The sequence below is a fragment of the Sorex araneus genome, chromosome 9, assembly GCF_027595985.1.
Source record: "Sorex araneus isolate mSorAra2 chromosome 9, mSorAra2.pri, whole genome shotgun sequence".
NCBI classification, from domain to species: domain Eukaryota; kingdom Metazoa; phylum Chordata; class Mammalia; order Eulipotyphla; family Soricidae; genus Sorex; species Sorex araneus.
Window position 1 is genome coordinate 49,168,212 of NC_073310.1, and position 288,358 is coordinate 49,456,569.

A 288,358-nucleotide genomic window follows, 5' to 3' on the forward strand; every position below is an offset into this window, starting at 1 on the left:
TGACCAAGTTAAATAAAAAATAAAAAATAATATTAAAGAAAATATATCATTTATGGTACGAATTAAAGACTAAGTATGGCCTAGGCAATATTTCTGTTTGCTTGTTTTGGGCTACAGCGATAGCACAGCAGGTAGGGCATTTGTACGCAGCTGACCCGGGTTCGATTTCTCCGTCCCTCTAGGAGAGCCTGGCAAGCTACCGAGAGTATCCAGCCTGCACGGCAGAGCCTGGCAAGCTGCCCTGCCTGTAGCATATTCGATATGCCAAAAACAGTAACAAATCTAACAATGGAGACATTACTAGTGCCCGCTCGAGCAAAATCGATGAACAACAGGACGACAGTGCTGCTGTGCAGTGCTGTTTTGGATACCAAAATTAATGGCAATACCACAAAGGAACCAATAGCAAAATTGAACAAAGAAACCTATGAAATAGAGAAAATATTTGAAGGTGAAATATCTGATGAAATTAATATCCAGAATATTTAATACACTTATTTAACTCAATAGTTAGATAGTAAAATTCCAATTTAAAATGACCAAATAGATGTTTACAAATAAGATACTTACAAATAAAAGGTCAAAATAGCTGGTATCTAAAAAGATACCCAACATCACTACACGTTAGGAAAATACAAGTCAAAATTAGCAAGATAACATCTCATACTTGGCTCAGTAACTTTGGAAAACAGTTAAGTTTTCTCAATAAATTAGAATGTCATATGATCCAGCAATCTCACTTATTGTATCTGGGAAAATAAGCACTGCATTGTCTGCACTGCCATCCCATTGTTCATCCATTTGCTTGAGCGGATGCCTGTAACATCTCCATTGTGAGACTTGTTGTTACTGTATTTTGCATATCAAATACACCATGGGTAGTTTGCCAGGCTCCGCAGTGCAGGCAGGTAGCTTGCAGGGCTCTCTGAGAGGGACAGAGGACTCAAACCTGGGCTGGCCCCATGCAAGGCAAACACCCTGCCCACTGTGCTATTGCTCCAAAGTAAACTATCATTTTGAAAAGACATCTGCACTTTCTTATTCATTGTACTATTATTTGCAATAGCCAACGACCTAAGTGGCTGTCAGTTTCTGTATAACATGAAGAAGTCTTGTATATATATATATATATATATATATATATGCACACACATGCTTACATACGTATACACAATGAAATATTATCTACCCTCTAAAAAAATAAGGAAGTCTTGCTATCTTGAACATATGAATAGAAAAAATAGTGTAGTGCTAAGTGAAGTAAATAACTCAGCTAGACAAAGACAAATGCTGCATTTATCACATATATGTGGAATAACAAAATAAAAAAGTTTGGCCTCTAGAAACAGCAAGTAGAATAGTAAATGCTAAAAGTTGCTAATAGAGAAAATGGAGAGATGTTGGTTTAAAAGTACAAACTTGGGCCAGAGCAGGGGCTGGAGTGATAGCACAGCGGGTAGGGCATTTGCCTTGCAACCGGCCGACCCGGGTTCCATTCCTAGCATCCCATATGGTCCCCTGAGAACTGCCAGGGGTAATTCCTGATTGCAGAGCCAGGAATGACCCCTGTGCATCGCCGGGTATGACCCAAAAAGAAAAACAAAATAACTTGGGCCAGAGCAATACTATAGCAGGTCGGGCATTTGCCTTGCACACAGCTGCCCCAGGTTCAAACCCTGGCATTGCATATATTTCTGACAGAGTCAGAAATAAGCCCTGAGCACTACTGGGTGTGACCCAAAAAACAAAAATAGAAAAGAAATATTATTTTTTATATTTTAGGGCCACCCTCCTGGCTCTGCACTCAGGGATCACTCTTGGTGGTGCTTGGCTGACCACTGTACTGTTGCTCTAGAAAAATAAAATTACTAAAGGGTACAGCTTTGGTTTATAAGAAAAGAGATAAATACAGAAGACCTATCATGTGATAGAGTGACTATAGTCAATAGTATCCAAAGCAGAGAGTACAGTTGGTAAGGTACCTGACTTGCAGATGGCTGAATGGGGTTTGAGCCTCTGTAGCACATACCCAAGGCCCCACCGGGAGTGATCCCTGAGCAGAAAGCCAGGAAAAACCCTAAAAACCCTAAAAGCCCCTAAAAACCACCGGGTCTGGACCCCAAACTAGCAAATAATACTCTGTTGTATGATGAAATTTTGATAGAGGTAGAACTTAAATGTCCTCTCCAATTAAAAAAATAAAAAGGATGTGAGTTGATGGATGTTTTCATTAACTCAACTGTGGAAGCCCTTTTATAAGGTAGACATATACCAAGTCATTACTTTGTGCTTTCTTTATTACAATGTGTCACTTATACATCCACTAAGCTGAAAATAGGTAAAATAAACTTTGACACCTTATTACTTTGTCATTCAGCATAGTTTATACAACCGCAACATGCCATTTAAGAATCTTGAGAAGTGGTGTAAAATCACTCAGATCTGTGGCACAATCTGCAAAGTCTGTGATTGTTCTCCAGCAAATAGCATGTTATCAATAGATCTGTATTTTGCTTAATTGGCATTGGTTGAACATTTGAAAACAATGAGGATATTTCCTCAATTCAAAATACATTGTCTTTTACAAAGAGTCTTATAGTAAGATTATTCTAGAATTTTTTTCAGCCATTGTGACTCTTCAACTATGATATTGTCATCAAAAATGTAAAAGCCTATAAAAAATTTAAATGACTGGTTTGGCAAAGGCCCTCAGCTGGAGTAATATCACGTGTTTCCATTTCTCTTGTATATGTGGCATTGTTTGGGGAGGTTATTTTTTTTTCCTTTTTCTTTTTTCTTCTTGACTAAAACCAAGTCAATTTCTAAATATCCAGCTGCCTTTCTTAAGAAAGTTCTGATTTGCATGTGTCATTGTTCTCTCTTAATATAATGTGGCAGGTTCCAAGTGGCATTCCTAATCTTTTCTTCTGTTCCATGAAACGCAAACTGAGTTGAAAAAAAAGAGTAAATCTAAAATAGCATCCTTCTATTTCTGTAGTTTTATATGATTATAACATGCTAGAAATGTCACTATAATTATAGAAACAAATTACTTCAACAATCCTCAAAAGTGATGCTATTTATAGGAAATACGAAAAGTATATAGAGAACAAATTCACCCTGGCACAAAAAAAACTGTTCTAGGCTATGCTTGAACCTCGGGTTGGGACCACCTGGTATCAGGTGGAAAGATGTGTCCTGTGAGAACGAGAGGTTGCATGTGTCTTCATTCAAACACAGAAAGCTGAAATGGAAGGAATAAATAAGAACATTTAGATGATTACAGTTTGGCAGTTACTCTGCATTCCTAGCCTATTGGAGTCTAAGGAAAAAAGTCACAATCATGCTTAACCATCTTTCAAGACTTACAACTAATTGCTCTCTCAGAGAGACGAGCAGACCAGAAGAGGTTATGACAAGAGAACAATGTTTAGGTCAGGAAGAGAAAAGGATATGCACATCTCCTTATCTGTGACCGTTTACAGATGACTAACATTGGAAAAACACAAATAGTTATTATGCGCCATGCTTGCTTTCTTCATTTCATCTTGAGCAGAGCGAAGAGTTGGCTGGAATTGCCTGTTTGTTATTGTTTGATTCCCCCCCCCTTGTTAATGTTCAGTCTCTTGTTTTATGGTTTTTATATAGTTTTGCTTAACAAAGCTGTAAATTCAAGGATGAAATACATTTCACAGTGGCTCTTTAACCTTCACTGCTAGGATGCATTTGCTGAAACTTCCATTTAACTCAGAGTATTCAGCTGGAGGTAGGGTTTCCAGAGAAGGGAAAATCATTTAACAGAAAGGAAGCCCTCTAAATCACAATTTGCTCCAAATTACCTGTGTGTTTTTGCATATTGGTTAATGTAGCTATCACCCTGGGTCACTGAGTCGATTGGCAGTACTGTCACGGGGATTGTGGTAGGTAAGATGCTTTCCATCTCTGCCTCTAAACCAGACCCTGCAGCTCTGGGGTGCCTTAGAGGAAGTGAGTCCCAGCTGCAGTAGCTTATAATGACTACTCTATATTGGGCCTTTTTTTTTTTCTAAGCTAACAAAAACACGTTCCTAATTTTCTTAACTTCTTTGTGAATGTCTGCTTTTGTTTCACTAAATGTCCACCTACCATATTTTAGAATCAACAATTGCTTTTTTCCCATCTGTTTTTCCCTTGTGCGCATTATTACCTGAGTCTGTAAAGGTCCATTTGCCATTTGTTGGTTGTCATTAGGTTGTGGATGCCTACAGGCAATGCAGCTTAATGGAAGTCACCAAGTTGAAGTACAGTGACTCTGGTCCGACACTGAGAACATGGCTGAGGATACACCTCACTGTGAATGGCAAATGAAGAAAGGTGTCTCTACAGCAGAGGACACTGGTTTCTGGAGTGAACTGCATTTGCTTGTTCTGATCCCGGTGAACCAACCTGAGGAGGAAAAATAACAACGAAAAGACCCCAAACTCAATTACATATGTGCAGCAGGGACTGCAGCCGCAATTCCATTTGGAATGAATAAACATGTGTTAATCATTAAGAGTTTGAAACTGATCCCAGGGCATGTTGCATTATAGCTACAGACGTGCAAAATGAATCTTTGCACAGATAATAGCTATGCATGCTTCGATGGCAACAATGCCACCACGCCTAGAGAGGAGCTCAGGATGGACAGGGAGGAACATGTGATGTCATGGGTCACACTTAAGGAAGATTATTTTCTTCAGAAGCAGCAGGATGTGCTCTGGCACACAACCTACCTGCTCTGTAAGAGAGCTCCAGATGGAGCGTGAGAATGAAATACTAACACCGCAACACCACGCAAGTTGGGCAGCTATCTGACAGCATTGGAAGGAACCTGAGAAAGAGTCCCTTCATTAAGCTAATAATACACCGGTTTATGCAGTTAACTCAAGCCAAGGGCTGGGGATAAATTCACAAAAAGGAAAAAATTCAGCTGCCATGGTAACCTGGACACCGATAGATCTTCGGGATGTGACAAGATTCCAGTCTGAATTACACAAAGTCACCATAAGCCCAGAAAGCAAAGTGGATTTAATTACTTGGTTAAGTCTGCAGCACAGGAAGAATGGCAACATTTGTCCTTTATTCTCTTTCCAAACTAACAATGTGTCACGGACATGAGCATTCCTAGAAAAGAAGCATTTTTAGCAAAGCACATGATTGCAAAATGATGCTTCACATGGGAAATCCCCAAATTTAAAATCCCTCAAAATTCCAGGTCCAAATGAACTGTGGTGACTTGAAGGATTGATTCACAAAATATAGGCTTCATTCTATGTCATTTCTAAACATTGAGACTTCAGACACACCCCCAACCCTACCCTGACCATACACTTTGGCACAGATGCCAAAATTACCATTTTCTAATGTTAACAGTCTATTCAGATAACTTTAGCACAGGAAACTTATTAATCTGATTAATCAGAACATATTTGGTATTCTACTGTGTATTAAAGAGAGCAACAGGAACTTTTCCAAAACAAGAGAATGTATAGAGCTGTTGCACTGTTTTTTTGCTGTTGCAGTACTGTTTTCTCTTCCTCTAATCCTCACTTCCTTGATTTTTTGACTGTGTTTCACAGATTACTTACATTATATTCATCATTACTATTGGTTACTACTAGCTAATATTAATAAGAATTGTTATTAGATATGCCAAAACCAGTAACAACAAGTCTCACAATGGAGACGTTACTGGTGCCTGCTCAAGCTAATTGATGAACAATGGGACGGCAATGCTACAGTACAACAGTGCTATTAAATCTGCTTTCTAAATCTTTGTCCATTAGTTTGGAACCATTTTTCTTCATTTGAACCACTTCGGTCTCAAGTCTCCTCCTTCTTTCTGGGTCTCTAAAGTTCTCACTCACTAAAATTCAGAGGTCTTAAACTCCCCTACTCCATAATTTTCTGTGGTCCCCTCTTTCTCACACATACACACACAAACACACACATGTATATATGTGTGTATATATATATACATATATATGTTAATTAATTCTTCTCTACTTCTGTCTGCTTTGCCTAAGCTTTCCATCAAGGTTATCCTTTTTCTTCCAGGGCTTCCAAACTTGGAACTGCAGAAGTGGTTCTTTGTTTCCCATATATAACCAGTTGCCAAAACTTGTTGGTTCTCTTCAGATTCTGCCTCAGATCTGCCCACATATTTTGTATTTGGCAGTATCGATCTAACTGTAGCTATCAACAGTCCATAGACTCATGTTTGCTCGCCAGGACATTAGTCATTTAATCAAATATCATTAGGTAATTACAATAGCAATTGAAAATAGTTCACAACAAAGGGAGAGTCATAAAGGGATATGTCCAGAGAAATACCATGGAAATTAAGGTAGGGAAAAAAGGCCAGCTGATTAGTCTGGAACTGAGGACAAGAAAAATTCCAGGATCCAACAAGGCTGTACAGGAACACGTGAGTGTGTACCCCAAAATATGTCTCATCCTCTTGATTTCTTGGTCAGCTTGTTTATTCATCACCATCCAAATGGCCATCAAGTGCTAAGACTTACCAGTTCCACTTTATTATCTCTACCTGCCCATAGCCTAAACCTTGGATCAATGAGGTTTCTTCTGTGTGCTTTACTTGGTCTCACATGTGTAACTATTTGGAATTCGAAGGTCAGTGATGGCTGGGCTAGCAGGCTTGGTCTCTCTGTCTGAATCATTCTTTACCCATAGGTTTCTTAGGGTTCTGTTATAGCAAGAACTGAAAAGCAAGCATTTGTGGAGTACTTCATATCCGCTCACATCTCATGGATTTAGAGCCACTGTATGAGGGAATTATATATAGTGACAAATGCAAGCAACCGAGATGCATTGTGCCGACTATAAAGCATATCTAACACTCTACAGATAAGCAACACTAAGAACAACAAAACTGGGTAGGGGGGGTAGGATATAGTCATGTGTGACTCTTTATGAGTCACATCAATTATTTCCTTTTCCTTGTTTCATAATTGTATTTTATAGGTAAGTGCTACTCATCTCTGCAGCTGTGTTTGGTATGGCGGTCAGTATGAGTCTCTTTGATACTAAGCAGAGGTCTTAGCAGTAGAGGGAGGTGGGAGTACTGGCTTGGGAGAGTGACCAAGTTGAGAGGCAGGAACACCAGGTATTTCTGTGTGAAAACCGTAAGTGGGAGCAAAGGATGAATATGACCAGACAAAGTAAACTGAAGAAATGTGGACACAATTGGAAGGAACTATGTAGTTTTTGTAGACTAAGGTAAGGATATCACTAGTAAGTCTAAGACTGAAGGAAAATCTGCTGGTGTTTTTTTTTTTTTTTTCTGGTAAGGGACTGAATTTGATTTATGTCATAAAAGGTCACTGATGCTGAAAAACCTTATAAAAGCAAAAGTGAGAGTAGAAAAATAAGTTAAGAGATAAGAGATTGTGAAGTCACTTGGAATACATTATAGCCATGGGGAGTCAAATTTGGGATGTTTAGAAGTCAGAATTCAGGGCACTTCTAATGGTTGTGAGAAAGGCTACCACCAGAAAAGAGAGAAGGGTCAGTAAATTGGGTTAAAGGAGTCATCTGCATGTGAATGAGTGAGAATAAGACTTTTGATGGTAAACAAAATATAGTACATACAGATATTGATCAAAAATGCCATACACCTGAAGCCTTTGATATTATAAACTTAGATTACTTCAATATTTTTTAGAGACATAAAAGGTGTCTTCAGGACTAAGTTATTGGTGTGACCAACTGGCTGAGTTATGATTCCTTTTATGAAATAGACAACATTGATTGACTTGAGATAGAAAAATAATAGAGAGGATGTTACAGCAGACATAGGAGCTCAGGTTTCTGTCCTCAGGAAGTGAAGATTGAAAGCAAGTAAATCATGTAGCCAAATTCAGAAAAGATTTTACTTCAGGGAAGGGAAAGAAAGGGAAGAGAAGGCAGGCAAATTCCCAGATTATAAGAGGGTTCCCCTGAAAAGGGCTTCAGAGAAAAACAGCAGCCTTTCCCCTTTGATACTGTTTAAACAAACAAAAGTTGAGACTGAGCATTTTTTTTTGTTGCATTTTAAGAATGTGGGCTATTTAAACAGGGGTAAGGATACTGAGATGATTATCTTTTGATGTTTGGCCACCTAGATTGTTTTGGTCATCTAGGTTATTAGGGAGGGTCTAGGTCATCCAGGTTATCAGAAACCACCGAGGCCCACCCATATAATATTCCATACCAATAATTCCTTATTTTAGGATCATGATCCTAATATAAGCCTGCCTATTGGAGTCCAAAGATGCTGTGAAAATCTTTACTTTTCATAAAAATGTGGCTAGAGACACAGAAAAAAATTTCCTATTATTTAAAATAATAACAATAAAGCTGCTTAAGAGAGTGGATGACCATGAAACATTTTGGTTTTATCTGACACGTGAATTTAATTTACTAATGGGTGTCAAGTGCTATAGGAATTCTATCATTTTAATATGTTCTAGAGAACAAGGATCACTCAGTGAGGCACTAGCAACATAATATTTGAAATTAGTTTATGAAATGTGAGTATCAGTTTCTTACATAGATAGATATCGTGAAGGATGATGTGGAGCAATGTTGAAGGACATGAAGACCAAACATTCAGTTCTGAACCACATATACTTTGGGTGTTCCCCAATAGATAATTCCAGGAGAATTCCAAATAAAATTTTAATATCACCTTATAAGAGAGTACCAACATCTTGAATTTCTATGGTTTTGGTTTGGTTTGGTTTTGTGGCCACACCTGCTCATGCTCAGGACTTATTCCTTGCTTTATACTTAAGAATCACTCCTAGCTGTGCTCGGGGACCATATGGAATGCCAAGAATCAAACCCGGGTCAGCCACATGCAGGGCAAGTGCCCTACCTGCTGTCCAATCTCTTCAGCCCCAAGTTTCTATGGTTTTATGAGTTTCCTTTTAAAGCATTTCATGGGTTTGGGGTTTAGCACTTTGTCATAAATTCAATTTAAATCTACCAGATAATGAAGTTTTTGATACAGATTGCAAAGGCTAGTGTTCTATTATTTTATTATGACCATATGGACAATCTCAGATGCTAATATTTATGCATTACACTAAGGTATAGTATTAAAGTCCAGGTTTATGATTTTCATTTTTTCCTGACTTCATCACTAATATGCCTGTATTTCAGCTATAAACTACGTAGTGAAAAAGCTGCAGTATGACAGGACATTAAGGATTAAATTGTTGTTGTAGTTACTGTTGATGATGATGTATTCTTTCAGTTGCCTGGTTTTGCATCTCCACATGAGCAGGGTCACTTGTGTTGCTCGACACCTCTAAGGGAAGGGCAGCAAGGATTGGAAAAGACAAAACTGAAAATAACTAGTACTTTCTGCCCCTTGAGATTCAGTCTTCTACCTCCGAATGTCCTTTGTGTGGCAGAAGTCACAATTTACCATAATCTTACAGGGGAACTAATTTCCTAGAAAAGTATGAGCGATAGTGTAGCAGGTAGGGCATTTGCTTTGCATGCGGCCAACCTGGGTTCAATTCCTCCGCCCCTCTCAGAGAGCCTGGCAAGCTACTGAGAGTATCCAGCCCGCATAGCAGAGACTGCATGCTACCCATGGTGTATTCGATATGCCAAAAACAGTAACAAGTCTCATAATGGAGATATTACTGGTTCCCGCTCGAGCAAATCAATGAACAATGAGATGACAGAGCTACAGTGCTACTTATACTTAGTATATACTTATAACATGTAGATACCAAGTGTACACATATGTTTGTATGTATATAACATGTACATGTATATACATATATATTACAGATGCACACATCATTATACTATAATGTAAATTTTAGCAGAGAGATGTTGATAATTATACATTTTCCCACTCTGAATCATAGTCAGTTCTTGGCCCATGAATTGTAATTGACTTCCTGAAAGATAGTACATCAGTTAAAGTATTTGCCTTGCACACAACTTATCCAGATTTAATCCCTGGCACCCCATATGGTTTCCCAAGTCCACCAGGAATGATCCTTGAGCACACAGAAAATAGTAGCCCTTGAGTATTTTTTTTATTAGTGAATCACCGTGAGATAAAGTTACAGACTTACTAGTTTTCATGCTTACATTTCAGTCATACAATGATCAAGTACCCATCCCTCCACCAGTGCCCATTTTTCACCACCAATGGTCCCAGCATCTCTCTCACCACCCCTACCCTGTCCCCTTCACCCCACCCCACCTCTGTGGCAGGGCATTCTCTTTTGCTCTCTCTCTCTCTCTCTCTCTCTCTCTCTCTCTTTTGGGTGTTGTGATTTGCTATAGTGATATTCTTAAGGTGTGGAAAAATCTAAATAATTAAATACTGAGCTTGTCTTTCAAAAGTCAATTGTAAGTCTTTTAAAATTTGTTCCCTTTCTTCAAAGCCCAATGCAGATGTTAACTGCTATTTTGAATCTTCCCAGTTTCCTTCTTGAATTGCGAAGACACAGCTTCCCTTTCGCTTCAAAATCACCTACTTATCAATATGATTGCAAAATTGTAAATACTTTAGAGAAGAGATTATGTATTATCTATTATTGTAGCTTTACTGATGCTTATATTGGACAAATGATTATGTTATGAATAAGATATATGTACCAAAGTGAAGCAGAAGAAATTCAACATTTCATGATTACAAAAACTGGATTTCCAAACATTTCCAAGTAATGTCAGAAATTATACATTTTGGAAACAATGCGGGCATTCCTTCAAAAACCAGAAATTGAGCTGCCATATGACCCCGCAATACTGCTTCTGGAAATATATCCTAAGGGTGCAAAAAAAGCACAGTAAAAATGCATCTGCACCTGTATGTTCTTTGCAGCACTGTTCACAAAATATCCAGAATCTGGAAACAACCCGAGTGCCCAAGAACAGACAACTGGTTAAAGAAACTTTGGTACATCTATGCAATGGAGTACTCTGTAGCTGTTAAATCAGGAAATTTGCTTATAAGTGGATCATTGAGAGTATCATGCTAAGTGAAATGAGTCAGAAAGAGTGGGAGAGACAGAATGACTGCACTCATTTGTGGAATATAAAATTACATAATATAAGACTGACACCAAAGGACAGTAGACACAAGGGCCAGGAATATTGCTTCATAGTTGGAAGCCTACCTCATGAGCTCGGGGAGAAGGCTGCTGGAATAGAGAAGGGATCACTAAGTAAGTCAATGATGGTTGGAGGGAGAGATCGTTTGGGATGGAAGATGTGTGCTGAAAGTAGATAAAGGACCAAACGTGATAGCCTCTCAGTATCTATATTGCAAACCATAAAGCCCAAAAGTAGATAGAGAGTATGGGGGAAATTGTCTCCACAGAAACAGGGGGAGGGTTAAGATGATGGTGGGAAGATACTGGGGATATTGGTGGTGGAAAATGTGCACTGGTGGAGGGATGGGTAAAAAAGAAAAAATAAAGAGAAAAAAATCATCCCTCCACCCAACTAATAATCTCAAATGATAAGAAATCAAAGCATAAAACAAATGAATAAATGATAATATCTGTTCCCTTTCACAAAAGAGGACGTTCTGCTATACTCCCATCACACATACGTATCGATTGGGAAAACATGAAACACCACATTTTCCGTGTTTGATTATTTGAGAATCAAATGACTTCCAGGTGAGGAAAATGATGTTTTTCACACAGTCCATATGTCACTGATGGGATCAGATGGCAATATAGTAGCAAGCAAGGTAGTTTTACATGTTTTATCCAAAAGCTCTGTGGTGACTAGATAGCAGGATTTGGCATCCAGACACTGAATTGTCCCTATCTGCATGAACCTAAGCTAGTCACTTTATCTCAGCAGCCAGTGTTTAAGTTGTGATGACCAATGGGCTTTGAACTGGCAGAATAAAAGACTAGGACATATATTTGACACAAGCCATTAGTGTGTAGGCATGTGATGAATGCAGTTGTTATCTGCACATGAAGAAATATTAGTTAGAATCCTATAGGGAAAAAGAACATGTATGCTTGGAGTTCTTAGAAGCCAAACATAGAAATGTGTCAATCCATCACCAGGACTGCATTGTAGTAAACAGAAACCGAAGAAGTTGCCTGGGAACAGAGTGAGAAGCAGTGGCCCCTGGTGCTGGTGGATTCCACTGATGGGTCTTCACTCTTTTCTCACAACTGTTTATTGCAGATCAGACTCATGACTGACTCCTACCTCATCACCTCCAAAATGATGTTTCCCAGGTGCTTCTCATGATCAAATAAAGTTGATTTCCAGCTCTTCAGAGCTGTTTGTCTCAGTTGTCATTCACTTGTATCACTTGTAGTTCCGTTGATCTTCTATTTGCTCGAGCGGGCGCCAGTAACGTCTTCATTTGTCCATGTCGCGAGCTAGTGCAGCCCAATGATATCTGCTCGCTCCAGGAACAGGAAGAGCCTCAAATCGTTCATTCAGGGATTTGATGAAGAAATCTGACCATCTAGTTGGTGGGTGGCCACGAGGTCTTCTGACGTCCCGTGGAATCCAGTTGGTAACAACTCTAGTCCAGCGGTCATCTCTGAATCACATTACATGACCGGCCCATCTGATTTTTGATGCCTTGGCAAATGAGACAGCATCCCTGATTTTTGACCATCGACGGAGGTCAGAACTTCGGATTCCTTCTCTCACTTGAGTGAGACATGATATTCCCAGCATAGCTCTTTCGATTCCTCTTTGGGATAGCATTCTCATCCTGCTTGCGTAGGACCCAGGTCTCTGAGGCATATGTTAGTGCAGGAAGAACGGTGGAATCGAAAAGATGTGGCTGGAGTAGGAGGTTCTTCGTTCTCTTAACCACTTCTTCGACGCTCTTGAAGGCATTCCACGCTGCTCTCTTCCTCCTGCACAGTTCTGGCACCAAGTCTTTCCTCATGTTGATTTCTCGACCCAGGTACACATAGCTGCTGCATTCGGAGATGTTCATTCCATTGAGAGCAAATGGAGCTTCCAGTTCGTTTTTCATGAACATCGTCTTGTTGACATTCAGCTGCAAACCGACCTTTCCACACTCATGGTTGAAGTCGGCCACCATTTGTGCTGCTTGGCTAATGTTTAGTGTTATGAGAACAATGTCATCAGCAAAGCAGAGGTGGTGCAATTGCTAACTGTCTATCTTCACTCCCATTCCAGTCATCGCATGATGTTCTCAAGGGCGGCACTGAATAGTTTCGGTGAAATAGTATCACTCTGCCGCACACCTCTCTTTACATCAATGATCACTTCCTTGTAGAATGGTGAGATCCTGGTGGTGAATCCACAATACAGCTCATGGGGGATTTTGATATACTGAGTTTGAATGCCCTGTTTGGCCAGGGCTTCGATGACCGCTTCAGTCTCAACAGAATCAAAGGCCTTCTTTAAGTTGATGAATGTTAGACAGAGCAGCATCTTGAACTCTCGAGAAACTTCAATGAGTTTGGTCACTGTGTGGATATGGTCTATCGTGCTGAATCCCCTTCGGAACCCGGCTTGCTCGCATGGTTGTCCTTTGTCTAGTGTTCTGCCTATTCTATTCAGGATGACACAAGTGAACAATCTATATGACAGACAGCAGGCAGATTGGGTGATAGTTTCCGATGTCATGGATGTCTCCCTTCTTGTACATCAGAACGGTCCTACTGGTTTTCCACTGGGACAGAACCTTGCATCCAGACAGGTAGTGTGTGAAGAGTCGGGCCAGTGTATTGATGAGTACTGGCAGCAGATTCTTCAGGTGTTCGGGTCTGACCTTGTCTGGACCAGATGCTGTTTGCATCATTACCAGCGAAATGGTGTGTCGGATTTCAGAAGGAAGAACGTTGGGAATGACATATCCACCCTGCGGAATTTGGTATGTGGGCAGGTGGACATGGCTATCAAAGAGATCTGAGTAGAAGTCATGAATAATTTTCTCCATTGCCTTTCTGGAGGATGTGATAGATCCATCGGGATGTCGGAGGGCAGTCATCTTGGTCTTGTAATTGGCGAAGGACAGGCGAGCATTGTGAATACTTTTCCCGGCTTCTGCTGCACTGCCCAACCACTACTGTTCTTCTCTCTTTGAGGTCTTCCTTTATCACATCTCTGCACAGCTTTGTGAGCTCAGATGTTAGCTTGTGGTTGCCTGAGGCTCGCGCCAAACCACGTAGACGAATGAGCTCGAGAGTTTCCGAAGACAGGCGTCTGTTTGTGGCTTTCTCACTCTCGGCACTCTTTGCACAGACATGGAGGTGCTGAACCAGTCAATCGTATTCCTTGTCGATGTTGTCAAGGACGGCATCTTCCCACGTTGCTGCAATAGTGCCAAAGAGCTCCCAGTTGGTGGTCATTCTGGGAGTTTTCTTCTTAGACTTAAATTTAGCAGACTTTTCTCCCCGCTCTGTGAAGTAGAATTTAGCATGAAGGAGATGGTGGTCTGATCCCGTTTGGAATTTTGGGACAAAAGTGACATTGGTCAGGCAAAACCTTCGATTGAATATGATGTGGTCAATTTCATTGTCGAACTGTCCACCCCGAAGACTCCCATGTGCAGCATTTAGATTCGGCCTTCTGGAACTGTGAGTTACCATGGATGGTCTTGGTCAACATGATGAATTCAGACAGTCTCTCACCCTGATCGTTCCATTCTAGGCCTTGTGTCTCAATGTGGAGTTCTTCGGGAAACCTTCTCGGACATATCTTAGCATTAAAATCACCAACAATGATCTTGTAGAAGGTGTGGTCTTCTTTATAGAACTTCTCCAGTTCCATGTAGAACCTCTCAATTTCTTCTTCATCGTAGTTGGAACTTGGTGTGTAGACGATGAAGATAGAAACTGCAGGCAGTGAGCCACACCTATTCAAGCGTAATCATCCAATTCAGGTTGTTAGGCATTTGTATGAATCTATGCTTATGACCAAGTTCATGTTGACAAGGACACCAACACCACCAACGCCTTTGTTGTCGCATGTTCCGAGGAACAATTCTTCTCCAGTGTCGAAAATGGCGTGATGTGATTGATGTCTCCTTGTTTCGGTCAGACCAATGATGTCATACTTGATCTTCTGCGCTTGAACCATCAGGTCCTCGATGGATGCTTCTGATGCCAGTGTCCGTGCATTGAAAGTACAGACAAACATTTTAGTCTTTCTTCGTTTTGGCAGTCTAGTTCGTCCCCGAGAATTTTTCAGCCTCTCTTTGCTCATCTTTCTTAATGCTGCCGTATTGGGGGCTCTTTCAGTGACAGGTGAATGAGGCCAATTGTTGTTACTTTCGTTGGCATATTGAATACACGACAGGTAGCTTGCTAGGCTCTGCCATGCGGGCGAGATACTCTTGGTAGCTTGCCAGGCTCTCTGAGAGGGATGAAGGCTTTTAGGGCGGCCTCCAATCGCCCCTAGAGTTGTTACCATGGTTCACACCAAATTTGACCCCTATCAAATATGGTGCGGGAATAATAGGTATTAAGTGTGTTATGGTGTGTCATGCGGCCACAAAGCATTGAACCTAGAGCTAAGGTCGCAAAGTTCTGCTTACCTGGCTTTGTGAGGCTTCACTCATGTGTGAGGTTCGGCCCAAGTGTCTGGAGAGCAACCTGGAGGGTGGCAGTGTCTGGGTAGTGGATGTAGTGGGGGTTGGCCAATGAGGTATTTATCTTGGGTAGGGTGGGGCGTCTGGGTTGGACCCCTCCCTCAGATGCCGGGGATTGGAGGAGGCAGACAAAGGATCTTGTTTCTAGGTCTCGTTGAACCTAGAGCTAAGGTCGCAAAGTTCTGCTTACCTGGCTTTGTGGGGCTTCACTCATGCGTGAGGTTCGACCCAAGTGTCCGGAGAGCAACCTGGAGGGTGGCGGTGGCTGGGTAGTGGATATGTCGTCATTATGGAGTACATTACCAATTATTTTAAACATAATTTTCAAAACTCCCAATTTTTTTCTAAATAGCCTTTTAAAACAGAATTTATGGTGGCATAGTATGGAAATACCATGAATTTTGTTTGGAGCAAGAAAAGCCTGTGGTTGGTATTACTGATTTGATAATTGTGATTTGCGTAGCTTGAGGTTCTTATTTAACTTATTTAAATCCAATTTCTTCATCTTTAAGTAAAAATTAATGTGACTAAATCTAGATAGTGTTTCAAATAATGAACAGAAAAAATAGCACTAATAACCACCTAATTGCAAATAATACATATTGCCTTTATGCTAAGATTTATTATTGGCAAGTGCCAAAGAAACATTCATTTTACAAATGGTAGAACAAAAGCATTACTCCAGGGTGATATTCCTGTACTCCTCTAAATATTAGGAAAAAGACACAGAGAAACTACAAACTTAAAGACCACATTCATTCAGAACCACAGAAATTGGGCACCAGTGCCTATTTTCTCCTGGATTGAGAAAGAAGAGATTTTTGATTCTCATTAACACATCTAAGTATATTTTATGTGTATTAAGGGGCTGAGACACCAGTAACGTCTCTATTCTTCCCAGCCTTGAGATTTTAGCAGCCTCTCCTTACTTGCCTTTCCCAGTGATTGGAGGCTCTTTCAGGGTCAAGGAAATGAGACCTATCATTGTTTTTGGCATGTTGAATATGCCATGGGTAGCTTGCAAGGCTCTGCCCATGCAGGCAGGATACTCTCAGTAGCTTGCCGGGCTCTCCGAGAGGTATGTGTGTGTGTGTGTGTGTGTGTATTATATCTATATACATATATACACATGATTTGTTGCCTACTGTCTGAACTCCATAAAACATTGTGTGGTAATTATAGAAAATGGGTAGGAAGTGTCTTATAATACGTTCGGAAAGTGGTCTAGAGCCTGGCAACAGTAGGGTAGTGGGGGTTGGCTGCCAGGGCTGGGTCCCTTGAGGTGGGGAGGGTTCTCACCTGCCCCCCTTTGGGCTGCCCCGAGTGAAAACAGCCTGGCGTGGAGTCCTCAAGAATTAGGGGCTGAGGAGATTCTTAAGAAGTATTCAAAGGTATCAGGGGCTCTTCCTGGTGATTCTTGACCAACCAGACAAACCAGGCTCACAGTTTAATGTTTAGGTCCTACAGTGCCAAGGATTGTGAAGGCCATCCTGGAAATGTTCCAAAGCCTCCAGGGTTATACCAAGCAGTGGTCACGGGCTTCCAAAACTATGCTTGGTGATGCTCAGAGAACTATGTGGTAAGGAGATTAAATTGGGATCAGCCAAATGCAAGGGGTTAAGTGTACTGGACCCTTGAACATGAAATGTTAAACTCTTGAAATGGCCTCTTTACTAAACCAATTTTGAGGGTTTATTGATTGAGATCACTATCTTAGTATAGTTAACATAAAAATTAAAGTCCGGGTATTCAACATAAAATAGAATTTGAGTCAATGGCTTAAAAGTCATTATACCAAGTCTGACCACCTTGAAAGGAGAAATGACCATTATTCAAGTCACCTAGGGAAGGTTTTGCTTTGGCTTGGTTTAACAGAAGTTTGAACCTTAACTTAGTCCTACAGAATGGATTATATTGGAATAAGGAGTCAGGCATTTCTACCGTGGATTATCTTTAGTAAACTGAATGCTAAATCAAAGACGATGTTAGCCAAATAGGTTCCCATAGAGCTAAACCTTTAGGAAAGTAAGTTAGTCAAGAATGACCTTGAGTGGCAAAGCATTGTCCAGAGAATGACCTGGTGACAATGGAGGTCATTCCTCACATTACAAAAAAGGGCAAGAGTTTCAGTAGCCAACTTCATGGTAAAGCTCTCCCTTAGCACCCTTTCCCATATATTAAAGTCATCTATTGGAGTCTCTTGTCCCCGCGCCTAACTGTCTTCACCAGGCCCCTTGGAGGGGGTGGGTTGAGTCTCCCTCCCCCAGAGGCCTTAGCAGCTGAAGACCTCTGGAACCCAGCCACAGCTATGCTCAAGGCCACTCTCCACGCACTTGGACGAGCCTTATGCATGAAGGAACTGGCAGAGAAACCCAGGTGTGTGGGACCCAGGACTGAGATCTCCAAGCCTGCGTGAATAGGGAGTGGGCCTCTTTCATACAGATCCCCCATTTTCCAGTAGCTAGGCAGTCACACCCACAAACTGCCCCCGGTGTCAGGTGTCATGTAATCCCATCAATGGCCAACATCCAGAGACTATAAAACCAAGCTCCAGGAAGCGTACAGCCACATTCACAGCCCAAGACCTCTTCTAGCCTAGTTTTCCCTCTCAGAGAACCTGGCAAGCTACAAAGAGTTTCCTGCCCGCTGGAAGACACTGGCAAGCTCCCTGTGGTGTATTCATATGCCAAATACAGTAACAATGATGGATCTCATTCTCCTGACTCTGAAAGAGCCTCTAATGCAGCACCATTGGGAAAGACAAGTAAAGAGTGGCTGCTAAAATCTCAGGGCTAAGACAAATGGAGATGTTACTGGGCCCACTTGAGCAAATTAAAGATCAATGGGATGATAGTGATAGTGATTCGTAGATCTTGTTCGTTTGATTGATTTCGGGGTCACATCTGGTGGTACTCAGGACTCACCCCTAACTCAGCTCTCTGAGTTCACTCCAGGCAATATATGAAGTGCTGGGGTGGTACTGGAGTAGGCCATAGGCACGACAAACACCTTAACCTCTGAACTAGCTCTCTGGCTCCACAGGCTACAGCACACAAAGTATCTTTTCTAACACTTTTGCCTTGACACCCAATTTCTAATAACTTAAGAAATAGTTAAATAAGAAGCAAGAAATAAAAGAAAGATTTTGAGAAAAGTCATGGTGCTTTTAAAAGAGATTTGGTGGCAGTGGATAAATTTGAAGTGGAGGCGCCTGTAGGCAAATGCATGGAGAAAGATGTTAGAACTTCATTTATATGAACGTTTCTTGAGTTTCTATATGACATGTGTTCTGTATATATCTTTTAATTTAACTTTAAGGCATTTAAAATTAAAATTTAGCTTAATTTTAACCCAATGAAGTTGATAATAATAACGCATTCTTATAAATAGGAAATCGGGATACACAGAGATTTAAAGTACCCTTCCCAGTGTTAATTCATTAACACATAAGAGCTGGGACAGGAAACTAAACTTTTATAATGTCAAAGCTAATCCCATCATTATTCTTTATTTTGAAGTCAAAACAGATGGTTGAGTTAATTATTCTCCTCAGTTCAAGATATACTATCATCTTCTATCTGTGCTTCTTTCTTATTTTCTTTATTTATTTTCTTCCTTTGAAAAACTCCATTTACCCTGTTTCCATAGCCAAAAATTCAGTTGTTTAATTTGTACTTATCTTCATATGTATTTTTAATAAAGAAACATTATTTTGTGTGCATATGTTTTTATTTATGTAATTGTATTTATATAAATTAAATTATGTTTGGATTCCCCACTAATTTTACTAAGAATATATTTTTAAAATTTTTATTAGAGAATCACTGTGATGTACAGTTACAAACTTATGAACTTTTGTGTTTGCATTTCACTCATACAGTGATCATTTACCCATCTCTCCACCAGTGTCCATTCACCTCCACCAATGATCCCAGTATCCCTCTCACCACCCCCACCCCATCCCCCACCACCCCACCCTGCCTCTGGGGCAGGGCATTCCCTTTTGTTCTCTCTCCTTTTGGGTGTTGTAGTTTGCAATAGAGGTATTGAGTGGCCTTCATGTTCAGTCTATAGTCTACTTTCAGTTTGTATCTTCCAACCTGAATGGGTCCTCCCAACATCCTCTACTTGGTGTTCCCTTCTCTATCTGAACCTCAGCATGTAAGGCCAGTTTCCAAGCTATGGGGCAGACCTCCTGGTCCTTATCTCTACTATTCTTGGGTGTTAGTCTCCCACTCTGTTATTTTATATTCCACAGATGGGTGCAATCTTTCTATGACTAAGAATATTTTTAAGAATTTTAAGATTCATCCATATTTTTATGGATGTGTCTCATTCTTTACTTCTAACTGCAACTTCTGCCCTTTCAATTACTAACAATTAATTCCTTAAAGCAAGGGGCAGATTTGGGAAACAACATTCATAAATATTAATCATTTAATTAGCATATTAAAAGAAAGCCAGTCAAGAAGACATTTGTTGAGCACTTACTAGCAGATACTCTTTAGAGTAAGAGATACTGAGCAGAATAAAATTCAAGACCAACCTTCAGAGATATCCCGTTCAGTAGAGAACCCAATCATGCAAATAAGACTTTACAATTTAGTAGTTTATGTGCAGCAATCAATAGAACTTCAGAAAGAACAACAGCGCAGAGCAGCCTATGAATGTTTCTTCTCAGGACTCTCAGTAAAGTGTATAAGATGTGGGACAAAACAGTGACCCTTTCTGGGCGTCAAACGAGTGGGAAGAGTGTTCTGAAGTGGACGATTATTTCCTTCCCACAAACTGTATGTACTAAAGACTGTATTCCGGAGCTGGAGTGATAGCACAGCGGGTAGGGCGTTTGCCTTGCACGCGGCCGACCCGAGTTTGAATCCCAGCATCCCATATGGTCCCCTGAGCACCGCCAGGGGTGATTCCTGAGTGCATGAGCCAGGAGTGACCCCTGTGCATCGCCAGGTGTGACCCAAAAAAGAAAAAAAAAAGACTGTATTCCATAATGTATTAGAACAGCACTGTGTTCACATACCCCCTTTCCCCAGCTGATTGTTCAAGATGTGGGCATTGTTATCTGACATAAAGATAACATATAACAATCAAACAGCAACCAAATATGTATGGTATTGGCAATAAACCATTGTGGTTTTATTGACTAATTTCGGGTGCTTTTTCATTCACAAAAAAATAGCCAACACAGCTCTGATGGCACATTCTTTTTTCACGTTGTTACGTTCCTGTTGGAATGAACTTTCCTTGTTCATGTAGGGACTGAGTCTTGTCAGTGTTATAGTTTCATCACTTTTAGTAAATATTGAGTATTTATTCAATGGTGATAATAAATTATTTGTATTTGGGGCCATACCTGGTGCTACTCGGGGCTACTTCCTGAGTCTGTGCTCAAGGGTCACTCCTGATGGTGTGGGAGACCACAGCAGTTGTGAAGATTCAACCAGGCTCTTCTGCATGTAAGGTAGAGCCCCAGAACCTCTGTGATACTCTCCTGCGCCCTTAAGCATAATCTTAATAAGTACTTTTCAAGTAAATGAATATTATATAAACATTTCCATAATTCACCAACAAATAGACTACTTACTCCCAGGAAACCATTATTACATTTTAGGTATTTTATTTTCTCATGATAAAACCTGTTTGAAAATAGGACTGTTGGTTTTTGGTTTTTTTTTTTCTTAGAATCAGTTGGAACCTGGATTTTAAAGTTTCCTGGTTTATTCTTGACTTTTACATTACTGTCAGTGCTTCCTTCACTGGGTTTATAAATCTGAAGTGTTGAACTGAAAAGAAAAAGCTGCTTTAACACATGACTGCAAAGCACTTCTTGGGAAACTTCACCTTGCTCCATGATCAGTGACAGTGTAAGCTTTGATAGAGAAGTGCCCGTGAAATCATAAAAGGTATCTGAGAAGATGAGTCTAGCATGAGAAATAACTTACAATGCTTCCATTTATTCACGGTGCCTATGACCAAAATTACTCTTGTGTCCATCCTGTCTTCCTGCCTAATAATCATCATTTCAGAGTGGTAACTTGTGAATTGAATGTTAAATTTGTTGTATTGCTGATTTCTAAACAGAACAAACCATGAGATTCTAACCCATGCACAAAGAACATATACCTTTTAAGTAATCATTATTTTCTAATAGTATTTTCTAGAAGCTCTTTTTCTATAACTATAGCTACAAGTATTTCATCCCTCCCTCCATTTTAGAAAAATGCCTTCCCTACAGATGAACAGCCTCAGACCCAGACACGTGAGAAGAGTTGTGTTCGTGCAAGACCTGGGCCAGTTTTAGTAATGACAGGAGAACACAGATTGAGAGAGCATACTTTACACCCTGTCCTGCCCACCCCCATAGTTGGCCAATAGACCAAGACTAGGGTAGATAAAAAAGAGAAGTGGGCACCCAAGATTTAAATAGAGCTTTGAATTGTGCCCTGATATGAGTTGAACTTGAGCAGACTATGAAGAAGAGATAAGATTTATTTTCCATTGTTATTAACCCTTGGGAGCTGCCTGATGTCACAAAAGGCAAACTTGAGAATTGACAGCTTGCTTGGAATAAACTACTACTGACTTTTTGCAAGCCTGGAGCAAGTCCATTTAACCCAAAATTTTTGGGTGAGTTTAAGGTCCCTGAGTGTTAGGGGCCTAAATCTGTGCTACTGGAAGCATGCCACTTAGCCTACCCTAAAAAGTCAGCCATGAAATCACTACATTGCCAATTGTTAAGCACAAACTAATTATCATATGAAGCAAATGATTTTTATGAAATTGCCTCTTAGATGTTGCATCATGTCTTTTCTAAAAGCAAGCAATCTGCTCAGCATATACGTACTGAACATGGCAACATGTCAGAATCCATATATAAAGTAGGATGAAGAAAGAGGCACAAGTAGTAGAGGGTCTTGCATCCCTGAAGGCCTTAAAGGAGGGAGTTGATTCAGAGGATCATCTTGGAGTCAGGGCTACTAGAAGGGACAAAGCAGGAGGCAGAGAAGGAGCAAGAAGACTGTACATAGAGGGAATGAAAGTTGAGATTTCAGCTGCTGTGTCAGAAAGTTGTCAGACAAAGAGACCCACGTGTGTTTAACTCAACAATTACTCTAAGCCTGTGGCTAGGACTGTGAAGTGCGGGAAAGGAACCCATCCAAGAGGACCAAGGCTCTCCCGTCTGCAACTCCATAACCCCCAGAGTTCTTATGTCAGTAAGCACTCAGCCAGCAGGTCCCAGAGCAGTAAATTCTTTATAATCAGGGTCTGGAAAGGGCATAAGACACTTGTGTTCTATCTCCTTTGGCATGAACTTGGTGAATGATGGTGTCAAGGAAAACCACCCACCCCTTGAAGTGCCCATGAAGACTGAAAGAATAAGTTTTAGAGAGCTGCTGGAAGTTTCTGCTGCAAGACACCAGCTTACAAGGAGGACAAAGATGAGGTTTTGGAATAAAAAAATATGTCTTCATTATCACAGAATGTGGAGACAATATCTAAAGAAGATGGGAGAGGAAAGGGGGAGCTCGATAATGACTCTATGGCTTAGTATAACCTAGGAAGATGAAATTAAATAAATACAGTCCCTTTAAACATGTGTTACATCTCAAATTTTCCAGCAGAGCATGCCTTTCACGAGAACATTACCTATAGAAAGATAACCACACACACACACACACACACACACACACACACACACACACTGCTGTATTGCTGATATTCATTAATCAAAAGAGGAAAATTACCTAGATGTCCATCAAATGGATGTTTTATAATAAATGATAGCCACATAAGTGAAAACCATCAAAAATAGTAAGATTGATCTATATGGAGAGAAGGATATCTAAATTGTAAAGTCTCATTTAAGAAGCAAGTTGCAGACTGCTATATACAAGTGCATGTTGGAATAAAAAAGATATATATGCATATTCATTGAAGTAAAATTCTAAAAGAATATACAAAAAAATTAGTTGACTATTTTGAGGGCAATGTATTATGTAAATTTCCTTTAAACAGAATGTCTATTTTTACTTGGATAATCATAAAAATACATAAATCAGGGATTTATTGCTTATTTATGTGACTATTTATTTATGTTTTGGAGCTGAAAAGGTCAGGTCTATTTAAGATTAGGGGAAAGAGCAAGAGGTGAGTATGCATTGCGTGTCTGTGGAAGTGTGTGTTATGATTATGATTCTTCCAAAAACACTTTGCAACATCAGCAGTTTTCCTGTTTTAGAGAAGACATAAGAGAGGCTCAGAAAAAGCTACTGTGTTTTCTCAAGATCACAAACGTATGAAGTGTTTTAACTTTCAAATAAAATAACAGGAGGTTCTCCTTTGCCTCCATCTATGTTGTACAAACGACCCATGGGCAGATGGGAGTGGTGGTGTGGTGGGCCAGGAGAGCAGGCTGAGGGAACAGGAAGAAGAAGGAAATCAATAAAATTAAGATACCTGATTTTTTCCCAAAGAGTATATAGAATGTCAGGTGAAACAAACGCTTTAAAGTTGAGGGTGAGGAGGTGCAGAGAGATAGTACAGTGGTAGGGTCCTGATTTGCACTCAGCCAAACTGGGTCCAATCTCCAGCACCTCACATGGACGCCTAAGCCTTACTAGGAGTGATCTCTGAGCACAGAGCCAGCAGTAAGCCCTGAACACCATGGGTATGGCGAAAAAATTAAATAAAAAATTTTAAGAGGTTTCATTCCTGTTGCCCTATTTTCTTTGCTCCTTTTCTTGACCCCTGTCTCCTCTATTGATTATTTTACCTTTTTTCTTCCTGTGTTTCCCAGAGAAAGACAGATCATGAAAAGAAATCATATATAACCCAGTGAAGTCTTTTAGCTAAATTATATATTTTGCAAAGATAGTCATGGGATTTCCCCTGCCTTTAGCTGTGTTGTATTTGTTTATTTAATTCTAGCCACTTAGCCCTGAGAGACATAGACTACACAATTTTGAGTATCTGAATTTTGAGTATCTGATTCCCTGCCTTCTTAAGCAATACCAGTCATGCTTGTAGAGTTCTATTAGTTAAATTCTTGATCACAGGTTGCGTTTGAGGGATAAATTACTTGATGATTTTTTAGTTATATATTGATGCTGATGCATAGTTTTTATTTTTATTTGTTTTTTTTACTTTTTAGGCCTCTTCTGGTGGGCTTATTCCCGACTCTGAACTCCTGGCAAGGATTGGTGGACAATATGGGGTGCTCAGAATCAAACCCTAGTCAGCCATGTGCAAGACAAGTGCCCTACCTGCTGTGCTATCACTCCAAAATGCTTTTTCTTCTTTTTTCTCAATCTTCTTTCTCAAATGTGTTTAGCAAAACAATGAGGATATACATTTTGTTTATCATATTGTCTTAATTTTGGTAAGTCATAAAAAGTATTTTATGTGTAAGATAATTCATAAAGAATAAATACTACAGATATTTGTACAAGCTCACAGACACCTTTTCCATATAGTAAGTTATTTCCAAATCCACACATAAATTTTTTTAATTGTCTGAGCAAAAGTTACTGATAATATTGCTGAAGACTTATCCCTAATACTTTACATATAAAAATAAAGTACATATTGAAATAATAATAAGAAAGTGCTTTTATATTTAATGTAACAATGAGTTTGTTATAATCACTAGACTGCATATGGTGATCATTTGTTCCTAAATAAAGTTAGTGACAGTTAGTGAAAATGGCTTATTAGGTTTTCTTTCTCTTTAATAAATGAAAATAATGAGCTTCAATATGTGTAGGATGTGTCTGTTTAAAATGTAAAAGAATATGCAGATTTACTCAGAGCTTAAGAACACAGATTACTTCTAAGCTATTGCAGTGTACTTAGATGAGAAAAAAGGTACAATATATTAATTTGTAAAAAAATTAATTTAATATTATTTCAAAAATATTATTTTGTGTGACTATCTTAACTGGCTACAATCTTGAGAAATCTTCTTCAGCTTCCTCTGCCCTCAAGAAAATCAAATAAATTAGACTAGACTGAGCATTAATTGGTTGCCAAGATTCATTTTTATGAAAATCATTTTAGAGTTGTAGATGTTCATAAAAAGACTAATTGCAAAGTGGTTTAAATTATTATTATTATGATTTAATTGTTCAAAACAATTTTCCCTTAGGAGTATTTTTTCCAAGTCATTTATTTCACTTTACCAAATGACCTTTTAAGAAGTTCTATAATCAGCATACTTTGTCAAGCTGAAATAGAAAATATGCAGATACACGAACTTTGTTTTTCTCCCTTTCTCCCCCCTCTCTTTATGAAAGCCACATATCTTAATATTAAAATAATTCCAAAACAAGACGGACACCTATAAAATTACAAAAAAATTGAAGTTTAATTCTTTTTGCGTGGTGGGGGAGGCCCACTGGGATGTGCTCAGGGCTTACTCTTTGCTGCATGCTCAGGGATCACTCCTGAAGATGCTCACAGGACTAGATGTGGTGCTGGGGATTGACCCCATGGTCAGCCACACCTATGGAAAGTGCCTTACCCACTGTGCTATCCTCCTGTCCTTATATTTTAATTTTATCTAGTTTGTCTTTAAATGAAAAGAATTAATATATTTCAGTAATACTATGAAACACATGAAAGCATTTAAATATATTACAAAACCTAAAATAATACATAATCATAAATCATAAAAACATATTTTATGTTGTTTGCACAACTGTTAACTTAAATAACGAGTAAGACATTATTATCTCAAAAATGACATTTATGCTGAAAGCCTCTCATCTAAAGACTCTTTGAATGCCCAAAAGATGTTTCCTCCTGAGTAGCTTCATTCTCTGCACTGATTGGTACCCACTATTTCAGTCATAAAAATAGAGAGAAAGAAATTTTTCAAGTGGATATATTGCATTTTCCTAGTATAAAAGTTATATTATTTGATTTGATTTCTCAAGACAAAGACATGGAATGGAGTTTGAGAGTTTAGCTTGTGGGGATCCCTTTTGTTCCATACATTGATTATGCCCCTCCAAAATTACAAAGAACCTAAGAAAGTCAGAAACATGGGAGACAGAAGGAACTCATCTACAGATCATCAAACTCAACATTCTCTAGTGTCTAAAACTTACATATATTTAATATATAATTCAAATATGGTTATGAGAGTTTCATCTATACAAAACCAAAAAGGAACCAGGATTGATCAGAATTTTCTTTAAAATCGAAACTTATCTTGAGCTCTGGCAGTATCAGAAGAAGATAGTGACTGTGTCACAAAACAACAGAAAGAATCCTTTACCTAAGAAATAAATGTAGCAGGCATAGTATATCTTACCTTTTAACATATGCATTATAACAAGAATAGGAAGAAAACAACAGAAGATGCAAATGATGAAGGAATTGTTATGGGTTGAATTCTGCCCCTTTCTTAAAGTCTGTGCTGAAGCCATAACTTCCAAAGAGACTACAGTTGGAAATAGGCCTCTGGGGAGGTAAGAAAGGCTAAATGAGGTGAGAGGGATAGCATCAATAGATAATTGAATGAAGACTAGAAGTGACAAAACCAAACCGCAGAACACAGGTAACTTGTATTAAAGAAACCAATCGTTCCAAAATCTTTTATCACTGTATCACTGTGTCACTGTCTTCCCATTGTTCATCTATTTGCTGGAGGGGGCACCAGTAACATTTCCATTCATCCCTGTCGCATTCAGGGTCAGGGGAATGAGGCCCATTATTGTTACTGTTTTTGACATACCGAATACGCCACAGGTAGCTTTCCAGGCTCTGCCATGCGAGATTCTTTTTACTTGGAGATACTGAGAATCTTTTATACTTGGAGATATTATTAAGCAGTATGACTTTTGGAATTCATTTTTTTTAATGTTTCACAGATCTGTCCTTCCCTCTTGATCACAGAAGAAAGATTGACCCTCTCCTAAACCTATCTTTTGTGCTTAGAATTACAATACATCCCACAACCTTCATTAGCTTCCTGGCCCTGCCTTTCTTAAACTCTCTCCACGTCATCAAGCCCTTGTACTCTGTGCCCTAGATCTGAATTTTCCAACCATTTGGGAGTCATGAACACTTTTCACAATAAACTCAAAAATATATTTCCTTAGTAATTATACATGATATGGGTCATGATAACAGAGTTAAGGCATACACCTTGTACGCGACCAACCCTTGTTCAATGTCCAGTACTACAAGCTCTGCCCACAAGCATCACCAGTGTATCCCTGGAGTACCCTGAACACTAAGCACTGCTGGTGTAGGGTTGGTGGTCTCTGATACTGCAGGGAAGAGCAGCACTGTCACCTTGGTTCCTAGAATGAACCATCAATCCAATTGACTATTATCCCCTTGAATGGCCCCTGGGCTCTCTGAGTACAACTTGGGAGTCCCTTTCCCTCTTTGAAGAGGAGAAGAAGAAGAAAGAGGAGGAAGAGGAGGAAGAGGAAGCAGAAGAAGAGGAGGAAGAAGAAGAAGAAGAAAGAGAGAAAGAAAGAAAGAAAGAAAGAAAGAAAGAAAGAAAGAAAGAAAGAAAGAAAGAAAGAAAGAAAGAAAGAAAGAAAGAAAGAAAGAAAGAAAGAAAGAAAGAAAGAAAGAAAGAAGAGGAGGAAGAAAAGACAGAAGGAAAGGAAAAGGAAGAAGAGGAGAAGGAAGAAGAAAAGAAAATGAGAAAGAGAAGGAGAGAGAGGAAAAGAAAGAGGAGGAAGAAGAGGAAGATGAAGAGAAAGAGGAAGAGGAGGTGAGAGAGGAGAAAGAGTAAGAGAAGGAGGAGGAAGAAGAGAAAGAAGAGGAAGTAGAAGAAAAAGAGGAGGAGGCTGAGGAGATTTTAATGGTGAACAGTTGAAATGATTATGTTTTGTAAAATTTTAGATGATTTAGCATTGATTCATTCAAATGCCTAACAACCCAAATCAGATGCTTATGTTTGAATAGATGTGGCTCATTGCTGGCAGTTTCTATCTTCGTCATCTACACACCAACATCCAACTATGACCAAGAAAAAACTGAGAAGTTCTACATGAGCTGGAGAAGTTCTATAAGAAGACCACACCTTCTACAAAGTCATTGTTCGTGATTTTAATACCAAGATAGGACCGAGAAGGTCACCCAAAGAACTCCACATCGGGACCCATGGCCTAAAATAGAACAAACAGGGTGAGAGACTGTCTGAGTTCATCATGTTGACCAAGACCATCCATGGTATCTCGCAGTTCCAGAAGGCCAAATCTGAATGTTGGACATGGTAGTCTCCGGGTGGACAGTTCCACAACGAAATTGACCACATCATATTCAATTGACAGTTTTGCCTGACCAATATTGCTGTTGTCCCAAAATTCAAAACGGGCTCAAACCACCGTCTCCATCCTGTGAAATTCTACTTCAGGGAGCAGAGAGAAAGAGCTTCAGAGTTTAAGAAGAGAACTCCCAGAACGACCACCAACTGGGAGCTTTTTGGCACTATTGCAGCAATATTGGAAGATGCCATCATTGACAACATTGACGAGGAATACAATCAACTGGTTCAGTACCTCCATGATTGTGCGAGGAACACTGAGAGAAAGCCACAGAAAGACACCTGTTTTCAGAAACTCTCAAGTTCATTTGCCAACATGGTTTGGCATGAGCCTCAGGCAATCACAAGCTAACATCCGAGCTCGCAAAGCTGTGCAGAGAAACGATAAAAGAAGACCTCAAAGAGAAAAGCAACAATGCTGGCCAATTCAGCTGAAGCCAGGAAAAGTATTCACAGTGCTCGCCTGTCTTTTGCCAACTACAAAACCAAGATGACTGCCTTCTGACGTCCTGATGGATCTATCACATCTTCCAGAAGGGCAATGGAGAGGATTATTCACGACTTCTACTCAGATCTCTTCGACAGCCACATCCACCTGCCCACATAACAAATTCTGCAGGATGGATATGTCGTTCCCAATATCCTTCCTTCCAAAATCTGACATGCCATTTCTTTGGTAAAGTTGCATAGAGCACCCAGTCCAGACAAGGTCAGACCCGAACACCTGGAGAATCTGCCACCAGTACTTGTCAATACACTGGCTTGGCTCTTCACATGCTACCTGTGTAAATGCAAGGTTCCGTCCCAGTGGAAAACCAGCAGGACCATCTTAATGTACAATAGGGGAGATATACATGACATCGGCAACTATCGCCCAATCTGCCTGTTGTCCATCGTCTACAACTTATTCACTCAAGTCATCCTGAATAGGATTAGCAGAACACTAGATGAAGGACAACCATGAGAGCAAGCCGGGTACCAAAAAAGGATTCAGCACGGTGACCACACGGTGACCAAGCTCATCGAGGTTTCACAAGAGTTTAAGATGCTACTTTGTCTGACGCTCATAGATTTAAAGGCCTTCAATTCTGTTGAGACTGAAGTGGTCATCAAAGCCCTAGCTAAACAGGGCATTCAAACTCAGTACATCAGGATCCTCCGTGAGCTGTATTACAGATTCACCACCAGGATCTCACCATTCTACGAGGAAGTGATCACGGACATAAAGAGAGGGGTTCAGCAGGGTGACACCATTTCACTGAAACTCTTCAGTGCCACCCTCAAGAACGTCATGTAATGACTGGAATGGGAAGCAATGAGAGTGAAGATAGAAGGTCGGCAACTACACCATCTCCGCTTCACTGATGACATCATTCTAATAACACCAAACATTAGCCAAGCGGCACGAATGCTGGCCAATTTCAACCATGAGTGTTGAAAGTTCAAACTGCAGCTAAATCTCACGAAGATAATGCTCATGAGAAATGGACTAGTTCCTGACGTTCCATTTGCCCTCAGCAGAACAAACATCTCTGAATGCAGCACTTATGTGTACCTAGGTCGAGAACTCAACATGATGAACAACCTGGCACCTGATCTATGCAGGAAGATGAGAGCAGTGTGGGACGCCTTCAAGAGCATTGAAGAAGTGATTAAGAGGACAACAAACCTCCAGCTCCGGGCACATCTTTTCAACTGCACCGTTCTTCCTGCACTAACATATGCCTCAGAGACCTGGGCCCTACAGGATAAGAATGCTATTTGGGTCTCCCAAAGAGGAATTGAAAGAGCTATACTTGGAGTTCACGTTTCACTCAAGTGAGAGAAGGAATTCGAAGTTCCAACCTTTGTCAATGATTGAGAGTCAGGGACGTTGTCTCATCTGCCAAGGCATCAAAAATCAGATGGGCCAGACAGACACGTAATGCAATTTGGAAATGACCACTGGATTAGAGCTGTTACAGACTGGATTCCTCAGGTTGTCAAAGAACACCCGACCTCCTACCTATGAGATGATCAAATTTCTTTGTCAAGACCCTGAACAAACAGTTTGAGGTTCTTCATGTTCCTGGAGTGAGCAGACACCATTGGCTACACTAGTACTCTACAGGGATAAATGGAGACTTTACTGGAACCTGCTGGAGCAACAGGATGACAAGTGACAAAATTTTTGGTCAATGCATTATTAAAATAGTGTTATAAAATGCATTCAATAGACTTTAAAAGAGTAATTTCATATATAAAAATTAGTCCATTTATAATGTGACACATACTGTTTAACTGATTTAACTGTGTAATTTTTTCAAAAGCACGGTTTAGTAACAAATTTCAAAATGATACTGTATGCAATTTGGGGAATAATGTATAAAAATGTAGATTGAAATTTAATTATTCATCATCAGAATTTGACTACCTTAATAGCTGATGTTTAGAATTTCTACATCTTGCAGTTTAAAAATCAACAGGCTAATTTTTATAATTGTTAAGTTCTAATGATGATATGAAATCAATCTTCAGGCTGTTATTTACAAATACTTTTCAAATCACATCTTTGTCACTTAAAACATTCATCCAGAATATAATAGATACTATGCTAGCTACTAGATACTCTCCTTTTCTGATTATTTTATATGAAATTGATATAGCCTGATGAGTTTTATAAGAATTTTGGACCCAGTGAAGATTATCTTAAGGAAGGCAAACTTGCACAAGTAGTATCATGTACTCATCAATAGCACATCTTAAATATCCATACTCCATACTGAATACCTTCAGCCATTGTCCCCCTTTCTCCCTTTTCAGTTTCAAAATACAGATAAAAAAGAAAAAAAAATTGAAAACTGTGTGAAGGCTGAGAAGAGTGATTTTTGGCAAAGTCACAAATGTTTATCCTAATCTGCACTAAGAACCATGAATGCCTGTTGGGTATTGCAATGATGTTGTAATATGCTACCTTTGGACCATCTTTGAAAATCTCTGGGTGTTCACAAATGACCACTTGGCAAACAGCACTCTAGGTCAAACATTACAAAACTTATTTGGCCTATCACCCATATTTTAGGGGGAAAAAATCGTGGTGCTCCCCTGAAAATCAAGAGTGAGGAAACAGAAAGCAGTCTGCCCCCATTGACCTAAGGCCTCTGCTCTCCATCCCCACCATCAACCTAGCACTCTCACAATGGGTGGTATCACCCACTTTGGGAAACCATGCTCCAGAGCATCTTAAACTGTTTCCTCCCACAATCCCTTTCAGCCAAGAAGCTGTGACACAAACCCAGCATATAGGTGAATCAAGTAGGGATACAAATCAAACATTTACTAAAAATATATCATAAAGAATTTTATTTTAAAATGCCTCTGCATTCTAAAACCCATGGTTCTCGAAGTTTAAATATTTCAAATTTCAGTGAGCATCAGAATATAAAGGAAGAATTGCTAAAACCCAGATTACTGAACCCTTACTGCAGACCTTTTCAGGTTCAGGAAACCTATGGGCATTTCAACAGTTTGCGTCTCTTACATGTTCTCTCAGGTGGCGATGATGCTTTGGTTCAAAGGAAACACTGTCCCACCATTCCAAATTGCTTATGTTCTTCATTTGTTTTGGCCTCCTTGTCATTTTCTTGAAGTGCCTCCTCTATTTCCTGTCACACCCCCATCACATTCCTTGAGTTTTGCTGTTGAAACCCTCCAAGTCATTCGAGGACAAATTTACTTTCTCTTTCCCTGGCCAGCCTCAGACTCCCTCCCTTTCCCAACCCCCACCCAAGAGCCAGCCATGTCCTTCCTTTATGAGTCAACTAGGGGAATATTTGAACAGAGTGTGCATTTGCACAAACTATGGACTAGGAAAATGTTTAAGATTCCAGAATGTATAGATTGCAGATCTTTCCTCTGAGGCACTCCCATTCGTGTAGCTCACTCTCATTGCTTGGTTGAGCCAAAGTCCTTGGTTGGTAAGATTGTTTTATTAATCTCCATATCCTCTAAAGAACCAGTATACATATAGACATTTGTAAGGTAACTTCTAACTTTAATTGACTCATGAAAGATACTATTACATATTCAACAAAGGCTTAGTGATAAAGTCATGGTGCATGAGACCTAATCCCAGATCTCATAATATGAATGACAACCATTGTTTACTGGGTGCTTATTACCTGCCAGCACTACACTAAGTGCTTTATATTTATTAATGTACTTAAATATCCAAATAAGTCTATATGGTAGGGACTGTATTTACCTGAATTTTACATTTAAAGGGTCTATATAATGTGCTAAAAGTGATATTATAGTTATGGTTAAAACGGAACCAGTATTTTAGGGCACAAGCAATTTTTGTCCCAGAGATCATTCTGTTAATTATGACACTATTATTGATAAAAACACATTCTGGCAAAAGAAGTAGACAGTTAAGATGAATAAAGCAATACAATCTTAATATACAATAAATGATGAGAGCAGAACAAATACTATAATGCTTTATAATGGAAGAGGGCAAATTCAGCCCTAAGAATGGTTAGTCTTTCTTGAGAAAATGATTTATAAGCTAAGAGTTGAGGGATAGCAGGAGTTAAGAAACTAAGAGTGGAGGGGTGTAAAGTAATGTTACAAATCAAGGAGCACACAAGCAGTTTAGAAAGAAAGAAGTGAAAAATGTCTGTCTCTGAAAGAATGTTTACGTATAACAAGGTGCAGCTGAAGAGAAATTGGGGTCAGATCATTCAAAAAATCGGGATCTTGTTAAGGATTCTGAAACTTATTCTAAGAGTGATGGGGAACTCACTGGAGTTGTCCACATTACGTATTGGATATGGACAAAGAGAACAAGTACAAATGTGGGAGGGGGCTAACAAGCTTCTGCTATAGTCCAGGCAACAGAAGAAAGCAATTCATGTCAGGGAGTTGGCAGTAGACACAGAGAAGAATTAATGGACTTTGGCAAGATTAAAGAGATAAAATTAAACTTGTTGATTAACTGAATGTGAGTGATTAAGGAGAAATGCCAACTAGGAATATGATTTCTGTCAAGTAGAGGGACGTGACAGAGAGTGACTTAAAGGTGACTTTTAAATTGAAGCTGAGTAATTAAGAAGAGTCAGAAAATTCAGGGAGCTTTATGGGGGTGTTACAGGCTGAGGTAAGAGAAAGTTCTAAAACACTGGTGTGAGAAATAGTGTCATAATAAGCAGAATGAACACTGGAACAAAATTGCCAGTGCCCTAAAATACTGGTCCCTTTTTACCTTAACTATAATGTCACCTTTAGTGTGTGGGGAGTAGAGGTTGAGCAGGTTGGCAGTCAGAATGTGGGAGCAGGACAGGATGGAGAAAGAGAGGAAAAGAGATGGAGAATAGACCCGCCCAGATCATCACAGCTCTTGTACCACAGAATAAAATTTAGATATATTCTAAGTGAAATGAGAACCACAGAAGAGTTTCAGACAGGACAGCATGTGAATATCTATGTTTAAAATTAATTTTAATGGTTATGTCAAGAATGGATTATAGAGAAACAAGAGCATATATATTGAAGACAAAAGAAAGCCATGTATCATAATAATTTGTGAGAGATATGGATGGTGGCTTGAGGGAAGGAGATTGAATCAGTATCTATTTTAGAAGGAAATAAGGAGAAAGGAGAAATTTGCTGATGGATTGTTTTTGACATCTGTAGCACTGCACTGTAGCACTGTCATCCCGTTGTTCATCAATTTGCTTGAGCGGGCACCAGTAACATCTCCATTGTGAGACTTGTTGTTACTGTTTTTGGCATATTGAATACTCCATGGGTAGGCTCTGCCATGCAGGCAAGATAATTCTCAGTAGCTTCGAGGCCTCTCTGAGAGGGACAGAGGAATCGAACTTGGGTCAGCCAGGTGCAAGGCAAATGCCCTACCCACTGTGCTATCACTCCATCTAGGAGGATTAAAGAGAGCCAGACAAACAATACAGTGGGTAGGATACTTGGATTTTATGAGGCTGGCCCATGTTTGGTTCCTGGCTATGACCACATATGGTCTTCCTGAGCACTGCCATGATTCTGGAGGTGGAGTGATAGTACAGTGGGTATGGTGCTTTTCTTGCATGTGGCCTGCACAGGTCTAATCCCTGGCACCCTTAAGGCTATCTGCATTTAGAGTCATCCCTAAATGCAGAGCTAAGAATAAACCCTGAGAACTACTGGGTGTGCCCCAAAAAAGCAAACAACAACAAAAAGTTATCTCTAAACAGGAACCAGAAGTTAGCCCTGAACAGAATCATGTGTTACCCAAAACAAACAATCAAACAAAAAGCAGGGGGTAAGGGATTATATATTAATCCTGACAAGTGATGAATGGTCGTGTTTGCTGTTCAGTAGTGTGGGGGGATACAGGGAGAGAACAGTTCAGGTCGGTAACACCAAAATTCTGCATTTGATATTGTTTAATGAACCCATCATACATTGCAATAGAGGTTTAAACTGGCCATTAGGCAAATTAATTCATAACTCAAGTTTAGGACTACTAAGAACATAATTTGAATTGTTTTTAAGACCATGGGATTTGATAGGATCAATTTATAAAATAAGAAAAAGAAAGAGGCACAGTACTAAGATCTGGGGTGCCTCAATTTGATAGGCTGTAAGGGGTGTGGGAAGAAATAGCCAGGAAAGTGAGGTGGGAGGGAACAATGAAGGGATTATGTTATCTGATAACACTGAGGAAAAAACATGGTTCTAGGAGGAAAAGGTCAGATGTTCAAGAGTTAAAAGATTAGGATGAGGCTAGGTCACTGCCCACTTACAGCTCACACATCCCTTGGCCAGAGCAGTGTCACTGGGAAGATGGTAGGGAGGTGAGACTGTTAACCTGTCCTAAATGGAGGAAAACCAGAAAATGAACAAGATTTCTAGAGAAGAAATAAGCACTGTGTTGTATTTGTGTGCAACTGGGAAAGATTCATTGAATAAATTGATAAGGCAAAGAAAGGAGGGAGAGAAGAGGAGAAAGGAAAGAAAAGAAAGAAAGAAAGAAAGAAAGAAAGAAAGAAAGAAAGAAAGAAAGAAAGAAAGAAAGAAAGAAAGAAAGAAAGAAAGAAAGAAAGAAAGAAAGAAAGAAAGGCAGAGGAGAGGTGGAGGAGAAGGAAGAGACGGAAAACATGGAAGAAAAAGAATCTAAGAAGAAGAAAGAGAAGAAGCTAGAGGAATAAAGAAAGAAAGTGGGGAAGAAAAGCAGAGAATAGGGGTGAGAGAAGGAATTTAGAAGGAAAGGAGGAACAGGACACAAAGATGGAGAATAGCAAGAAGAAAAGTATATAAAAAGCCAGACAAGGGGACAGAATTAGAGGCTTTAGATAGGAACAGGGATGGATCATTTACTCAAATAGAAGACAAGTAAAAGTATAAGTATAGTTGGGTTAGTATAGACAGGTACAGAGAAGGTAAATAGGTTCACTTGGTGACAGCTAGGTTGGTATATTCCTTGTAGGGAAGATGAATTCATTTTCATTTTTTCTACTTATATTTTTCCAACAAAGTGTAAATTGAGATAATCAACTAAGCACATGTGGTAATTGGAGAGAGATATTTTAATAGGCAATAAGATGTAGTATAGTTGCATAAGTGAGCATGAAAGAAAAACTACCAGGAAAATACAGCATGACTATAAGGCAGAGAACAGCAGAGATTGTGGTTACATATTTAAGTAAAACCAATCAGTATAGTATGTGGTCTGTCTCCAACACTATTAAGGTACCTTGGGCAAAGACTTGCAGTGGATGAACACCTAGTTTGAACAAGGGTGGAATATGGTAGACAAGTACAGTAAAGGGAAATAAAGATAAGATTTTTTTTTAAGTAATTGTATTGATAAGATGTGGAAATTATAGTGGGTTTGAAGGAAAGGGGAGATATAAATAGAGTTAAGTTTATGATAACACATAAGTGTAACATTTAAGAACTGATAGAGCATGTGAATTAGAGGTACAGGTTGTGGTTACTCTATGGAGTCCTTCAAAATCAAGAGTTTCTCTGGCAGCTTAAGTCATAAACAGTTGTTCCTTGTTCGTTTGGGCAGATATATTTACTATTCAGAATTTTCCCGATTTTAAAAGGCAAATATACTACATATATCATATTCTACTGTGGTGGGATTGTCTCATCTGATAAAACATATTAGTTATTTCTTAAAAAAAAACAATTCTTGTACTCTTTGAACTTTTTATAATCTAAGCAAAGAGTCAGATCAGGTGGTTTTACCAAGTGAAGTAAGTTCATATCTGGTTACATTTTGCCTTTAAGTAAATAGCCAGTCAATCAATAAATCAATCTATCAAAACTATTTCATTTAATGATTTGCAAAAAGAGATGATGACGACAAAAATCAAACTCATTTCACTTTTTGCATTTCTATTCTTTTTTCATTTTTCCCAAGAAACTTTATTCATTCCTTAGAACTGCAATGGTTGCTAACTATAGGCAAAAATTTAACTTCTCAAAGCATCGCACATGCTCATGATTGCTCATGTAAAAAAATAAAGTTTTTCTTGTGAGCCATAAAAAATGAAATCCCATAAAAACAGGTGAACAAGTGTCCTCACTTCTATGAAGATGGGAGAACTGGAGAGAAATTTTCCTGGAGCATGATGTCTATGAATTGGCAAACTATGAAGTCAGTCCTCATCGTTTGGCTTTCATTTGTAGGAAGGATCCACTCAACAGTTGTGTTTTAGTCATCTTCAAAGATACTGTCTCCCACCAGCTATCTTAAGTTAGTGAATTGTGATAAAAAAAAAAACAGAGCTGAATATGATGGAACATATACACTATGCTCCATTGTGTGCATAATTACTATACTATACATTATGGACCAGAAATTGACTAAAAACTGGAGAATTCAACTAACTTGTGGCTAATCCTGGACCAAATCCAGAAGGTCAATGAATGGAACAATCCTGATGCTTTGCCAAGACTAGGACTATAGATATTAGAGCTTGACAGTGGGTCAGTGAAAGAATGAAATGAGGGAAAGTTTAGATTAAGCACTGGATAAGAGAGGCAAGTTTGTTCAGAACCATCTCCTAGATTGTTAGAAAATGAAAATAAAACTTTCAACTTTTAATAATTTTGTCAACTGTTAGCTCTAATATTTAGTAGTCTTTCATCGTGTTGATTAAAGTCCAACTTTCTTTGGTTTTTTAATTTATTCAGGCAAATATGCATTCTTTTAGAAAAATTTTTCTAGCCCAACATTTCAGAACTGTCACAAAGTTTGTGATGGTAACCCACTGAGAATCTATTCTTTTTAAAAAAGCTTAGGAATACAACATATTTAAGAATGATAAAACTAAGTATGCTAATTAACATGACTAATATATTCCTAACCAACTTCATTCCAGGTGGAACAAAGTATGAGCAAAAGTAGAAAGATGTGTGTGTCCAGGGAGTTCATTTTAGCATACAGTGTGTTTTATTAGATTAGTGAAAGTGAAGAACAGAAATGAATGTCACCATCCAGTTTTGAAGTTCTTAATTTCTAGGTTAAAATGAAATGGAATTTAGTTTGCAAAAAAACAATGCAATTGTTTTTGCCATTGAAAGCTATTTGAATAAGAAAAAAAGGCAGGATCATTTTATAAAGCTGTTCCATAGGACTCAAACCCCACTTTACATTCTTCTAAGTCATTTAATATGTCTATGGCTTTAGGGTAACATCAAGTTAATTTGAGTCCTTGTCCTAGTTTTTACTGATTTTCAGGACCTGGAATCTATAAATTAGAGTCTGCCAGTGACTCAAACTCTCTGAACTTCATTTTACTTATATGTAAGTAGGGATAATAATACTAATTTTATAAAGTCCCTGTGAGGATCAAATGGGAGAATATAAAAACCATATTGTGTAGAGCAGGGCACATAGTAAATGCCCATCATAAATCAGTTCTCCCAGGCCCTCCATGTCTTCTAATAATTAGAATGATAACATCAGAAAGAACATATTTCTCATTGAAATCTCTTCATTGTTTCTTTTATTCAATTTCACAAACATTTTTATGTCAAGTTGCCAGGCCCTAGAACATAAGGATGTATAAAATAAGGTCCCTTTTCTCAAAAATTCCTTAATCTAGTATAGGAAGAAAAACTACATCAGACACCAAAACAAGTAATAAAGAGAATTAACAGAATAGTGAAAATACTAGAAGGTAGAAGTGGATCCGATAGATCAGATATTTTGGTTGTATTCAGAAGAATAAGGAAGTAGGTCTAGTCAGAGGGGCAAAAAAATGGAAGTTCCTAAAGCAATAGTGAAAAAAATGTGAATAAGTCTAATAAGGTAACCAAAAATAGAGTGGACCAGGCTAATAAGAAATATATTTTCCCAATTCTGAGCACAAGTTCATTGTTATATACAAAGAGAAACCACAAAATATATTCAAGCATATTTAATTTTTAGACGCTGGCAAAATTGAAGGGATTATAATGTCCAAACAAGGACAACTCTAGATACACAAAGACCTTCCCAACATTGGCATCTCCGTGGAAACTATACCCAAGGTGAAGAACCTTAGAAAAGTTGAGGTGATAAATATAATGAGGACTAAGATTAAATTATTTGAAGCCACTTGGGTTTGAAATGGTTGCGGCCTACTCAGATTAATGATGAGGATGAAGTTCAGTAGAGTGATTTAGTAATCACAAGTCACTCACAGGTCACAGATGAAAGCTGAAGGCCCAGTTTGTTCAGTTTCACCAGGAAGATCTGGAGTTTGAAAGGAAGAAGGTGAGGAGCCTCACATCAAAAGTAAAAATGAAGGAATTTTTAAAAATAAAGGAATTTATCAAAAATGGGTCACTGTCACTGTCATCTCGTTGCTTGAGCGGGCAGCAGTAACGTCTCCATTGTGAGACTTGTTGTTACTGTTTTTGGCATATTGAATACTCCACGGGTAGCTTGCCAGGCTCTGCCATGCAGATGAGATACTCTCAGTAGTTTTCTGGGCTCTCCAAGCGGGGCAGAGGATTGAACCTGGGTCAGCCGTGTGCAAGGCAAATGCCCTACCGCTGTGCAATCGCTCCAGCCCATCAATACTGGGTAGAGCTACAAAAATGAACTAGAAAAGAAAAGAAAAGAAAAAATGAAGAAAGGAAGTCTACAGGTCAGTGGAGAAAACCAGAAGAGACCAACAGTGTTTTAAGCAGAAAGTCAAGAACAAACAAGGGCCAGGGATAGTTCAGAAGGTCTGTGGTGGCAAATATGAGATCATGAGTTCAGCTGGCCACATCAGCCCTGATGTGCCATCCAGTAGTGTAGTACTGCGTTTGGGGATACATGGCTCCACAGAAAAAATGTGGATGTCCAGCCCACTACACCAAGGAGCACTATAGTCAAGCATATTTGAGCACTGCAACTGAAGTGTTGGATTTCCAATACTCTACCTTTCTAGACCTCGTATAATTTTGATTCAAAAATGATCAGGTCAAAAATGACCAGCACACTATAAACGACTGTGTGGCTTTAGGAAACATCTCTAGGCCTTGGTTGTTTTGTTTGTGGAATGAGGTTATTTTTAATGCTCTCTACTTCACAACCATGTGATCCCACCTAAATGTGGCAGTATGTGTATAGCTAAAGAAACAAGTGTCTCAAACAGAGCAAAAACATAGAACCAATGGATTGAGTGTGCATATGTGCTCAGACACACACACACACACACACACACACATACATACATACACACACACTAATTCAGTTCCAAGGGAAACTAAGTAACTTCCAAAGAAATAAATGTGCTAACACTAGAACTCAGGCAATGAACCTGAGTTTGGGAAGAGCTTCACAGAAATTGGAATAATGGCAACATATGTGCCAACAGTAAACATTTCACAAAATTGGAAGCTAAATCTAGAACAAATGTAAGCTTTTGAAAACATTAATAATAAAATACACATAAGGCTCCATTATCTAACTCTCTAACCTCTAGAGACTTCTCTTATCTCCTCTCTTCTTGCAAACTGTCCCATCTTAAGATGTAATAATTCTCAAGTCCTTTTTGAAAAGATAAAGTAGTCATTATAGTTTCTGAATAATACATTTAAGGTTTCTTTTTTAATCCACTCCCTGAGTTATCTCTTTCCCTTGGAACCAATTTACTGTTCTGGTGTTTGCTTTTCTGCTGGAGGTAGGAAGGGCTTGGTGATTCATGGTTGGCTTTTTTACACCTGAAAATGAGAGCATTGTTAACGTCAAGGAGGATAGATCAAGTTGTAGAGCATGTCAAGGATGTGAGTTTGGTTCCCAATACTACATAAACGTGAAGTACTACTGTGTGTTCGTGGTGGACTCCTGGAGCACTGCCAAGTTCTAACAATACTGCCTCTCTGAAGGGCATCAACCCCAAACCACATTGCCTGCCCAACTAACAGTTCGAGTGGCACTGGGTCCTCTGAAATACAGTGTGTGTAATGCGCATAAAAGTTAAAGAATAAGCAGGTAAGAAATTTTCCTTTTTAATATAAAATAACAACACCTGAGGCTGACACTCAAGGACAGTAGATACAAAGGCCAGGGGGATTGCCCCATAGCTTGAAAACTGCTTCATGAGTGAAGGGGAGAAGGCAAATGGAATAGAGAAGGGATCACTAAGAAAATGATGGCTAGAAGAACCAGATGGGATGGGAGATGCATGCTGAAAGTAGATAATGGACCAAACATGATGACCTCTCAGTGTCTGTGTTGCAAGTCATAATGCCCAAAAGTAGAGAAAGAGTATGAGGAATATTGTCTGCCATAGAGGCAGGGGGAGGGTGGGAAAGGGGGGGGGTGTACCCGGGATATTGGTGGTGCAGAATGTGCATTGGTGGAGGGATCATTGTGAGATTGTAACCCAAACATGAAAGCTTGTAACTATCTCACAGTGATTCAATAAAATTTTTTTTATTTCATAACTGCTTTATTTTCTTTTTAAATATTATTGGTTTACCACACTGCATACATCTTCAAAGAATAGATCCACATCTCTTCAAATGTGCCACATCTTTCTCAATTTCACTTTTTTCTTTACAAAATTAAAACAATAACATTTGATTATATAATTGCTGCCACTTGGGGCTGAGCACACATCTCTTATTTAGTATTCCAGGGGCAAAAAAAAGGAAAATATAAATTTCATTGATTATCCTATGGTAACACAGTTGTGAAGTGGGGAACAGGATGAAAAAAGACATCTGTGGGCCACAGTGAGTCTTCATGTGTAGCTTTCTTGGTTCCAAGTAATGAGAAGGATTCTCCTCTTCTCAACCTCTTCTCTCCTTCATTTCTGCTCCAATAGCACCACAGGTTGAATTGAGACAGTTAGGAGTCTAATATCTACAACTCATCTACTTCAAATTTCCAGCTGATAAGCAGATGTTTATCTACCTATTAATTCCGTATATGTCAACTAGAGAGATTGACTTAGGGATATTCTTTTTTTTTTTAAACTTTTTATTAAATCACCATGTGGAAAGTTACAAAGTTCGCAGGTTTATATGTCAGTTATACAATATTCAAACACCCATCCCTTCACCAGTGCCCATATTCCACCACCAGAAACCCCAGTATACCCCCCGCCCCCACCCCCTACCCCCTTCTGTATAACTAATGAATTTCACTTCATTTTTTCTTTACCTTGATTACATTCCATAATTCAACACAAAACTGATTCAATAAAATTTAAAAAAAATTTATAAAAAAAGAAATTTTCTTTGAGGCAAAAGATTACGTTCTATTGATCTTTTCTCTAAAACTCTTACAGTGAGCTGAAATATTAGAAATAAAGTCTTTAAAACACATTAATTGACCCACTCTTTAGTTTATATTATATTTGGAATATGGTGAGATTAACAACCAACAAGGAGAACTGAGACTATTAACAAACCCCATCCTGTAATTAACCATTGACTAGTTATTTCATTAATCCAGCACGGAGATTTCACCCTGGAAAGAGGAAGCAGAGGAAAAAGGGGGACATTGGACATTAAAGATAAAGTCAACTTTTTAAATGATACAGTGATACAGTGATTGTACAAACACCATTTCCTATGAGTGCCTACCTTATATAAGGCCATATACTTAGCATTAGTCAAACAACTCTCCCAATCCACTGAGGTAAAATCAAGTTTAAAAATATGTAAAATTGAACAATGTAAAATTCAAAAATAAAATAATTAAATAATTTCCCCAAGACCACACAGTAATTATAAAATCAGAATTTGGATCTAGGATATTCTTTTGAATAATCACTTAACTGATATAATCATTAGGCATTATAGGCCTTACAATTTGGAATAAAGCAAAACTTATTAAAATTTAAATTTACCACTGATGAGCAGGATCAAATGGCAAAGATGTCAAGAGAGCATATTTGCAATGGCCAAAAATTTAGATGTTCAGGACTGAAGCAATAGCACAGCGGGTAGGGCATTTTCCTTGCACGCTGCAGACCCAGGTTTGATTCCCAGCGTTCCATATAGTCCCCTGAGCACCATCAGGCATAATTCCTGAGTGCAGAGCCAGGAGTAACCCCTGTACATTGCCAGATGTGACCCCAAAAAGGAAAAAAAAATTTAGATGTTCAAGGTCTACTTTAAAGTCAGATGTCTTTGATAGTAGTTTTAAGTGTATGTACGTATCTATCTTAAGAAACTGTATGATGCTTGGAGGTATGGATAATGTCTTATACTTTCCCCTGGTTTTCTCACCATATTCTTCTAACTTACAGAGAATAAGTGCAAATATTTCCTAGTTAATTTGGAAATACTTTCCACTGACTAGACATTTAGAACAGGGTCAATTATCTCTTCTCTGTGATGTTTAGCATGAAGGCAACAGAACAGATTTGTGATTTCTAAAGCCTCCTTCCAGAGCTATGATTTGGTAGGGGACAAAAATAGACCAACATCCTTATGTCCCTCTGTGGCACAGTTGGAGAGAGCTATGCCAGGGTTTCTTACTTTAAAGGATTTTCTTTTTTTTTTAAAAAAAAAAAGATGAAATGGAGTTCTGAGCAATTCTCAAAATGGCACATTGATCATGTCACCCAGGTCTAAACTCCACCCTGGATATATAAGAAATATTAAACTGGTGTTGGGGAAAAGAGTTAGCCTCACTGATGGCCTCAGGAATATGACAGCCACAACAGCTAGCTGTCTAAATATTTCTAGACTACAGCATTCCGAGACAAGACAATATGAGCAATCATAAAGATTTTACAAAACAATTGTCAGCAATAGGAACACATCTGAAAAATTATGGCAGAATTGGTGGCAATATTTCTTCAATATCTTTCTAGGTTGTTGAAATCATTTTTAAATGATCATTTTGCCACGCAACAATGGCAATTTAATATGAGAAAGAGCACAGTATAGTACTTTTGAAACAAGAACTACTAGGATCACTTTGTGGTTGACTTTGTACTCCAATACATTATTCTTTTTTGTTGTTTTGCAGGCCACAGCCAATGGTTCTCAGTGCTTACTCCTGGCTCTGTGCTCAGAGATCGTTCCTAGCATGCTTAGAATCAAGTTCAAGTCAGCTGTGAGCAAGGTTTGCAAGTGAGGCAAGCACTCTATTCACTGTATTATCTCACTGGGCCCCGCTAATTTTATAAGGTTAGATGTACATTAAAAAATGTATTTTTGAGGCACAGCCGCTTGGCTGCTGAACGACCAGGATCCAGAGCCAACTATACGACTTGGGGTCCCAGCGAGTGCTTGCAGCCATGTGTCCAGACTGTGAACTAAGCTTTTGCCCCAGCCGGCTAAGGGGAGAAATATCCTTCCTTGGTTTTTCTTCCCTCCAGGAGGAATCAGTGCGGTGTCCGCCATATTATGGAACTTTTAAAGAGGTATGAACTTGGTGGTATGGGAAAAAAAAAGAAAACAGTGAGACACACAAAAAAATAAATAAATAAAATAAAATGTATTTTTGATTTACGAAAGTAAGACTATAGGATAATAGTAACTTTTCAAAGGAAAAATAAAAAAGTCTTGAAATCTACTCTTGAAAGTTTGTAAATAAAAATGATAGCCTCTAATTATCTGTATTACAAACCATAGTGCCCATAAATAGAGAGACAGTAAGAGGGACACTGTCTGCCATAGAGGCCTGTGCAGGGGTGGGATGGTGGGGGTGTGGGGGGAATACAGGGGACATTGGTGGTGGAAAATGTGCACTGGTGGAGGGATGGGTGTTTGATCATTGTATGACTGAAACTCAAACATGAAAGCTTTGTAAGTGTAGCTCACAGTGATTGAATTAAAAAAAAAAAAAGAAAGTTTATAAGTAGTATATTATACTTCAACATTTTCATCCAAAGGCAAGAGTATGGAGAAATGCTTTAAAGAAAAGAACAGATTAGGTCCGTCCTTTATAAAATAAGAGTATTTCAGATTTCTGCAAACTTCAAACGATTTTAAAATAGTGTGATGCAGTAAATTTTAAATTTATAATCATAAAAATTGAATAAGACAGTCCCCAAATTCCAGGTAAATGCCTTATAATTAAGAAACAATTTCTCCTTACATATTGTTGCCCACAACATTTTCCCTGGCTCACTGGTTACCTCTGCTCGCTGTCACCCCCCTGATATCTCTTCAAACTGACATCCTCAGTTGTCAGTCCTCCTCTTTCCAGGAATCCATTTAGACCTTAACAAATCTACCACAGTAGAGTCCCATGATATAGGAATTTCCTCCTTGCCCTCTCAGGAGATAAACTCAGCTGTTAAACCTAATCCTGTTTGCATCTATGTTCTTAGTATCTCTGTCACTGTCACTGTCATCCTGTTGCTCATTGATTTGTTCAAGCAGGCACCAGTAACATTCTCTGATTGTGAGACTTATTGTTACTGTTTTTGGCATATCGAATACGCCATGAGTAGCTTGCCAGGCTCTCTGAGAGGGGCGGAGGAATTGAACATGGGTCAGCCACATGAAAGGCAAACGCCCTACCGCTGTGCTATCACTCCAGCCCTTAGTATCCCTATCCTTCTTAAAAATAACTTGGGCTAAGGGTTTTGTTTTATTTAGGGAATATGAGGAAGGAGAGGAGAGAGGGAGAGGGAGACAGAGACAGAGAGACAGAGACACAGAGAGAATGAAGAGCATTCAAGAAAGAACATGGACTATTCTAAAGGGGGTAGAGCCTAGGGTAAAAGAAAGCAATTAACTATCGCTAAGGCTGAAGAGATAGTATAGTGCATAAGGCACTTGCTTTGAATGCAGTTAACCTAGGTTTGAATTCCAGCATCCCATTTGTTCCTGGAACACCTCTAGGAGCAATTCCTGAGTGCAGAGCCAGGAGCAACCCCTGTGCACTGCCAGGTATAGTGAAAAAAATAATAAAGAAAAAGAAAAGAGGGGCTGGGTATAAAAAAAGAAAAGAAATTATACATTCCACTTGACATGTACCTACACTTAATGTCTTAATGTGTCTCACAATCGAGAGCTACCAATAGTGAAATAACAAAATAATTATATATAACTGAAAATGTCTTCATGAATTGGCCTGCGGTCTCTTTATTATGACATTGCTTTATGAAGAATAGAGAACCATGTGGAATTCTAACTAATCCCAAAACAGCTAGAATGCGACCCTTTCATTAGCTAGGGATCACATGTACAGTAATGATCCAAGGAGCAACAAGAGCAGAACAGAATTGAAAACAATACACCAGGAAAAGATGACAAACAAAGATACTGGAAGAATATGTTCTATAGTTGTAGCTACATAAAAGAAAGTAGATAGAATCTCCCAAAAAAAGTAAATTGTTTTTTAGGTCAAAGTACTAGCTAATAATGCTGTCATAGGACCCCATAGAAAATGCGTACATTACAGTCTAACAGACCCCAGTATCCTTTCATGGTTTAAGAAATCAATTTACTGAAAATCCAGTGCCTTCTGTGTTTAGGGTGTCCTTTCTGCTTGAGGCTAAAAGCATGTCAACAGGAGATATTAACAATAACCAAAAAGAAAAGCAATCAAGCAAACAACCAAACAAAACACCCCAGGCTCTTTTCACTTTCTTTGAAAGAAAAGGCAGTGAAAGAAATGGGGAGGAGGGCATGGGGTGGTGGTGGGGGGAGATCTGGCTGGGACAATCTAGTCAGAATCAAACGGGACATAGTCAAGGTCACAGTCACCTAGAGTGCAGGAATCCAACACCAAGAAGACTTGAAGGTCATATAGCTTTGACCTGATACTGTCAAAGTGTTTGTGTTTAATTACGGAAGCCACGGGGCTCTTCCTATACCCCTTAAAATGTGGGGATTCATCTATAATGGAAATTTCCTGATTTTGAAGTTAAGGAAGACAATATGCTGAACACCAACCAGGTCCAACATGGTTCTCACAAATCACAACCAAGCTTCTCTTTGAGGGCAGCAGGATATCACTCTGGGGGATTTTTCCATCAGCCGAAATACACCTACCTGGATCTTTGTAGATGTGACCTTCAATTAAGGCAACAATTTCCTCATTACCCATTTTCCACAGGCTTATTTTACAGAGCATCTCCCAGGGAGCATGAAATGGGAAAAACTCAGAAGGAAAAAGTAAAGGGATTTTTAAATCTGGATAGTCATTACAGCCTCAGGGGGAAAGAGCGGACTGTTGGGGAGCCTTAGTAAAACTTTGTTTTATTTATATTGTTTGTCAAAGACAGCTTTTACTAAGATTGTGTTTGTCAGAATTGCAGCAAGTGTACATTCCGTTAGATGTATAAAGAAGCTCCCCTCAGCCCCCTCATGCCTTAGGCCAACATGCCACTTAGGAATATTTTGATGTTAGCAACAAAATCTACATGCCATATTTCATAATATTAGGCGTGTTCACTGTAGCAGCTACAACTTAATTAGGGTAAACCTACTCAAAACTTTAGTGAAGAACACAACCCCCTGGCTGAAGGCCTGGGCTCTGTAAGAACAGTTTCCAATATCCTGAGTTGGGAATCTTGAGTCAAACTCAAGACTGTTGAAAACAAGTTCTAAAACGTGATATCCCCCAGGAAAAGGAGCTAAAGAGCATGAAAGTAGACCCATAGCCAAAATGCATTATTATTATCTCTTCTCTTTTTGGACACTGGCAGGCACATTACTACACTATCACCTTAGAACAGGGAAGTGAGTAAGGAGCAGAAATCCAGTGTAGGACACAACCTGTTCCCACCTGCAAAGGAAAGTCGACATGGTGGGACAATAGTTCATGCTCAGAAAAGCACTGAAAGCAATAGCCGTTATGCTTTCCTTAGACTTTTAAATAAGCTAAGTTACAAAAGTCTTTTTTTTAATTTTTAAATTTTTTGAATAATTAATCACCGTGAGGTACAGTTACATACTTACAAACTTTTGTGTTTGCATTTCAGTCATACAATGATCGAGTATCCATCCTTCCACCAGTGCCCATTCTCCAACACCAATAATCCCAATACCCCTCCCAACACCCCCACCCCATCCCCCTCCACCCCACCTCTGTGGAAGGGCATTCCCTTTTGTTCTCTCTCTTGTTTGGGGTGTTCTGGTTTGCAATAGAGGCATTGAGTGGCTATTGTGTTCGATCTATAGTCTACATTTTTCACTCATCTCCAGACCCAAGAGGTCCTCCAAACACTCTCTATTTGATGTTCCCTTCTCTGTCTGAGCTTTCTTTCCCCCCAGCATGTGAGGCCTGCTTCCAAAACATGGGGCAAGCCTCCTGGTCCTTATTTCTACTATTCTTGGGTGTTAGTCTCCTATTCTGTTACTTTATATTCCACAGATGAGTGCAATCTTTCTATGCCTATCCCTCTCTTTCTGACTCATTTCATTTAACATGATACTTTCCATGTTGAACCACTTATATGCAAATTTTATGACTTCATCTTTTCTAACAGCTGCATAGTATTCCATTGTGTAGATGTATCAAAGTTTCTTTAACCAGTCATCTGTTCATGTACACTTGGGTTTTTTCTAGATTTTGGCTATTGTAAACAGTGCAACACTGAACATACAAGTGCAGATGTCATTTCTACTGTACTTTTTTTGCCTCTCCAGGATATATTCCCAGAAGTGGTATTGCTGGATAAAATGGGAGTTCAGTTTCTAATTTTTTTGAGAATCGTCCATATTGTTTTCCAAAAGGGCTGAACCAGTTGGCATTCCCATCAGCAGTGAAGGAGAGTCTCTTTCTCCCCACAGCCACACCAACACCGGTTGCTTTGTTTTTTTTTTTTTTTTGGATATGAGCCACCAATCTCTGTGGTGTGAAATGATATCTCATTGTTGTTTTGATCTGCATCTCCCTCATGATTAGTGACAAAGAGCATTTTTTCATGTGCCTTTTGGCCATTTGATATCTTCTTTGAGAAAGTTTCTGTCATTTCATTGCCCCATTTTCTGATAGGTTTGGATGTTTTCTTCTTGTAGAGTTCAACCAGTGCCTTGTATATCCTTGATATCAACCCCTTATCAGATGGGTATTGGGAGAATATCCTTTCCCATTATGTAGACTGTATTTTAGTCCTTATTTCTTTCTTTTTTTCCTTTTTGGGTCACACCTGGCGATGCACAGGGGTTACTCCTGGTTCTACATTCAGGAATTACTCCTGGCGATGCTCAGGGGACCATATGGGATGCTGGGATTCGAACCCCGGTTGGCCGTGTGCAAGGCAAATGCCCTACCCGCTGTGCTATCACTCCAGCCCCAAGTCCTTATTTCTTTCAAGGTGCAGAAGCTTCTTTCTTTAAGATAGTCCCATTTGTTTATCTCTGTTTCCACTTGCTTAGCCAGTGGTGTGTCATCTTTGAATATATCTTAAGCTGTAATGTCTTAGAGGGTTTTGCCAACTTTGTCTTCAGTGTATCTTACAGATTCTGGTCTGATGTTGAGGACTTTAATCCACTTTGATCTGACTTTTGTACATAGTTTTAGGTAGAGATCCATTATTTGGCATGTAACTGTCCAGTTTTCCAAGCACCATTTATTAAAGGGGCTTTCCTTGCTCCACTTCACATTTCTTGCTCCCTTATCAAATATTAGATGATCATAGACTTGAGGGCGTGTGTCAGGATATTCCACTCTTTTTCATTAGTCTGCAGCTCTGCCTTTGTTCCAGTACCATGCTGTTTTAATTATTACCTCTTTATAGTAGGGTTTGAGGTTAGGGAAAGTAATGCCTCCCATCTTCTTTTTCCCAAGGATTGCTTTGCCTTTTCGTGGGGGCTTATTGTTCCATATGAATTTCAGGAGTGTTTGCTACATTTCTTTGAAGAATGTCATGGAAATCCTTATGGGTATCATATTGAATCTGTACAGTGCTTTGGGAAGTATTGTCATTTTGACAAGGTTAATTCTCCCAATCCATGAGCAGGGGATATCTTTCAATTTCCTCGTGTCCTCTTTTATTTAGTGAAGTAGCGTTTTGTAGTTTTCTTTGTAGAGGTCCTTTACCTCCTTAGTTAAACTGATTCCAAGGCACTTGATTTTCTGAGGCATGATTGTGAACAGGATTGCTTTTTTCATGTAACTTTCTTCTCTCTCATTATTTGTGTATAGGAAAACCATGGACTTTTGGGTATTGATTTTATAGCCTGCAACTTTACTATGTAAGTCTGTTATTTCTAGGACTCTTGGTAGAGGCTTTAGGGTTCTCTAAACATAGTATTATATCATCTATGAGTAATGAGAGCTTGATTTCTTCCTTTCTTATCTGGATTCCCTTAATATCTTTTTCTTGCCTAACCACTGTTGCAAGTACTGCCAGTACTATATTGAACAGAAGTGGTGAGAGTGGGCATCCTTGTCTTATCCCTGATCTTAGAGGGAAGGTTCTTAGTTTTTTTCCACTGAGGATAATGCTTGCCATAGGTTTGTGGTAGATGGCTTTGACTATATTGAGGAAAGTATCTTCAATACCCATTTTGGTGGGAGTTTTCATCATAAATGGGTGCTGGATCTGTCAAATGCTTTCTCTGCATCTATTGATATGATTGTATGAATTTTATCTTTTCTTTTATTGATATGATGGATTGTGTTGATTGATTTCTGAATGTTAAACCATCCTCACATCCCCAGGATGAATCCCACTTGGTTGTGGTGTATGATCTTTTTGATGAGTTGTTGGATTCTATTTGCTAATGTGTTGTTGAGAATCTTTGAATTTGTGTTCATCAGGGATATTGGCCTGTAATTTTCTATTTTTGTGGTCTTTGTTTGCTTTTGGTAATAGGGAGATATGAGCCTCATAGAAGCTATTTGGTAGAGTTTCTGTTTCTTCAGTTTCCTGGAAAAGCTTGATAAGAACTGGCAATAGGTACTCTTTAAATGTTTGGAAAAATTCACTAGTAGCCCATCTGGACCTGGGCTTTTGTTTTTGGGAAGACTTTTGATTACAGTATCAATTTCCTTGATATTAAGAGGTCTATTTGGATATTCCAGATCTTCTTGGTTCAGCCTTGGGAGATTATAGGAATCCAGGAATTTATCCATTTCTTCTAAGTTCTCTTGTTTTGTGGCATACAGACTTTCAAAGTAGTCTCTGATGATCTTTTGAATTTCTTTGATTTTTGTTGTGGTTACCCTTTTTATTTGTGATTTGGTTTATTAGGGTCCTCTTTCTTTCTTTGTGAGTCTTGCCAGTGGTTTATCAACCTTGTTTACTTTCTCAAGGAACCAGCTCTTGGTTTCATTGATCTTTTGGGTTATTTTTTTAGTTTCCATGTCATTAATTTCTGCTCTAAGTTTTATTATCTCTTTCCTTCTGCCTGGTTTGGGCACCTTTTGTTGGTCCTTTTCTAAGATCTTGAGCTGTGAAGTCAAGTTATTTATGTGGGCCCTTTCTTCCTTCCTGAAGAATGCTTGCATAGCTATAAATTTTCCCCTTAACACAGCGTTAGCTGCATCCCACAGGTTCTGGTAGCTTGTGTCTTCATTCTCTTTTGTTTCCAGGTATCTTTTTATTTATTCTTTGATTTCCCTCCTGACCCTCTCATTGTTAAACTTTGAGTTGTTTAATTTCCAGGTGTTTGATTTGGCTTTCTGCGTCTGTGCGTGATTAGTTTTCTATCTTCAGTGCATCATGGTCTGAAACAATAGTTGATACAATGTCTATCTTTCTGATTCTGTTGAGGTATGTTTTGTGGCCCAGCAAATGGTCTATTCTGAAAACCATTCCATGTGCACTGGAAAAGAATATGCATTCATTTTGGGAGAGGGAGGGAATGCAAAGTCCTGTATATATCTATTAGCCCTCTCTCTTCAATTTCTTCCCTCAAAGCCAGTATTTTCTTGCTGAGTTTTAATCTTGTTGATATATCCAGAGGTGATAAGGCCATGGTGAAGTCTCCAACAACTATTGTGTTGCTAGCAATGTCCTCCTTAAAGTCTGTTAGCAGTTGTTGTAAGTATTTAGAAGGTCCCTCATTGGGTGCATATACTTTTAGGAGTATGATTTCTTCCTGCTGTACATATCCCTTGATTATTAAAAATGTCCTTTACTATCTCTTCTAACCTTTTTCAACCTGAAATCTATGTTGTCAAATACTAGTAAGGCCACCCCAGCTTTTTGGAGGGAGTTATTTACTTGCAAGATTGTTTTTCATCCTTTGACTTTGAGTATGTGTTTGCTTTGGCTGTTCAGATGTGTTTCTTGTAGGCAACAGAATGTTGGGTTCAGTTTCTGAATCCCTTTTGCCACTCTGTGTCTCTTAATTGGTGCATTTAGACCATTGACATTGAGAGATATTATTGTCATGGGGTTTTGTGCCATCTTTCTGTAAGGGTTTGTTCTGCTTGTAGGAGTTTTTCTTGTCTTACAGTAGCCACTTTAGTCCTTCCTTGGGGCTTAGTTTTGAGTCTATAAAGTTCTGAAGCTGTTGTTTATCCATAAAAGAGAGAGTATTGTTCCTTCAAGTTTGAGTGAGAGTTTAGCTGGATAAAGTATTCTTGGTGAAGCATTCATTTCATTGAGATTTTTTTTACTCTATCCCACCACTGTCTTAGGGCTTGGAAGGTTTCCTCTGATAGGTCTGCTGTATATCTAAGGGGTGCTCCTTTTTTATGTGATTTCTTTCTTTGACCCTGCTTCTTGCAGTATTGTGTCTCTATCTGTGACATTCATCATTCTAACTATGATTTGTCTTGGAGTTTTCTTATTAGGGTTTCTTTTAGCTGTCACCCTTTGGGCTCCTTGAATCTGGATGCCTACATTCTCCAGCTCTGGAAACTTTAGTAATGATTTATTTAACTGTGGCTTTTTCTTTGGGGTTGCCTCCCTGATTTTCTGGTACTCTGATGGTTCTTTTTTTTTTTAATTGAATAACCACGTGGAAAGTTACAAAGCTTTCAGGTTTAAGTCTCAGTTATACAATGCTCAAACACCCATCCCTTCACCAGTGCACATATTCCACCACCAAGAATCACGGTATACATCCTCCTACCCATCCCCACTCCCTCAGCCCCCCACCCCGCTTGTGTAGCTAATAAATTTCACTTTACTTTCACTTTACTTTGTTTACGTTCAATATTTCAACAAAAAACTCACTATTATTGTTTGGAGTTTCTCCCCCCAAAGTCGAACCTGCTGAAAAGGAAGCATTTGGTCATTTGTTTTCCATTGCTGAGAATGAAGAGTTATGAGGTCGAGCGGCCGCAATAGTGGCCGCGCGGTTTTGGATTTCTGTATTTTAGTAATTAAGTCCAGAGAAATTTCTGCCAGAAATTGTATCATTGCAAGCTCGTACCTCTCTACTACTTTATATTCCACATCTGGTACTCTGATGATTCTAATGTTGCTCCTCTTGAAATCATCTCCTAGGTCTCTGATTTGCCCTAGAGCTATTTTGAGGTCTTTTCCCAATGTTTGTTGTTGCTGTAAGCTTCCTGAAGCTCATCTTCAAACTTGCTGATTCTGTCTTCAGCTATAGCCATTCTACTGTTGCGGGCACCCACTAAGTTTTATATTTCATCTACCAAATCCTTTATTCATGACACTTCTGTGCATAGCTTTCCAATTTCTGCTCTCATTTCTTCCTATATTTTCTTCACTGTCCATTTCACTGTTTCTTTCATGTCTTTTTTTATTTACTAGATGTCTGATCCACCTTTTTTTGAGTTCACTGAATATCTTCAGCATTTCATCTCTAAATTCTTTGTTGGAAAGCTCATATATATGGATAACACCTATTGAGTCTTCTGGATTCTTTTCATCATCCTCTGCTCGTGATGGGGATTTGCACTGCTTCTTCATGTTGTGGTGTTGTATGGAGTTGTGACCTTCCAATTCACTATCACTATTCCCTCTTGTAGTGAGAATGAATTCTGGATGAGCTCACTTGATGGTGGTTGCCTTCCCTTCCGCCCCTTCTAGAATATGTTCTTCTTCTCAGGTGTTCCTCTATGCCTTATGTGGAGTCTCCAGTGAAGCGTTCGAAGGGTGTGATCATTTATATTGGGTTTGTATAGCTTCTTGTGTTCACAAGTGTTTTGGTGAAATTGGAATAGACTAGTGGGCTATTGGTCTATAGTGTTTGAGATAGGTAGGATGTTACTCTTGGAATTAGGTGATGAACATTGAGATGTGACTCCAGATTACTGAGAATAATTGGCATATATTCAATTATTGGCATATATTCAAGGGGGAAATAACACAGCTGAGGCCACACACACTATGGTTGAGGCCATGCCTTTTCTGTGGAGACCACACCTTGAGCCATGCTGTAAGTGAAGGGTCATACACCTGGGGTCTGGGACAAGGCAGCAGCGTTGGTGAATGGTTCGGGCCTGCGGGCAGTATGGCGGTCCTGGTGGCTGGAAAGGGTGGGATCTAGGTCGAAGGGTGCAGGGATGGTGGGTTGGGGTAGCTCACACACTTGGGGATGGGGGCAAGTCAGCGGCATTGGCAAGCTGCATGCACCTTCGGACACAAAAGTCTTTAATGAAATAAACCCTTAAACTCTGTACTGAATGAGAATACTGACTCATCCCACACTTAAAAGTTTGGAGGACAGATATCTGTTGTCTGAGCAGGTGTTTTGCTGTTTTGATTTCTCTTGGGACTCGGTCATCTCTTGCAGTCCCCTCATTGTGTGTTTTATAGATTCACTTGTGACAGGTGGCTGTATGTCCAGATGGACACAGGACACAGTCTCCAAATAAACTTCAGGGTGTCCTAGTCCACATATGAGAGAAAGCAGGGAGGAAGGGAGGAAGGGAGGAAGGGAGGAAGAGAGGAAGGGAGGAAGGAAGGGATGAAGGGAGGAAGGAATGAAAGAAGGAAGGAAAGAAGGAAGGAAAGAAGGAAGGAAGGAAGGAAGGAAGGAAGGAAGGAAGGAAGGAAGGAAGGAAGGAAGGAAGGAAGGAAGGAAGGGAGGGAGGGAGGGAGGGAGGAAAGGAGGAAGGAAGGAAGGAAGGAAGGAAGGAAGGAAGGAAGGAAGGAAGGAAGGAAGGAAGGAAGGGAGGGAGGGAGGGAGGGAGGAAAGGAGGAAGGAAGGAAGGAAGGAAGGAAGGAAGGAAGGAAGGAAGGAAGGAAGGAAGGAAGGAAGGAAGGAAGGAAGGAAGGAAGGAAGGAAGGAAGGAAGGAGGAAAGAAAGAGAATCGAAGAGATTGTACAGTGGGTAAGGGGCTTATCTTGCACATGCTAAGTTGACATGGGTTAGATCCCTGTCACCACATATGGTTCTAAGAGTCACTGGGGGAGTCATCACTGAATGCAGAGCCAGGGTGAGCCCTAAGCACAGCTAGGTGTGACCCCAAAGCAATAAGGAATAAAAAGAGAAAGAAAGAGAGATAGGGAGAGAGAAAAAAGGAAGAGAGGGAGGAGAAGGAGAGATGGGAAGGGAAAGGAATACAAGGAAAGTCAGAAAGAATTGTATTAAGAGGTAACATGCTATTATATCACACAATAATATGCAGTAATTTGGAATAAAAAAGGACTCAGAAAGTTTCAAATATCAGATATGCAGAGAAGCCCTGGTCTGTGTGAGCTGTTTCATGAACTGTCCTGGCACTGCATCCATATATCCAAGGTCGCACATCGTCCCGAAAAATCACACGCCCAGCCCGTGTTTTAAAAACTGCTTATATAAACACTAGCATTGTCCCATTTAGCAACTGATATGGTTTTAAAAGATGAGTCATTCAATGCCTGTCTTTTGCAGATGGAAGGACCTGCAGTTGAGCAGGATGAAGCCACCTGTTTAAAATTGCACAAAGCTGTGATTAAGCTGAGATAGCCTTCCAGCCCAGTGCCCTGAAATCAAGTTCATGCTTTCTAGCAAATGCTTTTATAGGTAAACTCTCTCAATGTTGCTCCCATTTCCCATTAAAACACAACTTAAAAAACTTTTTTGAAGGATAACATGTTGCAGATAAATAAATAAATAAATAAATAAATAAATAAATAAATAAATAAATAAATTGGCACCCAAATGTGTGTGGTTCTATTCCACGAATATCTCAATACAGTCTAGTAGGTTTTTTTTTTTGTTCTATGAGTTTTATTGCACGTCAAGAAAGCATGCCACATATTTGCAGAGGAACATTCTGTTTCAAGCCTTCTCTACAAAGTGGTTGTTTATTGCAATCTTCCTATCCACAAACCAGGCTACCCTCAAAGACTTTTCATTCATTGAAGAAGGCATATTTCATGTGATTTTAAGCTATGTCTTCAGTGAAGCATTAGAGTAAGTATATGCCAATTGGGAGATTGTTAAACTCAAAGGCAGCTTAACATTTTGAACCTCAGTAGAATATTCAGAGTCCACAGAGGTCCTTATAGAGTGCCCTGGATGTCTCTGAAAAGCTTTCTCACCTGTATAATGTAGCCCCTGACATTCATATAGGTGAATGTCTGAAAGTGATAGATTTCTTTGAAGATCTTTGTAAGTAGCAGAGAGAAGAGAAATTTTTTTTTTTTTTTTTTTTTTTTTAAATTTAAATTTTATTGAATCACCATGTGGAGGGTTACAAAGTTCTCATGATTATGTCAGTTATACAGTACTCAAACACCCTTCCTTTCACCCGTGCCCATATTCCATCACCAACCACCCCATTATACCTCCCGCCCCCTCCCACCCCCCCAGTCCCCGCCCTTGTAAGTGATAAGTTTCACTTCGTTTACGCTTTATCTTGGTTACAGTCCATGTTTCAACACATAATTCACTATTGTTGCTAGGGCTTCCCCCCAAAAAAGAGAAGACAGTCCCACTGTCAAGGAAGCATTTGATGGCTCTCCATTGCTGAGAATGTAGAGAAATTAAGTCCCGCTGTTTGTTACATAACTATTCTATTTTTTTCCCCCTCGTCCCGCGCCACCGAGATCACGCCTGTTTAGTAATCACCACGCTGCCTGACAAAGGGAAACAAACCAAAAGAGATGGTTATTTCTCGTCATCAGCCGGCGTGGGGCTCTAGCTTAGTTGATAGTCTGGTACAATGTCTGCAAGCAGTTTCTGGAACCAAAAGTAATACGCTGGTATCGGCCCCGGCTCAAGGTTCCACCAGCGTCCCGCTGTTCCATGTACATAATAATTTATTCCCTTGCATCCCATTCCCACGCCACCAGGTCCATGTCAGCTTAATGGACATCATACTATGGTTAACGCCACGCCGCGTTTTTTCCCGCGAAAGAAGGATATTTCTTCTCAGCCGGCGTGGGGATATGGCTTAGTTCAGTCTATAGAGATGGCTACCACTTTGGTGGCCTTCAATATTTCAGCAAAAGACTTACTATTCTTGTTAGGATTTCCCACCAAAGTCCGACCCGTTAAAGTCCAGGGAAAATTCTGCCTAAAATTCTATCGCTACAATCTTTTACCCTTTAACAAAAAACTTAGTACTATTGTTTGGAGTTTCCCCCCACGTTAAGCCCTGCCAAAAAGGAACATTTACACGTTGCTGACAATGAAACAATCAAAAGATATTAGGTCGCGCGGCTGCGATAGCAGCCGCGCGGTTTTGGATTTCTATATGAAGTCCAAGGAAGATTCTTTTGGTAATTGCATCACTCGCTGGCAACGCCTGGGCCAGAAGCTCCCAGCACACAGTTTGGAGGCATTTTGGGGGCGCCGCTCGTGTCCAAAGTGGTTCAGTTGCCTCCGGGATCGATCTCGCGCGGGGCCGCAAAGGAGCGTCCCCACATGGCTCTCTGCTTAAATGTCGGCCGGCACAGGGCGGATCCGGGAGTCCCGCCCATCGGCTATCCCGGACTTCCTGTAGAGTCTAAAAACCGGCTATAGCCTCGCTGCGTTCAAACAGAAAGAGTTGAGAGAGAAAAGAGCATACCCTGCCGGCAGCGCCTGGGCCAGAAGCTCCCAGCACACAGTTTGGAGGCATTTTGGGGGCGCCGCTCGTGTCCAAAGTGGTTCAGTTGCCTCCGGGGTCGATCTCGCGCGGGGCCGCAAAGGAGCGTCCCCACATGGCTCTCTGCTTAAATGTCGGCCGGCACAGGGCGGATCCGGGAGTCCCGCCCATCGGCTATCCCGGACTTCCTGTAGAGTCTAAAAACCGGCTATAGCCTCGCTGCGTTCAAACAGAAAGAGTTGAGAGAGAAAAGAGCATACCCTGCCGGCAGCGCCTGGGCCAGAAGCTCCCAGCACACAGTTTGGAGGCATTTTGGGGGCGCCGCTCGTGTCCAAAGTGGTTCAGTTGCCTCCGGGGTCGATCTCGCGCGGGGCCGCAAAGGAGCGTCCCCACATGGCTCTCTGCTTAAATGTCGGCCGGCACAGGGCGGATCCGGGAGTCCCGCCCATCGGCTATCCCGGACTTCCTGTAGAGTCTAAAAACCGGCTATAGCCTCGCTGCGTTCAAACAGAAAGAGTTGAGAGAGAAAAGAGCATACCCTGCCGGCAGCGCCTGGGCCAGAAGCTCCCAGCACACAGTTTGGAGGCATTTTGGGGGCGCCGCTCGTGTCCAAAGTGGTTCAGTTGCCTCCGGGATCGATCTCGCGCGGGGCCGCAAAGGAGCGTCCCCACATGGCTCTCTGCTTAAATGTCGGCCGGCACAGGGCGGATCCGGGAGTCCCGCCCATCGGCTATCCCGGACTTCCTGTAGAGTCTAAAAACCGGCTATAGCCTCGCTGCGTTCAAACAGAAAGAGTTGAGAGAGAAAAGAGCATACCCTGCCGGCAGCGCCTGGGCCAGAAGCTCCCAGCACACAGTTTGGAGGCATTTTGGGGGCGCCGCTCGTGTCCAAAGTGGTTCAGTTGCCTCCGGGGTCGATCTCGCGCGGGGCCGCAAAGGGCGAGAAGAGAAATTTTTAAAAATGCAGAACATTCACTGGAAAGGAAATGGAATTAAAAACTGAACTCCCTCACCCGCTTTGTGATTCTGCTGACAGCTGACTCTCAGTGAAGTTCAAAACACAAACTATGATTCATGTTTTCATCTAACTACCACAACTCAGTACTGAGATAAAAGGATGCTGGAGCAGGGATATGGCTCAAGTGCAGGCACATGTCTTGCAAGTGTGAAGGTCTGAAATCTGTCTCCAGCACCAGGTGTCCCTGTTGTAACCATGTTTTTGGGCCTCAGCGTGAATGGACAGAGAGTCAGAGAGAGCAATGCAAGTGCAAAGGAGTTTTATTTCAGTTAACTGGGGTCAGCTATCTCACCCACAAATTGGTCTCTTGATAGCGACCCTGTGTTGGGGTCTCAGCAGCCAGTCTGAGACCCTGGCCAAATCCCCTGCCCTTAGAGACAGAAACAGGCTCTCTTCAAACAGGGCCCCAAGGCCCTGTGCCAGCACTCCACCCAGAAGGGCTCCCTGGTCGAGGAGATAGTGGGATGAAACTTGAAAGTCACCGCTTGTCTGAGCTAAGCATACCCGGCCTTGGAAAGAGGGAACATAAATCATCAATTAACATCTGTAAAGGGCCCAGCAAAATGTTTACTTCAGAGCTGATAACCAGCTGTCCATTCCACCCACTCCTCCCTAAAATTTCTTCTTTAAATATTGGTATTTGAGCTTAATAAAACGAGAGTTGTGTTGACCTCCAACTCTCCCCTCTCTGCGTGGTTCTTTCTCGATGGCGGCGGTAGGGTGGCTGCGGTGCGCAGTGGGGCAGGGCAGAGGCTTCTCCCTCTCCCACTCCCTCTCCTATAGGGAGTAAGTCCGGTGGCTGGGGGATCTTACCCCAGTTTGTCAGGGTTGACTGGCCAGGATCCTGACATCTGGCGCCACGAACAGGGACCGTGTGGACGTGGACAGCAAGGACATCGCTGGAATAAGGTATGATCCCCTGACCACCCCGAATCCATGCAGTAAAATAGGCGACTGCATTGGAGATGCCAGGCTGGTAATTCTGGAAGGGAAATGCAACTGGAGCTAAAGCTCTGCCCCCTGATAGTAAGGCAGGCTATCAGAAGAGTCCTCCTCGGGACAGGACTGTTTCAGTCAATTCTCACTTTGTTTTCGCTTCTCCCCCTGCCTATGGGGTGCCTAGCATCTGTTCTGTATTGTCTCATTCTTGCTGTGTATTTTCAAAAGGCCAGCAGCAACCACCTTTCTCCCCGCGGGCACGGGTCGAGCACTTAAATGCCACAGGGCGCTCGCCGCTAGAAAAGACACCCGTGATAGGATAAGGGGGTCACAGCCTCGGGTTCCAGATAAACTCGAGTCCCCCGCAGAAGAAAAACTGTGCAACGGGCAGGAACTCGTAAATAAGCATTCCATCCGTCACCATTTATTGCGGGCGCTGCTGAGTCTCTCTCCTCCGTATTCTTTCCTTTGCCTTGGTGGTCTCCTAGAGGGGCCATCATCTATCCTGACCTTTTTGACACTACTAGATTCCCTAACATCATGGACAACTCCATTCAGAAGGTGCATCACCTGCCTCTGAAAGCCCTATGTTATCTGCTAAAGAGTCGGGGGCTAGAATTCTCTGAAGATAGGGCAGCTAAGATCTGGGGCACTATCCTTGAGGTGGCTCCGTGGGTTCCCACTGGGGACCTCTTCTCCTGGGACACCTGGATCAGGTAGAAAAGCTTGTTAGGGGACAGACAGAAAAAACAGGCAAAAGTCCCCCACCGGGTTTGCATGCAACAGTAGCAGATCTAAAAGCATGCTTCCAGGAGTGGCCTGGAGAGTGGGCCTCTCCAGATTCTAAACAAGCAGCTGTCTCAGGGCTGCCCCTTACTGATCAGGACATAGAAGATGAGTAGCTGAAGAAATTCTTGGGGGAGATAGACCTGAGCCTGTTCGCCCCACTGCCCCTCCAGAAGAAGCTTCTACTCCCTCTTTCGACCCAAGACTGGAGGACTGTTGGAAACCCCTCTGGGCCTTCCCGGTTCAACCCGGGGGGAGCCTGGCCTGCAGTTTAATATGGGGCGCTTTCTTTAAGGAAGAATGCCACACGCAGGCAGACCGAAATGCTGCTGCCCAACCCCCCATCCCCATAACATACAGGCAGCAGATCAGTGGAGCGCAGGCCCCCAGCAGGCAGCCATCCCGGACCCTTATCAAGATCAGGTTTGAGCCTTGGCGTTATCAGCCTGGAGGCGGCTTGAGGAAGCCCCTCTGAGGCTCCCCGGGGTGGAATGCAACAAACTACAGAGCATAGGGCCGCTTGTACGGGCATGAAAACCAGCCCCATAGATAATTGGACATGTGCTACCCAAGATTCAGGGTCCCCTACGCAGACCCAGGTTCTAACTACAACCTTGCAGAATCAGAATAAACTACAGAAAGGGCAACCCCCAAGCTTGTCAATAAAAGGGGGAAAGGAGACCAGTGTGCATGTTAGCATCCCCATTGTCAGCGGGGCACCACCAAAGATACCCATACTGCTGGCGGCGAGGAGTTCAAAGGACAGCTAGACTCAGCCGCAGATAGAACTATGATTAGAATTGAGGAGCCCCTTCCAGAATGGAAAGAAGTGTGTCACTAAGGCAGCCTATCCCCATGTCTGATAAGAAGATACTAGTTCCCTGCCTCAAACTAGTCTTGGCCAAGAAAGAAAAATGCTAGCATCTGACCACCTTAGGTTTCAACAACTTTGAAAAGGTTTTGCCGGCTTATATCAACAAAAGCGCTTTTTTGATCCATTTCTAACAAGCAGGAAACTGGCTGATCAGGCTGGGAAACGGGGGAGCAATGTTCCCAATCGGCCGACAGGGCTCACTTTGCCCTGGGGACTGCCCCCTCCTTTCTCAGTCTATCAGTTTTCTCCCTGCCCTTTCTGAAGGATCAGATCGATCAATCAACTGCTGATGTGTGCACATGTACATGTAGTGATTTTAGTCAGTTTATTGTTCATCTGTCTGTCTGTCTGTCTGTCTGTGGAACACTCGAGTGTTAGAGTTAGTTTAAAGTCAGCAATTCTTAGACCTGGGCAAATAAAATCAAGGGAGGTCAGAGTGATATGAAGCCCAGCAATTTAAAAGATCTAAGTATCTTTGAAACTTGTTAGATCAGGATTAAACAAAGATTTCTAATCAGAATGTGGCGCCTACAAAGAAATTAAAATTTTCAATCTAAATTTCTTATTGGAAGAACATTAATAATTGAAATTATTTTGAATTCCAGTATCTGTACTATCTAAGAAAAGCTACAGAATTAGAGCCAGAAACTAAAATGAAATAAGAGTTCAGAGAATACAAGGCTTTATCCTACAAGGTTCAGCCAATTTAATAATAATAATAATAATAATAATAATAATAAGCCATTTTATAAACAATAGAGGTACAGAAGACATTAAAATTAAGTTTTTTCATGTTTTCATAAACAGTGGCTGTTCAAGTATTTTCTTACGCTAATACCAAAGTTTGGTAAGAACCAAAGGCCTTTTTCTGTGTCTGAAAGCATGTTTGTATTATTGTAAAGTATCTGGTATAGAAAATTCATGATTTGAAATAACTAAGGCAGAAGAACTATTGTCTAAATGTGTATATTTGTTTGCATCTGAATTGGATTGTTAGAACAACTGACCCAGAGGCATCTCAGGCAGTCAACTAGCCCCTGGACCATCCCTGTGTTTGTCACCTGAAAAGCCTCAGGGAAGTGGAGAATGCTTCAGGACCTTAGGAGGTAAATGAGCGAATGAGAATCCAGGGGATCCCATTGAGGGAAATGCCTTGGATCCCTGCCATCGATTGTAGCCTCTTCCTAACTGTTCTTGATATAAAAGACTGCTTTTTTTCCATCCCCCTTCACCCAAATGATTGTGAGAAATTCGCTTTCTCAATCCCCAGCACCAATTTTTCAGGCCCAGATGAGAGATATGAATGGACAGTACTGCCCCAAGGTATGGCAAATAGCCCCTCTTTTTGCCAACAGTATGTAGCATCCTTATTGACACCCATACAAGAAATGACTAATGTAATTCTTTATATTTATATGAATGATGTTATAATAGGGAGCCCCAACGAGGCTGTTGTCAGTCAAGCATATCAGAAACTCCAGGAGCTCTTGAAAGAAGGTTTAGACATTTTGAAATTTTGATAAATTTCAAAAGTTGGCACCTTTTTCCATCCTTGGCACTACCCTCTGGCTCGACCATGCCACCCCTCTAAAACCCCAGCTCAGTGTACAGGAAGCCTATTCTCTTCCTGAGTTGCAAAGACTCTTAGGAGAGATTAACTGGCTCCGGGTGTGTATCCCTATCTCCTCAGGACAGCTTGCCCCCTTGTCCTCAGCACTGAGAGGACGAGAGCTGGCAGATGTTATTGAACTAGGGCCTGCGGAAAGAGCTGCACTAAAACCAGCTTTTAAAACAAAAAGGGGGAGCCAGCCCCCACCAGCAGTTAGGACTTGCACTCTTTAGATTAAATATATTAAATTTTTCAAAAGTATGCCTTTTCACCGGCACTGGCAACTAAAAATTTTAGAGCTACTTAGCAAAAGGCTATTAAGGGGCTAATTTCAGATGTCAGCCCTATAGTCTGAAGCCACAGCATTGTACATTCCCAGCTCAGCCAGCCCTGCCTCAGTTGAAGACTGTATTTCAGACCCTCCCTAACCTCAACAGTAAATTCTAATCACACTTTCACCCAGCAGATAAGACTTGCTAATTTAGTTTGTTAACTCTTCTTCCAGGTATCTGGTTCTTGCAACTTTATAAATGAGAATGGGCTTGGGAAACAATTGATTCTTATATTTGCATTAAAATCTGACAGACACACAAAAAAGAAATAGTGGGAAACCTCCTTGTAGGAGGAAAAGTCTATGCTTATATTTTGACAGATAAACACCTACTAATGTACTCTGGGTCCTGCTATGGCTTCATCTGGAGTAAACTTCATCCTCCTGGTATAGACCTCAAACCACCTGAGACTCCACAACCCTCCAAACTTCAACCTCAAACAGATCTCAGCTGGAAATCACAAGCAAATCTGAGGAAGAGTCAGCGACAAAGGACCCCCATAGGGAAGAACAGGCTGAATTGGCCTGAGGACTTAGTCTGGGATTTACGGTACCAACCTAATCCTGAACCTCAGAGAATTTTGTACACAAGTGTAAAATCCTTACTGTTTCATGGTAATCTATGAGTGTTTTAATCCTTAAAAAGTGTTTTCCTAGAAATCAGAATTCTGAAAATGTCTCCAGGATTAATACATGTTGTAAGAACTTTAGTTGTGAGCATCTTTAAATCCATAAGAACTGATATAATGTTTGTGACTGCAGAGTAGTTTTGCCATGTTAAATAAGATGATTGCCAATTTGTGTCCAAACTTGTGATATCATTTTGTACCAGTTTCACTGAGTTTAAACTTGTGGGATGACTACAGATGTATGTCTTAAGTCAGAAAGATAATGTATGGAGATATCATCAGTGAAAAGTAGAAAAGCAAAGTGTAGTTGGCTTTGAAATGGAAAAGTTATAGGACATAATGGATGTAAAGGAAGTTTGAGGTTGTGTTTTGAGGAAAAGAAACTGTAATCAATTCATATTGTTGTAAAAACTCTTTAAAGTATATCTGCAGAATTGTTCTAGTATCCAGACTCCTGTTACAGTGCTCTTGGATCATTGCCCTGAATCCTTTACTATAAAGGAGACTCTTTACCCCTACAGGTAACCCATCAGCCCATTCAGAAGAGGGAGGTGATATCTACTCTAACCATAGCCACGCTGTTTGGAATTGGACTGGCAGGAGCCAGGACCGGTATCGCTTCATTCGAGACCCAGCAGAGTGGATTCTCATCCCTCAGAGCGGCCATCGATGAAGACTTGGAGAGGATCGAGACCTCCATCAGTCATCTTGAGAAATCCCTGACGTCCCTGTCAGAAGTGGTGTTGCAGAACAGGAGAGGACTGGACTTATTAATGTTGCAGCAGGGGGGGGTTGTGTGCCGCATTAGGGGAAGAGTGTTGTTTTTATGCTGACCACACTGGAGTTGTACGTGATTCTATGGTTAAGCTGAGAGATGGGATAGCTAAGCGAAAAAGGGAGCGTGAGGCACAAGAAGGAAGGTTTGAGAGATGGTTTAGAATGTCACCTTGGCTTACCACACTTGTGTCTGCCCTGGTTGGGCCGGTCATTTTGCTGTTGTTACTTCTAACTATTGGACCATGTATTATAAACCGCCTTGTTCAGATGATAAGAACCCGATTCGGGGCTGTGGTAATGCTTACCCACGCAATAGATAAACTTGCAGACCCTCGGCCAGGAGATGCAGCCTGGGTGCATGTGGCCATGGAAGGAGTGTGTGAGTGTGTCACCTAGCCACCACTCGGGGAACAACGCTGGGTCGGAGAGCCAGAGACGGGTAAAACCTCAGAGGAGGCAACCTAAGACAGGCCCGACCCCTAAGGCCCCAGCGTGAGGCTGTCAGGTGGCCCCCGGCAGCTGGCTCTTATAAAATAAAAAGGGGGAGATGTTGGGGTCTCAGCAGCCAGTCTGAGACCCTGGCCAAATCCCCTGCCCTTAGAGACAGAAACAGGCTCTCTTCAAACAGGGCCCCAAGGCCCTGTGCCAGCACTCCACCCAGAAGGGCTCCCTGGTCGAGGAGATAGTGGGATGAAACTTGAAAGTCACCGCTTGTCTGAGCTAAGCATACCCGGCCTTGGAAAGAGGGAACATAAATCATCAATTAACATCTGTAAAGGGCCCAGCAAAATGTTTACTTCAGAGCTGATAACCAGCTGTCCATTCCACCCACTCCTCCCTAAAATTTCTTCTTTAAATATTGGTATTTGAGCTTAATAAAACGAGAGTTGTGTTGACCTCCAACTCTCCCCTCTCTGCGTGGTTCTTTCTCGATGGCGGCGGTAGGGTGGCTGCGGTGCGCAGTGGGGCAGGGCAGAGGCTTCTCCCTCTCCCACTCCCTCTCCTATAGGGAGTAAGTCCGGTGGCTGGGGGATCTTACCCCAGTTTGTCAGGGTTGACTGGCCAGGATCCTGACAACCCTGACTCACAAATACAAGCAGTTTATATAGGTTTTGGCGACAAAATCATTACAATGTCCATTACATAACAGTTTTTCCAAGAACTGACAGGATTTTTTCCTAATATGGCTATGGCTGGGTGTTGGATAGGGGGCTTTGTTGATTGGGTCTGGCCACCTGCTAGGCTTGGGGTTTTTCCATCTAGGCCATGCCAGCTCAGGGATTTCTCTCTAGGTCATGCCTAGCACCCCCTTGCCTGTGGGGTTTAGGTGTTAGTTTCCTTAGTATTGGTCCCTATTCTCCGGGAAATTGGAAACTTAGGCCTAGCTAGCTTCTTAGCCCTACAGGAGCCTGTCACAGTGGCACCTGTGTCCTCACATCCCCCACCCCAACTTCTTCAGGTGTACCCCCAGGACCCCAAGAATCACTGGGTATATTTCCCCAAAGTATTACTATAAAAAAAGCAAAAAAGCCAAGGTGATAACTCAAAGGGCTTGAGAGTATACTTTGTGTATAGGAGGCCTGGGTATGATTCCCTAGGACCACATGGTCCTGGGAAACAGCCTGGAGCAATTCTTAAACACCAGCCTGAAAGTAACCCTCATGTACTGTTGGGTATTCTCGCCCCACACACACATCAAAATAAATAAATAAATAAATAAAATATTAAACAACCATAGCTATTAACATTGGTGACAATAAAAATGAAGTTTTGAATGAAGAACTGAAAGTCTGATGTAGTATCCCATGAAGACAACTAACAACAGTGGATAGTCAGATGCTAGATAATGGCACACTTATGGTTTCTGAAGGCTTAGCTCTTCTTAAGCTTCCTTCACAGAATTCATGAACACTCTTTTTCTTTTAGAGATTGCCACTCTGGATTTTATCTATCATATAACTAAATGCACATAGCCAGTGTGGGCAAGGGACCCCCTTTATTAAGAAGAGTCAGCCAGATCCTGATGATACAATAGGGTAAAAGGGTGGAGCACCAGGTGAACAAGTAAATTGGTTGCTTAAAATCTTGCCTGCCAAGAAATGTCCAGTCAAAATTCGTAACAGGATGGCTGGGGGTGGGAGATAGCAGTAGATATAAAGAAATACCCTAGCTCGACTATGGTCTCTATGCCCTCTTACTTATACCCAGAGAGAGATGGCAGGATAGCATAGAACTTACCCACACTCACATGGTCCCAGAAGGAGACAATAAAAACTATGGGGACAGGGAAATACCATGATACAGTCATAAAGAGGTCCAGCAACAGGTTACAGAGCAGTAGACCAAGCAAAGGAACACAGGTGACAGGCTTCCAGCTGCAGATTTCAGACTAGAAACATGTGCACTGGATAAAGCATGGCAAAGGGACAAGATAGGCTCATTGTACATGGGAGAAAGGCATATGGTGAGGGACAGGACTTAGGACTTAGGGCGCTGGGCGGGGCATCAAGGACAGGTGAAAGAAAAGACCTGGACAGGAGAGAAGAAGGACCCAGACCATCTACTTTACCTGTCCAACAAACAATAATAAACAAAAGAGCAATAAACAAAAATAAACAACAAATATAACAACAATGATATAAAACAAAATAAACAAAACAGCAGTGTATAAAAAGCGTGGCCTGGACATTAGGGAAGGATCCAAGCCCGTCTACTTTACCTGTATAATAAACCCGTACAATGTACTTTACCTGTAATGTCTTATGCATATCTTTCATACAATCATCAAGAACCCACAAGCACAGGGGAAAAAATTACTCTGGCACTGGCACCTTGATAATTTACTAGTCCAGCACCAATGAAAGGCAAAGAGTCCAAGTTGAACCAATCATAATTTTATTATGGTAGTTACATACTTTGGGGGTAGAAAGCATCCTACTCCTTAATTCTTTTTCTATCATCATGACCATGAAAGAAAGACTACTTAAGTAAGAGACCCACAATCATTGGACAACATCTGGAGACTATTCACTGAGCTATGAAAACACAGAAGTCAGCCTGCTCATGGGCACCAGGTAAAACTTTGGTTCCAACTATGCCTAAAGCAACACTGACTCTCTGATTACTGGTTATGACCATGAAACCACCTTTTAATTAAACTAATACAGATTCCGCATCTTAATATAACTGAAAATTCTGAGACAGACCACTGTTATAAAATCCAAATCAGCTCTTTAAAAAACAAGGTCCAAAGAGTTTTAAGAATCAACAAGAAAGCTAATACAGGGGCTAAGGTCTTCTCTTGTTTGTGCACAAGATTAATTTTCAGCACAGCACATGGTCCCCCAACTACTTCCAAGAGCATTTCCTGCGTGTTTACTTATAAGCACAGCCAGGTGTGGCCCCCAAACCCACAACTTGCCTTCCCCTAAAAGAATCAACACGATCAGACTTTGCTATGGCAGATAACATTAAATTTAAGTATATTGAGAACATTTGAGTATATGTTCAATTTGACTATGTTTGGTTACGTGCACTCAACATAACTCTAATCTCTGTGATATCACAGAGACAGATAAAAATTCAGAGAATGAACTACAGTGGAGAAATATGTGCTTGTATACCTAGAGACTAGAGTAAAAACAAGTTCTGTATGAATTTCAGAAGTCAACTAGCTTCAATGATACAGGCCAATGGCTATTAAAGTAACACTGTGGAACTTGAAACAGCGGGACGCTTGGGGAGTCTTGGGCCAGGGCCAGTGCCGGCTCAAGCTCCACCGAGATTCGACCAGGGTGGCCATGCCTTTGCACAGCCGCTTTGCTGCTGAACGACCAGGATCCAGAGCCAGCTATATTACTTGGGGTCCCAGCGAGTGCTTGCAGCCATGTCTCCAGATTGTGAACTAAGCTTTTGCTCCATGCTGCTCCAGGAAGGGAAATGATGCAATTTCCAACTTAAATCTCCCTGGACTTACTTAATTACTAAAATACAGAAATCCTAAATCGCGCAGCCGCTACTGTGGCTGTGCAACTTTATATCTCTTCATTCTCATTAGTGGAAAACTAATTATCAAATGTTTCCTTGTCAATAGGGCCATATTCTTGGGGGATAAACTCCAACAACAATAGTGAGTTTTGTGTTGAAACTCCAACAACAATAGTGAGTTTTGTGTTGAAATATGGTATGTAATGAAGGTAAAGAGAAAAGGAAGTGAAATCTATCAGTTATGCAGGGAGGTGGGGGCTGGGGGCTGGGGGGTGGGAGGTATACTGGGGTTTTTTTTGTGGTGGAATATGGGCACTGGTGAAAGGATGGGTGTTTGAGCATTGTATAACTGAGACATGAGCCTGAGAACTTTGTAACTTTCCACATGGTGATTCAATAAAATAAATTAAATAAATAAATAAATAAAGTATCACTGTACCACTGTCATCCCATTGCTCATCGATTTGCTCGAGTGGACACCAGTAACGTCTCCACTGTGAGACTTGTTGTTACTATTTTTGGCATATTGAATACGCAATGGGTAGATTGCCAGGCTCTGCGGTGCAGACGAGATACTCTCGGTAACTTGCTGGGCTCTCTGAGAGGAGTGGAGGAATAGAACTCAGGTTGGCTTCATGCAAGGCAAATACACTTTTCAAAATACTGTCACTGACACTGTCATCCCATTGCTCATCGATTTGCTCGAGCGGGCACCATTAATGTCTCATTGTGAGACTTATTTTACTTTAATTCAAAATAAGTGTATTAGCAATAAATATTGAATTCACAAAACAATCACATAAGTTAGTATAAACATTTTTCTTATAGTTTTACTTACATCTTCTTGAAGATACTGACCTAAACTCAAAGCTTCAAATTCTCTTTTATTTTTTTCTTTTTGTTGTTGTTTTTTGGTCACATCTGTCGATGCACATAGTTACTCCTGGCTCATGCACTCAGGAATTACTCCTGGTCATGCTCAGGGGACCATATGGGATGCTGGGAATCGAACCCCGGCTGGCAGAGTGCAAGGCAAATGCCCTACCCACTGTGTTATCACTCCAGCTCCTCAAATTCTCTTATTTCATTACCAAATTGTTATATAACCTTGCCAAATTTAAGCTCTCTGTGTCTTGGTTCTTTTGTGTGTGACTTGAGAGAGAAGATGTGAATACCTGTAGAAACTAGCAACACCCATATCCACTTTGAACTTGGTGAATGAAAATACTGTTAGAATGTTCTGATACTTGTGTTCACTCTTTTGACCTTAGAATTTAAAAATGCAAACCTATATATTTTATCACCTGCCACTATTTTTGTAACCTTAATGTTTTGTACATTTCTTTCCATTTCCGTTTCCACTACTAAAAGTTTTTACACTTAAAAAAACAATCAAGAAGAGAAAGTGCAGAAGCATCTCTTACCAAATATTTTCCCTTCCTGTCTCCACTGCTATTTATCATCCCTGCTGGGGTGTTTATAACAATTGATCAAGAGAAAACTGTGCCTACAAAAGGGAGTCTGTTGTACTAAAAGGCAGGCAACTTTTTAAAATATGAAAGTTCTGAAAAGGCCAGTTTTGTCTTGCATGACTGACTCATGTCATACAAGCTTTGGTATGCCATTAGGGCAAGTCCATTGAGGGAGTGAATTTTGTAGCTGAAAAATCAACTGACAGGTGTTAATTCATCATCTTCTACATAGGAGGCACGGTACTTTGACAATCTAATGGTTTGATATAATTGAGAAGCAAGACTTGCTTGAAAATAATGCCAAAATACAGTCAGATCAAAATGTTTAAACAATTAAAGCAAAATATCGTATAATAATTTAAAACACAAACACACAATATATGTAAATAGTATCACTGTATCACTGTCATCCCATTGCTCATCCATTTGATTGAGCAGGCACCAGTAACGTCTCCATTGTGAGACTTATTGTTACTGTTTTGGCATATCAAATATGCCACAGGTAGCTTGCCAGGCTCTGCCATGCAAGTGAGATACTCTCAGTAGCTTGCTGGGCTCTCCAAGAGGGATAGAGGAATTGAACCCAGGTTGGCCGAATGCAAGGTGAATGCCCTACCCGCTGCGCTATCAACTCTAGTCCATGTAAATAATATGTGAAATATTATTGATTCTTGACTTTACAAGCTAAAGAAATATCTTAGTTGTGCTTCATGTGGATTCTTCAAATAAGTGTGTCTTTAGATGTCTTGTTTGGTTGTAAATAAAAAATATTAAGATCTTTGAACTTTCCTTAGAGGGTAAAGGACAGAGAAGAAAGTGGCTTGGCTGGGTAAGACATTATTGCAAAGATTTCTTTGACATTTATCTTTTCCATGCAAAGAACAGCACATTCAATAAATTGTTAGAAATAATAGGTTGAGAAATATTTCCTTTTTGGGGTACACAAGTGGTGAGTGTTGTGTTGCAATGATGTATGCATAAAATAAATATGAATAATACTGCAAATCATAGTATCTCAATAAAGATTAAGAATAATTTAAACTTTTTTCAGGCTTTTTGCTTTGGGGCCATACCTGGCAATACTCAGTACTTACTAGTGGCTCCCTATTCAGGGATCACTCCTGGAAGTGCTCAGGGGATCATATAGGACATGCAAGGCAAGCCACCTAACCACTACACTATTGCTTCAGCTCTTTTTTAAAAAAAGCATTTATTGAGGATTATCCTTGAGTGTCTCAATCAAAAACACTCAGTTAATTTAATTTAAGTTTAGTAAAAATTAAGCATGCTTTTGTATTTCATGAAAGTTCTGCCAATAATCTGGGGTGGGGGGGAATGTGTCTTCATAGCTTAAATTTTCAGCTACAAATTTATTTAAAACAACAGCTTCTCAGGTCAGCCTGCTCTTCTCTTCAATTTTACTCCTCTCAGTACCTCTTTGAATTGACTTTCAATACCGTTCAATGCCTTTCCTTCGTATCATATGAGACAAGAGAGAATAGAATTAGAGAGAAACTGCTCTCTACCAGAGGGACAAACTCATTTGTAATTACACTCCTCAGCTTTTCGTTCCATAGTTTTAACAGAAGAGTTGTCCCTGTTGCAATCTGAGATAAATTTCTCTCTCTAGAGTTTAGATTACATACTCTCTGTCTTCTCAATCAATTTACACCCTGATGATCTTTTCTGTGCCTATGCGCAATAGGCTATGTCTCCCCAATACCAGATTCCGTATCTGCAGAGAAGAAATGTTCAGAGTATCCCTAGTTTAAAAGTAAACAAAAGAAAAAAGAGCCAACTTCCCTCCACACCTCTTCCTTCCAGAGTTACTGCATCGCTCCTCTTCAGTAGAAACTTTCAGGGAGTATTTACTCATTGTCCGTTTCCTTACTTCCATTCTTTCTCCAAACACTCCAGTTTTAGCCCTCTGCCTGCACTACTCCATTGAAATGGCTGTTGGCAAGTCAACTCTCCTCACATCGCTACAGCCAGTTGCTTTTCAGTGTTAGAAGTACAACTATGTGAGGTATTCAGTTCCTTTGTCTAGCACTTCCTGATATAAATCCTCCTTCTACTTGACTTTTATAACAAAACACCCTCCTGGTTTTCCTCCTAGCTTTCCAGCTGCTCATTTTCAAAGTCTTTTGTTGGTCCATCTTGACAACCCAATCTTTCAATGTTGGTCAATGTTCCGTTTTAGCCTCCTTCTCAGTTCCCTTAGCATTTCATCCCTTTCTTCCACTTTGATTATAATATCATTACCCTAACAACAACAACAACAACAACAACAACAACAACAACAACAAACCCAACCCCAAGCTCAAGATGAGGATAATCCCCTAGGGGGGAAAAACAGGCCTAAGTCATTATATATAAATGGGCAACAACAATGCCCCCAAAAAAGAATAGAATAAAACCATTTGGGAAACAGAGACAAAAAATAGAATAAGAAACTGTCACAACTTGACTCTGTACTTTAAGGGTGAATACTGATTGGCCTGTGAAATATTCCAGTCTCTGCTCTTAATGTACCCATTGAATTTTGATGCTTATTAACTGTTCTTATTGTCTTTGTCAACAGAAAGGATAACTTACATTTTGGGGAACTGGTGTGGGGGAAGAATGTTGTATTAAATAAATGGTCAGCCTGTGAGCTCACTGAGGGCTGCCCTAAATGTAACCCTAAGGTTTACACACTATGTATCCGATTGTTTCCTTAGGTGTTTGTCTCATGCTCTACTTACCAACTCCCTTTGGACAGAGGTAAAGGTGCCAATTCAATTGCTTCAGACATATAATTTATATAAACACAACTGATAGGGCATTCACCTTGCACTCGGCCGACCTGGGTTAGATTTCTCCACCCCTCTCGGAGAGCCTGGCAAGCTACCCGTGGCGTATTCGATATGCCAAAAACAGTAACAACAAGTCTCACAGTGGAGACGTTACTGGTGCCCTCTCGAGCAAATCGATGAGCAACAGGATGACTGTGACAGTGACAATGATATCATTGATACGTATCAGTGACCCACGATTGGATATCTGCAACCCCCAATTCTCCTCTTTATTCCAATTTATTTGATTTTGTCAAAGACTAAAACCTGAACTAAGGGCTCAAACTCTCTCCACACTAGTCTTCCAGTGTTCATTGCCTATACAAAGGTCATTAAAACCTTCCACCTACCTATGGCCACTGGAAACATTAGCTTTGGGGGCAGTGGGCCATACCCTGCAGTAATCAAGGCTTACTTTTGGCTTTGCACTCAGAGAACACTCCTTGTGGGGCTGGAGGGACCAATTATAGGGTGTCAGGAATCAAACCCAGACTGATGTGTGCAAGGCAAGCACCCGACCCTCCAGTACCCTGGAATCATTAAAGTTTAAAATATTACCACTTACTTAAGTTACTGCTCAAATTATATTTTATAGGTCATTTTACTTACAAATAATTAAAATTTTTTGAATATGATCTCATGATGTTTTTATTTGCTTGAGGAGTATTTAATGATATTATTTTAATCTTCCTAATTATAAAGGAAATTAAAGAATAATTAAAGATTATTTCTTCAGAAAAATAGTGTGCAGTTTTCAAATTTCAGCTGCAATCTCTAATATCAACAAATGCTTTGAATCGACTAACCTGATTCAAAATTTAGTATGTTTTCCTGCATTTTGTAATTACGTGTACTGTATTATAAAAACTTTGTGTTATAACTTTGTTTTAAAATTGTACATGATAAGCCTTTCTCAATTATACAAAAAACTTTCAAGGTAACTTATAAAAGGCTAAAGTGAAGTATAAGAAAATAAAAGCTTTTGCATAAATTTTTCTTTTCTCTGACAATCAAATTAAGGAGTGAGCTAATAACGATCTTCAGAAGACAGTTCTTGAATGGTAGTCATTTGACAGAAATACTTTTAAAAAACATTTTAATTGAAATATAGTTGACATCCAGCATTGTGTAAATTTTAAGGTGTACAACATGTTGGCTTGATTCATTTTATGTATCATGATATGATTAGCACTGTAAACCATAATTAGCATCCCTTTCATGTCACATAATGTTCATTTCTTCTTAGGGGTTGGAGTAATTAAGATCTAGTCTCTAAGAAGTTTGGTAGTAGTCATACAACATTGTGGTCTATATTAGTTATGCATCCCAATCATTAGATCTGCAGGGCTTATTTACTGCTCCTTGCAAGATGTCCCTCAAGGTCTGCATATCTGCTATTAGAAGAGACAAAGGAAAGTACCTGCCATAAAGCCATAGAGGCAGGCTCGGGGTGGGGTAGGGGTGGGAAGGAAACTGGAGTCATTGGTGTATTGGTGGCAGGAAATGTACACTGGTGGAGGGATGGGTGTTAGATCATTATATGACTGAAACGAGATCAGGAACTGGTTTGTATCTGTGTATCTCACGGTGATGCAATAATTAATTAATTAATTAATTAAAAAATAAATGGGGTTAAGACATCAGAAAAAATGAAATGTCTTATTTCGCAAAATTATTTTAAATAATTGTAAATTAATTTTAATTCCATTTCTAATCTTTCCCAGGTCTTCACATTTTTCAACTTCGCGTTTCCAATTTTTAGCTCCTGCTAAAAATACATTATTTTATTTCTTTTCTGGAAAATATGGGTTTGATCTAAAAAAAAAAAGACCCAGATTAAACCTGATTCAGTTTGGAAATACACACCTAAATTTCCATATTGCATCAACCTGAAATACTTTGAGGAAGTTAGTGGCTCAAAAGGCCTTTTGGGAGCAATGAATCTCGGCTTCTTTCTGACAAATTGATGGGCGCTTGATGAAAGCAACCAAACATTTACCACCCAGCCTATTCTTAATGATGGGCACCATGCCAGCCTGGCTCAGTAGGTGGAAAACCCAGAGCTTTATTCCTGCAGCAGCCCCTGCTGCCCAGGGAGTGCCCACCCACGGCCTGGCATTCTGGGAGTGTGGTCTACGGGCTTCCCTTGGGTGGGATGGGGGGCTCTTTCTAGTGTGGGGATTTGTGATGTCAGGATGAGTGATGTGTGCGTGAGACCAAAATAAAATCAACCTAGGAACGCTGCCAAGTGCTTCCTCTGCCTACCACTTGTTCTTATAGAAAGGTGGGTCTGTCTCCCTAGCTGGGGAATCGCAGAAACCCTAAAGTGACCCTTTTCTTCGCTTAGTGGAATCCAACAACAGAGGAAAGGGGTTGTTAGCAGGAACAATTTGCTCTGGACTAACTCTCTAGCCGGCAATTATCAATCAGTGAGGTGGGGACTTCATTACCCAGTACTGTGTGGGAACGTCGGAGCCCAGAAAAGCCTCACATCAGCTAAGACCAGAAAAACCAGAGGCACAACTTAACTATCTTTTCCCTCTCAGAGTCTACAGCGGATGTCTTACAAGTTGGAGAAAGGATGGCTCAAGTGCTCGTCTGGTGAGCAAGATCAGCCGGGCGCAGCCCCTGGCGGCTCCGGGTGATGATGCGGGGGTGGGGGTAAAAGTCCCTCTGAGTCGCCGTCCCTCTGAGTGCCGGGTCTGGTGGCTTTGTGAGCCTGGTGGATCCCGGCTGGGAAATGCACACTCAGCAGGGCAAGGGGAAGAGAGATTTGGCGGCGGTTTGCTAAAAACAACACAGCTCAAGTCTCCCGCGTGTGCCCCGGCGCTCACCCCGCCGAGGCACAGTGGGGTCAGAGCCGGCTCCCCAGAGCGAGCGTCCCCGCTAGGAAGCAGGCGGGCGGCGTGGACTGGCTGCAGGCCGCCGGCCCTGCCCCTGCGCACGCCCGCGTCCCCTCTGCTGTCAACCTGCCAGGTTCTCTGAGCTGCGCCTCTCCCTCAGAGCCCTGTGCTGAGGTTGCTCGGGGTCACCCCAAATCTGATGAGGCGGCTCGGTCGGCGCAGCCGGGGGGCTGGGGCTGAGAGGAAGGCGGGGAGGCGGCGATCGGCGCCGCGTGGTGGCCCGGCGCCCCGACTTTGCAGCGCACGCTCCCCGGGGGCTGCGCTGGGCGCGGCTGGCGCCCCTATCTGGCCGTTCCCAGGGGGCCGGGGCGCGGGGACTTCACCCGCCGCCCCGCCGCTGTCCCTTTCTCCCGACCTGGCGTTTGACTCCCCGGCGTGGTAATGCCGTTTTCCTACCCTGTCCTTCCCAGGGGACCGAGAGCCGAAAGGGAAGGAGCTGGCGAGGGGGGACAGGCGCTCGGGGGCAGGGCTGAGTTGACACGCTCGGGTCTCCAGCCTGCAGGAACTGGGAGGAGAGGGGTGGGGGGTTCCCCGCTCCCCGCTGGCCAGCTTGCTCGGGAGAGAGTGCAGGCGCCCCCGGGGTAGCTCGGCGCGGCGCGGGACCCGCCTGCACCCCCAGGGGCTCGCTTCACCGGGCCAGTCCGACGAGCTCCTAGCGCTGAGCCCTGGCCCGGGGTCGTGCGCCCCCGACCGCCTGGCTTCTGTCCTGCCCCTAGTTCTTCTGCCAAAATCTTTGACCAGAGTCTCCTTGCCAACATTCCCAAATCTCTTTGGCCAGCGTTTTACGCCAGGTAGGAACCAGGCTCCACTTACGGGATGTGTACACAAACGCCAACTCCCAGGAGGCGCGGTGACCTTGTCACCCCCCCCCCTCCCGCACACACCCCAAGAACTCCTGCGGAGGGCGTCAGTGGGCTTTTACCCCGGTCAATGGCCCGCTCGGTGGCCAAACTGTTCCCTGAAATGTCCTTGCTATTCATATCCGTCAAGGCCTTCTGCGGCCGTTCTCGGAAAGTCCTTGGGGATAGACCCGGGGAACAGTCAGCCCCGGGAGAGGACGCGCCGCGTGGGAAGCGGGGGAGGGCAGCAGCCGGAGAACACGCGTGATTCTTGCCCGTGGCCGGGAGAGGGCACCGTGAGAGCCTGGCGAGAGCACCCCTTTCTCCGTCTGCCTCTGTTCCGCTCCCCGGGAGACGCGGAGCCCAGGAGCCCCTGGACCTTTCATTTGCAACCCCCCCAGCACCTGGGCTGGGACACTGGGGCTGGGCGGGGTCGGGTGATGGCTGTCCCCTAGCCGGCGGGCACATCGCTCCCACTGTCCCCGAGGAGCGAGCACCAAATCTCGGTTAACAATGGAACCCGCGGCGCGCTCCTGGCACCCGGGCGCGCTTGGCGCCCGGTAGCGCGTCCGGCTCCGGGGCTGGGTGGTCGCTGCAGGCTGCAGCCAGGGCTCGCCCTCCCGGGTGGTCTGGCTCGGCTGGAAGTGCAGCCACCCTGCAGACTTCCTCCCGGCTCCGTGGTGCGTCCCCAGACCCCACCCCAATCCCAGTCGGGGGCCAAATGAGCCGGGGTGCCGAGCCGCTCCCCAGCACAGGGGTCGGGCGGACGCGGTGGGGAAGGGAAGGGTGCTGATTTCGCCGCTCCCGCCCCGGGCTGGAGTTGCGGGAAGCGATCGCCAACCTCGCGGGCGCTCGGCACTCCGGGGCGGCTGGATCCCGGGGATCCTCCGTGAGCTGCCTCGCTCCCTCCCACCCCGAGGATTTGGGGCGCGCACGCCCCAAGGTGGACCAGTCCGCCCCTGTGACCGGCACCCACTGCCAGGCCCGGTTTGCAAAGACACGGACCCCCACGCGCCCCGGGCTCAGAACCCCCGACCCCTTCCTTCCCGAGGAGATCCGGCAGGGCCTCCCGGAAAGACAGACAGACGGACGGGGAAAAGCACACGGAGCGAAACTTGTTCCTCCCAGTCTCCTGTCAGGCAATTACAGGCGAGCCAGTGCGGGAGAGGGGAGGGAGGAAGCGAGGGAAGGGTTGCAGAAGGGGAGGGGGAGGGCGAGGAGGTGGGGGTGCAGTTAGTGAAACTCCTCTGTCTCCCGCTCATCTTTTCATTGCTTGCTCCTCTCCTTTGCGCAGACACCCCGGGCCTCCCCTGGGCGCCAGCTTCTCGGCTCCAACCGGTCCAGAAACAAGCCGGATCTTTATTTATTATTTTTTTTTTTCCCCTTTCTGGAAATTGGCTTTGGTGCGTTTCCCTACCTCCCTCCTTCCCCGCCCAGTCCACCCCCGCCCCCACCTTTTTTTTTTTTTTTTTGAGACATGGCCGGGGCAGTGGCTCCTGGAAGAGGAACAAGTGTGGGAAAAGAGAGAGGAAACCGGAGCTAAATGACAGGATGCAGGCGACTTGAGACACAAAAAGAGAAGCGTTGCTCTCGGATCCAGGCATTGCCTCGCTGCTTTCCTTTCTCCCAGACGGCTGGAGGATTTTTTTTTTTTTTCCAGCTCGCGGCGGAGTTGAAGCGTTGGGGCTGGTGGTGTAGACTCCCTCCCCGGGCTCGGTCCGCACGTCCGCGTCCTGCCGCGTCCGCCCGGGGGAAGCCCGCGAAGGGAGAATGGAGAGGGGGCTGCCGCTGCTCTGCGCCGCGCTCGCCCTCGCGCTCGCCCTGGCCGCCGCTTTTCGCAACGGTAAGTGACAGGCGGAGGCGCGTGTGACAGCGGCGGGGCAGCGGCGCGCGTCCGCCCGGGGGATCCGGCTTCCCGCCCCGGGCAGCTAGCGGGACTCCAGGCAGAGCTGCCGGGGATGAACCCCCCGGAACAGACACCTTCTGGGGCGAGAAAGTTTTTATACTGGCGAGAAATCCCAGAAATGAGATCGGTGGGGTCAGGGGCTGGAAGATTTCAAGTCCTCCGGCTCCCGCCTGAAGTTGGTTGGCTTGCGGGGGATTGCCTTACCTCTGTTACAAGGCAGAAGCTGCCAACCTTCCCAGATCCGCACACCAATTATCTTAATAATGTTTCCTCCCCAAGGCAATTAGATGAGACTCCCTTTCAAAAAATTTGATGGCTGTTGAAAGTTAATGAACACTCACTCGAAGCCAGAGAAACTTCCTGGTTCTCCTGCAGCTCCCTTGAACTGTTTCCTCTGGTGGGTGCCTGCGAGAGATAGTGGTTTGTGGGTGGATGGAGCTCCCCCCTCCGCCTTTGTAAATCGTCCATAATCCTTCTGGAGTATGAATGAAAGTTACATAGTGTCAATACAGGAATCCGATATATACAGCGTAAGTCACTGGGATATCTGAAAATCCCTAACCTGCTTGCAGCTCCCACTTAGCTTTTTAAACCACTCATAGTTAAGTAAATGAAACACTGCAGAGTTATAAACAGTATCCTGTAACTTAAATAATGTGTTTTAAAACGTGATCTGGTTATAGGCATGTTTGGCTTACACTCCAAAGTAGGTGAAGGCGTGGGGATGGAATTATCTTTACAGTAAGTCTTGGGCAATTATTGTTAACTTATTATCAAATATTTACTTTTGTCTGGCTTAGATTTCAATCACAGTAATTAGATGAAAAGAACATCCACTACTCACTGTGGTATATTGTTTTAATAAAAGGCCACAAATGGAGGACTTCATACCAAGAGGAATTTAAATCACATCTTTATGATGGGAGTTAATCTCTCAAATATGCCTTTTGTAGGTTTTGTGATTGGAGCAATAGATTTCCCCCTAACGGCTACCAACGAGCTGCTTCAAAGCAAAGCACAGGCACGCACGTGAATGTAGAGTTCAGTTTATTAATGAACTTGGGTTGGTGGCATCTTGTTATAATCTGGCAGGGCTTGAAATAAACGTCTCCTCCAATTAAAAGAAAAAGCCCAAATGGATAGACTTCAGAAATGGCAATAACCCACCCACTCCTTTACAACTCCTGATGTTACATCTGTAGTGGAGAGATTCACCACAGACGGGATGTATTTGAAATCCATGCAAAGAACTTTCAGACTTCAGGTGCTGAACTTTAACACACACACACACACACACACACACACACACACACACTTATCGTAGAAATCTGGGGAATTCTGAGAACCTGAACTTCGAGCCTGGCTGCTTAAGGCCATGTTGCTATGTTTGCAGTGACCAGAGCTGCTAAAAGCCTCTTTAACGCAACAGATCTTTGAAAGCCATGTCCACCTCCTCTGAGTACCAGTGTCTGCTAAATTAATTCATTAACCTTATTTAGGACTAATGGTCCAGAGTCATTAGAAATTGCTCTTTCTTAATCAACTGTTAGAGAGATTTAACAGAGCCAGGGAGTCTAGCAGTCCACATTATCTTATTACACTGTCACTTTCTCAGAAGTCACAGATTAAAGAGCTCTGGTGTGGTACTGAGTCCACCTAAATGTCTTCTGAAGTGACTCTGTCGAGTGACTAGAAGCAGTGCTGTTTTATTTCACTCCTCTAACAGATGCCAGACATTGCCATGATGTTTGTACAGAGTTGGAGGAGACTTAATGAGATGGGGTCACTTTCCAAGTTTTCTGTGCATTTAAAATCATACCAGAGCCGCGGTAGAACAGAGTCCAATATGATCATTAGCTGAGATTCTCAACTCCAGTTGCAACATTGCTTCTTGGCAAACCTAACCCTTTTGAAAAAGCCAAGGCCAAGGAGACCAGTTTAAGACTAGCCCCAGTGTGCAAAACATAGAAACATCTAGCAATTGAGAATAACAATATAATTTATATTGTCTTCATTTTAATTTATGGGAAATGATTTCTATAATGCATGTAGCTTTATGCATTTTTGATGTGCACTTCATCTTTCATTTCCATTTGACCTGGTTTTCCTGTAATAAAATTCTGTAGATTTATAAATTCATGCTGAGAGCAAAGAATGCCATTCTCTTTCCACAGGGAATCTATTAGATGCAATATTAAAATCTATATATACCATTACAGAAAATTTGTGATTGATAGGCTTATATATTTCCCTGCTTTCATACCTGTGCCTCTTACAGAGTTTATGCACCGAATTTTTATTGCTCAAAATTAAGCATCAATAAATGTGGCAACATTTCAGGCTGAGACTCTCCAGTATGAAATTCATCATAAAATATGACAATGAAAATCTACACAGCACAATAATGCAGCCCAGAGACTGCTTTATTTGGCATTCTCTGCAACATTTGGGGTTCAAAACTATTTAAGTCACCTTAGGCCGAATGGGAGAATGTGGCATTCCGTATGTAATGCCCAAACTTTTGGGTTTTTTTTTCCCCCAACATGTATGTAATTAGAGTTAATGTTGTGTGGCTATTTATTTTTCTTTCTGCCCTATTGCTTTGATCTGGTCTCCAACTCTGAACAACTTTTTCTTGAAGCAGTAGAGCAGAATTCTTTCTGCTTCACCAAACACACTTTGTTCTCTGTTGATCTGGTTCTCAAGAGCAGAGATAACTCAAAAATCACTTAGATTTATGAGCAGATAAGACAACCACAGAAAAGGGGTTGGCTTTAAGCCAATCAAAGCCCTAGAAGACAAGGCCCCACTGATCAATGACAGGGACCAGACTTATCATCACAAAGCAACACAAGGGGGCCCAGTGGCATCTTGTAGTCACCTTCCACTTAGAACTTGCTACTTAATGCGATTACACTTCTTGGGGGATAATTAAGTCTAGCAGAAGCTCCCTAGGGACTATGTTAACATCAGTTGAGGGGATTTAATGTTTTTAGTGCTGGAAGACCCTTTTTCCTGGGATAGAAATTTGTGGGATTGGAGGATGGTGTCTGTCCACTTTCTTCCTCTGCCAAACTTCCTCCTCTGAGAGCATTCCTGGGTGAGCTATTACTATTAGCACCACCTACAGGATCTGTGGGAACCTCTTGAAAAAGTTATGTAATGCTTAATGTAGTGGAGGATTTATCAATAAAGCTAGAATACCTGGGTTATCAGGGAAAGGACTAAGATGGTTATTTTTGTTGCAGATAAATGTGGCGGTACTATAAAAATTGAAAACCCAGGGTATCTTACGTCTCCTGGTTATCCTCATTCTTATCACCCAAGTGAAAAATGTGAATGGCTGATTCAGGCTCCCGACCAGTACCAGAGAATTATGATCAACTTCAATCCTCATTTCGATTTGGAGGACAGAGACTGCAAGTAAGTGAGAACGTCTTTGAACAGGGCGCCACAGCACCATCTAGTGGTAGCAGATGTCTAAGGGCGACCGTCTGTGTACAATATGAGATATAAATGGATCCAGGAGGGATTCCAATCTAGGCCAGATCATATGTCAATGGTATGGAAATTAAATTATGCTAAGTGATTTCTGAGTTTCCCAAGCTAGAAAGATTATATTTAAATGTGTAATCGCTCATATTCCTTTTGCTGTTAACACTTTTGGTTTGGGAGCTCTCCTGTTAAGAAATGTGTGTTTCTATATATACATATATTTTATTTTTTCTGGAAAGGGGAAGAACTAGGAATTTAAACTCTTGCTTGCATTTTTATTAGGTACAGAGGGTAGTTAACATATATTGCATCAGCAGACACTGAGATTGGATTTTTAAAACAAAGCTGTGGCACATTTTGTGATTTAAGAATTGTATTTATCTTACTGAATTTGACATGACAAAACTAAACTGTCATTGAATAAAAATAAGGCAAAGAGGGTAAATCAGATGAGGGGGGTTGTAGTAGATTAATGATTGCGCATTTTATGGAAAATGCTAGAAAATAATTGTCAGTGCACAATGAATAAAATGGAACTCAAGTCTTAATCTGAGTTCCATCCATCTGCTTCAGTCTCGCGTTCTCCTTGTATTGTTAGGTTACTGAGCATTGATTTATGCCAGAGTTCATTATTATGAAAACATCCTCACTGTAGAGACAGTCTAAATTATATCTCTTGACTTTCCATGATAAAGAGCTGATGTGTAGGTTTCGCTTCTCCTGGAAAAGAAAGAATGCGGTGACATTGCAGCCAACTTGGGCAGGGTTGGCTTCTTTCTCTACACAAGCTGACCTCTGGTGTGTCTTGTCCGAATCATCCCCTTTTGTGGCACTACACATTGTGAACTTTCTAAAACCCAAATATCCATTCACACGGTTTCAGTGAGGGAATTTTATCTACATAAATCTCAGTTCTCAAGCTTCCATCACTTTAGGCTGGTATGTTTTCCCAAGCTTTAAACTGGGTCAGTTTGATATAACTTAGGACTATGGACAGCGCATATAGGATATCCCTTCCCTTAGATTTAAACACTATTATGCAGACACATTCAATGTTACATATTTCCTATTTGCAAACACCTTTAAGGGAAGATAGGGAAGAACAGACCATAGGCAAAATGTTTTCACCTTTAGGAAATCCTCAACAGCCTATTGGGTCAGTGGGCTTTGCTTCACACGGTTGACGGAAATGACGTCATCTGGTTTATTCAGCATAATGGTACCTAGAAAATTAGCACAAATTTGTGATCGATTTCCAAATAATCTATATATTCATCCAGGTAATACAATTATATAAATTTCAATTTAATCTTTGCTTTGTGATTCAGGGGTACTTTGGGTTATTACATAGATTTCTTAATTATCTATGAAAGTTGTCATGAATTGAGCGTTCCAGTGACTTCTAGGAAATGGAGAATTCATTGGAATTATCCTTCTCCTTTGCCCTTTTTTTGCCAATAAGGTGAAACTTTTACAATGTGAATCACCTTGATAAGCTGGAGAATTATTCTCTAATGTATTTTGACTTTTTCCCTTTTGCTTAATGATATTAATGGTTTGCAATAGCAAATATATTTAAGACACTGGTTAAACATAAGTAATAATATTATTTCCCAAAATAAAGTGCTATCTATCTCAGTAAACTTCTTTTTAATAATTTCTGATCTAAAAGTCATGACCAGGCATATGTGTAATACACATACATGGATATGTATAGTAAGCACACAATACCATGCATATAAGTAGTATAATATTCAGAGTAGCTGGTGCTTTTTTTCAGTAATGAGCTTAGTAACTGTTTAAGCAGAGACTCTAGGAATGGGGGGAGGGGTTAGATCTTCTCCTAATGTTTACAACTTTCTGTAGTCTATATACTCTTACCACAGACCGTTTCAGAATCTGTGTTTAGACTTGCAGAAATGTGACAATTGTTTCTTGTGAGCCTGAGCAAGATGTCTTATAAAACTGGAGTAGAGATTGTAGGAAGGAGAAGCCAATTACAAGAATCAATCTATGTGGGATGCAAAGAGACACAGCAGAGGAGCGACAAATGGACAAAAGGAACAGAAATGGAGAATTGATTCATGGGATGGAGTTTATGGGACTGGGGGTGGGGTTGGGTGTTGTGGAGAATATGGGGGAGCTGGAATGGGAAGAGGAAAATGCCTGGGAAGGGGCTTTGGTGGAGAAAAGAAGGAACCCCAATAATGGGTGGGTCTTTGGAATGATATATGTGTGAAACTGTCATTAACAATATTGTAAACCACAGTATCCTGATTTTTAAAAGTTTTTTAAAAGGGTTAATGTATATTAAATGCTTACAACAGTGCAGGGCACACAGTCAAACTTAAGTACTTATTTGTTTGTATCATGATGTGAGGTGGAAGACAGCTGGCATTGGGGAGCCTTTTGTTTTCAGTTTTCTGTTTGAAGATCGTAAGAAAAATAATCATAATTTATGGCAAGAGAATTTTATACCAGCAAGGTACTCAAGAAATTGACACAGTCAAGAAGATTGTTCTTGTAAATAAGATGGGGGTTTTGCTTCATTTTCTCAGTGCTGCAGAATAAGATAGTTTGAGGATTTGTTTTTTGTGAAAGTGCCATCCCCTGGCTAGCCTTGAGAGGCTGATATATTTAGCTGGATGAGGTCAATGGGGATTATGGCCCAGGAAGATATCTTTGTGCCATGTTGTAAAGTGTTGCTCTCTGATTGTTTTATCAATAAAAATTCCAAAATGATAGATGAAGACCCACTTAAGACATTGCTATCACTGTGTTTCCAGACTGGTCCACATGACTCATATTCATTGTTGAAAGTCATAATTGAGAGTCTACAACTGTGTTAATATAGCCTGAATCTTTACCACCCTTTGTAAAAGCTGTGAGAAAAAGCTATAGCTTTAAAATATACAGAGTAAAAATCCCTTAAAAACCAGAAAAAATCAAAAATTCTTATAAGAACAAATTCAGAGACTTCAAAAGTTTACATTGAATGTGCAAAAAGTTTTTGGTTTTCCTTTGAGTTTTTTCCTTGGTATTAGGCTATCTATAAAATTCTGTTTGTGTTGATGTAAGTCAGGTACAGTTAAGCACATGTAAGGAGATGATAAAACGCCTCTCAAATAAGTCATAAATATATGGTTGTTGTTGTTTCCTGTTTGTGACTGAAGAGCTATTAATTTGTTTAAAAAAAATACAACAGGGCTAAAGAAAATGGTGCTGAGTGATCTCAGGGAAACCTTTACATTCAAAGGCCACTAAAACAGTTATTTTCCATACCTATTAAGAAAGGCCACTTATATTGGGGCTAGAGTGATAGCACAGTGGGTAGGGCATTTGCCTTGCACTCGGCTGACTAAGGTTCGAATCCTAGCATCCCATATGGTCATCTGAGCACTGCCGGGGTGGTTCCTGAGTGCACAACCAGGAGTAATCCCTGTGCATTGCCGGGTGTCACCCAAAGAGCAAAAAAAAAAAAAAAAAAAAAAAGCCGCTATAAATGAGCATTACCTTAGATCCTGAGGTTGAGGTTTCCCCAAGTTTAGTATAGGCCACCAGTTTAAGCTCAGCAAATTCCCAGAATGAGTACATATCAGTGTGTGGGGAGGATGATAAGGAAAAAGATGTTGGGCAACATAAAGATGGCAAGAGATAAACTGTTATTTGGAAGAAAATACATTGTTGTTTTTAACAACCTCAGGAATGTTAGAACATTTCTAAGTATGAAATTAAGAAGATATAAAGTAAATCTATTGGTCATGATGGGATGGTAACAGAGTGATTCACATAAAATATATCCAACATTTTCTCTTGAAAATGCCAGTATTTGTACAAGTCCTCACTCACTAAAGTGAATTGGTTTTTAGAAATTATGACATTGAGTAAAACAACTTAGCATGAAAACAGGTCCTTGGATATCCTTTTTTATTTAACATATGTGGGGATTTTTTTGTGTCTCTGCTCATTAATGTTACAGCAGATGGACCTTGAATGAAATGATGTAATTCAGGGACATGCTATATAGTTAAATTTGACCATATGAAACACAAGAAATTGATTCCTTAGCACATTTGTTATTGACAACATCTTTGAGGCCTAAGTAAATAGAATTTTTGTAGGGTGTAGGGAAGGATGAGTCATTAAATAAATCAGTGCTATTAAGGAAATATTTTTGTTTAAACTTTATTGTTTTGCTTATAGTTAAATATAAACATCATTACATAGTTGTAACAACATAGTAAAATGTAAATAATCACAACTCTTTATGTGACTAGAACCATAGCTGACCCTATTCATAAGTGAGCTAGGAAATTGAGCCTAAAAAGAGTTCTTACAATGGTTATCAAAGGGAATATTTCCTTAGGGAAAATAAACCTGTGAATTATGCTTGAGAGTTTTAAAACGCAACCATCTGTGTTTATACCTACACGGAATTGGGCTTTATTACAAATAAGCAACAGAAACACATTATAGCTCTCTTATTCTTTTATCGAACAAAATGTGGTATGGATCAATCCCTTAATAGAGTAGTCAAGTGTCTGTCTGCAGGGCTGAGATTGTGTTAAAATTTCTAGTTAGATATACTGTCAGGTTTTATTGTTATGTTGATATAAGCTAAGGGCTAGAGCCTGTTCTGAGAAGGAGGTGTTGAGGAGTGGAAGAAATGATAATTTTTCTTAAAAACCTCCATGTTTGTGAAGTGTCAAAGCACAGCTGAGAAGCAGAAAAGAAGGAAGTGGCTTGCTGAGTGTTTCTCAGAGTTCCTTGTACCTTGTAAATGGCTTTTAGTAGTTGCCTTGAGCGAGTCAGTTCTCAACTCCCCTAAAGTTTTCTTCAGTCCTAAGGCAGACATATTGAATCTCGTAAAACTTTATATCTGCATAATAAACAAGAATGTCATTGATACAGTAGTTACAATTTATGGAACTTTTCCGGTTTCCCAGCAATGCAAACTATCAGCATGATAATTTATAATGGTTTGTGACAAATACTGCTGAGCAAAGAGGTGTGTGGTTACATTCAGATCAGATGTCGTCACCTGGGGAGCAATAAAAATTTCACAGACTTTGGGTTAAAAACATTAAGAAAACGAATGTGGAGCTCCAGAAAGAGAGTGCCAAAAGAAGGTAGTATGGGGAAGGGAAAACCCAGGAGTGGTCTTCTAGAGACAAGTTACTGACTTCAATGCCTGATTTGTCACCTCTGTTTTGAGGAATTTTAACAAGGCCCCAGACTAATGTAACATAGATGCTGTAATTTGGATTGTACCCTCTTCTTTGTGCCACCAAAAATAAGTGTCTTTTTTCCTAATTCTGTGCAATCAAAGGAAGATTTTAATCTTGTAATTTCATATGAAGTTTAATTATAGTAAAGTGATAATCAAATGGAAATGACGTTTGAATTTGGGACTTATATTGAATAAATCACATTGCTTCCCTAAAACTACTCTGAATATTACTTCAGTTATTACAAACTTTGGAACACTGCTCATTTCATTTATTTTCACAGAATATAAGTTCACTGAATGAAAATTAATCTTCCCTTAGTTTCTCAAATCTGATTATTCCTGCAAATGTAATTATACAGTGGTCACTGAGTTGTTTATTGGCAATTTGGGAAATATTAGTTCCGTTTTTGGTTTCCCCAAGTAATGGTTTCTATTTTGATTCTTTCCTTATTTACTTTGTCTAGAATGAAGCTTTGCATTAATTTCACGTTTTTGATGGTTTCATTATAATATCATTTATCTTGATTATAAGTGATTTTTTGGCTGTTTTGCATCCAAAGGCAAGTGTTTCACTTTAGCCCCAGTTTTGTGTTTTAGACCAAAGGAAATAAAATTGCTTATGGAACCCAGTGGGTAATTTTAATCTCAGAGACTTTTTCATTTTCCATGTGAAAAATAGAAGTATGCACTTTTTACTTGAGGTTTAATCTCCATAGAGAAAGATACATGAGACCACTCTAAGGTTTGATAAAGTTTTATAAGATGAGTACATTCTTCCAAGCATACCCAATATAAGTCTTTTGAGTTTCTCGGAAGAAGCTGCCTTGGATCTACTTTAGTAACAAAACTTTGTCCACCTGCTGTCCTGACTTTTGTCCTGTCATTTGGTTTTTATAAGTTTACAAATCAACTCTAGCTTTTCTATTTTATATATCTCATTCTCTGCGCATGGTGAATTCTTTGGAGATTAAAAAATGTGTACTGACCCCTTTCTAACTTAAAAAAAACGCACACAACACCAGCACAATCCTTTTAGAAGCAGATAATTTTTTTCTTAGAGGCTATTGTAGAAAAATCTTGTATTTATGGTATAGACTACTGCTACATTAGAATGAATACATATTTTTATATCTAGAGCTGGCTTTATATGCAAAGGAAATTCAGAAAAATCTTCATATGTTTTATTTTCCTATTCTCTTCATTGCTGGTTTGGATGGCATCTGATTTCTCAGTTTTCGGAGATGACTTCCCTCCCACCAAGTCAATTCAATTAAAAGACTATTGAGTAGATAAGAATGAGCCCTTCTCAGAGAAGAACCGCTGGTCACTGCTGTTTCTACCACCTGCAGCATCCTTGGTTACTAAGGCAGATAATGATCTACTTTCTTCCTTTTGTTTTTTTTTTCCATTAGCACTGATTTAATTTGAACAGAACCCCATGTGTTTAATAAAATTAATTTCCTTTATTATTTCTTACTATAAGCAGCCCCATTTGATTGTAATGAATTTTGAGCCTTACACGGTACTCCTGTGTTAGGCATTTCTGGAACTTAAAAGAAGCAGCCTGGGTAAGAAGCGGAAAGACAAGGTTAGTTGCAATTGTATCAAACTGAATCAACATGTGAGCAGCACTTCCAACCAGAGTTTACTTTGGGGAGAAGTCACTGAAAAAACGGATCCAAGTGAGACATATGCCTGCAGCCAGCACGCTTATTCTCAGCTCCTTTCTTTCCAGCATATGACTTGATAACTTGCGTGTGTGCTGACATACTTCAGAAAATGCAGACACACACATACATATGTGCGTGTGTGCGTGTGTGCGTTGTGTGCTTGTAAAGGAGGCTGCAAGATAAACTCAACTAATTGCCACCGTAATATTCATCAAGGCTGATCATTAAGCCCAAAGGACCAGAGACAAGATTAGTGTTCGGATCAGGTTCCAAATGCCTCTTAATTGGGTGTTTGTCATCAATCCTGACTGGAGGAGTGAGTGACTTGGCAGAATACACCATCACAAAAGGTTTTTATTTTCCCTGCCATTCTCTGCTTGATTGAACTGTGTCTAATATCTCCATCAGTTGGGATGGGCTGGGGTCACATTAACTCTGGAGTTGACTGTGAAGCAAACTCAATGCACTGCGCTGGCTTGAGGTTTAAGTCAGTCTCACAAAGCGCTTAGAAAATGTAGTACCTTTCTCTGAGCTGTACTACATTCTGCAGAACAGAGAGAAATAATCTTTGAGTTGTGTTCACTCGATTGCTTTCTAATACTGTTTTTCTCCTCAGCAAGCTCCATATTACCTATGCCCCATATCTTATCCTATCAACATATGACTTGTTTAATTTATTTTATTTATTTATTTTTTGCTTTTTTGGGGGTCACATCCAGCGATGCTCAGGGGTTACTCCTGGATTTGCACTCAGGAATTACTCCTGGCGGTGCTTGGGGGACCATATGGGATGCCGAGGATCGAACCCAGGTCGGCCGCGCGCAAGGCGAATGCCCTACCCTCTGTGCTATCACTCTGGCCCTGACTTGTTTAATTTAAATATGGGTGTTGTTTAGAATGAAATGATCATGACTGTTCCTTACTTCTGGGACTTGGCTCTCTTCCTGCAAGTGTGCCCAGGGCCTTTGCACACACCATCTCACCTGCTTCCTCACATCCATACTTTACAGAGAGCCTCACTGTGGTTTACAAACTTCAGCTATCTGAATCCCCATGTCCAGCTACCCTACTCAGTTAGCTTTTCACCTTTCTGACTGAAGCACTTTGGAATTGATTCATCTTTTAAAGGAGAGCACTCCCAGCAAATGTGGCTGAATACAAATTTTGTATTCATTAAACCAATTTATTCTAAAAAATACCTTGCATAGTTATTTAAGTCAATTAATTCTAAGGAAGAACTTAATTTTTAAAAACTTAGTTCCCATTACAGTTAGTACTGGTAAAAGCTGTGCACAGTAATTTCCAACCAATTGATGATTTTCTACTCAACCAAGACTTCCCTTATCTCAGGAATGAAAACCTAGGGGGACATATCTAAATTGTGGTTCCCCTTTGGTTGAAGGAGTTTGAAAGCACCAATAAAGAAAATATTTCTTTGGAGCCTGATAGCAAGGCGGCACGAGGGTTCAATTTAGAGTTGGTTCAAGGGACACATGAGCTACCAGCTGTCTCTAGTGATTTCTCACCAGCCCCAGAGTCAGAAAACTGATTTCTCTTCCAAACACTGCTTATTTACTTAATCTTGGGCAAACAACAGACAAGTCTCCTTCTCCCACAGCTTCCTGATTTGCAAAAGTTTGTAACTTGTATTTGCCATGGTCACTTGGTAAGGGTTAAAGAGTCTGTTTGTTCAGACACTGGGTTCTTATGAGAAACAGAAGACTTCTTTTTTTTTTTTTTGAGAAAAAACAGATGCTCTCAACTACTTTGTTTTATCTGGTCAGATTCTTGGACCAGCAGTTGGCCAGGTTGGAGGTGATAGCTTGTTGCATCTGGAATAGAACTGGCATGTCACCAAGCACGCAGCCAGTGCTGTGCTGTAAGAAGAGGCCAACCATCTGCTTCTACAGGTTCTGTGTTCCTTTACATTATTTATTTATAGTTGTTGTTACTATTCTGATTTGAGAGCCACACCCAGTGAAACTCAGGGCTTTCTCCTGGTTCTGTGGTCACTCCTGGTTGTGTTTGGGAACCTAAAGTGGTGCCAGGGATCCAACTGAGGTCTGCTGTATGGAAGGCAAATGTGTTACCAGCTGTACTGTATCTCTACTCCCCCCCAACCAGATTGCTTTAAGAGAGACAGCAAAAGAGACTGCCACAGTCAAAATGGTCTTTGCTTGCCAGCCAAGAAATAACATCAGCAGCTACTGCATTGTGTAAGACATGATCAGCGAAATGGCATGGAAGAATTGATGAGGTCAAAATCTCAGTACTAGATAGAAGATTAAAATTAAAATTGTAAAATTTAAAAGAAAAATAAAGTAGAAGGAGGAGGAGGAAGAGGAGGAGAAAACAAAAATGAAGGAAGAGATGTAGGTTGAAAAGAAGGAGAAGGAGATGGAGAAAGAGAAGGAGGCACTTTTGACTCAGTAAATATTGGACACAAAGCCATGATGACTTGGTAGCACCAAGGTTGACTTCATCTTATGTGGGATTACATTGCGTTTAGTATATAGTAAACCTTGCCTAAATGAAACCACAAATGTACCTTTTATGTCACTCACACTTTTTTGGTCCATTCTTGAATTATTTGGGAGAGTGAGCATTTATTAACAAATTTTGCAACAAAAGAGGTGACTAAGATGTGTTAAGGTTTTAATTCCTGAGTAAATCCAATGTTTTTTAAAAAAGGCTGGAAGCTCCCAGAAATGACACATTTAATATGACAGACCAACTCGGCTTGCACTTTTGTTCCAAAATTCATTAGGTGAGCTTTGCCTTCTCTCTCTCTTGGTGTGTGCCTCTCCCTTGGCTAAGGGAGTCTGTGAAGAAAGAAGACAACACTCTTTCTGATACCTTTACTTTCCACAGCCTACCAGGAGATGTTGTACATAATAAACTCCAGTTTAATTGACAGTCAATCATTGTCTTAATGTTGGAATCTGAAAGAATGGAGGAGACCCTGCGAGACCAAGGGGCATGGTCAAACAGCACCCCCAATTACCACTCCTCCCCCAAAATACAAACTTTTGAAGGGTGTTTTCAAAAACCGTGCTTCACTGAGGAGAGTCTGGTGTGTGATAGGAGATCTAAAGAGGCCAGCAAAGACCCAGTGAAGGGCCAATGAAAGGGTGGCTTTGACAAATACTTAGGCAACCTTTCAGGAAGGAATACTGGTGGCCAGTCTCAAGACACGGAAGTTGTTGGTTTTCTTTTGCTTCTTTTTTCTTCTATTTTTTTTTGCATTCCCTCTCTCACTGGGTCTTGAATTGTGGGAGTCTCCCATTCTTAACAGGGCAAGCGAGGCTGCAGCTTCCCTGGAGAGCCAGAGTCTTTGGAGCAGCTGCCCCTGTTTCACTGGGTGTGTTAATGCATTTCGGCCCTGATAGTTGAGTCAAAACATTCCAAACACTGATCTCATGGATTCTTCACTTCTACAAGTGGTAGCCTATAATTTTATTTTATTTTTTTAAGGAAGGGTTGATACTGGGCTGAGGGAAGGGTGGGGGTTTTGTTTGTTTTGCTTTTGTTTTCTTTTAGCACTGGGAGGAATTTTTTTGCTCTCTCTCTCTTTTTTTTTTTTTAGAAGAGTTTCATTTTCCATTCCTTTTAGTGCAGGGCCCATTTATCTGCAATTAGGAACATTTCTGAGGAAATATTAGGATAGTTGTGCTCAGCCGCCAAAATGCATCCTCATTTCCCTGTGCAGCTGTTCCAGCATCTTACCTGATGTGTCTGTTGGTTCATTAACTCCAGCCTGGGATTGCTGATTGTCAAGGGACACTGTAAGCAGCTACCTGTGAAAAAAGTGTTGTGGTGAGAATTAGGGATGTGGGTTCTAATGGCACCTCTGCCATTCATTCACATTTATGAGGCAGGACACGGGGCATATGGCCTGGGTCGCAATCTAGAAATGGCTCGATTATGACCCTGTTAATGCCAAGACTCCGACAATGCTAATGAGTGTTGTGAGAAAGACACTCACCTTAGGATCCCGGGGGAAGAACATGCTCTAGACACAGCTTTCATTCATTTTGCCCCCTTATCTTTCTGAAGAAAAAGGAACAAGAAAACTTTTCCATCTCTACCTCTCTCCATAGCACTGTAACAAAATACTGATGAGATCATGTAGGTGGAAGAGCCTTAGGACTACAAGAGAAATAGATTAAATAAAGCCTAGGTATTTCTATAACAGGAAGTGCATCCGCAGGTTTTGTTCCCTAAAATAAGTTCAGGCTGTAAACAGAAATGTCTGCATCCTTAGGAGAAGGCACTTGTAAATATTTCAGAAGCACTACACACAGCCACGACAGAGATAGTATCTAGTGGTCAGCATGAGTTCAACAATGACGATTTCTAAATGTTGATATAAAAAGCTGCCTGGTTAAGTGTGTTATAATCGCCATCTAAAAATCTAGATGGACGGTTTCTGGGAAGTTTCATTGGAAGATGTTCTCTCTTTGTGTCATAAACATGATCATAGCATTAATGACTTGGGGTGAGGGGAGGCAAGGTTCATTCTCCCAAGGACTTAAAAATGCATTCACTACTCCCAGACTTGCCTAAAGTAGCAAGGCATTGTAGCACAGTCGTCCTGTTGTTCATCAATTTGCTCGAGCGGGTACCAGTAATGTCTCCATTGTGAGACTTGTTGTTACTGTTTTTGACATATCGAATATGCCATGGGGAGCTTGCCAGGCTTTGCCATGTGGGCAAGATATTCTCGGTAGCTTGCTGGGCTCTCTGAGAGGGATGGAGGAATTGAACCCGGGTTAGCCGCGTGCAAGGCAAATGCCCTACCTGCTGTGCTATAGATGAAGTAGCAAGGCAAGAACCAATATTGTGGTGGAAATATCAGTGTTTCTCTATCTTCTTGACCATCACCAAATAGTGCTGCTGTATTCATGTCCACGAGAGAGGACGTTTCCTGGATTTTCTAGTGTAAATTCATAGAGGAAAAAACAGCTGGGAAAATAAATATTTTGAAACAGGTGGTCCCTCCCTTTCTTTCCCCTTGCCCTTTTCTTCTAGCACTCCAAGGCACTTTAACTTTGTCATCTCTTTCCCCCATTTCTGGTTGAGACAGACTTCCTGGGGCGGGGGGAGGGAGGGAGATTCTCCTTGGTTATGATGAAGAGCATGTTCACAGGAAGCACCTTAGAATACAGCAGGTTCCTTGAATAACATTGTTTGCTCAGTGGCATTGTATTGGAACATTGATGAGAAAAAAAACAATCCTGGCCAACTTTGTACTAAGTGATTCAAGGACCTGATGGTTACACCATTGCACTTAAAGCTGCAGTTTCCAAAAACCTTTCAAGTGAGGACTTACTGGGGGCAGAGCAGAGAAGAGATTACTATTTTGGCTTCTTCTCCCCTTCTTGAATGGTCTTATATGACAAAATGAAATCTGCATCCCTCAGAAACCCTCCCAGCTCCCTTTTCTTGGAAATAGCTACAGGTTTCTGTGACTGGCAGCTCCAATTTGCTTTCTTTCTTGTAAGTCAAATAGATTCTGTACTTTGAATTCTTGAGACTCAGGAGCAAAAGGATCCCTTCTTAGATCTTTCAATTCTTCAAATGAATGTTCCATCTCTCTTTACCATTATTGCCAGGAGTATTGAAGGTGGTACCTGTAGGGTAGAGCTCCATTTCTCGCTTAATTCATTTCAGCCTAATTTCTGTCTCTTCCAATTGACTGAAAATATTTGCTCAAGCATGTATTCTTCTCAGCCTCTAAATACCTAGCTATTTCTTGGTCCAAATATTTTCAACCTTTGTGCAACAGTGTACACAATTAGTTATTCTCTATCTATTGGGATTTTCTTCTTTTTATGTCTCTCCTGATACTGTGTCATGCTGGTTTCTTCTCTGCTTTGATGGACTACTTAATCTCATTTCTTCAAGACTTTTTCATTGCCCTAAATGTCTTCTCTTTGAATTGACTTTTATTTGGTATTAGCTACTCCTATCAGATAATTCCCAAACGTCTGTCCAACCCTAGATTTGACCTAATTGTTGGACTCAAACATTTAAATTCTTTCAGGATGATGTTGGTCTTCTAAATGATGGACGGATTATTGCCACAAAGGGCAACAACAACAAAAAATACAACTTCACACTTTCCCTTAGTCATGACTTATCTTCTGCCTTTTCTTTCTCTTCTAAGGTCTTTTCTGTTTGTCTATACCTGAAACTTTGGGAAGCATTCTGATTCTTTTTGGTTCCCCGAATCTACTTACTTGAATGTTTCTAAATTGCATGTCTATTGTGTTCCTCATGTCTTTCTTTTCTGTGACATATTTAAAACTGTGGCTCAAATTTAATCTCTATAAGAAGAAAATCCCAATAGATAGAGAATAACTAATTGTGTACACTGTTGCACAAAGGTTGAAAATATTTGAACCTATCTCTGGTGCAATTGTATTTGATTGATAAAGGGTTTTTCCTCATTTCTGCTTAAAAGTTTTCCATTTCTTCCTTGCTTCTCCGTGTTTTCAGTCTTCAACAAAGTAGTTCCACCAGACTATCTTCCGTAATTCTCCCACAGTATCTAGTAAAAAATGACCTGGTGGAGTTCTTCAAACTGATCTCTGCTTTTCACTCCTTCCTCTACTGATAATCAAAGCATAAGCAAATGTTCCCATCACCTGTCCTATGTCAAAGAGTAGCACATCTTCATCATTGCATCCAAAAGCATACGTCCTTCATTAACCCACCCAATAACTATGTACTGCATGAGATCTCACTTTTTAATTTGCCCTTTTCAGAGACATACAAATCCTGCTGTCTGCCTCATTCATGTGCTCCTTCACTCTTCATAAAGTGATAATAACTACTATTTGGTAATCTTCCCCTAATTAGTTCCAAGAACAGAGACTGATAACTATTTTCTGCTACTTGCAAACGCAAGTATAAGGCATTGTTCATAGTTGCTACTCAGAGGATATTTGCTGAATGGGAATGAACAGTTGACATTTAATGAGTCTTCTCTAGCCTATGAATCTACCACAAAAGATCCAAGTCAGAGTTTTAGAAAGAGTTCTTAGACTGAAAAAAGAAAAAAAATGCACTTCTCAGGAATGACAAGCTCTATGTTTTCCTGGAGGTTAGAGTCAAACTTGGAAGGAACTTACATTTCTTCTCTAATAAAAATCCTTTATTTTTACTTACTGACTGGGTTTTGGGACTACCCCTAGCAGTACTTCGGAGCTATACCTAGCTTTGTGTTCAGGGATCACTTCTGGTAGCGTTGAGGGGACTGTAGGATGGAACTGGGGTTGGTTGCATGAAAAGCAAGTAAGAACCTTTCGTTCTCTACTATCTCTCCAGTCCTAAACATACTCTCTGTTTAAAGGTCTCGATTTCTACATAGGAATTACTTTAGCCAAGTCTTTAAAATATGCAGAGGTTATGCTTGGCTGAAAGCGCTGCTTTTTGTTTCACAGTCATCTCTATAATCGTTTTTGGAGTTCGAGGCATAAAAGGTATTAACATGGAAGGCAAATGTCCTGGTTGCTGAGTGTTATTTGACATCCCCACAACTCTTGGGACTCTGTGTCACAACTTCGTAAACTTTGTCTATTGTGTATTCATACTGGGCTCACGTCCAAACCACCTTTACATAAATTCAACACCAATAATTTAGAGCCTTCTTCCGTTCCAGCTGGCAACCCCCATAAGTGCACAATGTTAACTTCACAGCAGGCTTGCTGGGGATGATGTATAAAGGGAACTTCTCCATTAGAGAAATTAACAGGGGATGTAACCCAGGCAGAATGGGGTCACTGTTTCTGTGTCAACAGAGAAATGTCATGCCCTGCCATGTCCTGAGTTTTAGGATAAAGACGCTTACCTGAACAGGTACTAAGCTAACTCTGTGATGGCTAGGCTGGGACATTTTTCTGAAATGGACAATGAAGGGTTTCAACAGTTTCCCTGCCTTAGACCTCTGTCACCAGTGAAATTTCCAAAGAACTTCCTTAAAGTTTGTGTCACGAGAGACTACTGTCAGTCTGTGAGGAAGAGAGAAAGCAACTGTAAGATGAGGGGTCCAGATGATGGCTCTGTGGATTAAAGCACTTGCCAGGCAAGCATGAGGTGCAGAGCTAAAATCCCGGTGTCTTGCTCACATACCTGACAGCTCTCCAGTTTGGGATCTCTGACAAGAGAGGGTTGAGAAGATGGCTCAGTGGCTCAAAACACGCCCGCGACAATCATGATGTCATGAGCCTTATTTCCAGGGTCACCATATGTGCAATGAGATTCAGACTACCCCATTGCATTCTGGGATTCCTAGCAAGGGATACCAAATAAATAAAAGAAAAGGTTAATTCTTGCCTTTTGCAACAACAGGGATACAAGTGGAGGGAGTGGTGGGTAAGGGTAGTAATTCAGAAGGGAAAAATATAAATATTGTATGATTTTGCTCACATGTGAGGCATAAGGAAACAAAGCAAAGAATACATAACCAAACAAGAGAAAATCTTTGGATTCTGACCACAGAAGGGAGGTCAGCATGAGGAGAGGAAGAGAGGGTTGTAAAAGGGATGAGGTCTGATGAGCTATGGTGGAGAGAGACTGGAACTTTGATGGTAGACATGGTGTGGTCACATATTTGAGGAAGCACGCAACTGTGTTTCTACTGCATATACTGTCTTAAGCACCATTATTGCCACAATAAAACAATTTAATTAAAAACAAGAGGAACAGACAAAGCAATAGTAAGTTCAGATTTATGCTTACAATAGCAAGTAAGCCTAACCAACATGCTTTTTTTCTAGCCAACATTTTACAGCTAAAAAGTGACACTATTCTCATACTGAATTTTCTGGGATATTTCCAAGTGTTTCTGTTATCTATCTAGTCTGGAAATTCATAGCACAACCTCATTTTCACACCTCTGGCTTGCCTGCAGTCATGGAATGGAATGACTTAAGTGTTGAACTCTTGGATTTTATAGGGAGAAGATAAGAGAAGCTGAAGCATAAGTACCACCTGATTGTGCTGGGCAGTGTTTCTGCTTTGTACTAGACTTGTGTTGGCCAAGTTTATGGTCTCCCCAGGAGATGGGCTTTGTCAGGGCTGGAGAGATAGTACAGTGGATAAGGCACTTGCCTTGCACACAGCTGACCTAGGTTCAATCCCCAACACCATATACGGTCCCCTGAGCATGACCAGGAGTGATCCCTGAGCACAGAGCCAGGAGAAAGTCTTAAACCTCTTTGGGTATGACCTAAACCACCATATCTCACTTCCTCAAAAAAGAGGAAAAAAATATGAGCCTTGTAGGTCTTGTGAACCTCGTGAACCTGCTGACCTTAGGGACTCATGTGACCCTGAGGTCCCGAAGTGACACATCCTCCAAGTCATTGTGGGCTCAAGTGTTTAAACTTTGTGGACTCCTCTTTCTTCCTTATGATCTGGGAGCAATGGACTGGGGTTTATTAAACAGGTTGGCCTCCAAACAGCAGAATTCTCTTCGCAGTGGGAAATCTTGTGGCCATAAAAGCAAATTCTAAAGTTGTCATTTTAAATGACTCAACCTAGCCCTGAGCTCTGAGCCTTTTCTTTGACCTTTCACAAGAAATCATCTGCTTTTTTATTCTTTCCTAGCTCTAAGCAACTCTAGATAAGCCCAGACCCTCCCTACCAATTTATAACACAGTCCCTTCTTATTATGTTTTCACTCCAAGACATGCATTTTGTGTCAGTTTACCTTTAAATTACAACAGCTATATTAGACTATTTTGGCAGCATTTATTCCAAGGAATTGTCTGTTTTCCCCCCCCCCCATATCTTAATCTTAACCTTTAATGAGTCTTTTTTTTAATCTTACTGGTTATTTGGAAGAATTGGGAATATGATCGTTGGTAATGTTTATTGTTTTCCTACTGTTGGATATGATAATATTCATGGGTGGTGGAAATTCTATGTAGGAATGAGTTGTTTATTCTTTAAGCTGGAATAACTATAAGCCATGTTCAAGGTATAATTTAACTGCAATTGATAACCTGGGTATTAATCTAAATTTGGATTTGATTGTTAACACTGAAGTAGCTTTTACCTTTTCTTTTTGTTCAATGTAGCTTGTTAAAATTAGATTGTAAAGAATAGAAATTATATTCGGGAAAATACAAAGGAATGACAACAGCAATTTTGTTAATGAATCCCACCTCACTCTTTATGTTTCCAGGCAGTGGAAGCTGTGTAATAAACTATGTATCTATTTGTAAAATACTCTCGAATTAAGGCGCTTATTCAGATGCTATTGTAAAAATAATTTTCTGAAATTGTGGTCTATCAACAGGAGATAAGATGGTACTTTGTTGTCGCCTGCTGAGGCCCATTATGAATATTCTATTTCAGAAGCAAATCACACTGTAAATACCATGTTCAGATTCATTTAGTCCCACAATAGTATTTTTGCAAAGGTGCAATTTTATAATTTGACTTAGCATTGATAGCACATCATCCTTTCAAAGCTCTTCCTAACCACTGTTTAATTCACACATCCTTGGGAAATTGTTTATTTGTACCAAATTCATTTTACAATGAAATCACCAAAATGCATGAACACAAAACCACATGCCAAAGGCTAAACAGGGACAGAGAAGTGATTAAAACTTGCTGTCCTTCCAAGAGAGTCCTTTACTTAGCACATCTAACTAGGGGCACCTAGGAGCACTTTAAACAAAGATATGTTTCCAATAAAAATGAAACCAGGCTATCAATGACTCTTTGATAGTCAGGAAACTTGATTTTAAAAAAATACATTCATGGGGCTGGAGCGATAGCACAATGGGTAGGGCATTTGCCTTGCACGCGGCCGGCCCGGGTTCGATCCCCGTCATCCCATATGGTCCCCCAAGCACCGCCAGGAGTAATTCCTGAGTGCAAAGCCAGGAGTAACCCCTGAGCATCGCTGGGTGTGACCCAAAAAGCAAAAAAAAAAACAAATAAAATAAAAAAATACATTCAGGTCATTCAAGTGCAAATGTAAACAGGACCTTATATGAGTGACTGTATTAACTGTGTGTTTTTACTTTGTTTGGTCTTAGTGAGTCATACTTTCATTCAGGTAAAAACATATTTTTGAACATATTTTTATTCAAGCAACAGTGGACTAGCTTCTGAAGTTATTTAATCCTCAGCATTAATTGGTAAATGTTTCATATTTCTAAACACCATGATTCTTAAAAAAAAATCTTAAACTACCATTGCTATTAATTTTGTCATTACATCTTTCTTCTTTTTTTTTTCTTTTTGGGTCACATGTTATGTACAGCATTATTATGCCAGAAATGATCCCAGAGCACAGAGCTAGGAGTCAAGTGCCAAGCATTGCCACCCCTTCCCCTGCACCCCATGCATTTTTTTGAACACCCAAATTCACCCAAGAATGAGATTTCGACTATTGCCTACTGGCTCATTCATTTATCATTCATTGGTCATCTAGTATGTGCTAACTACTCACTAGTAATAGAGCAGTGAACAAAGCCATTGTCATCCCTCGCCCTTGTGGAACTATATTCTAGCAAGAAGAGGCTAAACAAGAGATCTGTCTAGCCAGAAAGTGTCCTTTGTACTCTGCCCTTCCAGCTTGCTCATCCTCATTATCTTCACCTGCAGTTCCACAGTGAGCCCACGTGGGACCTGGCTCTTGCTCTAAACAAGATGCCTGTAAAAAAAAAATGTCTGGCTGAGGCAATTGTTGGCTGAATGTCAAGTTTCAGGCTGCTGGTTTCTTTACTTGCAACCCTCAGTGATTCCACCCTCAGCTGGGCAACTCTTGTCTCCCAAGTTCTTTCTACCCCCAATCCTACATACTTGCTCTCTGCGCCTGGCACTCTGGGCTACGTTGTCATTTGAAGTCTTGCTTTCTTTACAAAAACTATAGGTCTCAGACCCTTCATCTTCTCCAGAAGCCCCCTGTGATGCCTCCAGTAAACATGGAGAGAGTATACATGTGGCTTCCAAAGCTTCCCAGGATGGCTTGGGGTTGCTGTAAAGTATGTGTTTGCCAGAAGCTGGCTCAGCAGGGCAGCTGGGAGAATGGCCTCTGGATGATTCATGTATAGAGGAATCTCTCAGTAGGGGACTTAATGTCATTGACTACAACTTTTGAGAGGTGGTTTTAGTCCTAGCAGCCATTTTACTGGCTTTTCAAGTGTCACAAAGTAAACAAAAAAGATGGAAAAAAATTGGAAATATTTTCCACCTCATATCCCTAGCCAGGGTAGAAAATACTAATTTTTGAATACGACTATTTATAGCTAAATAATTACTAGAATGCAGAATGCATTCTATTACAATTCTTTCTGATCTTTTCCCACTAAAGGACCCTATCTACTTCCTAGAAATACCTAGAGGCAGTTGGAGCTTTAAGAAACATCTTCAAGGAGACATAGAAAGAGCATAGCCAGGGATGGGATTTGAAGAAAGCCAGAGAGTAAGATATCAACGATTATTTGAATGTTTTCATTCATGTCTTTTTTTTTCTTCAATTTTGCACCACACCTGGTGGTCCTCAGGGATTGCTCCTGGATTCTATACTCAGGGATCACTCCTGGTGGGACCCAGGACCATATGTGGAAACAAGGTTCGAACTCTAGTTAGCTGCATGCAAAACAAGTGCCCACTCTAATATCTCTCCATCTTATGGAGGGCTCCATCTTTGGATCTAAAAATATGTGGCATCAATGATAGAAATATTAAGAAACAAAATAAGAATAAGATTGCCACATTTCATACAAACCATTCTACTGTTGAAATAATAAGATTAATACAGACCACAAAGTGTTAATTATTTAGTTTTAGTTGTTTTTGTTTATACTTCTTTTTCTTTCATTGAATCACCGTGAGATATACAGTTACAAAGTTGTTCATGATTGAGTTTCAGTCATACGATGTACCAAAACCCATGCCTTCATCAGTGTACATTTCCCTACACCAATGTCCCCAGTTTGCCTCCCACCTGTCCACCATTTAATTTTTAAGGAAGGAATGAAATTGAAATTAACTTTTCAAACCTTTCCATAGTCATATCAAGGATGATACATATATTTAACAGTAGTGAGCATCTGTAGTACTTTGGGAAGCATGTTGAAAAGGAGCAGCCTTGCTTGTCAGGGAGTTGAGAAAAAAAATGATAACATAAGTGCTACAGACATTCTATGTTGGACCAAAATGCAGAAGCGGCTCCTGGGAAAATAGGCTTACCACAGAGTGACGGAAAAAACCTTTATTTGGAATTAGCATCTTTGTCAATAAAAATGGCTGGTCTATTTTGCTTAAGTAGAGAACTATCAGAAATTAATTTAAAAATCTAGTTATTATTTAAGTCCAATGAAAACTTTTAAACTTCTCTTTTGGTCTTAAATAAAATACAAATGCATATTCTATAGTTCACTTTCTTAAAACTCAAGGTTTGCAGTTTCTTTTCCATTTTTATTTATTTATGTTTTTATTTGGGAGCCTCACCTGGCAATACTCAGGGTTTACTCCTGGCTCTGTGCTCAGGGATCACTTCTGGTGGGCTCAGAGGATTATATGGGGTTCTGGGTATCAGATGCCTGGTTGGTCACGTGCAAGGCGAGCACCCTGCCTGCCAAACTATCTCCAGCCCTGCTGATTATATTTTAAAGTTATAATTATTTTGAAATAGTTTTAAGACAATTTTTTTCTGTGATATGGCCATTCCATATTCTCTTTTGTGCAATAATCCCGTATGAATCATGTGCACCCCAAGTACATGTGTACACATTGTAATGGAAACATGCTGCTTGCTTATTATTTCCTTAAATGCTTGCTTGAAAAACATAAGGAAATAAGTCACCCATAACTTTCACTCAGAGAAAGCTCTATGCTTCACATATTTTATTGTTAGCCTGTTTTACTTGCATTTAGTAATAAAGATATCTTTTTCAAAATGAGATGTTTCTTTGTAGCTAGCTTTTATGCTACCACTTCTCTTAAATCACATTTTAAGCTATTAAGCCCTCAAATGATTTTTGAAACATGTCTTTAAATCTATCACATTATCATTTCAAAATAGTCATTTTTTTATCCAAACTGCTAGGAATATCTAGACTGTTTGCAATTACTCAAAGTTAGAAGTAATTTGTGAATAATTCTGAGATGAATATCTGCATGCATAAGACTTTATGTACATGAGAGAATTTCTTTAGAAGAGATGTGGTTCCCGAACTGAGCAGGAAGGACAGTATTGATTCAAAACAAATGATTATTTTGCTTTAGGTGGTAAGTTATGAGACTTGTGACATTCCTTTTAAAACCACATCTACATTTTAAAGGAAATTGATATTTTTATGACCTAAACTGATATTTAAAACTAGGAGCTGGCACACTTCCGGAAAAGTACCAGAGAGTTCATTCTTTAGCCTTTGCTGGCAAAACAACCTCTGTCTCAACTTCTCGTTTCTTCGCTACAGTGAAATAAAGCTCCCAGAAACAAAAGGCAAACAAACGGGCATGCCTGTTTCAACAAAACATTTATTAAAACAGGCAGTTGGTAGATTTGGTCTGTGGGTCATCCTTTGCCACTCCCTGTCTCAACTGGAAATTCGGTTGTTCTGCGAAAAGATCCAGATCTGGGGCTCTCAAGAACTGGGAGTCAGGCTCTGGTGAAGGTTTGAGCTGGTAGGTGTGTGAATCCCAGCTCTAGGCTCAAGAAGCAAGTAAATCTGCTTCTGTTGCAAAGCATTTCAGAAACTAAGCAAGAAAGCGTTGACTCAGCCTGTTATTTCAACATATGTAGACTATAGAGACATCTATAAAGTTAGGCTTCTATTCCTTCTCAGACAGCAACCCTGCTTTGACTCCGTGTGTGTGTGTGTGTGTGTGTGTGTGTGTGTGATTTCTTGAGAAATTCACTCCATCTTCCTCAAAAGTAGTCTCATCTATGTATACAAACTAATTTTACTCAGTATTGATTCCATCGGGGCCTCTGTCACTCTTTAATTCCAACATTACTGCACATTCCTAGGAAAACAAAGCTTGAAGCTGGAAGGGAAAAAAAATCTGAGAAATCACTTTGTTCTCATGAAAACTACCCAACAGGGAATATTTTTCCCAGATGTTAAGCACACAATTGTTTTTCCTTAGGTGACCCTTTGTAGAACAGCTAAAAGACATTATTGACCACCTTCAACAAAGGTATAAAACACAAAAGAAATAAACCAAGCATAATTTCTTAAATAATACTATGGTGTCATAGATAAATCGCAATTATCTGTCACAGAGACTTGTAAACTGACTATAAGGTAAAAATGTATTTGATCACATTATGTTATCACCTTGTTCCCTTCTGATTTCTGAAGGACTTTCAATTCAGAATCTTCATGGCTAGTAGAGAATAAGGTAAATTACTTTTTTTTGTCCCTAACATAGCTGCATCTCATGCACACACACAAGCACACATACATACTTACGCATACTCTTCTGACCCCAAGAATGCACAAGGGTTGGCAAACACCACATCTGAATCCAGCAGTGGTTTTTATGCTCATTGTTCCTGTCTGTTTTATTTATACTACAGAGACAATATGAGCTGGATATAGGCAGCTCTCTTCATACAATCCCAAGTAATCAACGGAGCACTGGACAAGATGTATGTGATCATGGAAAATGAGTAGAAATAATAACTCTTAGGCATGCAAATACCAGGCATATATAACTAGAGTTGAATTTTGATTAGAAATACATGGGGGGAGGATACTTCTTTTCAGCTAAAGAAACCCACCCCCAATCAGTGTTCCCATATAAGCTTTCAGATATGAAACATAAGGGGTAGGGACACACCAACTGTGCTTGGGGCCTACTCCTGCCTCTGTGCTGGGAAGTCTCTCCTGCTGATGATCAGGGGACTAGGGTGACAGGGATTGAACCCAGCCTTCTGCATAGAAAGCATACTCTGCGTCTTTTGGGCTCCCTGGGCCCCATCATACATGCTCTTGAAGATGTGTAGAATGTTATAAACACACATTTACCACTAGGCAGACAGCTAAGACCATAACCCTAAATTTATATTCAACCCCTCTATTTGATGGACAATGAAACTAGGGTTTTAACAGCTAGTGACTTTCACAGTGGGTGGGTGATCAGTGCACATTTTGTCCTCTTGAATCTCAGGACAATGATTTCCTCAGCCCTTACCCTTCCTTTTCAGCTGGTATCTTTTCCTCCTGTTCTTCTCAGTAATGGTATTCATGATTTGGTGCTTTGGGATGTGTGCACCCCTACTGTAACTCTTCCTTCATGTGGTCTTTAACTTATTCTGCATCACCTTCAAAGGGAAAATGGGGACTAATTAGTAATTACAATCCTATTATATCTTGGCTAACTTTCTAATTTTCATGTAATAGACTTGCATAAAATTTGTTGTCATGTTTTAACCTAAGCTATTTTAACCTAAGGGGTATACACATATAAAATTTGGTTTTAGTTCATTATAGTTGTTTATTCTTATCAAATTATTTATTTGCCAAAATATGTGACAGCAAATTTTCAAGAGTAACTAGTAAGATCATCCTAAATTACTCATCTAGGGTTATCTATATGTTGTGGTTGGGGTCACTCTCACAAAGTGTTCTTTTCTAGCCTGATAGATGACATCATGTACATATTTCTGTATCAAATCACCATACAATTACAAATAATTAACATCATTGCTTAAGTTACTGGAAGTCAATCTGGTGTCTAGATTTGTACAGAGGCTTTTGCTTTGGGATTATGCATTGTGTAGATTCAAAGCATTTAGCTTTCTGCTCTATTTCTTCTCTGGTGCGGGTCTATCTGAGAAAGCAATGAGTTTTCCCCCAGAAGTTTCTAAGCAATGGCTAGATGCCATCTGTGAACAGAGCCAATCATTTCTGCAAAGATTCAGACCTAGACAGAATTGGGTTCACAAATAAAGGGTGATGAGCAGATTGAGTACCAGCCACATGGTCATTGGGTTAGATGGAGTTATTTTCATTTCATTCCCTGGAGCATGTAATGAAAGACATAGCTTATCTCAAAGCCAAGTTTAAATTGGATAATGGTATTGGGACATTGCTACGGGACAATCATCGTGCACTACAGTTCCAGTGCCCTTGGGTGCTAAACAGCAAAGAAACTAGTACAGCGATCATTAGTTTTTTAAAAAGGCGTTCTGGCCAGGAGTGGTCCTAGGGAGGAGGACAGAGATGGCTGACTGAGAAATCTAGAGAAGAAAAAAATTGCTACATTTCCCTGAGAATGTGGTTGTTTGCTTCCCATTCTCTTGTTTTGTGTTTTTTTTAAATATCTGGCAGTGACGACATAATACTTCTGGGAGTTGATTTCACTGAAACAAAGAAAAGTAAATCAGTGAAAGAAGACGGAATGAAGGCCAAAAATCAAAAGTATTTCCATGAAAACATGTCTTGGGTCAACTCCTAAACTAATTATTGTAAATGTGTTTCAATTATTCTCAATTGTTTGCCCTTTGTTCATGTATTAAACAAATTACATTTAGTTATTTCCCCAGGACAGCTTCATACCATGAAGGAAGTATTTGTTTCCTATCTGAGTTAGTTGGATTCCTCATTAATATCTTGATGAAAACATAGTTTGTCAGAAAGTAAATAAAAGATAAAATGTTCATTTCTTCTTTCTCATCATCGGGCCATTACTTGATCTCCCTCAATAATAATAATTTCAAAAACCCTGAGTGAATGTCATAAGCCAGTGCATTGGAAAGTGGACACAGAGAAACTAATGCCTTCCTTGTCTGCTGTCCTTGAAGAGGCTATAATCAAAGGGAGTAGACAGGTCTTATAAATGGGATTTCATGGTTTACAAGGTTAGATACTATTTTGGTGTGTAAATAAGATATCTTTCTAGTTAGTCAGTTTTGTTGTGTAGGCAGTGCTCTATCTTTTTCCTGCTATTTCTATCCAATTTAACCTTGACTTTCTTATCATTAACCTCCAACCTCTGATATAGAGATCATGAATTTGACTGGCCATTCTTCATGATGAGTTTTTGCCTCTCTCATTTCTTGATAATAGTGAAAGTTGGTCTGTCATTGAAACAAAATTAAGCAGGGTGTAGTCTGAGTCCATGAAATTGTTGGCTGTTAGTATGGACATGGAAGGGAGAGATCCAGAATTATATTTAATGCCCTGGGATTTCAAACTATTTCAGATGTAGTTTATCCAAATAATGAGATAGCAAATGAAACAAGGCAGTTCATAAGTACCAGCTGAGTGGTACACAGAAGTGTATAATAAGAATTCAAAACACCCCTCTTATTTGTAGGTTAAAAAAGGAAAAATGTATTCCATTGATTAACTTACATAGGAAGAAAGACCCCTTAAAAATACTTGTTTTTCTACGTACCCTTTGATTTGTTTGCTCTATTTAGAAAGAAGATTGTAGATTTATTTTTTCTTTTTGGGTCACACCCGCCGAAGCACAGGGGTTACTCCTGGATCATACACTCAGGAATTACTCCTGGCGGTGCAGGGGACCATATGGGATGCTGGGAACTGAACCCGGTCGGCCGCGTGCAAGGCAAACACCCTACCCCGCTGTGCTATCGCTCCAGCCCCAAAGATTGTAGATTCTTTTCATTGCTGCATGCCTCACTTTCTCTTACATAGTAAGGTTCACTAGGGGTGTGATAAATTAGAAAGGAAATCATGATTACTGAAGGTCAGAATTTACTTGAGTTTCCTAGATGAAAATAAAATTATAGGAGGAAGATGTGCTGTCTCAAAGAGGTACTCAGGGTTGCAAATATGAGCTGTGATTCTGAAGTAGTAACTTTAATTCTAGCTACAGACATGTGAACATACAATGATGGCCCAGCTAAGCTCCCCTTTTTCAAAAACATTTTGAAAATGGACTCACCCTTAATAGCCCCAGAGGGCGTGGGGGAGGGGGGAGGGGGGAATCCTTTTTGTTCAAAGTCCTCATTATTCGAACCCAATGTGGGGGTCCCTAAGATTGTCAAAGAATCTCACAGCTCTCCCACGCCACTTCCCTTCTCCCCTTTATGCCTGAATTGAGGTCTGGCCATCTTGCCCTCCTGCATGCTAACCAGGAGGGGGCTCCCAGCCTGAGCCATTTGCTCAGAGGAAATCTCCATGTTCCTGCAGGCCCCACCTCCTCATTAACAGACAGAGCAGCTGCAACTTATTCTTCCTGACATTTCTGTGTGGCCCTTGGATGCCTGGCAAGATGCCCAGCACCTCTGCCACAGATGCCCAGTAACGTGCCCTCCGTGTCAGCGTCTGATCTGGAAAGTGCTAACGACTGGAAAGTGGGCAGGGGTGGGGGTGGGGAGCAGGGGGAAGGAATCCTTATCCCAGAACCATCTTTTGATCATGGAGGGGCCCCTCTGCCTCAGAGGAAATCTTTCCTGTTTACAGACTTCTGATGCTTTGAAATGCCCTGGTAGGCTGTGGGCCAGGCTCCTTAGCTTTCACGCAAAGAGGCCAAACAGGATGAGACCAGGATGGAAACTGCCTATCATAGGAACCCAGAAGGGCAGGAAGTAGCAACATAAGAGGGAATTCTTGATTAAAAGTATAATTGGAAAGGTTTGTGTTGGGTGGGTAGGGGATAATGGCATTAAAATCTGTCTCGGTTTTGTATGTGATTGCAATAATAAAACCGTTAACTCACCTTTTCTTCAGTTATGTTCTTCTTGTCACGTTACTTTTTCCTTTGGAGAAATCATAAATAGTTTTTTTTTCTTTCTTACACAGAAACTTTGGCTAAGTCTGTTGGGAGGAAACACAATCAACTTCAATGAAAAGTTACTTATTGTCTACATGAATTAAAACCAGGGAGAGACCTTATTATCTTTTGTAGAATTAATTACTTTGGAAATAATAATTTGGTGACTGAAAATGAGAGGTGTGTAAAGGGTCAAGCATATTCAATACACTTTTTAAAATCTTTCTTGGGAGTGACAGTGGTCTTTGTGAATCTTGAAAATAATTCAAATATTAGATATCAGTATGAAATAAATCACTTTTCTTGCTGCAAAACCTTTCCTATATATGTGATAGTTGCTACTGAAATCCACCTGTGGAACAGGGATCTCAATGAAACACCAAAATATTTTTTATTTATTTGTCTATTTGGGTTATACTTGTCAGTATTCAGGACTTACTCTGAGTCAGCAGTACAGGGTTCAGGGATCATTTCTGGTGGGGCTCCTGGGACATGGGGTAACGAAGATCAAACCCTGGCTAGGCAGTGCAAGGCAAATGCCTTACCTTTGTACTATCTGTCCACACAGTATTTTTAACTCATCCCCTGGCATCACCCCTCCACCCACAACCTCCATGCACTGTAGAGTTTGGGGCCTCTCATTCCCTCCATCTTTGTCTTCAAAGCTTGAGCCATAATCATCTGTTTCCAGACAGAAGCATGCATTACCCATGTAGACCTATGCTAACCATAGGAGAAAGCAAGATTACCCAGTAGCTTCATGCTGCAGAAAATTTGCAAGCACAGAACTGCCTCCTGGACTTGCACCCAACAGGTGATGTTGATGAACTGTTTACAGGCTGCTTCCATATAGCACACTAAAGAGAATTGCAATTTTTATATGCTGTTATTCAGTTTATTTATTGCATAAAAACTGCATTCCAAAGTTAGCCTTATTTTGCCTATCTCTGAACTTCAGGCCAAAGTGAAAATCTCAGAACAGGGCCAGTGAGATGTAGAAAGTGCTTCCTTACCCGTTCAAAGTGGATCCAAAGTGAAGGAATCTCATTTGGTCATTAGAACTATTTTTGATCTACAAGCTTGAAGGGAAGTTCAGGTAGACAGGACCTCAGAGTGTCCACAGGACAGTGAAGAAAAGAGAGGAGGTGATGTGGGAAACTGAATGGCTGTGAAGATTCCAGGTGTCTTGAAAATAAAGCAACATGAGCGGGAGCAGTACTACAGTGGGGAGGATGTTTGCCTTGCATGTAGCCCATTCAGGTTCGGTCCCTGGCATCCTATGTGGTCCCCCAAGCATCACCAGAAATGATTACTGCAGAGCCAGGAGTAACCCCTGAGCATTGCCAGGCATGACCCAAAAAACAATTAAAAAGAGCAAAACACAAGCAAGGTTTTTCATCTTGCTTTGGTAGGAAACAGGGGGTAGCACAAATTTTAGTGCCTGAGTTGCTTCATCACACTTCAAAATCCTAGAGGTGGCCTCCTTCCCTTCCTCTTTGGGAAAATAAGAAGAATTTGATAACTCGGAGTTCAGAAAGAGAAACAGGGAGCCTGGGTGATTGGCCACTCACAAGGCCACAACTATCTGTTTTTTGATTCATAAACAAGCACACATCTCCCAGTCCATTTCCTACAGCAATTTAAACCAAACCAAGGAAGCACTGAGTCCTTCCTTAGCCATTCTCCACTGAGAGCTTTAAATAGTGCTTGTAGCATGGAGCACAGGGGTTCTGAGTAGCAGGACAGTTAAGGACCCCCAGAGGCCCAGAACCCAGACCCATGGTTGGCGTGCTGGACTCCACCTGCAGGGTTGAAGGACCCCAGCTTGGGAGAGCTAGCGGAGGGGGTACCGATGAGTAAAGGCACCTGGCTTCTGTGGTGGGCAGTGCTACTCTTCCACTGGAAAAGTAGGGCCTGGGATCACAGTGATAGTACAGTGGGGGAGGGCTTTTACCTCGCATATGGCTGAACCTGGTTCGATCCCCACCATCCCATATGGTCTCTCAGTGCACAGCCAGGAGTAATTCCTCAGTGCAGAGCCAGGAGTAACCCCTGAGCATTATCGGCTGTGACCCAAATAGCCAAAACCAAAACAAAACAAAAATGAAAAGTCGGGCCTGATTTCCAGAGCCCCTGCCCTAGTGGTCTCAAGCCCTGGAACCGTAAGCCTCGTGACTTGGCACTATGCAGCAGGCCTAAAAGCATCAGTTTATTGTGGGCCTATTGGGGTGTAAGATGAGATAGGCAGGGAAAGTGTCTAGTACAGTTCCTGACACAAGGAAGTGCTCATGGATAGCACATAGGTCATAGCCACAATGTCAGGAGGGTACAGTGGACTGTGTTGATGAGGAGAACAGGGAATTTACATTCTGCCGACATTACACTTATAATAATACCAGCTACAACTTCTGTGGTGTCTACAGTGCGCCTGATGCTAGGTTTGAGTAGAGATTTTAATCCTTAACAGCACACTCGTTTTACCAGAGAAGACTGGTAAAAGACTGAGGGTAAAATGGTTAAAAAGGTCTACCTGGACTGCAAAATTTGAAGTGATACCAGGAGGGTGTGAAGCCTGGTCCCCACTGCCCCCATCCCACAAATACCACCTCTGTGTGATATCCGGACATGTCCAGAATTCTGTGGCCTCCTGTTCCCCAACTTGTAGAAACAGAGATGAGGTACCCCGTCTGCTTAACTGCCACCCTGGTGCTTATTTTCTGAGAAGAAAATAAACTGCATTTGAGAATTGGGGATTCAGGCACTGCACACAGCTTAGGCATTAAGTGGCTCCTTCCTTCCACCACAAGGTTGAGATGCATTTCTGAGGCCCTGCCACAGGCTGCTTGGAGAGTGAGAATGGGCAGTGCAGGCCACCCACTCCTGGAGCCACCTAACACTAGTGCTGGATCTTTAGGCCTCAGCAGAGCCTCCTCTCCTGTCCCACCCCCCCTGCCACCTCCCAAGCTGATGGCCCCATCACTGAGTGCCTAATCACCGAAGTCATACGTTGAATGTGACTTTCCCTGTCCCCTCCAGGGACCCGTGCTGAGCTTGAAAGGCAAGTTTCCTTTCACCAACTAAAAAAAATTGTTTCCAGGGGACCCCAAGATCTTGAGAACCCCACATGTCTGCATAAAAACGTGGGGTTTTTTTGAGTGTCTGCCAAAATGAGCAAGATTAACAAGATAACTGAATGTTAACTGTGAACTGAAGTTAAGAAATGTGTTATCAGCAGGAAAATGTGGTACTTTCTTTCCTAGGAATTTTTCCTAGGAACTTGCTGTTTTCTTAGTAATGTAATCCCTGGGATTTTTCTTTTCCTTTAGAGCAGTGTTCAAGAGTCTGACTTTCTAGGACCAGGGGCTATGTCCCATCTGATGGCAGGATCTAGTTAATTATCTAGAGATGAAAGGCAGAGGAAGTTTGTCTTAGAACTATTTCAAAATAATAAAAACTTTTTAAAAGAATCTGCAGGGCTGGAGGGGGAATACAGCAGGTAGGGCACTTGTCTTGTACACCACTGGGCAGGAATCAATCCCCAGTCCTGATATGGACCCCTGAGCCCACTGGAAGTGATCCATGAACCAAAAGAAAACTCAAAATACCACTGAGTGTGGTCCACAAAACCAACAAAAATAAACAAAAAGATATTTTTCTGGATTTCAGGAAAAAATTCATTCTTTAAAAAGTCAGTGCATGGCTATGTCATTATTCTATAAACTTCAAGTGGGTAAACACTTCTATTTTATATTCCTAAAAACTCTTACCTCCTCTCTCTATACATACCGTAAAGCTTAGTGCTTTCACGTTATTCATCCATATGATTGTTTTTTCTTTATCCTTAAAGTTATCCATTCCACACTTACTGAATGTCTGCCTAAAAGGACACGTATTCTGGCTCCCAGAAGAAATAGAAAGATGTATAAGATATGTGGCCTATTCTGAAGGATTTCAGTCTCCTGTGTCAGACAGGCATGTAAACAGATAAATTACGAGACCAGAATACCACAAATGACAGCACTGCTCTGGGAGCGAGCTGCCTACTAGGCTTGGCGTCTAAGAACGTGTCTCAAAGAATGAAAGAGGTTTGGTCAGAGGCCAAGAAGTTTCTTTCTTGCAAATAATACCATGTACATAAGTGCAAAGTTACAAAAGGAATTCATGATGTTTGGGGAATGAGCAGCTTACTGAGGAGATATATCTGTTATAGCCTCACCACAACTTGTTTAACTGGACAGATATGAAGGCAAAAAAAGAAGTTCCAAGTCCTCACTTTAGAAAATAAAATAGTGCCTGAGGTAGAAAAGGACTGGAGTGATAGCACAGCGGGTAGGGTGTTTGCCTTGCATGCGGCCAACCCAGGTTCGATTCTTCCATCTCTCTCGGAGAGTCCCACAAGCCACCGAGTGTATCCCGCCCACATGGTAGAGCCTGGCAAGTTACCCGTGGCATATTTGATATGCCAAAAGCAGTAACAATAAGTCTCACATGGAGACGTTACTGGTGCCCGCTCGAGCAAATTGATGAGCAACGGGAAGACAGTGACCGTGCAGTGCTAAGGCAGAAACATCCTGGAGCAAGGCCATGGGTATAACAGAGTTCCTTGGCAGATGGGTAAAAGGAATAAAATGCCATCCACGATGACCGTGGTAGTGGTTGTCCATCCCCCACACACCCCTGCAGAAGCCACAAAAATTCATGGCAGATGGCTGGTAGGAGCATTACTAGAGAAAACTGCTAGCAAGTAGGTTACAAATTAATGAGTAGCACCTTGATAAAGTGTGCTACTTCTGGGGACCCAGATGACGAATCCCAGTGACCTAAAGCACTTTCTAGAGCAAGCCAAAGTCTGAATTCAAATGTGCATGGTGAGGCTGTGAGTTAACACGAGAGTGGGATGTGCAGTGCTCAGGGGTGATCCTGACCTCCCGTGACCAGGGAGCCTCTGATGAGAGAGGCTGAAGACAAGCGTGCTGCTTCTTATGTTTGGCTACCAACAGTGCCTATCAGTAAAATTGCTATAAATTTTATGGCATCTCTACAGACCGCACTATGTAGTATTTGGTTTGGTTTGTATTATAGACTGTGTGGACTTCCAATTTGTGATTTATAAACAATTTGTAAAGTGTTTGAAGTCACATAGAAAAGAAGCTTTTTCTGTTTAGACTGGATTATTAGAACTAGAATGCTAACCCCTATCTGTGCTTGGGTGGCCAGCACCTTCCAGAGAATTCCCTGACTTGTCTGAACCAAACTTGGTGTGCAACTCTGAAGTACTGAATTTCAAAGTGTCTGAGAGAGTAAGAATGGGACATTTGTGTCACCTCTGGAAGTTATTGTTAGAAATGAAACTCACGGAGCCTGAGTAAGAGTACAGCGGTTAGGCGATTGTCTTGTATGCCGCAGACCTAGGTTCGATCCATGTCAGCCCTGAGCTCATCTGGGTGTGAGCCAAAGGCAAATCAAATGAAAGGAAGGAAAAGAGAGAGAAAGAGAAAGAGAGGGAGAGAGAGAGAAGAGAGAAGAGAGAGAGGAACTTTCCTAGCTCTCCTGTCTGCATCAGGCTTATCCTGAGGGTGCAGAAACCTTTTTTACTTCTTCCTTTAAGGAAAGAAAGCTGGTTCTGAGATTTCTAGGTGACAAGATTGACTTGGCTATAAGGAGCAGGTCAAAATAAAGAGAATTTACTTAGCATGATACATAGAATGGCTGCACTCATTTGTGGGATATAAAAAAAATTAAAAGAATAAAACAAAATATAATAAGAGACTGGCACCCAAGGACAGTAGAAACAAGAGTCAGGACTAATAATGGTCTATAGTTGGAAGCCTGCCTCAAGGGCTGAGGGAGAAGAGGGCAGTTGGAACAGAGAAGGGACCATTATGACAATAATGGTTGGAGAGGATCACTCTGGATGGGAGATGTGTGCTGAGAGTGGGAAATGATCAAACATGACAGCCTCTCAGTATTTGTATTGCAAACCATAATGTCAAAAAGGAAAGAGTGAGAGAGACAGAGACAGAGACAGAGAGAGTGCTCAGGCTGGGGGGAGGGGGGCAGGAGGGATATGAGGAATATTGTTGATGGGAAAGGTATACTGTTGGAGGAATGGGTGTTGGAACATTGTATGACTGAAACTCAGTCATGAAAGCTTTGTAACTGTATCTCATTGTTACAACCTAGTTACCCATTATCATAGTCTTTGCTGAATTGTTTAATTTTGTTGTCCAATTTGTTTTAGCCAGTAATGGACCAGTTAATTGAATGTATATCACAAAATACAATGTTAAAATCTCACTGTGATACAGTGATTCAATAAAATAAAAAAATATAAAAGAAAATAAAGAAAATGCCTCATAACTCCCCATAAGGAAATTAAATGGAAAAGAATATTCTAGCACAATCAGACTTACTACTTGATTGGTTCATAAGTAGACAGCCTGTCTTCAAACAAAGTTTTCTCTCTGGCTGTAGTATCCTATTATTGACAAAAGCCTGGGTATATGACTAAGAAAAGCTTTTTTTTTAATTTAAAGAATTTACTGACCATTACTTAAGGAAAAACATACATGAATCTTTAGTGTTGAAAATGATTTTTATTATAATCTTATGTAAGCACATGTAGAAGTATAAAATGCACATGTATTTTGTACATATATGTACACAAATATTTATCCATACTTAATTTAGTCTTAGAATTCTCATGAAATAAATAAAGTAATGCATGTTTACACATTAATCCCAAAGTAGCTGCAAAATCAAAACATTCAGATAACAATATCAATTTGATATGATGAATGATGACATTTGATAGAAACAAAATCTGTTATTGGGCTACATGAAATAGAGTGTGCTTTCAATTATATGCTGACTTGTAATAGCTTAATTTCATGAGTTTTAGCATGATAAACAACCTACTTACCCATTAGCATAGTCTTTGCTGAATTGTTTAATTTTGTTGTCCAATTTGTTTTAGCCAGTAATGGACCAGTTAATTGAATGTATATCACAAAATACAATGTTAAAAACAATTGTTTGTGCTATTTATTGGTTGGGGGGGGTCACATTAATCCATAGAGGGGTTACTCCTGGCTCTGTGCTCAGGGGTCACACTTGACAGTGCTCTGGGGGTCCATACTGAGGCAGGGATCAAATCCAGATCTCTTGCATTCAAAGTATTTGCATCAATCCTTGAAACTGTCTCTCCAGCCCTCACTTTACTTATATGTCTATAGTTACTGTGAGTGAACTATGCTGATTTGTTTCTCGGTGGATAGAATTTGGTGTCAGTGACAAAAATGGTAATTCTTTTGAGTTCTAGTCTATGTTCTTTCTCATTGCCAATCTATTGTGTGTATTTGAATGGCTGGGAAACCTTTGCTCATGCAGAGAACTATGCTTTCATGTAACCTGTCTTTGTCACTCATTTAACTGCATACAGAAGAAATATACCTGTGATAACAAGATGACTTGTTAAATAGTGATTCTTACATGGTAGCTATCTAGGTGATAAAGGATGTATTTGTATTATTGTTTTAAAAATATAATCACTATATGAGAACTGCAGAGGGAGTGAAGAGACAGTATAGTGGGTAAGGCACTTGTTTTTTACCCAGCTGACCTGAGTTTGATATCTGGTACCACATTTGGTTCTCCAAGCTCTGCCAGGAGTTATTCCTAAGCACAGAGCCAAGAGTGAGCCCTGAGAACAGTGAGGTGTGCAACCCTCCCCCTCCACCACCAAATATGGAAACCTGCAAATTTCAGTCTTTTATATCTGATCCTTGAAGAATGAGTAGGTTGAGATTCACTTCCACCTCTTATGCATTAAAAAATGAATCAGGGGAAGTCAGAGGCTTTGGGGCTGTAATCAAAGGCTCTAAATAAATCCAAGTACAACATGTCTGTTTTTGAGTCCATCCTAGTGTGTTGTTAATGAAAGAACCTTAGAGATCTTCCAGGACAGATGATAAAACCAAGGCCTGGCCCATTAAAGTGACTTGCTCCGAACCACCCAAACATTAGGCAATGAAGTCTGACTGAGAAATTGGTCTTTACAATTTCTTGGCCAAATCTGATCCCTTCAAAACTGCTTGGTTCAATGGGGTGATCAACACCAACAGCTCAGCAAATTGGCAGTTGAGACACTGAGGATATGGAACTTGTTTAATGCTATTGTAACTGCTCATATGCAAGATAGGGATTGATTTTCTCTTTCGGATTTCCTTATAGAGGGCAAACTTTTCAAGATTTCATAGGAATGGCATATTACTTATTTTCTTTCTCATTAACTTTCAAATACTTTACTAGTCCCTCTATTTCTCAGTACTTAACTAGAAATGGGTTTTGCTAAAAAGCATTATTCTATTAAAAAAAAAAAAGACTTAGGCCCAGAATGAGAAGTAATACTGATTATTAGGATGCCAAATATATTAAACTTTCATTATATTCTCATTCTAAAATTTAATCCACCAAGTCCAACATTCATGAAAGGATTTAAGATATATTGTAGTCTCACCACAACATAAAAGTACATGCATACAGAACAATCAGTAGGTTATCAACATCTTCTATTGAAAGAAATACAACATTTTAACTCGTTGCAAACCCCACTCTGATTTTCTCTATAGAAGTCCCATTTAGTTGTATTTGTTCATGCATGGCACTGATCAATGGGAACATGAAATAAGGTCTAAATACTTAACTGACATTAGTGACTTCTTTAGTTGTTTGAAGAAAGAACAGTATCTTTACTACTACTGTGGGAGGGAAAAGAATATATGTTGGGTGTGGATAAGTAAATTTCATTTGTTCAATGGGCATGGTCACAGTAGCATCTATGGTAAAAATGACATATCTCTAGCATGTCCATCAACCGTAAGGGGTATTTGTGTGTGTGAATGTTGAGGTTCATGTGATTTTAGAAGAAAATACATGTCTTGTCTTCAAAGACAATGAACAGGTTTTTTTCCTCTTTGCTGAATACTGAGTGAGTGTATATCAACAGAAGTGCTGGATTGGAAGAAGGAATCCAAACACCGGTACTAACTGCTACATACTATTGGTCTGTAACCTGTAGCAGTCTACCTGACTTTATTAGAGGCTCTATTTCTAGGGGTCAGTGAAGATATTCTCCATATTTCCATCTATAACTATGGGTCATGATAATTTTCACAATTTTGGCATGACAAAATGAGTGACAAGTGATTAAATACAACATCACCATTATAAACACGTAATAGTCCAAACAAGCTTGTAAAGTCTCAAGGAAGTATGCTGCTTCTGTTTTCCTCTGCACTGATGCCAAGATTATCTACAAAAGATGCTAGAATTAAAGTTCAGAGTGCCAGAATCATTCCAGGGTATTCATAGGAAGGAAAAGTCTATAAAAAGTCCCTATCGGGCTTACTGTGTTAACGTTAACATTGTATAAGCCTTTCTTAGCTCATCTGAAAAGAAATAGAAACTCTTAACTAGTCTAGGAAAACTAAATGACTTTAAGTTGTGCACATATGTATTTAAATTAATTGATTTGAAAAGGAGAAGAAATTTTCTAGAACTGAAACAAGCTGAGTTGCAACTTTCTTCTAAACTTTTCTTCTAAGTAGAGTTGTTAAAGAGCATGGGAATTTATTAGTAGGGAAGGCATGAGATTTCTTTGATGGGTTTAAAAAGTAAAAAAGATAACGAGTCTTCTATCTGTGTGAAAGATAAATTGGACTACATAGCATAAATGAATGCAGAGATCCCCTTCAATCTTTTTGCTGTTAAGATTTCCCCCCCCCCAAAAAAAATGCTCTCTGTATTTCTCTGCAGAAAAGTTTCTCTGCAGACCATGTTTTCTCTGGTCTTTAAGGGTTACTATCAAAGTCAGCATCATAACATGCATAGAAAACTTACTTTTCTCCCTACCTCCCTACCTTTATTTGTGTAACTAAACATCAAACAAGTTTATCGGTCAGAATGCTGAAATTGTGTATTTTTAGTGAAAAATTTTTAAATAGTTCTGCATAGTATTCGAAAATAGGCTAAACAAAAAACCAACAATTAACAGTTTTGATAACATAGAATTCTGGAGTTTCATTTACAGAAAAAAGTAGGAAAGAAATGAGTTTCTAGAGATGTGCATTTTTAGTTATGCAATGTGAAAAGCATGTTTGGAATGTCTGTGGAAAGTACTGAGTGAGGAGTGAGAAGACTGTATCTTTCGTGCTGAAATTAACTTGGGCAACTTTATTTTGACAGCCACATCTCTCTCGGTCTCAATTTTTGTATTTAACAATAAAAATATTAAATGAGACCACTAGCAGGCTTATTTCAGCTTGAAACAAATATGTGTTAGATATAATCCTAATGTATAACTCTTCAAAAGTTTGTCACCATCTAATTGATTCTCTGCCTCTAGGAAACATGCTGGAATCCATATTTTAAGTGTTTAGTATAAATGAGTTTGTAAGCTCTTTGAGCTTATTCTAGAATTCATCAATGTTATCTCTTCAGAAATTTGTGTACTTGTCTCTGCTTTATGTGGTTCCACTAATTTCTTCGTGCCCTGTAGTAACACAGAACCACAACACAGTTCTGGTTAGTTACGCTCTGTGGCTGATATTTACAGTTGTCTGGAAAAGTCCTGTTTCCAAATCACAGTGGCTTTTTTTTCTTGCCCTGAAGCAAGAAATTATGGGAGAAATATGTGTATATTTCTGTTCTTCAGAGTCAGAGGTGCCTCAAGCGTAAAATTTTTAGCCCTCTAGATTAATCCAAATGAAATGAATCACAAAGTAAATGCAAACTTTTGCCTATCAGGGCTACCTATCAGGGGGATTGTATAAGTTAAATTAATTTTTGAAACCAGTTTGCGGTAGTTAAGCTTTGGATCTTAATTTGTGTCAACAAAAAAGCAAATTGGCCTTCCAAGGTGTTATAATCTTACTACCTAGATAAGAGCTGAAATTCTGAATGTAGCAGTTTTATGGATTGGTTTGTATCTAAAATGTGGGGCAGCTTTTAGGAGCTCTGAATAATGGTAGCTTTCTGTGGACCCCTACAGTGTGGCTCTTTATAAGAATACCAAATCATTTATCCCTTTCTGCAAGTGCTATTGGCAGAAGAGGTATGGTATTTAATCCATAAGTCACTAAGCAGTGCACCCTACAATGGCAAAGAACCCACAGTGCCAGAAGAAAGAGATCAAGAAAGCATTAAAAATGTCAGACCACAAGGTCCATGTTTAAATTATTAGGTGAGACGGTGTCTTGCATTTAACAATGCCTCAGCACACCTCAAAATCCAACTTCCTCTCTCCCCTTTCTGTTTTGATGGGGTACTGCAATCTGTTCTGAAATTGCATTTCAGTTTGCTTCAATAGCATTTTGCAGTAAATAGGACTGACTCTGGTATCTCATTCGTAAATCTTGATGTAATAATCAGAGGTAATTGAAGCATGCACAGGCCACAGAGATATATGACATGTTTTTAAATAAGTATTGACTAATGTGAAACTAATTTAACAAAATCTAGAAATTGTACTCCTCCAGGTGCAGTGCACAGAATATAGGGTCTGTTGCAATTGCACTGAGTTTAGCTTTAAAATGGCATGTTGAAGCCCCCTACCTTTCCTGAAGGAGCTTAGGTGTAAGCTAGTGACAGGCAGGGTTGTGACCCGATGACGAGGTCTAATCATCTGACAACTGGAGTTAATCATTTGTCAGTCTTGTGTTTAGAATTAACTGCAATCAGTCATCTCCTTGCCCTGCCTTGGTGGCTCCTATGGATAAGAAAACCTCTTGATAATATAGGGATGCAAAAATCAACCCCAATGGCAACATTTAGTGTAAACTGGCACAAATTTGGAGCCTTTGTAAATTAATCTCCCTCAGACAGATAAGATTGTGTATTCGCATTCATGCATATGCAAATCTATGTATATACAGGCCTAAGCCATCTAGGTACTGATCACATCCTCATAAAGTGCCTGCTGGACTTTTTACTTCATGTTAATGCAAGTTTGGTACTAACTAGACAAAGTGAAAAAACAAAACCTGTAATTTACATCTCTAAAACATATAACAAAGATTATTAGAGCAGGCGTGCTAGTCTCCTTAGGCTCTGGATTTAAAGCAGGTTAAAAAGCATTTGGGATAAGAATTTGAAATTCAAATGATGAAATAAACAGTTTAAAATGTTGGCATCCACAGACACTGACCTTAAGTACAAATGGCAGTGAATTTTTATGTTCCTGCACTAAAGAAAAGAGAATGAATTGTGTATAATGCACTCAGAAGATTAACGATAAAGACAAGTCTAAGCACCCTTTTGATGCTTGTCCCCTAATTGAAGGAAGTAGAGGAGAGTGGTAATGCAGGGAAGGAGCATAAAGGGGAAGAAAATAATTAACAAGCTTTGTTAAGCAAAACTTACCATTTGTATGTAACGCACATTAATGCTGGTGGCACTGAAATTTTATGAGGAACAAATTTCCTTAAAAAAATGAATGCTATCTCTTTAATGTGCAATTTGAAAAGCATCGATGCCACCCTGATCTCTAGTAACTACCAGGGATCACAGAAAAGTTGAGATCCAAACATTTGAAGTTTATAAATAAAAAGCTTGAAGACATGAACCTCATTAGACCTATCATTCCACCTGTGGAAACTGGAACTGATAGGATTGACATAAGCGTCAAGGGATTTATAGACGTAATACTTATTATCACTAATAGGAGTTAGGTAACCAAATCCCAGGACTCTAGATGAGACTATGCCCCTAAGTATTTGGTGCACTCTTCTGAAGAGATGTTGTTGTCACGATGGCTATTTTAATAAGCTTTAATGTAATTGGAACAAAGGCAGAACGCCCAGTGCCTCGAGAGTTTTCCCAAAAGTGATTTGTATGATATGCAGAAAAAAATTTCCAAGAGTGAAAGATGTTTTCTTTCAGAACCATTTACTCCAGTAATTTAAAAGTTTCCATTTAAGTGTTAGAACATATGAATATAAAATAATCCCTCTGCCTGAATTCTGTAATGTTGCTCTGATATTTTTGTTTATTTATTCATTCTTCTCAATAAATATGAGCTTATTTCCAGGAAAACAGGTTTGGTTCTGATTTCAAAAGTATCCAATGTAAAATGAAAAACATTCTGTGTACCTAAAATGAAGACAGATAAAATGAAAAACACTCTGTCTACCTAAAATGAAGACCAAAAAACCATTTTTTTTTAAGGGAATTTGTTCCTCATAAAGTTTCAGTGGAAGCAGAATTAACATGCATTACATCTAGACATTCTTATCAGAAAATATGTAGGGAACCCCTCAAAAATATGTTCAGTGCAATCTGAGGTAAGCATAGAGATCTGGTCTGTTCTGGCTAATAACGGGTGCCATAAGGTCAAGCAGAGAAAACATATATAGGTGATTGAGTATAAGAAGAGCTTTCCAGAAGAAATGGACCTTGAGCTGAACCTTGAAAGAAAAAGTTTGGATCAATAAGTAAGTAAGGAAAGAGAAATTCTGGGATGAGAAATGCCAGAACAATTCTGTTCAGTTACCTTAGCTGTTCAGTCAGCTGAGGGACACGGGGCAGCTGTCCCTGGCCTTGGCTAATGCCTCCCTAGGGAGGGAATACAGCAAAGATTGGAGCAAGGGCCAACAGATCTAGTGAGAGTTTGGCCCTTTCCATTTGGGAGTTGTACCTTACCATTTATCTGCCAAAGTACCCCCCTCCTGCCTTTTTTTTATTTTTTGAAGGCCATGGTCTACTTTCATTTTAACAGGATTTCAACATTGTTTTCAAAAAGTCTGCATTTGAGCAAGAAGGAAATGCATCATGTTTTTGGCAGCCCCAGAAAAGCCTAGGCTTACTCGCTAACTAGGAGAAAGCTTTGGAGCTGTGAGTTTGCAGAGCTTGCTCAGGACGCCACTGCAAGCATTCAGTAGAAACGCACTCCTGGAATGATCCTCAGTTGGCACCATTTCCATTTCTGTGACCTTCTTTTACTATAGTGCTATCTCACTTCGCGGTCACTTGGAGTTAGGGGCCATACCAAAGAAGGGGTGATACCAAGGTGAGGGGTGGGAGTAGACTCTGTTTATAAGACCCTGAGTGGGTGAACGTAAGAGTTAATCCCACCGATTCACGGTCAGTTCAGTAAAGAATCATCTGTGAATCCAACAGTTTATGGAAGTACTAGCTGTTCTGCTAGTGTAGACACAGCTGCAGTTAAGACGTCCACCCATGTCATGGAACACAATTCTCTCTTTCCAGCCCTATAATGGCGAACATAAAAGCCCTCTCAACATTTCAGAAAAGTAGTGTTACATAAATATAAGGCATTACAGTCTTCTGTCGACGCCCCAAATTTTATACTTATCACGCATGCTAACAATACTTTCCTCTTTAATTGCAATGCATAATGGGAGTAAAAGTCAAAGCTTTTGCTAATAGTCGTTTACCATTTGTATAAAAAGTTTCCATGGAAGAGATCAATATTATTACTGTGCAAACATTTACACAGCCTCTGTTTAACATGTCTGTCACACATTAAAGGGAAAATCCTTTTTAAGACATTGGGTTTTAAAGAAGAAAAATTAGAAAAACATCAAGTCGAAGTTATTATTTTTAATGACTGCTGAATCCAACATTACTTTAGCTTCATTAGTATTTGAACTGTTAACCTGTGTTTCTGAGTATATGTTCATTGGTGAATAATTAGGGAGGAATTTGGTAGTAATTGATATAAAGGCCATTTCACTTCTCAACTTACAAAAGGCTATTTTAAGGTTAAAGAATTATGAAGGCTGTATGTGTGTTTAATTAATGAAAATAGGTATTTTGCCTCTGTCTGGGAAGAATTATTATAATCTGAATCATTAAGAAAAGTTTCCTGAATCAATGACATTTTTATAGTATGGCAACAATCTTACTACATTACACACATGAAGAAAAAGCTAAAGAGCATATTGGTTGGCATGAAATTACTTAGTAGTGTGAGTGAAAGAAAATGCAGCATAGAAATTTAACAGTCATAAAAATAAAAATGTTCTCTGTCCAGAATTTGGAAATCTTAACTGTTATGCCTAGCTTGTCAAAGCAAAGGTAGTAGAATGAGTTTATTTCTTTACTTGGCATAACCCCTTGAAGTTGGGGAATACTAATAGTAAAGTGTCACCCATACATCTCTGTGTCTTTCTGGTACCATCCATGAGAGATGTTTTCTGCTTTCTGCTGTGTCCAGTCTCCTGAACTCTTGGTCCTCACAGCCAACTTTATACTTCCATGACAAGACTCTTCTTCTCAATTGCCTCAGATCAGTAAGAAGAGCAGAGAGAGCCTGAGAGATAGTACAAGAATTAAGGCATTGGCCTTCATGCCTCGGACCCTGGTTTGATTCCCAGCAGCACATATGAGCCCCCAAGTACTGCCAGGAGTGATCACTGAGCATAGAGCCAAGAGTATGGCCTGTGTACCACCAAGTGTACCCAAAATTCAAAATTCAAATACACACACACACACACACACACACACACACCAAATAAGAACAGCAGATACTGCAGAATGTGGGATGAAAGAAGGAAGACCAAAGGATTTGGAACAGAACTGAGGATATTCGGCAACGTTCACCCTGTCCTTCCAGGTCACAGATATTATCCCAGGTTTCCAAAGTACAGAAACAGGGTCATTAAATTTCAGGAGCACTTTTCACAGTGCTCACTCCCTGTCTGCTAAAATAATCACATATCCACAATCTCCAATATTGTTTACTATTTTATCTGGTTTTGCTTGTTTTTTAATGAGTAAGTCTGATAAATGAGTCTTTAAATGCTTCTCTCTTTTTTTTCAGTACCAAAATTAGACTTAGACGGGTATCCTTAGATAATTGAAGGATACTCTTGTAGAAAAGAAGTTCAATGTGGGTCTCTGGGTCAGTGAGTGGAAGCTCCAGTGAATACTGAAGAAATATTTCTTTACATGGATAGATTAGAAGTGAAGTCAGGAAGAAGAGGGATAATCACCAGCACACCAGCCCTGGACTGAGCATCCTATAGGGATCAATGCCTTTGTCTGGCAGAAAGGTGTACCTTTCTGCAGAAAGCTGTGTCAAACAAAGTTGTCTTGCAGAAATCTTGCAAAGACCCTAGGGAGGACTCTCAAATGAGGAGCAGAACTTGATAGCGATAAGATCATTGTCATTAGCTCCCCACAAAATAAGAAGTAACAGCTGAGACACAGGACAGTGGTTAGAACACACGCTCAGCACAGGCTTGATCCAGAATCCCAAGCATCACAGGGGCATAGATCCAGAAGTCTCTGGGCACCAGTGTGGTGACCCAGGTAATCCCTGAACCTCAGGGCCTAAGCAGCACCACGTCCTCAAACCCACACATTTAACACTCAGTACTGTTGGCCATGAACTACCAGTCAGGCTCCCAGGTCTCCTGAGCACTACTTGGGAGGCCTAAAATAAGCAAACAAAAATTTCTTGTTGTTGCTGTTTTGGGGCCACATCTGAGGGCTCTCAGAGGTTACTCTTGGCCCTGCACTCAGGGACTACATCTGGTGATGCTTGAGGGACTGTATGAAATGCCAGGAAGCAAAGCCTGGTCAGCTGCCCATTGTACTATCTCTTTGCACTGACAAACAAAATTTTTTTAAATGTTTTCAAAATTTTGAAGTAATAAATACTGAGTTTCAAACTTTCATCATAGCACAGTAGAAGATTCTGGTTCTTCTAACTGGATTTGTAATATTATTTCAGTCCCTTATGTTTTCTGGATTCCAAGTCTCTATAAAGTGTATAAACTGCAGTCTTGTCCTATTAACCCTTAATTTATTTTCCCACTTTCAAATTAGGCTAGCTCTTATCAAAGTGTGCACCTTAATGCTGAGTGGTCCAACAAGGACAATCTCTGATTTCTGCTCTGAGAGACATAGTGGAATTGGCTGTCAAGGATAATTGTTCACCATGATGGCGGATACCTTTTACCAAGTACAAAGTCTTTAGTATCTGCCTCATTTGTGCCTAACCAGAGATAGTGGCCCAAACAATTTTCCAAAGCAGTGATTCAAATTCACTTCATGACAGTGAAGGCAATATAGAAAGGATTGAGCAGAATATATTGCCAAATCCTTCTCTGTCTTTTCAAATTCATGTCATCATTAACCTTAATTTTTTAAATCATTTCTAGCCGGTAGCTAGTGAAGAGTAAGTTGCTTTTCAAAATAGGTTATAAAAATGTTCCCATACAAATACAAACTCAACATGCATTATGTAATAGAATGCTCTTATGGTCAATGCAATTGGTGTCTATTGTGTTAAACCAAGTTAAATTAAGATTTCATATCTGTGAGGTTTCTGAAAAACTTTATAAACTGAAAAATTATGAATTTTTACAAAACAATCATTATATGCAACATTCCCAAATGATCTGGAAAAAGCCATTTTTCCCCCTGTAAACATTTCATAAGACTAGTTCTTGGGAACTCATTTTAGGGCATTTGGGACAAGTTCCCACTCTTAATAAAATGAAAAAAGGACCCCAAACTATAAAATTGGAAAGTGATGAAAACTATAATAATACGATCTAGGTAATGTGCCCCTACTGGAGGGAAAGAAATTAGAATTAATGAAATATCTAAAATATGAGGTATTTTAAAAAGTAATACGACAATTTCAGGAACCTGCAATGTTTAAAATAAGTTTCCCCTGAAAGGATTCTCAAAGGACCTGTTTTATAGTACATTTATAAGGGCACATTTATTTGTCCCCAAATAATTCAAGAACTAAATTGCTGAAAATTGCCTTGTTTCTATCTCTCCCTATGAGTTTACATTATAATCCTCTAAATAAACTTTTATTCATAAAGTGTAGTAAACTTTAGCCCTTTATATTAAGAATGTTCAAAGAAATTAGCCTATTTAAATGTAGTGAAATGTTAAATCATTTTCTGTGTTCTGGTTTTTAGTGGGGGGAAAAATTGCCTTCCCTTATGGAATAATTAGTCACCATAAGGGAGGTAATGCACAACCCTTCTCTCTGCTTTGCCTACCTGCCTTGTTTTTACAGCTGAGGCTTTAGTATTATCAGGGGGCACTTTTTTATCCTTTTCTCTAGCTTATGTTGTGCTTTGGAGAAGAATGCATTTGGAAATACTCCCTTTATACCACATTTTTATTTTAGCTAACTTGTTCATATTCCCTCTTCCTTTCTGTTAAACTTGCCATAAAGAGATCTTGATGCTGGGGAGTACTTTAGATGGTAGGATGGGGGTTATATGATCGCCTGGTTGAGTTAAATCCATGTTCTGTGGACAGAATCATTTCAGCAAACTGCCCCCTTATGTGGCCATATGGTTAAACTTTGTGAGATGCTACTCCTTCTCTTAGACTGCCCGCTTATGTTTATGGTCACTGTTTTTCTTTCTTCAAAACACACAATTACTCCTTAATGTCCATATAAATCTCGAGGCTACCTAATCATTAAAATTCTTTTTTCCCTTCAAGAGCTTATTCCTGACAAAGAGACAATTAAGGTCTTTGCAGCAAACCAATTAATTGCTTAGTCTGTAAGGCAAGTCAGTGAAAATAAAGTATTCTGTAAATTTGGCCAATAATTGATGACCCTCACAATAGTCTCATCTTCAACTGGTTTTCATGTTGTAAAATTGAAAAGAAAGCTAGTTGATATTTGAAGTATTTTATTCCTTGACATATTTTTCATGATATAAATTACTGTGCTACAAATTGACGATGAGTTATAGAATATACATGTGCTAGGTTAATAAAGACCCCAAACAACTACTCCCTATGCACCTGTATTCTAACATAATAAAAATTTAAATAATGAAGAGAAAAAAGAACAAATTCTGTAAGAATCGACATATGAGACACTGAAGATGACTTTCAGCAAACAGTATTCCACTTTCAATAAACATTAAGGATTAAGAAAGTAAATCTATAACATGCTCTATTTTTCCCATGTGCATTTTATTCTTGTGTCATAAATACCTAAGCCCAGGTCTAAAAGACTCATGTTTCTTGCTTGTGGTTAGCTTAGTGGTTTTACATGCAATAAAATTTAAGGATCTACTGACCAGCACAGGACAATTTCAGATTGAATCAGCTCCCACTGTCCATCCTAAAATTCAGTGCAAACTTTCTTTCACTCCTAGTGCAACTGAAAGGAAGAAATCTCTAGTTTGTGTCACATGATCCACTTTTCATCACATTTTTTGCTTCCCAATTGCCCACAAAATAATGGGTGGTCATTGTACCCTAAGAGACTTCGGAATGAATCACCTCACCTGCCTGTGCTGAAAAGGTTTCATTGTAATTGCTGCAACAACAAAAAAATCTTTTGAAAAATGAGTATTTGCCAACTTTAGTTCCTGCAGCTCTGATTTACAGACTATCTAAATTCCCCACTGAATAATTATTAATCAATCAGTAGGATTTTTTAACTCTTTGAATGAGAGCATAAGGTCATATCCTCTAAAATGAAATTATTGATTATTACTTTCTATCTTTTTGCAAAGCACTCAAAAAAAAAAAACTCAAGGACCACAATTTTGTGATGCCATAAGTCTGCCTTCCTAGAGTGGAAGTTGGACACTGGTATCCACCTTATCAGTGAATGGGGCATGGGTGAATGCAGCGCTATATACAAATAATGCTAACCCAACTGAGTTGGGTATATCAATGGGAAGATTTATTGGATCTAGTAATAAAGTAACATAGTGGGGCATATATAAATTGATTTTTTAAAAGTTCTATTGCTGCTGATGACTTGAATATACTGACTTGGGATAGTAATAGTGTGCCCAAATCTATTGCTCTTCCAAATAGTATTTTCTGAAAATAAAATTGTGATCAGATTCCTAAAGTTAGTTATTTTGAGTGCTAGATTTCCCAAAGAGGTAATAATAGCTAAGTTGCTTGTACTACCTAATCTCTTTTGAAATGAACATACATTTTTATAAACAAAGCAGTGTTCCATTTGGTTTTCATTCTATTTGTTTCATTTCTTCTCTAGTTTCTAACTTGTCTTGGAGAAGATTCGCCAAACCCTACAAAGGTCATTACAGATATTGTTCCACATCATCTTATTTATCCCTCTAGTAAATTATCATTCCATCCAAAATATCTGAGCCTTCCACAGTCAGTTATCTTCCGAGGACCCTTAACTTGTCAGTGCCTATGTGAGTCCATTTTAACTAATTTGACTTCTTGAGGGCCTGGCAGTTGCAAGCCTCTTGCCTCACTGTCCCCTAGATGCATTCTTTATGGGTGGTCAAAGACACAAACTCTTGGTAGATCAGAAATTCAGAAATAGCTTCTGAGATCCAGTACTGAGAGTCCTTACTGCAGCCTCTCTCTCCACTGGGCCATGTTAAAGGGATTCAGCTAACTTAAAGAATGTATTATATTCCCTTTAGTGGACTTAGAGGAGAGGAGCAGAGAGAAGAGACTATCTCCCTCATAAAAAGTGAAAAATTAAAGAAACATCCTTGAAATAAAAGACATAAGGATTTAAAGTAAATAAGAAGGAAATAAATGTGTCCAAAAAAGTCCCCATCCCCATCATATTTTGATGACTTGACTTGCTGTATAAACCCATCTTGAGACAATCCATAAAGTAATGTTTTTTTTCAAACCCTGAGAACAGTGGAAAGTTGGCAAGAAGTAAAAATTTTCTATGAAATAGGAAGGCGAACAAGTTGTAAATGATGTTAATATCTTCCAGATGGCACAGATTTGCTGGGGAACTGAATTTATTGTAATTAAAGTCATGTGAATTTTTCTATAAATACTGAACCTTGCAAGACTGATACCAGAAGATTCCATCACTCTGGAGTTCAGTTGTTTTAAGGAGGTGTTCCTTTTCTTCCATTTAAGATACATCTTGCATTTCATAACTGGAGTTGAATCATAGAACTATTTTCCCATGTGAAGGACTTTTTAAATCTCCCATGCCATAAATTTTGATTATGGAGTAAGGGTCCTCAAAAATAAGACATCCAAAATGTGAAATTTATTTTCCATTGAAATTATGTATTTTGACTATTTTATGCCACACATGTCTCAAATTCTTTGCTATATTTTGGGAATGAAACTATTATTTTCTGTCTTTAGCCATATGTGTTGTACAGTCTTGGAATTTCTGTTTTTCCTTCTCTTCTGGGAGTGTGACTCACTCCACAATCCTTTACTTTTCTTTGTAAGCAATGCTTGTGGACTCTCAAACCAATGAGTGTGAAATGAGAACATTGCAACATCTTCCACTATTGTTGAAGTCGCCCATCTTGCTCTTAGTATTGTTCTGGGTTCTACTGTTTATTCTTAGTTCCAACAGGGAATGAAAGTGGATGATCCCTCCTGCTATATCTTCTGAGTCTCTTCGGGTCTACCAGAGTTTGGCATATGAGATAGGCAATACTCTAAGAGGGTCCTCAAGACCCTAATGCCCTACCACTCTTGAGTTATTCAGACAGCCTTAATCCAGATGCTTCTGCAAAGAAATCGTGCACATATAAGGAAGTGACTAAATCAGTTGACCTCCAGAAAGGAAAATTATGACTAGATAAAATGGACCAATTACATGAATCTTAAGAGACTCCCTTTGGGGATGGAGGGAGGTATCAGGCCACACCCAGAAATTCTCAGAGGGGCTGCTCCCAATTCTGTGCTCAAGGATCATGCCTGCCTGCTGGTACCTGAGAAAACTAGAGGTCCTGGGAACTGAACTGGGTCAGCCATGTGCAAGGCAAACACCTTAACCCCTGTGCTATTTGTTGACCCAAAAGATACTCATTTTAAATGAGAGTTTTTTTTTTTTTTAATAAGGATTACAGAAACAAAACTGCCAAGGAGTAATAAAATGGAGGAGGAAGTAATAGGGGCAAGGAAGTAGGCAGGGCCTTAGGTTCATCCACGTTGTAGAGGTGAGGTACCTCTATATGTTGAAAAAACTAGAGCCAACTCTATCAAAAGCATGGGACCCCACCCACCTACCATAATTAATTTTTTTTTGTTTTTTCATATCTGTTAGTACTCAGCTCTTACTCCTGTCTCTGTACTCAGAAATTACTCCTGCAATGGCTCTGGGGACCCTATGGGATACTGGGGATTAAACCCAGGTCAACCACGTGCAAGGCAAGCATTTTACTCGCTATACTATTACTCTGGCCTCAATAATTAATCTTTTAAGTGTATCTTTCCAGTGTTCAGGTTGGGGGGGAGAGGGATGTGGGATCGTTGATGGAGGAAAGGGGTCACAGGTTGGTGGAATTGGAGGCAGGAGCGTAGTATGTCAGAAATTCTAGTGCAAACTTTAGAAATCATGGCATCAAAATAAAAAATTAAATTTAATAATAAATAAATAAAATTAGCTTTTCCTGATGTGTTTTTGGAGGACTGAGAAAAAGTCACTGGGAAGAATATTATCTATGGGTAACTTTGGGGCTGCAGAGGAAAGAAAAGGCTCTGAAAGCTGTCCCAAGCTGACAACCAGCAAGGACATGAAGACTAACAGTCCTACCACTGCATGAAGCTGAATTCTGCCCCAACTTTGGGAATTTGATCAGGGCACTGAACTCAAGATAAGAATGTAGCCCCGCCGACCCTTTGCTTTCTGTCTTGTGACACCCTGAGCTGAAAACCCAGCATGCCATGCCAATAAATATGTCTTGTTTTAAGTCCCTAATTCTGTGATAATTTGTTACACGGTGATAGGCAATGAATTATCTATTACCTGCCAGTGGTATTTATTATCTCTGTTCTCCTCCTTCCAAGTCAGCTTGGCCAGCCATGACCGATTATCCCTCCCACCATCATTATTACTTTGCATGACTGTAGGGAAAGCTAATTTGCATCTCTTCCTTAATTCTATAGCAGAACATCTTTTCTTTAAAATTTTCTTTCTGTACTTTGGCAAAACTTCGTCTCTTAGGACTGTAGTCATATACTTATAAAGTTCTTATTTAACCTATTAATCAGTATTTTATAAATGCAGTGAAATGACTGGTTTTTGGTATATGATCCAGAGGCATTACAAAATTTTAAAGAGAAAAACTCACATTTGAAATTAGCTTTTTGAATTTTATGGCATTTTTGATTATTTGTGAATTGGTCACCTGGGTGAGAATGAGACTTGTAGAAACCTTTATAAACTAAATCAAAAGTCACATTCTGGGAAGATAGGACATAGGGTCTGTGGTAATGGAATTTTCCTGGGTTAGAATTACTCAACAGTCTATGATATGTTGTGGGTCTTTAAAGAGGATAAAGACTAACAAAAGGCAAAAGTATTAGCAACACTTTTTTCCTGCTTGATCTAAGATGTGTGAGAGATTTGATATCCCATTGATAATTTATGGACTCTGTTGCAGAGATAATATTTTATTTTGCCTTTTTGTGGTATTTTTGCAGTGGGAGTTTAGGGGTATACTCAAGAATGCTTAGGGGTTACTCCTGGCCCTGTGCTCAGGAAAGACCTACAGCAGTGCTTGGGGAACCCTATGAACTGGGGTCAGTTGCTTGCAAAGCAAGTGCCTTTACCCCTGTACTGTCTCTCCAGCCCCCAAAATGATTTTTATGTAAATCTACTGGCTACCAGGTCTGACTGGTCTCTAGGACCATAGTCCTCCTATCTCTGTAGCAGGGATCCAATCAGCCAGGTGACCACCCTGCACTCAGCAGTGTGTGTTCCTTTTGCGGCACAAACCTGGACCCTCCGTCTGATTGTCTGTAGACCTGAGCCTGGCTGATAATCTCAGGGGGAAAGATACCCACAATAATTGGGGAAAAGGAAAGGCTGCTAAATAAGATGTTACTGTACAATGCACATGAATGAAATCACCAGTATATTGCAGGTAGTAGCGACCAAACTTACAAGATGCCACATCATACCCTGACAAGCTCAAAAACATACTAGTTGGTGCAAATAAATGTCTTCATAATCTGGACTAGAAATGGTACTTGAGAAGTGGATCAAGAGGATTACTAGAAATAGGGAAAACTGATTTTTAGAAAGCATCACAAATATGAAAATAACCTGCAGTCCAAAATCTGCTCTTCTCTAGATCCTGGTGATAATAGATGGCATGAAGAAAGAAAAATACAACTCATACATGTATAAATGTGACAAATATATCTTCAGAAGGGGCAGGAGATAGGGAAGTTTGGAATTTACTCCACCCAGGTTTGATTTCCAGTGTTGTATGGTCCTTAAGCATCTCAGGGTGTGATAACGGAGGTCCTCAAGGACCAAAGAGGTGGGTTAGGTATTCCTAGCACTGCAGAGACAAAGCAACATCACATCCTCGGGCCAACTGAACCACTGGCTCAATTGGCCAAGAATCACTGGTGGGGTCCCAAGGTCTCCTGAGCATGGGGTCACATTGATAGTACTCAGTGCTCATTCCTGTCTCTGCTCTCAGGGATTACTCCTGGTGAGGATTAGGGTACCATATGGGTTGCCAGGACTCAACTCAGGTCAGCCACATGCAAGACAAGTGCCTTACCTGCTGTACTATCTCACTGGCTCCATACTTGACATTTTAAAGAAGAAAAAATTACTTTTAAATTTAACAAAAATACTTGAAAAGCAATTTTACAGTATAATGAAGCAATATTCTTCCGTCGTGCAAATTCTGACATTCCATATAGATTTAGAATAGCTTTTAGAGAGATGAAACACTTGGTCACAGGGGAGGAGCTAAAAGGATAAGAGCCCATCATAGCCCATCGTCTCCTCTGTAAAGGTCTAGAGAATCTCTTCTGTACTTTCAAGCTGTTCTAACTCCATTCTTTGAAAGAGCACCAGGTTGACTCTAGCCCTAATGATGTTCAGGAAAAAGAAATTATTGCAACCATACACCGTCACTATAAAAACCATCTCTATCATCTCTTTTGTTCTAGCTGCTTTTGGGTTCTATTCATGTGGATTCTAAACAGTTGCAGAAACAGACTGATAAGAAGCCCATTCACAGCCACTGTCAATTCCATTCAATTTTCAATCCATGTAGTTCCCTGAAGGCAAAAAACAATCTCTTACCTTGCTCCCTGCCCGTATACACATGAACATACACCCTATATACAACAAGATGTTTAAGTAGCTTCAAAAACACTGGGAAGAAATATCAATGAAGAATTGGTTGATGTAGTCTTTGTCTAGCAAAAATCGTCAATTGAGACAATGAACAGTAGGTTGTTAATGAATAATTCTAAAATAATAAGGCTATACTTATCCTCTACCCGCCTCCCCTTAAATACTATGAAAAGTAGACACAAGAACAGATGTTGGGGAAAAGTTTGCCCACAAGTATGCAATGTTGAAAGGATACACATTGTTTCCTCCATGTGTCACCCAATGTTTCTCCAGATCTGGGCTCTTTCTTTCTGAGAGTGCCACCTGGTAAGTGCCTTCCTGGCTTCTCTATAAAAGGCTATCTTGAAAGATAGATCTGATAATAATTTGTAACACGGAAATTACTATACAAATGGAAAGTATTATTGCTGGCATTTCAGAAAGTATAAGATCAAATTCAATTCAAGTTAACTTTCTGTAACTTAAAAAAACACAAACCAAGAGTTTCATTGATCCAATTATTAAAAACAAAAAGATAAAGTCTTTGATTTATTTCCAAATAAAACATCATAAAAGACAGTGTTTCCTGACCAATAAATATAAAATTTTCAGCAAGGCAATGAGTTATTGATTTGCTTCTTTGCATCTAGGTAGCTGATAATTCTCAAAAAAAAAAAAATACCACACACCTTTTATCTAATTGTAAACAAATAGTTTTCTAGTGTAAGATTTTGAAAAATTACTAAAAAATGCAACCTGCTCAGAGATGAGCACTTATTAATAGCTAAGTATATTCCTGTCTGGTTGTTTTTCTATCATCATTATCATCATCATCATCTCATTGATCGTTGATTTTTCTCAAATGGTCTCAGTACCTTCTCCATTCATCCTAGCCCTGAGATTTTAGAAGCCTCTTTTTACTCATCCTTCCCAAAGGTGCCACATTGAAGGCTCTTTCAGGGTCAGGAAATGAGACCCTGATGGGTCTCTGGTTTTGTCACTGGTTTTGGCATATGAATACGCCACAGGGAGCTTGCCAAGCTCTCCCATGTGGGCAGGAAACTCTCAGTAGTTTGCCAGATTCTCTCAAGGGGAGAATTTGGCTATAAGATGTCGCAGGACTGCAAAGCAGCCTCGCCCTTCCTGGAGCTTGGTTTTATAGTCTCTGGATGTTGTCCATTGATGGGATTACATGGCTCCAGAAGCAGTTTCTGGTTGTGACTGCCTAGCTAGTAGAAAATGGGGGATCTGGGCGGAAGAGGCCTAGTCCCAATCCAAGCAGACTTGGAGATCTCAGCCCGGGGTCCCACACACCTGGGTTCCTCTGCCGGTTCCTTCATGCGTGAGGCTTTTCCAAACATGTGAAGAGGGGCCTTGAGCATGGCTATGGCTGGGTTCCGGAGGTCTTCGGCTGCCAGCGCTCTATTCGGGGCGGAGAGGGAAACTCAACCCGCCCCCTCCAAGGGGCCTGGGTGAAGACAGTCAGGTGCGGAGGCAGAGTCTCTTGCAGAGTGTTTTTCTATATATTAATAAAAAGTGAAAATATATTGTATAGTTTTATTTTATTTATTTATTTTTTTTGCTTTTTGGGTCACACCCGGCGATGCACAGGGGTCACTCCTGGCTCATGCACTCAGGAATCACCCCTGGCGGTGCTCAGGGGACCATATGGGATGCTGGGATTCGAACCTGGGTCGGCCACGTGCAAGGCAAACGCCCTACCCGCTGTGCTATCACTCCAGCCCCCTATTGTATAGTTTTAAGTTTGAGTAGTTTTACTTATAAGAATTTTCCTATTATAAAAATACCGTTTGTTGAACGTGACGTTTTATTTTGCTTTTTTAATTTTTTTATTAAAAGATTTTTTTAAACAGCCGAATATTATTCCAAATAAGAATATAATGCAAATTTCTTGTTTCCTTCCTAACTGCTTTATTTCCATTCTGGCCCATAATTATGAATAAAGCTGTAGGCAACACTCTGTGTGTGTGTGTGTGTGTGTGTGTGTGTGTGTGTGTGTGTGTGTGTGTTTTCTGGATTTTGTTTGTTCTTGGTTTAGGGGCCATAGCCAAATGTGCTCAAGGCGTAACTTGACTGTTCTCAGGGTTACTCCTGACATACTTGATGCTAGGGATCAAACCTGATTAGTTGCATGCAAGGTAATCACTCTAAATAGGTTTTTTTTAGTGCTTTCACTAACTAAAAGTATAGAAACCTTCTTAAATTTTGTACAGATCTTGATTATAACACTAAAAGTTAGCTAAGACCTATTAGGAAGTGAAACATGCAAAATCATTCAGAAATACAGATGGATATTTTATATTGGCTCTTCCTGGTTTGATATTATTTTCACCCCAAACCCCCTTTCTAATACTCAGAGAAAATCTGTTCTCTTCTGGGGAATATATATAAGGCAATTTTTGGACAGCAGCACTATAATTGTTCACAGGTTGTTCAGTTGGGATGGCTGTTAATGCCTTTGTGCAAAATAAACCAACAATCCAAAGAAACACATTTTTTGCAGGTGAAAATTATGTTAGCCAACACCATTCCTCACTCTGGTTTATGATGTCAGGCATCATATTTCTCCATTATTAATATATGTATGCACATGGGGCTAGATCCTCTTGGAAGGAGATTAAAAAGACACCACCACCTAGAATCCCCACTCCTAATAATGCAAGAATGACCAGAAGCTGGGAGTGTGTGTGCTGGGAGTGGGGGTGGGGGGTGGAGTCCTGGTACAGTAGCTCAGTGTACAGACAACACCCTGCAGAGGATTAACTTTCCATTAACTGGCTCCACCATAGAGAGTCAAGGGTCATTTGCAGTCACAAGAGAAAACCTGATTTAAGTAAAGTATGCGATTTGTCTATTCAGCACTTGCATACCTATAAAGCCTCTGAAACCACTTTATAGTGACTCAATGCATTTCTCATTTTCCCATCACTTCTCCCTCTACTTGGCCTTTTTCCTAAAACCATAATTCAAATTTTCCAAAAGAAAAAATATAATCTCCGGGTAATCCTTTCAAGAATTCTTAGAAGACAGTCTTTATTCTTTTATCATCCTTCCAGGCAACCTAACTGGAATTCTATTAGGACTCAAAATGTTTTTCCCATTGACATAGACCTAGGTGGAATGAGGGAATAGGTTATCAAAAAGGCTCAAAAGAAGAAAGAAAAGAAAAGGAAAGCTTAAGAAATAGAGAGTCTAAGCCCAGGAAACTGGTGAGAAGAGCCGACTAGAGTATTATGTCTAAACTAAAATCTCAGGAAAACCTCTTCATCATAAAAGAGGCCATTAAGTAGTCAGATGTTTGCCTGGCTATCTGGTAAATGGAGGCTGCGTTACTATTATTAGTATACAAGAATGAGGAGGAGACAATTCAACATTTTTGGTTTTTTTTTTTTTTTTTTTTGAGAAATGAGACTGGAAGATGCTTAAAAGAGAAGGGTTTGGTGGTCTTCTGAAAATAGGTTTTCCCCACTACCCAAAAGCTTTCCTGGGAAATATTGTATGTGCAGAAATGGTATAAAGCAAAGCTATAATTACCCTTCAGGAATATGGAAAAAATGTTAGAACTCCCATACCCACCCAAAATGTAATCTCTCAAATAGTAGCTAATAACACATTAAACCTAAAAGCACATTAACACCTAATGCTGTGATAAATACACAGTGCTGAATGCTACTTTCATTTTTCGACTTGCGTCAAGCAAAAATTCCCCACAGATTTCTTCTGGTCAGCCCAAACAGGTACTAACATAGAGCTTTCCTGTCAGCAAAGAAGTGGGGCAGTGACTTTGAGAAAGCAGAGGCATTTGAAACCACACCTGCTGATCCATGGAGAAGGGGAGATCTGAGGAAGGACTTTCCTTACTGTGAACCCATGTGAACCAGAGAGGGAAAAATTCAGACAGGGCCTCCTGGTCATCTGGCACATTTCTGTTCAGAGCAAGACTCCAAATGACAAGAGGAATCCACTGTGAATGACCCCTCTTGGAGCTTTGAAGGACCCGCTTCCTAACACAACAAGCACAGCCCTGTGCTAGTAGCAGGAGCCTGTTGATTCAGAACAAGAGTTCAACCAGTGTAGGCCCCTGCTGCCATGAGTGGGGATTTGGCATTCCAGGAAATGCTGTGTCGGCCACACTGGCAGCAGCAACAGAGCAATGTGCGGCCGGCTGGGAGATCGAAATTTGCAAACTCAGTATCCTGGGCCTTAGGCCAATGCAGGCTGGGTGCGTTGCTGTGGTGACACATTTAGTCCCTTGGGAGGGATGCTGGCACACCAGCTGCATTCTTGGCACCACATTTGCCAGCAAAAAACTTATGGAGTGGAACTGGTATCAACTCCAGAGGGAGATGCAAGCTGCTTTCTTAACTTCTTTGGCAATGCTCCCCTCTGCAACTTGTGCACATACACCCTTCTGAATATTTACATGAACTGCTATTTGTGAGACTCTTTAGGGCCCTGTTGGAAGGTACTTTGAAGGGAAGTACTAAAATGATAGCAGCTTTCCAGTTTATAAATGTAACCATTGTATCCCTGATTAATTCAATTTCCTAAAATTGGCACTTAACGATGCCGTGGCTTATCTCTTGCTGGGAATAGATTCTAATCCTTCTCTCTCTTTTAAAAATAGCCTTTTCTGTTGCCAAGAGGAGAGTCTCATATTTACTATTAGAAGATATTGAATTAAAATGCTAGCTTCTTTCCCTGCTGCATTCGCTAGCACTATATTAACCAATCTCTCTCTTTCACTTTCATACCTGGGAGAAAGGCCTCCTCCCAGAAATGCCCTTAGCTCTCCCGAAAGCCTGACCCACCTCTCCTATCTGTGCCCAGGAGACAAAATGCACTGGATTCGGCCACTTAGTATTCTGACCATGTCAAGATTCAAGTAAAAAGCCTATATTACAAAGCTGGGTTGTAATATAGGTCATCAGACCAGACACAGTCAACTGTTCAAATCACAGTGAAATTATAAGCAAGTGAGGGGTGAAACATCTAGACCACTAGTCAGAGAAACAGTACAGATCAAAGTAATTTCTTCAGCGTGCCAACTTTGGAGACTTTAATAAATGGAAAGATGTTAGTCTTCCCTGCATGCCCCCCCACCTCGTCCCCTTGACTTTATAGTCCAGTGAGGACGTTGAGCATGCTTTCTCCATCATCTTCCTCCTCATCCACTGGCTCCTTTTCCTCCTCCTCTCTTCTCTTCTTCCTCTTTTCACATTCGAGGCACCTCCCAAAAGAATTGAGAGACTAACAATTCCTCTATGTAATTCTGTAGTTTTGCAAAGGGCTAGGCGTGCTGGTAGGTCTGTGATTACTACTGGAAACATCAGATGCTGCAGAGGAAATGCAGTTAATACAATAATTCACATATGTTAATGCTTAGTTCCATCAATGTCAGCTTTATTTTATTCTTGATATACACAAAGCTGGCACACAATTTTAACTGATGAGGTAATGTCATTTTTAATTTAGAAGGCCTTAAGCTGTCCACTTTAACTAGTGATATCATCTTTGCATTTGTCTCTTGAGACTTTCTGTAAACATAAGTAATGTGTCCTGGACAGTTTGAAAAGAGATTGTTAAAGATGACATTGGTCATCAGGAAGATTTCCCCCACTTTGATCTCTTTTAAATTGCCAGATACAGTTTATGTTACTGCCATATTTTAGCCATTCCTGAAATTAATATGTCCCAGGACTTTTGAACCAAGTTAAACACAGAAATGAAATAAAAGTTTGAAATGAATGGATTATAATGTTTTCATGTCAGTTCTAGAAGAAAAATGGAAGACAAATCAAATTATCTGGCTCCTAGGTGACTTGATAAGTAAAAAGAGAGAAAAAAAAACAAGATACCCAGAAATAGATTAAATACAAAGATCTTTCTATTTTCCTGGGGGAGGCTAGTTTATTAGAGATGGTTTTCCATCTTTTAGAGATAAAAAAGCATATTTATTATCTCAATGTAATCTTTAGGGTAATATTTTATTGTTACTTCTTTTATCATTTATCTTCTTAGTGAGCTCTTATTAAGCCTAGGGTTGTTTTTAATCAAATCACCTTGTGACTTCAATTGTGTCATATTTCCTTTTTAAACAGTGATAATCTTTTAAAGATTCTGGCTGGTGGGTATAAACAAAGTTATTTTCCATTTTTAAATAAACCTTTTTCTTTGGAGGAATTATTTGAGTAGGGTTTTGGGGGAAGATCTCTGTTTTAGCCACTCTGGATAGTGAGAGAATTTGTCTTAGCATTGTGGAGTTTGGTGAAATTGAATCAAACAGTAAAGAATCTGTTTATTATTCTGTGGCCATATGTTTAGAGGGTCGCTCACAGAAATCAAAGTATTGTTCATGGAGAGCTTCAGCCACGGAGACATTTTGAATTCATAAAAGAACTTCACAGTTTGAAAAGAATGCACAGCATTATGTATTGACACCCACCACATAGACAAAGGAACACAATTTAATAATAGAGAATTGTGCTCATGAGATTTTTCTTTTTCTTGTTAATTGGTTACTTTAACTGACATTGTCTACAAGTATAATGGGCACCATTATTCTTAATAGTTCTGTGTTGCCAGATGATGTATACAGACATGATGTAGTCCATTTTAATTATTTCATCTTGCCAGATTTTTTCTCCTTCATGCAGTACAGTGGTGAATGCAGATAACACTTTTCCCCCGCTGACAAGACTATGCTGGAAATTGCTGCTTTCTCAATGATTGAAATGAAAAATGTCTTAAAGTTTAAATTATTGAGAACATCATATTTTTTTGCTAAGATGTTCCCTTCCATATTTACTTGGTAGGTATGACTACGTGGAAGTTTTTGATGGAGAAAATGAAAATGGACGTTTATGGGGAAAGTTCTGTGGAAAGATTGCTCCATCACCTGTAGTGTCATCGGGGCCATTTCTTTTTATCAAATTTGTCTCTGACTATGAGACACATGGTGCAGGATTTTCCATACGCTATGAAATTTTCAAAAGAGGTGAGTAAACTGCCACTGAACAAGTATACTGAATGTGTTTTGATGTTAATTTGATTTCTTATAAGACAAAATGAAAGTCGGGGGTGATACCTTTATCCTTTGGTCCAATGTCATATATTCCTGTTTTGAGATGTGAGAAATGTTTTAAATAGAAGAGAATTATTGAGAATATGGAAGAAATGTGCTCAAACTTTAAGTGTTTCAGGATTAAAATTGTATCATCCTAGGGTGGCGGGGTGGGGGAAGGATGGAATATGGGAACACTGGGGGAGAGAAGTTGATGCTGGTGATGATATTAGTGTTGTAATATTATATGTTTAAAACTAACTGTCAATAACTGTGAGAATCATGGTTCTTTTGTTAAAAACATTAAAAATCAAATTGCATCATCCTTAGTGAACCACTGTTTAGGCAGTATATAGGTTCTGTAAAATGCTTTTAAGGGCACTTTCTTAAGATTGTTTGGATCTATTTGATGGTTTATTTCCATAGTTTAAAGAATTCATCTTAGGGATCTATGAAACAAATAACCAGGGCAAACAATAGTAGCATTTCACAATAAATGTAAGCATACATTTGTAAATCACACTTTTTTTTTTTTTTGCATTTTTGGTCACACCTGGCAGTGCTCAGGGCTTACTTCTGGCTCTGCACTCAGGAATCACTCCTGGAGGTGCTTGGGGGACCATATGGGATGTTGGGAATTGAATCCGGGTTGGCCACCTGCAAGGCAAACGCCCTACCCACTGTGCTATCACTCCAGCCCCAAATCACACTGCTATCACTGGGCCATTTACTTATTTTTTTATTAGTGTCTTTCATTAAAAATGTGTGCATGGACTAGAGAGACAGCTTAAAGGCTGGAGAAAACACTCAGCATGTGGAAGGCCTGGATTTGATCCTGGGCACCATGTCATCTCCTAGGCACCCCGGGAATAGTCTCCAAATACTGTTAGAAGTAGCCTCTGAGCACTGTTGGGTATGCTCCCCACTTAAAAAAAGCAATAATCCTTCTTTCCTTAAAATAATGACCATCTTTATGCCTTTATTTCACTGTGAAATTTAAAACTGATAGTTCCCCATAAAAACAAAGACGTCTACCTAGCCTGAGTTTCTAAAGTTATTCAGGGAAAAGATGCTTTTTCTTAATGGAGGGATGGCTGCAAAAAAAATTCTTGGAAGAAACAGTAATGCTTTAAAAGGCATTCCTCTTAGAAAATAAATATCACTTGCTAATCCTCTGTTATAATACTATATGTCACAATGGGATAACATCTGACAATCCATCGTCTCCCAGTCTTGCGGAATTAAACACACATATCAGTCAATTGATAAATAATGTATCTTTATCTGCATGTCTTCTTCTTTAGCAACACCCTGTAGATTTCTTTTATGTGTTGAATTCAGCCTTCTCTTTTAAGTTGACATTAATGTGTGGGGTGCTGATCCAGAAATAATCTCAACATGTGAATGCATTATCCTGGAACACAGGAAAAATGCTTTTTTATTAGTAGAAAATTAATCTAGCACACCAATCACAAAAGCTTAAGGTCTTTTGGGTCAGTGACAACTGAGAATAATGAAAGGGGAGTCATTAGGAGCTTCAGGGAACATTGGTGCAACTTTGTTAAATTTCATAGAAATCTGTCATTGTACCATTATAAATATGAATAGATGGAGAGAACTTTCTTCAGAAGTTTTTCTAAGCATATACTTAGAAAACCTTTAGTGTGACTAATAGTATATATATGACATCAATATAAACAGATGATTACATAACCACATTTTCTCATTTTGAAAGCTGTTAACTTTATTACATAAATCCTATTGTACCCATATGTTTATACATACACGGGCACACACACAACATAGCTAAACCTGCTTGCTTACTCATAAGTGCCACTTGTTTTAAAAGGTGCCATAAAACTGGCTGAAGATATCCCTTTATTTTTTGTGCTTCTCAAAAATCTGAAGATGGTTATAAGAGAAAAGAGACAGATGGGTCACTAAGTCACTAAGAATTAAATTTCAATCATATGTAGACAATAAGACAAATAAGCAAACTAAACAAAGTCAAAACAAACCCTTAGACTCACAGAACTGCTTGGTAGTCACAAGTGGGAACAGAATTTGGGGATTAAAAAGAAAAAAGGGGGTGGGGGTGGTATGAGTGCATGCAAGGAGAATGAAGAATTCTTTTCCAATTTTCTCGAACCAACATTTGTTGACAAAAAATATATAAATTACTGTCTAAAGTATTTAATAATCACCAAGAGTCTCTTTTCAGGCACTGAAATCTTAGACCATCAGCCCTAAACTTCTTTTTGTTCACCTAGAAAGTCAGTCTCCCCACATAATATTTCTCTTTCTCTGTTTGTCCCTTGACCTGGAGCAGTTGGATCCAAATATTTGAAGTAGTAGCCCACTTTTGGGTGGTTTTGCTGTGGTTAAAGAATGGCATTAATTGAAAAAAGGATTGGTATTTTCATAGTTTGAGTCTGTTTATTTAGGAATAATTCTGAGAGTCTCATAACACTTGTTATTTAATTTCAAGAGTGGATCTTAGCTTTTGTTATTTATTATTTATCCTGTTATACATAACAAATAAAGATGATGTTTTTGGAGAGCTACAAGATACTTTCCATCTTACAAACAGAGTGCCCAGAGGCTGTGAGAGCTACCTTTTACAATTAGCCCCTTTATACCTTCCATGTGAGGCTGCTTCTCTTTCTCACTCCAGCTAACTTCACCTATAGTCACCAGAATTCTGCCTCAAGAAGCCCATGCTGAGTCAGTGGCAAGCTTCTGCAAGAGTAAATAAGGAAAATATTAGAAAAAATTAATATAGAGTGGAAGAAGTCAGAAATTAGAGAATCTTTGAATTAAAAGGATTCCCCCCATCATAAAGTTGGCCTCCAATTTATTATACACAGAATCTGAGGACACAAAAGATTTATAGGTTGCCTTAAGCTATAGAGGAGGTTAGTGGCAAAAGCAGGGCAGAAATTCTCATCTCCCAATGATCCATCCAGTTCTCCACTACTTCATGGAATTGCCCAGTGTTTGGTCAAAAATACCTAAGAACTGGTCTAGCTTCTATGAATGTGAGAGTCTGTGGTGAGAACCTTGAATTTTAGCTAACTTGGAAAGTATGCCTTTAATTCCTATCATTTTTTCTCATTAAATTTTAATATCACCTGAATAATCTTACCTTTTTTAAGCAAAAGGTATTAGTGCCTGCATTTAACTCTACTATTCGCTTTAATATGCAAGAATGTAGGGAAGGATTTTTCTACCTCAGAGAAATGGTTGACTGTCTTGAGGGTCACTTGTTTCTACATTTTAGAAATACAAGTCTAAAAGGTTTACATTATACTATACATATATGTATATATATGAAAATCGTATCAAATATATGTATATGTATACATGAAAAGACATATATCTATGTAAATGTGTATATACTTTCTTCAGTGAATTAATGATGTAAAGTGTCATAGTTTCTGTCCTCTCACAAGTCACCAAGTAACTTTAGAAACAGATTATACATAATACAATACATCATACAGTCTCCTCACTTGGAAATGACATAGCAAAATATCACATGTGAAACAACATTAGAGGAGCCAGAGTGTGCAGTGGGATGAGTGCAGTGGGATGTGCACATGCTCGCCTGGGGGAGGCCCAGTTTCATTCTTGGTACTGCAGAGTCCCTCGCTTCCACCAGCACCAGCGGTAGTGACCTAGAACAGTGAGCTTGGGTTATCCTCCGAGCACTTCCAAGGGTGGAGTATAAGAGAAAGTTAAAACAAAAGAATAAAACTTTTTGAGCAGAATGTAGTAGTTCAGCATTTGAAGCCACTGTGGTGATGAACGAACCACATATGATAAGGCTTAGGAGGGAATTTCGACAAATTAGAATCCTATGGAGAAAACTTATTGGATCCATGTAATAAATACTCTTTTCTACCTGGATATCTGATACGAATGTGTGGAAAGAGTAATTGTTTTTTGTGGTTTTTTTTTCCAGAAGTCTACCATAAACACCAAGGTACAGTTTACAAAAATAGAGGTCTTCTAGTTAAATATTATGTGTATCTTAGCTATTCTTTGGTGCTTCGATATAGTATTTTATAAAGAACAATCTCAATCAACTTCCTTTTATGGAGGTGAACCCAAACCTACCCACCCATGAGACAATGACCCCAGAAAAGAATTGTACAATTAAATATCCTCAAATTGGAACTCAAAGTTCAAAAATGGTCAAGTCACCTCTGATTCACAGTTTTAAAGTCTCTCTGAATATCATGGCAATAGTGTGGTGGTCAGGGACAGTGTCCTTGTGTTAAGGTCCATGGAATGAGAGGTGTTTTGCACTTGTGTGGTGAAGACCCCCTTTTGCACTGCTGGATATAATTCACTAAAATTTTGGTCATTCATGGAGTCACAAGGTCAGTGTACAATAAAAATATGCAGGTGCTCGGCTCATCTAAATTAGACACCACCATAATTTGATGAGTCTTGATAATGCTTATAATACTGATTAAAGTCACACATTCCCAGGCTGAGAAATGGTACAGGGGTTAATGCACTTACCTTGCACGCAGATGTTCTTCTTTCAATCTCCAGTACTTCGAGGTTTCCAAGGATAGCCAGGAATGACCATGCGGAGCGTGGGACCACAATTAGCCCCTGAATACCACCAGGCATAGCTCATCTGTCACAAAAAGTTATACATTATAAATATATGTCACTGCCACTGTCATCCCATTGCTCATCGATTTGCTCTGATGGGCACCGATAACATCTCCATTGTGAGATTTGTTGTTACTGTTTTTGGCATATCAAATACGCCATGGGCAGCTTGCCAGGCTCTGTTGTTTGGGAGAGATGCTCTCAGTAGCTTGTCGGGCTCTCTGAGAGGGAGTGAGGAATCGAACCGGGGTCGGCAGCGTGCAAGGCAAACACCCTACCCGCTGTGCTATCAATCCAGCTTTGGCAGCATATATTGGAATGATACAGAGAAGATTAGCATGGCCCTTGCACAAGGATGACATGCAAATTCATGAAGCATTCCATAAAATATGTACAAAACACAAATATATGCCTAATTTTAGAGTAGCATACTATACTGTAACTGGTATACAGAGAAGGTTAGGATGTCAAAATTGATATCAGGTAGATGCCTAGGCATATGGCCTGTAATCATAGTTTATCATGCCCTTACTAACAGCCTCACTTTACCGGCACACCTGTGTCAACACCACTCAGAATGAGTCACTCACCCTGGGTACATGTACGAATTACCTTTCACATTTAGTTTGTCAAAGAGGCATAGGTCACATCTGGCAGAGTTACTGAGTCACTGGTATAGGAATCTGAAACCCAAACTCCCTCCACTGAATTCTCTCTCTCGCCTTTGTAAATGTTCTATTTCACCAATAAAGGGCTGTCAGCCTCAAGATTTAAAGATTTAAGCTTGAAGGGACTATAATTATTTCTCTGGGGCTCTGTCGAGATTTCTGTAGCTTACTCATTCATTGTTCCCACATGATTTTATGTTTGTCATTTTTTTTCCCTCTGCAACAGCAGAAGTTTTAAAATTGTTCTACACAAATGGAACATAATAAATCTAAAGTTGGCTTTTTGTCCTTATCACTGCTTTATGAAGGCTGAGTAATGAATGATTAGGACAGTGATTATAATGGTAGGCTTTTATGAGGAAATGTGCCATCTTTGCCCGAGTTATTCTTTTTGAAGTTATGTAAGTGGGCTTTTCATTGTGCTCCTTTTTCTCTTTCACCCATAGGTCCAGAGTGCTCCCAGAACCACACGACACCAACTGGAGTAATAAAGTCCCCTGGATTTCCTGAAAAATACCCTAACAGTCTTGAGTGCACTTATATCATCTTTGCACCAAAGATGTCAGAGATAATTCTGGAATTTGAAAGTTTTGATCTGGAGCCTGACTCAAATCCTCCTGGGGGAGCATTCTGTCGCTATGACCGACTAGAAATCTGGGATGGATTCCCTGATGGTAAGGACAGGAATCATCTCCACAAAAGGGAAGGAACTGGGTGGAGGCAGGGAACTGGGATCCTTTTACAAGTCTCCCGATACCTGAATCACTTTTTGAACTAACTCCAAAGGAGAGGAAATAGAGCAAAATAAGAGCACACTTTTGGCAGATTTGTGCTCAAAAATGACCCTAGTAATTATCTAATACAATTCCTTTATTTTTTGATAAAAAACCGAGGCCATAAGAGATTACGAAACGTGTCAGAGCTATTTTTTATAATAGAATTGGGACACAAATGGAGTCTCCATTTTGTTCATTTCATACACCTGCCACCTAGTTTTTAATTCATAGACTGTCAGAGGATGAAAGCTTCTGAGATGAATTAAACTAGGCCATTCATTTAACAAAGGCAGAGATTATGAACCAGAGAGGTTAAGTAGCTGATAAAAACTTAAGTATGAAATATGCAGTCATTGTACTAGCAAAAATTTAGAAACTTGGGAAAGAAATAAGAATTTTAAACATTTTAATTTTGATTCTGTATCTAATATTTATGGAATTTTTATCTTTGGCAAGTTGAATCACTTCAGCACATCCTTTAAAATATATTATTTCACCCATAAAACTTCATGTGCATTTAAAAAATATTTATTAGACACCTGCTGTATACCAGGTACTCTTCTAGTCACTTGGTAAACAAAATAATCCAATAGACTTGATATTTTTCCAGGGAGATCGAGACAATAAATGCCCATTGTCCACAAATTATGACATGAAATGTCAGGAAAATAAAGAGTTCTATAAACAAAATGAAAGAAGGCAAAGAGAGTCAAGAGAGAGTGAACTGGGTAAGACATTTGTCTTCCATGTGGTTAACTTGGACTCAATCCCTGGCACCCTTAAGCCCTGACAGGAGTGATTCCTGAGCATAGAACTAGGAGTCAGTTCTGAACACCTTTGGATGTGGCCCCAAAACAAACAAAAGAAAATGAAAGAAAGAAAGGAGTTAAGACATGAGAAGTGCTGGGGCAAGGGAAGAAGGGTGTGTGAATAAAATTTTACTTAGGGTGTTCAGGTTTGGTCTTATTAAGAACGTGATATTTAAACAAAGATTTGAAGGTGGTGGGACAGTTAGCCACAAAGACAGCTAAATGAGTTTTTCATTTCAATTTTTGCAAATTAGAAGGTGAATAGCAAAAACACATACCCAAACTCTGAACAGAGGGAAATAATATCAAATAATTTGTTGCAGCTGCATTGCTTGTCTTGTGTTAGTCAGTCTGACATTAAGATTTCTCTAGAGAACACAGTCCACACAGTTCAGACAGGGAAGCTTCGGAGTTTTTAGGAATCATGTGATTGGAGATACATAGCAGTGTAGCACTGTCATCCCGTTGTTCATCAATTTGTTCGAGCAGGGACCAGTAACATCTCCATTGTGAGACTTGTTGTTACTGTTTTTGTCATATCAAATACACATCAGGTAGCTTGTCAGGCTCTGCCATGCGGGTGAGATACTCTCGGTAGCTTGCTGCGCTCTCCGAGAGGGATGAAGGCATCAAACACAGGTCGGCCGCGTGCAAGGCAAACGCCCTACATAATCATCTATAAAACAGCCAGATACTATTGTCAAGATGGAGGAAAAATATCTAAATGACGAGACCAGAGAAACAGTAAAGGGGTTTGGGACTGTTGCTTCACATGCTGTCAACACTAGGTCAATCCCTGGAACATCATGGTTCTCCAAGCACTATAAGGATGTGGCCTTGAGGCACTGTTTAAAAGGCTGTCCCTAAAAATATTTATGTAAACATTAAATTCATCAAAAAATTAAAATATTCCTAAATAGGAACAAAGAGCAAGTATAGTGAGATTGCTTTACCTTTGAAATGACATTAAAATTATCAGTGTCATTCGAGTTAGATATGGTCTTCAACATTAATGAGTTTTGAGGGGAAGTTGGGTTCAAAGAAAACTTGACCTTGGGGTAAATTGGTGAGTTAACACGTGTTAAGTTTGTTCTGTACTAGATAAGTTGGGTTAGAAAGATCTTACGGGAACTCCTTCATTAGATAATAAGATTTGCCCAAACAGAGTAGTGTCTGATTTCCAAATATCCAATCTAATAATTAGAAAAACAATATTATAATAGTATTGTAATAATAGTTGGAACATTTAATAATGGGTTTATTTGATCACAAACCAAATTTGCAGACTTCCTTTCTAGAACTTACATATAAATTGGTGTCTGAAAAGGAGGTCCAATCAACCAACTTATTTAGAATACTTTTAGAAAGAAGCACGTTGTTATTAGTGTCAAGGTTTTTTCAAGGTGGTAATTTTCTGGCTCTAGAAAATCACTGAGTTAAAGTAAGGAACAATTAACAATAAGAGTTATCAGCCTTGGGGCTGGAGCAATAGCACAGTGGGTAGGGTGTTTGCCTTGCAGGAGGCTGTCAGATCTGGGTTCCATTCCCAGCATTGCATATGGTCCCCTGAGTACCACCAGGAGTAATTCCTGAGAGCATGAGGCAGGAATAACCCCTGTGCATCGCTGAGTGTGACCCAAAATGCAAAAAAAAAAAAAAGTTATCAGCCTTGCAATTCATCCATTTTCAACTATATTGTATTCAACTTACTTCCTGTAAAAACGGGCTTTAGAATGTGAAATACATGTTTGTTGTGGATTTGTTAAGGTACTGCTGCCTGTATCCTGGTGTAATCTACACCTGCACAACATCTCACTCTCTTATTTTAGGCACAAAGAGAGCCTGAGAGTGCCTGGGGTCTTGTCAGTGGCACTAGAAACATTTTGTCATAGTAGTTCAACACATTCAGTTCCTCTGCCAGCAAAATTGCTTTTAGTCTTTGATATGCTTTCCAAAAACAACAACCAGAAGGCGCTGAAGGCTTTTAACCAGCAAGTGATTTTATGTTGCATTTTATCATAAACATTGAATTAGATGACTTAGTAATTGAAAGCTACCCATTGATTCAGATCGACTTTGAAGAAAAGCAGTTTACTTCAAAACTTGAACTCCAAGTCACGCCCATCATGAATCACAAGTCTCCATCTATCACTCTTTGAAGCTTTATGGATTCACAAGTAGCAACTCTGAAGTTTACATATGGTTTAAGAACCATGAGCTAAGCCCTTACTGGTAGATACTCCGAATGGTTGGACTAAATTATGAAGACAAACATGCAGGCTTAGCTCACACTACATCAGTATATGGGGGCAAATGAATTCAGTTCCCTGTCTAGACTGGTGGAAGAAAGTGGAACTTCAATTGTTACCTCCAATGATTTTAGGAGTAAGAATCTTAAAAGACAGATGAGTTGTTTGGTGTTGTGTTTGATTTTTTTTGTCCTAAAGTTTTAATATTAGAATTTATATGAACATTTTAAATTATTTTAAAAATATGAAATGTAAACAGCTAAGATATAAATGATATAAATATATGCATTTCTTTTCTGGGGGAAAATTATTAAGTCCAAATAAATATTCTCCACCAAAGGGTTTATTTTTATAAGGAAAGTATGTATAGCCAAGCTTGTACCCTTTTGAAACAATTCTCCTTCTCTTTATTTAGTCAAAGTACCTCATTTTTAATAGTAACTACAGTAGATCATTGCCTTTTTTTCTGCATTAAAATGTTGGCAAAATGCCAAATTTCCTGATTCTGAAGTTGGGTTGTAATGATTGGAGAGATTAATAGGAAAATGCAAAGAATGTAGTATTAGCATTCCCAGTGGTAAGTGTATGTTTCAATGAGCATAAATCCATATTACCTTCACACTTGAGAAGATACTCATCACTGCCGAGCTCCGAGAGATACCTAGTGCCTGACTTGCCAAAATTCTTGGGTAATTCAGTTTTTGAATATTTTGTCTGTTTGTGACAGTTTTCATTCATCTTCTTAGCCTCTGGGTCTTCAATAACGGAAGTTGGGAATCCAATAGCTGTGTTCATGTAAATACACAAATGAGCACATACAGAAGACAGGCGAGAGTACTTCATCCTCTCTTGCTCAGATCAATATTGCATTAGCTTGCAAGACTAAGGTCTCGCTGTTGTTCAGGAAAATTCAATACTTCTTTGTATTACAGTCGAAAAAGCCTTTCACTCCATGTCTTCAGGGCTCCTAAAGAGAGTTGCTCGGCACTGTCCGGGGGCAATGTTCTAAAGGACAGAAGGCAGATTTACCCAGCGTGTCTTAAACATTATAAACCAGTGAGTCATGGAGACTCTCTAAATTATGAGTCTGCATCAGACAAGTTCTCTTCTGTTTGCTCGTTCAAAGAGACGGCCCCTCCCCCTCCTGTTTTCCCCCAACAGGAATCAGTTATGAGGAGGGGGAGGAATCATGACTTAAGGGGGTGACTACAGTTCCCTTGTGTTTTTGTATTCTTGGTAATGTCTGTTACTGTGCTGATCATAGAAGAAACCCAGGATTGGGGGTTGCAAAAGTCTCCCTGCAAAATAAAAAATTGCTAGACATCACAAATAGGGGGATTTAAGGGAGAGAAAAAGGGAAGGAGAGTGAGTGGACTCTAGGATCACAAATGGACCCTAATGATAAGGATTGAAGAGTAGAAATAGGGATTCTTCTTGAGGAAAGGAGTAACGTGAGTATATGACAACAGCAAGAAGACCTTTTCATGCATGTGTATTGCAGTTTTGCACTTCCGTGGGGAAGGGAAATTTTCCAACTGGTGGTAGGGACACATTCAGAATGAAGAAAATCTGGTGAAGAATGTGTACTTGTTGGAGAATCTAAGGTCAGGATTAATGCTAAAGAGAAGCAAACAAAAAAATTACCAAGTTTCTTCTGAGATGCTTTTCTTCTGCCAACTTGAGAAGCCAAATGTAACTTAAATTTCTTCCTATAATGCAAAGCAAATGCTCATGACCACATGTTGCTTAGATAGAATCTGTATCAACCCCTCTCAATGGTCAGTCTCTTTATATGCTTCAAAATAATTACCTACATCTAACAAATATTTGATTGCTTGAGAGTTAAGATTCAATTCAGAGAAAACCCTTTGAATTCAGTCAGCTCAATTACTTGGAACACATGGAAACATGATCAGATATTCAGAGTAGCCATTTTGCACTCATTTAAATATGTAAAATAGTTGGCTTAGTGTTGCTGTTGTTCTGAGATGGCCCCAAAGCTGAAAGCCTGTTAGCAAAAAAAGATTGGCCCCAAAACTGAAAGCCTGTTAGCAAAAGATCTGGGCACTCTCACAAGCAGGGAACTGGTATTAGCTGCCCTCTAGGAACTCAGTTGGAGTGTGTGTGTGTGTGTGTGTGTGTGTGTGTGTGTGTGTGTGTGTGGTGGAAGCGGGGAGGTCAGAAAGATCAGGGTGCTCTGGAAGGTCTCACTTTTGCTATCACACTTGACGTTCATTGTGCGAGCCCTCATCAGCTGCCTTCTGCAGCCACGTTGCTCCTACGCCTGGGAACTCCACGGCCTTGCCGATGGTCCAACCCTCCAGGGAAGGGTTTCTCCAGTGTGCTGCTTTGAACAAAGCAATAACTCTTGGTCGAAATGCACAGAACCATGGATTTCTTGGAGGGGGAAATGGGCCACACCAGATTGTCCTTCTAAGCCCAAACCATCTGGTGCAGTTTTACCATATGTGCAATGAAAAATCCTGGAGGAAAAGACATTTTTTTTGTCTTGCTGTTAATCTGGACAGGGAAATAGAAAGATTCCCCAAGCCCAGGCAGTTTCTGCAGCTCACAATAACTAATTTCCAAGGTTTCTCTAAAAGTACTTCAACAATGGAGTGACCAATGTAAGACAAATTGCAACATGACTTTATAACTTTTGTCTTTGTTTTTGATATTGATTTCCATGCCTTGAGCACTTTTAACCTGGTGAATCATCCACTAACTGTTTGGGGCCATCTCTTGCCCACTGGACACTGTCGTGCAGTCATTTTTCTGAGAGTAAAAAGAACAAAGACTGAAGCCAGAAAGATGCATTTCCTTTCATTTTGATTACGACTTGCAAAATTATGTGTAAATTATTGTCATCTATTGTTTCAAATCTATTAACTTTTATAACTGTTAATTAGTGTTATTATCAATTACATAATTACTATAATTATTCATTAATCTCTAGAGAAAGTGATTAGGATATGATCCATTGTTTGTCCACGCTTGTGACGCCTATCCCAGTAATACATGGATTAAAAGATAAAATGAGGGGCCAGAAAAATAATGTAGAAGTTAGGATACACACCTTGCATGAGAATGACCTCAGTACAATTCTGAGCACCACATGACCCCCACACCTTGTGGGACAGAGACCTAAAGATCTTTGAGCACGAAAAGATGTGGCCCTGGAGGCCCACGGTTACCACTTGGCAGTTTTCCCTTCACTCCTCTGGCCAAAAGAAAGATAAATGAGGACAGCTCAGAAACTTAGAGTGGCTCAGAATGCCTGCTTTGCAAGCATAAGGCTGTGGTTTCGATCCCCAGTGCTGCCACTTATACCTAGTAAGGCCCGAGCAATTCTGTTCACTGTGATCCACAGCCCTGCAAACAATTTCTGGTCACTCCATGGCCCAGAATGCATGAAAACTTTTAATTCTGACTAAAAGATGTGCAAGAGTACAGGAGTTAGGGTGCTTGCCTTGCAAGCAGCTAGCCTGAGATCACTCCCCAGCACTTCATATGGTCCCACGATCACAACCAGGAATGATTCTTAAGTCCAGAGCCAGAGTAAGTCCAGAGCCCGAGCACCACCAGGAAGGGCAAAAACCACCCCAAATACATAAAAGTTGGGCAAGCATAATCACCCAGATATGTGGCCTTAGGCAAGTGCCCTTGTGAGCCCTGCAGTAATCCCAGTGAGCATGGCAGTGAGAATGTGCATTCACTCCCACTGAATGACAGCTATAATTGGCAAGTGTGCAAGCACCACAATTAAAGAATACCACCCATGGTGAGCACCAAAGCCAAGTGTGTGGAGCACTGCCGCCTGATGTGCTACCCCCAGCAAGGACCACAGTACAATCTGTAAACTCACACCTTTTGTGTAAGAGATCACCTGCTATTTCAATAACAACAAAGAAGGGATGCAAAGCGGAAGTGGGGAAATAAAATTGAAAGACAAGACAAAAGTTAAGAACTTTTGTAAAATACATGTAAGATGAGGAGAGAAATCAATCAGGGTTACCCTGTGCTCATCAGACTCTTGGTGCTTTTGGTACTAGTTCCCTGGGGCCAGTTTCCAGGACCTGGACCTCTCCCGGATCTCCTTCCAGAATGACAGAAGTGAAGACAGGCAACTCCAAGAGACCTGGGAGCAGAGCCGAGCTGGAATCTTTCGGCGTTGCACAGTGTGTGCAGTTTGGTCCCAGAAATGAATGCCAGGTGCCATTTGACAGCCCAGATCTCATCCTTTGCAATTGAAGCAAGCATTTCAATACTGTTCCTGAAAAAAAAATCCGCTCACTGGGGAATGTGGTTCGGTCTGTTATTGCCCTTCTGAGCTCACTTTAAAATCCTCTCAGCAAACCAGATCCAATATGTTCAGTGCAAACCAGTTAACCAGAGTAGACTTGCTCAGGGCAGGAAGCACTCTGGGCTCTGCTGGGATGCCGGCTTGTGAATGATGCTTCTTGCATCTGCTGTTGAAGCAAAGATATGCTCAGTCTCTACCTTTCTCCCCCTTCCAGTTGGCCCTCACATTGGACGTTACTGTGGCCAGAAAACACCGGGTCGAATCCGTTCTTCGTCAGGGATTCTATCCATGGTTTTTTACACCGACAGTGCGATTGCTAAAGAAGGCTTCTCAGCAAACTACAGTGTCCTGCAGAGCACTGTCTCGGAAGGTCAGTGTTGACTCATTTCTCAGAGCCTTGTGGGAAATATTCTGTCATTGCTCCTCACACACCTGGGGCCACATGAAACGCCAAGGAAGCGTTTGTGAGTCGGAGTGCCCCGTGTTTGTTTGTTGCTTTCTTTCCCTTTGAAATGGTTTCTTATGAATAGCAATAGGAAGGATTGTTTGGTGTGCTTTCTTATTAAAACCATTCATGGAAGCGGTGTTTGGAAGCCTCTAAGATGATGGGAGGAAATTGGGAAATAGCAAAAAAATGTGGTTGGAGACAATGAAATATGGCCAGACCAACTACCTGGTCTCCTAGAATACATGCTGAGCTGAAATCATCAAAGGACACGTTTTGACAGCGGATGTTCGAGGCAAACTTGCACCGCACACTGATGGCACAGTGACACAGATGGACAGTCCAGTCCATAAAGGTTTGGTTATGCAAGACCCTGACAAGCCTTTTAGTTTTTCTTTCTTTCCTTTTGTAAACATAAAGGATATTCAGTACCTGGGAGATGGCTTAAGTGGTACAGCACATACCTGCCTTATATATGTGAGCCCTGGTGTCTGGCACCTGGACCCCCACCCCATCCAGTACCACCAGATAACCCCTGGAAGCCCCAAGGTCTGCCAGGCCTGAGTATCAAGTTCTCAGGCCAATAGCACTAAATCAAGCACTGCTGGGAATGGCACCACTTTTTTTTCTTAAAGCAAAATATGAAACGCCTTTCATTTTGGTAACAGCATTCCATAACAGAAAAGTGAGTGATCTGTGTTTGTATTCTGATAAAATATTCAACCCACTCCATCTTTTCTCAATGTGTATATGGTCTCACTTTTTTTGAAGGGCCCAAGAGAAAAAACTGAAAAAACAATGAGGAAATTGTGTATTTTTTTTAGCTCTTAGCTGTCATGTTGTAAAGTTATAAAGGAGAGAATGGGGCTGTTTGAAAGCCCCTTAAAATTCTAAAGTGTTTTCATACTTAATTTATATGACCAGTTTATTTATTTTGTGCCTTTTAGTATTATTATGTTGCAAACAAGTCTAGAAGTATGAAATGAATGAAAGAAAACCATTTATGCTATAAAACCTTATCTTATACAAAGGGAAGTTCAGAAAATTGGAGATTTTGGTTAATGGGGGATTTCTGGACAATTGAGAATCTTATACTTGATCTCAAAAGCCCTTTGGAACTTTGGAGTCATATTTTCCTAAAACTAGTTCTTTAAAAATGAATGTAATATCTTCTCAGTATCCCGCCCGCATGGCAGAGCCTGGCAAGCTCCCCGTGGTGTATTCAATATGCGAAAAACAGTAACAAGTCTCACAATGGAGACATTACTGGTGCCCGCTTGAGCAAATTGATGAGCAATGGGATGACAGTGATACAGTGAATATCTTCTCAATTTTCACTGTTTCACTGAGTTTGTGGGGCCTCATGGAATATGTTCTTATGATGCACAGTCAGCACTATGTGTATCATGTTGTTAGGTGAACAACTATGGTGTTCTTTGACACCTCTAAGAGAGTTTCATATGATCAGTTTGCTGTTTTAATACAATGGGACAAGGTCGTTAAGGATCATGACTACACTAGAAGCAGGAGCCATGAGGACAAAGGAATGAGAGAGAGAGGCAGCCTCTAAGCCTATTGCAAGGAACCCAAAAGACAGAGTTTAGTCAGACCCACTGTCCACTGTCTATGAGTTGCAAATGAATGTGGCCTTGTTTTCTCTTTTATAGGCAACTAGAGAAAATAATTCAATAGTATTATTTTTGCTAAAGTATACGTTATCAATATGTATTCATATCATCTTTATCTTGAAAATGAATCAAAATTTCTGTGATATCCTAAAAGATTTCTAATAGTATTTCCATTGACACAAATCCAGTAAGGAACATAATGAATCAATGAATCACTATGAGTCTTCATAGCCTTGTTTATAAAAGTTATTATCTAAAGTGCATATCTCAGTGCTACATTCCAATAAGTCCCCTGCTGTCATCTTTTGGAAGAACTTCATGTGAATTCCAAAATGAACTTTTCAGTCTGCCAGATCAAAAAAGGAAATAGGCAGAATAGGTCCTGTGTGTCTTAATAACTCTGGCTTCATTTCCCTTCCCTTCAGATTTCAAATGTATGGAAGCTCTGGGCATGGAATCAGGAGAGATTCATTCTGATCAAATCACAGCTTCTTCCCAGTACAGCACCAACTGGTCTGCAGAGCGCTCCCGCCTCAACTACCCTGAAAATGGCTGGACACCTGGAGAAGATTCCTATAGAGAATGGATTCAGGTATGTGACATCTCCCGTGGTGCCTTTAGTCTGGAAGGAGGTTTTAGTCATCTGGAGAAGGTGAAATAGTTCAAAGGCTGGATTCATGCTTTGCCTGGAGTGTTGAGTTTCATCCTGAGCATGGTCCCCTGGACAACAAAGTCTTGGAGCATCCCCTGAGCACCACCAGAGGTGGTCCCCAAATCGTGAAAGAAATGGCAGTGCCATGTCAAATACCTTCTAGTGAGAAGGACAGTGGTGTGATCACTGCAAAACCACCATGTGTGAATATGACCTGAGAAAATCAGGTCCATATCATGTCCCTGGAAACCTATTTGGCATCTTAGATATTTACATATGACTCTTCACAGAATTTGAGCACAGATGTCTCACATTGCTAACAACTAAGAGATCTGATTTCGCCTAACAACTACACATTTTCTATTGATAGACTTCCTACTTCAACAGATTTTCATTTCCTTGATGAAATATATTAACCCTACTTATAGACGTGTGTGAAATCATTATTTCTATGTCAAGGACTTTTTGCTTGTTGGTTTTTACAGGGGAGGAGAAGAGAAGAAATGGGTGGAGGCTTCTTTTTTTCTGTAAAGTCTATATATAGAACCTTCCCAAGAAGTGCTTTGATGGAGGGCACTAGTCTGTGGATTTTTTATGCACAAATAAGTATGAAATGTGTGTATTTGTATCATTAATGATATTTCTTTTGTTTTCAGTACTTTGTTCAGATACTCCCTTTCACGCTCTAACCCTGCTATTTCCCACAGACGCCCGAACTCCAACCCAGCAGGCCTCCATCCCCCATCTCCTGACACTTCCTGGAACCCTTTGCAGGGCTTAAACTTGTCCAACATTCATGTCTGCACACTCTCACCATGACCTGGTGCTCTCTTCCTCAAGTTTTCACCTTCTGTCCAATGAAACGTCCATATCTGGCTCCTTGGGCTGAACTATGGATGAATTCTACAGTTTATTTTCTGAAAGATCTGGGTTTTCTTCAGGAGAATAGGCAGATCCTGTCTTACATTCATTTCTAGCTATATAAAAATGACTGATTCCCAGAGAGAGTTTCTAAGCAAGAAAAAAAATGATTAATCCCTTGCTTTCCACATCTATTGCTGTTTCAGTCTTTTGAGCACAAATACCAGATTTTGTTTTACTTTGGAAAGGTCAATATTAGTTTAACATACACTTAAAGTGAAATGGCCTATTACAGGATGCTGAACTCATGCTAACCTCCAAATGATAACACAGGGAAATGTGGAGAGGGTGAGAAAAGATGAGACGTTTACCTTGGGACTGCGAGGTGCAGCTCTAGATCAAGGTAGAAGTGAAATGAATTTGCCTATGCCTGAATACTTATTTTCGCACATCCTCAAACCAACAAGCAGTTCAGTATGATTGCAAACATGCCTCTCCAAGGAGGTCCACATTTTGCAGTGCTAAGCGTGTTTGCCTGGTAATATAGCCCTGTTCTTGGCCATGTGGAGAGCTCTTGATAATTTAGGGACCCGTAATCTTGCATGAGTCCTGAAATTGCAAGCATAGCATTTCCTCTGTGCAAAGCAGTGTCCTGTCAGTGGGAACATAGAAACAAAGTAGGCTCTCAGAAGGCACCAGAAGACAAGACAGGATTGACATCATTCTCAGGAGTAAGACACACTCAAGATTGGCCCATAAAAAAATAATCTCAAATGAATCAACTCCATCAAAACGTGGTTAGAAGAAAGAGAGTACCCTTGTCCCCACTACCACCACTCCAGTCCTTGCAATGTATGTCTTTCTACCTTTGTCTTGGGTTGGCTGTGGATTCTGCTCCACCTCTTATCACACCAACACACACACACCAAGACACACACACACACACACACAACTCCAACCCCAGGAATTGGTCACTATCTGAAAGGTTTCCAGCATAAAGGGAAGCAGAGGGAATGAGAGTGAGTGACAGACTCTGCCAGCCCCTATGTTCTTTCCAAGAGAACTTCCCCCATATTACATGGCCCAAGTACATTCCACAGCAACATTCAGCTTCTAAGGGGCTGCAGAGAGGGGCCATTTACCTGGTACTGGAGAGAGAAAGCATGGATGTACTGGGTGTAAAAGGAATGACAAACTTGCTATTCCTGGAATAGTTATCACATATTAAATGCTTACTAAGTGGCCCAACTGTGCGGAGTACTTTTAGTGCTCACAGTAGTTCTATAAAGGAGAGCCAACTCTCGTCATTTGTTAAATAAGGACACTGACATTTGGAGAGATTGGGAAATGTGCGGGTCACAGAGAGTGATCCCACTTAAAAGCCGAGTCTGTAGCACTCGGCCTCCTGTTTCTTCATCTTTCAGTACACCCCATCTATGGCCCTCACCATCTTATAAACTCAGCTGTCTTTCTTGTTTTCCCTGCTGCAAGAAGGCTCCCAGGGAGATGAGTTAGACACTTAATCTTTCTAAGTCTAGAGCACGGGGTCCTTTCTCCTTCAGTCTACTAGAAGAGAAGGTCAGGGAAGCTTAGCCTAAGCTTACCTTAAAGTCACACTATCTGTTTCTCCTTCAGAACAACATGGACTCATTTGTATGCTTGTTGGATCTCTGTATACGGTGGGAGCTGTTATCATCCACCCATTACCTAATTGTGAATAATTTCTTGTGTTCTCAGTTTTTTTTTGAAACTCCTTGGAAGTGGTTGCCTTTTTGTTTTCATTGGATAGGTGTTTTATAAATTAGCCAACAAGTACAGCATAATTGAGATGAGGGGCAAGAGGCACGTACCTCCAATCACAGGAACGCTAGCACACATACATTTCTATTTATATGCACATCAGTATGCGGAAGGCATTTGTTTTCTTTTTCAGCTTTTTCACATTTGAGATGAAATATACCCCCGCAAAACATGTTGCTGTAGCAACAAGGACAAACACTTGCATGTGTTAAATTAATAAGGCAATATTGAAAGCCGACTTTCCTTTAAGATGGAAAAGATCTTTGGTTCCCATTGTTTTTGCGAGGAAATTACTGAGTGACATAAAAAACAATACATCATTAACCGTCGATATGAATGTCTACATTGGTACTTCCTGTGAGGACCGTTGTCTGCCAGAAAGCTTAAAAAACAAGCCAAGAAGCTATTTAGTGACAAGGAACATGAAGGGAAGTCCCAAAGAGGAGGTCTGTACTTGGTCATATCCTGCTCAAAAGGCTACTTAATGTTCCGAGCCACCAAAACCCCCTAATTGTCAATGGTAGAGTTTATCAAACTGAAATTTGCCCTTCTTTGCCATAGTAGTCCAGTCTGTCCTGTGTTTTGGATCTGCTTATTTTATCATTAATCTTTTTCTTTTTTTTTCTGGTTAAATGATCAGAGATTTGAAGTAAAGCGTCAATATATCTGTGATGCTATCAAAATTCTTAATTTGCAAGCATATCCTTAGCATCCCAACCATTGATCTCACTGAAAACGAATTTCTTTTCTTATAAAATGGAAGTAATAGTGCCTTCTCCATTCAGGCTCTTGGAGTCTGAGATAAGGATACTATGAATCTCAGAGAAATACGTCTCATTTTTTTTTTCTTTTCCCTTCTGCAAACCAAGTGCTAAGCATATGTGTCTGTTCAGGAGACATGTTCTCATAGATCCTAAATGTAACCATTCACACACAAAGCAGAATTTAATTTGTTAATTATTTCAATGTTTTATTAATGATAGTGTTCCCCACACTGTAAACAGATTTATCCTTCTAGCTTTAATTAAAGCTCTTGGGAGCGCTTTCCTCAAAACAACTGTGACTTTTCCCTGATTAAAATGCCAGGAGACTAGGAGGGGGTGGAAAAAGAAAGACATAATGCCTGGATGGGATATGAACTTTGTTCATCCAAAGAAATAAAAATGGCACCAGGGGACTAATCGATTACCACACTCTGCAGAGATTTTAGAAATAGAACCACTTGACAAGCCAACTCAAGCTGAAATGCTACTCTTCTCCAAATTTGGGAGCATTGTCTTGTGAAGGAAAAAAAATGGTACTAGATTATTTATGCCTTTACTTTTCCAGAGAAGCAGTTGGCTTCCTTGCAGTTGGCTTCAAAATGACATCCTGTTTGGTTTGGTAAATCAGCCCTATTAAGGATTAATCACACAAAAGGACATCTCCAAGAGGACACTTTGTAGTTGTAAGAATACACCAGCAAGTCTCTGCGGCAAAAATACCTTCTCTACTACTGTTTCTTGTGCAAATATATAAGGACAAGGAAAATTCCAGAAGAGAAAGGCTAGTGCTAGCCTAAGGGAAGCTTGTTTGTTTCTGTTTCCCTTCTCCCTTATATGAATTTTTCACAGATATATTAAGGTCTTTCATATTCTCTAACTCAACAAACTATGGACTTATTGCATATTTTCTGACTTAAGAAACCGATCCCTGAAAGTGTTAGTGTAGGAAAGAAGTAGATGGGTCTGAGCTGAATCAAAACATTCCATACTCTGTCTCTGTCTCTGTGTCTGTGTCTAATCACTGACTTACAGTGTCAGAAAAAATTAGTGCCCTTTGTAAAGCTCCTTATGCAAAAATGGACAAAAAGACCTCCAAGAGACCTTTCCATTACCTTGAGATTTTTTAATTAATTGTGAGAAATGTTCTAGTCACAAAACCGTGAATTTTTAATTTTATTCTTTGATTTTGGGGCTACACCCAGCAGTTCTCAGGGCTTACTCCTAACTCTGGTTCTGTTCTTAGGATCATGCCTGACAGGAATCTGGAGCACTGTAAAGGGTGTCGGGGATTGAGCCTGGGACAGTCGTGTGCAAGCCAAAAGCCCTCCCAGTAGCACTCCCACTCCAGATCCACGTTTAGCAAAACACATCTGTATTTCTATAGTATTTTTCCTTTCTAGAAACCCTGTTATATGATTTCCATTTTACTCTTAGGATATTGGTTAAGTAGATTAGAGGTTTTGGTCTGATTTTTTTGGTAAGAAACCTGGAACCTGAGTGTTTCTATGATTTATCAAATCCTGATATGGGGAAAAATTTTGCTTGAGGGGAAAAATTCAGTTACATAATTAAAGTGAACTTCCTTGCTCAGACTTGGGAAGAGAGCCAGTAGATGCTGAGGGACCTAGCGGGCAGACAGAGGATGCTGAATCATCACTGGTGATCAAATATGACACAGGCCTAAGATGCAGTCATAGTGGCTTATACTTGTAAATTTTTTTCACTTCACGCTACCTGAAATGAGTAATCTGGGCAGATACTCTCATATAACTGTACAGACCAAGATAGAAAACCTGATGACATCTTAACACTCTCACCGGTTTTTCAATAGCAAACACAGCAGGTCCTTCAGGTTTATTACCCATAATTCCCCTACAATCCAACCAGGACTGTTGTTGCTACCAGCGTCTTCCAAAGTGGTTCTCTCGTGATTCATAAAGTGAGTTATCAGTTACAACTGAGAATGGAGACAAAGATAATTTAAAAGTGTGAACTTGACCTACAGAGCTAAGAAGGGACTTGTTGGATATCCTTTAAGTGTCAAATGAAATGAAGCAACTCATAAATTATTTGAACTGTTCCATTTGGCATAGTATTGTTATACTGAAAAAGATTGTTTTTGGTTCAGAGAAAAGTTTTGTTTATTCAATTAGATAAATTTGCTTTAGAAACTTGGTTTTTTTAATGTATGCAGGTAGAGTCTTCCAAAATAGAGAGTAGAAACTAATGCCTTATTGCTTAATGCTTCCAAGTGGCATTTATTTATTTATTTATGTATGTATGTATTTATTTATTTATTTATTTATTTATTTTGCTTTTTGGGTCACACCTGGCAATGCACAGGGGTTACTCCTGGCTCTGCACTCAGGAATTACCCCTGGCCATGCTCAGGGGACCATATGGGATGCTGGGATTTGAACCCGGGTCGGCCGCGTGCAAGGCAAACGCCCTACCCGCTGTGCTATCTCTCCAGCCCCCAAAGTGCCATTTATTTTAATAAGTTTCATGTAGGATTTCCTTTCATCTTTAAGCTTTGTGGACAAATTGTCAACTTTTTGTGTTGATGGGTTAATTGTGAAACTGGCATCTTCTATGAAAATGTTTTTTGATTTTTTTTAAAGAAAAATTTTCTTTTTCAAGTAGGTTAAAATCTGAAATGCACTATTTGGAACTGGTTCCATTTGCTAAACTGGCTAATCCAGAGCATACACTGAGCTAGGTTATAGTAATTGTAAACATTCCCTGTTTATAAACCAGACACTTGGGGGGTGCTTTATCTCATTCAGATCATTAGCAAATTGCTGGAATTGCTATAAAATGATACTGTCTAAATGTGTAACTAGAGAACTGATAAAAATAGCTCACTGGGTTACCCAAATGTGGAACGATGCATATAAAATATAATGTTGGCAAAGTTAGGGAAAATACAGCTGTTCAATTGAATGATTATACCCCAGGTGTGCTCTGTGTATGTTTTTATTGAAACTAATATTAATATATTATGTTAACTTAAAACATTAATCTGTTAGAAAAACATTTGCATCCTTCACAGGTAAAACTGATTATCCTCCCTTTATTCTTCCCTACCTTTCCTTATAGGCTTTTTCCTAGTACCTAGATTATGCCCAAGAAATCCATGTTTCAGAAGTCACTGTCTCCTAAAAAAATGTTCCTAGTGCTTACTTCTGAAACAGTGTTTTTTTTCTCATTATTGGAAGTCACTTACAGGAAATATATACAGGAAATGCATATAGGAACAGATTAAACTTGAAGTTATGAATTGTTTCTTAAGGAGGATATGATTTAGGAAAAATAGAATGTATGTGTAACATAGTTATTTAAACATTTTAACCAATTGTTTTGTCACACTGAAAATGCCAAAATATTTTTCCCATTTTAGTCAAGTTAATCACTTAATTTAGTTTTAAAATTCAGTAAAATCTCTCAGTAATTAATATTTGACCACAACATATCCTAAGGAAAATGTTTGACATTTGAAGAAATCTCTTGATTTTATTATGAAGTATAACTGGAAATACAGTATTGAAAGAACCACAATGTTTAAATACATTTACACTTAAAATTAAATAAATTTACATAACATGCATATTTTATTTTGCTTATAGTTTTGTTTTCTTATTGCTAGATGTTATTGTCTATTTGGAACCAATATTCACAATTCAATACTAGAGGAAAACTTTTGGTAAGATATCTCAAATTTAAGGATAAGACTAAAAATTGATGCACACATAATTTTTATATACATTAAATAGCATAGTTTCTGAGGTTAGTTGATTTCAAAAACCACAGAGTTAATGATAGGAAATGGACTGGTGTCTTAGCATGGATCTTAGCATGGAATCATCCATGCCCCCACTTGTTTGCTATTTCATCTTGGCCAGCATTTCTTGGTCTAGACTAAACAGACATCTTATCTTGAATAATTCTTTGTCATAGTAACTGTCCTGTGCATTGTCGGATGTATAGCACTATGCACACACCCACATCCCTAACTTAGTCTTATCAAAAATATGTGTTCCAGACAAATACCACATTAGGATCAAAATAAGCCCTGATTGAAAACCACTGGTGTAGATAACTTTTTTTATAAAGGAATTTTTTAAACTATTCACGCTGGTCAGTACTTTGAAAGAAGTCATTGGTTGCTCTGCTAGTTTTTGTCACGTTTCAATGGCTTATTATAGATACCGTTATAACAGAACGATAGTTCTTTTGTTTTCTAAAAATATGAATGCATCTGTTTACCTTATGCAGGAAAATAGCATCATAGACCTCCTTGCTTATTTATTTTAAACGTCACTATTTTTAGCTTTAAAAAGTGAACTGTTTTTTAGCTAAATAAATACAGATGTTATTTTAGAATACTGCACAATTGAGTCTCAAAATGAACTGATAAGGGCAGGATTAAGAAAGGGAAACACAAGGACAAAAATTCAAATCGTCATTGAAGATTTAGGAAAAATAAGACTATATAAGCTCCAACACACCTGGAAATTAGTGTCACTGACCCTCACCTACTTTTTTTCAGTGTTTTATGGTATGTTGATTAGAGGTGGAGGTTTTTGTAATATAATCAAGAATAAGAAACTGTGGTTGAAAATCTGTCCATTGTTTATGAACTTACCTTTTCATGGGAAAAATATTCCTAAATTTCCATTTCTTAATCAAAACAACAACATATTAAGAACTATCAATTACCAACCAGTTTCAAATCTATGGACCAATAAGAGGCAAGTTTGATAGTTTCACATCTGTTTTGGGTGAAAAGCTGTTCCTGTCTGTGGTATTTAAAATTTAAAGAACTTCTGTTATTATACAATTGGGAATCCTCAGGGAATAAAATGTTAATGAAATCCATAACATGTACAGATTTTATGATAGCAGTTTTAAGAAATTCCTTTGGTGGGGTTTGTTGATTTCTGTCCCAGTGGTAATAATTGTACCTTTTATAGAGTGCATTAATGTTCACATTTATGCAGCATGTAATGTAACACATGAACTCCTAAGCTTTAAGTAACTTTCATACAGTAATTTGAAAACACCAGAGCAAAAACTGTGTGTTTCTCGGAATGGGTAGAACTTGAAGTTTGAGAATTTCTAGCACATTAACAAGCAACCTTCTTGAAAGTTTAAAAAAATTGAAAATTTCATAACCTGGACATAGATAAGGGTATTCTATACCCTTAAGTAGTTCTTATTTAATGCATAACTTGAAAGCTCCACATCCAAACAGAAATTTTCAACCACATCAAAATTGGATGCTGACCTGAAACAACTATGCATGGTTGTGTGCGTGCATGCACGCACTCATGGTCTCGCATGAACACATACACACACATACCACGCACACATACTTATTTCCTTTTTCCACTCCATCCCCCAGCCATCAAATCTCATTCAAGACCACATTCAAATAAAGAGAGGAAAGTAGATTAAATAAAAAATGCTCTCTAAATTCCAATAGCAATAAAAGGCATTATGCTTTTATATTTCCAGCCATTGAATAGAGTGACTATTTGAGACTAATTGCACATGTTATGACTCAGAATAATCACATGTACTTGTGAAAATGATTTGTGCATTGTTTTAGATCTTTGCCTCAAAGGGTTAAAAGTGCATTTATGACATTCTCTGGATTGCCAGAAGAATGAAATCTTCATTTTACTAGCATTTTTATTTTTCATAGTTCTAATGCCTTAAACTTCTAACTACATTTTCTGTATTTAGAAGAAAAAAATAAATAAACTCTGTTATTCTTTTAGCAAGTCTGAGAAGGCTCTAGATAGAATTCTTCAGGGGATGGGTGATTGGACCAGACAGCTTCTGAAGTCCTTTCAAGCATTTCAGATTTTGTGATTCTATTAAAAATAAATTTACTATATCAGCTGGTGCCCTGGGCTTGCCTAAATGAAAATATAAATATATGAAGCATATCTGGAATTCATTTTAAATACTACCAACAATCATGTGAGGCAGCACATAGAAAAAAATTTAATTAAAAATATTTTCTTTCCTCAGATCAAGTAAGTGTTTAGGTTGGCTTCACCACGAAGCTTATCTTAGAATTTCACAGAGAAACCTCACTAGTGGGGCTTGTTTTCCTTGATTCTTTTATGCTAGCTCACAGGGAAGTGCAGCCCACTAGGGGAGATAAGATGAAGCCTAGACAGTTCATCTTTCATGTCTCTCCAATCTTTGAAGGAAATATCTGTAAGGCATAGGCTAACCTTCCATTATAGACTGTTCACACCTTAAAGTCTTGCCAATACTCAGCCTTTTTTCCATCTCCAAAAGAATAAATACCACATTCAATTCTGAGCATGTTCTGGGCCATAATACTAACCCAGAAAAGTGCAGAGAAAAAAAAAGCAGCCCCAGGGATCCAGCTGCATGAAGAAAGTCATCTCATCTGTCTTCCCCTTCAAAGACCCAGATGTATATACCTGGGCCTTCAGAGGATGTGGTTGAACCTTGACCTAGAAGAGAGAGAAGCACAGAGACATAAGAAGATGCCCAGGCTAATGGACCTAGATACTTGACAGAGCCCTGAATTTGATGACTTCCAAGTTCAATAGAATATTTCTCATAGGAAATTCTGATGATTATTAAAAGAATTGTGAAATACTGAAGGAAATAGTTTTTAATACTTCCTTAGTATTAAAAGTTAGAGCAAATATGGAAAAAAGAAAAATAACTTCAGGTTCTAAATCTTAAAATATAAAACTATAACCTGTGGAATATTCTTGGCCTCATGATTTAGATATAAATTTTTAAAATCCGAACTAAACATTGCTACTGTCAATCAGTTGGGTTGGAGCAATAGCACAGCGGTAGGGCGTTTGCCTTTCATGCAGCCGACCCGGGTTCAATTCCTTCGCCCCTCTCGGAGAGCCCAGCAAGCTACCAAAAGTATCTTGCCCACACTGCAGAGCCTGGCAAGCTACCTGTGGCATATTTGATATGCCAAAAATAGTAACAACAAGTCTCAAAATGGAGACATTATTGGTGCCCGCTTGAGCAAATCAATGAGCAATGGGATGACAGTGACAGTGACTGTCAGTCAATGATATTCTATAGTTCAGTTTTCATACTATTTCTGTAGCCTTAAATTCCTTAATTAAGCACCATGGTCATTAAGGAGGGTGTTCTTATTTACTTAAATTGCAATAATTCTTTTATTTAGTATCACTGTGCAAATAAGGACCAATCAATACATGGGTTCATTTTATTATGAGATTCCATTTAAATCATCCCCTAGTAAATAAATGATGTTCATTTATTGAAACAAATTTAGAAAACATGCTACATGACCTCCATGTGGACATTCCTATGTGTTCTGCAGAATAGGACAAAAAAGGAAATGAGGAGTAAATTAATTTGGGGTTCAGCACGTATATATTGAAACACAGCTCTGCTTATCACCTTAGACTAAGGGAATTGAAATAGTTCAGTTCCTTAGTCAAAGACCTTTGCTGTTTTCCAGAACAAGTATTTTTGAACATCTGTTTATCTACTTATTTTCTTTAAAAGATGTAGCTTTAAAAAAATCTTGTGTCTTAGATCCTTTGCAGGAAGGGAGATGCGTGCTGAAAGTAGACTAGAGACTGAACAGGATGAACACTCAATACCCCTCTTGCAAACCACAACACCCAAAAGGAAAGAGAGATATCAAATTAGAATGCCCCGCCACAGAGGCAGGGTGGGGTGAGGGGGTGGGATTGAGGGAGTGGGAGGAGGGATACTGGGTTCATTGGTGGTGGAGAATGGACACTGGTGGAGGGATGGGCTCTCAGACATTGCATGAGGGAAAAACAAGCACGAAAATGTGTGAATCTGTAACTGTACCCTCACTGTGACTCACTAATTAAAAAATAAATTAATTTTAAAAAATCTTGTGTCTCATATAAAATTCATCTCAATTAAAATCTCTTTATCAGGAGCAATTTAGTAGATTAAAAATCAGTTCATTCCATTTCTTTTCAAATACTGGCAGTTTTATTAAAACTATGCAAAGTGATATGTTTCATCCTTAACTTGGCATCAAAAAGCATAGTGACAACATGAAAAGATTTTTACTGCTCTATAATCTTCAAGATTGTAGGAAAGGAAAGCTTTTTTTCGGCATTTCCAAATATGTGCCATAATTTTTTTTTTCCTGTGAAAGAAATCCTCTCCCCACAATAGCCTGGGGAGAAGAAAGTAGTTCACCAATAAAACATTAGATCTCCATTGCCTCCAAGTATATCATTGGAATAGATATGTCCAACCATGTGTTAAGAATGGATGGTTTGGGTTGGAGAGGATAATGCAGTGGGTAAAGTGTTTGCCTGGTATGCCACCAACCTGGCTTTAATCACTGGAATTCCGTATGGATTCCAGGGGTAATTTCTGAGTGCAGAGCCAGAAATAACCCCTGAGCATCACCGGGTGTGGCTCAAAATTAAAGCAAATCAATAAAAAGAATAGTTGGGGGCTGGAGTGATAGCACAGCAGGTAGAGCATTTGCCTTGCACATGGTCAACCTAGGTTCGATTCCCAGCATCCCATATGGTCTCTTGAGCACCGCCAGGGGTAATTCCTAAGTGCAGAGCCAGGAGTGACCCCTATTCACCCCTGTGCCAGGTGTGACCCAAAAAGAAAAAAAAAAAGAATAGTTGGTTTCAGTTGATAACGGCAAATCACATCTTCCATTATATTAAGGATTTGGGGCTAGATATGGAACACCATGATATGTTTAGTGTATCATCTATCCTTGTTTTCCTGTTCGAAAGTAGTTCCTGCAGATGCATACTTCCTTTTGTGTGACCCGGGTTAAATGCATGAAATTAAAGCTAGTTGTCTTTTTGGAACATGAAAAATCTTTGTAGTTCTACCCATTGAAACATTTGAATAGCAGAGAGTGATGTCTTCAGAGCATAGAAAATTGTTATGTCTTCTCCCTTTCTTTTTAGTATGGAAATCAAAGATCATTGTACCCATATCTTTTCCTCATTTTCATTTCTGACCTTCTATTCATGTTATCTCCAACTTGACTGCTTTTTTTTCTCTTGTCACAGACTAACCTTTGCTCTCTCCCAAACTGTAGAGCATCAGTTGCAAATTGTAGGAACAAATGGTTGTCTTGAGAATAATTATTTTAAAGTGCCCCATTTAAAATCTTCACCAACCCCTTTCTTAATCATCCCCCCAAAAAACATCAGTATACATTTTCTGGCTAAACGATAAGCTTTCAACTGCGAAAGCACACTTGACCAAATATTAATCTCAAAGTTCATTTCATCTATTCTTAGGTTTGATTGGCATCCCTTCAGAGACTGTTTACACACAATTTCCGACAACCAGCTGTACCTAGGCAGCCTGTTTTTTCTAATCTTTTTTGTCTCTGGGGCAGCATTCCTTAGAATCTGAGGTGGGTGACCAGCTTTAATCTTGGTAATCCCATCAGCTCCTTTCAGGATTTTGAATGCCAAGTAGATGAGATTTCTTGGACACCTGCTTGTCCCGATACTGCATCAGCTCAGGAGACTCATTAACATGAGAGGCCCACCTAGTTCACTGAAAAATCCTTGGGAGGTCTGTGTAAAAGGAGGCTGTCAAAGTTTATAGGCCAAGAGACTGATTTAGATCGTCACTCCCATCTGTAAGTCTTCAGTTTCCCAAAATTCATCCTTGTGTTTGTTTTTGAAAGCAAGCTTTTAGGAGGAGAGAGAAAAATTAGATGCGTGACTTACTGTAGAACTAATAATAAACAAGTCATTTTTGTGTGTGCTGGAACGGAGTGATGCTGTTTGAGTACAAATGTGTATTTATCTTAAATTGTTTAGGTATCTCACCAAAGATTTGGTTAAAACTGTATGGGTAGCTTAGAATGACGCAATGTTAAAGCAGAAATGTATGTTACCACCTGTACCTGTTGTTCAGTGTCTTCTTGGTCTTTTAGATTTGAAAAATATCTTTAAGCTTCTGGTAAATATGTCATGTGTATATGAGATCTCTCTTCCTTGGAAAAGTATTGTATGGTCATGATTCAATGTGAAGCCAGAGTTATTGACCCTTCTGTGAAGCTGTTTCTCAGAGACCATAAGGCAACGAAATCCAAAGATTACCAAAGATCTGAAATCTGCATTCATTTCTATGCCACACAGAACTCTCATCTCAACATCTAATAAGGATCACATTATTTATGTTATATCAAGAAAACCAACAGTAATGCAATGGAATTGCATTGATGTTGTTTCTATTTCAAACATACAGGAAAGTGTATGGGACAAGTCTAAAATACCAGATATATAAACATCCAATACATAAATATCCTGTAGACATGATGTTTACAAATTACTTAGCTAAAAAAAATATTAAATGTTGAGAGGAGGTTTGAGTGAGGTTTTTGAGACCATAATAGAGGCATTAATTTTTTCTTTTATCTCTTGAATAACCTCTTGGGGTGATTTTGGGGAGGAAAAACACTTACCCAGTTAATGAAAGATCATTCAAAAAATAAATTAAAAGAGTACTTAAAATAGTATAGATCTAACCAATGAAATTCATCTTTCAGCAGATTCTAGCTTTAAGTAATAAACTTTTCAGAGCAATAGATTTTTTTTTTATTTTTGGGTCCCACCTGGAGATGCACTGGGGTTATTCCTGGCTCTGCACTCAGGAATTACTCCTGGTGGTACTCAGGGGACCATATGGGATGCTGGGAATCGAACGTGGGTCGGCTGCGTGCAAGGCAAACATTCTACTTGCTGTGCTATCGCTCCAGCCCCAGCACTAGAAATTTTATAATCAATTACAGTATTTTCAGTTATAAACGCCAAGATAAGATAATCACATTTTATTGCTTAAGAGTTCAAGTTAGTTACCCAAACACTTTCACATTGACTTCAATAATGGGCAGTTGGCTTTTTGTTTGGAAGAAAAGAATTTCAGATCTTGCTGGCAATGCTGGATAGATGTAGCACCGAATTTAAATTCACAAATATATCGACCATATGCTAAAGATTAGACACTACATATAGGATTCAAATTAATTGTAAACACTACTGCACTCGGACCAGCAGGCCAATCAAGTGAAGCAGTGGAAGAGGAGAAGGAACAAAGAAATCTGTAATTGGCTGTGCTCAATTGTAAATACCACATTAATTGTAAACACCACATTAATTGTAAACACCACAATGGCAGAGCCTGGCAAGCTACCGGTGGCATACTCGATATGCCAAAAACAGTAACAATGATGGTCCTCATTCCCCTAATCCTGAAAGAGCCGCCAATACGCCATCGGGCTACATTAGCATGCAACAGGAACTCATGGAGATATTACTGGTGCCCGCTCGAGGAAATTGATGAACAACGGGATGACAGTGATAGAGTGATATAGGATTAGGTGAATTGAAAGTTAAAGATGTTTATGAAGTTAAAAGTACTGCAGGCAAAATCTCTCTCTCTCTCTCTCTCTCACACACACACACACACACACACACACACACACGCACAACCAAAAGCCACAAACACAAATACACAAAGAACCAAAATACCCAAATGACTCTGGGGAAAATGCATCATTCATTAAGGCCACATTCTTTTTGTGTGGTGATAAAGGGGTTGAGGTTGTTGGGTCACACCTGGCAGTGTTGGGTTCCTGACACTGTGCTTAGGGATGTGGTGATGCTCAGTTTAACATGTGTGCCTGGGATGTAACCTGGGCCTCCTGCATGCAAAACTTCCTCTCCAACCCTTTGAGTGTTCTCTCCAGCCCCTAGGGCAATATTCTTAGTTAATGTTTATACAAATAACATTATTATGATCTCCTTAATAACCATGAGTAGTAGCTAAATGGGCTAAGCACTGATGTTTCCATTAGAATGAGGAGGAATTCTTTGTTTGGGGTGGCTAGTTTATTTGCTTAACATTCATTGTCCAGGTCATTTTTTAAATGTCAAATCTATGGAGGTGCTTCTGGGGGCTGTGATTTGTTTTGTAGCCACATACAGCATCCAGATTTGTTCCCCTCATCCTAGAATTCACTGAGCTTTTAATTCAATCTGCTCTCTCTGTGTTGAGATTTATGGTTTACTTCACTTTTAATTCACTGACTAGAGGTCAGAGATCTGGTAACCTTCCCTCTCTTTCGCACAAGTTTCTAGCTCTGATTTGGGTTGCACTGTAGCACTGTTGTCCCGTTGTTCATCGATTTGCTTGAGTGGACACCAGTAATGTCTCCATTGTGAGACTTGTTGTAACTGTTTTTGGCATATCCAATATGCCATGAGTAACTTGCCAGGCTCTGCCATTCGGGCAGGATACTCTCGGTAGCTTGCTGGGCTCTCTGAGAGGGATAGAGAAATCGAACCCGAGTTGGCCGCATGCAAAGCAAATGCCCTATCCACTGATTTGGGTTAGAAATGAGTAATTGCCAGTCACCAATTTTCCTCCACAATGTGATGGATATTAGAAACAGTGAAACTCACCATTATAAGTTTGTGTTACGAACCCATTGCCCTCATCTTACATGTTTGAGAAGCCAACAGTGTGTTATCAACAACGGTGTGAATCCCTGAAGAAAACATCACACCATTTGTCTGCCATTTAATTGAAGTATTTTATTTTCAATGTGGATATAAATAGATGATAGTTCGACACAAGGAAAAAAGTCTCTGACTCATGCAGATCGAGGTTCTGTCTCATTCCCAGGAATGCTTGGATTCCCAGAGGCAGTGAAAGCAAGTGTTTCAGCAGGATTACCTCAGTACTACAGTACATGGTCATGAAGTTTAATTACTAAGAAGATTTCACTGTCTCTGTCACTAGCCAAACACTTGCAAGCCAGACACACTTCAAGACAGAAAGCATGTAGGCCCAGCTGGAGGATGGTGCGTGTTGGGTGGTAGAGGTGGAAAGGGCTCTTAGCCTTAATCTCCAAAATATTTTTGCCGAGAGGTATCAGGAAAATATTCACCATATCCAATATTTTGAACTGTAGGCAGATGGGTGGGATTTAGGAGGGGGTGGTGAATTCTTTAGGATTTAGATCATCAACACTGGCCCCTTTCCTAGCCAAAACCTTATTCTATGAAATTCAGTTGGAATGACTCAAATGCCTCTTTCCCAATAAAACCTTCCTCTTCCGTTCCATGGGAAGCCTTTCCCTCTACTGAATTCCAAATCATCAGTTGACATGGTAGCTCTTCTTACTTTGATTCTTGAATTATCTTTGAGTCTAGTTGTTTTCAGAGTCTCATATACAGCAAATATATGTGGAATTTGATGCATTAAGTGTTATTTATCTGGGTACTTGACATCCTCTGTCTACTTAATTTCATAAATTTAAGTATCTCTGGTAAGCTGAGTAGCACTGTAGCATTGTTGTCCCATTGTTTATCGATTTACTTGAGTGGGCACCAGTAACGTCTCCATTGTGAGACTTGTTGTTACTGTTTTTGGCGTATCAAATAAGTTGAGTACCAAAAGTAAATTTTAAGACATATTGATGTGAAAATCCAGTCTGACTCTGTTTTTATAGTTTGTTCCTAGGATGATAATAATAATAATAATAATAATAACTGTATTATCAATATTATATAACTACTGGGATTGTATGTGGAGATAATAAAATTCTGCTGTGACAGAGTAGTTATTCAGGCCATTTTTGTCATTCTTCTGTTATTATACCCTCTTTATTTTGGCAAATGCAAATATAAAGATCCAGAGATTTGTATACAAAATCAGCCTGATCTCACATGACATCTACAGTCATATCCCTGCAATAAGTCTGATCGATACCACGTTAGCTTGTTCATGCCAACTTTCCCCATCCAGTTTTTACCCCTTCATTCTCTACTAAGAGAGCACTTCTAGTTTTCACAGATACTACACATAAACAATTAATAAATGGAGCTAATAATTATACAAGGAGCACCCCACGCTAGCCCACATCCTCTTAGTGTTTCCCTAAGTGGGTATTGAAATTTCTTTGTAGGGGGAGGGGGAAGGGCAATTTAATGATGAGGTCAGCAGACTAGTAGTAGTTTTGTGTAGAGTTGGAGAAAACTTGCTGTTTGTTCGCTTGAAGATTTCCAGGAATGAGCTGAGTAAATTCTTTTTACTGAAAGGGGTGTGTGTGTGTGTGTGTGGGTGGGTGGGTGGGGGGCGGTAGGTCGATTATATTTGGGAAACTCTCCCATAGATATTGGCTAAATGGTCAATATTAAGTCCTTCCAGCAAGAGTACTTACCTTGATGCTCCCCTGAACCAATTGACTAAGCACTCTGTATCACATTTCTACATATATGAGACCAGTCACCAAAATAAGTAGCATACTTATTTTTTTCTTTAAAAACTATTATATATAGTAGAGAGAGAGAAAGACAGAGAGAGACAGAGACAGAGAGAGACAGAGGGAGATAGAGAGAAAGGGAAAGAGAGACAGAGAGAGAGAGCGATCGAGTGAGCAAAAAAAGCATGAGCCTTGCATGCAAGAGGCCTAGTTTGATCCCTGGTATTTTCCATTCCCCCAGCATTGCCAGAAGGAACCCCATTTTTAAAAAATTTATGCTATTTATTGGGGAAATCGGGCAGAGGATCGCTGCTGAACTCCAGAACTCACAGCTGTTTCTCCCGGAAGGGAGCGTAAAATGAGGCCCCCATAACCGTGCCACTGGACTCTGCACCAGGAGTACCCCCGAGGGGGGCAGGTGAATGTATTCCTGGACCGCGCAGCTCTGACACATCATCATAAAGACATCTCTCAGAGAGCCTGGCAAGGGACCCAGAGTATCCTGCCCACATGGAAGAGCCTGGCAACTCCCCGTCGCGTAGTCAATATGCCAAATACAGTAACAATAACAGTCTCATTCCCCTGACCCTGAAAAGAGCCTCCAATCATTGGGAAAGATGAGTAAGGAGAGGCTGCTAAAATCTCAGGGCTGGGACGAATGGAGAAGTTACTGGCGCCCACTCGAGTAAATCGATGAACAGTAGAATGACATATACAGTGACAGTGATCATTATAAGTATTATTAACTATTATTATTTCTAAAGAAAAATAAGTTTTAAAAATAATTTTTAAAGAAAGATGTCGTATCAGAGATATTTAATTTTTTTAAATTATTAAAGTGCCTCAGAGAGACCACCGGAACCTAGCTACAGCCATGCTCAAGGCCCCTCTCCACACGTTCAAACAGGCCTCACGCATGAAGGTACCGGCAGAGGAACCCAGGTGTGTGTAATTCCATCAACGGTCAGCACCCAGAGACTTAAAAGCAAGCTCCCAGAAGCGTGTGGCCGCAAAGCAAAGATATCTTGTAGCCTACTTCTCCCTCTGGGAGAAACTGGCAAGCTTCTGAGAGTTTCCTGCCTGCATGGGACAGCCTTGCAAGCTTCCCATGGTGTATTCATATGCTAAATCCAGTAACAAGCTGGATCCCATTCCCCTGACCCTGACAGAGCCCCCAGTGGGACATCATTGGGAGGGCTGAGTCCAGAGAGACTTCTAAGATCTCAGGGAAAGGACGATTGGAGAGGTTACTGAGCCGACTCGAGAAATCGATGATTAACGAGGATTTTGTGATTTAAGTGCCGGAGTAATAGTACTGTAAACAGGGTACTTTTCTTCTATGTAGCAAACCCTAGTTTAATGTCCAGCACCACATATGTTCCCATGAGTCCTACCAGAAGAGATTCCTAAGCATAGAATCAAAAGTAAGCCCTGAGTACCAGCAGTTGTGACCCAAAAATACAAAAAAAAAAAAAAAAAAAAAAAGTAGTAGGACACTGTGATTTACAAAGTCATTTTTTGTAGTTGAGTTTTAGGCAGTGCTCCAACACAACATCATCCACCACTAGTGACAACTTCCTTTCACCAGTATCCCCAGAGTCCCTCCAAAGCTCCCAGCCAGGCACATTTTTATGTTTGGTTACTATATATATATATGTATTTCTTTATGGGTCACACCTGGCAATGCTCAGGGGTTACTCTACTCCTGGCTCTGCACTCAGGAATTACCCCTGGCAGTGCTCAGGAGAACATATGGGATGCTGGGATTCAAATCCAGTCGGCCATGTGCAAGGCAAATGCCCTACCCCTTGTGCTATTGCTCCAGCCCCTGGTTACTATATTTTTATCTTAAGAAGTTTCAGCGGTCAGCCAGAAAGATAATCCATGTGGTAGAGCATATGCCTACCATACACAAAATGCTTGAGTCAAGTATCAGGAACTGCACAACCCTGCAAGCAACACAGGTTATGACCCTGATGAGGTCCAGAGCATCTTGGCCACTCAGGCAGAGCTCTGCTGGGAGTGACTCCAACTCAGGAGCACTGCTGGGTGTGGCCCCTATTTCAAAAGATAGAGGGCTGGGCCTGGAAGGTTGGGCACTTGCCTTGCGTGTGACAAGTGGGTTTTGATCCTCAGCATCTCAGATCGTTTCCTGAGCCTCACAAGAAGTCATTCTTGAGTGTAGAGCCATGAGTAATCACTAAGCATTGCTGAGTGTGGCCCAAACACACACACACACACACACACACACACACACACACACACACACACACCTTAAAAAAATAAAAGAATGAAAATAAATTCAAATAAGCAGCTTGCTTATTTTTTAAGAAGTTTTCAAGGTTCTCTTCGGAAGGAGCTAGGTTTGAAGTTTTGCTGTTGCTGCTATTCTTGCAGTGCCAGGGATCAAAGCAGTCCTCTGTGCATTTTGCCACTCAAGCACTTCCCCAGCCCCTACATTAAATCTTTAACCAAGATTTCAAGGATTACATTTAGTCTGTTCTGAGAACTTGTCCTGTTTCTAGATCAAAGGATTAGGTTTTTGAATTAGATTTCATGTAACTTACAAATATGCATTCAAACATGTTAATTAAAAATATTAAGTCTCTGAATCTTTTACTGCCCAGCAAGAGCTTTTGAATATCTTAGTTGTAGAAAGGGAACCATTTTAAATGTCATCTTCTTGATGGAGCTATTAAAGCTTTGTTTCTGAAGTACCCATCTGCCAGCTAGCGTGGTATTGAAGCAAAAGACTTCATATTGAAGCAGAAAAAAGTTCACGTCATAAGACAATATTTTTTTAATGTAGGAATGTAGTTAATCTTTCTCTAACACTATGTGAAGATTGCAAATAACCTTAGATGTATCCTAGAGTCTATGCGAACTTCGAAATGATTTTCTGTTTGGTTGCTATATTTTTCTCTTAGGAAATTTCAGCAGTTATCCAGGAGGATAACTCAAATGATTTTATTTTCTTCTCCTTTGTTATCAGAATAGATTATCCTGCCATCCAGGTTTTATAGGATTATCAAGTTAGAAAGGAACTAAAATGAAATATTGGTCTAATTTTTTTCTGAGCACAATTGGTATCTGTTCTAGAAATGACGAAAGGGGTGGGGAAGCTTAAGGTTTTGCATGTGGTATGTGAAGACGCCCTACCCATATTTGTCTCAAATATGTTTTATAAATGAAGCAAAGTGTTCTGGGGAGAATGTCACAGCTCCCAACGCTGCTCTCAAAAGGTCTTCCAAAGCTGGCTGTATCACACTGGTTTTCCGGTCCCAAACTCCATTCCCTTCCACATTCCATCTTTATGGTTTCCATATTGGCATGATTTGAGTAACTGAACTCTGGAAATGTCTCTGGTATTAACCTGCTACAAGTTCCTTTTCATTTCTTCTTTGCCAGTGTTGGTTGCCAATTTTAACAACTACAGCAGATTTTACTATTCAAACAGAACCAGATGGAACTCCAGTTCAAAGAACATATCAGAATTAAATATTTCTTTTTTTAATTAGTTGCTTCTGATTCATGCACACACACAAAAATTGACAAGAGAGCAAGAGAGTGTGCTGTGAATCCGACAGAGCAGAGCAGACACCAGCATCATCTCTTTTTATTGCTCCCAAATAAACCAAGTTGGCCCTTATTTGGAATGGGCAGGGAGGTGTGGGTGGGTGTATCTTCCTTTTTGTTGCCTCTTTCCTTGTTCTTTTGCTGAGTGTACAGTGGCAGAGGGGAAAGCCCAGCCTGTGCTCTGCACTGGTGCCATTACAGTCTTATCTAATGTTATTCTAAGTGGCTGGCTTACATATTCTGATAGGAAAATTTATCTGTTCATTCACTCAGGGTTGTTTTACTATCAGCACAGGTTTTGTTGTAACCGGTAGTTGTTTCCACCAAGGAAAATGTTTTCCTTCAACTAGGCACCAAAAAAAAAAAGGGGGGGGGACGAGGGAGGACAGACAGACAGACAGAAAATATTCAGGCAATTTTAAGTAGGAAAAATTGGTGAAATTCTCTTCTCATTCTATTTCATGTACCTCAATTATTTTATTCTTTACCAGAAATTTTAAATGTTTCCTCATTATCTTGCTGGAAATGGTCCCTTCCCCCTCCCACTCCCCCCCCCCCCACACCACCATGCCCATTTTGTGTTTCAATGGCAATAGCTAGTGTATCTGAGACATTTGTAAAGTTTAGCTTTCTAATAACCAGTATAATTGCTTATTGAGAATCAAAAACCATAGTCAAGGTAATAACACATGGTTTCATATTCTCTATGATTAGGCAAAGTGTTTCATTTCCAAAAAAGAACAGCTATTTTATTTAATTATTGTTTGATAAGAAATTCTAGGTTCAGAGAGATAGTACACGGGTTAGATGCTTACCTTGAATTCAGTGGACCCTGGTTCAACCCTTTGTTCTATATAGTCCTTTGAACACTTTTGGAAGACACCCAAAAACACACTTGTGAGAGAGACCCTTAAACACTGAGCTGGTAGTCACACATATGAGCTGAATGTGAAGCTTCCCCCCTCGACCCCGAAGAAATCTAAATGTTCTTCAGTTAATTGTAGTCCTTACAACATGAACTGGAGAACACCAGGTGTGGTGGCTTGTATTTAAGTCACTGATATCATCATCATCATCATCATCATCATCATCATCATCATCATCCCGTTGATCCTTGAATTTCTCAAGTGGTCTCAGTAACGTCTCCGTTCATCCTAGCCCTGAAATTTTAGAAACCTTTCTTCACTGATGTAGTCTGACTAATTCCTAATTCAGACACTAACATATTGTGTGACTCTGAACTCTGAACAAATGCATTGACTTTGTTCCTCAGTCATTTCATTCACAAAACCTTCCTTCTGGGTTGGGGAATATTTCAAAGGTCTAGAGCATATGCTTTGCATGTGGGAGCCTAGGGTTTGATGCCCTGTACTACAAGGTTCCACACTGCCAAGAGCAATCCCTGAGCACTGATCCTAGCAGTAATCTCTAAACACTAATAGCACAGCCTAAAACCCAAACCAAACAAATCTACTTTTCACTGTGGTGGTTGTGAGAATTGAAAGAAATAATATATGTAAATGCAGGCTTATTGAAATGCCCAGCATGTAGGAACTGCCCACAAATTTTCTAATAATAATAGCCATTTTAGTCATCAGTAGTTTTTCTTTCTATTATTCAATGGTAGTGAAAAACTAACATAAAGAATCACATGACTGACTATGAAGTGGTTGTATTCTGATTGGTGACTATTAAAAGTTCAAGATCCTAAATTAAGAAACACATAAGTGATTGCTGTGAATCAATTCCATGGACCCTAGAACAACATTGATGTTCAAATGCTTAGACTCCATTAGAAAACACATGTGTTATCTAAGGAAATGAGACAATTGCCTAAAAATATTTTTTTAGCTTAGAGTGTCTAGTGATGAATTAAACAGCAATTGGAGTCATCAGAGATGCTCTTTAAAAAAGCCAATGCACACCCACCCCTCAGCCCCCCCCCCAAAAAAAAAGTTTCCTGTTTTTAATCAGACTTCAGTTCTTTGTCTTTTATTTTTTCAGGCTCTTCTCCTGACCTGCCTTGGGAATGTTAAAAGCTGTTAACTGCTCCCTTGCCAATGTCAGCTGGATGGGCAGTATTTGATTGAGCAAGACAGATTTTCATTTTAGAAATGAGGCTTTCCACATTATGACATTACTGATAGCTGGTTACGTATTATAGGAAGCAGCGATATTCATTTCATGGCTCAGAGGCTGCATGCTAGGGTTTAACCAGCAGTTCGTAAAAGTTTGCTACATGATTTACTATGCAAGGCTCAAACAAGCGCTTTGTCCTCAAGTGATTCCCCCCTGAAATGTATATCTCTGCTGGCTCCCTTTTATCTGGGGAATGTGCTTCCTGTCATCATTAAGATAATGCCATGGCCATAAAGAACAGGTGGATTATACCTGTGGTGTCTTACAAATAAGAGCAAGTGAGCAGCGTGGCCCAGATGCTTGCCATGTGGTCCCCTTCCCCACCATCAGAGATGCTAGCATACCCCACTCCCTGCCCCTCAGAAGTGGGTAAGAGCAGCTGTTTTCTTTGACTAGTGTACATCTCCTTACACCCAGTGAGAGGGTCGCTTTCAGTGCTTTGGTCTCTGCTGTCTTGCAGCATCTTCTGTTCCTGTGTGGAGCAGAGTGAGACTAAGATGCAGACAGACATTCTACCAGCAGTGTTCCACTTTTGTATGTATACTGGAAACAGAATATCAAGTTAGGTCACTCCTGTTGTTGGTGTACATAAGCTAACACAGAGAGTGGCACTAGAGCTCAAAAGGAATCTGATAAACTTCTGTAAAATAGTCTGCATACCATCAGATAAGAACCAGATGTTTATGTTTGTCACACACACAGTGAAACATTTAACAATTTTAGTGAATGCATTTGATGTGCAGCTCTGTGCATCCCCCTCCTATCATTGCAATCCCCCCCAACACCCTTAATGTTAAACAGAAGTACATCAAACTCAGATGTGAAATCACATTCATCTACCAATTAAAAATAAAGCAGCTGTGAAATAATGATACTCTTTCAAAGTAAGAAAACAGTGATTGGAGCAGAGCTGATTGGGTTTAGGGAAAGCAGGTTACTTAATTATGGTTATTGTGTGTCTGAATTTTCATGGAAAGAAAGAAAGTATTGTCTAGAACAGCAAACCCCCAGAACACAGAGGGGGTGGCATTATATAAAACTGCTCTGGAGTTGTAGCTTTGTCTTTCCAGCTGCATGTCTTGGGTCGCGGATTTTGTTCAATGGGATGTGAGGTTGTTGAGACATTCTAATTCCAAAAGCTGAACCATCAGGAGATGGCCAGTAGCTGATTTTGAATGGTTCTCATGATAACTGAGTCTTTCTGACTTCAGAGGTCTCCAGAGACCAGTATTCTTTAAAGATTAATATATTTCCTAATAAATAATGTCTGTAGTGGTGAGGGAAACATGGTAAGTTGTATGATGTTCAAGATTCACTTATGCCTGCCTTCTTGCCTCTATCCTTCCTATTCCTTCTGCCTAGAACATTCTTTCCCTTGTGTACACTTGCAAGTGCCTGTTGTGTATCCTTCAATAAAAGTCGTAGGCATCAAAGTCAGCTGTGAAATGCCTCCAACCCCCTTACTCCAATGCTCTGGATAAAAAGTTTACTCTTACTGATTTTTCTATCCTCTCACCACTTAATGCAGTACCTGTAGAGACGCAGTCCTAAGGGTCCACTGACTGAGTGTTAATCAGACTGAGAAAAATTGTTCACCTGTAGCAGATTAATGAAATAGATATAGTTCTACCATAAAGCCACTGGTGAAGATGTAAAAAAATGGTATTAAAATAATATCTGTAGTGGAGATATAGTATAGTGGGTAGGGCATTTGCCTCACACAGGAACAACCTGGGTCCAATTCCTAGCATCGTATAACCATATATAGTCCACTGCTCAATGCCACACGTGAATGGCCCTTAGCCCAGGAGTAAATCCTGAGCAATTGTAGGTGTGGCCCCAAAATGAAAAATGAAATCTAAAAGAAAAAAATAAGATTAGTAGAGCTATGCATAAAAACATATTCCCAAACCTCACTTCTTGACCTCACTTTTATAACAATGAACTCAGATCCTCTCTCTCTCCTATATGTGTGTGTGTTCATGTGCATGTATACATATATATATATATATATATATATATATATATATATACACATATATACAGCATGGAAGAAGAAACCCTTGGAAGAGAAAGTATTATAGATGGCTACTTCCCTAGTGGTGGTTTTAAGAAAATTTTCTTTTGGTCTTTTATGAATTTTCAAGAGATCCATTACTTTTCTATATAGAAAGTTTTAAAAGAAATCATAGACATTTAGAGAGAGGTAGAATAGAAATACAGCATGATGAATTTGAAAGTGGAGACAGAAAAACTTACTGTTGTTGAAAAGGGAAAATTTATTTTAAATCAAGAATACGTGTGAAGGTTCAAAGACAGAAAAAACTTACCTTGTGTAAAGAATAACACCTATTTTTTATTTCCTTTTTATTAGTTTGGCAGGGGGAGTCACAACCTGGTGGTTCTAAGCAGCTACTCCTTGCTCTGTGCTTAGAGGTTACTCTGGAAGTACTTGGGAAATCATAGTACAATGCCAAGGGTCACACTGGGGTCAGCCACATGCAAGGAAAGCACTTTCCTCCCTGTACCCCTGTACTACCTCCTTAGCTCCTAACACATATTTTAATGTGGCAAAAGGATAATATTGCAGCATCAGGGTAGACTAAAGGGGTCGATTGAGACTAGTATCTTTACTAGAAAGGACAGCTTCCCCTATGAGAAAGTTAAGAACACCCAAACCATGTGTTGGGTCTCTTACATAGATGCTGACAGTGAAAGCAGTCCTAAGTCTAAAGCTGAAGTTCTCTCTCTCTCTCTCTTCCCAAACTCTCTCTGGAATATGAGGGAAATGTTAGGGCATCCCCAAAGTTACTTAAGGAGAAAGAAGTCGAGAGAGCTCCTAGAGTTATCAAAAGTGTTCCCACAGTGCTCAAGAGGCTGTGTTGCCTAAGTCTCATCCCATTTTAATTGCCATGGTTCAGTTGCCAGCCCTAATCATTTTGTGAGGTTGTCATTCATCCTTACTAAAACCCAGTGGCAGTAATGTTAAGAAGAAAAAATGAAACAAAATTTCAAATATCCCTGTGTGGTTTAAAAGAGAATCTGCAAAGTTTTAAAGCTCAGCAGGAAACTATGCAATTACAAGGGGATCTTGCTAATGCATTTCTTTGCATTTGAGAAAATAAAATATCTCTTTTTTTTTACTAGTGAGTGATTCACACATAGGCTCAGGGGACCTTGTACATTTACTGCATTGGGTACCCAGTAACTCCAGTCAGTTGTTTCTTCTTTTAAAGTCAGCTGTTTCTAGGGCTGAGGATTCTTTCACCTAGCCAACAGCTAACTTCTCTCCTACCTGGTAATGAAAACTTAACCCAAAAACAAAATTTAAGAGTAGGAAAAGAGCTGCCAGGGAATAAAGCTCTAAAGTTACTTCAAAATAGCCTAAAGCTGAATATGGACTCTTAGGAATTTAATCATTTCCAAACTGAAGAGCCATTTGTAAGTTTGACAGAAAGAGTTTATTTAAATAGCTCTGCTTCATGCTTCTTTGGACGTCAAGATTTTGAGAACCCTTCAGCATGAAAGTGAATATGGCATTGGGCATGACTCAATGGACAGTCAGTAAAGCAGTCAGTGTTTTGAGAGCTTTTGAAACCAGTTGAAATTGTTCAGTGTAACCAAGTCCAGAGTACCCAATAACTTTTAGATTGCAGCATTAGGGAATCAGAAACTTTCTGTGGCAACTTAAGATCAACTGATCGTCTGAAACAAAGGTAGAGAGCTAATAAGCAGAACTACTAAATTTAAATTTCAAGTGAGCAATGATTCAATTGCGAGTTTATTTCAAATATTTCATGGGGCATACTTATGTGAAAAATACTTGTTCTTTAACTGAAATTCAAAGTTAATGGAATAGTCTATATTTATTTATATGCTGAATCTGGTCAATGTGAATTGTCTCCACTTTTTGAAATTTGCACACAAATTCAGACAAAGTGACATGACTCATTTTTTTCAATAAATGAACATTTTAATAAGTAGTATAGACACTAAATAATGAATTGGGAGATTAGAGGAATAGTATAGCTGGTAGACCACTTGTGTTGCATGGAACTGATCCCTTGGACCCCCATATGATCCCCTGAGCCTGTCAGAGTGATCCCTGAGTGCAGAGCCAGGAGTAAGCCCTGAGAAATACTGGGTATAGCCCCAAACAAACAAAATGTGGGTTATGCAATTACTCACTAAATGAAAATATTCACTATTCATATACTATATTATTAACTTCTATCATAGTCTTCCTCCTTTTTCACTGAAATATAGTTAGAGCATAGACTTTATATCTTTATAATTAAGAAATAAAGACTTTCATGGTGAATTCTAACTCCTTCCTTTCTAGATGAAATCTCCTATTGTTGAATTGTGTAACTTCAAATTGACTTCCATGTGCCAGGACTATTGCTGTTTTTCCTGAATGTAACTCTTGGTTCAATCTTGAAGTGAATTGGCAACATGTGGATTTAACTACTCCAAGGGTCTTCTGGAAAAAGCAATTCATGAAAGACAATAGTCATTTTTCATGAGGCAGGCTGTGCATAAAATGAAAATTCTTGAGGTTTTCATGGCCTGTAGGCATTGGAGGGTTAATTGCAATATTGTTTTCTGAAAATTGGGTTGTCAAGTAGTAACTGGAAGAGGATTTAGAAGAGTGTGTATGTGGTTCTTTGTTTTGGGTTTGTGACTTTCTTTGTTACTTTCAGGGAAAGTGACATTCTCTTGCCTGTTAATAATAAATAGTCAAAGTATCTTGCTGCTATTAATCAGTCCAGTGCTCAGTTCTTAAAGATGTCAACTATATATTTGTGTTTCATGTTTTGAAAGTTTCGGTGCTATACAGAAATACCACTGAGCATTTCTGTGGGGAGTCATTAGAGGGGAATGACTTCAGAGAAAAAACAATTTTTATTTTAATATATAGTCAAATAATGACTTTTAAGGTTGTTCATTTTAGTAATGAAAATATATATACGTGGCACAGCAGGTGGGGCAATTGTCTTACATGCAGCCAACCCGGGTTCGATTCCTCCATTCCTTGTTGGAGAGCCAGGTAAGCTACCAAGTACCACCCACACAGCAGAGCCTGGCAAGCTACCCATTGCATATTCTATATGCAAAAGAAGAAACAGTAACAACAAGTCCCACAATGAAGACGTTACTGGTGTCTGCTCAAGCAAATCGATGAACAACAGGATGACAGTGCAGTACTACAGTGAAAATCAAACTGTATTATTTTCCTGAAAATATGAACTCATCATGAGAGGGGACTGGAGAAACAGTGTAGAGGTTGCCTTGCATGCGGCTGACCCCAGTTCAATTCCTAGCTGCACAGGGCCAGCAATAGACCCCTAAGCACTTCCAGGTGTGAACTAATAACCTTCCATCTCTCAAATAGTTCGATCTGAAAGGTCAGAGACTTACCAGGATAGTTACTCCAATTCCTCCATTTTACAAATTACTGACTGAAAAATGAAGGACTTTTCCAAGACTAAACAGTTAACCTAAAATCAGAGTTCGTATCTAATCCCTGAGATCTTAGTCCTTCCTATTCATACCACAAAACCGTAGAAACAGCTCAAGCCACTGACAATTTCTGGGGTTATTCAAGCTAAAGACTTTGATCACCCTTTCTTTGTGCTACTATGATGCCCTTTAATCCAAGCTTCAAGCATGGGATAAGCTAGTTTGGGATAATCAAGACTTTTGTGTTGAGGAACTTTTCCACTGGAAATTCACTAGTAGAAACTTGAACACCAGAACAACTGTCTCACAACAGGTATCAGTCCTGGCCAGATGGTGCCTTAGAGTCCACCATCCCTTCAGGAAGGATCAAAGAGAATCAGTCCACAGGAAGAAATGGAAGAGGAAGAAATTTACAGACAGAAACATTTTAAAGACAAAATACAAAAACAGAGGTATTAAGAATACGAATCCATGATCCATTTCCCAAACCATAATCCCCACAGTGCTCCTAAAGTTAGTATTGTTTCCATCATTGTTTCCAGTGTACAACAGCTTTCATTTTCAAATGAAAGGAGGTAGGATGCTGAGATGATGGAGGAAAAGATCATATTAGACTTGAGTTCTAGTTCAGAACTCTTCAGATATCCAATATATGAGATTAGCTGGTTTGTCTTAAATTTTTGCTTTTAAAATAGCATACATTAGTTTCCCTCTAGGAGAGCCCAGCAAGCTACCAAGGGTATCCCGCCCACATGGCCGAGCCTGGCAAGCTACCCATGGTGTATTCGATATTCCAAAAACAGTAACAACAAGTTTCACAATGGAGATGTTACTGGTGCCCACTCGAACAAATTGATGAACAATGGGACGAAAGTGCTACATTAGTATACTGTTGGAAATTATTCTAATTATTTTAAATCTCTTAAAACTACAGTCACACTACCTGCTATTGAACTCAATTTTTTCTTTTTCAAAATCAAGTCATCTTAGCTGCTGAATAATGAAGGTCTGGCTGCAAACCCAGCAATCATTGTCTTACCATGTCTATGCTTTTCTCCGGCGGGAATGGAATAGGAATTGCAGGTTGTTGACACCGAATTGAATTAGGATTTATTGATCCTTGGTGGTTGAAAACAGCCCATAGGAAAAGAAACTCCACATTGTGGCACAGCAGGGCTGGATGGTCTGACCATGTTTGTCTTGCCTTGTAGGTAGACTTGGGCCTTCTGCGCTTTGTCACTGCTGTTGGGATCCAAGGAGCCATCTCAAAGGAAACCAAAAAGAAATACTATGTCAAGACTTACAGAATAGACATCAGCACCAACGGGGAAGACTGGATCACCATCAAAGAAGGAAATAAACCTGTTGTAAGTTTAGTGGTTACTCCCTACCCCCAGCCAGTCCAGTCCTTGAAATGCACAGTCAGTTTTTACTCATTTGTTCAGGAGCTTTCTGTCTGACCTGGTTTATTTTTGAATTGATTTCAAACCAAAAGTACAATTAGAGGTTTATATCTGACTAAGGGTGGGTGGGGGGGTCTCACGTTCCCAGAACCAGAAGTCAAAGGGAAATTATATGGATGTTTCCAAGAAAAGTCAATACCAGCCAAATCAAGTGTCAAATTCAAGAATTGCTCTAAATCTCCCAGTGTGTGTGTTGGGGGGGGGGGGGGGGGTGGCGGGGAGGTGTAGTTTATACATTGGTTAAACACTTTCCTCTCAGAACCTGAGGAGTTGTTTGGGATGTGTTTTTTCCATGTTTCTTCATTCTCTTTCCTAGATTCCTTTTTCTCTCTGTAATGGGCTGGTTTTAGAAAACGCTTTTCATCTGTCCTCTGTGACTCACAAACTAATTTACAAGTGTGTTTGACTGCTTCTGTGAGACTGAATAGAACTAAAGGTAGAGCGCATGAATGTGTCTCCCCACTGCTTTCAACCAAGGAGGCCACACCGGCTGTCCTGCCCCTGGCGCGCTGCCCTGAATCATGGGAAACTGAGATGTTTTTCTCAGCCTGCCTGTTTATTTGAAGTTATGCTTGTTCTGATTTTACTAATCAAAAGATTTCTGAGGACTATTTCCTCCAAATTAAAAGCTTGCCTGCCCTGAAGGCCATGAAAATAACAAACAAACTTGAGCTTGATAAGCGTAGGAGCTAAGATCCAGGTAACTGGCACCCTGGCTTGGGGGCAAAGCCAATTAACATGTCCTTGTCTCTCTTTGGAGCACTCATGGCCTTGATTTTTCTCCTTGTAGGTCTGGAATTGAGAAAAGCCTCCTGGGTGTGAACTAAAAGAACGATTAATTCCCTTTGATTAGCTGCAAAGCCCCTACTCTTTTTCAGGGCAGGCAAGATGGATAGGTAGACAGCTGCTCTGTGGGAGGAAAGTTCTATGGAGAGGCAAGTTCAAGGCTACTGTCTGGCCCCGGAGGACATGAAACCAATCCTACATCTAGGGATGAAAAGCCCAGTCATCATTTGTGAAGGTTAAGCGTGTACACTGGGGCCACACGTTTCATGATTTATTCTTGTTTTGCAGTGGCTTTTGGAAAACAGCTTTAGTTACTTACACACACACACACACACACACACACACACATACACACACATACACACACACACACACACGTCTTACAAACCAACAAAGAACTCAAACAGTGAAGAGAAATCACTTCAGGTCTCAGGACATTTCTTTTAAAACTGAACGCTTCATCTGAAGATGTCTCTTGAATCACTAACCTTTAGGAGTTTGACCAACCCAACAGAGGTGCCAGGGAGTGCACAAAAGTTCTGAGCAGGCTCTGTCAGTGTACAACAGCTCGGTCTAACTCTCCCCTTCATGTTTGTTGCATGGACTGTATGTTCTTACCTGGTTGTCAGCAGTCATTTCACTCCCTCCACTTGAGTTAAACATGCACCTCCGCATCCTATTTTGGAGCTTCAATTTCTCAGCAGATGCTGTTCTCTCCCTAAAATGGACTTGCTGAGCCCTTAAGCACCATGGCTGGAGACTCAACTCCCATTACTCTTAGTCACACAAAAATGCTCCCACACAAAGTGTTTCCCAGAGAGAGTTGCGGAAGTAGGACAGAAATCTAAAGGCCATCACCGAACAGGATAAATTACCATATTAAATTGTCTCTGGAGAGAGATCAGGGCTAACAGTGAACTTCCAAAAGCATCTGACCACCTTCATTGGTATGAAATGAAAACATCAGCTCCGTTTTTGCAAACCCTTTCTCCCAGGGAAAGAGCAAGCCGTGGGAAATTGAGCACCTCCTCCATAAACCTCTCTGGCAAGATGAGGAGGAATATCCATGTCTGGCCAAGAATGCTCAGTAATGCTCTAGTTACATATTCAGAGGAGATTGTCTCCAAGCTCTGCAAAAGGCACACTGCTAGGTACATTGAGACACATCCGTTTCACAAAGGTTGTCCTCGAACTAGGGTTGAAGCAAATTCCAGGGACATGGAGATTTTTCCTTCCGCCTGTTGTAGGGCTAGTGCCAGAGTTTTCCATGATGTCAATCTCAATTCCTCAGGGATCTTTCTAGAGAACATGAAGCTCAGGCAGAGTGGCCTTGACAGATATTTGTGGGAAAATTATTTGAATCTGACACTCCTTAGATTTGCTGCTTCGTACCTCATCTTTCTTTGTGTAAAATGACTCAGTGTTTGAAACTAGAAGCAGAAAGTCCTGGAAAAGCTCATTTTAGGTTATATATCATTCCATACTTAGTTTGGATTTTGAGGACTAAAACTTAATTGTCCCAATAACCAAAAAATGATTAAAGTTATTCATTAATGTCAAACATAAAGCTCTTTCATCGAGAAATTGAGTTAAAAGGAGAGAAACTATTTAACCTAGCACTTTAACTGGGAACATTACCTAGAATTTTCAAAAGGCCATACCCCAAGCTGAACTCAAAAAGCATCTCATGGACTAGGAAGATAGCTCAAATAGTAGAGTGTGTGTCCAGGATATGCAAATCCAGGCACCATATGGTCACCCAAGATCTGCCAAAAGTAGACTCTTTTAAAACTAATTGGTTAAAAACTCATATTTCTTAAGGGGGCTCCTGGGAAAGTAAAATCGTGAGAATTCCCAGGAGATGTCTATAGTATTCTGTAGGTTCTTACAAAAAAGTTAATAATTTCCCACTTTTAAAGATAATGGCATCTAACCTTTGACAAATGCTATTTCTGCAATTGTGTGTTGGGGACTCCAGTCTTTCGGAAAATGGAATAATTAGGACTACATTTGATATTAGGTATACTCCTTCCTAATTGTCATCATTGAAAAACTAACAGAATGTTTCAATGCTTCCTCAGCCTTGATAGACGATGCTGAATTTGCAAATTTCAGAAGAATTTGTGAAAACAGTTTTGAAAGTGTTTTAAATACAAGGCTGTTCTTACATGGAACTTTCTTTTTCCATATAGATCTTTCAGGGAAACACCAACCCCACCGATGTTGTGTTTGGAGTTTTCCCCAAACCACTGATAACTCGATATGTTCGAATCAAACCTGTAACTTGGGAAACTGGCATTTCTCTAAGATTTGAAGTCTATGGCTGCAAGATAACAGGTAAGAGCCAGCCAGAAGATTGCCTAATTTCAATTTCGGTTAAACTGTTAAATATGGGGAGTATAATAAGTGGTGGCTTTCATTTGGTGGTGAAGAGCCATATGCTTCAGATTTTGACAAATCTGAGCTTATATTCAACGTGTACTACTCACAATTTTATTTCTTCAGCCAGTATGTTATCTTTCAAAGCCTTGGTTATCTAATGCAAAACCAGTCATAGATGTGTGCTCCATGCTAGGCTGTTGTGATAATGGATTAGCTCATGGATTAAGAGCACTTAGCATAACCTGCCACTCTGGTAGGTATTGATTAAGTGCTGCTTTTCCACTATACTGTAAAGGCCAGCACTGTGTCTTTTTCCCATCTCCTGGGTGCACGGCAGGAGATCAGTAGATATGTAATCAATAATTGTTGTATGAAATGTTCTCTGCCTACTCAATCAAGAGATGCCTCATCCATAATCGGTAAGGAGGAATTTGATTTGTGACAATTTTTTTTTTACTCACCAATTACCTTGACAACTTTCTGTTGGGCTTTGTCTCAATAAATTGTGCTATTTGCCAATAGCACTAGATAGCACACGTGGAAAATCCCATGCCTAGCATTTCCAAGGTTCTGAATTTGAGACCAGCACTACATGAACCCCTAAGATTATCACTGTAGATCTAAGGACCCCTGAGCACCATGGGTAATAGTGAGCTTTGCTCATTGTGGGCCATCTAAATGCTCTTCTAAAGGCCTCTCTGGAATGCTGCCAGGAGTTCTAGTAATCTTTCTCTTCCGCCACTCTGTTCTCAAGCAAATTGCAGTCCTTTTTGGTTTAAGTAAATATCTTGAAATTTTTTCATGTTTTTAACAAGAAGAAAACACAATGTAAAGTTACAAGTTCAAGAACAGAACTGATATCTGATCCACAAAAATGGTAATTAAAAGTGAAGATCCTTTTAGAATTCTGTGAGCTGCCTTGCAGTATTATATTAGCTATGTCAGTAAACATATTTAGGGCATTTGATTTCTCACTCCATGATTGCCAACACTACTGTTTTTATTTGTATATCCTTTTTAGTATAATTATTTTTAGAGAATGAAAATGCTGAATTTTGAAGGAAAATAAAATCATCTGGGCAATTTTCCATGAAATTACAAGTAATTTAGAGAAAAGCTAATTTCGGAGAGGAAAAATTATTTGGGTTTGCAGTAAAATCCATTTTGGAAAGTAAAAGCTCACATCTGATTTTTTACAAAAATCTTGTTTACTTCCAGAGACAGACTTGTTTATTGTTTTAAGATCTAAAATTTATAAAGTTCAAGGCCTTGGAGGCAGGAATTGGGTGGAGAGGGGTATAGAGGAAGAAGATATTAAAATGTTAGATAAAAACTTTGGCTTTATTTTTGATCAGTAGTTAAATGAAAAAGTTCTAGGTCATGTTCAGAACATTACAAATTAGAAAGGCTACCATAAATATGTGGAAAATAAGGACACTTGGGGTCAGAGTGAAAATTTATTCTTGTTTCTCATGCCAAATATATGTTACTATTCCAAATAAATGAGATAAACTTTCTAAAGACTACAAATGTGTTTGCATGAACTATGAATTTCCAGGCTCTTTGAGTTAATAAAAATAATTACCTGAGCTACTCTTTTTTCTTTTCACAAGGATTTTCATAAGAGTTATATCTAGGCATATGAGTCATTACAAGTTAAGAAGTTAAGTAGTTTATTGTATTAAAAATTGTTTTAGAACCAGGAAGATGGTACAGCAGGCAGGGCACTTGCCTTGCATGCTTCCAGCCTAGATTTAAATCCCAGCACTCCATATGGTCTGCAGAGCACTGCCAGGAGTGATCCCTAAATGCAGAGCCAAGCGTAATCCCTGAGCACTGTCAGGTGTGGCCCCAGACAAACAAATAAACAAAAACTAGTTTAAAATCCAAATTACTTAAACATAGATATCTAAAATACTATTCTGTTATTTCTCTACACTTCCAATTTTCAGTTATATTACAGAGCTATGTTTTAAAACTTCAGAGACTGCTTTTAATTTATAATACTAATTTTAACAATGACTCCTAATCTAATCTAGATATGTTCTCTCTAATGAGATGGTTGCAATCTCCCAATGGTTGGCTCAGGCAGGTTTCTTTGAGAGAATTTTATGTCACAGTAATGGTTACATGAACCTGATGTCATGCCACCATACACCCGCTGAATGCGTGACCGTGGGCAAGACTTCCAGTTCCTTTGCTCTCCATTTGCTAGTCAGATTAAATTTAATTCCACAGTAGTGAAGCTTAAATAAAATGTTTGTAACATACCTGGTTTAAAGTACTCCCCAAATGGTGCCCAGTAAGTTAAATAGTACTGGGTACTCAATAAATTAAACCTAAATTAAGTCCCGGCCTGCAAGGCCTCTGCTGATGCAGTGATATTGGTGTTTTCCTCTTAGTTCCAAGAAGACAACCCTCTTTTCTTTAGAGACCATGTACATTTCTCAGAGTGGAAATCATTCATTTCTCAGAGTGGAAATCATTCATTTCTCAGAGTGGAAATCGATGCAGTGTTCTGGAGACTCATAGTTCCATATAAGCAGAGGGTTGATCTTATTTTCCATTGTTTCCTATCTGCCTGGAATCCAATAAATTCCTAGTGCATTGATTTTTAAAATATGTGTTTAATTGGATAAATTGTCATTTTATCCAAATCTGATGGCATATTACTGGATTTCAGATGTTTATCCTTTCCTCTTGAGCGATGTTTCTCAACCTTTTCCTACCATGGCTCCCTTCCAACCCTGTTTCCTTCCTGGGCACCCCCCAACATCATTCTGGGTGGCCCATAGTCTCATGCCATGACCTCCCCACTTACATCATTTTTGTCTGTAACCCTATAGTAATATCCTGGGAGCCCACAGGCCACTGGTAGGGGATAGCAAGTTCTGACTCAATCTGGATTAAAATGAGCAAAAATAACAACTGATTTAAAAGTGAGCATGTGCGTACACATTAAGTTATGCTTGGGAATACATTCAAACATTTTCCAAAGTCTTCAAAAACTCCCAAGTTTTAACCAATTTTTTTTATTCAGAAACTATTTTTTTAGGAATATAAAATGCAGAGTTCACAGAGTGCATTGCCTTTTAGAGATGTAATGAAAACAAGATTTCAGAAACTACCCTGCTTTACACCTCCATTGCTCTGTGCTTGCTAGAAGTCGTCTACGTACATTGGTGGTTTCCTGTGGTAATGAAAGCTCACAGTGCTCTCAGGCACCACACTACCCAAAAGAACTTCATGAGCCATCAAAGGATTGGATAATGCTCATTCAGTTTCTACCACTGTCTAGCACTGTCGTCCTGTTGTTCATCGATTTTGCTCGAGCGGGCACCAGTAACATCTCGATTGTGAGATTTGTTGTTACTGTTTCTGGCATACGGAATACACCACGGGTAGCTTGCCGGGCTCTGCCATGCGGGCAGGATCCTCTTGGTAGCTTGCTGGGCTCTCCTAGAAGGACAGAGGAATCAAACCCGGGTCGGCCATGTGCAAGGCAAATGCCCTACCCTCTGTGCTTCAGGTTCATCCAAAAAAATTAGGTTAGTACCTTCAGATTCCTTGAAAATAAGTTTAGTGAGTACTTGAATCATAGAGCATATCAGTTTTCCTGTTAAAAGGGGAGTACAAAGATTTTACCATAAAATAGTATCAGTGAATATAATCTTCATCATTTGTTACAGAACTCAACATTCCTTCCTGTCTAGGAAAGCATCTATGCTTTATAAACAGATTTTGCCAGGCTAAATGCATAATGTCCCATTGGTTTGGGAGCAGGTAGCTAATCAATGAACTTTATGAAAGTACAAAGTTCAGGATATACTTATGCTTTTCAAACGTTTCTATTGTTTCTTTGAAATCCCAATGTAGTTTGGCATTTTGTTCCTTGTTGTGTTGTGTTTGGTTGTTACATCTGGAAACACCATTTTCAAAGGATTTGCTGTGTATCCGGGTTAAAGCACGCTGGAAAACAATGGTAGCACCTCACATCCTTTTCAGACCTCGAATCATTAACATCATGTCTCTTCATCGCTGAAACTGAGTCAGGTAGTTTCCAGGCAAAAGCAAATCAAGATGCCTCTTCATCTTTTTCTCTTTCCTCTGTAGTGGGGGGCTCAGCGCTGGTGCTCAAGGATTACTTCTGTCTCTCTGCTCAGGGATCACTCCTGGCACTTTTAGGCAGGGAGGGCATTTAGGGTGCTGGGGTTCGAACACAGGCCAGGCGCATGCAAGGCAAGCACTTTGCCAGCTGTACTACTTCTCTGGCCCCTCTTCCTCTTCTTTTGGATGAAGCAGACATACAGAAGAAGTGACAATCTCTGTACCATAGACATGCTGACTGAATAATGGCTGGTCATGACTAGGTTTGTGGCTATCAAGCCAAGTCTCTACTAAAAAAAAAAGATATCAATCTGGTGGCAGTTCTGTTCTCTTTGTGAGCTTCAAGTTAATTGTGCTTTTCTCCAAATGGTAACATCTGGTCCTCATTACCAACTCAACTTTATAAAAGCTGGTTTTTAATCAGGCAGGTGTGACCACAGTGACCAAAAAAAAAGGTGTCTTCACTATAATTTCATAGTCCCTGAATCAAATCGTTTGGGTAAATCTTTTTCTAATCCCCGTTGAGTTTATTCTTGATCTTTAGATCCAAATCTGGAGCAAATATTGTAGCTGAATTACAGAAAAAGGTGCTTGGGAGACGTGACAGCTGCCTTTTATCATGTTAATAAGATTTTTCAGTCAACAAATATTTGTTGAGCACATACTCTTCATAAAACAGGCACATGGGGTCACAGAATGTTTTCAAATATTATTTGGTTCAGGCCCTCAAAGAACTTAATGCCCTCAGAGAACTTAACATCCAAGGCACTCAAGAGCAGCCATCCAAGGAATTGAGTAGAATCATCAATGAGTAATGCAGAGAAAATGTTCTGAGAAGTCCCAGAGAAGAAAAAACAAGATTGATTGAAGGAATCACAAAGAAAAATGAATAAATGACTATAAGATTTAAATCTTGGTCTGGATTTTATGCAATTCAGATAGTACAAAGAGAAACCCCTTTTCCCACTGCCCAAACTACCTCACAGGGAGAGAGTTTCTCATTTCAGCTGCCACTAGCAAAGAGTCTACATAATGACATTGCTAGTAAGGGCACATAAGGAAGATGTAGTCTATGAGGCTGAAAGTACACTCATAATTCCCAAGCAAGTATGTCTTGAATATTTCATAAATATATAGTAAATAAATAGCATGATATGAATATACAACTCATGTGAAAATGTATGAGTAATTCTTAAGTTTAAAGCATGCGTATAGTCTTATTCCATATATACATCTTTAGAAGTTATATTTTTAGGCAAATTTTATTCCTGTTATTCGAAATTGAGTTATGATTTCTAAGAACATAGTTTATCACTACTGTGCGTGTCCTTGACTGAGATGTACAGTTGGAAAGAAAATAATTGAAGTGTTGAACATTTTGTTATCAAGCCACCAATCAGCTAATTGATGATTGATACTTTGCTGCTCAGAAGCTTCTCAGGCTGCTATAGAAGATATAAATAGACCTATTATTCTATCCACTGCTTCTAAGGAATTTATCATGTAGTTGGAGATACAAGATTACTAATATCCAAACAACAGTTTAATGCTGGAATCTGATATTTCTAGAGAAAGTTTGAGGAGTTTTAGTGAGGAGATTTAACTTAGTAGTAAAGTATGGGCAGAACTTAAATCTGTCAGTAGGAGGCACGAGAAGCCATTAGGACATTTTGAGCAGAGACTGATGAAAATGTTATCTATGGAATATAGGAGGAAAAAAAATGAACTGGAATAGGCCAACAATAATCAGAAATAAAATTAGATAAATAGGGTACGCCCAAAATGAAGGAATTTAAAAGTCAATGAGAAAATTTCTGTTTCTCTAAAAATAGAGAACCATGGAAAAATTTCCAAATACTCTCTTTTATGGTTGTAGCAAATATACATCATATAAAATTCAACATTTTGACCTCACTTTCTGTTGTTTCATTTTGGGGTCACACCCAGCAGTGCTCAGGAGCTACTCTTGGCCTTTTGCTTGGGGTTGGTTCTTTGCAGCATCCAGAAATCCATGCAGTACTGAGTACTACTCCCAGATCTCCAATATGGAAAACATGCATTTGAACTGTTAATCTCTCTCTCTCTCTTTCTCTTTCCTCGGTCTCTTTCTTTCTCTCTCTCTCTCTCTCTCTCTGGCCCCATTTTAACCACTTTAACTGTACAATTCAATGTGATTAAATTTAATCACATTATTATACAATCAACACTATCTATCTCCAGAGTTTTCTTTGTTTCAAACTGAAACTCTGTTCCCATTAAACACTAATTCCCCATTCCTGGCTTCCTCTAGCCTCTGGCACATCACCATTCTATTTTTTGTCTCTACGAATTTGACTCTTCTAGATACCTCATACCACTGGAGTCAAATGATATTTGTCTTTTTGTAGTCTGGCTTATTTTACTTAGCCTGGAATTTTAAGCATGAGAATGATATTGCACAAACACCAATTTATGAAAAGTGATATAGCAGGGATGTGTGATATAATTTCAAAGCTGGGGTCTGGGAACCCAACCAGGGACCCATTTAGCACCCCGGCCATAAGTGGTCAGATGAGGATGAAACCAAAAGCAGTGGAGACAGAAAGGCAGATCCAAGATCCTTTTTGTTTATTTAAACAAAAGCAGATCAGCATTTGTTAGCAAAAAATGGATGGAAAGATCTGAAAGAGACAAAGACAAGTTGGGAAGACAAGGACTAGCTTATTAGGGATGCAGTTAATTTAAATTCAAAATCCAGTCAAGGGGCTCGGTGCCAAGGGAAATGAACTATTTCCATTGGGCATAGTATATTTGAGATGACTGTGGGCTATTTGTGTGAAAAATCCCTCATGCAGTTAGAAATGAGGTGGAGAGGACTCTTTGGAAGGAAAATATTGTCCTTCAATATTCTATCCCACTGCCACCCCCTCCTACTCTTGCAGCTAAGTCAAATGCCATTCTTCTCTTCACCTTTTTGTGACCTTCAATTTGAAACTTTCTTGTCTTTGCGATTATTGATTTTCATATATATCCAACGGTCCTAAACTGAGCTTGTATTGGGCAGATTTTATGTGTCATCTAGAAACAACCTCTGGATATCAAATGGACTACAACATCAATAGTTTGACATTCAACTTGAAAGAAAATTCAGTAGGGGGAAATGTCATTTCCTAATGAAGATGTTGATTATTGGAATGTAGTGTGTAGAGGGGTCATTCAATAAGGATGGAGAAAAGAGAAGAGAAGAAAAGCATAAAGAAGGAAGACTGTTTTAATGCCCAATGATTCCAAGATTTTAGAATATATATGAATGGCTGCTGACATTGTTTTCATTAAATATGTTGTATTGTCTTTCTAAGCCTGGAGATTTCTAGAAAACAACTTCTCATTAGCTAAATTCTTTTTCTTTCCACCCTCTAGATTATCCTTGCTCTGGAATGCTGGGTATGGTGTCTGGACTTATATCTGATTCCCAGATTACAGCCTCAAACCAAGGGGACAGGAATTGGATGCCTGAAAATATTCGCCTGGTAACCAGTCGCTCAGGTTGGGCTCTGCCCCCAGCACCTCATCCTTATGTCAATGAGTGGCTCCAAGTGGACCTGGGAGAGGAGAAGATTGTGAGGGGCATCATCATTCAAGGGGGGAAGCACAAGGAAAATAAGGTGTTCATGAGGAAATTCAAGATTGGGCACAGCAACAATGGCTCAGACTGGAAAATGATCATGGACGACAGCAAGCGCAAGCCTAAGGTAAAGCCCGTGGCCCAGCAGTCCCGGGAAGAATCTTTCCTCAGGTCCTGATTGAAATCAAGGCCCCCAGCATATATCCCTGAGGAAGCAGGACATCTTGTTTCTTTTCAGTAGAGAGATCTGTGGAGGTGCCTGATGATGCCAGTGAGGTCCTCATATTTAGGGAAGATAGCTATGAGGTGAAACGTGATGTTGGAGGTAAATTCAGAGAACTGCATTGCTCATCACCTTTGTGTCTTAGGGAAGGGAAGGGGTACTGACAGCAGCGGTATGGAAGGAGTAGGGACTGACAGTAGCAAAATCTCTCTGCTTAGTTTTTTCAGTAGATGGGACCCCCCCTGTTCCTCATGGTTCACTTCCCCTCCTTTAAGTCTAGTTTATTTTTTATGTTTAGTAATGGTGAAATGCACTGAACATCAAAAGTAACCATTGTAACTTGTGTTGGATGAGTTTAGGGTTAAGTTGTTGTGCAGTCAATCTCTGGAAATTTCTCATCTAGTTAACCTGAAATTCAACACCCATTAAACAATATCTTCCCTCCTTCCCTTCCCTGATTTCTTTTGGTCTTCAAGAATTTGACTTCTCCACCATCCAGCTTAAAAAAAAAAGAGTTATCCTCCTCTGCATAACATTTAAAATTTTAGAATTCCTGGAGCACGTAATGTTTTATATGTTGGTAATCGCTTATACGAGGGCTTAATGCCTCCAGGGTGAGATACAACAATCTTCAAACACTTTCCTCTAAGGAAATGTTTTTGGATTATTTCAATGGATTATTCATAACAAATAATACAAAATAAATTATTTAGGTCCTGCTTTGGGGACAGGGTTTGAAGGTCAGGGTGGAAACCTTAGAAATGCAGTGGTGGGTAGTTATAATGATGGTGGGATTGATGTTGGAACATTAAATCTAATGAATTATTGTGAACTTTATAAAAAAATAAATTAAAAAAATAATTTGACATCTCTGAGAGCCTCAGATAAATGGAATCTGACAGTATTCCTCCTTTTGTGACTGCCTCATGATACTTAGCCCAGAGTCCTCAGGCCAATCCACATTGTTATTGCACATGTCATCATTTCATTCTCTTAACAGCTGCATGATAATCCATTGTGTGCATGTTCCACTTTTTATTTATCCTTTTACCTTTCCAGTGATACCAGGGCTGACCCCTTTTGGCCTTTGTGAACATACTTAGGTATATTTTTAAGGCTTTGGAACCCAATGACATGAGAAGAGAATCTCCATGTAAAATTATTTCAACATTCTCCAGAATGTGTGGTATAATTTTGGTTAGTCAAACGTATTCTTGGCTGATTTTGTTGAGGCTGATGATTCAAATTATTGATATTTATTGAGCACAAAAAATTCATGAGAGGGGCTGGAGTGATAGCACAGTAGGCAGGGCATTTGCCTTGCATGTGTCTGACCCAGGGTTCCATTCCCAGGATCCCATATGGTCCCCTAAGCACCACCAGGAGTAATTCCTGCGTACAGAGCTAGAAGTAACCCCTGTGCATCGCCAGGTGTGACCCAAACTAACAAACAAACAAACAAAATTCACGAGAAAAAAGGTATCCAGGAGTATGCTAGGTAGCATGGAATCTGATTTGAGATAAAATGATCAGCTACAGTTAGTCGGTACTGTATGCAGTATGGGAATTATATTCATCTGATGATCCTTCTCACACTAACACAACTGACCTCTTGATCCCACCCAGCCTTTTCATCCCTGCTTTGCCCAGGACCTACTCCTTCTGTGTAAATAAGATTCTGGCCCATGGAAGTGCCTCACTCCCATTCTAAGGCATTTGGGAACAGAGCTAAATGCAGTAACTCAGACCCAAGCATTGTAGTCAGGAGACAAGGCCTCAGGTCAACCAGCCCAAGGAGAGGCTGAGCACACAACCCTGTGTCCCCCCCAAGGGCGACAGGTCAGTACCAGGGTGTTGAGCCACCAGTAGGGATAACACTGTTGGAGATATAAGAATGTCTCTCCCCTCTTGCCCTTAGTTCACTTGTGGTTTCTAAAACATCGTCGGGGGTAATGTTATTTTTATCTGTGTGGCTAGTTCTCGTGTCCACTTCATTTCCCCCTGTTATGTCTGCCCCCTCTTGTTTGGGTAAAAGAAAAAGCAAAATAAACATCAGAAACAGGAGTTCCCCTAAGTGTTGCTTTCTTCTTGAGGAGTAGTGAGCATTTTGACTTAACGTGAAGCGTGAATATGCTGCGAATCAACAACTTCCCAGAGCTGCTGTCACATGGCAGGGCGTGCTGTTGTGACATGTTCTTCATCACTCAGGTTCTAAGAGAGAAAGAAAACAAATCACCATATGCTTTCGATAAGATGCCTCATATGCTTCCCGATCTTTATTATCTAACCTGCGCATCTGCAATCAAGTCAAAGCTATTGCTCTGTTATGTGTTATTGTGCCTAAAATTTCACAGGAAGCCACACAGTTTTTAGTTTAAACAAAAAAACAGCATTTGAGATGGGTTGTGTTACATCTTATTCAAAATACAACTCTTCTCATTATTATCTCCTTCCTGTGATACTTCAAACATTTAAAAACCTCTAAATTGTTTATGAAAACCCTAATCTATAATTCCTAACTGGTCCTTCCCGTGACATAAAATCTTTAATATGAAAAGGAAGTTGGGAAAGCCATCAGTTTAGAAGGCACATTTCTAAATTATATAAAGATATTTTAAAATACTGCATTTAAACTTACAAATGAAGGTTACCTGCTTAGGTCTACCCTTTTTATGTAACAATAAAATTAATACACCATTTTGTAAAGTCAAACAATTTTAGTGTATTTAAAAATCCTCTGTGCCTTTTTTCATGCCTTTTTATCACTTCAAACACACAATTAATAATGCTGTATAAGATATATAAGTATTATAACTACTAGACTTTTAAGGAATATATATAAATTTTAAGTCTTATTCAAATATATGATTAGTAAAAGGACACAAAGGTACCTTATAAGCAAATTTATGTTCTCAAAGTTAGTCAATTCCTAAAGGTGTATTATTTTTGTTATTCTTAACACTGTCAGCTTTTATAATGTTAACTTGCATTGGGCTTATTTGCAATGTGCTTATTCTTTCCTAAAGTTAAAATTAGGAGTCTAGGGTTTCATTGATATTGGTGTTATTCTCCTATGATTGTTAGAGCTATCTTAACAGAGATAGAACTTGCATGTGTACTAATGGTATTTTTATTATAATTAGTTTCTAAGTGACAGCACTTAATTGGGCCTAGCAATAATATATGTCAGATTCTCAATTACTGGCAGCAACTCTAGTTTTATCAAAAGTTCAGAACCCTGATCATAAATTTTCTCTTGAAAAGAATAGAAGGAAACTTTAATTGAGAGAAACAGGTCTGCATTGGTCATATACTTTTAGATTCCTGGAGGCTATTCTGAATTGAAAAAAGTCAATTAATTTACTTCCAGAACTCCAGAACTAAAAAAAAAAATCCCTGGTTATGTCACAGCCTACCCAGTCTGTCTATCTCATTTTACATGTGTCCTCTATTTGGCTTTATTCCTCCCTCTACCCGGGGGCTTCCATGGCTGTTTGTGTGGCCCAGATGCTGTGCATATTTCCCACTCTTCGCTGACATAGTGACAGCCTGGCTATCCATTCAGTGGAATCTACCAGGTTTGGTAGCCAAAATTGTAAGGATTCAAAGTAATGTAAAAAAATGGGAACAACAATGGTATTGGCGAATTACCAGAAACAATTTGCCAATACCAGTTGTTTCTCAACAATACCAGTTGTTCCTCATCAATATATAATTGCTTGAACTGAGGCTGCAAAAGTGGGGAGAATAGGAGAGAAGGCATCTTGGATCACTGTGATGGTGAGGTGGTAAAGTATGGCAGGCATTGAGGCAAGTAATATGGATACTATTGTAAACCATATTACCTAAGTAAAAATAATTTTAATTAACTCTTTAAAAAGAAATATTAATAAAAAGGAATATAGTAATTTGAGCATAGACCTCAATTTCCTAGAGATCAGTGTTTTCATCAATTAAGATGACATCAGATTAGATTATTTCTAAAGGCAGAGCATCATGGCAGTATGACAAAGGGCACCAGCCAAGACAGCCTATGTTGAAGCCAAGCTCTGCCACTTATTCTTTGTATGAGTGTGTGCAAATTATATGTCATCTCTATGCCTTGTCAATAAAAACAAGGGATTGATAGAGCCTACCTCATGGAATTGTAAAGAGTGAGTTGAAGTATTTAGTCACTGAGGATGCTTTACATCAGTAAGCATTGTATTTTCAATATATAAGGGTAGTCCCAGTGATAAAACAGTTTGGATTTTCTCGTCTGCTACCCCTTCTTCCATTCTGCACAAACTTTAGAAGGGTATTGGGAGAGTCTGAAGTCTTTCTTGGAGAACAAGAAAGATCTAGTCATCACTCTGTTTTCTTCTTCTTTTTTTTTTTTTTAATTTTATTTGATGGTGCTGGGAAAACTGGATAGCTATCACTCTGTTTTCTTACACATCCACAAGGAGTGTGGTTTTTCCCATCAAAAAGTAAGTAAATAAAACACTTGAGCTATAGCACCAGCCATGGGTGGCCTAGCTCTTTAAAAAAAATGTCACAGTGACTTCCAGTTAGGAATGCCTTTAAAAAAAAAACCAAAAAAACCCAGCTGACTCCCTGCAATTCAACCAGGCCTCCAAAAGTTACTTAACAGTCAGGCCTCTTGTTACTTTCCTGAAATGGGAAAGGCCTTTCATCTACAAATGCCTCCAACTGGTAGTATTGCATAAGTAAATAGCAATTTCAATGGGCTGGGATCATCTGAGTTCTTAAACAAACAGTATTTGCAGTACATTAAATTGACTATCTTCCACTTCAGAAATTTAATTCCACTCTCTTCTAAAGGACCCAGTTTTAGCTTAAGTGGGACCCACTCATTTGAGAGAATGTCACAGGAGTGGTTATTGAAAATGTGGTGTCTTATTATATGGTTTGAAAGATGGCAAGTTCTCTTCCTGAGTTATCTTCCTTTACCTCAAAGAAGTGGTAAAAGTGTCACTTCCCCCAGGCATATCAGCATAGCATTTAAAAACGTGTTTCATTAAATCCTCAGCTTCTAGTATAGCCTCAGTGTGCACCCTGAATTTCTGAGAAATCACATCTGTCGCTTCTCAGAGAAGCTTTAATTATTGTTGTTTTTCCCCCTTTCTCACTTGAAAGGATTGTCAACCACTTAGAAAATAGTAGAATGAAGCACAGTAGAAAAATCAAATTGCCTATCATTCAGAGTCTCCTTTTGATATATCAAAATTAGATGGTGTTTACCAGTGCAAGATATTGTCCTAATGTGTTTGAAATAGGTTAACTCTTTTAGACCATGAGGTAGGATCTATTTCTTACTAGGTTCTCAGTAAGAAATCCTTTAGAGATTCTTACTAAATAGGGGTGAAACAACCATCAAAAGGGATACTTCCATTATTTTTATCTTAATAACTGACAAATTTTTTTATACTTCACAGTCTTTTGAAGGCAACAACAACTTTGATACACCTGAGCTACGGACTTTTCCACCTCTTTCCACCCGATTCATCAGGATCTATCCCGAGAGAGCCACTCACAGTGGACTTGGACTCAGAATGGAACTGCTGGGCTGTGAAGTGGAAGGTAATTGCAATTTCCAGAGCCTTTTCTAGTTTCCTACTTTGTTTCTTATTTCCTTTTCCATGCATTTATGCCCCTGTTGCAAATTCCCACCTCCTCTCCCCAGTCCGCACCCTCCAGCCACACCTCCAGTAATTCTGTGTCTCTCTGTCCCTGCCAGTCTGAGAGGCTAAATATTTCGTTCAGGAAGCTATGCCTTCAGACCATCCTGGTGGTCTATCCAGCGTCCTCAGATTCTGTGAGAATGTCTCCTTTTACTTCTTTAACAATTTCTTGAAATGCAGTTCATGTAACATAAAATTCATCATTCTAAAATAAACAACTAGTAATTCAATGCCATTTAGTCCATCCATAACAATTGCATAACCACCATCTTAATCTACCTCCAAAGCATTCCCATCACTCCAAAGTAAAACCCCTGCCCAACTACATGATTTTCTCTAAAATTTCTCTCTTCCCCAACCCCTACAACCAGTACATTCTTTGCTTTTTCAAATGTTCTTTATATGGCTATGTTTGATCCAAGTTTCTCATATACTAACAGCAAGCAGCATTTGACAGACTGAAGTATCATGGTATTATCTTGGATAAATTTCTTAGGCTATTGCAAAGAGACAAAACTTAAATGATATGATGCATATGAATGTACAGTGAGAACTATTTAAAGATGTTACGATCTAAATTTAGCTCATCATACAAAGCTCATATCAAGTACAAATTTAATTTACATACTGTACTCACAAATATACTTTTTGCACTCACAAAGGTACTCCTTTCTGTAATTTTAGCACATATGAATGAGATGATTTTTTTTAGTGATGTGATGGTTGTTCAATGCACCATTTAATGCTTCTATGCATTCAAAGTCCCATCTGCCTTAGATTTGGGCATAAATGAGTAACCTTATGCCAACTTTTTCATCCTCATAAAGGTCTTTCTCCAGGTTAGCTTGAAGAATGGCTATTGTTGGTACCCAGATGTTAATCAATTGAGCATATGCTCATAGTTGTTTTGAAGAAAGCTTTTTAATATCACCTTCTTCTATGGTTTCAAAATTATTTGTTTTAGTTGCCCAAATATAATTACATTCCCAGGCACATTAAATGTCATAAAATTTTTCTTATGCACTACATCATCTGAAGCTAAAAATCACTTCTAGTGAATAATTCATAGAAACTTTTCCATGTGTAAAAGAAGGCCATCATCTCCCATTCTTTATTGTTTGGTAGTTTTCATGTCTGTATTCATGTCCCAGACCTCTACATTTTTCAATCACTATCAACACAGATTAAGAATGACCATGTTACAGTGCTTTAAGCAAATAATACAAAGGAAAAGAAAGGATGGGCAGATTGAACCAACAACAGACACATTTGTTAAAGTTACTGAAAGATACAGAATTTAGGAAGGAGAGTCTGGTGTGCTAGCATGCAGATCTTCAGCCTAGGTTCTGAAAGCAACACTGATTTGGGAGGTGGAATGAACGGATGATACTAAAGACTGAGCCTGGTAGCAGTTTGCCAGTGTCAACCGTGTAGTGAGGAAGAAATTGTTGGTGAAGGAATTGCCGCAGATGTTTCTAAGGACTCACAAAACTGAGGAAGTTTGCCATGAGCCATAGGAAAAATCATCTGTAAAACAATGCAACACTTTGTAACAAAATTGGTGACCGTTAATTTGATCCACGGTGTTGAGAAATATCTGTTTTGTGCCCTGTTCTATGGAAGACTCGTAAAAGGGTGGGAAAAAGTTGAGGTATAGCCCAACTTTACATGGGGCTCCATCCTATTCCAGGGGTCCAGGGAGCTCACTTTGGACTAATTCTTAAAGAAACAATGAAAACCACAGAAGATGAAACATTTCCAAGTGTAAAATTGAAGCATAAAAATCACTCATTTCTGACTTTGTTTCAACTTAAGTCTAACTCAGGCTGCTTTTGGTGTTGAACCGCACCCTTCCACATGCCATGAGGAATGCCAGAAGAAAACAGTCAGATTAATAGATAGTTTAAAAATACTTAAAAGCAGTGCATTAGTGAAAGCAAGACAGCTTAGTAAAGACCAGCACCCGGATTGCCCTAGAGTGTCCTGAGATGTTGTAAGAACAAGAGCCAGGATACGTATGTGTGTCTTTTTACTGTCTGGACTGCATGCCTCAGTGCTCAGTGTGGCACTGTGCAAGGTGATTTCCTTGTTTTTATTGCAGTTTGTGTTGAGGCAGTAAAGGAAGTCAAAGCTACCTATCTTTCTGCATTTGTCAAAACTGCTCTCCAGAACTTAAGCACAACAAAGAACTGTGTCATTGTTTGATTGAGAAGGGGGGGATGGTTAGTTGTGGGCACCTTCCTATTAGCTAGAACCACTGAGAGAATAGTCCCACCCCATGCTGAGTCCCTGCCAGCATCTCTTCTGTCTCTCAAACATTAAGAAAACTATACGTTATCTTAAGTCTTATAAAGTGAAATGCAATGCCGAAAACTGTAAAATATTAAACAGATTGCAAAAATGAGTAACAGGCTGAAAAAAGGAGCTAAATTAAATATAAAGAACTTCAAATAGTCTTTGATTAGTGCTGGCTACTTTTCAACTACCAACTCAAAGATATGAAGATACCTGCCAACATTAGAATGTGGTCCTCAGGGAGTTATGGTCAAATGACCCCCAGATATCTAAGATCGCTCCTCTTAGTCACCTGCTCCTCAGAGAGAAAAACCCTCTCAGAAATGGAGATGCTGCCATAAATGGAAATGGAATCATGCTTTTGAAAAAGAAAGAAAAAGAATAACACTTTACTGAAAGTGAGTTTTGCAACTCCCTTTTTTGGGGAAATTATAATATAAACCTGAAAACCAGTAAATAATAAGAATAAAATAGAATTTATGACAAACGAGCTCCCTGGGTCTCTGAAAATGAAAGAGAATTTAAGCAAAATCTCTGTCATCAAAGTTCTGAACTCCAGGGTCATGAATAAATAACCAGTGAGAATTCAGAAACTTTTCCAAAAATGGATGTATATGTAGATAACAATATATAAATTGCTAAGGCAGCCAACTCTCCTCAGGGTTCAAATACCAAAATACAGAAGTCCCCAATGCACTCTGCAAGATCCAAGTATATTTAGCTCCTGAAAGAGAGGCAAACCGTGCTCCTGGCCTGACCACCGATTAAGGTTTTCTGCAAATACGTTCACAGACTCAACAGCCAGAGGCTGAAGAATACATTTCAGAGGTGTGAGATTGTAATACTTGGATTTTGTTTCAGCACCTACTGCAGGACCAACCACTCCAAATGGGAACCTGGTGGATGAATGCGATGACGACCAGGCCAACTGTCACAGTGGAACAGGTGATGACTTCCAGCTCACAGGTGCAGAAACCATCTTCATCCCATTGCTGTGTCATTTCAGTTCACATTGTAATTGACATTGACACGCTCATCAATGTCTGTTTGTGTGTACATAACTCCTCATGACAAAGAACACTGGGTGGAAGCAGAGCTGCGGAGCATAGAGGTAGCATGATCATAACAAGTGCACTATACTTTACTCACGTCATCTGTGTAAACAACTGTCATTAATAGCTACAACAAGCCAGAGCAATAATTTTTGCCATTTCAGAGCCAAAGGCTTAGTTGAATAAAATTTTTCCAAAGCTAACTGTATTTCCCTGGTCTTTAAGTGGCCCACCCCTCCAACACATGTGCTTAACCACACACTTTAGAATGTTTATTTTCATTTTCTAATGAGGATTAAAAAAAATTGAGAGGATCTTTTATCCAACTAATTGATGAAATTAGACTTATTATGCAGCTTTTAAGCTGGGAATTTGTAAATCATTCTACATTAAAATTTGCAAAAGCAGAATTAGTTGTTATTTCACATTACCACTGACTTGCAAACATGTCAGGAAGGGTGTATGCCAAATGCCTCCCTAATTAATTTAGAGTATCACTCTCTAATATTCTAAAACCCTTGCAGTTCAATTGTGACCTTCTCTTCCACTTGGACTGGTGCAGGAAATATTAGGCAAGGGGGGAACTGGGATGGGACCATTTTGAAACTGGCACAGGGTTTTCACCTAGTTGTTAAGCTGCTGTGGGGTCTTTACAGCTACCTAAGTCAAAGTAAATTTTCATAAGGCATCTGATTCATCAAACCTGAGCTCTTGGATGAAAGCATGTATATTTCACCCTGAAGGGCCTCAGAGAACCCACCTAATTCATTTTCATGAAGGAACTAACGTGTTTCCATGTAACTTTGTAGGGTGCCATGTTATTGGCTAATGTTATTGATTCATGCAAATTCTTCATTGCTATTGATTTCTCTGAAACAGGGAGGGATCTCTGTACCCTGAAATGGAATGAGGGGTAAAATAAAGCCCAGAAATTGAGTATCATAAACTCAGTTTACATTAAATCCAACCTCTCAAGACTGTTTCCCTTGAAATTTTCGGGATAATCACTTACATTTTCTATGGCCAATAAGTGTCACACTACTGTGGGCTTTTGAAAACAAACCTATCTACATAGCCACAAACCACAAAAATTACTCTAATTAGCACACAGACATTTTCTTCATAAGATGTCAAGTTCAGGTTGAAAAAGCAACAGCTTGGGGCTGGAGCAATAGCACAGCCGGTAAGGCGTTGGCCTCCTCACGCAGCCAACCCAGGTTCGATTCCCAGCATCCTCTATGGTCCCCTGAGCACCACCAAGAGTAATTCCTGAGTGCAGAGCCAGGAGTAACCCCTGTGTATCGCCAAATGTGATGAAAGAAAGAAAGAAAGAAAGAAAGAAAGAAAGAAAGAAAGAAAGAAAGAAAGAAAGAGAGAGAGAGAGAGAGAGAGAGAGAGAGAGAGAGAAAGAAAGAAAGAAAGAAAGAAAGAAAGAAAGAAAGAAAGAAAGAAAGAAAGAAAGAAAGAAAGAAAGAAAGAAAGAAAGAAAGAAAGAAAGAAAGAAAGAAAAAACAGTGCTTTCTAGAAACCAGATCTGTGCGACCTTCCCTGGTTTGCCTATAAACACTTGTACAAACCTCAGGCTTTTTTGCAGACCCCTGTTACACATCTATAGTGAAATTCCTCATAATGTGGAATGACTAGAGTCATCACATTATACCCTTTTCAATTACCCTCTTGTGCTGCGGGTTCTTTTCCTCATAAACCCCAAAGTGGCCAGTTAATATTGATTAGAAACAACAAAGCCTCAGACTTACTCTTCATATCAGAACAACCAACCTTCTCATTTTTTCCATCACTTCATGACTGAATCAATTGAAACTAAAGTCTTTGAATGAAATAGGGTAAGAATGTTAGCCTGGAGCAAATTGTATATAGCAACAAGTTACAAACCACAGAAAATGGGTCATTTGTAGTGGAAACACTGAAAATCCTTTCAAAGTATAAGGTTTATATACAACTTTTAAAATAATTTCCGGGAAAGGCAGCAAAATAATTCATTCTAATTTTTTTGAACGTATTATGATGGCAAAGAAAGTTGTTTGCTCAGGCCAGGCCAGTCTACTTGTCTCAATAATTCAATAGATATGTGCATCTGTTAGAAACTTCTGGACTGTTGATCATGCCTGTTCTGTGTCCCCATCAAGAAGAGGTGACTTAGAAACCATTTCATGCTTCATATTCATTTGCTTCATTGACACCTAATCTGTCCTTTTTGAAAACCAAAACAAAACTTCCTTCCCTGATGAAGCTAGATGATATCCTTTTCTGGAAAAAAAAAAAAGTTTGCTCAGTATGTGAGTATTTGCCAGGGGCAACCCAGCTATGTGTTTATTGTGGACAGCATGCCTCCTCCTCACCCACACATACTTCTGCCCTCTTTGTTCATTCTGTCTCATGCTTTGTTGTCAGAGTGGCAAACTCCAAATGTTCAATGTAATGAAACTAAACTAAAAGCATTCTCACTTTAACCTTGATAGGTGGGAACTTGGAAATTGGGATCAATGTTCTCTTTAGCGGCGTTTAGTTCTTTAAAACAGAAGCTGTCACTTTAATTTCTCCTCCTTTAGTGTCTAGTGAGTGAGATAGGTATTGTAGCAAAACACTCATTACTTACAAACAACATTGAATTCCAGGTGAACTGTACCAAAAGCATGGAAATGAGGAGAGATTTTGCTCTCCCCTACTTCCTTGCCAAGGTGAAAATTTACCCCTGAAGTTATTCATTTGCAAAATGCCTTTGAAGTCATTACATAATACAGTTGGCTTCAAAGGGATGAGGAGGCCAAATTTCACATTGGATCTGTGTGTACCCAGCAGCAGAATTTGGCTCCCAACCTGTAACAAAACTGATAATGCATATCGGTTTTAAAAGGTGAATTTTCACCTTGAGTCTCTTTCCTATAAGACCACCGGGAACAGAATGCTAATGTATTCTGGCCTCTCTCCAATTCTGCCATTATAGATTCACCTTCTTAACCCATAATATATATAATTCCTTCTTCGCAGTGCCTGCCTCATTGAGGCCACACACACGTGTGGCCACTCACCCGGCATATTTACCAGGGAGAGCAGGGGCTAACAGGACTCACTGCTGCAGTCGATTAGCTCAGCAATCTTTGGACCATTCCAAGAGCAAGATTTTACGGCTCTCTGATTCACTTTCTGGATGATTTCTGACCCCCAGGAACTGCAGGATAGGACTAGAGTCTGGGCCAGAAAAGAGATGATCACGGACCTTTATTGACTAATACTGCAGGGACATGTGCAATAGCACCCCATAACCACCTCCAGTGCTCATGATGATTAGCCTGGGCCCACCCCACGTCCTTATCCTCAGCCTTCCCCAGATTTTATCTGTTGGGAAACAGGAGAAACATTATCTCTGACCTTGGTCTGTACATCACACACATATAAGTAGAAATCGCTTTCTCAAGCACCTAAGCAATAAAGAGCAAAGCAGTATTTCCCACACTTAGTGGATGTTAAGAGTCATCCCAAAGTCTTTGAATGTACAGATTTCAAGGTCTTTTCCCAAGAGATTCTGGTTCTCAATGAGGTCTGAGGAGGATTAATGGACTGGAAACTGTATTTTCGAAACAGCTATACTAAAGTTCAGATGAGCCTAATCTAAAAGAGTGAGAGCACTCCTTAAAACAGAAGTGGAATGAGAGGAAAGTGGAAACGCTCAGATCCAAAAGAAAGGGGGTGTCAAACTAAATCTGCACCTGGTGGGCCTGCCCCTGACCAAAAATTCCATGGTTGACCCAGACTACTTGATTGCAAGCTCACAATGTTCAGGGTATTATTTGTTCCATCTTCCCCTTCTGTGGGACTGTGAAGAAATATCTCTCCTCATTCCCTTTTCCTGCAGCTTTACCAAACCACATACTGGGCAGAATATTTGTTCTTGGGAAAAATAAACAATGACAGCAGCAAAAGAAAGGAAGACTCACTGCCATCCACTTTAAACTTTCCATTTAAAAAAAAATAGATTGTGGGGACTGGCTTTGCAGCTTGCCTAAAGGCACACATCTGAAACCTTGGGAAACTATTTGAAGCTAAGAGGTCGAGGTCAAGTTTAAGACCCAAGTCACCAGCGACACTGGAGGCCTTTGCTTTTCACTGTTGTGTGTCTCACTTAGTCTGGTAGTCAGAATGCCCTTGAAGGAAGCCTCCAACTCTCTGTGCCTCCTGGATGTTTATCCGAATAAGGGTGGGGTAAATAAGTGTGGACGAAAAAGCAGTGGTGTATGTGGATTTGATAATGTGGTGAGGACATCTTAAATGAAGCCATTGCTAGAGCAGGAACTAAGAGAAGAATTTCCTACAGGAAATATTTAGATGCATGTAAGTATAGTTCCTCTGCAGCAGGTTGTCAAACACGGCTTCCTCTTTCTCATTTTCCTCTGTTTCTCCTTTTTGTCTTTCAGGGGGTACCACGGTGCTGACCACGGAGAAGCCAACCATCCTAGACAGCACCATACAATCAGGTATCCACTGAGAGCAAAAAATGGAGATTTCATCTAGGCTTCTCCTCCCCCTCTAAAAATAGTGCTCTGCTGAGCTTCCCCACTTCCCTTTCCCTCAAAAGGCCCAGAAGAGAGATGCCACGCAGCATCTGGTCTCCAAGCACGAGCCATAAATATTGCTTCCCTTTCATCCACATGTATATGCAGCAGGGAGTGAGCCTCCCTGCTCCATCAGTAATTGCCAAATGGTGACAATCCCAGCTCTCAACCGAAGAGGCTGAGTAACATACTTTGTTTAAACACAGCCCATCTAGGACACGAACTGTGTTTGCAAACTAGGGGAGGAGGAAATCGCACAGGCAGCCGCCTGACTATTTATTTTCATCACGATTCTGCAAAACCGAGACAGGCAAAGTTTGTCAGTGTTGCCTGCCACCGGGCTGGCAGTTTTACAACAGCGTTTCAGTGGGCGTGCCACGGAACTGGGGGGCTCAGGAAACCAGGGCTGTAATTGCATGCGGGGAGAGCCACGCTCGCAGGACGGCGCCCGCATCCGAGTGTTAATAGAAGAGCTCAGTGACTTTTACAGCTCTGGGTTTACTGTTGATCAGAGGCCGGCTACAGCGGAGCCGTGGCCCTCTTTTGTCTGGGGTTAGTATTTTGTAAAAGTTTTCCCCCCAGACACACACGAAGGGAAGCAGTCAATCTAAGCAATCAGAGGTTTTAAATACTTGAAAGTTAATCATTAGGGAAAGGTGAACGGGTCAGTTTCCAGCCTTGTCCTTTTCCTTTATTGACGCTCACTCAGCCTTGGCCTCCACAGTCCTTTATTAACGGGGCGTGTGGTGTATATCAATGTTTCCTCAACAGTGTGTCACTACCCAGCGAGGCAGAAGTAGAAAAGGCCGCGCTAATTAGTATGCTTCCTTAAAGGACGCTGTGCTGTTGACCTGATTAAGTTGCAAAAACAAACTTCTCTCTGGTTGAACTTAACCCCACGTCTCCCTGTGGTATGTTCAGGTTGACAAAATTCCGGCTCCCTCCCAGTTCTAACACACCCAATTGCCAAGAGATGACACAGGAGTAATCAACCCAGTTCCTGAAGAGCGAGCATCCTAGCTCAATATGTTTTCTAGTTAGAAAATGTCACCTTCTGGGAAAGTGCAGTCACATCAGAGGACAGAAGCTACCTTAGGAGTACTCTAGCTCTCTTCCTTTGTTTTACCTCAGTATGATTTTCTGTAGAGAAGGAATCATAGCCACACTCTCTCTAAGACTCTGAGAGAAGAGGGTGAAATAATGAAGTCCTGATATGATACAAACAGTGTGACGGGTGGTTTTGCTTCTTTTCTCGAGTCAACTAAAATTCCTAATGAGGTGTCACCTAACTTGCTTTATCCTATCTCTCTTCTTGAGTATAAAAAGAGCTGTGATTCATTCTTCATCATCGTCATCATCATGTGAACAGCTGTTGATAGAATTCAAAGCTTGTATCAGATTCAAAGTTAAGGTTATTCTTCCTGAATGTTAATGGTCGTTTTTATCAAAGCAGAATGGCCAAGGAAACCCACTTGATTGCTTCATTAAATTCCAAGTTTCTGGTACGATAGATTCACAAAGGAGTCTCAGGGTCATCTCACAGGTGGCCAGAGGGCTAATATAGAAATCATGACCCACTGCCAGCACCTTACTTGTAAAATGCACTTCAAACAAGAGCACTTCCCCTGAGTAACTCCAGGTGTGGCCCCAAACCAAATGAGCAAAAAGACCCCAAAAACTAAAATGAAACAAACTGTAGGGCCTGCTACTTTTACGGATAGTCTGGTTTGGGATTCTACTGCCTGTTCAAAGTCCTATACAAATCACTTGGTTTCTGTTTTTCCATTGTTTTTGTCATGAGTTAGGCTCTGAATCCTTGTGGGTGTCGGTCCACCTTTGAAGAGTTTTGTTCATAACCACTGTCTAGCTAAGTCAGTCCTCAGAATGCTTCCCAAGGATCCCAGCATATCAGCAACTAACTCAGAAACTACTCACACTGATGGATCCACAAAAGTTTGCATACCTCAAATTTTTCATAAGCTGTAGAAAGTTAAATTCTTAAAATTTCATTAAAATCCATCTTTCTTGAAACCATTATAGACTGAAGCGAATCTTAAACTCTCATTTTGATAATTCTTATCAATATAATGAATGCAATGAGCATATAATGTTTATATACTGCGTGAGTATTAATCAGGTACATAAAAGCCTATTAATGTTTTACCAGGAACTGATGAGAACCTTGAATTCTTAACCCATTTCCCCTAGGTGAAGTTCATACCTTTTGAGGAACTTTAACTCCTCCTTATAGCAGCTAGAGTGTGTTCTTAATCTATGATTAAATGAACCCCAGAATCCCCACTTTTTTGGACTGAAGCACCAGTCTATGTGTAAGCGGGTTAACATATGCAATAGAAGTTTTGAATACCAGATTTCAAAATTAAATCCTTGTGCATATATGGTGCTAATGACTAATGATTCAACTTGGGCAAGATTGGTTCAGTGAGCGCAGCTGGTGCTTGCTCACAGAGGCTATAAATTTGTTTTAAGTTCAGAATACTGTTTCCTGCTATTTTTTAAGAGTCAAGAAGGGATTTAGCCAGATTATTCCCAATGAATTTAATGAGAATTGTGCCTCTACAGGGCCTGGATAATATTTTGGAGATTTAAAGGTCAATCGTCCTGTATATTTATTTCATGTGTCTGTTTACTTTGTTTCCTTTTTTCTCTGCTCACCTCTTTTCTGCTTCTGAACTACCCTGTTTCTCTCCCCTTTCTCTCTCTGAAAATGCTTGTGTGTTTTTTGTGTGTTAAATAGCTGTTACAGCCAGGCTTGACGTTTCAACAATGAGCCTACCCACACTACAGATTGCTTCTTTGCAAAGTGTGTTGATGAAAGAAATATTCTTCAAAATTATAATTTGAAATGTTTATGATTGGGATAAGAAAGCAAAAGAGAAGTAAACTCTTTTACAATCAAAAGAAAAGTAGTACGATCTAAAATAATAAAGAGACAAAAAGAGCAGTTTGTCTAGTTCTAAGAATCAGAAAGAATATTGGAAAACAAAGGTGTATTTCTTAGAGGCAGCAGAAGAAACACCTAAATCACCTTTTTGGTAAAACTGCCTCAAGTCCTGGTCATTACAAAAATATTCAAATGTGTGCATTTTATGGCATCACCATAATATTAACAGCAAAATTAATGGGCAGTATGGTTTTCTGTTTTCTGTACTATATAATAAATTTAAGGCATTAACAAGGCGAATATAACCAGAAATGTGTGTATGTGTTGTAATGGCTTACTGACCACCCATGGATTAAAATTTTTCCAACATTCACATTTTCTAACATGAGAATATGCAACAATACATTCCAGGATCCTGGGCATTGACATCCAAGCTTGCTCGACCATTTAGTCACTGTTCAGTTGAGTGTACTTCATCTGCATAATTCAATCTTGCTGCACAGAAGTGTGGTAAATTTTGGAGAGGGTTTCGCATGCTTTAAGAAGTCCTATTTCATGCTCATGATAGACTAGACATGAAATATCTCTCTCCCATGACACTGTAGCTGTGAAATATAGCCCTTTTGCACTAACTGAAAGTAGTAGTCCCATTATATGCATCACATGGCTTTTGAGTTTACTTTCCCAAACTGGCCCTATCCACCCTTTGGGAGGCCACATTGTCATCACAATAACGAATTCACCCAGCTCAGTTTTGATAGTTCAGAGGGGGCTTCCCTCCCCAAATTTATGGAAGCGCTTGAAAAGAGTTCCTTGGAAACTGAAATGTAAATTACCTTTATCGATTCAATAAATCTTCCCATTAAAATTCCTCCTGCCATTGTTAAGGTGGGGAAGAGGGAGAAGAGCCCAAGCTCAGAGAAAAAAGCAAGCTATTTTGTGTTAAGCACTTGGGTGAAGTGAAAGAGAAGGTCAAAATAAGATGTGATCTAAGCCTGACCCTAGTCCCGTGTATAATACCACGCTTCCCTTATTGTTCATAGGGATTGTTTAGAGGCCCATTCTGAGGTTCACTTGGCAGACTGGGCACTTCTCTCTGTTTCAATGCTGCCATCTTGTGGATGGCCAAAAACCAGTGAATAGAGTGACCCGCCCTCTGCCCCTTCTATTATAGGGAAGAGTGGGGATGATCAAGTACGAGAATTTTATCTTCAGGATTATGTTTCATGTTGGTTTTAAGATTTTTATCATTATTTCATTTTTCCATATTTAAAATTTTCAACACTGTTCAAGAAAAGAGTAAAATAAATAAGTTTTATAGAGCTTTAAGAAGCACGGTAGTCAAATGGTAACTTATAGAATGTAGGACAAATCATTCCTGCACATCCATTCTTCTTTTCTTTCAGATTTCAAAGGAAGCATGTGAATGCTTTTTCAAACAATAATAAGAGGTAGCTATTTAAATGTGCTTTGGCTTTACATAACCTTGCATTGAAGTTTTAAGTGGGAAAATCACTTTATATGCAAATTGTCTCATTCACTTAAAAAAAGCAGAAACTTACCCTTAAAATTAATTGACCTGATATAAAACACAGCAGAAAAAATAATCTCCAGGAATGCATCAGAGACTGACACCAGTGACCGGAAGAACAAACTGGTGAATGCAGACAGCCTCAGGAGGAGGCACTCAGCCAAGCCACTTTGGCGGTTCATAGATCAATCTCTAATTAAGATTATTTTCATTGATTGATATCAATTCATATGAATCATCCTCAAGAACAGAGTATCAATAGTAACACAAATGGGCCAGAGCGATAGTACAGCGGGTAGGGCACACAGCCAACCAAGGTTCAATCCCCAGCATCCCACTTGGTCCCCCAAGTGGGATGCTGGAGTAATTCCTGAGTGCAGAGCCAGGAGTAACTCCTGAACATCGCTGGGTATGATCCAAAAAGAAAAAAGAAAACAAAAAAATAGTAACATGAAGTATTAAATATTGTAGAAAGAAGGAGAATGTTCCAGAGGAAATTTGCATTCTTTGGAAAGCACCCTTCCTGGAAATTTTATATAGAACCTATTAGTCATGCTGTCCATAATCTTTTTAAAGCTAGATTTTAAAAGAAAATTTTCTAAATGTGATTTTGCAAATATTTGTACATTTCCATTTATTTGAGTTTCATGGCCAACTGAATTTTGTGGCTTTCCCAGGATTTTTGAACAGATGTTCAGTTATGGTTAAGTTGTGTTTTCTCCTCAGCAAATTAAGGGCATTTCTAACTGTAAATGATTAAATTTGTCTTTCTCTGTTTCTCTCTGTTTTTTTTTCCTTCCACCCACAAAAGAATTCCCAACATATAGTTTAAACTGTGAATTTGGCTGGGGTTCTCACAAGACCTTCTGTCACTGGGAACATGACAATCACGTGCAACTGAAATGGAGTGTGTTGACTAGCAAGACGGGACCAATTCAGGATCACACAGGTAATGAAGAGTTCACTGTGGTCTTGTTTCTTTGAATTGGAGAAGGTGTTACTAGGGAGGGTCTCTGGGGTCTGAATTTATGAGATTTAGAAAATACTATATTTTCATTTGTACTGTTGTTTCCTGTAATTACCAAGATCTCTTTTCCTAGGGAAGATCAAGACTGAGTAGTAGAGAAGGTTGATTAAACATTTCAAATGATTACCCAACCTAATAATAGCAAAATGGACAAAACGTGTGCATTAATACCTGTTCTGTACACTTTCTGAACATTTTTCATGGCCAATGTCAGAAGTATTCAAAAGTTGAAAAGAAACAAAAGAAACAGTAGAACACACCCCATGGACAGCATGAGCTATACTTTCAACTATTTTAAAATTGAGATTACTTTGAAATATGTACACACATGTTATTTCATTTATTTTTCAGCTAATGAGATAATGAGATAAAATCAAAAATCCCCCTTCTCCCCCACCCAGGGGAAAATGAAAAGGCAAGTAGCACTGTAGCACTGTCATCCTTTTGTTCATTGATTTGTTTGAGCGGGCACCAGTAATGTCTCCATTGTGAGACTGTTTTGGGCATATCAAATACGCCATGGGTAGCTTGCCAAGGCTCTGCCATGTGGGCAGGATACTCTCAGTAGCTTGTCGAGCTCTCCGAGAGGGACGGAGGAATCGAACTCGGGTTGACCTCGTGCAAGGCAAATGCTCCACCCGCTGTGCTTATTCCTTTATTCCCTTAGGGAAGATTAAAAACTCTAAGCAGGTCAAAAGAAACCCTTACCACACTTCAACTGATAGCCCATCTTGCTTCCTATCTTAACTTCCTTCTACCATGAATGATACAGGAGGGTTGACAGAGGGGACTGCTGACCGCTCCCACTAACTCTGTCCAACACCACACTAATGTCACCTAATCATTGCTTTATTCAACATGAAGCATGTTATAGAGAGGCAGCAGTGCCCTTACAAAGCGCGCGCACACACACACACACACACAGAGACCCCAAACACCCAACTTCAGCCCTACTCAAGAGTTCGAGGAATGCTTACTCAAGTAGAGGCTTCCCGAAAGATGCACCTGAGGGGCGTTTGCTGTTACTGAGAAATCTCATTAGCGAAGTTCTTCCCATGCTGGTGCTTTGAATGAGTGGGTCAGTAGGCCAATGGCTGGGCAGAGGGTACTTCGTGCCTTTCCCATTTTGTCGTTCACTTTTTTCCCCAGTGAATATAGCCATTAAGTAGGTTGAATAGGGCTTCTTCCACCACAGCTACCTCCTTGCCTAATGAGAATGACAAGGAAATTGGATAAAATTGGACTCCTTCAATTCTGAGACACTTTCAATTGAATCTTAAGACAAGCATTTTAAGAAAACTTAAAATACTTTGACTGTAAATGGCACTGTACATATAAATGGCATCAAATTAACCAAATGCAATTAGTTGAAATGAAGGCAGTAATGGTGGAAAAATTGATGCAAAGTGAAGCAAAATGGCTCAGTAGGATCTGACATTCAAAGGAGGTTAAAAGCTATGTTAGCCAGAGACAAAAGCTAAAAGGCTTGCAGAAGTAAAGTGCTAATTGAGAAAATGAAGACAGAGTTCCTGACCCAAAACTGTGATAAAAACCCTGAAAGGAAAAATATCAGCACTTTATGTGTTGGAGTATCAGAAAAAGAGGGTTTGTCTTGATTAACAGTTCAGAAGTGTGACTCCTTCTGAAGGGTTTGTCTCTTTTGTTCTCACAGACAAACTCCCCCGATTTACTTGGCAGTAGTGCCTGGGCAGCCCCGACTAGAAAGAGCCTCTCTCGGCGTTAGAAGCACAATCATTTGCTGAGAGATCTGGGTGAGGCCGGCATCTGAAAGGCAGGAACTTGTTAACATGGGGGAGGAAAAAAACCTAGATGAAAAGAACAGACAGCCCATGCACACAGACTGGCACTGGGAAGGCACTTTGCAAATCAGACACTGGTTTGTCTGTAATTACCACTAAGTAAACTAGCCTGTGGACGCATTGCCAGTGTGTTTAAAGGTATCCCCCTTTTGTTCTGCCTGTGACCTCTAACAATGAAGCGGTGTAGCTTCTTGCAGAGGATTCCTAAAACTGGCTCATAGAACAAATGGAGCATCCTCTCTCTGGCATGGGAGATAGGCATTGGGTTTTAAAGATACAGATAAGGGGGTCGCATGACATTCTGGAGGCCCTCATAGTCTGGTTGTGTGTGGGAAATGTGACAGCGCTGTTGGCTGATGCAAAGATGTCAAAGCCATCAATTGTAGGAGAGATGGGGGAAGCCGGCCTGCCATGGAGATGTTCAGTCAGGAGTGGAGTGGCACAAGTACAGACACGGAAGTCAAATGCCATGCCTGTCCAGATTTCAAGGGCTGTGGTTCAGGGGGATTCTGTTTGCATTAGGTTTGGGGGGGTTTGTTGTTGTTGTCATCATTTATTTGGTGTGGGAGCCACACCTGGAAGTGTTGAGGGCTGACTCCTGACTTTGCACTAACGGGACAGTTCTGGCCATGCTCTGGTGGCCATATGTGATGTAAGGGATTGATCCCAGGTTGGCTGCTTGCAAAGTAAGCTCCTTACCCACTGTACTGTATCTCTCAGGCTCTGGAGAGATTCTCCATGTGAAACCGTTAGCTCAGTAGTAGGGGTATGGGCCTCCAGTATTGTGCAAAAAGGTGGACTAGCTTCATAAAGATAGTGAGGAGTCACTAAGGAGTTTGCTTTCATTTGGGGACATCCTAAGGAGTGCTGGGGGTCATCAGAATGATGCCCTTGTGGTACCTGGCACATGCTCCCCCACCATTTGAATACTCTCCCTGGCCCAAGAACTTTAAATGGAAAAATAGCAGAAGGAAAAATTTCAAGGATCGAAATGTCAGCAGGTCAGAGAAACAGAGATTTCCTCAGCAGTCTTCCTCCTTTTCCCATGTCCAGCTTTCTCCTAGATCCTACCACCTGTCTCAGAGGCAGGGAAATAAAATACCACCATGGGCTCAGTAGATGCATTTCCTCTCTGAAACATCTCCCACTTGTCTTTTTTTTTCCAGGATATGAAGGTGGGGCAGAGGCAGGAAAAGTATTTTTTTTAACTGTCCATCTGACAGACAGATGTCCCACTTGGCTCAGCGAGTCCCTCAGAATGAGGACCACCATGTGGTCTATTGCTGCAGGTGTGTCTGGTTCTGAGGAGGCCCCGAGATCACTTATAAGACTTCTTACCACCCTTTTTTTTAAGTGCCACCCATGGACTTTATAAAAAGTGTTTAGGAGCCCCCTCCTATAAACCTTCAAGTGAAGACAGAAAGCTTCTTGGTGGGGCCAGAGCAATAGTACAGAGGATAGAGTGTTTGCCTTGCACGTGGTCGACCTGGGTTCAATACCCAGCAACCCATATGATCCCCCAAGCACAGCCAAGAGTAATTCCTGAGCCAGGAGTAACCCCTACATATTGCTTGGTGTGACCCAAAAAAGCGAAAAAAATAAAAAAAAGAAAGCTTCTCGGGGCCACAACCCCCTCCACCTGGACGCTTTTGACATAAGCGAGCAGGTGCAAGGACATGTCCACGTATGCACAGTGACACAAGTCACTCACCAGCCTCTTGGGCAGCTAACTAAACATCCTTCTGCCCACTGAGGGCTGAGCCTTAGATTCACACTTACATCAGGTGAGACATTAGGGTAGGTGATTTCTATTTGCAGAGCAAACAGTGAAACGTGAGTTGTGTATTTAGACCAGGTGGTGGCAGGAAGAAATGTTCCCACTGGGGGTAATTAAAAGCAAAGCCAAGAGTAAGTTCTCACAGCTCGACAAGTGTCTACGTTGCCAAAATGGCACGTTCTCAGAAGCCGCAAAAATGCAACCTTGCCTCTCCTTGAACCAGAAGACCACATCAAACGGCGACAGGTCTTAAGATTTTCAAGCTGTTAGGTGTATCTAAGGAATTTATAAGCCATTAAGGAAAACTAAGGGGAAAATGCTTTGAATTGGACAACAGGGTAGGAGAGGACTAAATTGGTTAGGGAAAAAAAATCACTCTTTGGCAATTCTCAAGTAATTATAGTCAGTATCATGACTAAAGTCACGATAATTACTAAATCAACCAGAAGTCCTGCTGCTCAGTTGATAGCTAAGTATACATGTCAGTTAGTCCATTGAGGGGCCAGAAGTATAGTACAGTGGGTAGATGCTTGTATTGCATGCAGCTAACCCAAGTTCCATTCCCAGAACCCCATATTATTCCCCAAATCCTGCCAGGATTGATCCCTGACTGCAGAGCCCTCAGGTGAGGCCCCCAAACAAATTAGTCCATGGAATGAGTGTTCACATGGAATAAGCTTAAAGTTGCATGAAAATAGCTGCACAGCTCTCTCTGCCTCTGTAATCTGCTTGCCTTGGTGAAAAGGTGTTTTATGCCAACGTCTCACATCCCTGGACCAGTGGACTCCATATGAGTCATATTCCAGTGAGTACTGCTTTAGGGACCTGGAAATAGCTCAACAGGCTGTGTTCACGCATGCTCTCAATGTAGAGGCTCCTGAGTTTAATCCCCAGTATGGTAGAGCACTGAGCTGAGAGTCACTCCCCACAGAACAAATAGAACAAAATAAAATTCCCCAAATAGAACAATAATAACCAAGTGGCAAATCTACTTCGTGTCCATTCACGGAAGCTCAGGGCAGAGCCTGAGGTCTTGCAATAACCGCTCTTGCTCCCCTTCATCCTGCTTATTTGGTGATAAGCCTGGGAGAGAAGATTTGGGTACCGAAAATGTAAAAGAGACAAAGTGAGAAGTAACTTTGGTCACTTTCCCTAATGCAGTTTTTTGTCACAGCAGGAGATGGCAACTTCATCTATTCTCAAGCTGATGAAAATCAAAAAGGCAAAGTGGCTCGGCTGGTGAGCCCTGTGGTTTATTCCCAGAACTCTGCCCACTGCATGACCTTCTGGTATCACATGTCTGGTTCGCACGTGGGCACACTGCGAGTTAAACTGAGATACCAGACACCAGAGGAATATGACCAGTTGGTCTGGATGGCTATTGGACACCAAGGAGATCACTGGAAAGAGGGGCGTGTCCTCCTCCACAAGTCTCTGAAACTTTACCAGGTAAGGCCCCTTCCCCGGGTCAGGAGGGCATCTGCTTCAGGAGCAACCCTACCAGATAAGATTTTCGAGACTGCATGCAGGAGGGTGATAGGGAAACTTTTCTCAAAAGCTTGCCCATCTCTCCCGAACCTGAGCGCTTTCTGCAGTAATGATCACCTCGGCTGCGTAAGCTCACTGTCACTATCGCTCTATTCCCGAATAGCACTGATTCAAAGAAGAAAAATGGGGAAGCGCTTCTCTGACAATGTAGCATTCCTTTTATTCATGGCTTTTTCCACATTGTATTATAAAAAAAAGAGTAGAAGGAGACATTTTATTCCACCTCCAGGCAGTTCATATAGATTGATGGGCAAAGTGTAAAGTCACAAAGTGCTTATGTGGAATCTCATGCATTTGATTTCTGTGTCATAGCTTGAGCTGAACAAGCGTTTGTGAAAACTGCTATTGGGGACTGAACATTTAAATACACTGAAAATCATCTCATTTTGTTAGGTTATTTTTGAGGGTGAAATCGGAAAAGGAAACCTTGGTGGAATCGCGGTGGATGACATTAGTATTAATAACCACATTTCACAAGAGGACTGTGCAAGTAAGTAGGAGTGGAGGTAGAAACCAATGAAGTACTTGTCTGAGACTTGATTCTTTCCATGCGATAGTCTTTTCTTGCTCATTTAAGCCTAGAATTTTAATGTGGCCTGTAAGTATATCTTATGAAATGTATGTTCTGAAATAGCAGGCATAAAATTGGCTGTTTACTCTTAGCCAGTCCATTACTTAACCTAGTTTGTTTAGGATATCTGGTTGGTAGCTGTAAAATTATACAACAGTATAAAATATAAAGAAGAAACCCATACCTGCTTGTCTATAAACACCAGGCCAAAATATTTCTATCAAAGTAGAAAACACACATCTGGATAATTACCAATATCTGGAAATGTAAACAAAACCGCGGGCTTTTGAAAATTGTGATTACTGTGAGTTAAGATTGCATTGTTAATGAATCATAGGAGCTGTAATTCTTTGCTTTATGAGGAATTAAGTAAATACTTCTGGCTCTAAACATAATTGAAATGACTCAAAAGAACTAATGAAAATTAGGGACTTTGCCTAGCATTTCAGAGTTGAGGATCTTATCAGCTTGCTATATGTATAGAAAAGTATGACATAGAAAATAAATTCATATTGCCTACTTCTTGATATATATTTTTAAATAGCATCAGTAATGACAATGTAGTAGCACATCATTAGTCTTAAGCTCCATTTGCTACACTTAAACTTTTGTTTTATATCATTATATAATAGAATGTTAATTATAACAGAACAGGATAAATCTTTTGAGTAAATTTAAGACAGAGGAAGCCTGTTGACTATAGTGAGTTTTATGCTCTTTTAACAATTTACAAAGCTTTTTAATTATACAATAAATTGCATATATGTGATTCCTAGCATGGCAATAATTTATTAGGATCAATTTAAAAAGTGGAGGATAAAATAACAGAGAATAAGTCCTTCATATTTTATAAGAAAATTTATTTAATGTCTACAGCTCTTAGCAAATTATCACAAAGTGTGATAAGGCCTAATATTTCAATTACAACTACTTTATTAATTACTCACCTCTAAGTCTACACTGCTGTTCAGAAATACATGTCATGTAGTGAGTAGTGCCTGTAATACTATTTCTTCATTATTCTAAATTGAGAATGATAATTGTGGGGCCAGAAATATGTTACAGCAGTTAAGGTACTCTGTATGATCTCTTGAGCCCAGCAGGAGTGATTCCTGAGCACAGAGCTAACTAACAGTAAGCCCTGCACACTGCCAGGTGTGACTCAAAAACAAAAAAAATGAGAAACAGAAAGATAGGGGCTGGAGTGGTAGTGCAGAGGGTAGGGCATTTGCCTTGCACACAGCCGACCCAGGTTCAATCTCCAGCATCCCATATGGTTCCCCTGAGCACTGCCAGGAGTAATTTCTGATTGCAAAACCAAGAGTAACCCTAAGTATAGCCGGGTGTGACTCCCCCCCACCCCACCAAAAGAAAAAAAAAAAAACAGAAACAGAAAGTGATGATGGTGATGCTTTTAGAATATATGAAAAAACTCTATGCACCAAAACAGAAAAACAAATTCATTTCTGTTCAACAAATTATAACTGACCATCTAAGACACAAAACACCTTGCATGTGCTTCAGTAAATATGTAGGTAGTCTGGAGGACTTCATAGGTATTTTTCTTTTTCTTTGCCTGGTCTTAACTGAAGTTATTCCTACTCATTGTATTCAGAAAGGTATGATCAAATACAGGAAAATACTTTATGTTGCTATACCGATAAAAAGATGCCCAATACATTCGTATAATTACTTATCAAATATGTATTTTTGAACACTTAGGCATAGGTACTGTGATATTATCAACTATATTCATTAATTCATGAACTAATACAGCCAGCACTTATCAAGGCCTCTGAATGCTATTTTAAATGCTGGCGTATAGCCATGAATAGTCCTCAAATAGCTCAAATAGCCTCCGCTCAACCCAGAACCACAAGGAATCTGGGACCCACTTCATCACTTCAGCAAGAGTTTCTTTTTTTTTTTTTTTTTGGTGTTGGGGTGCCTGTCCCAAGCAGTGCTTAGACCCTACGGGGGAATCTCAGCCAGTGAACCAGAAATTCAATGCCAGGAGCCTCCAGGGCTGTACCAGACGTGCTCAGGAGACTAAGGGTACTAAGAATCAAACATGAGCCTGCCAGGCAGACACCTAAATCTCTGTACTATCTCTCTTGCCCCTAGAGACTCCTCCTTCTTCTTTTCTTAAAAACTAAGACACAGGTCACCATCTCTTGCCTCAAAGAACCAACACACTGTTTACAAAACCAAACTTATGCTCGTCAAACTAAGAAAGCAGCTATGTACTGAAGCGCAGGATGGTAGCAAGATGTACAACCCCGATTCTGTTTCCTGTTTTCAACAGATTTTCCCCTCACTTCAGATACCAAAATAATTTGTCTCCACCCTTTCACTCTCTTAAACCAACACCCTCCCCTAATAGTAACGCAACCTTATGTTACTGTAACGCTGATTTCAACATTCACTGTTTTTTGGTGGGATCAGAGTATACTAAAACTCTGTACCAGCAAAGTGTACAGAGTGTAAATCTCTCTCTCTCTCTCTCTCTCTCTCTCTCTCTCTCTCTCTCTCTCTCTCTTTCTCTCTCTCTCTCTCTCTCTCTCCCTTTCTCTTTCTCTCTCTCTGTATGTGTGTGTGTGTGTGTGTGTGTGTATGTACTTATGTAGTAGTTTGGGTGCATTGTATCATTGTATTTCAACAGTTTAAATATCTCTTTTAATTTTGTTTGACTTGTCAGAACCGGGCGACCTGGATAAAAAGATTCAGGAAAACAAAATTGATGAAACAGGTAAATTTATCTTGAAACATAATTTACTGTTCCTTCCATGTATGCGTAAAAATACCTTCTAGAAATCTGGTAAAGTGATATATCAAAACTGTTAAAACAAATGAACCCCTGTGTCCTGTGTGTTCTAAGGCCCCTGGGCTGCATACTAGTTCAGATTGTTGTCCTTCAAGGTACTCTCTTCCATGGACTCAGGGGGAAGCACTGCCAGGCCCAGCTGTGTATGCGGTGACCCTTTCCTGCGTGAGCAGAGAAAAGGGCTCATAAAGTGAATGGCAAATAAAGCAAAACACTACACAACCATGTAAACAGAAAATCAGTGTAGACCTCCCCAAACAGCCACAATGATTTTTTTACAATAACTTAAAACCAGCCCAAATTCTTGCTCTGTTGATATCCAGCTATGATCTTTAAAGGACAGCAGCCAAATTTCTGTGATTCTAGAGTGTGATTCATCTTCTTCCAGGTGAATTCTCCTCAGTAAACCCTCGTTTTGTCATCACCAAGAGTCAATAATTAGCATGGTAATGAGAAGGATTTATTGAAGAGATTGTATGCTTCAAGCACGTCCTGTACCTTAACTGATTTTATCTGCAGGGCCTCTCTGTGGCTTATTGTGTCCATTTCACAGATAAGGAGACTGAACTCAAAGCAGACAAGCCTTAAATTGCTTAACTGATCAGGTGGCAGCCTCAGACTTTAGGATGATTAATTTGAACATACATGTTTCTAGTGAGCGCTGCTTTGTGATCAGATGTAAACCACTTTATCAGTTATCTTTTTCCCTCCCAGACTGTTAGCTGTGAGTTGTTAGACACTTGCCCCAGCGTCCCTCACATCTAGATGATGCTGGCAGTTCTGTCTTCTGCCCATCATCAGTGTCAGTCACCATGAGAAATGTGGTCCTCCGAGTGGTCGACTTGAAACTTGATAGAGAGAGATAAATATGGCACTCTACTATGCTGTTAAGAATATTGACATGGGACTCCTTCAGCTTAGTTAGTGCTTCACACTGAGCTGTAAAGTTTATTGGCAATTGTTTCAAAACCATGTTTCATCAAGGAAGAGAATATTAATATGCCCCCCCAGCTTGTTTGCCCGTTTAGGGACTCACATCTCATATTTTCAGTTTCCTTTGATTGGAATCCTTGTTGATCGAAACACCATTAAATAAACACTAAGCATGTCGCACATTAACATTTTAGTCTCATTTCTAGTACCAGGTAATTAAGCTCAAAGCTCCCGTGTTAATAATTTCTCATGTTCCACTCTAAAGAAGACATTTCCCCAGTGGCTGAACTGCAGAACAGTGTGACTGTCTCTGGTGAATCCAGCCAGGCTACAAAGATGCTGATTATTAAATGTATTCCATTCGGCATCAGACATGGTTTCTAGATTCGAGTCATAACCCACTTCAAATAACAGCAGCATCCCTGTGTGCAAGAGAACTCTCCTTCTCGAGTGAAATGAGTGTAGGCTGGGAGCAGAGGGCAGAATGTATTTGACTTAAAGATGTTTTGAGTGGAAGAACAAATATGTGCGTAGGCTGTTGGCACAAACCAGCACCATATGAAAGGGCAGCTGGGAGGGTTTCCTCATGGCTGGTCCGGGGATCAGGGAAATGCAGAGGGAATAGTTTCATTCCCCAGCTAGACAAGTATGTAACTGAGCATTTCTTGCAAAAGTTTAATGACCACATGTCTAACCAAGAAATATAAACATAGATTACAGTCTAGCACAGACGATGGTCTGCGTGAAATCAGAATTAGATTAGAACTTAACCTTCACTGTTGACCCAGAATCAGTGGTTCCTGGTGCTCAGCTTTCTGACCCAATCACAGCACCAACTCTCTCCTACTTATCCCATGCTTTGATCCCAACAATGAGTCAAACACAAACCTTGGGGTTGCCCAGCCATGGTGAAGTCAAGCCCCACTTCAGAAATTCACAATTTTGGAAGAAAGCAGATAAAAGTGGAGTGTGAGACCTATTCCTTTTGCCTTCCCATTTTCTGTTTCTGTCATCCTCTGGTATGTTGACTGCATTCATGGAGCCAGTTTTGTTTTTCTCCCCAGGGAGCACCCCTGGATACGAGGGCAGAGGGGAAGGTGATGAGAATATCTCCAGGAAGCCGGGCAATGTGCTGAAGACTCTGGATCCCATCCTCATTACCATTATCGCCATGAGTGCCCTGGGGGTCCTCTTGGGTGCCGTCTGTGGGGTTGTGCTGTACTGTGCTTGTTGGCACAATGGGATGTCCGAAAGAAACTTATCTGCCCTGGAGAACTATAACTTTGAACTTGTGGACGGTGTGAAGTTGAAAAAGGACAAACTGAACACACAGAATACTTATTCAGAGGCATGAAGGTAGACAGGGGTGAACAGACAAGTCAGAGAACTGAAGTGGAAGGACTGAAGTTGAGCGAGCTGGGGAACTCTTGACCTTCTTTCACTGTACAGGCTGGGAAGTGCGTTGATGACGCTGAGCCAGGCTTTTCTCAGGAGCTTCGATGAGTATGGCCGACAGACATGAACAAGTTAGCTGTGTTAACAATCGGAATCATGTACAGTCAGCTTTCGTTCTGTTGGTTTCAGTTGAATAATCCGATGCTGGTGTTGAGACCAAGTGTGATCGACTTGATAATTCGTTTTGACTCCCCCAACCTCTCCTTCTCTCTCTCCTCTCTTTTTTATGGATTCTTTTTGGAAACTGTGCAAAATCCAAGATGCTGGCACCAAGTGTATTTAGTGGGGCCCTTTTGATGGACATGCTACCTGTAGCCCAGTGCCCAGAACCTAGTAGAGTGAGCTCATTTCGGTGACTCTGGGAGCTGTATTTGTGTGTAACTGCCGAGTGGTGCGTAGGCAAAGAAGGATTAGGGTGTTTTATTTTAAAGTACTATAGACTCAGTACCAGTATAGTGTGTCAGCTCTGTTTACGAAGCAATACCGTCAAATTTTATTGATGTTTTCCAGTGTTGTATTAATCCTCGTGCTTGTGAACTCCATACAGAAAACTGTGCCATCACTACACACTGCTGGCGACTGGGTGTGCTGCCGACAACCGCGACAAAAGATCCTTGGCACTGGCTAGTCTATGTCCTCTCAAGTGCCTTTTTGTTTGTACTGGTTCTCATTGTGTTACATTAACGACCCGCTCTGTTTCTTGCTGGTGAAAGCCCGCCTCTTTAATCAAAGCCTGGTGGCCCACTGACTAAGAAGAAAGTATATTTTAGTGTGAGATGTCAGCCCCCAGGAAGGCAAGGGCTCTGAAGACTTGGCAATGTGGCTTAATCGTTCTGCTTTTTCTGTAGTTGAATTTCATGTCTCTTGACCCTTTTGTATAAAGCTGCAATATTCTCTCTTATTGTTCTTTCATATGGAATGTATTTTCAAATGTAAACTCTCTTCTCTTTTCTCTCTTAGAATTTAAGCATTTGCCATTGTCCAGAAAAGAAACTTGCAGCTTTAACCTGCTGGCAATGGCAAACAATTTTACTAGACTTTACGTTCAAAAATAAATAAGGGAAATTTCTAACTTTGCCCTCCAAAGTCTAACTTTGGCTTTCTTGTTAACTGGTTAAAGTGACAGTATCTTTTTTCCTGAGCCATTTGTCTTTCTGTTGTGATCAAAACAGTCTTTGATAAAAATGTTCATTTAACAGATGTAGTTAGATGTTGAGGGAAGGAATACTAGTATTCAAATAAGGCCCAAAAAGGAAGGACTAAATAAAATTCCCTAAATATCAAAATCATGAGAATTTTTACATCCAAACATGTAAAACATGACCCATGAGAACCTTCTTGTTTTGGTTTCCAGTCAGACAAGGGAAGTGGCAGAAAGAACAGTTAATTTAAGAAAGAAACTATAAATCCTGGTGCCTGGGGGTGAAGTGTTTTAAGATAAGAAAAGAGGGAAAATATAGTAAAGTCAAAACAAATGTTTTTTTTAAAAAAATTCTTTCAGCAGAAACCCTGAAAAAACATAGATGTGGATGAATGATTCTAGAAACTTCCAGTGGTTCACAAAAGGAAAATAAAGGCTGCCTTAGGCCTGGCAAGACTCAAACCTAGAGCACAGAAAATTAAAAGTCTCATCAGGCAGCCGATGAGTTATCCCAAAGAAGCTTTGGTTATTTTCTGTGTGTTTGTGTCATGCCATTTTGTAAATAGAACTTTTAGATTTTTCTCCCTTCCTGCGTCTCCGTAGGTCTCACTCAGATTCATTTGTGGGAGTCACATTTGCATCATGAACGGACAGTCCATTCATCTTGGTTTAATTGGATTGAGAATGCCTTTTGTTTCCAGGAAAGTATCGATCACTATGAAAGAAGAATAGATTTTTGTCCCCAGAGACATTCATTCAGTTAGTTGTAATCATACCAGGACAAAAGCACTAAGTAAGTCTTGATTTTTTTTTTAAGGCAACAGACTTGAGTTGTCCTCAGCCAAGGAAAAAATGATACTGAAACTTTAAATTTTAAAGTATCTTGCACTGATAAATATATTTAAAAATTATATGTTTATAAAGTTATTAATTTGTAAAGGCAGTGTTACAAGAATGTTCAGTTTATATTGTTTTAGATTGTTTCGTAATTTTTAAAGTTGTAAAATAACATATTTTTTCTTTATTGAAATCTATAAAACTTTCTGTAGTAAAATGTTTTCATTTTACTGGTATATTATTGCTTCATGTTTTGTACCATCATAAAACTTTGTGCAAATTTTTTTTACAGAAATTTTTATTTTCTATGACAATATGACACTTGTAAATTGTTGTTTCAAAATGAACAGCGAAGCCTTAACTTTAAATGACATTTGTATTCTCAGACACTGAGTAGCATAAAAAGAAAAAAAACACATAGAACTGAATTGTAACTTAAGTTCCAAACTATGACTACTACATTCCAAAGAAACAGTTGAATTAAACATTTTCATAAAATATCCCAAACCTGATGGCTTTGTTCTTGTGAAAGACATTGGTATCAAGTACGTCACAGTTCCCAGGCAGGGGAATAGAGGCAAGAACCCCAAAGGAGAAAAAAGCACAGCACACTTGAACTCATAGCTAAGTGCAAACAGGCATGCTGCCCCGAACCCAGAGGGTGATGCTGTGATGCTGGAGTCCAGCAGTGCTGAATGGGGCAGCTCCCTCCTTTCAAAAAACGAAAAGGCTTCCCCCTCTCCCCCCAAAAACTTACTAAAGCTCTGTGGCTTACAAAGTTACAAAAACCACTGTATGGTTTTTGACACACAGTGTTCCATCACCGATCCTGCCACCAGCATCAACTTCCCCCTAACCGTGCAGCCAGGTTCCCTCTCCCACGCCCTCACCCAATCCCAGCCTGTTATCTTGATAAGCACTTTTTAAATTTGGTTATAAAAGTTAGGATCTCGTGAAAAAAGAAATTGGTAATATTCCAGAATCAAATAACTTTCAAGATGTTGAAGCTTTCTTTTAAAACTAAACTCCTAACAAGAAGAGGAGATTAAGAAGACATTTTCTGAAACTAGAATATCAACTCCAGTACTGTAATACAGAATTGACCTAAAAATGAAAAATGTAACCCCCAGTTCTTGTGTGAAGTGTTCTGTAGTCCATTTGCTAAAGAGTTTTATTTTTACAAGAAATAATAAATCTAAAAGTATGTGTGTATATACCTATGCTAATTTAAGTGCAGGGCAAAATTGAATATGACATTACACCCAACTGGTAATTCTTAGGAAAAATATATATGTTTATTTTTATTAATAATATATATTAATTGTATTAATATATATTTATACACTATATATGAATATATTCTTAGGAAAATATATATTCCATTGGAACCAAAATAAAATAGTAGTAGTAACAAAAAATAATAGTAATAATAATAGCATCAACACAGCAGCAATCAAGACAAAAGTAGTTGGAAGCCAAAGCATGCAGAGCTTTAGAAAACTTGTTACAACAAAATTGACCTACCTTAATCTCCATTATCCATAGGCCAACAATTCTATATTTACTTTCCTCTGACTATAGGAAAACAGTTGTAAAAGGACAAGCACGCCAGGAGGAATAGATTGCTCTGTATGCTCTTTGCAGTGAATCAATATTCATGCTTTTCTCTATACCCTATGCCTTTGGCATCTTTCAAAAGTTAAGCAAGAATAGGACATTTTTCCTAGTGAATGGATTTTTACATCTCTCTCTGCATACCAAAAAAGAAAAAAAGTCAGAGATATAGACAGAGTCAGATAATCACTTTACTGAAGTTGAATTTTACCTATGTTTCCAGAAAACATGATTCCTGGCAAGTCCATCAGATTAATCCAGAAATACTTTCTGGAAAGAAAAAATTTAAAGCCTAGAGTCATATGGACTGATATAATATCGTTGTTTGACAAAACCTTAACTATGAACCTTTCTTATTTTCACCTTTCTTAACCCTAATTAGCTAACAAAGCTCTTCTAATTGGCTTTGAAATGCATCATAAGGACAGAGACATTTAACTTAAATTTTGGAACAATGAAAACTATTGTTCCATCTCCTATTTTCCTTGCTTACTTGCTAATAGCCACCTAGTCTTTCTTTTTTTCTTTTTGGATCACACCCAGCAATGCACAGGGGTTACTCCTGGCTCTGCACTCAGGAATTACTCCTGGCGGTGCTCAGGGGACCATATGGGATGCTGGGAATCGAACCTGGGTTGGGTGCGTGCAAGGCAAACTCCCTCCCCGCTGTGCTATCACTCCAGCCCCCAAGCCACCTAGTCTTAATTGTACTAGATCTCTTTGCAACTCAGATAGAATTCATGCCATTCCAATTTTACTTCCTAGCGGCAATTACAGTTATTGTACTGCATGTCAAAATCAGTTTTATAAAAATTAACTTCATTTCCTAAACTATGCCTATAAGTTCTCATGAATAGATTTTTTTAAAAAAAATAGACAGTATGATTTATAAAGCTGTATACAATAGTGTTTCAGTCATACGATGTTCCCACCTCCAATCACACCACCCCCTGACTCCACCCCTTCATCGATAATCCCAGTTTTCCTTCCACCCTTAATAAGCTTTTTAACTCGAGGGTTAAAAAACTTGAATTAATAAGGCTTCTAGCTGAGTAGAACTGATAATCATGAAGCATGTTAGTCCGTAATGATAATCGACTTTTTTTCCTTTGTTTTCCTTTAATGTTCCAAAGAAACATTGCAAGAGAATATAAATAAGAACATCGTATGATCACATTCATGAAACTTCTTAACCATAAACTTCCTATAAACCTATTCTATTTTAGAAGAATGCCAATCCCATTTTGAAGGATTCTTCTCTGTGATGACATTGTATCTCTTTATACTGAAAATATTGGCAATTTTCAAAGTACTCTGTTAGGTTAAGTGTAATAATTCTTACTTTATAAAGGAAGAATTCAAAATTTAGGGAGATTGAGTGATTAGTCCAAGATTCATCAAGTTGCATTTTTCTCCTATTGCTCATTTCACTTCATAATCCCACACTACCTTACTAAGGGCCCATATGGTTCCTACTCAGACAACGTGATCAAAGAAACAGTAACTGCTATGTGACCCATGTGGCTGTAGAAATGCAGAATTTCAGCCACCCTCCAGCCCTGTTGACATCTTTAAAAAGATGACCAGCTTTCCCACACAATCAGGTTTAAGAAATAACATTGTTGGGGCTGAAGTGATAGCATAGCGGGTAGGGCGTTTGCCTTGCACGAGGCAGACACAGGTTCGATTCCCAGCATCCTATATGGTCCCCTGAGCACCACCAGAGGTAATTTCTGAGTGCAGAGCCAGGAGTGACCCCTGTGTATCACTGGGTGTCACCCAAAAAGCAAAAAAAAAGAAAAAAAGAAATAACATAGTCTACAATTACACAGAGTTAGACATGTTAGACATTAAGTTAGCCTTGCTTTTCACCAAGAGCTGAGGGGAAAAGACCAGTGGGAGGTAGGGGTGAAAATATCTCTGCAGCTTTTACAAAGCACTTTTTCCAGAAGACTCTGATCCCTGTAAAGCCTAAAAATCAAAAAGCAAACTAGCAAATTAGAAAGTCCTATTCGGAAGCAGCTGTACCCATCCTGCCTGACTACTGAGGGGGCCTGAGCATAGGCTTCTCTGAGAAGGAAGAGACAGTGCTGAATTTTTTTTTTGCCGGACAGAAATTTTGAAGTACTGAAGAAGCCCAGAAAATACAGTTGTTACTCACTATAGCATGGACAGAGGACAAAGAAGACTAATTTGTTAGGGTCAAATTCTCCAATTTGAAAGTTTCCTTATTTATCACCTACAATTTACTACTTTTCAAAAATGTCAAAAATCCTGCTTGATGAATCTAGGTTGAGCTCTAATCTTTATTTGATGACTTCTAATCTTGTGTTTGGGGTGGGTCTATGATACAGTAAGTGAGAAATTGTCAATTGGGCTTTGTTGTCAAATAGTGAGTCTCAAGAGAAAGATTTTCTCTATACAGAAACATGTTTCCTTGACACATATGAATGGAATGGAACCTATTATGATGTAAAAGTTTAATAAACACATAGTACTCTTAGCCAGTAAGCAACATTATCACTCCCTTGTTAATGGAGTTGGAATGTTGCTTGCTCTGGCAGAATGTCAAACTGAAAATAAAGAAGCTACCCTTTAAGGGGGCAACCAAATCACCTTGGGCTGCTTGAACTAGGCAACTTGCATGAATGGAGGGCAGGTCCTGTTTCTCAGTGTTTCTCTTTTATTATTTGAACATCTTCCCAACCGTCATCTCATCTTTGTATTATTATCACAAAGATGAGGTGGAATTGTACTTTAGAATGTGTGCACTATGATCTCACTTCACTAGTAGGCCTAGTATTTGTCAATTTTGGCTAGGTGTCATAAGAAAGAAAGGCCCAAGTATTGTAGCTTAATGCATAAAGGTACATGTTTTACTTACACAGACTATTTGTGTCCAACGTGAGCTTTTTACATAAGTAAATTCCACCCCCTTCAAGGCTCCATCATTATCTTGCAGAGATGAAGCTGAGAGTGGTAATGATCTCTATGCAATCCTTCATGAAAATGGTTCCATTGCTTATTAAGGCTATTATTTCTCTAATTCTGTCCAATTCTGAGAATTTTCATTGCTGATGAATAGGCTTCTTGATTTTGAATATTTGATGTATTTAAAGATGACTCAATCATTATCCTCAGATCATTTGCAATTCTGCTGTTAATTCAAGCTTTCCATATAAAAGCAACTTATTGGGGGAATTTTAAATATAATTTTTCTTAGGGTAACCTTCAATTTTACATTGTTCTTAGCTGTTAGAAGAAATACTCTCTCTGTCCTCCAAATAACATCCATGCGTTTTAATTTAGTTTCACCTATTTATTATAAGGTTGAGGTGACTGAAGATGTACAGCTAGTAAAACCAGGTTAGGACCAATTTTCTGATTATTTATTGTGTGCAAGACTTTAATTAATTTTTAAAATAACCTAAAACTGAAAGTACAAAGCTGAGCTTGTTATAGACTGGGATATGCAGCTAAAGTTGCAAAACTAGTTTGTAACTGCATTCCCAAGATTCAAACTCAGACCCAACGAACACAAAGTTTGCAATCCTAAATGCCATTCTCTACAATCCTTCCCTATGAAAGAATGTTCTTTCATGATTCCAAATGTCAATTGTGAAAGGAATTGTACTTTAGAATGTGTGCGCTAAGATCTCACTTCTCTAATAGGCCTACTCTTTGTCAATTTTGGCTAGGTGTCATAAGAAAGACAGGCACAAGTATTGTAGCTTAATGCATAAAGGACATGTTTTACTTACACACTCTATTGGGTGTCTAGTGACTCTGCAAAACAGTCTTTTCTTAGCAGGACTCTGAGGGCCCAAGTGTTGCCTCCTATTTAATACCTATCAGAACATATGACTCTAGTTTCTGTAAGAGAAAACTAGAGTGTCCATTTTCTCTAACTGCTATAGTTGTAGATCGACACATGACTCTTTAAGGACTCTGACAAAGGTCCAGTAGCGTGTGTATATTCAATATGCAATGTTGACACTGCCACAATTTGAAAGAACAAAGCTATTCTCCTGTAGGAAGTAAATGGGATCATCCACTGTGCTCCAAACATGGGAAAAGTAGAGCCTCTCAGGTTGGAAACTAAATACAGTGGAGGCAGAGCCATCGATGACACAAGATGAGATGCCAAAGGTGAGACTTCTGGCTATTGGTTTGGAAGATATCCTTCACCTGGAGGCTGCTCACAGGGTAAGAAATGTGGCATTAGCACTTCAGCTCTTTGGATTCAGAGAACAGGCATCCAGGAGGCCTTATGTAAAGGGTGACAGGCCTGTGAGTTTAGGGAGCAAATTTTTACACTTCTCATATATTTTGTGCATTTCTATTTGGACCTCCCTTAGTATTTACTCATTCTGAGTTTTGTTTTAGTCCAATTTTGTAACTTTTAAAACCCAAAGCATCTCAGCTCTACAAATGGGATTCAAAGAAAAGGTTTGTGTCCACATGACTAAATCATTAAGAATGTCAAACAATTCTTAGAATCCTGACCTTCTCCATAGTAGTTCTTATCTCTGCTACCTATTTTCTTCATTTCCATAGAATTATCACAATTCAGTACACTGTATACTTTTTTTTTACTAATTTTATTTACATCTGCTTTGGTACTAGGCAAGTTGACAGGGACAGTGATTTATATTTATTAGGTTCACTGTAGTGTTCATAGCACTGACTAGTTCCTGGCACAAGTAGATACCAAGTGAATAGTCTTGAATAAAGAAATTATGATAAGCAGCCAGAATGAGAGAATCTCAGTAGGAATAGGCAAGGAGGAGACAAAATGAGTGACTGGTTTATGCTATCAGGAGTTTTCTTCTTCTGAAATAATAATTTGGAGAAGTAGGGTATTCAGATTTTTTTTTTGCTTTTTTGGGTCACACCCTGCGATGCTCAGGGGTTACTCCTGGCTTTGCACTCAGGAATCACTCCTGGCAGTGCTTGGGGGACCATATGGGATGCTGGGAATCGAACTCGGGTCTGCCGAGTGCAAGGCAAACACCCTACCCACTGTGCTATCACTCCAGCCCCTATTCAGATTCTTTCTTAAAAAATATTCCTTTCACACCCTGCTTGGTATGGATTTCTCTGTAATAGGATGACATCTCTTATCTTTTGTGTGGAGAAAAGGCATCCTTGTACCTAAACCTCTCTTTTGCTTATCTCTATCCAACGGCAACATCTCAGTATACAGGATTTATTAAGTGATAAATCATCTATGGGCTCATAACAACCCATCTCACAGCAGCTGCTGGAAGATGAACTTTCTAGATATTTGGTTTCAGTGGCATTTAAGTTTGGCTCTGTAGAACGCAAACATGAGATAAATTTTGAAAACACAACAGAGCTAGGGCCACCCAGAGGGTCATTTAGGAGGCAGGCAGTTTCTTAAGTGACATTTCTATGAATAACTGACAGATATTCACTTAGCTTAAATTCTGCTTTTGATTCAAAATGATAGAGTGAGCATAAACTTTTTCCCCTTATCCCAAAACTTTATTTTATATGTAGAAAGTAACATGTTAAAATAATAAAACTGCAATCCAGATAAAAAGATGAGCCAAATAGCCAATTTAAAAATTGAGGTAATACAGAAAGATAGAAATGAGTAACATACAGAAACATTTGGTTCTTCCCCCCCCTCTGAGAATTCCAGAACATGGAACTATTAGATTATTTTGGCCCATGAAGCAACAATAGGCATTTAGTTCTAGACCTCATGCTTGATCTAGGCACTTTTAAAAACCAATGAGGCATAATCTGAGCCCCAGGTTATGGGTGTTTTTTTTTAGTTAAGTTAGTAAATGACAAGATCAATGTAATCATTGAGTGAAGAGGGAAATAGGAAGTTCCAGGAAGGCATTTATTAAAAAGAACATAAAGTAAATCACTAGTTAAAGAAAATTCTGTATCATAAATTACTCTCTATTGACTACTAGAAAGATGAGAATAAATAGCAAGCAAAATGAAATAGCAACCAAAATTATCAAGACCAACTATAACCAACTTCAATAAACTAAAACCTAAAACCAAACACAGAAAACTCTGGAGCAACCAGAAAGAGCAGAGAGCGACAACAAAGCCTGGCCTCCCTGGATCTACCACAGAAGGACAAGTCATCTGGGTGTGTCAGAGATTTGATAAATTCCAGTAAATGATCCAAATCTCAGTTAGGCAAACTGGAATGGTATTTCTTCCTTTGCCTGGTTTTGAGTTAGAAGAAGTTGAAAATTCTGGAAATTATCCTGAAGATATTTATATCCACAAGTAAAGAGGAAACAGGAAGGATGGAGACAGGCAAACACTAAGGTATGCTCTAAAATTGGCGAAGTTATCTGAATCCCTTTCGTGGACTGGGTTTCAATCCTACTATTAGGTAAGGGGAGTTCTGGTGAAACAATGACAAGCAGTTGCTCAATTTCTTCCTTTAATAATAGAATTCCTACTACACACACGCACGCAGACTCACGCATGCAAGCACACATGTCTTCTACCCTAACCTCTTGTTCTTCTCTGTGGTCACTGGACTGTTGTAGCCAATCACATAAGAGAACTATCACTTGAATCTTTGTTTTCTTTTTTTTGAATTTTTAAAATTTTATTAAATCACCATGAGGTAGTTACAAGCTTTCATGTTTGGGTTACAATATCACAGTGATCACACACCCATCCCTCCACCAGTGCACATTCCCCACCACCAATATCCTGGGTATAACCCCCCTTTCCCACCCTCCCCCTGCCTCTAAGGCAGACAATATTCCTCATACACTCTCTACTTTGGGGCATTATAGCTTACAACACAGACACTGAGAAGTCATCATGTTTGGTCCATTATCTACTTTCGGCATGCATCTCCCACCCCAACTGGTTCTTCTAGCCATCATTTTCTTAGTAGAAGAAAATGTAGGCAGAACTCTCCATGACATTGAAGCTAAAAGCATCTTTAAGGACAAAACAGCACTGACCATACAAGTGGAAGCAAACATAAACAAATGGGACTACATCAAACTAAGAAGCTTCTGCACTTCAAAAGAAACAGTGACCAAAATACAGAAAGAGGCCACAAAATGGGAAAGAATATTTACCCAATACCCATCTGATAAGGGATTAATATTCAGGACATACAAGATACTTGTAGAATTGTATAAGAAAAAAACCTCCAACCCCATCAAAAAATGGGGAGAAGGAATGAACAGAAGTTTCCTCAAAAAAGAAATACAAGTGGCCAAAAGGCACATGAAAAAATGTTCCACATCAGTAGTCATCAGGGAGATGCAAATCAAAATAACAATGAGATATCATCTCACACCACAGAAACTGGCACATATTCAAAACAACAAAAGCAACCAGTGCTGGCAAGGATGTGGGGAAAAGGGATGCTCCTTCACTGTTGGTGGGAATGCCGACTGGTCCAGCCTTTCTGGAAAATGATATGGACAGTCCTTCAAAAACTAGAAATTAAGCTTCCATATGACCCTGCAATAACACTTCTGAAATATATCCCGAGGATGCAAAAGAGCACAGTAGAAATGACATCTGTACCTATATATTTATTGCAGCACTGTTCACAATAGCCAAAATCTGGAAACAACACGAGTGCCCTAAAACAGATGACTGGCTAAAGAAACTTTGGTACATCTACACAATGGAATACTATGCAGCTGTTAGGAGAGATGAAGTCATAAAATTTGCTTATAAATGGATAAACATGGAGAGTATCATGCTAAGTGAAATGAGTCAGAAAGAGAGAGACAAACATAGAGGGACTTCGCTCATTTGTGGAGTGTAGGGTAGCATCACATGAGGCTGACCCCCAAGGACAATAGATACAATGACCAGGGGGATTGCCCCATAGCTGGAAGACTGCTTCATGAGCGGAGGGGAGAAGGCAGACTAAGAATCTTTGTTTTCAATGAGAGTGAGGGAGCCTGAGGGCGCGGGAGGGGGGGAGGAGGGGGGCGAGGAGGGTCGGGTCCAGTGGAAATGGCCTTCCTTTCCTTCTGTTTCTTTCTTCTGGATGCGGATGTGCCCATAATAAGAAGCTAAGTGCCATTGTAATGCATTGAGAGTTTGACAGACAACCAGATAGAAGAATTCTAAATCCCTGACAGTACAAAGTCACCACCACATCTGTGCTCACATTCAAAGAGTTACATAAAAATAAGTTAAAAAAAAAGTCGACTGCTACTTTGCCCTCTGAACTAAATAATGGTATCATATCTAATTCCTGATTAAGCATCTTATTTAGAATGTTTTTTTTTAAAAACTATCATAGTAAAGAGAATGGGCCCAGAAATTCGGACAAAGCTGCAGAGCAAGGAAGATGATCTCACCTCCTTCCTTTCTAATTTCCTCAGAATATTTGACACTGAGCTATAGCCCAGTTAGACTGTTGAACTTCAAGCATACTAATGAATGTTTCAGACTTCCAAGCAATAAAAGCAAATTACTAAGAATGAAGGGGAAAAAAATCAATCCAACCTCAGTCTTCCCCAGAGTAATGCAAGACTCCATTCCAAACAATGGAACAAAATCTACAAAGTTCCAAAGGGAAAAAACCCTACACTAAGGTTGTCAAGACGGTGGGTGTGGTGCGTTGATATTGACTCCTACATACAAACATTTCTACCTTTGTAAACAAATGATGCTGCAACAAAAATTAATTTATAATTAAGAAAGGGACTGGAGCAATAGCACAAGGATAAGGCGTTTGCCTTGCACGCAGCTGGCCTGGGTTCAATTCCTCAATCCCTCTCGGAGAACCCAGCAAGCTACGGAGAGTATCCGGCCCGCAGGGCAGAGTCTGGCAAGCTTCCTTGGCAAATTCGATATGCCAAAAACAGTAACAACAAGTCTCACAATGGAGACGTTACTGGTGCTTGCTCAAGCAAATCGGTGAACAACGGGATGACAGTGCTACAATAAAGAAAGAAAAAGCACCAATTCAGAATGTTACTAAAATATAATAAATAAAGCAGGGTGGCATTCTTAAAAACAAAAAGGAGTGTAGTACCCATAGAATAAGGAGTGTGGTACCCACACAAAGAATTAAAGGGCACTCAGATTCAAACAAATAAGAGATGAATTGAGAAGAAAGACAAAAGAGGCAAAAGGTAGCAATAATATTTAATTCAAGTTGCGCTTCACGGCTGAAGGCATAGTATAGCAGGTGGGGTGCTCATCTTGCAGGAAATCAGCCATGTGATATTTAAATATTCTTAATATAGGGGCTGGAGAGATAGCACAGCGGATAGGGCGTTTGCCTTGCACGTGGCCGGCCCGGGTTCAAATCCCAGCATCCCATATGATCCCCTGAGCATGGCCAGGGGTAACCCCTGTGCATCACCAGGTGTGACCCAAAAAGCAAAAAAAAAAAAATTCTTAATATAAAAAACAAAATTTATACTCTAACAAATATAAATATATCAGGATGTGGTTCCCTGAACCTGCCAGGGGTGATCCCTGAGCACCTCTGGGTGCGGTCCAAAAACCAAGAAAGAAATAAAATAAAGCACAATATAAAATGGTATAATATTTAAAAAATTTAAAAAGAAAGAAAAGAACTTAAATCCTGGTGGGCTTCTGCATTCATACTCTTTCCCACTGACTTCTTACTGAATTGTCCTTTTTTTGGTCTCTTGATGAGCCTTAGGATTTGAGCTGGTATCCCCAGAAGTAAGACTAGAGCTTGGTTTAGGAACTCCCAAACATTTCTTAGTCTTTCCTTGGCTTCCAAAATTTCTTGTCAAGGGTTTCTTCCACTACCTGTCTTTCTACTTCAATCCCAGTTAAATAAATGAAATCACTCTATCAATCTACATTATGTTTATACAAATCTAAGAGAATGGATGTTGATGTTATTTTTATCCTGTACTTTTATTTGATTCTAACAATTTACAATAGCAAAAAGGAAGTTGTTATCTGACTGAACTGATTAAACAAGTAACTGATATATCATAGCAACTTGTTGAATAACATGGGTTTATTTACTCATTTTCCTTCTATGCTTATTTCAAGCAGAAAGTTAGCTTTCTTACTTCTCTTTTTATCATTTTTGCTATACAACAATCAGCTAAAGTCATGTTTTTAAAAAAATTGAAAAATTAATCTTAAGTATCTAATAATGCGTGAAGAAAGAATAAATGTTGGGGTGAGGAGAGTAATGATGAAATTGAAACTACTTGGACTGGGAAAAAAAAGCTTGACTTTTGTGTACCCCACAAACCATTCACCCAAGAAAGTAGGTGAGAACCAATCAACCTAAAATTTCTCAGGCTCTAAGGATGGATGGGAACATGAGAAAACAAATTCAAGTTAATATTTATTACATTCCAAAAAAACCCACATAAGCTGTATTTTTAGAAAAACTAAAATTATTAATCAAAGTTAAAATTCCACATGTCACTTTTACTCTTGAGGCATTTCTATCACTAAAAAGATAATGTATTAACTAGTCGCAGTGTTGGTAGAAATTGTTAAGCTCCTTGCCTTGGTGCTACTTATTATCGCTAAGATAAAGTGTGATTCTTAGACGAGGTGACATTGGGGCAGGAAGACCTTCTGGGAGGAATTCAGTTGGATAAGCCAGGAAAAGAAAACAATTGGAGGGGTGGAGAGATAGTACAATGATCACTGTCACTGTTACTGTCATCCCGTTGCTCATTGATTTGCTCTAGCAGGCACCAGTAATGTCTCCATTGTGCGACTTGTTACTGCTTTTTTTGGCATATCAAATACACCACAGGTAGCTTGCCAAGCTCTGCTGTGTGCGCAAGATACTCTCGGTAGCTTGCCTGGCTCTCCGAGAGGGCGGAGGAATCAACCTGAGTCGACCTCATGCAAGGCAAACACCCTACTCACTGTGCTATCGCTACATCTCAGTACAATGATAGGGCTCACAATTCCTGGGACCAATGGTCCCCTGCGTATAGACCAGGAGTGGCCATGGGGAACATGTATGTAACTCCCAGAAACACAGGGGCCTGAGCATCTTTGCCTTTGTGGGCCCTCATGTTGACTCACTGACCAGTTGGTGGAGAATTTCTAGGAGTGGTCATAGGGCACTCTGAACACCACTTGGGAGCCCCTCCCTAAAGACAAACAAACCAAAAGTAGGGATAGGAAAGACAACCTGCATATCTGGAAGAATCATCCCAAAGAGACAAGGAGTCCACAATGAGGCAGAAGGCAAAAAAACTAAATCTAGAACCAATGCATCTATAGACTCATTTCTGAAACAGGTTTGAGTAGAAAAATGAGCTTTTCAAACCAGAAACTTAACAAACCACACTGGAATCATTTGGTAGAACAAAGAATTGGAATAGTCTGGCACAAAATACGTGTTCAGTGAGTTGAGAAATAAATGAGGAAACATAGAAACAAATTAATGACTAATTGGAAAATTCCTTAATCCATAGACTACAAGGTACCATAGAGTAGAGTGTGAAAGGTTTCATTTTGCTGGTGCAATATTGTTATTCGTATGATATACACATATTTGGTCATTCATATGACCAACATATATTTCTCACACACATTTGGTCTTCATCCATAGTCTGGGTTGGGGGTTAGAGGGTGGCTCTAACCACGTGGATGCTGCCCCCGCCGCCATTTTCCCCTCAGAAAAACATGGCAGAGAGAGAAAATCCCTCCCCGGGTGGCATGAGGTTGTAGCTCAGTTCACATTCTAGATGCATTGCTGCAAGAAGCCACTCTGGGTGCCAAAATGGGTTAGAAGACCTCTCGATCAAAGTCAGAGGACCCTCTTCTCCTAAAGACTTTGATTGAGAGGTCTTCTAACCCATTTTGGCACCCAGAGTGGCTTCTTGCAGAAATGTATCTAGACTGTGAACTGAGCTAAAATATCAGAAACCCAAAACCGCACAGCCGAACTCAGAGTCTTCACTCTCAGCAATGAAAAGAAATTATTAAATGATGCCTTTTCAACAGGCCTGTTTGTTGGGGGAAATTTTCAAACAATAATAGTGAGTTCTCTATTGAAATATTGAATGTATTCAAAGTATAGAGAGAATAAAGTAAAGATCATTAACTACTTAGGTGGGGGAATGGGGGGTATATTGGGGTTCTTGGTGGTGGAACATGTGCACTGGTGAAGGGATGGGGGTTTAATCAGTATATGACTGAGACTTAAACCTGAAAGCTTTGTAATTTTTTTCACAGTGATTCAAAAAAATAAAAACTTAAAAAATAATAAAAATTAAAAAAAAGAACAAGAGCAACCAGTGCTGGCACAGATGTGGAGAGAAAGGGACTCTTATTCATTGTTGTTAGGAATGCCAAATGGTCCAGCCTCTTTGGAAAACAATACGGGAATTCCTCAAAAAGCTAGATATAGCACTTCCATATGACCCAACAATACCACTTCTGAGAATATACTCTGAGAGTCCAAAAACATATTGCAAAAAATGTCACCTGCACTTTTATGTTCATTACAATGTTGTTTGTGATAGCCAGAATCTGGAAACAACCCAAGTGCCTGAGAACAAATGAGTTGATAAAGAAGCTATGGTACATCTACACAATAGAATACTATGCACCCACCAGAAAAAAATGAAGCCATGGAATTCATGAATAAATGGATGGACATGGAGAGTATCATGCTGAGTGAAATGAGTCAGAGGGAGAGGGACAGACACAAAATGATTGGAACCATGTTTGTGATATTAAAAAAATATGAGACTAATACCTAAGTACCATATAAACAAGAAGCAGGAGGAATAGTTCGTGGTTGGAAATTTACCAAAAGTGGTAGTGGGATGAGGGCATCTAGGATAGAGAAGGGACAACTATGACAAAGATAGTTGGAAATGATCACGCTGGAAATAACTGAGTGCTGAGAGTAGACTGAAACCTAATCACTAACAACTTTGTATTATGTATCTCATGGTGATTTAGTTAAATGCATAAATAAATGTAATCTTTCTGACTCAGAAGACAGGTTTTTAAAGAGGCACTGAGTGATTTTAATTTCTGGAAAGTGTGTGGTAGGCTAAGTAAGTTTAAGGACTTCTATAAGTCTAGGCATGTCGCAAAAGGGCAGTGGTTGAGTTGATCTCACCTCCATTGTCAAATCCCTGGTAATATATTGGGTTTTCACCATCATCTTGAAAGTGAAGTAACCCCACAAAGTCCCTCTAGTTCTTAAGTTCTGATTGTCAGTCCCTTCATTTGCATTCCTTTTAACTTATGGGAATTTGATAGTCAAACACTTTGTAGTTAAGTACCTTAGAAAAGAAACGTTTTAAAGGGAAATAGTATTAGGTTCAATTATCCCAGCACACTCAGAATTCCCTTTGAATTTAGTGGAAGCTCCCTGTGCAGTAGCCCAAGCACAGAGCTGTGCCAGCACATAATGTGCTTGCTTACCTTGGGAGTCATTCCTCAGTGCTGTGGGTGCAGGGAGATGGAGGGAATGTTTATAAAACACAGATCCACGGAGAGACATTGGCAAGTGCAAAGTATTCTTATTATGAAATCACAGGTAAAATGCACCTTCTAATTTAGAACAGATGATTTGTCAAGTTGTGTTGCAGTCATTTTAGGCTGTTACTCTGAACTCCAGAGAGCGTTTTCTTGCAAAGCACAACTTAAGTTGTACCATTAAGCACCACTAACCCATTCTAGACAGTAAACTGCAGACAACCATCGTGAAAAAAAACTATACAAACAATGATCTATTATTTAAATAAATCAAAGTGCTAGAGCACTGTAGCACTGTCATACCATTGTCCATCGATTTGCTCAAGCAGGCACCAGTAACATTGTGAGACTTGTTGTTACTGTTTTTAGCATATCGAATATGCCATGGGTAGCTTGCCAGGATCTGCAGTGGGAGTGGGATAGTCTCAAAAATGGAAGCAGTAATAGAATTTATTTAAAACCAAATGTTAACCCATGCAAATTAAGAACAAAGCTTAGCACATTTTACTGCCACATTAAATTCTATTAAAAATATAAATGACGAGGTTGATGATTATCATTATATTTACATATTCATTATAGTTATAACTGGATTATAATAGTTATTCCAAATTTATAATTATAAGTAAATTCAAGTGATTCCATTTCACTATTTCATGAATAGTGATTGTTAGAGTGAAACATTGCAAAATGTTAATGTTTACATACTGACACTTTAGTCAATTCCATTTTCACACCTATTTAGCAATATGTGTCTTAAGAGAACATCATCATACATATTTGTTCCTAAGTTCATAAAGTAAGAGGTAGAAATTTCTTCAACTTTGTCTTAATTCTTCATAACTCACGCTAACTTGCAAACCAACACAGAATGTCTCTAAATAAGTATATATCTCCTCTAAGAAAAAGAATAAAATCCAAAAATACATCAAGATGAAAGATGAACAGATGGAGAAGTACTTCACAGGCTCTTGCTTTGCAAGTGGACTATCCCAGTTCAATCCCCAACACCACATGTTCTCCTGAGCACTGATAGGTACAGCCTTAGAGACACCTTAGCACTACCATAGTGGTGCAGGTAAATTCTGGCACCACGTGATCCAAACATCACCATATCCTAAGGACCCAAGAATTTAACTGCTGGTCCAATTGACCAAGTAACACCAAGATTGGCTCTTGGACCCCTGAGCACTACTTTGCAATTCGCTCTCCCCACCCTCCAAAAAAGAAAGAAAAAATGGAAAACAGAAGTTAGAAACTCATCAAGATAATTTAATGTAGACTCCACTTGTACTTTGAGTTTATTTTAACTGATAATACACAAGATAGCAAATAGTGTGGTGGACTGGCATTAAGAGACCTGAGTACTATTTAATTATCTTTTCTATCCTTCCTTTCCTCCCTTTGTCCTTCTTTCCTTCCAACTCTCCTTTCTTCTTTCTTTCCTTCCTTTCTCCCTTTCTCTGTATGTATTTATTATTGCCTTCCTGCACTAGGTGGTGAATAGGGGTGTTAGAACAGGAAAGGCATATAAGGATCTAGTTTATGTCCTCAGATGATTTGTGAATTAGTAGGGAAGTATGATAAAGATAGGATGAGGAAGAAGATATTATATGGATTCTTGAATTTAGAAACCCCATATGGCAGAACTAACGTAATTGCTTCTCACTGTAGCTTTATTCAAGTTATTTAATTTTGCTGAACCTCAGCTTCCTTATTAAAATTAAGTTTATTCATAAAAATGAAGATAATACTATCTGACTCAATACTATCTGTTAAGATCTGGCAATATGTTCAAAACAGCCAGGAAAATGTGCAATATTTTGTTTTCTTGAAGAAAATCTAGAATGGAGGTCAGAATAACTCTGTACAAATTTTAACTATGAAAAACTGCACTGGGGTAGTGCTACAAATTCCCAGGTCCAAAATCTCCCTTAGATAGAGAAGAGATCACTAAGTCAATGATGATTGGAGATATCACTCAGAATAGGAGATGTGTGCTTAAAGCAGATAAAGGACCAACCATGATGGCATCTCAGTATCTATATTGCAAACTATAATGCCCAAAGTAGAGAGAGAGTAAGAAGGAAATAAATTGTCTTCCATAAAGGCAATGGATGGAGTAGGGTGGGGGTGGCGAGAGGCATAGTGGTGGTGGAAATGTAACACTGGTGGAGAGATGGGTGTTTGATCATTGTATGACTGAAACTCAATCACAAAAGCTTTTTAGCTGTATCTCACAGTGATTCATTAAATAAATAAACAGATAAAATTAAAATGAAGCAATATAGAAAAAATCTCTCTCAATAGAGATATAAATACCTCCTCCTCTCCCTAAAATTATTTTTTATCCATTCTAATAAAAGACATAATATTTTAGCAGAATTACTTACAGTGATTAGAAAGATTAATTTGGCAGCAATAGGTCAATGGGTATTATATAAAATCAGGAAGGAAAAATAAACCTAGATATGTATTAGGATAAAGCTCTTCTCTCCATATTACCTCTAAATAGGCAACACAGAACCTTCTGTTGTCCTTTAATTCCCCTAAGTAACCATACACATGGGCTCTAATTTATAGTGGTGTATTTATAGCTGGGGTACTTCTCATGCATGCGTGTGTGTGTGTGTGTGTGTGTGTGTGTGTGTGAGTGTGTGTGTGTATTAGGATGGTATAATGAAGAACTGATAGTATAGACACATCATCTCAAACTATTTGGAAGAGAATTATATGCATGTCTCTTCAAACTTCCTAAGAGAATATTCCAATCTTGGGAAGTTAGTGGAAAACTCTGAGCAAACTAGTCTTTTAAGAAATGTCTGGTCCCACATGCCACCCTGTCCTGCTCCCTACTGCTAAGAACCTTACCTCTCCTCCCTCCTTTTGCTTCTTTGCTCCTTCTCTGTTCCAACCCTAATGATATTCAACTATCAGCGGTAATTTGGGTTGGTTGGTTCCTCTACTAGCCCTTTTCCTCTCTCTCACACAACACAACACACACACACACACACAACACAACACACACACACACACACACACACACGCAGGCATCTGACAGAATTTCAAACCAGGCTTTAAAATAAGCAGAATGACATTAGGGTCATATGGTATGACTCCTTTTTATATTTTTTGTTTGGGTTTTGTTTGGTTTTGGGGTCATACCTGGCAGTGCTCAGGATTTACTCCTGCCTCTGTACTCAGGGATCACTCTGCTAGGGGCATGTGATATGACTTCTTAACCAGCTGTGGTTCTCCTCACCAAAGACCCTTAGTTTCTCTTTTGCTATTATTAGGCACCAATATAAAAACTACTTTCATAACGCTATGGTGTTAAAATAAAGTATAGAATTTTTTAAGTGATAGCTTCTCCTATATTTGGGTACCACAATAGTCAGTCATCTTCATCATGTCTTACCCAAAGCCTATGGTTATGCCTGAGTCCAGGCCTGTTCTCAGCTATTGACTTGACCGCCTTTATTATCTCTCTGTTGCTCTTCTTTCTCTGCTGTTTTTACTGAATTCCTGCAGTCCCTGTGTCAGATGGGCTCCTTCTTAAAGCTCACTTTCCACTACTCCAAAGTCAGGAACAGAAAGACATTTCACAGCCCAAAGAAAGAATGAAGTTGACTGCACGATCCCCTCACTTGCAATCAGACTTCCCCCATTTCAACCTGAATATAGACAACTCGATTAAAGACTCAAAATCATCTCTTCAGTCCCCCCGAGAATGTGCCCTCCCCTAGAGTTTATTAAAAAGGGATTTGACTTATACCAGCATCTATCACAATCAGAAATCAGTGTACTAAGCTTGGAATGAGAAAAAATTTGAAAAATCCTATTATTATCTATGGCAATCACCATTCAATTATTTTATGGAAATTCTGTGTGGTTTTCATTTACTTTTTGAAATGATTTCCTAGAAAGCTCATATGGGTGCTATAATCTCTTTAGCCAAAATAAAAACATAAAGGTACTAACCAGCTGAACAGGTTCATCCAGATTCACAGTGGCCAACATAGGAATAAAACACAACTCCTTCTGGAGAATCCTGACCCCCCCAAACATCTAATTAGCTTTTATGTGTTGGGGAAGGTGAAGGTATTTTGGGCAGTGCTCAGGGGTTACTCCTAGCTCTGTGCTCAGGGGTCATTCCTGAGTTGGCTGCATGCACAGAAAGCACCTTAACACCTGTACTTACTATCTCCCCAGCCCTGACCTCCAGTAGTTTCAATCCCCTTTTACACCAGATCCTGTCTTAAAGACTGATTTTTCCAATTTCTGCAGAGCTCCTGGAGGAGTTATTAGTGAGAAAAATAATGGAATGGGAAACAAAATTTCAGAGTGAAAATGAAGAGATCTAGTAATATTAAATCATGGAGAGGTGATCATGTAAGTTCCTGGAATCTCAGGGGGTCATGTTTCATTAGCTCCGGGAGAAAGAGTACCACAATATAATGCAGCTGCAGTGGGATTGCAATTTGTCATTTCCTGTTGAGAAACAATGATTTTTATTTATTAGGTGCCAAGGCATCTGCATGCTGTTCTCACATGTAAAGATAAAGTACATTTGTGGGATCACTGTGACAGAGAAGGCGCAGAGTGTCAAGCTGTCTGGCACCCACCAAGGTGGGAACTCCAGATGATGGTGCAGAGAATTTTCTGCATTTCCTGGTACAAGGATTCTCAGAAAAACAGCTGGTGGCCGTCTCACCCCAAATATGAAGGAAAAGTGGGAAAATTGTTGGGGAAGAGGAACAGGACATAAGATTCCGTCACCAATGTGTCCAATGGAATCTTGCTTCTTTAAAATACTTCACCAAAAGGATTCACTGGCTTCTACAACTACATTCCTCTTCAAAAATCAGAGCTGCTCCCATGTGAAAATGAACATTTTAATTTGGAATTCCCCCACACTCTCACTTATGTATAGCAAAACATTCTGTGCAGTGCTTTAATAATACCCATTCTACAGAATGTTTACCTAGTAGTTTACTAAGAAATACTTTTGGTTACGTGAATAAAAGGCAGGAAGATCAGGGCCTGGGATAGTTAAAAAACATTCCTCCCAGATGTGAAATGGCCTTTAGTTTCTTTGTCCTGGCAGAGCACTGAATAGAAAACATAATTCATAAGAGAATTATGGACAATGTAGACACAGGTATATAGAAAACTTAGCCCCGCCCCCCAAAAAACACAAACAAACAACAAAACCCAAAAACTCTTGACTAGAATTTATATCTTGTTCTCTTTCATCCTTTCGACAAATTTTTATGCTAATGAGCCTGGAATTATCACTCATCAGCAACACCTTGCTTAATCACCCTTGATTGCAGCTGTTGTGCGTTCTTAACCTCAGGTTAAACAATGCAGACAACCCTTTCCTCTTTCCTGACTGTGACAATGTATCATAATTGAGCCATTTCTGCCTCTCTGGTCACCCTCATATTCTCCAAAGTACACCCTCTGTACATTAATCTGCTAGTTAAATATTGATAGCAAGCTTTTCCCTTAATATTTACTCTGTTGCTCCATTATTGCTACATACAGTGTGATTATTTGTTTCTGTCTTTCCACCTGTTTAATCAGGACTGAGTCAACTTTTCCTGTGTTTAACCTCTGGTCCAATCATCATTGAAGAATGCTTTGGAGAGTGAGCTGACATCAGGACTTGAAATTATTCTTTGTATTTGGTGTATATGCCATCAGAGCCAGTAGGGGTCAGAAGGGCATTTCTCTCTGGGATTCAAATGGTTGGTAGTGAAAAAGTAAGGTTCTGAGGGCATTGTCTTGGACTTATTTGTATGGTCATATTTCTCTTCTTTGCCATCTTTGAAAGACTATCTTTCTCTTAAATGTGACCTAGGAGAGAAATGGTCCCTATTTGGGTGTTTTTGTGTTTGTTGTGGGATACTGGCCCTGGACCTCTTACAGTGGATAAACATGTAAGTGCAGCTTCTCAACAAGAACTATGGAATAATAGGGTGTCCCTATGAGACATGGTCGGACTTGGATGCAATGCCTGATCATGAAAGCAGTCTTTTGGGAGACTTCTGGGCAAATAACTGAACATTCTCCAGGGGAATATTAAGTGATAAATGAGCAGAAAGTGTCCTTGAAAATGTGCCATGCTCTGATAATAAAGATGTATGCAGCACAGTAATCCCCATTCCCCCACCTTAAAATAACCCCCTTTATTTAAATACACTTTAGATCTGTAATAAATGCCCCCTTAAAGGCAAGTAACTACGTCTGCTTTAAGTACAGAATAGTGTGGATAGAAGTCTTCAACTCTGTGTCCCAAACTACGTGAACGCACTGGGGAAAGGGGTAATGATTAAGTTTTAAAATGCAATTGCACTAACATCGAAAGGAAAGGATTAAGGAGAAGTGCTCTGGTCTCTTTCCAAGCCATAGCCTAATTTGTTTATTGGCAACTTTGGAAGTCTCTTTGCCATTTCACACTACTCCTTACCACCTTGAAGAATTGGGGCAATCAAGAAGTAATCTTTCCAAAGTGGCTATCTTATTTCTGGGGAGCTCATCAGCATGCTGAGGGCTTACTCCTGGCTCTGTGCTCAGGATTACTCCTCTAAAAGACTGAAGGGAAAAGGATCTCAGGGTGCCTGGGATCAAACATGGGTGGGCTGCATGCAAGACAAATACCCTACCTAACATACTACTGCTCTAACCCCTATCTGATTTTTTTTAACAGAAAAAGTACTTGCTGTGTAAACTTTAGGTAACATCAGAATCATATGTAAGTGTACAGCTAAAAACTTTCCCCAATGGCTATGATTAAGCAAATGGTCCTTTGCATTGGAGAATAAGTGGGAGGACATAGAGCTAAGTTTTCCCCCATCTTCTGAATTCTAGAGTATTAATTTACTAGCCATTCCTTCCCATCTTCTAAATCTTGGGCAATTTATGGCTTCTGTGGTGGCCATAACACCTACCATCACAGAAAGTAGAATCTGAGAAGTTAAAGTCAGGATAATCTACTTCTTTGTATCTGATGCATTCTTTCATGGTATTTGATACTTGGTCATTCTCTCAAAGATCATATTCTGTTCACTTGTCATGCTTTTTTGCAATAATTGCAATGCCCTTCCCTTGCTACTTCCTCCTCAATGAATTACCTTTGAACTTTAGATTTGGACTGCAACCCAAGTTTCCCCTCCAGAGATGTCTTCTTCTTGCCCACAAATGAGAGTGCCGCTGCTTAGAATCCCTTTGCCCCCAACACACACTGCTTTGTAGCTGTACCACATTAATTTTATAACATTCATAACAGTTTCTTTGCTTCCTGTTTTGGTCAGTCTGCAGACATAAAAGAAAGTTTTAATCCAGGAGGATTTCAAAACCATACATGAGGTACAAAGGTATTCCGAGAGTTGATTAGTCAAAAAAAGGTGGCAATGAGAGGAAAAGAAGACAGAAGTTGAGCTAGGTCAGGTTTTAGTGACACTGAGCAGCTCCTAGCTCGCCCAGGGAAGGAAAAACAGAGGTCATACAGCCCGTAATTGGAGTCCAGAGCCAAGGCTATCTTGTTAGGTCTGGTCCTTGGACTCTTGAGTTGTCACCAGAGAGATGGGACAAATATCCTGACAAAACCCTCATCTTCTGCTCTCCTGCTCATATTTCCACAGCCTTAAACTTGACATAAAGCCAGTTGTTAAGGGGGCCCTTGGAATACAGCTTTCTGAGAAAGATCCAGGATCACATCAGAAAGCAAAGATCCTCTAAGAGACATAAACTCCAACGCTTTTCTCCTTCAGTAGATGGTAAACATTATTTTAACTTTGAAAAGGAGGAGAATATATGACCCCAAAGTATGCCACATTGGTAAGTGGATTGTTTTAAGCTGAAGGCAATGATTTATTTACACTCACAAAAGATTCATTTACACTCTCCTTGCTGCCTACAAGTCTAGAGAGAAAGCCTGCAGCTGGCAGAGAGATAGTGCCAGAGATAAGGTTTTTATATCAGAGAAATGGCAGGCAAACATCTGTGTCCCAATCATTTATTCTTTCCATCTTCCTATGAATTGTCTTCATCCCCTTTGAAATCCCAATTCCCTGCCATCTTTGCTTAGCTCAGGGATGATGTAAAAATCTCAGTTGCTTGACTAAATTTGGGTCTTATATCTTTCCATCTCCTATAAGTACAAAATTTTTCTCAATTATTAATCTGACTTTTATCAATTTTATTTTATACCAAAGAACATAAAAAGAAAAAGAGGAGATTTTCCTGCAACATCCTGAGCACAAGAAAGTTACTGCCTAAGTGTGTCAGTAAATACTGATCCAGTTTCTTTGTATTCTTGTCAAAGGGCTTACACATTTTCAGAAAAATAATATCAATCTTTTTAGCCTATCTTAAATCATTTCTTTCTCTTCCTCCATCAAATTGAATTTTTTTTAAATTATGCTATTTCCATCTTTGTTGGCTTTTCATAGTTTCCACATACTGGATTTCAAAAAGATGATAAGAAGTGCCGTTAATCTTGAAATCTTTGAAATTTGCATTAAGTTCAGTCGTTGGTTCCCTAGGGCCCTGCTCTGTGGACCAGGCAGGCTACTGCAGGAGCTTCTTTGCTATCAGATACTTTTTAAGTCTTTTCATTATGTATTCACCAGGATGGCACATAATGAAGTCTTGTAGTTGCAGATAGGGAATTCATTTCTCAACCAAGTGGCTGAACTTGTAGCTGCCAGATCCTAGGTGATTATCTATAATTACTTCATGGGTATTCCACTAGATAATTTTCTTTGTAGAATTTTTTTTTCAAAAAGCAGGTCTTGCTGGAGGTTTCGTAGAATAAACCCCTGCCAAAGTAAGATGAACTGATGAAGATATTTAAGTAGGGATGTTTATATTCTCCAGGACAAAATTATTTGGTCTCACTCTGGCCAGGAAGTTACCTTCTGTGAAACATCATATAGTTACTACCACACGGCTGGATACTTATTTATTGGTCTCCAAAACTCTGGTTTCATTGCTCTAAGTCCATTTTCAAATGCAACTTCTCTATCAGTGAGTTTCTATTTTGCTCATGACATTTCTCAGAATTTGCTTATACATCAGCTAGATGCTAATCTCCTCATGTGGGCAGGGGGCAAGGAATATCATAGGCTATGACACTGGAGAAACAGATTCTGAGAAAAGTTTCATGAGGGGAAAAAAAGCCATAACATGAGAAGATGGGTAAGGAGATGACAGTGTCAAGCAAGTAGGATCCCACTTAACAAATTTCCTAAAAGGTGAAAGTACAATTTCTTCCCAATACCACATTCATTCAAGTCCTATTGTGAGTTTGAAATCAACAATGATAAAAATATCTGCTTCCCATACATTGACAATATAAATCAGGGCTGTCCCCTGACACTCACATACACACACCCATACATACTTTTCCTTTATTTGCAGAGATCGTATTGTGAAATATTTGCCAGTGCACTAGCGGGGCGGGGGCAGTGGGGGAAGGATTCTATTTTGTCAACCTTTATCCATTGAAAAAGACCACCAGAAACACTCTCCCAAATGGACACGTGTGGGATTATTGCTACACCATGGGTAGTCAAGGCTCAACCCAGCACTTTGTGGGACATCGCATTGAGAGGCAGTTGGGAGGTTTATTGTGGGGCGTGGGCTTTTGTCCAATGATCTGGAAGAGAAATTGATGAAGAAGGATCTCAGAGCTGTACTCTGTCTCAAGGCAGAGGCAGAAGGAGGACTGGCTGGGTGATGGGGCTCCTTCTGGGGTGGGATTGAGAAGTGACTGGGGAACAAGTCAGAGGGGGGAAGAAAGCAGTCATCACTCTAAACCAAAGAAGCTGCCTCATCTTTCAGCTGTGCTGCTGCCCTGGGAGACATCCTGCTTGACTTTGGCCATGTCCCGTCAAAAAGAGTATTTTTAGGTTCAATGAGGAACATCACAGTCTGCTAAACCAGCAGTGCTGAGAAGTGGATGTAGAATCCCGTTTCCTTGGAAACTGCCAAGTTAAGAAAACTGGAATGTAGTCTCTGAACCCCTTATCACCTTGCTTTACAAACCAGAGCTGTTTCCCTGGGTCTGAGTGACCCAAACTGCCCTGGGCCAGACACCAACCCACTGGAGTGAATCAAGCAACAAAGCTTCCCAGGGTCCTTAGGAAACGCAGTTGCATGCCATTTCTGCTGTAGCAAAAGCAATTTTTCCAGGTCCATGCCTTCTATCACCCTCTGCTCTGCGCCTCACCACTGCATGCTTTTGTCTCTCTGGACAAATGTAACACAGTTGCATTTTTACCCCAAAAAAAAAAGTGTGGACACAGTGAATGCTTTTTAAGACTTCTGTGTTTCAATACCTTTTAACTTGCCAGCTTTTAACTTGCCAGTGACTGGCATTAAGTACCTAATAAATGTCTCAGGAGTGAAATATGGTGGGCTGAGGGTTTGGGGGAGTGACATGGCACCGTTGGCACATCCCAGGCCACACTGGGCACTCCTCTACTCTGCATGTAGACAGGTTGTTTGTCACTGCTGCCAAGTTCCTTTTTTCTGTAGCTAGTGGCACTCCGACATCACACCCTAGGAAGGAAAGTGTGGTATCTGCAGCTGTGCCCTCTAGGTGTGGTCCCTGCTGCAAATAAACACACAGCCTGACCTTGCTCTGCCCTCCAGCTCTACAAGGTCATCAGCCACCAGAATTACTTCGTGCTATTTTTCTTACTGTGGAACACCTGCAAGGCTTCTCAGAAAAATGCAAACTCCCTTCTCCACCCCAGATGCTAAAGTCAGAATCTCCAACACTGGCAACCAAGGGACGGTGTGTTTGCTCGAACAACCCGCATGGCCTGCCACTAAGGCTAGAGAACAGCCGATCCCAATGGTGGCATCTCCTATGTCTATTCATATAATAAATCAATCGGAATGAAATGGATGGATTTACTTATCCACACTCAGCCAGTGTGGACTCTGAGCCAGAAATGGAGGTAACCACAGTGGGAAAGATTTATTTGTTCAATCAGGAAAGATTTTTTTTTCTTTTGTAGACTAAACAGAAAAAAATAAACAAAAAACATGGCATTGAGCATTCCGACCAGCAATCAGAACTGCTAATATTTACATACGCAGCTATTTCTCGTTGTTACTTCTCTGAGAATGGGGTTTCCCGAGAGTGGGAAGAGACATGTAAATCATCCCCCTTCCGGGTTTTATTGTCCCTCCATCCTACCAGTGCGCCAGCTCCCCATACGTGGGAGGTCTAGCTCCTCCCTTCCCACTGCCAGCTGCCCCAGATCTCCAGCCCTAGTGCTCCAGTGGTTAGCTGAAATAAGAATAGCAGCTTCGGGGCTGGAGCAATAGCACAGCGGGTAGGGCCTTTGCCTTGCACGCGGCCGGCCCGGGTTTGATTCCCAGCATCCCATATGGTCCCCAGAGCACTGCCAGCAGTGCTCCCTCATACAATGTTCAAGAACCCGTCCCTCCACCAGTGTCCACTCTCCACCACCAATGAACCTAGTATCCCTCCCACTCCCCCATCCCATCCCTCCCACCCCACCCCGCCTCTGTGGCAGGACATTCCAATTTTCTCTCTCTCTCTCTCTCTCTCTCTCTCTCTCTCAAGTGTTGTGGTTTGCAACAGGGGTATTGAGTGACCATCGTGTTCAGGTCTTTTTTACTGGGGAAATACACACAAGTGAGGTACTTTCCTTGATTTTAAGGAGCAGATGGATACAGCTGACCAGAAAGATTGAAAATATTTTCATAGACAAATTGTAAGAAATTCACACTCTAGGGAAGCTAGCTTAGCCTGGACTTCTTGGAAGAGTCTGAGACAATGCAGTGTTCCCCCAAAGTGGCCCCTTGGGGGTCTCTAGAATGAGCCTGGTAGGTGTAGTAGGCTTGTGTACTTTCCTTTTTTTAGAAAAGGAGAGCGCTGAGAAAAAAATTTCTCCTGAAAAGGGAACAATAGGCCAAATAAGTTTGAAAACTACTGCTGTCCGGTTGAATCAGGAGGAAACAATGTAGACAAATGTCTTCTGACAGAATTTAAGGGAATTGCTTTTTATGAGACAAGTCCAAGGGTGCATGTGCTGGAAGTTGTAAAGCAAGAGCTCCTTCTGAGAAGACACTGCTGTCTATTGGCCAACATCAGTTCATGTGTGATCCCCATGACAGGGCGCATGCTCGGGGAAAAGGGGCCTTCCAGAAGAGAGTTGAGTTTCCTCTCTCTGGACATCGGGGCCTGTGGTGTAGAAGCTGCTATTCCTTTTTTTTGGGGGGGGGTCACACCTGGGGATGCTCAGGGGTTATTCCTGGCTCTGCACTCAGGCTCTACAGTGTGACTCACTAAAAAAACAATTAAAAATTTAAAAAAAATTAAAAAATTAAGAAAAACAAGTACTGCAATCAAATAAGACAGAAGAAGAAATCCCAAGTCCCAAATGAATGGCTGATGCTAAGGGGCAGTGAAGGGAAGCCTGATACCTGTACCGGATTTCCAAGGCCTAGACCTTTCTTGAGGGGAGGGTTTGATTCCTGTGAAGGGGGGTCTGGTTCTTATTCCTGCTTTTTGCTCATCACTAGATCACCATTGTCAGTGGAAGCCTGATTCCCAGTTTTGCTTTTATCCTATCTGTGTACTATATCACCAAAATTCTTTTTTTTAATTAATTTATTTTTTAATTAGTGAGTCACTGTGAGGATACAGTTACAGATTTACACATTTTTGTGCTTGTGTTTCCCTCATACAATGTTCAAGAACCCATCCCTCCACCAGTGTCCATTCTCCACCACCAATGGACCCCGTATGCCCCCACCCCCCAGTCCCATCCCCCCACCCCGTCCTGCCTCTGTGACAGGGTATTCCATTTTGTTCTCTCTCTCTCTCTCTCCTTTTGGGTGTTGTGGTTTTCAATAGGGGTATTGAGTGGCCATCGTGTTCAGTCTCTAGTCTACTTTCGGCACGTATCTCCCTTCCCGCACGGGATCTCCAACCACGTTTTACTTTCTCTATCTGGGCTGCCTTTCCCACAGCATGCATATCACCAAAATTCTTGTGTGTGCTGGTCCTAGTCCTGAATAACTCTGCCTCCTTTCCTCCTCAGCCCCAATTCCCAGCTCAGATCATTCCCCACCTTGGGCATGTGCTCTGTATAAGTGTAACCTGAACCTAGAATGAGGTTTAGCCTTTGATGCAACTCTACTGGGCTAGCACAGATGCTAAATAAGTTTGTTTTTCCTTGTTCCTCTGAGTGCATATCTTGGTCTCTTCCCTTTGCCGGGCTATTCTGCAACAGACTGTGATTTTTTTTTCCTTTGCTATGGCAGGCACTGCCATATATATATATATATACATATATATGTATATATATATATATATATATCAGAGGGTCCATCAGGATTGCCTCTGTATCAAAAGCTGTCAGATAAAGGTGTTCGGCAACTCACTCACACAAGAGTATCTGATTTTATTTTATTTTTTTTAACAGTTACAAAACTTTCATGTTTGAGTTTCACTCATACAATGATCAAACACCCATCCCTCCACCAGTGCACATTTTCCACCACCAGAGTCCCCAGAATCCCTCCCCACACCTTGTTCCACCCCTCCCCCTGCCTCTATGGCAGACAATTTCCCTCTTACTTTCTCTCTCTACTTATGGGTATTATGGTTTGCAATACAGATTACAGACAATGAGAGGCCATCATGTTTGATCTTTTATCTATTTGTTGAGTGTCTGATTTTAACCTGTATATCATCCACAGTCTTGTATTTCAAAGAATGTTTCATTTTATGAATTAAGACTGTTGCCTTTAGTTAATGTATATATTTTTTCATCATAGATATTTGCGTTCAGAGCTAGGACGAATGGAGACATTATTGGCACCCACTCGAGCAAATCAATGATCAACGGGATGACAGTGATACAGTGATACAGTGAGATATTTACATCCTGTATGTCCATCAATCCCTATGATCTGGGCATGGTTCTCAGAATTAATTATAATCAGCTGTTTGGGCTATTCCCTCAAATATTTGTACCAAATTTCTGAATCAGGGATTGCAATTTATAATCCTTAATTTGTTGATTTATCAATTTGAGACATTAATATACATTAATAGATGTCAATAACATCTTATCATGATTTAAATAAACCTAAACCTCTCTCCCATATATCTGCTGCTTCTCCCCACATCCTAGTCTAGGTTTAATCACCGCACTTATTTCTAACAATAGTCAATTATGCCATTATCATTCACCACAAAGCTCATGAACACAAAGGTCAACATGCTGTTCCTACACAGTTTTTTTTCCTGGAATTAATAATAACTCCATTGAGTTCACCTGGTTTTATCTGTATGCAACCCAGTATAGCTCAATAACTCTGTCACATGTCTGTGAATTCTCTTCCTACACCTATAAGCATTTCCCCAACCACGGTTCTTCATCCTGTTTGGACACAGCCTGGGATCTTTCTCAGTTCGCTAAACTCCACAGCTGTCATCTTTGGACACTCTGCCTTGGAAGCCTGGTAGGTGTTTAGTGTCCAATAAACCTATGTGAGGAATAAAGATGTTTGCTGAGATGTAGTAACTCAAAGCTTTCATTTGTCTAGGAAGTTCTCAAAGGATGTGCCTCTGCAAAGTTAACGCATAAAACAAGGAACCAGAGGCCACGGCACCTAGAACTCTGAGACTTAAAAGCAGAAGAATGGCAAAAGGAAATTGACTCTCTCCTCTGAATTCCTGCTCAAGTATAAGACTGCTTTAGTGCATTTCTAAGAAAGAGAGGATCACAATATGACCCGAAGTATCATATCACCACAAGGAGCATGTGAAATATTTCATCACAATTCAACATGTTCGTTATAGCAGTAAAGCTGAAATTAAAAATTAAATAAATAAACTAAAATCGCTTTTAGAAAGTGTTGATAGGAGAGATTACGTTCTTCCTCTCACCGAATTACAGAGCTGACATTTACAGAACAAATAATCATATAAGAAAGAAGAAAAATGCCTTCCATGTGGGTAGACCTGGTGGGGGGGGAAGTTTGTCGGGAGAGAAACTGGGGACATTGGTGGTGGAAAATGTGCACTGGTGGAGAGATGAGTGTAGTATGACTGAAACCCGATTATTAACATCTTTATAACTGTATGTCTCACAGCAATTTAGTTTTAAAAAGATAATTTGATGCCAACTCCAACAAAATTAGCAGCCTAAGGATTGTAGATAAGAAATCTTTTATCCTGAACTTTCTGAAGGCACTAATACATTGTCTTATGGCTTCAGGATTGCAATAAAAACATTCAATCCTGTTCATAGTTCTGACCCTGTGTGTCTGACCTACGCACTGGAACATAGTAGGGTCATTTTATTACAAGATCAAGTTTGTGCTGCTCCACCTCTGAGTGGGTCCATCTTCAGTCTTGGTGTACTGGCCAGGGCCCACGAAGACCCTTTCAGTTTAGCCAGCCATGTTCTTAACTTCTGGGAAATGCCCTTGTATTAACCCTTGGATAATTCTGTTCACTCCCTTACTCAATTTTCTGTTTAAGGAGCTCCTGTCAATCAGATACTCAACTTTCTGATTTGATCTATAATGTTCTAGTATTTCATTTTCTTTTCTTCTTCGGTTCCTTAACACTTTTTGTCCCCTATGGTATATTCCTAATTTTAAAAAAAGCTTGTAGGAAGTAGGGCCATATTAGTTTAAGTATCCATAATCCCATTCTTCTCTGATCATTCATTTTTCTTTTTTAAAATTATAGTAAAATACATGTGTGAATTTGAATGTTAATGATTCTGAATTGTGCAATTCAGTACACTCACATTAGGTACACTCACAGTGCTACACACCTTGACTACTACTCATTTCCAGAACATCTTTATGACCCTACCTGAAACTCTGTGCCCAGTGAATGCCCTCTCTACACTTACCAAGTTGACCCACCCGCAAAGTCTATGGAAACCAGCATGCTACCATGTCTGTGATTCTCAATCTAGACACCTCCTATCAATGAAATCACTAAGTATTTGCCTCTTTGTGCTATACATCACCAACTATGTTTTCAAGATCAATAATTTGTCATGGTTTGAAATTTCATTCCTTTCAAGGCTGAATACAATTCTATTGCTTGTATTGGCATATTTTGTCCATGCATATCTGTCAAATGTAACTTTTTTGTGCTCTTTCCCAATTTATGTATCTTTAGAGAAATTCCTATTAAAATATGTCGACCATTTTATTTATTTTAAAAGTAAAATACAGATTTTTTTGTTTATTTTTGTTTCTTTTTAATTTATTGAAGCACAGTGGTTGGGCTTTCGCCTCTCACGCAGCCAACTGGAGTTCGATTCCTCCACCCCTTTCGGAGAGCCCGGCAAGCTACCTGGACATTTCCTCTCTCTGGACATCTGGGGCTGTGGCGTAGAGTATACCGAGAGTGTCGAGCCCGAGAGGCAGAGCCTGGCAAACTACCCGTGCATATTGGATATGCCAAAAACAGTAACAATAAGTCTCTCAATGAGAGATGTTACTGGTGCCCACTCGAACAAATCAATGAGCAATGGGATGACAGTGACAGTGACAGTGAATTACCAAGTTACAAAGTTATTCAAGATTGAGCTTCAGGCATACAATGCTCAAACACTAATCTCTTCACCAGTGTCTCTTTCCCTCCACCAATATCCCTAGTTTCCCTCCACTCCACCCCCATCTGCCTCTAAAGCAGGCACTTTTTCCTTTTTCTTTTTTCTTTCAGGGATTGTGGTTTGTGATACTGTTACTGAAAGCATATCATGCAGATCACTTGACCTACTATCAACACTCAGTTCTCATCCAAAATGACCATTTCCACATATCAAAAAGAACAAGAGCAACCAATGCTGGTGTGGATGTGGGGAGAAAGGAATTCTTCATTGTTGGTGAGAATGCCAACTGGTCCAGCCATTTTGAAAAACAATTTGGGCATTCCTCAAACACCTAGAAATTGAGCTTCCACATGACCCAGAAAACCTCTTCTGGGAATATACTTCAGGGGCCCAAAAACACACAGCAGAAATGCCATCTATACATCTATGTTCATTGAAGCAGTATTCAAAATAGCCAAATCTGGAAACAACCTGAGCGCCCGAGAACAAATGACTGTTAAAAAACAAAACAAAACATGGTACATTGGGCCGGAGCGATAGCACAGCGGGTAGGGCGTTTGCCTTGCACGCGGCCGACCCAGGTTCAATCCCCAGCATCCCATATGGTCCCCCCAAGCACTGCCAGGAGTAATTCCTAAGTGCAAAGCCAGGAGTAACTCCTGAGCATCGCTGGGTGTGACCCAAAAAAGAAAGAAAAAAAAAAACATGGTACATCTACACAATGGAATACTATGCAGCTGATAGAAAAAAATAAAGTTATGAAATTTGCTTATAAATGGATGGACATGAAAAATATCATACTGAGTGAAATGAATCAGTAGAAGAGAGATAGACATATAATGATTGGACTCATTTGTGGGATATGAAACACATAATATGAGACCAATACCCAAGGACAGTAGGAACAAGGGCCAGGAGAATTGGTCCACAGTTGGGAACCTACCTCAAATGCTGGGGTTCAGTTGGGATAGAGAAGGGGCCACCATGACAAAGATAGTTGGCAGTGATCACTCTGGAAAAGAACTGCATGCTGAAAACAGGTAAAGGAACAAATATGGTAACCTATCAGTACCTGTATTGCTTACCATAATGTCCCAAAGGGGAGATGGAGACACAGGCAGGGAGAGACACACACACACAGAGAAAGAGACAGAGATACAGAGAGAAATAAGGAAAGTGCCTTCCATAGAGACAGGCTGGGGGAAAGGTGATGATAGAAAAACTGAGGGCATTGGTGGTGGGAAATGTACACTGGTGGAAGGATGTGTGTTGGAACACTGTATGACTAACCCAACCATGATCAGCTTTGTAACTCTGTATCTCATGGTGACCCAATAAAACAAAATTTTTAATGGTTAAAAAAAAAGAAACAAAAGAATAAACATCCCTTTCTTGTCCTAACATTACTTCCCCTACTACAGGAAATTTCCTACAAAGTACCATATCTCTTGCCCTTTTCTTCTATTCTTTGGGAATAGATAATTTTGGTATTCTGGGTATTATTTTCTTACAATGTTTCTTTTTTTAAAATTTTTTGGTCACACCTGGCGATGCACAGGGCTTACTCCTGGCTCTGCACTCAGTAATTACTCCTGGCAGTGCTCAGGGGACCATATGTGATGCTGGGATTCAAACCCGGGTTGGCTGCATGCAAGGCAAACACCCTATCCACTGTGCTATCGCTCCAGCCCCACAATGTTTCTTTATATTCCAAAAATTAGGTGTCTGTCCCTCTTACTCTGAACTGGATTATTTGAAGTTTAGTTTTACTTGGGGTTTCAATAATTCCTTTTAAATTCTGGATGAAAATCCTCATAAGATATGCACTTTTCAGATAATTTTCTCATTCAGTGGTTTAGCTTTTCACTCTCTGACGGTAGTATCCTGTGATGGAAACAACTCATGATGAAATCCAAATTGTTTTTCTCTTTTGCTGAACGTCTGATTATTATATATTCTTCTATTCCATAAATTATCTATATTTTTCAGAGTCACTATGGCTATTTTTTAAATTTTTATTTTTGTCCTTCATGATGGAGAGTTTCCTGATAAGTTCATCTTTAGTAGTCATGCAAGTTTAAAGATAAGGTGTTTAAAGCCTGATTGAGAATCAATGGATATTAGTGATGATAGAACAAAATAGTGGACTTGAGTCAGAAAATGATAAAAATGACAATCAGGGCCAGAGCAATAGTAAGGTGGGTAAGGAACTTGCTTGCATGTGGTCTGCCCAGGTTCTATTTTAGGCAGCACCTATTGTCCCTTTATCACTACCACCACCACCACCAACCCCCTCATCCCACACACAGTAGTGACCAAGAGTGAACAGACCCCCAAAACCACCAGGTGTGACCTTAAAAATAAAACAAGCAAAGTCAAATATGCCTTTATTAAAAGATTTATAAATTAATTAAAATGGCAACGTATGGGGTCGGAGCACTAGTATAGCATGTAGGGCACTTCCCTAGCATACAGATGATCCAGATTTGATACTCAGCACCCAATATGGTCTCCTGAGCCCCACCAGGAGTGATTCCCTGAACTCAGAATCAGGAGTAAGCCCTCAACACCACCAGGTGTGGCCCAATGCCCCACTCCCCCAAAATAAAATGTCAATGTAGTTTTCCAAGGGCTAAATCCCCAAATGTTAATACACTGTGGGTATTTGGGGGACCCTCAAGTTCCTTCACAGGTGAATCACCTATCGTAGGAATTCCTGCAGTGGGAACATTATACTGATTGCCAGTACAGAGAAAACTGAGTGGGGAAAGAAAATATTCGAGTTTATCATTCATTCTAAGTATCTATTAGTCCTCTTGTCTTTAGGTATGCTCTTTTCCATTTCCCACCCTCTATATTTTGTCTTTTTCAAATAGGTTAGATTTCTGCAAAGAAGAAGGAATACCTAGTTCTTAAAGGAAGAGGCATATTCGAGAACATAGGGATCCTAACCTTTCTTCATGTAGAATTTCTACTGACATTGCTGTCAGAATAATTTAGTTAACTCAGCTTGCTATAACAACATCATTAGACTTAATGTATTATAAACAACAGAAGTGTATTTCTCATAGTTTTGGTACAGTGAGTTCAAGATCAGAGAAAGCCTTTTATTTCACCAGAACCCAGACTGCTGTATTGTTATTGTATATTTAGATGGTGTATAGCAAAGAGAAGTTCTATAGTGTATCTTATCAAGGCACTAGTCTAGTTCATGAGAGCTATACCCACAGGACCTTATCCCACCCTAATTACCTGCCTAAAGATTCTACCCCATGTTCCAGCACACCAGGGGATTCAATTTTAATTTATGGATTTTGGATGGGCACAACTCTTTAATCACTAAGTGCATCCTATCTAATAAACTATGTTTAAATAAATACCTTGTGCCTCCAAGTTTTGAGCTTCCCAGATTATTCATGTCAAATCAGTTTACTTCCCTATAGTATCTCCTCTCAGGAATCTAGGCTGTAGCTCCATTCATTTTCCTAGACAAGACTTTATCATCTTCATGGGTTTTATATTTCCCAGAAATTGATTCTAATCCTTTATCTAGTACTGCTTCTACTGCCTTTGAGTTTATATCTTCTTTATTATTTTGCTGGTACATTGAGAAAGAAGATAGGAGTATATAATGTCAAGTTATCAGAAGTCTCTAGTGTATTCCTGAGTGTTCCTGCTTGTCCTTTCCTTTACGATTGTTGTAGTTCATCATTTCCCAAAGGACATATTGAGGAACAGCAGTTACATGGGCTATTAATAAAAACACATAAAGAAAGAACGCTGTGGCCAAGTAAGTATGGGAGAAGTTAGACCATAGATATTTTGCAGCAATGCCAATATCTTTCAAACAGGTTGTGTTGTGCTCTTCAAGAAATGGCTTTAGAGCCAGATAAAAATCCACTCAAGAAAACAATTTTCACTGCATTCTGGAATGCTGTTGTGTGATCACATACATACCTATATTAAATTCAGTTTATATCTATTTTTTACTATTTGCATCTAAATTATTTCAGAACAAAAACAGTACAAAGAAAATGTTTCCTTGTGTCTATTAAAAGTGTGTGTGTGTGGGGCCGGAGCGATAGCACAGCGGGTAGGGCGTTTGCCTTGCACGCGGCCGACCCGGGTTCGATCCCCGGCATCCCATATGGTCCCCCAAGCACTGCCAGGAGTAATTCCTGAGTGCAAAGCCAGGAGTAACCCCTGAGCATCGCTGGGTGTGACCCAAAAAGCAAAAAAAAAAAAAAAAAAAAAAAAGTGTGTGTGTGTGAGGATGGTAGGTAAGATAGAGAAGGGATCAGTATGACAATAATAGTTGAAAATGATCACACTGGACAAGAACTTAGTGTTAAAAGGAGGTGAAGGGATAGACACAACAACCTTTCAGTATCTGTAATGCAAACCACAATGCCCAAAAAGAGGTGTGTGTGTGTGTGTGTGTGTGTGTGTGTGTGTGTGTGAGTGAGTCAGAGAGAGAGAGAGAGAGAGAGAGAGAGAGAGAGAGAGAAGTGCTTGACATAGAGGCAGGCTCAGGGTGGGGTGATGGGAGGGAAATTGGGGACAGTGATTCAGGGAAATGTGCACTAGTGGAGGGGTGGTGTTGGAGCACTATATGACTGAAATTTAATCATGAACAGTTTTGTAAGGGTCTATCTAACAATGATTCAATTTAAAAAATGAACAATATAAAAAAATAAACTGCAAAAAACAAAAAAAAAATTCCCATCTAAAGAGGATTTTAAACTTGAGTCACTAACATAAGCACCAGTACAGCAGTACAGGTACACCTTGAAAGGGACAGCAAGCATGCATTTCAATGCAAAAGCTCTACTTATAAATGTTTTTCAGTTTGGTTTTCAATTTTATAACCCTACTTTTACTCAATTGAGGCACAGTGGCATCTAACTTCCTAAAACCCAGGATTCATCTTTCTCAATGACCAAGGAAGCCTTTTCCCTTGACAGACATCAGAACCAGCAAAGCTTGGGGCTCCATTTCCTTTCGTCTTTCTTTTCAGCTCTTCCTATGAAGTTGTCCTACATTTGATGTGTTCTTTGTTAAATAACACCCATTCTCTGCCAATTTGGAAAAGCACATTTGTGTTCTACTACTATATCTGAAAGGGAAGATAAAGAAAGTCTGGGGTTTCTTTTTTGTTTTTGCAACAATGGGTGGGGAGAAATATTTCCAAAGGCACCCAGCGATTTCCTCCACTCCCTACTTTGACATTTCTTTCATGGTTTGTCTTTTCTGAAGAAATACGTTTCTTGTATGCCAAAGTGCCACTTGTTACAAATGCAGTCAGCATCTCTGAAACACTCATAGGGTAACTTCGTGATCTGCTGATACGTCTGGCTGACACACAGTGCAGCTCAGCTGCCAGGACCCCAAATGAATGCCGATTACAATTAAATGCAAATTAGTTTCAGCAGCACATACATAATTTCTTCAGCTGTCTCCATATTCCAAGGCACAAATGCCATTTCAGGCTGTTACAATTAATTGCCACAGATAAGTGTACAGCAAAGATATCCCTATCATTTCATTTTCCATCATTGATTTGCACATCTGACATGGGGAGCATGTAGTTTACCAGTTAGGCAGTTTAATTAGGTTAATTGACACACCCGCAAGCATGCTAGGGAAGTCACTAGACTCTTTGAGATGCACCTACCTTGTCTATGCAACACTCTTGCTGAACAGCAGCTGAAACCAGGCACTAGACCTGTGGCCAGGTAACCCTGGCCTCTATTAATTAAGTTTGCATTGTGTTCTTAGAGCTTAGTGGTGCCTGGCTCACAGTAAGTGCTCATTAAATTTATTAAATAAGATGAAGGAATGTTCCACAGGTTTACTGTCATCACTGGTGATGCTTTACTTCCATAGTAAATCAGAGAGGTTCTCCAGATAAAGAGGGTGTACAGAGAGACCAGGCCAAGCCAGCTGACTGCATTTCTGCAGCTCCCAGGCTGAGCAGAAACCTTTCCATAACTAAAGTGCAGCCTGGTTGGATGCCATAAGAATGTACTCAGGTGGAGGGGGCCGGAGCGATAGCACAGCGGGTAGGGCATTTGCCTTGCATGCAGCCAACCCGGGTTTGATCCCCGGCATCCCATATGGTCCCACAAGCACCGCCAGAAGTAATTTCTGAGTGCAAAGCCAGGAGTAACCCCTGAGCATCGCTGGGTGTGACTCCCCCAAAAAAGAAGAATGTGCTCATGTGGAGAGCCAGGGTGTCTTCTGCAAACCACATGGGCATAGTCCCACATTGAGCAGAACCTCACATATTCATAGCATAATAGAGCTTTCTCTGCCAATACCCTGCAAAGTACCTTTGTAGATGCCTCGATATGGCCCTTGAACTAATGACCAATGAGCCACTCAAGAAACTTAGAAACTCCCCTTTACCTATGGCAGAGGTACCAGCTACAATGGAAATGGGATCATTTATTTATTTATTTATTTGTGCATTTATTTATTTATTGGGCTTGGGGGCCACATCTGGAAATGCTCAAGGGTTATTCCTAGGCCTACACTTAAAAATTACTCCTGGCAAGTAAAAGACCTTTACAAAGAAAACTACATAACGCTACTCCATGAAATCAAAGAGGACATGAGGAAATGGAAACATATACCCTGCTCGTGGATAGGGAGAATCAATGTTGTCAAAATGGCAATACTCCCTAAAGCATTATACAGATTCAATGCGAGCCCTATAAGTATACCCATGACATTCTTCAAAGAAATGGATCAAGCAATCCTAAAATTCATATGGAATAACAAACATCCAAGGATAGCTAAAACAATTCTTGGGAAAAAGATGATGGGAGGCATCACCCTCCCCAACCTCAATCTTTACTACAAAGCAGTAACAATTAAAACAGCATGGTACTGGAACAAAGGCAGAGCCGTAGACCAATGGAACAGGGTGGAATATCCCTACACACAACCCCAATGTATGACCATCTAATCTTTGATAAGGGAGCAAGAGATGTGAAGTGGAGCAAGGAAAGCCTCTTTAACAAATGGTGCTGGCACAACTGGACAACCACATGCAAAAAAATGGGTTTAGACCTTGACCTGACACCATGCACAAAAGTCAGATCAAAATGGATTAAAGACCTCAACATTAGACCACAAACCATAAGGTACATTGAAGACAAGGTCGGCGAAACCCTCCACGATATTGAAGACAAAGGTATCTTCAAAGGTGACACGGAACTAAGCAATCTAGTAAAAACAGAGATCAACAAATGGGACTACATTAAACTAAAAAACTTCTGCACCGCAAGAGATACAGTGACCAGAATACAAAGACTATCCACAGAATGGGAAAGGATATTTACACAATACCCATCAGATAAGGGGTTGATATCAATGGTATATAAAGCACTGGTTGAACTCTACAAGAAGAAAACATCCAACCCCATCAAAAAATGGGGCGAAGAAATGAACAGAAACTTTACCAAGGAAGAAATACGAATGGCCAAAAGGCACATGAAAAAGTGCTCTGCATCACTAATCATCAGAGAGATGCAGATCAAAACAACTTTGAGATACCACCTCACACCACAGAGACTAGCACACATCCAAAAGAACAAAAGCAACCGCTGTTGGAGAGGATGTGGGGAGAAAGGGACCCTTCTTCACTGCTGGTGGGAATGCCGACTGGTTCAGCCCTTCTGGAAAACAATTTGGACGACTCTCAAAAAATTAGATATTGAATTCCCATTTGACCCAGCAATACCACTGCTGGGAATATATCCCAGAGAGGCAAAAAAGTACAATCGAAACAACATCTGCACATGTATGTTCATCGCAGCACTGTTTACAATAGCCAGAATCTGGAAAAAACCCGAATGCCCCAGAACGGATGACTGGTTGAGGAAACTTTGGTACATCTATACAATGGAATACTATGCAGCTGTTAGAAAAAAGGAGGTCAAGAATTTTGTAGTCAAGTGGATGGGCATGAAAAGTTTCATGCTGAGTGAAATGAGTCAGAAAGAGAGAGACAGACATAGAAAGATTGCACTCATCTATGGTATATAGAATAACAGAGTGGGAGACTAACACCCAAGAACTGTAGAAATAAGTACCAGGAGGTTGACTCCATGGCTTCGAGGCTGGCCTCACGTTCCGGGGAAAGGTCAACTCAGAGAAGCGATCACCAACTACATTGTAGTCGAAGGCCATGTGGGGGAAGGGAGTTGCGGGCTGAATGAGGGCTAGAGACTGAGCACAGCGGCCACTCAACACCTTTATTGCAAACCACAACAGCTAATTAGAGAGAGAAAACAGAAGGGAATGCCTTGCCACAGTGGCAGGGTGGGGTGGGGGGGAGATGGGATTGGGGAGGGTGGGAGGGACACTGGGTTTACGGGTGGTGGAGAATGGGCACTGGTGAAGGGATGGGTTCCCAAACTTTGTATGAGGGAAGTATAAGCACAAAAGTGTATAAATCTGTAACTGTACCCTCACGGTGATTCTCTAATTAAAAATAAATAAATTTAAAAAAAAATTAAAAAAAAATTACTCCTGGCAGTGCTCAGGGGGCCATATGGGATATGAGGAATTAATCCCAGGTTGGCCATGTGCAAGGCAAATGCCCTGCCTGCTGTTCTGTCCTCCAGTCCCTGAAACGTGTTCTTTTATGTCACCATCACTGAAGTGCCTACCCAGCGACAGCTCTATTTTTGTATCTGGATGGCCTCACGTGACTTGTTCTCACCAATGATGTTGTGTCAGTTGATATTCTCCGAAGATAGTCACACACCTAATAGGCCCCATTTCACACAGTTTTACAAAGCACGGTCACACTCCGGTGTCAAGTAGCGGGTTTTATGTTCTCTCTCTTAAATCAAGGTGGACTTGTGAGGTTCATCAGTTCAAGGCACTTGAGGTGATACAGCTTCTGCCTGTTTCTTTTAGGAGTGCGTCCCCAGCCTGGGCCCCATCTCCTAGCTATGGGGCAGCGCAGCAACCAATGAAAACTCCAAGTGTAGGTGTCCTAGCTACAGTCACAGTTGAGGTACCAATAGACACACTAACCTTCCCTATCGGGGGAGGGGTGAGTTGACAATGACTGCCGCCTGCAGCCATCGAATTACCCCAGGAGACACCAAATGGAGCAGAAACAAGCTCTCCCCACTGAGTCCTATCCAAATTGTAAGCTCATGAGCAAAACAAATGTTGTAAGCCACTAAGTTTAGGGTAATTTGTTATGCATCAATAAACAACTGGAACAGGACTATGAGTGGAAATGATGTGTGTCACTTCTAATGCAAGAGAAAAGGATGCCTCCTCCAAACACTCTCTCTTTCCCCAACCCCCTGGGACAACTGGACCACGAAACAGGCGTCACATATTCCCTTTGCCCCATTGTGTAAGTATTCACACAATTATACCTGCATCAACTGTGTGAGAGATGGAACTAAATTGCTGCTCTGTTTAGACACTAAAATTTAAGAATTTGTATTTTCACAATAAGCATAGTTTGACTAGCTAACTTGATAACTTTTTCTTAATGTGTCCCAAACCTTTTACTACTATCTTCTCCTTTAGCTTCCCACTTGACTGCATAAAGTCATTTGGATTTCTGAGGAATTATCATTGCACTGATAGGTAAACCCTGCATATGATTAGGACAACACTTATAAACTTGAAATCTCCTGAGTGAAATTCAGAGGACAAAGAAAGAACTGATTCTTGTGGTCCTTCCCAACACCTCACAAACTAGCTGAAGACACAAGAGGGAGGAGCTTCCATGAACCATAGAAGTAACCAACCATAATTAAGCTTATGACCCTGAAATTTTAAAATTTAGGCTACCAGTAATTAGGAGCTACTCCTGGTACAGTGCTTGGGGACCACTTCTGATGCTGCTCAGGGAACCATGTGATGTCAGGGATCAAAGCTAGGGATCATGTGCTTCAGCCCTGTGAGTGATCTCCCTGTCCCTTGTGATCCATTTTGAAATGATTTTTGTGAGTGTGAGTAATTTTGCAAGTGGATGACCTGTATCATTTGTTGGAAGGACTGTGTTTTCACATAAAGTCTTTGCTCCTATATTAAAAAAAATTGGTTAGTATACTTAGGTGGATATTTTTCTGAGTTTTCTGTTTTCTCCTATTTTGCTACTCTGCCTATGTATTCTTTAACCACAAATAAAATCTATCTGGATTTTTGCAACTTTCTAGTACATCACTATATCACTGTATTACTGTCATCCTGTTGATCATCAATTTGCTCGAGTGGGCCCAGTAACATCTCCATTCATCCTAGCCCTGAGATTTTAGCAGCCTCTCTTTACTCGTCCTTCCAATGATGAGTTTCATTCCCCTGACCCTGAAGACCCTGAAGAAACCAACAGGGTCAGGAGACCGCATGGCCAGGCTTATCCCAGAGACAGCCTTGTAAGGTGAAACTGAACCTGGCATGGTGACACAAACCTTTAGGAATATACTGTATTAGTGTCCTTTCCACATTTCAGAACTAGCATGAGGGGACCAGATATATCTTTGGTTCCCACAGGCTTTTTTGCTAGGTAGAGGGCTAAGAAAATTTGCGGTTCATGTTGATATCGCCCTTTCCCCAAAAGGGCTCAAGTTGGTGCTTATTTTTTGCGTTCTTTACTGACAAAAATCCTCCGAAGGGCCACAGGCTGTGAGAACCTCCAAATAATGATGCATTTGTTGTATAGAACTATTCTTGTCATCTAGGAATCCAAAATCAGAAGATACTTGCTTATAGTTTTTAATTTTAAAAATGTGTGTAGGGGGTCATTCGAGGAGTATTTGGGAGGTCCCCGTATCCTCTCTCTGTGATTCTCAGCCAACTGGTCCAGCTATTCAATGTAAGAGTCTAAGGATTCAGTCCTGTCTAGGCCTGCAGCACCAGTACTGGGTGCAGTACTGGGCCCTAGTAAACCTTGGGGTGGCGGGGGCAACAAGGCCATCCCTGCTGATGCTTGGGGGTTGCTGTGCTCAGAATCAAACTGGGGTTGACTGGACACAAGGCATATGCCTTCACCTCTTCCCATCTCCCTAGCCCCTTGTTTTTGAATATCAATTTGAATATCAATGAGTCAGGGCTCTGGGCGTTGGATGATGAGCTTGTGGGGAGGGGGTCCTCTCTCAGCATTTCTGGATTCCAAAAGACCCCTCTAGAGCTTTGTTCTCTGCTAACATGAAAATTCATTCCTAATCGGAACATTTTTTAAACACTTGGGGGGACTATTGCTGTGGATGGGAGATTATGTCTCTGATACCTTGAATGTAAAGTCTCAGAGTGGACCCGAGAGTTCTAGGAATTGGCTTTCTAAATGTTTAGCACTTAAGTCCTTCAGCAGAAAAATGTCAGTGCCTCTGACCTAACCCCCGACACTTGCAGGCCCCAACACCAGGGGCCTACCCAACCTTCCCCTGGAGTTTCCTTCCTGAAGAAACTTTCCTTTCCTTCTCTCACCGTCATGGTTGATCACAGTGTAGATCCCTCTCTATTTAATTTTTCTTATTTTCAAAACCCACGGCAACTGCCCAGGGAGCCATTGGAATCCAGTCCGAGATGAAAGAGCTTCACCACTCACGGGGCTGGAGCAATAGCACAGCAGGTAGGGCGTTTGCCTTGCATGTGGCCAACCTGGGTTTGATTCCCAGCATCCTATATGGTCCCCTGAGCACCACCAGGAGTAATTCCTGAGTGCAGAGCCAGGAATAAATAACCCTTGTGCATCACCAGGTGTGACCCAAAAAGTAAAGAGAAAAAAAAAGCTTCACCACTCAGTGGAAAAGCATAATAAAAGTATTCCATTTATGTTTACTTTTTTAGAAATGAAATAGCAACTCACTTCAGCAGTGAGCTCCAACTTCCTGCACTCGCAACCGTCTGGTCTTTGGGGGGAGGCACCCCAAATTGTGGCTTTGTGTTGTCAGCACTGGGACAGTATAAAATTAGATCATATGCCCTTTCCCCAGATGGCCTGTGTGAGAGTTTGGGTTGTTATTTTTTTTTATGCTTCACGGGAGACCCTAGAGTAGAATTCGGCTTTTCACAGTTCATTCTTAAGTTGAAAAACCCTTTCTCTATGGGGACCTTAAGAATGTTAGAGATTCCCTCGTCTTTACATGGTTCCAAACTTGGTCTAATCTCTTATCTTTTCATGAGCTGTTTGGCTCATGCTGTTTTGATTTCCCTGGAACGGCTGAGCCCCTGAGACTGCGAGCTCAGGCCTCCTCTCTTCGCTGGGTTCCCTCGGGCCTCTGGGCTTAAAGTCTTCAATGGAGATCTTGCGGGATAATGTTTCCAAATTTGTTTTCCAGAGCCTCAGCCCCTAGGAGCCAGCTCGCCTGGGTTATGTCAGTCTCTGACGTCCCTCCCTCCTACTTCTTGTCCCCCCTCCCCTTCTCCTCCGTCAATAGCACCCTCCCTGTTGGCTCCATCAGTCAGTGCTGACCTTGGAGGAGTGATAAAGGCTTCTGGTGGCTATGCTCAGCTGGGGAGACAAGTCACTCTCTAGTCTCCAATCTCTTCTATATTTGATGAGATGCTCGCAGATTGGAGAGTTTTAAAGGCCTTGTCAATCCACCAAGTTTCTCTCCCCCCCCCCATCCTTAGATTTCCTTGCTATACACCCAGCCCTTATTGACAAAAATTGTTCTGGGACTGGAGGGATGGTACAGCAGGGAGGGCACTGGTCTTGAATGCAGTGGTCCAGGTTCCATCCTTGGAAACTTACATGGCCTCCGAGCACTATCAAGAGTGATCCGTGAGTACAGAACCATAAGTCCTGAGCATGGTTATACCCCCCCCCCAAAAAAAAAGAAAAAAACAGCAACCAGCACCCCCCCAAAGCAAACAAACAAACACAAATCCCAAAAACTTGTTCTGATGTTCTGATCAACTCAGCTGGATTTGGTCTGCCCTATTATGTGTTAGTGAGAAAAGGGGGATCTCCTAAACCTCTATCACCTACTTACAATCTTCAGTAAGTTTGAAAACATGTGTTTGCTCGGGAGACTCTACAGGGGTGAAGCACTTGTCTAGCATGTGGCCAATCACAGTTCTCATCCCCTGCACCACATACAGTCCCCTTCGCACCACCAGGAGTTAGCCCTGAACACAGACCCAGGAGGGAGCCTCTCTCTCAAAGAGAGGAAAGATTTGTAGGAGTCAGCAGTCCACCCTAGGTAACCCCTCTACCCATGGAAGCCTCTCCCCTGCCTCCCAAGGCAGTGCCTCCATGGTACAGAGTGCTGGACAGAAGAGCATCTGCCTGAAGCAAATGAGCCAAGAGCCCTGAACAAACCTGATGTCTGAGGAATTCAGATGAAGAGGAAGCCACATCAGAAATGAAGCCTTTTATGCCTGAGGTCCTGGGCTCAGGACCTGGCACACAGCCACATGATCATTTTATGCCTTCAGATCACCGTTGGATTTCAAGCTGAGCCTCCTGCCCAGCACTCACACAGAGATGGTGATAGACATGTGGGAAGAAAGCGCTGTGCTCCCACTGTGCATTTTCCAGAGGCAAGCGCTCACCACTGGATATAGGACATGGTCAAGGCAAGTGACACTTTGGAGTCATGCTTTGTCTCAGAAGTTGCTCAATTATGGGACAAGCAACAAGGCTGAGTCTGAGGGGTTGACCTGTAGAAATACTCTCTGTCCTGTTTGAATAGGTAGACAAGCTTGAAAACATGGACTTCTATCAATTCCAGCCCCACCCCATGTCTCCCTGAGAATCCTGGGAGCTAAACTTGGGGATGCACCATTTTCAGACACCCCAGATCATCCCAATACCCACTCAGATCTGGGGAATCTTGGAAATGCACAGAGGATGAGATGGGAAAACCAAGGAGGAGAAACTCACCCATCAGGAAGGAAAGAAGCTAACAGAGAAAAAGGGAAGTTAAGTCATGTTGTCATTCATTCATTTATATTCATTTATTCATTCATGAAATATTTATGGAGAGCTGATTATGTGTCAGTCAGGCTCTAGTGCTGGGACAATGCAAAAACAGGTTTCTTTTAAAACACTACTAGTGGAGATGGCGGTCCTGGTTATCTCTTCAAATGGGATCCTGCTTGTGGAGACATGAAAATGAAGGACAATTCTATTTTTAATTTAAAATTGTGAAAACCAAGATTTTGCCACATATAGACTGGCTGATTCTAGGTGTAATCTCACGCCTTTACACCCACACCCAGTGTTATTACCACAAGGGATCTTCAGAACAAGCTGTTACAGAGGCAAAAACATTGCTGGTCTCTAGTTATGCGATTAAAACTTTTGTTCATCCATTCATTTTCCCTTCCTAACAGATGTTTCTGGAATGATAAGGGTTAAAAATGCCTCAGCCCTTTGGTCAGCACTTTTGGCATCAGCCTCCAGCCCAACTGGGTAGAGATATTCATCTAACCAGTAATACAACTCTCTTAAGGAATTCAAGACATTTTAGAAACCACAATCAAATTTGTAAAATAAATCCAAGCAAAGCATAACAATAATGACAAAACAATAAAATAGTTGTGTAGCCATGTTTAGTTATACAGAGCTAAAATTTAGAAGCAAAGTTTGACAAACAAGAAAAGAGCAAAGGGGGGGGGCTGGATCGATAGCACAGCGGGTAGGGCGTTTGCCTTGCATGCGGCCGACCCGGGTTTGATTCCCAGCATCCCATATGGTCCCCTGAGCACCGCCAGGGATAATTCCTGAGTGCAGAGCCAGGTGTGACCCAAAAAGAAAAAAAAAAAAAAAGAGCAAAGGGTTTAACATCTTAATGTCATGATAAACTCTAGGAGAAAAACAAGCATATTCAAGGGATTTTATATATATATGATTTCTCAGACCTAGAAATTCCTCAATTAACAACTAAAACATCATGCTAAACTGTAAATCAAGGATTAAGTTGCTAGCTTACAGAAATCATCTTTTACCCTATTACATGGGGTTACAGGAAATATGTTATGTTCAGGATGCAACAACAACTTGATTTTCAGAGGCAAAATGAGATACGCACTTATGTACCGTGGTTTCTTAGGCTCAGAGAGAAAGAAAACAAACCTCAAATACTTGAAATGGTAAGCAGAGTTGGTTTTATTTCACAGATAATAACAATGATAACCTCACATAGGTGGAAGCTACAAACTTAATTTGGTGTGGCACTTCCTTTTCAATTGATGAATGTGACTTGGGACTTCCTTCTCTGCCCTGTCACATTGCTGGCCAATTTTTCAGCTTCACAGAGCTGTCCTCCATGCTAATATTGCTTCACATGGTCACAATTCAGATCTGGTCATCATGTGCCACTCTTAGTTTTTTCTTCTATTATTTAGGAATTGAGGGCCAATTCCATCTTTAAGCAGGGATAATATTCCCACTCTGAAGCTTCAGTGGTAGCCCCATTAGTAGATCTCTTTGTCTCCCAATCTATCACCCATCCCTTTGTCCCCGACCTGTGGAGCAAGACCTCATTCAACTTGTAGGCGTCTCTCGTCCTGCATTATTGGTTTGTAACTAGAATATTCTATGCTTTTTCATTGCTTCACAAACCAGATCCCATTTATGGTATCCTGGACAACTATCTCCATGAGAACTGAGATTTTTCAAAACATGTCTTTTGCTTTACCAAAATTCCAGCATTCGAAAACATGAACACTTCTCCTAAATAATCCATGAGTGGATGAATGAGTAATGAAATGACTTAACTTTCTGGTTCTCTGAAAGCTTCTCTCCTCTCCCCCCATGGGTGAGCTACTCCTCCTTTATTTTCATGTGTGCACTTCCAGGACTCTCCATTGTGGAGTGAATGTCAGACTGACTTGGGTTCTTTAAAAAACCAAATATCCAGACCATCGGATTCAGCCCCAGAGAGTCTCAATGAGGTTGGGTCCAGGTGTGTGAGAAGCCCATGTTTCCAATCTTACCTTGCTTGAGGACCCAGACTATCTCTGCATGTGCACATTCCCTGGCCACAACCACTGCCTCATAAATGTTTGTGTCGAAGTGTCCAGTGCTTGCCAAGGGTAGCTTTGTTAATAATTTGCTCCTGGTGTTTCCAGATCCTCTCACCTCTGACTGTCCAAGAGTGCACAAAAAACCCCAAAGCTCCCCTCACAACTTCTCCACTGGTGGGGCTTCAAATGGTGGGAGAATTTTCTGGAGAATCTGAGGCTTTACAGTAGCAGGCACAATAGGCTTCAGACAATCCTGGAAAAGAATGGTCTCATCTCTATGCTCTGCATCATTTTCTTTTATTTGTTTTTGGGGACACAACTGGTTATGCTTAGGGCTTACTCCTGGCTCTACACTCAGAAGTTACTCCTTGTGGTACTTAATGGACCATATGGGATGCTGGGGATCAAACCTGGGTGGGCCACATGCAAGGCGAGCAGGCCACCTGCTGTACTGTTGCTCCAGTCCCCTAATATGCATGATTTTCTGACGGAAGATAATATAGTTTAGAGGAGAGAGAGTTGAGTTTGGAGACCTAAGACTGTGGTGTGAGATCTGTCCTCCTCTAGTTAGCTTTTTGTGGCCTAATGTGATTCACTTCGTTTCTCTCAATTGTCCTTCTGCAAAAAACACTATTAGGAAGAACCATCTCCAGGTCCTTGGTTATAATTATTCATCACCATTTAAAAGTCAACACAGACCTAACCAAAACTGAAAGCCAGAACATTTCTGAGTTATTGTTAATTTGTATATTTCATATATTTAGTATACATAGTTATATCAATATATAAATAGAAACATATGAGATATATATACTTATATGTGTAAGATCTATGACACACACATTTCCTTGCTCATTTCATTGCTTCTCTCAATGAAAAAGAGATGTAGGAAACATGCATTCTTGTTTTAAATGACTTAGGGCCTGAGAGATGACACAGTGGAGAAGGCAATTGCCATGCATGCAGTCTACCAGGATCCAATCCCAAGCACCGCATATGGTCCCCTGAGCACTGCTAGCAGTGATCCCTGAGCACAGAAAAAGGAGGAAGTCCTGAACACCACCAGGCGTGACTCAAAAAACAAAGAGATAGGTTCTGCTGCAAATGACTTAACAGAAGGCAGAGGGAGGTTTTCTGGGGTTGACACGGGTATGCTGCTCTCGCGGTTTCCAAGCAGAGTGACTGCTCTCGGAGGCCACACTATCTGCTGTCAGGTTGCATCTGGGTGAGTTCATTCTGCATTAGCCAGCTTCCCCTTCAGAGAACTCCCATTTTGTCACTACAAGGACTCCCTCTTTGTGCAGGAGAGTCTGCCACACACCCCTCATCAGCATGGGTCTGTGCACATAATTACATCTTCTTGGGCTTGGCACATCTATGTAAATAGCTTTGATTAGTTTTAGTCTTTCTCAATAGTAACAATTGTGTCTGCCAAAGAGACTAGACTTGAGTTTACACTGAACCAATTAGCAGGAACCCCCCGGCTCCTCCATCTCAGGCCCCCATCCACAGTCTTTCTGTTTGTCCCCTGAATCAACGCAGGCATTTGCCTTAGGAATAGTCTCCACAGTCGGTGTGTCAATGGGACTATGAATCTTTAAGAGCACTTGCTTATTTGGGTGAAGCCAAGCTGAGAGCTGTAAACTACCTTTAATGCCCAGTAGCTTAAATCTCAGTTGAATGCTGGTCTCTAATTTTAGTTTCACCCCGTGGAGCAAAGTAGTATGAGATTTTTTTTGTTCATTGTTATTTCAGTTATGCAATCTTTTTCAAACCTGAAACACACTGAATATATAAAAGACTTCAATTTTAGTGGAAGCTCAGTACTAAGAACACTTCACTGGAAGTAGGCGAGCCAGAGGCTACGTGTGAACTGGTGGCGAAGCTGGAAGTTAATGGGACTGCTTTGCCACTTCCTATCCTTTAGAGTTAGCTGAGTCTCAGAACAGACTGTGCGCAGTATCTAGAAATGACTGGTTATCTCCTGTTTGTTGAAGATCAGTGACTGGAAAGTGTTGCTGGGTGTTGAGCTGGCACAACTTCAGTTTGAAATGACTAAGCCTGCATGAGTCGGATGTGTCACAAGCCCTGCCAACCTTTAGATTCGGGTTTTAGTACCCTGTTTTGAATTCAGTTCTCATCCCAGGGGGACTCAAAAGTTGTCTGTCTCCCATCTCCCATTGAAAGGATGTGTTGAAACTGAGTGCAGTATAGGGTACCTGAGCAGAAGCCTGTTAATTGATTTTAATACTGTCACTGTCACTGTCATCCCATTGTTCACTGATTTGTTTGAGCGAGCACCAGTAACATCTCTCAATGTGAGACATATTGTTACTGTTTTGGGCATATCCAATACTTCACGGGTAGCTTGCCAGGCTCTGCCGTGCAGGTGGGATACTCTCAGTAGCTTGCCAGGCTCTCCAAGAGGGGCAGAGGAATCAAACAAGGGTCGGCTGCATGAAAGGCGAACACCCTACTGCTGTAAGAGTTTGCAAATCTATGGGCACTCTTTTTCTTGCTTACATCTGGAACTGAGCTCTTACTGCTCTTTTTATTGTCACTAGATCCTAACTCTGAAACCCTAGGAGATTTACCTTCAATGACCAGCATGTCACCTTCCTCCTCATTTGGTGTTTTATTCCCAAAGGGGGCATGATGGCAGTAGTGGAGTGCATTTTTATTTAATTAGCTAAAGGACTCTGCACCTACCACTGTCACCCATAAATTAATGTCCATTGTAACATATCCTCTAACAAAACATTCAAGGTTAGGATTAGCATGTCACAAACTAGAGCTTAATCTTCACTATTAGTCACTGTCTTGTCCAAGGAAAACAGTTGATTGAATAGACTAAGAACAAGGATCCACGAATCATATTACATCATAGAAGCAAATCAAAGTAGGCTGTGGCCAAATGAACACTTGTCAGCAGCTAGAAGTAGCTACTGCTTGACTGAAGGCTCCAACTTCATTAGTCCAGAAAATTTGCAGTACCATAGGGAACCAGGGAGGGTATCCAACCCAGCCAGGGGCAGGAAGGATAGAGGTGATAGCCAGGTCTCAAGAATTAATTGACCAGGTAGAGAGGATGAATTTATCATTTTGAGAGAGCAGCAAACATGATGTCTCAGAGAAGAAAGGATGTGGGGAAAATCAGGACAACTTCTCAGATGGACAGTCATAGAACTGAGGTTCTAGAATGGAGGTCAGGCTGGATCAGGAAGAACTTATATGACTGGCAGGAAGAAGTATAGGTAGGGAAGTGACATGATCCATGATCAGAGGTGCAGTTTATAGAACTCAATCTGGGGGAGGATGAGATGGAAACAAGAAAGAAGACAGAGCTGTCAGTGGCAGCCAAGAGATTTGGAAAACATGGAGTGTAGGCAGCAGTGTTGACAATGCAAGGACACAGACCAGGAAAATTGGAATGGCCAGTGAGATGTGGGTGCAGGTGAGGGGGCAGAAGGAGGGCACTTGGCCATCTGGCTGAGTATCAGAATCACTCAAGAGATGAGGCACAGAAAGTGGGTGGGGTGATGGGGAGTCCCAAGGCTTCTACATTTGAGAAGAAATTTGAGTTCAGTGACTTACTCTCATGTGCATCATGCTTGAAGGTGGCCTGGTTACATACATTTAGGTCACTGAGACATCCTTCCTGCCCCTAGTGACCCCTCATCCTACAGCCAGTGAACATAGAGGCTAAACTGTGGATAAGTATAGTGTAGAACTGAGAAAACAGGGCAGCTCACAGTGTTCTTTAAATCCTGTCAACACAAGAAAATGCATTTGTACACGCTGTGGAAATACCCTGCATTGCATGAGATTAAAAAGACAACAGTCTTTTTATCCTAATATAAAAGATTATAATTGTCTTTGTCCCATGAAGTGAAGACTACAGCCTCATTATACATTTTGGGGGGAAGAAAGACTCAGTGGTAGTAATCAATTTTGCTGCATGAGTTTAAAGACAAAAAGCATTGAGATTTAGGTAGCCAATAGCAGTTAATAAAAGAGTAAAAGCACCTAGAAGATGCAAAAATGTATATAAGGACCTATATCCTCAAACATCTTTAGTTCAAAAGGCAGTTGTGAAAAGAAATAGAAAAAATCAGAGGTATGTGTTTCATGAATACTGATAGCCAAATACCAGCAAGACCTCAGGATAGGAGAGACCAGTTTCTGGGGTGGAGGAAAATTATGAAAGTTTTCATGGACTTGATTCACAGGTGTTTTATGAATGGGTCTTGGGTGTTAGAGCACCAGAGGGACTATTCTAAATTCTGCATGGAGTTATTACAAGGTAAGCAAGGAAAAGGAGAAGGAAACAGATAAAGACAATCCGATTGATCATTTTAAATTTCACAGGGAGAGACAGTACAGCAGGTGGATGCTTGCCTTGCATGCAGCTGACCACAGTTCGATCCCTGACACTGCGTAGGTCTCCTGAACACTGCCAAGAGTGATCCCAAAGTCAGAAGTAAGCCCACCACCACGTGTGCCTCCAAAACAAAACAATTTTTTTCACTTACATAGGCTATAATCAGTCAGCTAGCAGAAATAGTTAAGGGTGGTATAGGTGATATTTATAAATGTGGAATAAATGGGAAACAAATAACATGAATAGAAGTTCATTCACACAGACAATACAGACGGTGTGTGTGTGTGTGGTGAGAGGGGGAGATTGGGAGAGCTTAGAGGTGCAGTGAGAAGCTGCAGGCAGCCTACTGTGCAGTTGCACGTTGCAAGTGGTGGTTGCTGTCCAGGACAGAGAGGTTCCTGTTTCTGGAGTGGCTGCCACCTACAGAAATATACCTGCATAAACTGTAAAATAAAGATTTGTCAAATAAGAGAGCCATGGCAGAACAAAGATTTGGAAAATAATAGAGGTAGTGTAAAATAAAGATTTGAAAGTAAGAGTCGTAACACAGAAGACATCTGGTGGTTGGCGTGCTACTATTATGTGTCAATCCCAAGGACCCTGGAGCTCAGCTATAACCAGTCCTCCTGGCACCATAGAATAAGAGGGAGTGTACATGTCTGATGGAACTATATAAAACTGCCATTCTTTTCTCGTTTTTTTATTATGGGATTTTATTATTTTTAATGATTTTTTTATTTTTAATTGAATCACCATGATACACAGTTACAAAGTTGTTAATGATTGAGTTTCAGTCATACAATGATCCAACACCCACCTCTTCACCCGTGAACACTCCCACCACCAAAGTTTCCATAAAACTGCCAGTTTAAGGAGGATGAGGGGTGAGAGTAGTTGAAAAGCAACAATATTATGCAGTTTATAACCACAAGAATCCTATTTGATCTAAGGTCTCAGTTCAAAGAATTCCTAACATGTGCTAAGACTCCACTGCCTGCAGAAAGGACTTAGTTGGTGATTCTTGTCAGCATCTTCACATCAAGTCCCCTGAGAGCACTATTCCAAAGAGCCCCCTCTTTCCGCTGAAGCCTCTGAACAGTCTGGGAAATCCATCAGTGTCTTCCACCTCATTTCCCAGGCTCCCCGTCTTGTGGACATTAAAAGAAAATCAATATGATTAGGTCACATTTCTGATGACCAAGGCACCTGACAATGTCTTGCAGATGAAATTCTTATGAAGCTGAAGGCTCCTCAGCGTTAGCCACTTATGGGGTCTCTGTGTTAGCTTCCTGCTCCATCTGCTGTGAAGGGGATGAATAGATTAATCACAAGAGTGGCACCACCACCCCAGCCCTACTTTGCTGAAACTTGCCCAGTGTTGAGGAAAACTCAGTTTGAACCCAGACATGCATCCCAAGGGAGCATCCCGACAGGCAGGGGCTGAGTCAGGCTTTTTGAAGCACACACACATGCTTTTTGGAGCTGACTGATTACTGATGTTGTCAACTGATGAGAAGGTAATGATTCCCCGAAGCTGAGGTCACGAACCTCTAGCTTATTTTTAAAAACTGTATTAGAGAACCATTTCAACATCCGTATGGGGAATGAGCAGAAACAACTTTGATAAATAATTGAAGTGGTTACATTTGGGCTCTGCCCTGGGACTGTGGACTCAACACAGTGTACTGATGAGATTACTGAGCATAACATATGTAAATTCTACCCCCTATCACCCCCACACACACAAAGGGCCCCTATTTTTTAAAAGGGGGAACCTTGTTCTAGAATTAGAAAGAAAAATGTTTTGGAGACCCAAGAGCTCACCAACATTTTCAGACATTACTTCATTGGCCTCTGCAACCCTTTTATAGCTCCCATTTGGCTCCGTTCGGGTGCCAAGGCATAGCAGGGAGCTGGGCCAAGGTGACCTCGGCACTGGGACCACAGTTGGGACTTCCTCAGAGAGGAAGGCAGACACTCAGTGACAGCTGAGAGAAAACACTTCCTGGGCAGCTTCACGGAGCTTCAGCCACTGTTTTTCTTCTGCTCCAGCTGAGGCCAAACAGGGAGAGGATAAGAACCAATTTTGGTGGTTGGAGAGTTGATAGTTTGGCATCTGGGAGCCCCAGGAGACTTTCTGGAAGTCTCTGGATGTTCTGGCAAGAGAGCTAAGCCATAAGCCATCATTTCCATGAAATCAGTCTCTAGTCCAGCTTCCTACACATTGTTCCACCTCCCACTCCACTGCAGCAAGCGAAGCACAAAATAGGGAAGGCCTTAATCTAACGTTGTGAAACAAAGTGGAGGCAGCCAGAATCATTTGGTTTCAAAAGTCAGAATGGGGAGGAAATGTTGAGGGAGCAGAGAAGGAAAAGAGGAGAAAGGAATGAAAGAATGGAAGAAAGGGAGCAGTAGAAGAAAGTTAAAGTTTGCTGCTGTGGGATGCTTCAGTGTGTGTGACACTGATCTGTGCCTGCTGACGGCATGTGTGGCCACAGGCACCAGGAGAAGTGGCTATTCTTCAGGTCCCTATTCTTCAGGAATGGAGCACCTCCCTACGGCCTGCGTTCAAAACTGGTGCCTGTATATCCCTGAGTCAATTTCTCCTGCCCCACAATTGTTTACCCAGGTGGGACCTGGTTTGACGGGCCCACCCCTCATGTCACCTGCACACCTCCTGACCCAGGTAGGGAAGTCTGTATGAGAACACTCTTTTTCTGTCACAAGAGCACTGAGAGGGCAGGTAACAAGCACTGAGTGGGGAAACAAAGGAAATATTAATCCTGGTCACCAAGGTAAAAACATTTCTTCCTTTTCATGTTCCTAGGGAAGAATCTTTCATGCAGTTTTGTTTTTTTAAAGAGGCAGCTGAAAGAGAGGCAATTATAATCTTCTTCGGCACACAATCTTTCCTTGCTGATATTTCCTGGTACAGAGTGTGGGTGTTTTGAAGTGAGAGGACCTTCCTTCGCTTTGTCTTTCAACTGGATAGTGGGTAGGAGATGTTCATTAAGTTGAAGAAAAAAAGCTCTTTTAGGGAACAGAGAGGTGCATATAGTGGACAGGGCATTTCCCTTGCATGATGCAGACCGGGTTTCCATCCCCTGAGCCCCTCCATAAGTAATCCCTGAGCACAGAACCAAGATAAAGCTCTGAATACTGCCTGGTGTAGCCCCCAAACAAAAAATAATGAGTAAATTGATGCAAAGAGCTACAAGTTTCTATGCTTTGGGCCACCTTTAGTTAGCACTTCCCAAGATGCTGAGGGTGACAGAGAGACCCCAGGACCTCCAGGTGAAATAAGGACGATAGTGGGGTTTGAAGACCCCCAGCATCGTGTTACAGCCCTTACCTCTGTGGTCACATGGCGTTCCTTCTGCAGTTGAGGGGACAGGGAGTTTTAAAAAGCAGAGGAGTGGACCTGGGATGATAGGACAGTGTGCACTTGCCTTGCACAGAGACCATCTGAGTTCAATTCCCGGCACAGCACATGGTGCTTCAAGTGTGCCAGGAGTGATCTCTGAATGCAGAGTCAGGAGTTAGCCCTGAGCATCACTGGCTGTGGCCAGAGAGTGAGAGAGGAAGAGACAGAGACAAAGAGAGAAGCAGAGATAGGAGAAGTGGAAAGACAAGGAGCACATCGTGGGTCCTCTGAAAGAGAGTAGCAGCCCACCCAGACAGACTGGGCAGCTGGGGAAGCAGGGCCCTGCAGGGGAATAATCCATCTCCCTTTGCTTGCTATTGTTCCCCTCTGTGGCTGGGAAACTAGGCTAGTCCTCTTTGCGGAGGAGGATTTGGTTCTAGAGCTGTAAAAGCCAGGCCAGGCAGCACATGTTTCCCCAGGTAAGCACCAGCAGAGACCTCAGCACCACTTAGTACTCTAAGAATTCTTAGTCCTCAGCTTGGTCCTGGCAGGCATGAAAAGGAAGTTGATGCCTGTTTATCCCTGAGTCAATTACTCCTGTTGCCGGATCATTTACTCAGGCAGGGCTTGATTCGGTGGACTCACCTTTGGCTCTACCTGTACACAGCCCCACACAGGTGAATCTGTTATGAAAGTCCATGCTTTTCTGGCACAAGAACTCTGAGAGGGCAAGTGGCAAACACCGGGAGGGAGGAAATGAAGGAAATATTAATCCTGGTCCAAAGGTAAGAGAGCTTGCCTTCTATTTTGTGACCCCAGGCAAGAATCTTTCATACCGTTTTGTTGTTGCTGTTGTTTTAATTTTTTGGAAAAGAAACAAAACTGACATCAGGGATGTGACCAACAGAGATTGGGAATCGTTGCGGGAAGCAAAACTGGGCAATACAGCAAGGGTTTCTGGAAGCCTGTCTTCTGTCCAAAGAAAACTCCCCAGAACTCCCCAAAACTACACAGCCCATTCTCTGCTCCACTGCAGAAAGGAAGGGCAGATCCACCTCTTGTGCTGACTGTAAATTCCAAACTGGTGTCTAAGAGTATTCTGAAAGCAAGGAGAAAGAGGGCACTGGCTGGGGGAAGCAATGCCACCTCCTTCCTCAAAAATGAGCGAGGGACTGGAGAGGGGGAGACACTGGGGAAATGGGACAAGCAGAGGGAATGGATTGGAAAATCACCTCCATTTGCTTTCAGAGACGATTAAACATGAAAGGAAATTCCCCAAAGAAGAGGTGGGATTTCTGTGCCTGTCAAGCTCTACAAAGAGCCCCAGATACTCAGCACTCTGGAATGATTGAATGTGGGATGGCTGTGGTGGAGGGTGGGCATCGTCCCCTCCCCTCCTCCCACGATCTCTCTGCACCCCCAGGATGGCACACTGCAATGTTGATGTTGGTGTTCCAGCTCAACTCACAAGAACACATCTCCTCTGAGAGAGTTATTAATCTTATTATGCCAGTAACTAAATAAGCATTCCCTGACTCTCCCTGGTGCTTTGAAAATGTTGCCCTGACCTAGACACACTTTCCAGGAATGTCTGAAGGAGACACATGCACACAGCAACCATGTCTGTGTGGGAACGCCCCTCACCAGCCCTGGCCGTCCTGATTCCATTTTCATGCTTCAGAATCTTGGCTGCTCCCTTTCACTTTGTCTCCAAGCTCTGATTACTGGGCAGTGCACCTATTAATCTTGAATGGAATGAAGTCTCCGCCACTTCCATTTGAAAAAGAAATAGCTTTGCCTTTTCCATTTGATTCGACACTATAAAATATTTATGATTCCTCTGGCACCTCCAAGCCCCCTCTCTTCCATCGATTCTCTCAGTCGGCACTAAGTGCTCACTTTGAGAAAAGTACTTCCCGTCCATCAGGGACAAGCCTAGGATGACAACATGCAGTGAGCCCAGCT

The 288,358-nt window shown here is 40.2% G+C and overlaps 1 protein-coding gene and 1 non-coding gene across 3 annotated transcripts; both read left to right on the forward strand.

Annotated features, from left to right (window-relative positions):
* Window positions 1-75,935: 75,935 nt before the first annotated feature.
* NRP1 (neuropilin 1) lies at window positions 75,936-231,483 on the forward strand. Of its 2 annotated transcripts, XM_004605395.2 has the most exons (18): window positions 75,936-76,050; window positions 78,852-79,034; window positions 82,346-82,520; window positions 141,141-141,322; window positions 147,132-147,359; window positions 155,037-155,192; window positions 157,321-157,487; window positions 187,658-187,813; window positions 190,888-191,032; window positions 198,584-198,915; window positions 204,450-204,594; window positions 207,852-207,956; window positions 212,476-212,535; window positions 217,861-217,998; window positions 222,851-223,122; window positions 223,615-223,711; window positions 226,491-226,541; window positions 228,614-231,483. In XM_004605395.2, the coding sequence occupies exons 2-18, from the start codon at window positions 78,962-78,964 to the stop codon at window positions 228,901-228,903; spliced, it is 2,772 nt and encodes a 923-aa protein (XP_004605452.1). In that variant the 5' UTR covers window positions 75,936-76,050; window positions 78,852-78,961; the 3' UTR covers window positions 228,904-231,483. The 2 variants fall into 2 exon arrangements, with proteins under 2 accessions (XP_004605452.1, XP_004605455.1); XM_004605398.2 differs by lacking the exon at window positions 75,936-76,050 and having other exon boundaries at window positions 78,806-79,034; window positions 207,852-207,935.
* Window positions 146,303-146,407, forward strand: LOC129398977 (U6 spliceosomal RNA). The gene has a single exon (XR_008626835.1). It is a non-coding gene; the product is annotated as a U6 spliceosomal RNA (small nuclear RNA).
* Window positions 231,484-288,358: the final 56,875 nt, after the last annotated feature.

Bases quoted from the DNA above. Each gene is read 5' to 3' on its own strand.
- NRP1 (XM_004605395.2), top strand. From the start codon at position 78,962: ATGGAGAGGGGGCTGCCGCTGCTCTGCGCCGCGCTCGCCCTCGCGCTC. The intron at 187,814-190,887 runs GTAAGTTTAGTG...TTTTCCATATAG, and splicing joins AAGAAGGAAATAAACCTGTT to ATCTTTCAGGGAAACACCAA. The intron at 223,712-226,490 runs GTAAGTAGGAGT...TTGACTTGTCAG, and splicing joins TTCACAAGAGGACTGTGCAA to AACCGGGCGACCTGGATAAA.